The sequence below is a fragment of the Harpia harpyja genome, chromosome 3 (assembly GCF_026419915.1).
Source record: "Harpia harpyja isolate bHarHar1 chromosome 3, bHarHar1 primary haplotype, whole genome shotgun sequence".
Classification (NCBI taxonomy): domain Eukaryota; kingdom Metazoa; phylum Chordata; class Aves; order Accipitriformes; family Accipitridae; genus Harpia; species Harpia harpyja.
Genome location: NC_068942.1, coordinates 40,269,251 through 40,548,516, shown reverse-complemented (window position 1 = coordinate 40,548,516; position 279,266 = coordinate 40,269,251). Strand labels below are relative to the sequence as shown.

The 279,266-nt window shown below is 40.2% G+C and overlaps 8 protein-coding genes and 1 long non-coding RNA gene across 23 annotated transcripts; 4 read left to right on the top strand and 5 right to left on the bottom strand.

Annotated features, from left to right (window-relative positions):
• Nucleotides 1-13,562: 13,562 nt before the first annotated feature.
• On the bottom strand, nt 13,563-28,468 carry LOC128139568 (carbohydrate sulfotransferase 9-like). Its single transcript, XM_052782138.1, has 4 exons — nt 28,160-28,468; nt 21,173-21,283; nt 18,660-18,807; nt 13,563-18,203 (listed from the first exon to the last, which is right to left on the bottom strand). Exons 3-4 carry the CDS (start codon nt 18,751-18,753, stop codon nt 17,353-17,355), a joined length of 945 nt encoding a protein of 314 aa, XP_052638098.1. The 5' UTR covers nt 18,754-18,807; nt 21,173-21,283; nt 28,160-28,468; the 3' UTR covers nt 13,563-17,352.
• A 43,890-nt stretch (nt 28,469-72,358) lies between these two features.
• RTF1 (RTF1 homolog, Paf1/RNA polymerase II complex component) lies at nt 72,359-103,978 on the bottom strand. Its single transcript, XM_052782137.1, is given in 20 exon segments — nt 72,359-75,169; nt 77,023-77,134; nt 77,426-77,521; nt 78,708-78,785; nt 79,379-79,436; nt 79,804-79,925; nt 81,133-81,210; nt 81,798-81,905; nt 81,994-82,081; nt 83,321-83,403; nt 84,318-84,495; nt 85,110-85,245; nt 86,070-86,181; nt 87,801-87,915; nt 90,046-90,250; nt 91,744-91,891; nt 100,884-100,994; nt 103,769-103,915; nt 103,917-103,960; nt 103,963-103,978. Coding segments are annotated over 20 exon segments (2,142 nt in total). The 3' UTR covers nt 72,359-75,062.
• A 133-nt stretch (nt 103,979-104,111) lies between these two features.
• On the top strand, nt 104,112-113,187 carry NDUFAF1 (NADH:ubiquinone oxidoreductase complex assembly factor 1). 7 transcript variants are annotated; one of them, XM_052782135.1, is made up of 5 exons: nt 104,112-104,340; nt 106,120-106,742; nt 108,644-108,829; nt 110,094-110,168; nt 112,733-113,187. In XM_052782135.1, the coding sequence occupies exons 2-5, from the start codon at nt 106,233-106,235 to the stop codon at nt 112,862-112,864; spliced, it is 903 nt and encodes a 300-aa protein (XP_052638095.1). In that variant the 5' UTR covers nt 104,112-104,340; nt 106,120-106,232; the 3' UTR covers nt 112,865-113,187. The 7 variants fall into 7 exon arrangements, with proteins under 7 accessions (XP_052638095.1, XP_052638094.1, XP_052638090.1 ...); XM_052782134.1 differs by having other exon boundaries at nt 104,112-104,375; XM_052782130.1 differs by having other exon boundaries at nt 104,112-104,418.
• On the bottom strand, nt 112,099-127,793 carry NUSAP1 (nucleolar and spindle associated protein 1). Of its 3 annotated transcripts, none has more exons than XM_052782127.1 (12): nt 127,636-127,793; nt 126,248-126,313; nt 124,991-125,179; nt 123,741-123,915; nt 121,895-121,984; nt 121,052-121,164; nt 120,263-120,328; nt 119,884-120,068; nt 117,544-117,728; nt 116,473-116,583; nt 115,775-115,886; nt 112,099-115,292 (listed from the first exon to the last, which is right to left on the bottom strand). In XM_052782127.1, exons 1-12 carry the CDS (start codon nt 127,726-127,728, stop codon nt 115,205-115,207), a joined length of 1,473 nt encoding a protein of 490 aa, XP_052638087.1. In that variant the 5' UTR covers nt 127,729-127,793; the 3' UTR covers nt 112,099-115,204. The 3 variants fall into 3 exon arrangements, with proteins under 3 accessions (XP_052638087.1, XP_052638088.1, XP_052638089.1); XM_052782128.1 differs by having other exon boundaries at nt 117,556-117,728; nt 127,636-127,780; XM_052782129.1 differs by lacking the exon at nt 124,991-125,179.
• A 233-nt stretch (nt 127,794-128,026) lies between these two features.
• OIP5 (Opa interacting protein 5) lies at nt 128,027-133,564 on the top strand. Its single transcript, XM_052782126.1, has 5 exons — nt 128,027-128,392; nt 128,572-128,638; nt 129,616-129,738; nt 130,172-130,253; nt 131,654-133,564. Exons 1-5 carry the CDS (start codon nt 128,137-128,139, stop codon nt 131,807-131,809), a joined length of 684 nt encoding a protein of 227 aa, XP_052638086.1. The 5' UTR covers nt 128,027-128,136; the 3' UTR covers nt 131,810-133,564.
• Nucleotides 133,565-135,408: 1,844 nt separating this feature from the next.
• LOC128139561 (uncharacterized) lies at nt 135,409-151,542 on the bottom strand. 2 transcript variants are annotated; one of them, XR_008234428.1, is made up of 5 exons: nt 151,401-151,542; nt 146,176-146,212; nt 145,374-145,604; nt 145,011-145,205; nt 135,409-144,523 (listed from the first exon to the last, which is right to left on the bottom strand). It is a non-coding gene; the product is annotated as an uncharacterized LOC128139561 (long non-coding RNA). The 2 variants fall into 2 exon arrangements; XR_008234427.1 differs by lacking the exon at nt 145,011-145,205 and having other exon boundaries at nt 151,401-151,533.
• A 2,302-nt stretch (nt 151,543-153,844) lies between these two features.
• On the bottom strand, nt 153,845-174,119 carry CHP1 (calcineurin like EF-hand protein 1). Its single transcript, XM_052782125.1, has 7 exons — nt 173,866-174,119; nt 168,861-168,933; nt 161,232-161,312; nt 159,829-159,956; nt 158,894-158,955; nt 157,726-157,848; nt 153,845-155,817 (listed from the first exon to the last, which is right to left on the bottom strand). The coding sequence occupies exons 1-7, from the start codon at nt 173,930-173,932 to the stop codon at nt 155,764-155,766; spliced, it is 588 nt and encodes a 195-aa protein (XP_052638085.1). The 5' UTR covers nt 173,933-174,119; the 3' UTR covers nt 153,845-155,763.
• A 289-nt stretch (nt 174,120-174,408) lies between these two features.
• On the top strand, nt 174,409-199,063 carry EXD1 (exonuclease 3'-5' domain containing 1). 6 transcript variants are annotated; one of them, XR_008234426.1, is made up of 12 exons: nt 174,422-174,600; nt 175,132-175,200; nt 176,220-176,271; nt 177,803-177,930; nt 179,772-179,839; nt 181,106-181,192; nt 182,300-182,404; nt 182,530-182,610; nt 186,733-186,888; nt 189,704-189,895; nt 192,082-192,576; nt 197,107-197,339. XR_008234426.1 is itself a non-coding variant. In XM_052782119.1 (11 exons), exons 1-11 carry the CDS (start codon nt 174,474-174,476, stop codon nt 197,437-197,439), a joined length of 1,398 nt encoding a protein of 465 aa, XP_052638079.1. In that variant the 5' UTR covers nt 174,409-174,473; the 3' UTR covers nt 197,440-199,063. The 6 variants fall into 6 exon arrangements, 5 of the variants coding, with proteins under 5 accessions (XP_052638079.1, XP_052638082.1, XP_052638083.1 ...); XM_052782119.1 differs by lacking the exon at nt 192,082-192,576 and having other exon boundaries at nt 174,409-174,600; nt 197,107-199,063; XM_052782122.1 differs by lacking the exon at nt 192,082-192,576 and having other exon boundaries at nt 174,426-174,600; nt 182,354-182,404; nt 197,107-199,063.
• A 1,964-nt stretch (nt 199,064-201,027) lies between these two features.
• Nucleotides 201,028-270,933, top strand: INO80 (INO80 complex ATPase subunit). The gene is made up of 36 exons (XM_052782118.1): nt 201,028-201,134; nt 210,009-210,194; nt 211,067-211,233; nt 211,322-211,389; nt 212,866-213,027; nt 215,388-215,508; nt 216,803-217,017; nt 218,070-218,123; nt 219,694-219,897; nt 221,177-221,372; nt 221,569-221,636; nt 221,963-222,172; nt 222,745-222,825; nt 224,040-224,135; nt 226,433-226,492; nt 227,111-227,253; nt 228,334-228,418; nt 228,920-229,037; nt 230,059-230,144; nt 231,144-231,311; nt 231,762-231,895; nt 232,708-232,775; nt 234,264-234,357; nt 235,491-235,668; nt 241,136-241,276; nt 246,274-246,499; nt 252,264-252,391; nt 257,127-257,221; nt 261,018-261,090; nt 262,750-262,908; nt 264,257-264,359; nt 264,910-264,998; nt 265,859-266,014; nt 267,097-267,256; nt 268,077-268,295; nt 268,904-270,933. The coding sequence occupies exons 2-36, from the start codon at nt 210,052-210,054 to the stop codon at nt 269,119-269,121; spliced, it is 4,686 nt and encodes a 1,561-aa protein (XP_052638078.1). The 5' UTR covers nt 201,028-201,134; nt 210,009-210,051; the 3' UTR covers nt 269,122-270,933.
• The last annotated feature ends 8,333 nt before the right edge of the window (nt 270,934-279,266 follow it).

The window sequence follows — 279,266 nt, the reverse complement described above, 5'->3', positions numbered from 1 at the left end:
ACCCATTTAACTAATTTGTGCAGCTGTGGCAGCTTCTGTCTGTAGACAAGCAAGATAGAAAAAGAGTTTATTCACAGGAGAGAGGTTAAGTGCGAGCTTTCACAGGCCAGACAGGAACTCCTTTAGGGAGCCCTGCTGCACGTGGAAGGACATTTCGGTTTCCAGCCTCTTTTAGCTGTTGCTCTGTCTGCTGATTCTGCAGTTACAGTATTATGTGTGGTCTATGATTAGGAAACCTTATTTAAAATGCTTCCCTATTTAGGAAACCTTAACCTTAGCAATGGTTCTGAGACCACCAACTCACTCCACATAGGACTAAGATTAGTTAATAGTTCAGTTATAAGTTTAAAGGTTTTACTTTCAACTAATGAAGATAGAAACAAAATACGTGCAATATGTTTAACTTCAATAAAGTAATATGTGTATAAAAATAGAAAAATGTCCTTTTAATAATGTTGATTAGTGGTGATCAGTTGGATAAGATTAGATAGGTTTGATTGACTGCTTTTATAGCATATCAGCTTTAGAGAGCTACTGATCTCTGAAGTTTATGTAAGATTTAACTGGAAGTGTTTCAACACTACCAGGAGAATAAAGAGATTCTTCAGTCAGTTGCGTATCACCACTTTGGCTTGTAAGTGTACAACTGTTTTAACAAAAGGAGTGGTGCTCACGTCCTGGTGAAGTGGTAATGACTTGTACTTTCCACTTGTGAAATCCTGCATTCCTGACAGCAAAGGGCTGTCAGCATCCATTAATGATGCTTGGCAAGAGCTAGATCTGATAAGGTAGAGATATGTGTGTCTCTATTTTACAGATGGGTAAACTGGTGTACAGACAGTACATGAGTTGACTACAGACATACGGTGAGTCAGGGGCAGAAACAGGCGCTTCAGATTTGCTCTCTGCTACTGTAACCACCAGATCACGTTCCCACCTCCAGGGGTAAAGAGTTTTGTTTATCGCAGTCATTCTGATTCATATCGGTATTGCTTCTCACTGCCGGGGTTTCACATTTCACACACTTCTGCTACATAAAGAACTTTCTGCCTTTATTTATATTGGCAAAAAAAGAGAGACTATTTCATTCCCATGAAATCCCTTTCTAAACATTGTTATCACTAACATATTGCTTATTTTTACTTCCTTTTGGTTTGCATTCCCATATGGTGTCTAAGCCTTGACAATACAGAGGCAAAGATGCTATGGAGACTTCTAACAGATTTGGAAGTTCTCATGTAGACAACAGTTTAAATATGATCTAGAGGGGAGCTTTGGGGTTAACTTGGCCTTCTTAGCACATACAAAATACTTCATCGCCCACATGAGACTTCTCAGAGGGCTTAGAGCGTGACAGCTGAGAAACACCATGTCCTTCACTTCCAACCTGAGCATGACCTAAGAAGAAAAGTAATTGAGAGTTGTGATTCACGTGTCTCTCTTGGATACAAGCAAGATAATGTTTATAAGTGGTTATAATAGCTCTTTCAGGATGTAATGGGGGACGAAATGGGTACGTATTCATATAGGAAGGCCCTTCTTCAGAACTCGAAGGGAGGTACGTGGGCCTGAGAGCTGGTCGGGCCCAAGGGAAGATCCCCCGTCACCCACAGCCCTTCGTGACTAAGGCTAAGGTTCCCCCCAGCAGCTGAAATGAAGATCACAGCTCCACCTGGAAAGGCAAAAAGAAAAGCGACCGGCTGGGCTGGCTCCCCGTCAGGAGCGGTGTCAGTCAGGAGCAACTCTGCAGACAGGGGACGCTTCTCTGCACAGAGAAGGTGGGAGCAGAGCAGGTCCTGGGCTGACCAGCTGGCAAGCCTGGTGTAGCTGGCAGAGTAGCAGTGGCAGTGAGGGTAGACAGCTTCATCGGCTAGCCACCGACTACAAACGGGCTGGGGACCCCACCTGAGTCTTTTAGGTGCTCTCTGCTGCTCACTGGATTAAGTGAGCAAGTTAGTGCATGTTACATCCTTTTTGTCATACAGACATAACCAGATCAAATTATCCAAGTACATAGCTACTGCATGCAAGAGGAGAATGAGACTCCAAACCCAGGTTATATAATGTGAAAGCAATTGCTGCAACAAATGGGAGCACTTGTTTTTCAGATTAAGTTTTGTAGGCTATTTGCCAAATTTGTCCATGCAAGAATTGGAGTCTTTTTTGATATAAACTCTGGAAAACTCTCAATGAATGCCATATGAAAAAAAGATTTAGGAATCTGCTTCTACCTAAGAAGCAGCATCGCTGTAACTCAGGCAGCAACTTTTAAAATCATACTGTGGCTGGATTATTAAGACGTGCAGTGACACAAACAATGCTTCAGCTGTCCTCTGCCCTGGATCTCTGGCCCAGACTCTGTGGATCAGCACATGCAGAAATCACTTTTTCCATTCCCCAGCCTTGCTCTCAGCTCAGCTGCTAGTACCCCACCCATAGTATTACTTCTGAGCAACCCAGAGGCTGTGGAAAGTTGGTGACATGAAAGGGGAATCCAAAGCTGCTGGGGAAATAGGAAAGACACTGTTAGGTTTAAGCAATGGAATAAAGTTGGATGGAGATTCCAAAGATATGACAGTTGACTCAGCAGGAGATACTGGGTTTTGAGCAGATCCTCAGCTAGGAGGGAGATGTAGTATGTTGGTGGAAGTGAGCATGGTTGTGTAGATCTCAGTGTATGGATCAGATGAACCTGCGGGAAAGAGACAATAAACTATGACGGTCCCCTCGTAGCTGGAATTAAAATTATATTTTGAAGTCATATACCTGAACAACAGTACCCTGAAATATTCAGCTACCTCACATACTCAGATGCAAGAGGGGGAGCTAGTGGAGGAGACAACATACTTCAAGCACAGCCAGATGCCACTTCCCTCTGGGAAAAGGGGTTACAAGTGCTTGAGATCATGAGGTGACAGCCATGACAGTGAGAAAAGACACAAGGATAAGGCCAGGGGGAAGGGAGGAGGGTACCCAGCACCCCTGCTACCAAAATGACTCACAGTGGTCTGCTGGTATGTAAAGCATAGGGTTACTCCACAGGGAAGGGTAGGAAAGTACTGTGGGAAGTAAGAGCTACAAAGGAGGTGAAGAGATGGAAGGTTGCAACAGAGGGGAAAACACCTGGGAGATAAAACACTTTTCTCCCACGTCTGCTCCATCTCATGCTGCAGACACTTGCTGTTCTTTCTTATGAAAGGGGAAGAGTAAGGCCTTTTCTTCCCACTTCCCTCTCAGCCTGTCACCACAACTTTTCTCCCCCACACTTTTACTGCTGGCCTGGGGGCCAACATATCCAGGGAACAGAATAAAATAGGGGAGGAGAAGGGGCCCTGGGTGTGCTGTTCCATGATGGGAAGCATGTGCTGGAAGGAGCAGCCAGGTAGCAGCATCACTGGCTGCAGGTTGTTAGTTTGACATGTGAATTGTGTGCTCCCTCCTCAAAGTGCCTGCAGCTTTGTAGAAAAGCATCTGAGATACTCTGAATTTCTGTTTGTGTTTTGCCTGTTCTTGGCTCACATAAAAGATTCATCTTCCACGACTGTCATTTTAGCAGAAAATCCACACAGAAATGTTGTAACAAAACAAGAGGAAGTTTTGCTGTCATGTGTTTGAGATGATTACAGGTAACACTTCTCCCTAACAACCACGTTCCTCATAGTTCCCTGTGAGCTGGCTGTGAGAACTTCAGTATGAAGAATTGATTTAAAGATAATTACTCCAGTGAAACTGCTTATTAGCTTTATGCTTTAAGTAAGCACAGCTGTTATTTTTGGCTAGCCATTTATAGCTCCTCAGAACATCAGGACATATTTGCCTGTGCCTACAGTGATGCTTACATTAAATTCTGTGGGTTTACTCCTGGTTTATAATAGTGTAAAAAAGAGCAGGATATGTCTCACTGTGTATACAGACAGTTTCTAGAAGTTTAATTTCACCTGTTCACCCTGCAATCCAGGGGTGTACTTGAAGAACAAATGATGCTTCTTCCCTATCAGAAGAGATTAAAAGACATCTCAGCAAGAGGCTATTCCACTTTTAAAACACTTAAAAATATAAATTATAAAACCACCTCCACATTATGGAGAAAATTGAAAGTCTGAAGTAACTAGTTCAGATTTTAACAAAGATTAAAGCAGAATCTAATGTTTTCCACAGAAACCGTCACTAGTAGTATTTATTACAACAATGAAACTGGCATTGTAGCTGAATTGAAATAGTCTTTTTAATGAAGGATGTTACTACACAAACATGGTCAAAAGTTTATATCCCAACAGTCACAGGCTTTTATTTCCCTTTTCAAGAGGGATATTTCTGGAAAACTCTTAAAACTTCCTACTGAACAATTGAATAGCTGGGGGCCGTTGCGGGGGGGGAGAGAGGTTTAGTGTGTTAAAGATTTATTCGTCCACACAGTTTGCTTTGCCAGTTCATTTGACAGTGCTGCACTAAAAATCAAATACATCCTGAAAAGTCATAGACACACTCTAGTGATATTAGTGATGCCATGTGAGTGCATTTTGAGGAAAAGGTAAGCCGTAGTAATTACTAAGCAATGAGCAAGCAGCTTTGTTTTAATGTAAGGGTCTAGTTTGCACTTGTGCAAAAAATTACTCAGAATGTTTTTTAGAGTCTTTTAGGATATACAGGTGCTCTTTGGCATGATCTAATTGCAAATTAGTGCCAATCTGTCTGTAACAATGCTCACTTTTTCCTGCCCGTTGCCAGCATGCCTGTTGATCCACACACTTGCCCAGCCTTGTAGACTAGATCACAGTACGATGAAGAACTTGACAGGGATTTTTATTCACAGGACTTGATTATTCGTCCTCTGGAATCAGCTGAAATACAGAATAGAAATAGGAATACAAGACAGAACTAAAATGAAAACGATTTGCAAAAATATTCAGGAAACGTTTTCCCTGGGAGTTTTTTGTTGTTTCATAAAATTAAACGTCTGGATGCTTTTTATTTATTTGCCTGTGAGAAGTACTTACTTACACATGCTTTCTCTGCCCGAAGTGACAGGAACGAATTTAGCCCCCGATGTCACCAGCGGGCGCTTCCCGCCCCTGCGGCCGCGGCGGGGCCGCCGATCAGGACCGCGGACAGCTGCCGAGCGGCGGGTGACCCCCGCCGGGTCCTGCCACCCCCCCGCGCCTCGGCAGAACCCGAGGCAGAGCCCCGTCCTCCTGGCCAGCGTGTTGCCCTCGGGTGTCCATACGAGCTATGAATAGCTTGCTTTGGCAGTGCCAGGCATTGCGAGGCTATTGGTACCGCAGCAGCGCTTAAAACCGAAACAAAGCTTAATGTTCCTACTGAGTTACGCTAGCGGTTCTGTCTTCAGAACAGAGAACATATATGCTGTTGTCTAGAAGTGCCCATAACTGCTTCTACTAGTAATGCCTCTAAAAAGTGCCTGACAGGGTTCTTAAACAGGCAAGCAAGGATAACGCTGTAACTGTCATGATGCTGCTGATGCAAGCACGACATAATCATTGGGGCTGTGTAACTGATCACAGTGGACAGCCTCTTGCACTAGATATTGCAAGAGTAAATCAGTATAAGAAGTAGATAAAAAAAACATGTAAAAGGTATGCTTGAAGTTTGGTTCTTCCAAGCTTTTTCTGTGGTAATGTGTATGAAGTTTTAATTACCTTTTTTTCCATATTATTTTGAAAGTAAAGCAGGTAGTAGGCTGAGTGGAAAATAATCTCTGATTTTTGCATTAAAGAAATATCAACTCTCAATTTCAGCTGAAGTAAATCAATAATGGGGACCGTGAGAAGGTCTACTTTCCCTAGGGCCATGGATATGTCTTTTTCATTTGTAACTTTTTTTCATATCAGAATATAAGCTGCTCTGCCTTCTCCTTCAGCCTAGTGGATAAATTCTGAGATTTCCTACACCGTTGTTCTGATGGGATTCTTTGATTCTGTACATGAACAAACTACCCAGGACCCTGCTGCAAAAGTTAGTGCTGCCATATCCATGTGCTGAGCTAACGTTTGGCACTTGTCTTCTTTGGTGTTTCTGCCATTGCTAAGAGCACAAAGAGTTCTCTTCAGTAACTAAACTGGGATTGCAGATCATTAGATTGGGTTTCCATCTCTGTTTCTCTTTCCAAGACAGCAGATTGCTGGGAAAAGACACTGAAAGCAAGACAGGATTAAACCATCCGTTCTTCCTCGTGAGGAACTACATTACTGTATTATAAGCCAGGGGTGGTCAATCTTTCAACAAATTCTTCTGATTCCACTAACAGAATAGGTGGCTCAGCTATCAAGCATTCCTCCAACCTCCTGAACTCATGGTGCTTTCCACTGTTTCATCTTTTTGATGGGACTAGTTGCACAATTTGTCCCAATAAACAAAACAGCACTGCAAAAGTACAAGTGGAAAAATACTCCATGCTTTTACCGGCATAAAAAAACTATTAACATGATCTTTAACATCATGGGGGAAATAAGCAAAATGAAGAAAAAATGTCAAGGGTATTTTACTCATGCATCCAATACATTGTTGCCTTGGGTAAGTACAATTTCACAAGGCTGCATGAGGGCCAGAAGAGAAGCAAAGAAAACCACATCCTCTTTGAATTTGCAAGAAGACCTTTGCTTCCTTGGTGGAGTTGTTATCAACCTGAAGAAACACTCTTTGGTTTTAGCTTGGGGTTTTTTGGTTTTTTGGGTTTTTTGTTTTGTTTTGTTTTGTTTTTAATGTTGGCAAGGGTGACTATCAATTAGTTATGATAATTACTAACTAAAACTTAATGGTTTTGTGTTTTTTTCTGTAAATCAATTGGAGGAGTAATGAATCCTATTTCTCTTATAATGTTATCAAAGTACTTGCCAAAGAGTTTGAGAAATTGCTTTATGAGGACATAAGCACCTTCAGATATGGAAACACGGGGCTAAGATGATATAGGGACACTGATATCAAGTGTCTAGAGGTTTGTTTGCTAGATTTCATTTTCATTCTAAGAACTGCATTTCCCTCACAGGCTGTTTTTGGTCATTTTCATGAAACCCTTTTCCCTTTGATACACACACAATGTGGATTCCTGGAAAACAATGTTATCTGCAGATTTCATTGTGTAAATACATCAGCAGAATTTTGGCTGAGATTAATAATAGAGGTATTGAGCTGGACTTTACACAGATAATGCCTAATGGCAGGTCAGATGTTCATACATAAACATATACCACACCCTGTTTTTCAGATTGTCACATGAAGATCAAACTCATAAAGAGATATTCAAAGAGGGTGAATGGATAAAAGTCTCCCTGAAAAAATGACAGAGATGAATCAAAGCACACAAAAGAAAATGCCTTTTCAAATGTAGGCAACCGAAAATTAACTGTCTTCATAATTCATTTTTATATAACATCAAACCATAAAGTTCAGTTAGAGCTTAATGAGGGTGCTGATAAATCAAATCGATAATGCCATATATTCCCGCCCAGGTGCAGGTCAAAAAAAAAAAAAAAAAAGAGCTAGTAGGCTTTCACCATGGAAGAAGCTAAGTGCAACACAGAAACAAGAAGTTCTTGCTGGAGCAGCACAAGGTAATTTCCAGTGTCAGAAGCTGGACAGCCCTCACATCTTAGCAAGTTAGGGAGGAATGCTTGTGGCAAACTGATGAACAAACTACGGGGACAAGAAAGCCACTAGTGGCCAAGCTGAAACTGAATTCTTGTTCCAGGGAAAGAGGGAGATAATCAGAGGGAGAGGGGGAGAGAAGCAGAGGGAGAGAAAGTACAGGCATGAGAGTCTGGAGATACAAGACTTCAGGTCAAAAAAAGGATTCAAACACATCAGCCATCAAGTACCTCTTCGGGTAATCCTCTCTTGCCTAGCCCACATGTAACCACCAGATGGCCCCGTATGAACTTGAATGAATAATTGATTACTCTTTCAAAGACATACGGCGTTTAAATCTGTCTAATTTCCAAGCTGCCAAAAGAAAAAACACAAACAAAACAAAAAAAACCCCAAAAAACCAAATGTCCAGAAGTCTGGCCATATGAGGCTGGAGAGTTTCAACAGCTCGAGGGTCAAAAGCTTGCATTAGAATCCACTTCTCAAGTCCTGGGATGCTTGGATGCAATATCATGGTCCAGTCTTAAACACACAAGAGGTGAGGCAAGGGTGACACTGAATTCACAGTACAAATGGGAATGTATTATGTGACATACCTGAGTTCATGCTTCCAATCCATGCAGCACTTGTAAAGTCACAGGATTGCACCCAGCTTTGGGCATCATGCTTCAGAAGAGATGGAGGCCACCTGGCACTGGAGAGGATTCAAAGGAGAGCAGCAAAATTGAAAAAAAGTCCTGCGAAACATAACCAGTGCTGAAAAAAATGGCTTGCTAAGCCGTTTGATGAAGAGCTTTGTCGGCCAGTTGCAGGCAGCAGCTGGCATTGCGAGCAGGGCCCTGAGATAAATCAGGAAGTTTAGCGGGGAGCTAGAGCTCTGGTGCCATGAGCCAGCAAATGGGAGGTAACAAATCCTGGAACAGACAGTCTCTTGAGGACCCCTTCAAGTTCATTTTCTAAGATGGTCTAGGAGATTTCTGTGCAGGGGAATTAACAATTACACAAATCCACATTCAGTGGAAAAGTACTGAATGCTAATTTCAACACCTGCAGGAATTCCACCAAAAACTTTTCTAGAAAAGGTGAAGTACAGTGTATCTGGCACCCCGGGCCTTTAGGCAGGGGTAGGTCAGATGAATGTAAGCTTAATTACAGAGCGGAATTTAAGAGGCAAGTAGTCCTTGATGAATCAGTGTTGACTGTGATCAGCCCCACTTCAAGTTGCAGCAGTGTTGCACTGCAGTCCCCTGGATTCTTGTTCCAAACACTCAATTTCTGGCCCTCACTGGTGTCCCAAAGGTTCTTGCACACTTCAGTAAGAGGATTCAACTCAGCCTTCCCAGTCCTTCTCTTCCAGGTGCAAGGTGTTGTGGAGACCTCTGCTAGCTCTTCATTTCTTGAGAACAAAACACCATCGTTATACTTGGTAGGTAAGCACTAGAGGTCAAAAGTACAGTTCTTCTAATCTCTCATCTATATTGTCGGAGCCAAGCATTTCATGAATATATTCTCATAGATGCTTGAATTCCTGCTGTGGTACTTTCCAAGATCTGTATTGTCTCCTGCCTATGACCACTTGAAATCTCCAGGCTGGACAAACCTGAGCTCACAGCCCTTGAGGCTTTCTTGCTGGTCAGTGTGCACAGGATACACCTGTCCCACAGATAAAGGACTGTGATTTTCCTAAAACTCAACAGCCACAGCAACCAAATCCTACTTATCTTTTCAGACTGGAGCATTAACCCTGGAAGTGAAAAACTTTGATCTACTGTCCTTTTTAGCCTTGATTCAAATGTGGAAAGGACTCCACAAACATAGCTGTAGCATAAGCCATGTTCAGTCCTCTGACAGGTTGATATAATGCCGTGTAAGCATCCGAACCAATTTGCTAATGCATACCTGTATCAGAAAGTGTTGCCATGCTTTTCAGAGTTCATGTGTCACCCACCCTGGAGCAATGTCCTGTGGAAGTCTCCATAGTCAGATAGGAACATGAAGCACTGCAGTACAGCCCTGTGAAATATTGCCAATAACTGAACAGTACATCCCTTCCTTGCATTCAGATAGAGATGCACACATTGGCTATGCCTTATCCTGAGGGAGACAGCAGGAAATATTCATTGATGTACTGGTTTGTTTTTATATTTTATCCTTCAACCACCACAAGATCACTATAATCAATATAGACACCTTCCCCTTCAATGATAAATTTCAATTGTTAATTGTTACTGCAGGGTGTTGTGTGTGCCAAGTTATGGGCCCTGTTAGGTAGACCTGATTACACCTTTGCCTTACAGTGTGCTGCCCTGAAAGGCGGAAAAATATTCTAAACTCACAAAATCCAAGGTGTATTAGAATACATATTAGGAAAAAGATAAAGCAAAGCAAACAGGAATTGTAATACATGATCTTTGCTAAGGCTGCAAGACTTAAATGCATATAAAGAATTTATAGAGCAGTTTACAATTGAAATAAGTGGTTAAAACAGCTATTTCAGGGCTATTTTTATGTATATTGATACAATTTTAGAGAGACTAAATACTCTCATCAACTCCTAAACCTGCAGTTTGCAGAATGTGGAGGCCAAATCTGTTTCAGATACAAACAAACCCCCCAAACCTGAGTAGAATGAAAAGCCTTGGCAGAGGCTGTAACAAATGCCTGACACGTAGCGCACAGTCAGCTTCCAGCAGTGAGACAGGGTACTCCTGAGAGTCCCACGGCATGTAAACCACAGCAACAGGAACTTAGGGAACAAATCCAAATTCTGACATGGTATACAGCTAAGTGGGTCTGCTCTGCACAGCAAAAAAGAATATTACTACAAATGAAAGCATCGCTGTGACCCTTTGTTTAAAATTACAAAACCTAAAGGGCTCTACCTGTAGCAATAGTTGCTGTGCAGCAAGACCCCAAAAAAGCCAGACCCATAATCTCAGCCTTCCAGATAGGAACCTGATAAACAAAGACCAAACAAATGTACGATTCAGTTACTGAATACCAAAAATCTTCAGGATAATAATTGGTTTATATTCATTTAATTGATTTCCCCCCTGTTTTTGTTTCTTACCTGTGCTGTCTTTCTGGAACAGGATGGACCCAGAATCAATTGTTTAATGTTCAGGTGTCAGGTAGATTCTCTTCCAACTTCACCACTCTACTTTTCCATGCTTATCAAAAGCCAGAAATCTCGAGGGGCTCCTTTACCATGTAGGCACCCCTGGGGACAAGTCTTAACAAATTGCTGGGTGTAAACAAAATTTAACCCTGCAGAGAATGATAGCCCCTCATGAGAGAGGGTTTCCTGTCTCTTTTGGTTTATAATTAACAGGGGCCTCTGAGACTTGATGTCGATGATCCCAAAATTAGCTTTCCCCCTTACCCACTAAACCTATCTGAATGGAAGACGAGTTTATTCTTAGGGAGGAAAATGCCTTCAAAATGTCCTTCATTTTATATTCACATCTCACTCTGTAGTAATATCTCACTCATGGAGCAGGTGCTTGAACGACTTTCTCACACAAAAAGCCTTCTTACAATAGTTGCAATACATCCAGCACCATGCACCTGGCAACAACCTGTGCCTGAATAAGTAGGTGTCTGCAGCACCTGTTTGGTGGCCCCTAACTGTGGGAACTCAGCAGGAGTCCATACATGCAGTTCAGGTGAATACTGAAGAAGGGATCTGGGGAAAAAAGGGGGGACAATGCAATTAGTTGAGGTGGGAGTCTGGATATTAGTCATAGATTTGTAGGTAAAAAGCTTTCCCTGTACTTCTGCTAAATCATAGAAATATAAACTGGAGTATGCCTACCTGGCTATGGGAAGTTCTTCTCTGAGCTCCAGTAATGGCTGAACAGTTGTACCTTTGGTGGGACACCATGAACAAACAATGTATAATCTCGTTAACAATGTCTCTGCAGGGTGGGATGATGGGACTTTTTGAGAAAGTCCTTTCATCTTGCTAAGCTTTGGTACATCTCCAGAAGAAGCTACAAGAAGGATCCTGGTGGTATAAAGAAAGTATCCTAGTAGTTGTGAGCAAAAGTGAGGCATACATGGGTAGTGCTTAAACAGTGTTAAACTGGTTCCTTTTCACAGACCTGATCCTGTGATGTATCACTCATTTTTGATCTGATGATTCATTGGAATTTTAGACTCAGTATACTGACTGAGATTTATGATCATGTGAGCTTTTTCTTTAAAAATAGTTCTTACTAGAAGCGGCATTGTAACTGCACACCTGTGTATATCTGATACCCAGTCAAAACTTCCAAGAGGACTTCCTGAAATTGCAGACACTTCTATCAGGTAAATTCTCTGCCTGTTTTGATTTTATTTGTTTTACATTAATTTATGTGCATTATGTAATTTAATAACTTTTTGTTTTATACTAAAGCATGGCCTAGCATATAATTCTGGAAAGAAGGGAGATAAGAAGTGCTGTGACAGGGAGAAATCATGCCAGGCCTACGCCACAATCACAGAGCATTAGTGTCTTTTTCTTTTCTTGTTTCCTTTTTCCTATTCCTTTTCTTGTTCTACCCCTATGACAGACAAGCAAAGAAAACTGGAGATCATAGAGCTAAAAGCTTTTGATGCATTAACAGTCTGAATCACCTTCTAGCTGTGATCCATGAGGGCTGCAGTTTGCTCGATGTGCAATGACTTGCACAGGTCGTGTTTCCTCTTCTTCCCCTTGGTCAGAGGACACTTCTGTGGAGCAGTGAACACTCGAGGTTTCATTGCTCACACCTTTTATTCTGTTCACAGCTGTCCTACTTTGGGAAGTTCTCTGAACAGGAATCCAGTGTGCTGGTTTTGGCTGGGGTAGAGTTAATTTTCTTCACAGTAGCTGGTATGGGGCTATATTTTGGATTTGTGCTGGAAACAGTGTTGATAACCCAGGGGTGTTTTAGCTACTGCTGGGCAGTGCTTACACAGAGCCAAGGCCTTTTCTGCTTCTCACACTACCTCACCGGCAAGGAGGGTGGGGGTGCACAAGAAGTTGGGAAGGGACGCAGCTGGGACAGCTGACCCCAACTGACCAAAGGAATATTCCAGACCATATGATGTCATGCTCAGCATATAAAGCTGGAGGAGGAAGAAGGAAGGGGGAGGATGTTTGGAGTTACGGTGTTTGTCTTCCCAAGTAACCACTACATGTGATGGAGCCCTGCTTTCCTGGAGATGGTTGAACACCTGCCTGCTGATGGGAAGTGGTGAATGAATTCCTGGCTTTGCTTTGCTTGTGTGCGCAGCTTTTGCTTTACCTATTAAACTGTCTTTATCTCAATCCATGAGTTTTCTCACTTTTACCCTTCTGATTCTCTCCCCCATCCCACCAGGGGGGGAGTGAGCGAGCAGCTCTGTGGGGCTTAGTTGCTGGCTGGGGTTAAACCATGATACCCACTAATCACAATTTACCTGTTAAGACTCACATTCAAAACTGTGTGAAAAATTAAAACTGCTTACAGGCAGAATCATCACCTTTAAGTGGAGGAAACGTCTGCTTCAAGGAACAACTGGTGACATGGTCTCCATTGCTGACATACACTGATCAACTATCAGATCTGTTACACATTCACAAAGAAAGTATGATGTCAGGTTTGCGGATACCTGTCCTGAAAGGATGTGTGTGTGGATATCCATGAGAATGGAAAAATTCTCTCCTAGTTCCTCACTGCTGATTGATAGATTTGTAGGAAAGCTGCAAGCTTGACTTTGCAAGATTTTTTTGTTTCTCTTCCTTTCCCTGCTTAGCTCCATCTTTTCTCCAAACAGGAACACTCATAAGTATTTGCTAATTCTTTCAATTCTTTAACAGTCCTGTAAGACAGCTTTATATTAACGTACCAAAGCAGAGCCAAATGGCTTTGTATTTATTGTTGTCTAATAGAGGGTGGTCTATGTTACAATTTGACGGAACAGCTCCGAGTCTTGAAGGATGAACAAATAGATTAATGTGTTAACTCACTACAGTTTATTACGGTAATTAGAAATGAAACACAGCAACAGTCATATCACAGGCATATAACAATAAATCAGAAGATGAATTATGGCACCCCCTACGCCTTCTAATTCACCCTGGGGCCCGAGCCCCAAGTCAAGCCACGCTGCTTCCACCCCTGCTCCCAACTGCAAGCACCCACTTTCCTCCAAGGAAAACATCACCCAGAGTTAGCACTCAAAGGAAAGAAGCTCCACTGGGGGTTCTTCTCTAGGCAAAGGCAGGAAGGGAGGCCGGCTCAGCTTAGAGCCTTTGTTCTGGACAGTACACTTGTAGGGAAGACAGTACAGGAAATCTCTCTCCCAGGCCATGAAGAGACAGTTATCTTATCATTTTCATCATAAAGTTTACAGGTGTTTTGCAGTTCTTGTGGGCTGACTAGGACAAAGTCCAGAGCCTTCATCAACTTCTATTACATTACAATATCAAGAATGAAATAACAGTAAGTCCTTTCATCGGCAAACTTATAAGGCTGTCCAGTGGAATGAGCCTTGGGTTCACCTGGGGAATAAACAAGGTGGTACAGTCCCTATTCTGCCTGGGGCAATGGGCTGTCGCTCACACATTAGGAAGTGTTATAGACCAGAGTTTTCTGCAAGCATTGCTGCTTGACAACTATCGCTAAAAAATACAGCCAACTCAATGCAAATACTAAAGACCTTGCAATTTTCTCCTGCAGACTCTTTTTTTGAGCTCAGTCCAAACTTCCATGCCCATCTTCACAAGCTGTGAAAGCTTTTTACAACCTATAGCAAGTCGCCATTGTTTTCATTAACTCTGAAACATATTGCAGAGCTCTTATGTTTTCCTGCTCCACTGCACAGCACCTCTTGGGTGAGGGGGGTGTTAGGAAGTATTCTCAAGCTCACAGAAATGGAAATGCAGTAAATTGGGTTAAACATTAAAAGATGCCTGCAGGGGAATTTTACAACACCCTTTATAAGCTAATGTCTGTTTTTTCTCTTTTCTAACAGATATCAACCCGTTATTCTCATTTTGCTAGCGTTGGTAATGCACAACTTATACTGTTCTTGCATGACACTCCTTCCTAAAACTGATGTTATATGTGCACACATGCACATACATGTCCTCTGCAGGTTTTTTTGTTGAGACCCACACCAGCTAAACAGCATTATAGCAGCCAGTGGTTCCAGGCAATGTGCTACTTACAGTTTCTTATAGGCAAATGTCAAATCTGAAAGTCCATTGTGAATAGTTACAGAGATTTTTCTGCATCAACAGATAGCCTTCTGCTACTGACTAGTGCTTGTGATGAATGAATTAGCCATTCATTTTCTGCCACCACTGTAGGAAGAATATGTAATCCTGTGTGAAAGAGGAAATAAGAATAGAAAGCCACTCACATCTAACAGCAAGAAACTGGAGGGGAGAGTTAACACTAGAGTTCTGACAGCAAAGACACCTATCAAACTCTGTCAGCATCATTTCTTCAGAGTTTTTCTAGGCTGGCTGATGGTGCCAGAAAGTTGAAGTATTTCTGCTGAAGCTTATAGCTCTAGTGGGAGCTATCATGTAGAAGCAAGTTATGAAGCAAGGCTTATTCACCCTCTTCCTCTGTATGACCTGGCAAAGAAAGTAGGAGAAGCACATAGCTGGAGAGGGCTCTGAAAGAAGGAGAGACTGCATCCCTCTGCATTGCCTTAACTTTGATGGGAGTAATTTCCAGCTTCCTCTGCCTCAGCACAATTAAAAAGTAAAATAAATCCACGTGAACTCCAGGGTTGCCAGGGTGACATGAGCAATCCAGTATCAGGGGATAGTAGGACTGTGGGGACACCAAATATGGTGGCAGTGAGGAAAAGATCCAGAACCATGAATCACTCCACATAAAATCACAAGCTATTTAAAAACAAAAAACTGTTTTGCTGTTCTTGCTTGGTCTTCTCATTTTGGATCTCTCCCTGTGCCAAAGCTGCCCCATTTATGGAATAGTCAGCCATGCAAGAGCTGTCAGATGTACTGAATGGTAGTCCTGGCTTTGTGTACCATCTGCCTTCAAGGAAGGACACAGAGAGTGTCTTCCTCTGCCTCCTTCTGTCACTATGGTCTCATCAGTGTCTCCAGCTGATGTCCAATATATCACTGCATCTTGCCTCTGGTGTAGACCACCCCTGCATCCCACTCCCTGCACTGGGAGCTCTCTTCACAACCCTCATGACTAAAATCTCATTGCATCCATTTTTCCCAGTCTCCTTTTCCCTCTCCCTTGGCCATGCTGCTGGCGGCAATGGCTATACAGATTGGTAGCTGCAGTGTGATTAAGTTATTTTGTCCCTGTCCTTTTCTATGTAATGAGAAGCTGTCAGCCAACTTTGGGTCCAAGACTAGCCTGCCAGCCTTTGTACATTTGCAGATATAGCTGACAGGAACTAAGTGCATTTGAGAGATTTTCAAGTTAGCTCCTGAGAGACTGACATCTCCTAAAGGTGGTGCTAATACTCATGATTACTTTCTAAAACTTGCTACAATTAATATGGTCACAAATTAATTTTCCATGTGACTAGGCAATAGATTTAAAAAAAAATGGGGCAAGTCTTGTACTTAATATAGTAGCAGTTATAGACCCCTCAGTGATCTAAAACCAAAGCCACCTAGGTGTATAAGAAGTGGATAATGGTTTGAGTTGCTTCTCCCACATGCTTCATTGCTCCCCTCACCATAATGCTGCAACTGATTTGCACTCAACCTCCTGTGAGGTGAGAAAGCAACAGGCAGAACAAAGGTATTACCTGAGGTTAACCCAGCTCCACCTAAGTTCCATGCTCAGGTAAGTCCCAAGGGCTCATGTGCTCCAGCAGGCAAAAATGGGGAAAGCCCAAACGTCCCTTCTGTGCTAACTGGCCAGTCAGTTGACTGGGTGGTAAGTGCTTTTGGAGAATGGGTAAGAGTCACCTTTCCACTGAGATTTTAGATCCTGCACCACCCCAGTTGTATAGTATAGAAGGTATCTCTAACAACTTCTCTAAAAAAAGATACATTTTTCAGACCTTCCCTCTTAAATCAGACCATAATGGTCTCAAAGGTGGTGAAAGAGTTTGCAAAGTCACCATGAACACCAGACCTGCTCATCAGAAGATTTTGAAGAGATACAAGGGAAACCTTGGCTGGTGAACAGATACAAGGGAAACCCTGGCTGGATTGCTGCCAGTTATACTGCTTGAGGGATGAGGCCCATGGACTGTGGTGAGAGCATTGCTAGAGGGGAATATAATCTGGCATTAAGTTCTGTGTAATGCAGCTTCAAGCATCTCAAGTTACTTACTCCTTTCCTACAAGATTCATGATTGAGGCTCTTGCAGACAAAGAGTGGTTTGACTCTAAAGCAGATTATTTATTGCTTCATATGTCTAACAAAAAATTAAAATCATTTATATAAAAAAAGGGTGTTCTAAAAATATTCATTGTGAAAAACAACATTCTTCATCCTTCCCCTAACTCTTACCAACAGACCGAAATCTACAATTTATAAACAGTCTTCCTAAAACAAAGATAGGCCATTAAGGATCAACAGGAAGACAATAATTTCATACAGGTAAAATACTGCACAGTGTGATCTGTACACCAGGGATTTGCTATAAGAGTGCTTACGATGATAAACAATGTCTCCAAACACCAGTAAAATCTCAGCAGCAGTCAGTCACCAACCCATCTATCAAGCACCCGTGAGGATAGGTTCAGCCCATTTTGTACAAAGGAAACTGTTCTTTGTTTAACCTACATTAGTCATTCAGAGAAAAATAATCCTCATATTTCATAGTATAGTTGAACAAGAAAAAATCCATTTGATACAATTTTTTTATTTTCTTGATTTGTTCTGAGTTCAACTGTCTGAGATATTCCAAGGTGATATCACCGTTAGTTCGTTTCTCTGAGCCATACCTCTTCAAGCTGGGGTAGTGCAGGCTCTCTGGTGCTCCAATGACCTCCAGAACATGCTCAGAATCTAACCCAAGGCTTTCATACTTACCCAAAATATCATAGTGAATGTTGCAAGGATCACAGAGCAAAAACATTGGTTTCCAGTGAATGTCAAGAGTATTAGGCGGTTTTGCTATAATGAAGTTGACAAACTCCTGGAAACTCACTTTTTCAGAAGAATTTTTGTTTTTCCTGAACATTGCCTTAATCTCATTAGCAACAGTGATACTGTAGAACGGCTCAGAGTGCAGAAGTTTGTCTCTGTAAGCTGAAACCAGCCGTTCCAAAGGATGTCTGGTGAACATCACTTTGGTGTAATTATTCAGAAATTCCTTTTGTATGGCAGGAGGGTAAGTCCCCAGCTTTTTGATCAGCGAGGTTTGGTGGATGTGATCATGCTCAATTTCAGAAGCTTCTGCATTCAGGTCTGCTTGGAGAAGAAAAATAGTTCTCTTCCAATTGGAGCAGCCTACCTTGGGCACCTCACAGTAGATAAATTTATGTTTGTGCTCCACAAAGAGCTGGTTTGCAACATGAGAATCTAATTTGCTTCTCAATTTAAGAAAGTTATTCTTCAGGCAGACAGAAGCCAGCGTGCTTTTGCGATCATTTTGAATTGCCAGCCAATCTACAGTGGGATCAGGAAAAGCACCTATAACAAAGGAAGAAATTTAAACCATTAGTGTGAAACAGACTTATATAAGTCTCTTTCTTTGTGACAATTGTAGCACCCAATCTATCTCCCTGCATACAAAAGCTAATGAAGATGCTAAAATCAATTTTTTGTTTACTGTCATCGGACTCCACTACGGCAAACATGCAATAAACTATCCTGCTTAGTGAAAAGTTTGTTAAATTAAAACTTTCAACATGTTAGCAATATTACTCTAAGTAAGATGGATGTTCTAACACTTCTAACGTCAACTGGCTTTTGTAGCGCTCTTCCTCTCATAGATTGCTAAGATAGCTATCACAGTGACAGGGCCTTGGATATTTTGATAGTATTGTTTATCACTTAGGCTCCATAGTCACTTTCTAATACATTTGGGAAAGGTGTCCCTGGTTCTAGAAAACATTAAGTCTTTCTGTTGGTAAATTCTTTACTCACCTGTTAGGTTTTTTTGTCTCCTACAGAAAAACCCAAAAAGAAATATCCCAAAAATAAAATTTGGGAGAAGGAAAACTAACACCTTCTGGTTCATATTATTTTTACAGGAAGGAGGATGACGTGATCTCTAAAGTGGAAATCTGCCTTTCTGTCAACAAGGAAAGATAGTACAAGTTAGATTTTGTATGACTGATATAACAAAGATAACATGGTATTCTCTTACAGAATTTATGATAGCAGAAAGACCTTTCAAGCCCTATAAAAAAAGGCTTTGCTAATAAGTAAAAATTCTCCTATGAAAAAGACTCACTACAATTATACTGTTAAACCAAACAGACAAATAATATGACCATTTCAAAGTATTGCAAAATTCCCCCCTTTCTCATAACAATGAACTGTGTATGAGCAAATACTTCTCCTTTCTCCTCATTTAAAGCTGGTCTTCCTGCCAAGCAAACATTCTCTCCCTTCACACTGTGTAATGATAACCTTATTTAGGATTACACAGATGTATTTTTTTTACTTAACCTTACTTGGAGTCTGGGAATACAAAGTTTTCTGTAACCTCCAACAGGCCTATCCATAAGCCTATGATGCATTCAGGATGAGATTCTTCCCATCTCTTGCCCTGAAGCTTTCCACTTTGTACAAATAAATCAATATTCACTGCAGGAGAAACTCTTCCACATTCCAGCAGAGAATCCTAACTACTAACAATAGATGGATTCTTCCATTCTCTCTCTCCCCAAGACACTGCAGTGTATATACGTTTGCTGCCATTGCTGCTGCAGCATAAGAGCCCCCAAATGGTTCACTATGGCAGGAAGCATATAGAAGCAGCAAAGGAAACAACAGAAAAGGAGATGTTCCTTGTTCACAGATAAAAGGAGAGAAGGCCAATGCAGTCCAACACTCAACATATTTCCTCTCCTGTGCTCACTCATTCTGTCCTCTTGCACTTCCAGGAGAGAGAGCTCTCTAAGTCCTCTGTGCAATCTTACTGTGTTGCCCCCATTAGAAAGCTCTTCATCAGCATGTTTTTAATCACTTTTTATTTGAAGTAGCAAAATTAAGTGCAAAGCCATAACTACTGGCAAACATGACATTCTATTTCTGTCCCATAAAGTCTGCACCATCAAAAAAGTCAAGCAACACTGTCTTCCTTTTCCACTTTTCAATTTTTCACCCTGAATCTGCTGGCAATAAAAACATCATTGCCTGGATTTCTTGTTTTGTTTTTACAAAGATACAACAGGACCACTCTGGAAGTTACTTGTGGTGCTCGCCACTCCCCAGCAGTGTGGATGTACATAAACCCCAGCTGCCATATGGAAACTGGTTCCCTGTGTGTTCTGAGACAGCAGTAGAGACAGCCCTAGTTAAATTGCTGAAAATGTACTTGCACACAAGGTTTCTTCTTTTCAGAGCTGACGGGTGATTATTATATCACACATCTTTACCAGAATATCTTCAAACTCATACAGTTAACAGCATTACTAATTATTAAATCTCTCTTAGTGTAGGCATGACCTGAGAAATGGAGAGGGATGCCTGTTCACTATCTCTGACCTGTAAACATCGTTATGAACAAATCTGCGGTCACATATATTAACAATCTACTTGTGTTTACATTATACTGTTACGATACTCATTCAAATGAATGCAGTATTTTTACACACGATGGCATGTCGCCAGTATTTTTGCATTTTCTTGGCTGCATAAGACCATTATAAAGGCTACAAGAAAAAATATGGGTTGATTTTTGGCCTTTAACCTTTTCTTCACTGCACGTCAATTCTCCCTTCACTGTGCGATCTATTGACTTCTAACACATCAAAGGCTGTTTTCAAGGCCACCTAAAGTCAGTCAGATTGTTCATTGATCTCATGAGGTCCAAGATTGAGTGATCCCTCTTCATTCTTTTTCAGAAGTGGTTTGAAGACACGATTTCACACCGTGTAGCAATTAAAATAAATATGACACTAAATAATTCTGTACAGGGACTCCTTGTTAGAGTATGCTTAGGAGAAAGAGGTTGGGCTTAATTTACCTTAAATGCTATCACTTCAGGGTACTTACTGTTATCATACCTGTCTCAGGAATCAGAAAATGAACTAAATTAATTTACCCTATTTAGATACTTGTATCATATATATTTGTTAATTAAATTACTGGTACAGAATATAAGGTCTGCCATAATACACATTTCATGTTGAAACATGTCAGTGAGTCACCAGAGGGAAATGGAAGAGACTTGCTTCCTTGTTTATGAAGCTGTTTATGAGCTAGTCAAACACAGGAGACAACTCCTCTTCTAAAACATTTGCATATTTGTGGAAGCAAAAGAATCCTCGTTTTAATTCAGGAGAATGGTCAGACCATAAGGAGGGATAGACAAGGTCCAAGGTGAAATCTGTCTGGACCCCTTAGAAAACTTCAAAGTGCAGACTGGCTGTAAGAGCTAAAACTGTCCATCAAAAAGTGAGGTCAGCATGATGATTCAGAGAAGCTACCTAAAGGTGAAGTCCAAAGGCCTCTTCTGAAGATGTTTTCTGATGGGATACCCCAATACGGAGTTCTGTGTAATATAAGTTCTCCAAAGATGAAAATCACCTAAGAGCAACCTGAGGAATAAGAGGAAAGAAAATTCTGAGAGCCATTTTGTCAGAAGAGGGACAAGTCACCTGGAAATTAAAAAGGGGGAAAAAAAGCCAAAACAAACCCACTTTTGTGATACATTCATTGTCAGTAGATCAGATGAACTTTTTCTTCTATTTCTTCACTTATGTCTTCTCCAGGTATTTGTAATTGTGTTGTCTATTTTAGATGTAATTAATTAATACTTCTATTTGCATTTTACCTCATCCTACCTTGAATAAGTGTGATTTAAGGTGACCTGGTAACTACAAGGCATTCTTCAGTGAAGGTGTGGTGAGTCTATTAACACAAAAACTCCATAACAAATAGTCTAGTTCTGCTGTAACCAAAGGGCAGCAGAATGGGGTCCCACAGGCAAGGTGGAAATGCAGTACCATAGGACTCAAAAGAAAGGCAGAAATATCTTCTAGTGAAAAGTAATACAGCAAGGAGTCAGAGACCTAAATGTCTCTTTGGAACTGACATATGCCCAAAGAAAGTAGAAAATACTAAAAACGCGGCATTAATCTGCTTTGTTCTTGTTACACATAGTCGTGGGGGGGTTGTGGATTTTGTTTTTTGCTTTTTTAATCTTTAATGAAGCGTAAAATCTAGATAACAGCCTTATACTGCACTGTTGATTTTTGCTTGTTCTTCAGATCACATCATGATATATCAACCATCATAGCTATGGCTTAATATTTTCAACTCTGCTTGTCTTACTGGATTCTGCAGATTTCATCAGAAATAATTTTATGACTTTTTCTTGGACATTACTAAACAGTAAACCAGGCAGTAAGAGGAAAGATCCTCATAGAACTCTTTCTTGCAGAACCCTTTCAGAAGGATTTCTATCAGGTGATGAGACCTTTTGAGGCCTGTCCATTAACTAGTGTTTAATTCCTTCAATGTTTGTCCAGCTGATTTGATGGTTTTCTAGCCTCTTAGCTAAAACATTCTGCAGTATCAAGTTGAATGCTTTATACAATTCTAAATCCACTATATCAATGTTATTTCCTTAATCAACCAAACCCAAACAAAAATAGTAAGTTGGTTTGGTGACATCCATTTCCTGTAACATAATCCAAAGTTTCTATGTGAGAGCAACCAGAGCAATTGCTTAAGCCAAGAGTGGTAGCAAACAGGGAACAGATTATTGGAGAAAGCGATGCCAATCATCTCATGTGCATGAGAGATGGGAAAAAGGCCTGAAGCCCTCGTTTTATGAGAAATACTTATTGAATTCCAACCTTCTTTGCACTAGTGATAATTCTACCATCTCCCTCTACCAATCCATTGTTAAGAATCTTTTCTTCCCAATATACACACTCCTTATAACAAAACAAAAAAAAGTTGCATCATGTTGTTCATCTTTGTTCTCAAGTTTGCTGAAGATAAAATGTTCTTTCCATCCTTCTGTTTCCTTCAAGAAATTTATAACAATTTTCTGGTTTTAATTACTTTTAACATCCCCATTTTCTATATGCTACACTGGGTATGGAGGAGTGGCTGACAACTTACTTGCACATCCCCTTATGTCAGGCTAGATCATTTGACCCAGAAGAGCTCTCTATCTCAATGATGAGATTGCACTTTTCCAGGGCTCTCACAAAATTGTCACACGCCTCAGTTATCGGATAATTTTTTTCTGTGAAATTGCTTTCTCTTGGTTCATTTGTCTCGTACTTGCTTTCCATTTTGTGATACTAAACCTTCTGCAACCATCCCATACATCTGTTAGCAGACTGGACTTTAACTGTTCGTACCATATGTTGCTACACCACGACCACTCACACTTATCCAACCACCAGCTTTGGTTTTGTAATGAGTTCCTTTTCCCCTGACCAAAATGAGGTCTGATACAGAATGTCTAGCACTCTTTCAATTAGGAAATATTTAGAGTGTCCAAAGATGTTTTAATGATAAAGTCATATGAGTACATGACCTAGCACATCACACTCAGATTGAAGTTCTCCCTCCTGCCATGCAGGTTTATTCCTAGCACAGGCACCAAAGGACTAGATTGCATTGCCTTGAACAGGTATCACTGGTACATCATTCTGTCCTTGAACTGCTGAAACAATGATTTGTAATACAGCATTCCCTAATCCTTCTCCTGGAACTGCTGAACCATTGCAATTGAAAAATCTGCAGTTTTTTAAAGAAGTATTAAAAAAATCAGTCTGAAAAAACCAATATTTTGATACTTTTATAAACAATTAGAAGTCCTATAACTGGAAATGTTAAACAATGATAAGTCTTTATGTATGGCACCTATTACCCAAGTACAGAAATAGATGTACACACACTTGTGTGTGTGTGTGTATATACGTATATGTATTTCTGAACTATATGCATGTGTACATATATATACACACATATATGTGTAGTTCAGAAACACATTAATATCAGTTACACCAGCATATTATTTGTTCCAAGTAAACTAAGTAGGTTGATAAGGATTTAATGTCTCCTGGTGTTAAACTTACGAAGGTGTGTCTCAAGCTAATTTTTTGCAAAGACAGACCTTGGTTACAGCTGAGCATATGGACTGATCATCTGCACCCTAGTTGACGATAAGTGAGACTTTCAGGAGTAAAAGAATGAAATTACAACAATACTTATTTGTGTTCCTGATACATTTGAAGCCAGAAGTAAAAAAAGGTACCAATAGGGCAGCTCAGTGGAAGGTAGGGAAAATCTCTGGAAACAGATAACATTCTCAGTTGCTGAGCCCCATTCTGTACTTAAGCCCTGTTAATCCCTTCAAAAAGACACTGCAAATACATACATACTGATATGTACATAGGTACATAAAAGGTGAGGAAGAGATGACGTGTAGAAACACCCCAGGAACAGCCAGAATAAAAAACGAACAGGAAAAACAAGCTTTGCTGGATGCAGTTCTGAGTGTGCTGTTCTAACAGGGTGAATTGCACCTTTAGAAGCAAGACCCTTGCTCACCCAAATCTGCAGCACCCTTGCTCCGGTACAGCTTGCTATGGATGGACAGGAGGGAGGGAGACCCCAGAAACTGGAGTCTCAGGAGGCAGGCTGGCCTGCTCCATGAAGTGGAAAATCATTAGTGGTTTAGGAACCTCCAGCAGGCTGCAGACAGCCAGGGGCTAGAAGGACCATCTGATTTGGGTCATTTTGCCAACAAGAGCCAGGGTCTGACATCACCTCACTTGCAGCAGCAAGGGCTGAAAGGTGTTATGCAAGAACGGGTACAAGCTCAGAAGGGAGACAGCATATGAGCTAAACTGGGGGCTACCGAGAAAGAGGCTGACAGATGTCCTACAGAATAGCATACTTCACAGCAGTGAGGTGGGTACAAAGTCACAATTTCCAACATAGGCACAAGTTAAAACTCTTGTTCCGTGCAGTGGTCATTTCAGCCCTCTATTACTGCATCAGATTTCTTTCTGGTCTCAGCAACTGTAGTGCTACCTTCCTCATTGCTGTCATTAAACCGCTTGTTATTCTCATTACACCTTGCCTGTCTTTTAGCTTCTCCTTCCCTATTTCATCCCATGTCATCTCCCTATCTTGCTTTTCAAGGTTTTTCTTTACCTGTCATTTCCCATGCAGCTCAACTTTACTTTCTGATCACTGATATTGCTAGCCCCTGCTACCATTAGCCCCTGCTAAAAAACAAATAGCTTCTGCTTTCTCCTCTGCTGCCCCCCTTTTTGGAAGAAGTTTCTGAAGCACCTACAGAGCTATTACATTTTTCACCTAAAATCACTCCTTAAAATCCTACTTTTTGGGAATGCCAACACCAGTTAGCCTGCCAGTGTGCTAAAACTGTTACCAACCAACCCACAAAAGAGCGAGTGAAAGGAAGAGCCAATTTGGGGATGAAAAGAACCGAAGTGAGGAGACAAAAAAAGAGTACATGGGAAAAGGCAGCACAGAGTCTGACAGAAAAAATGCCAGAGAGGCAGGGAGCAGCAACCTGAGGACAAGTGGTGGAGATGGGGCCATGGGAAATAGAAAGGCTGTGTAGCCTGCTCAAATGATACTGTGGGAAAGGGAGGTTGAGAATGGGAATGGAAAAGACACAAAGTATAATTCAGTGAAGTAAAGGTGGAGAAGAACAAATTCAAGGAAATGAGTATAGAAAGGAATAATGCAAAACTATCAAAAAAATTACCACAGACGTTTAAAGAGGAATGAGATTAAATACACTGCAGTCACTCACACTCTGGAACCCAACCCTTACTATGTGATCAAACTAGTCTCTGTTCTCCTTCCTGTAGTTCTAGCCAGAAAGGCCACAGGCTTCTGATTTTAAGTATGGCCACTTTGCATTGATATTGTCAGGGAGCAGTGAGGGACAGCTCTTCCCTTCAGGATGGGGAGCTGGGAGCCAAGTGCAATGACTACATGGCCAGTGTGGCAGGGGCCTACCAGCCTGGATTCATGACCACCCTTGAAAGGTGAAGACCTGGAGATGGTGGCCAGGTTCAGCCAAGAGACCAGATCATCAGGCAGAGCCACGGTGACATCAGCTCATAGGTGGGCCCAGCCTGGCTGAGCCATGGGGAGTTGGAGACCAGTCCTGCTGCGGCATCACTGGGTCAGGAAATGGTGTCCTGGGCTGTGGGCAGGGTGGGAGAAGCCCCAGGGGGCTGGGCAGGGACTGTCGGTGCCCTGTTAGTGCTTTTGGGGCCTGATAGATAATATGAGAACAAAGTACACCCCCTCTGCTTGGTTACCTGGTAATGGGCTGTGGGGCTTTCTTATCTAAATGCTTAATTCAAAATCCGATGCACGTATCAACTGCCATTTAAACCACTGCAAAACCAATCATAGGAGAGCAGCCTTCACCACTTGCTTTTAGGGAATCTAGATTAGCCCAAGAAACTTGGAAAGGAGGAAGAAACAGAGAAAAGGGAGTATGGAAGAAAAGCTCAGAACATGATGCACGCCTACCACGGTGGCAACGAATGACCTCCTCCCAGGCTTGTTTCATGGGAGATGGGGCCTCACAAAATCCCTCTGCTTTTCTTATTATATTGATAACTAGGTCTCTGGGTTTTCATGTGTTTTACAGTTCCCTCCCATATTTCTCTTCTCAGTTACTGTCGGTAATAGCAATGTTATCCTTGCCATTCAGGTCTACCCACCCTGTCTCAACCCTTGACCCTCTCTGTCCCCTCCTGCTTTTCACATGCCTGTGTAAACTTGTTTCTTTCATTCCTGCCATTGCACACCAAATAGCATAGCCAGAACTGTCTGTAAAAGTCCTGGTTGCTTAGCACACAGCCCCCAGGCAACCTCCTGGCTGCTGTTCACCTGGTTACATCCTTTGTGTATTCGCTCCACTAGTACCCCTCTGCCATAACTGATGACAGCCGTGATCTCTCTTTCTCTTTTTACACTCCAGTGCATACAAATTGTCTCTATTTAAATTCATTTCCTTTTTGCTCCCATCCTCTCCAGCTTCTTCTATCGTTCTAGACCAGCTTTTGACCCTCATTTTCAGGATCTGACACCGTTTTGTCCAAAACCATACCTCTACTTTCATTCTCCCCAGTTCTTTCTTTTTTATACTCCTCCAAAGGCTCCTGTACAGGAATCATGAACAAGTCCTTACACCGGTGTTTTGGTGCTGCTCTTTTACAGAAATAACCTCTTCACCTGAAACATCCTGACACTTACTGACAAACTGTGCATATGCATTCTTCTCTCTTCCTACATGAATCTGGACCTGTTTTTCCTTTCCTTTCCTTTCTGGTCTCCTCTGTATTGCAGGACAAGCTGTTGGCAGAAATACTATGTTTAAAGTCTGTTTTTATGAAACATGTTTTTACATCATACTATGGCACATGCAGTATCAAATATTAAGAAGTTAGAAAATAGTAGGATTAAAGTGGTGTGTGAGCTAAATCAGAGAGCATAAGATGAAGTATCTGCTGGCTTTTGAAACTAAAGAGCTGACATTTCAGAGTATTTAACGTTACAGTACACTCTAAGTTTCAAATAATCTTGCTGATTCAGTTACAGATATGAATGCTCAAAAGATCTGCAAATCTGGTTTCCAGAGCCTGCTCAAGTACCAGAAAATGGAGAATGGACAGTCAATGAGAGTCTCTGAAAAGGTGGGCGCCCCACACCATGTGGTATTATTGTGGCAGACAAAGAACCCAAACTCTCATCCTAAAACCTCTTGCCTGATTCACTGCACACCTTCCCTCATCTGCTGTAGATAGTGGACATCCTACTGCACAGCCCTAGAGCATCTCAAGAGCATGTCCATCCTGTGAGCTGAGTGTGTCAAGTTGTGTGGAATACCTTGTTTCTTTAAAAACCAAGTGTTGAAAAACTACCAAAAAATGTATTCATGTGGTATCATAACAACATGCACAAAAATCAGTCAGTGGTGAATCATTTAGCTCCCTTGACTGATCTTATGATACTCACTCTAATGGAATAACCAATAGTGGCAGCGGGCTGCTATCTTCTGAACAAACCCAGCACCAACAACAAGGAGACCCAAGCTTGTCAGACTTACCTGCTGACAGCAACAAAGTGGCAAGACTCAGGCATGTGGGATGCCATTCCTAGCACTGGAGGAGAATGGTGCCTAGCACAGCTTGTCCCTGCTTCCCCTGCTCCTACCATCAGCATGGCCTGCCCAGAATCTTCCACTCCTGCTACCCCCAATACCATCTCCTTGCACCCTACTCCCCAGCAGCTCTCCAACACTGAGTTCCCCTCCTGCTGGACATATATTTGCATGGGCGCCAGTACTTTTCCCTCAGCCCCCGCCCCAGGTGTGACCCCTTTTTCCCCAGTCCCTGCTTCCACTTCTCAGGCAAAATTTTAACCCAGTCTCCAGCAAATCCTCACCTCACCTCCAAAAGCCGTCGTCGTATCATTCACAGTCAGCTTGCCCAGCAAATCCTGTTTTCCAGCTTCCCAAATGCTTATCAGATCTCACCCTGATTCTGCTGTTCAGCCTTCCCCGTGCACAAGCCAGCTCTTTGCTGGCTCCCACTGCCAGACTCCTCCCTCAGTCTCCTCAGCCAGCCTCAGAGCCCCCCACACCAACCACGCTTTCAAGCCCAGCTCATCAGATCTGTCTCTCCTTCTTCCAAACCTCCCACGCAGACCCACTGCTTCTCGCTCTCAGCAATGTACTCAGCTAGTCCCAGGCTCTGCACTTCAGCTCCTCTAGCTATTTTGGTATCTCCCAAACTATACTGACACATTTTCCTTTCCTTTCCCTCCCACATTAAATTTCACAGTACTCATCATGGCACAGTGTCTTCCTGCTGATTTCATTCTTTGAATCTATTTTGCCAGTGATCCCCAACACTTCCCCCCAAAAAATCTTGCTCATGCTTGACTTGTTATATAAAAGGGGTGGTTTACTCCCCTGTGCCACCTCAGTCCAGCAGAGGTTTCAACTGAGAATATACAGGGGGAATCCCCTTAGCCTCATTTTTCAAATGCTTTTTCCAAAGCCTGAAAAGTACCTGAACTTCTTAGAGGAAAGGTCACCAGAACCATTTAAGATGAGAGAAAACAGCACAGTTTCCAAAACACCCTGTATAAAAAGCTATAAACTATTTTTGCTCAAAGACTTTTAAAAATCATCCTGAGGCAGATATCTAGCATGGAAAACTTCTGCTTAAACACTTGAAATCTGACAAAATCCTGTGCAGCTGCAAACTGTATTGAAATGAGAAGAGTCAAGATACTTATTACCCTTAGCAAAGCCAGAAAGTGAATGAAAGCCTCTGTCTCTTCATTTCAGGCACCAGAATCCTTGTAGCATCAACTTTTAGCTGTATGCTAAACTCCCTTGTTCTTAACTGAGGAGAGCTATAGCAGTGAAAAATAGACTGCAAAAAAATCCTCTGTAGAGTGTGATTTCAAAAGCTAAATATTATCTCAGTTTATTTCTTGAGAGATTTGATGGCAAGTTCTAAATAGACAAAAAAAAAAAAACCAAAAACCCCAAACCAAAAAACCCCCCAAAACCCCACAACCCTTTGTGACAAAGAAATCTCTCTCTGTGGAGATTTGACTGCACTATGAAAATCATGGTAACATGAAAAGCTACCAACAATCCAATTTTACTCACCAATCATACAACCTCAGTGGAGATTTCCCATTCCTCTGAGTGATGGTAAATAGAAAATAAAGGTTCAGACAAAGAAAGATCAGTCTAAAGAGACATATTATTTTAATTTTATGTCTAGGTCTGCAAAGGAAATAGGGGAGGGGTTTTTGTCTTCTCCTTACCTGGACTTCAAGGCTGGGCAAAGTGTTTCTGCATCCACACAGATGCTTTCCCAGGAGAGCATCTGAAACACTCTGTATACATAGTATTTGTCTTTGTTTTGATTAAATGCCTAGCTAAAAGATGCTAAAAGATGCAAGTGTTTCCCTGTGAATGTTTAGGTGAGCATCTCCAGTTGCACATTACAAAGCAGTGTGCTGTGTCTGTCTCTGGGTATAACTAACCACTCCCTGCCTATGGTGTACAGCAGCTGTCAGAGCCTGCCAAGTACTTCAACAGCAGCCTGCCAAGAGGCTGCCTGCTAAGCAGCCAAGGAGGAGGATGGCTGGGAATATGAGGGTAAAGGTAATTTGGTTGAGAGCAACTGTGATGTGATAATGTACATTATTTTTAGATGAGGAACAAGAGGAAAGATCAATTCAAACCCAATGGACTCTATACAAGACGACTCCAATAAACCCTGGGAACTGGAAGGTAAGTTCTCATGGGAAACATGGCTAAAGCAGAAGGAATTCAGTAGAGTTGGCAGTTTCTTAAAGAAATGATGTTTAGGGTACAAACACAAACAATCCCACACAGTAGGAGGATAGGAAGTATGGTCAGAGATCAACTTGGCTAAGCAACACGGTCTTCAGTGACCTGAAACACAAGAAGGAAATGTACAGAAAATAGAAAGCAGGTCAAACTCCTAAGGACAAGTATGAAAGAATAGCACAAGATGCTGAAACAGAGTCAGAAAGGATAAAGCACAAATTTAACCGCAAAAAGCAATGGACATAAGGGATAGCAAGAAAACAAACCTGTAAGGAAAAGAAAAACCTAGTGATAGCTCACTTGCAGAAGGCTGAAGTACATTTTCCATCACTCTTCATAAAAGGGTGATCTGTAATTGCATGACTAATAACTAAACTCATAAGAAAGAATCGATCGAAAGTAGGGAAAGAACAGGTCTGAGAATAATTTGCAAATACTGCAGTTCACCTCATCCTCAAGTATGCCTCCACAGCATGTCTCCGGAAGAGCACTCTATTGGTCATTGACTGTACTAAGTCTCCCTTGACTGTGATAGGAACCTACACCCCTGCACAAATATAGATGGCTATTTTATAGGCAGCTAAAGTTATGTGAAATGAGTCCTATCCATAGTGACAGTTGGGCCTGAGGAAGTGCACATGAAGATACCTTGAGAACAGAGAAGCAAGTTCAGAGCTCTTGGCTTCCTCTGAAAACTCTCAGAAGTTGTGTGAGAAGTGTGTGAAGAGGTGAACACAGTGGTCATCTTTAAAAAGCCAAGGAATGAGGAAGAGACCAATTCTGGAAAAATAAGTGAAAAAAAGAAATTATTCATAAAAGGTTAGAGACAGTTAAAAAAGCTATATTGCTTCATATTTTTAGCACATTGGCTATTAATTTCTGTAACAGGGCAACAAGTCTCATTAATAGAGAAGCAGCAGGTCATGTAATATGTTTTAAGTTTAATAATGTTATCGACATTAACTCATAAAATTTTCAAAAGTAAATTAAAGTGAAACTACTTCAGGGAGAGTGCAAAACTACTGGGGGGGGATGTGGGGGGTGGGGGTGGGACGGGACACCAAAACCAACCAAACACATGCCACAGACTTTAAGATTAGTTTTTAATCATTCACTATCAAACTCAAAAAATATAATCAGTGAGATTCTAGCTGGGTCTGTTCTGTGCCAGGTAATGGCCCAAGTCACTAATGACTTGTATAAAGGAGCAATCCTTCAACCTTGTAGATAACAATAAGCCCAGATGAACAGCAAACACATTGCGTTATACATTAAATTCAGAATGCTCTTGACAAATAAGAGAAATTATCTGTAGGAGAAAACACATTGCAATGCACTGGTGTTTACAAGTGTGAGGTTCTGAGGGGGAATAATAGTTGTAAAGATGTAGGATTGGCAATGACAAATTAGGCAGCCATTCTGCCAAAAAGGGATAAGAGGGGTAGCAGTCTGTCACAAGCTATACATGAATAAGTAGCGTTTTACCATATGTGTACAAGAATGCAAACTGCATATTAGGAAGATAAACTGTTTTGCTTGTACAATACATTAAGGAATACCTCCTATTATATTTCTGGCTAGCACAGCAACTAGTGGCACTGTGTCCTGTTCAAGCAAAACTGTTCAGAGAGAAGGTAGACCAGCTGGAGAGAGTCCAGAGAAGGGCAGAGAAAATGGTCAGTTGTCTGGGAAAAAAAACCAAGAAAGAAAGATTGAACTAATTGGGGTTGCTCAGTCTAAAGAAAAGAAGGCCAACTGAACACATGAAAATTATCATCTACATAAGTTACCTGAAAAGAGGTAAGGAGAGATTAAATTTTTTTTATCTGTAGTGGATATAAAGTGATGGGTTTAAACTACGACACTGAAGATTATGTTAATATATTAAGAAAATCTTATTAACAATAAGGATAATTAAATACTTTTTCATTTCTGAGGTACAGTTGATTCTCTCTTGGAGCTTCAAAACACACAAGATGAGGTCTTGAGATCTTTTCCAGACGCCTTTTCTGTAAGTCTGTGGTTCATCCTGTTGTATAATTTGGAAACTCCATCTTACCTCTCTAGCGAAGCTACGTTTATCAAAGTTTTCATGCTAAATTATACAAAGCCAAATTGTTGTTTCAGTATAGTGACTTGGAACCAGCAAAGACACTACAGGGCTTACCACAGCCCAGACTGGAAAGATGCCACTTTTTTTTTCTACTGTACATCCTTTTAGCTGTCATAAGAAATGTGAAGAGTTGTGGGAAAAGGACTGCTATTTTCCAGAGACTGGTATATCTGATATTTGATGGTTGTGCGCTGCTTTTCCAAATGTCAGAAATGTGCCTGCCTCTTTCCTGGGGATTCCTATTGGAGTCTGTTAAAGAAGTACTCTTATCTGCTGAAGCCTGCCCTTCTGGTGAGCTACTCCACAAACCACTAATAAGACATGGAGCTCATTTGCCTCAGGGGGCACTTATTAAGATGACATGGAAGAGCACTAAACTGAGTGAAGTGAGACGTGGGCAGAAAATATGGAGACATACTTTGTTAGAGGGCTGCAGAATCAGGTTGCTTCATCTCAGAATTTTTTCATGTGCTTGTTTTTTGTATTAATCAAACTTCAAGATCATATGAATTTAATAAAGTATCCTCACTGGGCAGAAAAGATTCAATTCCTTTTGCCTGCCTGGCAAAAGAACTGTATCATATGGATGACCAGATGAAAGAAAATCTCACAGAGGGGTCTTTGTTGTACTAAGGCATTACATGAGTTCCTAGGACACATGACTCTATTGCCAGCAAATACCAGTGTTGGTCATTACCTATATTGCCTCTGCAATTCACTTATGTAGACATGTTCAGGTGATTTTGTACAGGAAAAAAACTCCTTAAAACAGTTTTAACCTTGCAGAAAAATTACATTTTTCACATTTTACAAACTATTTGAGCCAGGAAAAATCCACTTGATACTGCTTGCTGGCCTTCTGAATTTCTGTTGAGCACTGCATTTGTCTAAAATACACAAGATAATCTGTTTCTGTGAGACAAACTTTTTAAACTCAGAGTAATATACAACATAGCATGAAATTCATGTTTACCTAATATGGAATACTACAGGAGTCATACAACAAATATTGTTTTCACAAGTTCACTATCCTACGATTTTTCTCTGGGTAAGCTTTTCACACTTTGCTGAAGAAAGGTTTTGGTGAGGGCTAGGTATTTCACCTTGAATGAGGCTGAGAAGAAAGTTGTTCAAAGGAACAAATAAACTAAAGCATTCTTTTATTCTATCAGAGTTTTAAAAAATTATAAAAACAGGGAATAGCCTTACATCTAAAGGCAATGTCTGTCTTCCTGCCTGAGCATAGACCTTTCAACTATAACCACATCCATCTAAACCCACCATGCAATATCAGTGACTGAGCCCCAAAGGTAAAGCCAATAGCTGTGCTGCTGAGCCCATTTTCCAGTGAAATTAAGTGGAAGATATAATACAATGTTTGATAAACTTAAAAAGTCCCAAGGTCCAAGTTCCAGTACATGAACTATCCTGAGGGAAAAGTCCTGGTCCTTTGAGGATAAAAGATGCCAATGATATTTTCAGATGCAAGATAGATTTTTGTGACACTGTGGGATTGTTTTATAACATCAGTATCCTTATAAGGCTGCAAAGATGAGAGATGTTAATTTAAACCATTTTAATTAGTAGCAACAGTATCTAAAACTAAGTAATAATTAAGATAAACCACAGCTTTCCCACAACTTCCACTCCTCTAAAAAGAAAAGAAGTAATAGTAGCATCTGGATTTAGGATAACTAGTGTAGCCTTGGAAAAGTATATCTGCATGAAGCCCTGCAATAATACCCTCTAGAAAGATCATCACTTTTTAAACTATTGACTCTTCACTGATATTTTTTTTTCCCCACCAGATCCTAGTTCAGGCTGAATATAGTAATACAAAGAAAATATGGCTTTTAATGGCCCTTTTTGCAGTTATTTAAGAAACAGGACATGGTATCATGTTGTATAACCATAATACGGGTTGTACAAATGTGACTGACCATACATCTGCCCAGCTATGACCTGGGGCTCACTCACCATAGCAGAATGAAGAATGTCTATATAAATGAAAGAGGAAGACGGCAGAAGTACTTTGTACAGTCACAACTAAATGGCACTTTTAGAGATATCTCTTGCTTCACCCACAGAACACATGGATCATTAAATGTATAAAACATACGTCTGTTTTACATTTACATGCTTACTTAGAAAATCTGCCAACACAGTTGACAACAATTTCTAATCAGTGGAGCATTCCTAGTAAATGTGAAGGCTGAGGGGAAAAAACCCAAGGTGATCCTTCATTTCAATTTTCTTTGTTTCAAATTTAGAACTATTAGTATCCTTCAAAAGGCCAAAATTAAAAAAAAAAAAAAAGCAGAGTGTGAAATAGAAATAGAAGCTAGTAATTAATTTGTATTCTCAATAAGCCTTGGCAACCCCCATTCAAATGCTGCAAGAGCTGAAAAACAAAGGCAGCTTACTATTTCCAAAACAGTGTAGTAGAACTCATCCTACAGGTAAAAGTGCTCAAAAGTTTAGAAGTTTTATTGTGGAAACATTACCAAAGCAGCTTCAGGTTTTGACACATAAGAATGCAAAAGGAAAGAGTATTCTGGAAATAATCTCAATAATGAAATGACAGTAAAAGAAGAAACTTGTGTACACTCTTGTATTCTCTGTGTGTTTTCATGAATAAGAGTCCTTGCACTAGTATACAAATAGGTTTATGACACCACATTGGTAACTAAAAAAATTTCAGAAGTTTGAAAGGGCAAAATTTCTTGTGCCTTAAGAGGATTTTCTAGGGGTTTGCAGCTGAAAGTTTTAGATATCAAAGAAGAAACTAAAGATGCTAAATAAGATTGTGTCCTGGTATTAATCAGACAGAAAAAAAATACAGAAAATGTAGAATGTAATATCCCATGAAGTTTAAAATAGTCTATAAATAACATCAACATTTCTTCTTACTAGTACTTTAAATCTATTGTCTACAAAATATTTAGCATTTTATCTGATTCGTGCATCTCCTTTACACTGATGATTACACACAATATTTCTCAGCTAATAGGAATTAGTCACTGGATATCTAGCTAAAATTTTGTGTATTTATTATTTTCTTTTCACTGCAATTAAGGCAATGTAAAAAAAACCCAAAAAATCTCATCAAGGCATTAACAACTGCAAAATTATTTCTGCATCTGAAGAGATCAGTTGAAAAGCCAATTGCCTTTGACATCACTAATCCTAAAGCCAGAACTCAGTATCTTTTAAAACACTAACAGAGAATACAACTGCTTTGATTTACTAGCAAAACACCTAGAAGAAAAAAAAAATCATACTAATATTCTAAGAGAAATAGAAAAAGACAAAAGAAAGTACCTCTACAACATTTTCTGCCTCTGGAGCTTCCTGTCTGGGTACAGCCTTGCACAACTCTGACTCCAGTTTGCTTTCTGTTTACTTAATGCCTTAGCTCAAATAAAAAGAAGGTGTACCCTTGAACACCATACGTACAGCACAATCCATTGTGGTCTTCAGCAACAGAGTTTGAATTTTTTTCTTAGCAACATTAGACCCTAGGAAAACATGGAAAAAATATTTGGGCTGAGTGAATTTTACCTTAATTTTTAACATTTTCTTTGATTTTAAAACTTCCTTCATCCATGCACTATCCCTGCATTATGCAACCTGTCAATTTCTACTTCAAAAAGGGTCTGATTCAAAGCTCACAGAAGTCTGAGATGTTTCAGACACTGCTGTCAAATACATTGATTTCTACCTCTTCTGGAGTGGGTACATATTTGAAGTATTCAAAGAGATGTGTATGAAAGTGTGTGTGTTGGATTCATCCAGAGATTCACATTTATAGAAGGAGAGAGGGATCTATGAAGGCAGAAAAAGGAATTCAGTACCTTAATACTATGCATCTGGAAATCTTTTTCCAATATCTGTCCTTACCTCTCTTACCTGACTCATTGCCTCCTGACATTAACAACAAGTTGAGCTCACAAAAGCTTTAGGTCTTATTTGGGACACGGTAGCTCCTTATAGTTCTGCATCAGCAGCTCTGCCTAGGCTTGTCTTTTAGTTCATTTCACACCCTCATTTGTACCTCAAAACTGAGACTCTGCAGTCTGCAGTAGGGTTAGGTGTTTAGTTTGGGAGATGAAAATCAGACCACATCGCTAGACCACACTGACAGCCTAAAGATATGTATCACTGGTATTCACCTATCCAAAGTGAAGGGCAACACTCTAAGAACCAAGTCCACAGCACGAGCCTGATGTGTTCAATTCCTGTAAAGCCTAAAAGTGGTATGGTTTCTACTAAAAAATGCAAAAGTGCAAGTGGTTTTCTTGATAAAGTTTCTGATTTTATGCTTTCTGCAGGAATAGCACTATGTTAACTACTGTCCATTTAAACAAAAAGGAAGAAAAGCCACAGAAGTTCACTGGAAGTTGCTCCCCAACACATTTGTTTGTCATCTGTGACTTATTCTGCAATCTATTCATCCTCTGATGGATGATGGACAGTTATTGACTATTTTGGCCAATCACAATTTAATAAGCTTTTAAGATTGAATAATTTCCAGGTAATCTTTGTACTGTACCCTGTTAGGCAGAGCAACACCTTATCAGCTAAATTACAATGGAGCACTGCTGAATAAAACAAACAGATCCTGATAGAGTGTGCTAATTATTAGGGAGCCTAAGCAGAAGCCTCCAACATATCAGGATAATTGGCTTTGGTATTAGACAAATAAGGGTTTTTTTCTTCCTTTATCTTACTCTCATGCTTTTATTAAAAGCATGGAGAAATATATTTATGGTGCAGAAAAGGCATAAGCGGATCACAAAAAGGTGTTTTAACATGCTTCCATTTGCAGATGTGAGAGAGATCAACAAATGCTGATATTATTACAGAATAACACGGTGCAAATTGAAGAGAATTTTTTAATCTCAGTCTTTAAAAAAACTTAGCTGCTCTCTCTGGTAGAGCTTTTTTTTCACTTCCATTTCCACCTGTGGTGGAAAAAGGAGAAGGTATAGCAAAGGTAAAAGTGTCCATGTTTTCAATTGTGGTACCCTGTATTTTTCAGGGGTTTTCAAAAAAGCACCCAACCTTGATTAAAATGTTTTTAATGATAAGAAATCTATCCTCAGTTCTTCTATCTTAACTCACCACTGCTAGTGACTTTCCTAATAAAAATGTTCACCTTTTTCTGAGCCTGAATTTGCCTAAACTCAGTCACCAGCCCCAGAATCTTGCTAAACGTTTCTCCAGCCAGACTGAAGAGGCTTCTGTAATCAAGCATTGGTCTGCAAAGTGGGAAAAGACAGGAATAAAAACAAGCCAAGAGCAGCTGGTGACTTTGAAATGTACTCATTATAAACACATTTCAGGTATTTGGTTATTCTTATGACCCTCCCCAATCTTCAATACCATCTGTAAAGTAAACAGAAGTACTGGACCTGGTGCCAGGAAAGAGCACATATCAGTAACACAGAGAAAACATTCAGCTTCATTAAGTCGGTGTTTGAAATGCAGTATTTTCCCAAAATGTAACACACAGGAGCCTAAAGGGCTGGCTTCATGCTCTTTTGTCATATGACGGCTTGTAGCAGGCATTAGTTATTACTCTCTTTTATCCTTTATCTTCTAAAATAGTGACCTGCAACATAATAGACTGATCTTGCTTTGGAAATATGAAATAAATTCTAGTTTTAAATGCAAAAAGTAACAACTAAAAATCAAACTTGTACATTTTCAATCTGAACACCTAAATTTGGGAAAGATTATAAGTAACAAACTCTTACAATGGAAAAAAGTTGTACAACTTTAAATGTAGGAGTATCTGTACATGGCACCCTTTACCTCCATACGTGGAAAAACATTAACGCATATACTCACGTGGTAGTTCAGAAGCATAATAATATCAGTTACAGGCAAACCAGTGTATTATTTGTCCCAAGTAAACTAATGAAAATGGGTAATAGATATTTAAATCTCCTGGAGATAAATTTGTAAGTGCAGGTGTGTCTCAAACATTTGGCAGGGAGAAATCTTGGCCACAGTCAAACAGGGTGATGTTCAGCGCTTGATGTGGGGATAAGATTTTCCATGTAAAAAATAAAATTACAATAATACCCATATATGTTACTGATATGTTTGAGTGCCAAGGCAAATAGTTGAAGTGACAGGGTTACCTAATAAAAGGCCAGCAAGACCTCTGGAAGCAGATAGCAGGATTAGCGATTGGACTGCATTCTCTGCATAAACTCTCTTAATCTCTGGATGGTTGATATGCCACCCAGTTTTTCCATAATTCAAAACTATTTAAATTTGATTATTTAAATAACCAATGCAAAATAAAGTTTGGTTTGGGTATTTTATAATCAAATTCCTTCAATAGTCTTAAAAGAAACCCCAAACAAACAAAACTGTTGATGCCCTGATCTGGGTTTGGAAGAGATATATTTTCTCTCCTGACAGGGGAAAGGAGGGAAAGTAACATACACTTGCTACACATGAAAAAACAATATTCACTAAAGAACATAAAAAGGAAAAGAGAATACGCAGAGAAACCTTCACAGTCCCTCAGTTAATATGACTCAAAAAAATAAAACTTGTAATTAGATTGTTGCCCTTCACACATCAGTTATTAGCACTGCCTCTTCTCAGGCCTTAATAAATGCAGTCTTACCCTGCTGTAACCACCAATTCAATAGTCTGTCATGCCCCATCCACTCTCTACATCTCCTTTCCATCCTACATTTCAACACCACATCACACCATACATCAGTTGCTTGTTTTTGCTTTGAAGACCCTGTATGTCTTTACTGTGTTCATCAGAAGTGCAGCTCTCAGCTGCAAGATTTTCAAACTGAAACTATATTAAAGGTTCTCCTGAAGTACAGGCAAATTAAATCAACAGCATTTCTCTTAACTAGATCATTTCTTTTATCAAAGTTATCAGATCAGTACAGCGTGATCTACCTTTGGAAAAATGCATGTTCCATTTTATTGTCCTGCCTTAATTACTGCTTTCCTTTAAAATCTGTTCTAAAGCTTTGCACACTATTGAGTCAGACTAATGGCCCTATTGTTGTGTGGATCAGTTTTACTGCCACTCCTGGTCCGTCTTTAATATGGGTACAATATCTGCTAGAAGAGTAACTGATAGTCCTGTAAAATGCATGATCTGAAGCAGTCCAGTGCTGCAGCGGATTGAGCATGGCCCATTCTCCACAAGCACTGAAAAAATTCGTATACTAGGATCTGGGTATCTAACAACCATCCTAATAACCAAGCTGCAGTTTTTCAAAGGCTTATTTGATCAAAGTGACCAGTTTCCATTCATCAAAAAAAAAAGTCAAATCATTCTCCAAAGCCTTGACAGTACTACAGCTGTTCAAAGAAAATTCACTATAACTTTATTTTCAATGTGGGCAAAATGCCTGCGTTCCCCAGACTTGCACTCAAACACTTGAAGCGTTTCACTGACTTGAAAAGAAAAAATAATGCATTCTTTCTTCCCATTTGAACTATTTAGTAGAATCAAAGAGGCTTCCATTTCTGATTTTCTGATTTATTGATCTTCAAAACAATTTGGTGTGTTGGTTAACTCAGTGATGAATTCACTTAGGGGTAATATACCTATACCCAAAGTTCTGCCATTCCCTGTGTACACATAGTAAAGGAATTGGCATATGCACTTGACCAATTAGGGATATTTCTCCTTACATGGAATTTGAATTTAGCCTTCTTTAATAGAGGCTAAAGTATAAGAATATGTTAACAAAAAAGGAACAAAAGGCATTTTTCTTTACAGCCCCAAGAGAGGGGCACAAGAGAGAAGGTCTGAGGATCTTAGTGCATTTCATATCTTCAGGTACTAACAGATGAACGGCACCAAAGACTCCAGCCTTGGCAGGTATAGGTAAAACTCTCCTAACTAGTGTTTCCTTTCTCTGGAAGAATTAACACTCTGGATATGGGGCAATTGCAATCTCTGTGGCCTATTTTCTCCTTTGTTGTGTGCTGACAGAGACCAAAACAGCATCAGCAATCAATGGATAAAGCTGAACATCACAGATTTTCAAAAGAACATTTGTGAAATAGTTTGCTTGCTTGCCTATACATAAACTGTATTTATTAATTGGCATGTAGATTTATAAGCATCTTGTTCAAGCCTGGATATAGAAAACTTACTAAAATTACATCCTGAACAAAAACTTCCCCCAAACTTCAGAAATTCACATCTAAATTTTGTTTCTGTCATTCTGGATATTTATATCATGATCATATGCAGCTATGACTCTGCTTTATTTGTGCTTCTTAATACATACTTTCCAACATCCATTTGATAAACTCTTTCTAGTTAAATAACGATCTATTATATTTAAGGTTCCTCTAGAACATTTGTAATGCTGTTGCATTAGAGGAATATTTCTGGGTTTAAGTATGTATCCAAAACCTCAGTCCTGAAAGAAGTCATACATTTTAGGGTAGCCAACAAACAGGTAGAGCAAGAAAGAGTGCCAAACATATAGCAGGAAGTATCAGATAAGCTTACTCTTATGCTAGGGTTTGGTTCAGAAAAAAGACCAAGAATTTTAAGTTTCAAGAAGTTCTTGATTAAATCCTTACAGGCTAAGCAAACTTGCTCAAATCCGTGCTTTACTCATTTTTCTATAAAGACAAGAACTGTAAGACTCCACATGGGGTCATTCAATAAACCCCTTGTTTTGTATTCTAACATTGTTTTAAGTATTATGATTTTTTCATGTTTACTTGCAATTAGGGAGAAATACATTTGTTCCTGTACCTTTTCTGTTAGTTTTTAAATATATATACATATTTATGTGTACTCCAACTCTTTTTTGTACAGTTCAGTTATACTTTGACATTTATAAATGAAAAATTGTACCTGTTCTTTATTTGTTTACTCTTTCTCATGGGGACATGGCACGAGGAACATCCTACTGATTAAAGAAATACTTTCTACAGAGAAATTTCAAGACATTTTTACTGCCTTTATTCTACTGTCTAAATTCTGAGATTTAGTCATTAGTAATTTTAAGTTGAAAAAATAAGCTAAATAAAACATAAGAAATCCAAGATACAATTATCTCAGGGAACTAGCAACACAATACAAAAGTGTTTCTCTACAGCCTCTCAGTTCAAATAGCACTCTGGTAATTAATGAGCACCTGTATTATTTTCATAGGCAACAGTCTTCTGACTGCTGACTCCTGATTTAGGTTGGAGCACACAGATTACTCATTAAATTCCACCAGCATCTACCAATGTTTGCAGAAACCCTTTAAAGTTTGTCTGAGTGGACTTGCAATAATTTAATACTTTGCTTTTGTTCAAAATGTAATATTTTCAGTGGCTTAGTTGAAAAGTGAGACATGTTTTACATTAATGTATTTCACTCTGTGGATTCCTTTATCATGTTTCTCAGGATTATTCACTGAAGTGGTGAAAGAACACACAATGATCTATTATTCCCATATGGGGTTGGTCATCTCTGGCACAAATAGTTTCCTGTTCCTTCCACAGATCTTTCCAGTGTACCTGAAAGACATTCACATCCACATGGAGGTCTACTCAGTTTCCCTTGATTACAAGTGCCAGACTGCATGCTTAGGAGAAGTCACTGTTCTGCTGCACTGTCTGTATTATTCAGTAACAGCTGGACATTTCTACTAAAAAGCTGATAAAGCAATAAAGTTTGATTAAATTTCAGAGTTGGTCAGTCTAAGCAGCAGGTTTTTCCTCAGTGATTTTTTTCTGGATGAGTTCACTTTGTGGGCAAAAAACATTTTGTACACTGAGTCTAGTAACGAGAAATTTTATGATACTTTCTTTGGAATTGTAAGGCCACTTCTTGCTCTGCAATGGCGCCTTTGACATTGGGGAACCCTGGGACACTTTCTCAAATGTAAATCTGAGATTGCAAAAAGGCAATTTCTTAGCTGTCACAAAAAAGCCATTATAGTATGGTTCAACTGACGTGCATACAATGCATAAATTTTACAACAAAGGATATTCAAAGACACGGCATGCTAACTGAAATCTTCATTAGCATACATAATACATGACTTCTAGTCATGTAAAATCTTAGCTGTAACACTATAATAGGAACAACCTTCACACAAGGAAAGAAAATGTAATTAAAAACAGCAAATACACTCAAGCTTGTGCGTATCAGGGCAGGTGAACAAGCAGCAGTTAAGTGTATCAATATTAGCACAAACATTCTCTCCTGTTGTTCAGATAAACTAATAATACAGATGTTCATCTGTATCATCATGTGTCATTATCCATAGGAAAAGGAAGCAGACAGGAAAGGGCTATTGAAATAATGGTCAGTTCTCCAAAACTTCATACTCCAAGTAGTTCTCACTAATTACAAAATCAACCTTATTTAGTAGTCGCTGCATCTTAGTGTATTTGCTGGATGTTATAGCTATGTTTATTTCTAGACCAAATTTCCTCAGTCTAGATGGGCCAAGGGAGCCATGTTCAGTTGCAGAATAGTTTAATGCTTGGCAGCTGCGTCACAAACAAACCGGTACTGAGACAAGATTCTGGTGTTACATTATTAGGCTATACACTGAAGGGTTCACATTATAATAAAAAGAACCTGATATCACACTCCTAGACTGCGACGTTTGAGGCAACAAGCTGTTTATCCTTGTTGCAGCTGAAAATTGAGAAAAGTTCTGAGAAAAAGAATCTTAAACAGTTTTCCAAACAAAAATAAAGACAGGGTTTGCTGAGATTCTCATATGTTTTGCTCAATTTTGGACACAGCATTTCAGGAAAGACACCATCAAACCAAAGAGGACTGAGGAGAGAGGTGGAAACAATCAGACATCCAAAGACTATGACCTTTGATAAAGGAATGTAAAAGCTGAGGTTATCAGGCTTAAAAATGAGAAGACTGAGATGAAACATAACAGTCTTCAAATATGTAAAGAGTACTTCTGCAAAGAAAAGGAAATAATCTCTTGTCTTTGGAAAGAATGAGAAATAATGTGTCTGTACTACAGCAAAGAACTTCAGTTAGATATTAGAAATAAACTTACAGTGATAATGTTGGTAAACCGCAACAAGAGACTGTCGAAGCAAGCTGTGGATTCTCTACCTCCTGGAGCTTGGGGTTTGGTAGCTGATCTGCAGGTCTTCCTGCCCTATTTTTCTGTGACTCTCATGATACAGTTTTCTTGGTTCTCAATGCTTCCCCTCCACTAGGACCAGAGTTAATTAGACCCAAACATCTGCATCAGAGGGTCAGCTCTGGCTTTCACTTTCCTAAGGGAGAAAGGGGGCTCTTTTTGCAGAGCATGCTGTTCTCAGCCCCAGCCTATGCCACCATGTAGCTGCAGTATAGCAGCAGCAGAGCTGCCTCTGGAGAACCATCATTACTTCCCCACACAAAGGAGATTCGTTCTGCCCTCTTAACCTACAACAGGGACCAAAAAATCTGTTCTGTTGTGGAAAGTCTATGCACACCCACACACACCAAGGTTGCTGCTTTTTCATGCTTGACAGTGAATACCACACAACATGCACATCAGTGGCCAGGGGTAGACAAGAGCAATGACTTTCATCCTTGATGCAAACAACTGCTACAACAATGCTTCCAAAAGCCTGAAGTGCACACGTTAAGCTCTCAGAAAAAGAAAGCTTTACTTTTTTCCAGCTTTATGACCATTTGTCAATCAAGTCAGGGTCATGATTATATCAAAGATCACCTGTCAGCACACTACAACGATTATCTTGTCACATATCTCTATGGATGTGAATATACCAGCACATGTGTAGTATGCAACAGGTGAAGAAAATGCATTTATCAACTGGGCAGAAGATTTGGGACATGCAAGATATGAATGCCACAGAAAAAGGGATAAATATTCTGTAACTGCCTTGCATCTACCCCTTCAGACTCCACAGAAAGCTTAGTCTGAATCCACTGTAGCAAAGTTACAGTAAGGAATAATTTGGTTTCTCTTGTTGCTAAGAAATCAGACCACTCTGAAATTTCCTGGCCTCCAGTGCAAAGGGAGGAGAATTGTTACAGAAAGGTATGGATGCAGTTCATTCTTAAAGTTCAATCAGCTATGGCTCAACTGCAATAATTAAAATAGTGCTGGCACAAGTCAGTATAATTTTAGAAAGCTTCTGACAGTGCTTTACTAACTGTGACAGAAATGTAGTAATCGATCAAGAATGTGGTTGTCAGAAGTTAGTGTAATCTTTTATTCCCTCATTTTACTTATTTAGTATGAATATAGCGTAGATGAACAGTGCTTGGATCCCAGCCTTCAGACCATAATTCTTTATCTACCCACAAAATTGGTTCATTTATTTTTAAAAACAAGCTTCCTCATTGCCTCAACTGTATTCACATTTTTTTTGTCTAAACAGAGACCAAAGTTTCCTTATAGTCTGTATGCTTTACTTGGAATATTGCATTCTCTGCTCAAATGCTGCCGTTGTGCTGACAGGTAATAAGTCAAAGACTATACAATTACAAAAAGAAAAAAAAAAGGAGAGTTGGTCAGAAGGGTCCTCTGGAATTCACCTGGTCCAGCCCCCCACTCAAAGTGGGACAATCACCAATACCAGATCAGATCACCCACAGCTTTGTCAAGTGTCAAAAAACTGAAGCATAGCGAGTTAGAAGGTACCATAGGAGGGTACTACTACAGCTTGTACAGTGTTTGTGTTCATTCGCTGGGAACATTTCACTGAGATATATTAACGGTAAGAAGGCAAAAGCCGTTGGACACTGTTCTGAACACATGTATTTCTACTCTCTAGTCTTTGTAATACAACATAAAGGTGTTTGAAGATAGCTGAGGAAAAGAATCTCTGTTCATCTTTTGCAATACACAATGACCATTTGTATTAGCTGTATGTTTATCATTTCTTTGACAAAATCCCAGAACAAAGCAGATCATTCAACACAAATATGACATGCACAACAAGGTGTATTAAGATGAGCAATATTAAACAATAGCTATCTTTTTCTCTGTTTCATAATAAAGTTTTCACCTAAATGATTGTTCCAAGTTAAGAGTTAAAGCCTCATGAAGGGTCACAGCTGATGTTTCACTGCTAGTACAAGTGTTAGAGAAAACAGGATAGTGCAGTTGGAAGTGAAATCTGAGATAGGGCTGTCATCTAGAGGGTTTGGAAACTGCTAATTGGAAGTTTTCCCTGGCACTTAGAATAAGTTATCCCATTGAGAAGGGATCAGTGCACACTCACTACATTCAGGCAAGTTCAGGAAGGGATTGTGCCTAACAAACCATACAATAGTTTGGGTTGGAAGGGACCTTTAAAGGTCATCTAGTCTAACCCCCCTGCAATGAGCAGGGACATCTTCAACTAGATCAAGTTGCTCAGAACCTGATCTAATGAAGTCTTCTTTCCAATAACCCTAATACACAAGTAGTGCACCAATACCAACCCTGGTAACAGTCATCCAGGCATTTACACCTGACCATCTCCACCTGTCCCCATATGAGAGGACAGGGTTTTTTTCTGAAGTCACCTCTTCAGAAAGTCCCTGTACTTTCCTTAATGCCAGCATGGTCATTACATCCATGTCCTGGTTTTGGCTGGGATAGAGTTAATTGTCTTCCTAGTAGCTGGTATAGTGAAGGTGGGTATCTGCATATCTGACTCCCCTGGGACCTTTTCCACAGCCTCTTGCTGTACAGCTGAAAACAAACTGATGGGTTAAATTAGATTGTATTTACATTGTGCAGTGCCAGCACTTACGGTCAGCTATGTTGACTGGTTTTCATACAGTGTGTCTTGATTCCTTTCCTCTGCTTTGTAGTAAGAGTAAGTTTACCGCCAGCTTTCTGATGGTATTTCAGTACAATCACGTACGATACAGCCATTGTGCAACCTAGTCTCAGATTTCACTATACACTTGCAACTAAAATTTTTGATAACTTGGAAAGAGATTTGTACAAAGTTATTAATCTTAGCTACATCCTGCCAAGAGTGATATGGTTTTATAACCTTTTTCAGTGCTTTAACAGCACTGAAAATGTACACTTACAGCTCAGGCCTGTCAGCGCTTACCATACAAGCAAGCCCTTGCTGCTGGCTTGTGCTAAGCAGGCAATATCATCCTGCCTGACAGTCTGCTACAACAGTGAGCCTACCACTGCAGCGTCTAGGGAGGAGCAAGCCACTGTGCCACAACATGCCTAAGTAAGATACAGCCTAATGGAGAGACTGCTTTGGACCATATGCTGCACCTCTAAGGACTGGATTGCCAGGAAGCTAATTAAGATGACCTACAGGGAGTTCAGTTTTGCTACACGCACTGCCACATCCCCATTGGAGATGGAGAGGGGGAATGGCAAAATCTAGAGCCAGGTACTCCTGGGTGGGAAGGCAGCAGGGATTTCTTGAAGCACTAGGCTGGGTGTCCACAGCCAGCACTCCCAATGAAAGCTGGCAATGGCATGAGGAGGGAGCTTTCTGAGGAGAAAGGGAGAGGGCTCTAGGCAGGCCAATTTTGAGGAAAAGGCAGGTTAATATATTTTGGGCTATCACCTCAGAGCTGCCCTGGAAGCCAGCATGTTATAGAGAGAAGGCACTGCAAGAATCCCTTCAAAGAGATGCAGAGGACATTTCCTCTTCTTATCACCAAAAGTTTCAGAAAAGTAGTCTTTTTTTTCTGCCACACAGAAGACTCCAGCCTTTGCAGAAGAGTGGGGAAGATGTGCAAGCACTGTGCAGTCTAATACCTAAGCAACTGTCTGAGAAGTTGGAGAAGAAGAAAGTTTATGATTTTTGTTTAAAGGTATCCTCCTACACTAATAATTGAGTATCTCATAATAAAACAGAATAGGCTGGGCTTTTGCCCACAACCTGGCAAGAATGTATTTGGTGTCTTGAAGATTTGTCAAAGTGATCATTTGTCACGGTTTAAGCCCAGCCAGCAACTAGGCATCACGCAGCCACTTGCTCACTCCCCACCCTCCCAGTGCGATGGGGAGGAGAATCAAAGGAAAAGTAAAAGTCTTAGGTTGGGATAAGAATGATTTAATAACTAAAGTAAAATAAAATTTAAAACTAACAACAACAATAATAAAATATAATAATAATAATAGTAATGAAAAGGAATATAATAAAATTAAAAAAAACCCCAAAGAATAAAAGACAAGTGATATACAATGCAGTCGCCTACCACCCGCTGACCGATGCCCGAGCAGCAATTCGTGCCTGCCAGCCAACTCCCCTTAGTTTATATACTGAGCATGACATTCTATGGTATAGAATATCCCTTTGGCTAGTTCAGGTCAGCTGTCCTGGCCATGCTTCCTCCCAGCTTCTTGTGCACCTATATGCTGGCAGAGCATGGGAAACTGAAAAATCCTTGACTTAGGATAAGCACTACTTAGCAATAACTAAAACATCAGCATGTTATCAACATTATTCTCACACTAAATCCAAAACACACTGTACTAGCTACCAAGGAGAAAATTAACTCTATCCCAGCTGAAACCAGGACATCATTAAGCCACAGAATTTGCCTGTATATGACTGTTAGGGACAATCCTTACTACTGCTTGTCAATTAATTTTCATGTGTTTGAAAAGCATTGAGTAACTTTTAAAACCACATTAAATAAACTGGGAAACTGGGGCCTACAGAAAGATCAAATTACTTACTCTAACATGTTTTTCTGTAACATACAGAAAAGGGTTGGGACATTGCTCAAATGACCAGAAGTGTCCTGCACTACATGAGTTGTATTAATCTACTAGTCAAACACATTACTAAATGCTGTGCATGAAAGTATTAACTGCTGTAATCTTTAACGTCACTTTTGTTACTCGTCACTGTTTGAGGAACATCCTAAGGAAGAGCCATCTGGGGAAAGCTTCACAGAATAAAAACTGAATTAAGATGACCAGGGCAGGGGGTATTTTTCTTTTTGCAGACAGAGTCTCAGGCTGCTGCTTGCATAACATTCTTGCAGATGTCCAAGTAAGCTTTGCAAAAAACCTAAAGTCTCTAGTGATTTGGGTTTTTTCAGCTTTTTAAAGATAAAGCTTTCCTTCCAATAGTGAAGCTGATTAAGCATGGCTTTCATCTGCTGTTGCTCTGATGCAAAAAATAAAGTCCTTTTCTAAAGTAGTAAGTGGCACCATCTTCAGCTTAAGAAGTTCCTAACCACTGATCTTTTTTGAAACCTAGGTGGCTATACTGTAGAAGCAACTTTTGAAGCAGCTCTATTTCTTTTGCCTTTTTTTAAAGATCAGCTATTGGTCCTCCTAGGACATGACACAGAGCTACACGAGCTTTCGTCTGAGCCAGCATGATCATTCTAAGGCTTATGGAAGCAGCACCATTAGCGTTAGAGTTTTGCATGCTTTCATTTTGTGCCTCAGATACTTGACTTGTTTGCTCCAAATTCCTTTTTTCGCTGGCAGGCAGAGCACCATAGCTGTGTACTGCTTTTGTCATTTTGACTCAATATCGCCTCCCTTTTCTTTCACAAAAGCAGAGACTTGTCTTCAAAAACTGCTAGTTCTTTCTTCCAGCACCCTATGTTTGCTTACATTTTTGTAAAAGTAACAACATACTACAAGAAAGTAATGACACATCTCCCAGTTACACTGAGAGATCCAAGGATGGCCTTCCAAAACTCTAATATTCCCCCACCTAAAGCAACACTTGGACATTCATTGAAGTCCATCATTTCTACTCTGATGCTCACAACAAAGTCTGTAAGACTGGAAAACAAGGCTGCATCTATACTGCTGAGAAGCATTCTGAACTCAGGGTGCCTGCTGTGGTCTGGTGTATACAGCCCAGTAGGAGTTTCACCAGTCCTTGTAGCTGCCAACATCAAGTTCTGCGATAAAGGACTTAATGGCCTCTGCAAGAAGAGATCCCGTTTTGCCTCATTTTTCTCCTTGACATCACTACTGCAAGCATGCATGGATATCCAGATATTCCTACTACCATGTGTACTCTTGATAAAGGTGCCTTAGCATGTCTTTGTCACAGGAATTACTCTTAGTTTCCCTGCCAGAAATCTCAGCAAAATTGAAGAACTAGTGCCAGAGGTACTCCTAAAGGAGGAAAAACAGATGTGAAGTCCTCAACGGTGAAGGCTGGGACGCCAAAGAGCAAGATAACATGCTAATCACTGTATCTGATATTAAGCACTGTCTCTATACCATCTTAATTTGAAGCAATGTAGCTAATAGAAACAAACTAATGTGGAGGATTTGAGCAATCATCAGATATTTAAGTGCCTAAATGCTTGGGAAGCTCTGGCACAATAATTGTAAGTCAGGCTAAACGTTGCTGGTTTTAATCCCTGCCCTCTCCTTAAGATAGATACCAGGCACCTAAGAAGTTTTCAACCAGAAAAAAATGATAGGAAGTCTGATTGAGATTTCAGACTCTGTTGGAGGGATTTGGCTGAATATTGATTTGGGAAGGCAAATGAAAAATACAGAAACAATGAGCTGAGAAAATCTGCCCCAGACATGGGCCCCCACACCCTAGGGAAAATCCTGAAGTAGTAAAACACTGGAAGTGCCTACTGAAAAGATGTTAGCTGTGAAAAGGAAAGTTACCTGAGAGTCTTCCTGTACTCAGGAATGCAAGACTGATGTCTTTACTCACAGAACTAGGCAATCTTCATATCTGGATCTTCTGCCAATTTTTATTCCTCCTACATGACTCTTAACTCTGGCATCTGCCTGGAGCAAAAAAAGGGAGAATTTCAGACATCTTGCTCTTCTGAATTTTATACATGTTCAGAAGCTGTAGTTTCTGGGTTTCTCCTGGTCCAGCTATTCCGTAAAATTTGAAATTATGTGTAACCAAGAAAACTGATACATAATTTTAAAAAGTTTTGCACTGTAAATCCTTTGAACCAGTGGACAAAGATGGGTCAGAACTGACTAATGGGACAGTGACTACTGCATGTTTTTCCAATCATGCAGAGCTCTGCACTATATTTTTAGGAGAGTGAATTAGAGAAGCAGTTGTTACAGTCCACTGAGGCCTCCTTTCTGCTGATCACTAATATCAGACAGTCATTTCACCAAGGTTTTCTATAAATAACCTGAGCTGGGTCTTCTGGTATAAGACTGACCAAGGATGGAGGGTTTTTTTGCAGAATCTAGAGTGTTAGATTTAAAGCATCCCTTATTAATCTAGGGGATATTGGATACTCTTTGGGGAAGAAAGCAAGAAGTTTCTTGTTAAAAGGAACAGAGGAATTTCAGGTAAAGCAGTCTGTCTGTAGTGTCTTGTGAACCACCACTCACCATCACTTAAAAAAGAAGCAGGAAAAAAATCTACATCTTTAAAATACAGTATACGCACATATTTTACAAATCAAGGCTTTTAACCTAATCTAGGCCAAGAGAGAGCTAAGGGGAGGGAGGGTGTTAAGAGACAGACAGGCAATGACCACAGGCATTTTATCTTCCACAGGCAGAACTGACAGCAGGAAAGAGCTGCGGAGTTCAGGTAGTACAAAATACAACCACGAGGCAAAGGTTTGACCTCACTTGTTTAGAAACAGGGAGTCAAATTAAATACACCACTCACCTGCTTACTTGTTTGTCATAGCATGGCTTTGCGCTAATAATTAGACACTGAAACCACTGCCCTTCCTCAGGGTAGCGTTCCTCAAACGAAGACTGAGTGCACGGAGAAGCTCCTGCCTCCAGGCCAGGGAGCAGCAAAATGGCGGCTGCTCCCGCAGGGCCAGGTGCAAGGGGATCCCCAGGGCGGCAGGGCCTGTCCCGCCGCCCGCAGTCAGAGACCGCAGCTGGGTCTGACCGAGAGGGCCCAGGCTCATGGTGCTGGGGCAGGGCAGGCCAAAAAATCCAACCCACAGGGTTGGGGTCAGCTCCAGGCACGGCCCAGTGGGACCACAGGGACGGGCCATGCCAGGACATCAGCCCACAGGTCGAGGTCCAGAGCAAGGTACTCCACAGGCACTGCTGGGCTGCAGACCAGCACCCCACCATGCCAGACAGGGGCTGAGGGCCCTGGGCTGAGCTTAAATAGAGCCCCTGGGCCCATGGGTGTGGGGAGGCCCCAGCCGAGGCTGGTCAGGGCCATCAGGGCCCTGTGGTGCCCCCGAGGCCTGGCGCTCCCAGTCTGAGGCGAACCCTCAGCCTGACATGGGTGCTTGCAGCAAGCTGTGGGCCTGAGCCATCAGCCACCTGACAGTCTTGCAACTTCAAAAAATGTCGGCGTCAAGGTTCTTCTCTTTCTGCTTGTTATACTCCTGTATTTCTTCTACGCAGTGCTTGTTTTGCATTAGTTTAGTTTGTTCGCTGCACTTTGTGGAAAACATTTTCAGTGGAGTTCCTTAAACTTGATCCTTTTGCTCGGGCTGGTGGGTCCTCCGAGTCAGCGAGATGCCGCGTACCTCTGGGAGCCACAGCTTCCTTAAATCTGCGGCTGAAAATAACCTATGGACTATTTCTTCCATAGGTCCCCATACATGTGTTGGAGATGAACCACTCCTCCCATCTAAACCCTGGTTAACGCGAACTCTCTGGGGCTGCAGCAGTCTTCACAATGTGCTTGGCACAAGCTCCCCGGCTTCCTTGCAGTGCTGCACTGACTGTTGCGCTGATGACGTTTACAGGGCTTTGGTTTCCCATGAAATGCCCATGAGTCCTTGTTCTCTTGTGCACATGGAGTTAATAATTTTTGGAAAGCAATCTTCCCAACGAAATTTCATATCTGCTGTTGTAGCTTTAATCTCATTCGCGGGAGAGAGTAAGATAAAGAGTGAATGGAAATAATCATACTGCTGTGCCATAACTGCATATTTTCTTTTCACTCAGCTTCTAATAGACTTTCAGTTAATCCTCTGAAATGTTCAGTTTGCGATTCAAGTTTAAAATCTTTTTTTTTTTGTTCCTTGTCTTGTTTGTTCAGCGCCTCACTCCCACTATTCTACTGGAAAAGAAGAGAGCGTGAGTAACTAAGCCAGAAATAACGCGTGCACCAAGCTGCTACAATCAATCCACCAGTTCGCAGATAATCTAATTAGACTAACATAGTCTAATTTTAAACTCTGTTTTTCTTATTTTATTTTCTGTATAAATCATTGCACTCCGTCACACCCTCTGAACTCTGAATCAAAAACATATAAGAAAGGTGTATTTTTAACATAGAATTAAAAGGCTATAGGAGGGAAAAAGGGAGCTTGAGACAGAATAAAGTATTGACAGAAACTCAGTATATCTTGCACTGCCTCACATCAACAGCTGATTTGGGTCAATCATGCCAGTTTCAGAAAGGGACAATTATCTTTTCAACTCTGTCTTCCATAAGAAAAAAGATTACACAGGGCATTTTCAAACATCAGTTCATGAGTCTCCAAAGCAGCTCCTAGGATTTGCTCTTCACAGTGTTTGGGTCACTCCTGTCCCTCAAAGATATCAAATTTTAACAACCTGTCCTGTATTTTAACTTAGAAACTACTACTTCTCTTTTTTTTCCCGTTCCCCTTTTTGTGTAAGAATTCAAATGTTCACTATTCCTGAATATATACCTGATCATATTCAATAATCATCTTGCAGGAATCTGATGAAAATTTAGAAAAGCCTGCAGTCTTTTCCACCTTGTTTGTCACTGTCTCAAGTCTGCTTTTTTCTAGAACATTTTCAGTTTTATTTTTCCCTTGTGCAAGTAACAGATCACAGTATTCACATTTTTAATACTGCCCATTATATTGTAAGGAAGTCCAGTTCTCAGCTTATTATTGAAAACTTCCTAGTTTCAAATATTTTTAGCTATGCCAATTAAGAGTTTGGGCTTAACTCTCTAGTCTTTTAAAATATCTGTATTATTTTCCATAGGAATATTGGATTGTGGATACTCTATACTCAATAGCAAATGGGTACAGTCATATCCTTTTGCAAACATTTGAACTTACAGTAATCAAATTGGGTACTATTTATAAGCAGTTATCATATTTAGCATGACATCCCAAACATACTAGCTATTACTTATAGTTTTTTTAAACAAGATTACATATTTAGTACTTGAACAGTACTATTTCTATGAATTGAGAAAATAATCCAAATTGGTACAGAACCCCTTTCAAGGACATGCAAGCAAATCTAGGCCATTTTGAACTGCAGAGCTTAAGTTTCTGCAGTTATCATTACAAACTTTTCTGGGCATTTCTGATTTCTTTTTACATTTCACATTCTTTGATATACTTCTACATCTACATTCATTTGAGGCTAACAGTATGCAATTTTAGCTATTTTTATATTGCATTAGTCCCTGGAGCTAAAGCTAAGCAAACTTTTACACCTTCATTTTCCATAATAACTACAGAATTAAGCCATTTAATTGGCTTTTTTTTTTTTTTCTGTTCTATTTATCAGATTCCTCTCTACAGTTTTGCTGGAACACTAAAGAAACATTTGTAGATTTGGTTTTTTTGGCAGTACAACTACATCTTTTATTAAAGCAATTTCCTTCTCACACCTTTAAAATATTACTAAATTGATCATCCTGTCTATGAGTACATGTCTACCTAATGTACACATCCTCCTAACAAGCCCTGGCATGTTTACAAGCATGGAATAAATATTTTCTTTTCTAAAACAATCATAAGCTATTTACTTCCAAGACTTTATTTTATGTTTATATCTAAATTACTTACACCTGGGAAATTATTTCCATGTGGTACATCCTGAATCATGTTTAACAAGAATATATTTTTCTCATTTTTTTCTTACTGCACATGAACTTAACACATCACTGTCTGATAAATGTGTATTAAGATTTTAGCCCGTAAGTAGACGTCCCAGTCTCTTGACACAGCTCTCCCTTTAATGTCTTCAGAATAACTCTTTTGTGTTGTGCAAAATACATTTACTTTGTTTCTTGGTAAGCATTTTCAGTCCCTGTCTTTGGGCTTTTGTGAAATAGTTTTGCTCCTGACAGCTGTACTGCCTCTTTACAAATGCTGGGAGCTGCTTCAGCCTCTGTTATTTCCTTGTGCAGCTCTACAGACTGCACCCTGTTAGTGCATGCTGCCTTTTGCAGAATCCTCCTTGGACCTTTTAACTTCCATTTTCCTCTGCCCATTTTCATTGTTCTTTTTTCTGGTGTTTATTTAATATCATCCAGGATAATAAAGGCTTTTTCACTGCAAACACTTGGAGCCTTGTTGGTTTTATTTTGCATCCTGGTGCAGTTTGTTGTTTTCTAAGTTTAAATTGGGAAATTCCACCTATATTTTCCTCAGTTTTGGATGTCAGCATCCTATTGCAAGATGCCCTTGGATAAGATAGCCTCTCCCCAACATCTTTTTACTCAATTTTATTGTAAGGACTTTAACTGTATTTCTTTCTTTCTCGAAATTCAGTGTTCTTTGGTACTTGATTGACTTTCAACTTGCTGTGTATTTTTGACAGATATCTAGCCTCTGTTCCAGCAACTTTTTTACCAGCTGCTTTACTCCCTTTCGTGTGGCTCTCGGGGCACTCAGGGTGACACACAACTCGCACCTGAGCATCTCCAATTTGCCTGCCACACTCCTTCAGAGTTTCAGGCACCTGAGGTTTTCCGTTCCCTCTCCTCACACACAAGCTCTTGTGCAGCTTCTTGACACACTCTTTTTCCTACCCTGCTCCTGGCACAATTGCCTGTGCTTGGCTGCTAATGAAGATGATGCTCTTGGTGCCAAGATGATGATCCTGGTACCAGGGAGCGCTCTTCCATGGTAGCTAGAATGAAGTCAGAGTTGGTGGCTTAGAATTAAGAGGACCCCTTAACAAAAAAACCCATCTCCCCCAGAAGGACATCCCCGTGTCCCTCTGCCTCTGTGCCCGAGGTTTCCTCTTGGCAGGGCAGGCAGGAGGGCCTGGCAGCAGGGCGATGGTAGCAGGGCAATGAAGCAACCATGGGAGCACAGTATGTGCTCCCTGAATAGAAAAAAGACTTTCTCCTGCAGGACTGCAAGATGGGCACTGTTCACCCAGCACCGTGTTTGCCCAGAATAAACAGAGGCTAAGCTGTTGCAGATTATAACATAAAGAAATCAGGTTGTTGTAGGATTTTAACACCAGGATTTCAGCTTCTCCTGAGTGAAACTTAAATCCTCCTGCAACATCATTTTCCTTCTTTCTGGATCAGATTATTCACGGGTTTAAATCTATTATCGTAAGCCTGGACAACAGACTTTTGAATCCAAAAGGACAGATTTCTGTAGAGGACAGTCATAGTTTTATTTATTCCTCAGTTTTCTGTGAAATTCACATTGTCTGTGTCAGAAATATTCAGTCCTAACACATTTAATGTCTTCATTTAAACCATGGGGTGAAACTGAAAGCATGTTCAGGCTTGGAAAGAGAGAGACAGCGGGAGAGATGATGAAACAGCCATTGTGGTGTACCATTGTTTTACCACTTGAGAACTGTATGACCTTTGAGTTTATTGAGAAATATTAATAAACATGTGAACATAGCGAACCATTTCTCCTCCCTGAAAGCTTATTGTGTGGTTCAGGTTTTTGGAATAGACTTTTGTATCATTTGTTTGTGTCAAAGATAAAAGACAATTTCTCCTAGCTAACTTTACATAGCACCAATGCACACATTGTGTAGTCTTTCCTGTAGAGCATGAAAAGAAACAGCAATTCCAGTGAGCATAAATATTCGAGGACAGAATAGAATTTTCTGTCCCTATCATACATTCTTAAAATAAACCTGGTTTGGTTTTGGTTTTCCAGGAGGCAAAAGCAATTCTGCAGAACCAGTATTCTAGAGGATGGAACAGAAACTTATGTGCATTATGATGGGGAAAGGAGAGAGTTACCAGCAGCCCTGTGAGGGAGTGATGAACAGGGGTGACAAGCAAGGGGCCCAGGATGATGTGAATGAAAGGGAATGCAAACTCAACAAAATGGGGTTAAGCAAGGTCACCTCAATTGCTTAGCAGCAACTGCATGTAAGCAAGGAAGTGCCTACAAGGCACCATTTGGGGAAAACCCACCATCATGCCAGTGTGCCCCTCCAAAGTGCCTGTACACTCATGCATGCAGCATGGGGAATAAACATGAAGAATTAGAGATCTGTGTGTAGTTGCAGGGCTATGATCTTTTGGGGATCATGGAGACACGGTGGAATGGCCCGCATGGCTGGAGTGTTCCAATGGAGGGATGCAGGCTCTTAGGAAGGACAGGCTGGGAAGACAAGGAGGAGGAGGAGTTGCCCTTTATGTGACAGAACAACCTGAGCACATGGAGCTTTGCCTGGGGATGGATGATGAGCCAACTGAGAGCCTATGGGTAAGGACTATAGAGCTGACCAGTATGGATGACATCGTAGTGAGTATCTGCTGTAGGCCACCTGACCAGGAAGAACAAGTAGATGAGGCCTTCTACACATGGCTAGAAGTAGCTTGACATTCCCAGCCCCTTGTCCTCTTGGGGGACTTCAACCACCCTGATAAATGGTTGAGGAACAACACAGCAGGGCATAAGCAATCCAGGAGGTTCTTGGAGAACATTGACGACAAATTCCTGAACAAAGTGACAGCGGAGCCAACAAAGACAAGTGCTCTGCTAGACCTCATACTAACAAACAAGGAATTGCTCATTGGGGACGTAAACATCAAAGGCAGACTTGGCTGCAGTGACTGTGAGATGGTGGAACTCAGGATCCTGAGAGGAAGGAGTGGAGCAAAAAGCAGAATCACAACCCTGAACTTCAGAACAGACTTTGGCCTCTTCAGGGATCTGCTTGAATGAGTCCCATGGAATAAGGCCCTGGAGGGAGGAGGACTCCAAGAAAGCTGGTTGGTATTCAAGGATCACCTCCTCTAAGCTCAAGAGCAGTCCATCCCAATGAGCAGGAAGTCAGGAAAAAATGCCAGGAGGCCAGCATGGATAAAGAAGGAACTCCTGGCAAAAAGTGGCAAAAGGAAGAATAGGGAAAATGTGGGCCTGCTGCTGAATGGGGCAGGGGCCCTGGTGACACAGGACACAGAAAAGGCTGAGGTACTGAATGCTTTTTTCACCTCAGTCTTTACTAGCAAGACCAGCTTCAGAAACCCCAGGCCCCAAAGAACAGGGGGAAAGTCTGGAGCAAGGAAGACATACACTTGGTGGAAGAGGATGAGGTTAGAGAATACTTAAGCAAACTGGACATATATTAGTCCATGGGCCCTGATGGGAAGCACCTACAAGTGCTAGGGAGCTGACTGATGTCATTGTGAGGCCACTTCCTTATCTTTGAATAATCATTGTGACTGGGAGAGGTGTCTGAGGAGTGGAGGAAAGCAAACGTCACTCCTATCTTCAACAAGGGGGAGAAGACGACCTAGGGAACTGCAGGCTGGGCAGCATCACCTCGATCCCTGGGAAAGGGATGGAACAACTAATCCTGGAAACCATTTCCAGGCACATGAAGGACAAAGAGGTTATTTGGAGTAGTCATCATGGCTTGACCAAGGGGCAGTCATGCTTGACCAGCCTGATAACCTTCTACAATGCAAGGATAGACTTGGTAGATGAGGGCAGAACAGTGGATATTGTTTACCTTGACCTCAGTAAGGCTTTTCACACTGTGTCCCATAAGATCCTCATAGAGAAGCTGATGAACTGTGGGCTGGATGAGCAGATGGGAAGGTGGACTGAAAACTGACTGAATGGCAAGGCCCAAAGGGTGGTGACCAGTGGCACAACATCTAGTTGGAGGGCCTGTAATTTGCAGTTTATCCAAGGTGTCAATACTGGGTCCAGTACTGATCAACATCTTCATTAATGATCTGGATGATGGAGCAGTGTACCCTTGACACAAAACTGGGAGGAGTGACTGATACACCAGGTGGTTGTCTCGCTATCCAAGGAACCTCTACAGGCTGGAGAAACAGGTTGATGGGAACCTCATGCACCTCAACAAAGGGAAGTGCAAAGTCCTGCACCTGGGGAGGAGCAACCTCAGTTACCAGTACATGCTGGGAGTAAACTGGATGGAAAGCAGCTTCACAGAAAAGGACCTGGGAGTCCTGGTGGACACCAAGTCAAACACACGCCAGAAGCATGCCCCTGTGGCAAAAAATAATTTAAGTGTCATGCGCTGCCTTAGGAGGAATGTTGCCAGCACGTTGAGGGAGGTGATCCTTCCTCTCTATTCAGCACTGGTGAGGCCACACCTGGAGTACTGTGTCAAGTTCTGGGCTCCTCAGTGCAAGAGAGAGATGGACATACTGGATAGCGTCCAACAAAGGGCCACTAAGATGATTAAGGGGCTGGAGCATCTCCCATATGAGGAAAGGCTGAGAGCTGGGGCTGTTTAGTCTGGAGAAGAGAAGGATCAGGGAGGATCTCATCAATGCACATGAATACACATTGACCTCTGGAAGGAGGGTATAAAGAAGGTGGAGCCAGGCTCTTTTCAGTAGTGTCCCATGACAGGACAAGAGGCAATGGGCAAAAACTGAAACACAGGAGGTTCCCTGTGAACATCAGGAAATACTTTTTTACTGTGAGGGTGACTGAGGACTGAACCAGGTTGTCAAAGCGAGGTTGTGGAGTCTCCATTAGTGGAGATATTCAAAAGCCATCTGAACATGGTCTTGTGCAACCTGCTGTAGGTGACTCTGCTTGAGCAGGGGGGTTGGACAAGATGACCTCCAGAGGTCACTTCCAGCCTCAACCATTCTATGGTTTTGTGATTATACAACAAGGACTCTAGCAGCTGACTGAAGATGAGTGTTGACTGGCTAATCCAAGGGGAGTCTTGGCTTTGGTGCAATAAAACAGTCAAAAAATAAGTAAATTACAAATTCCATTGGTATGAGTCCTTCCAAACTGCCATTCTATAAAGTCTGGAGATACAATGGGGAATGAACTGCTTTTCTTCATTATGGGAGCAATCTCTGAGCTCTAATCATAACTTAATGATGACTTTTTAACTGTTTCATAGTTTTAATGGAAATGTTACAAGCACTACTGAAAAATAGTGCCTGGAGTTTGAATGGACAGCACTGTCTTCCAAGGCCACAGAATGCCACAGTTAGGTTTAGTTACTGCATTGGACAATGTCCACTGTCCACACAAAGATGCCTATTCAGGATGCTGGAAGCAGGCACAAACATCAAAGAAGCAATGTTTTAAAGACAAAAGTTTTCATTCAAGCTCTATGATTAATGCAAGTAAGTACTGGAAAGAATACTTGTAAGTAAGAGCAATCAAACAACTCATAGATTGGATTCACATAAAATACATTCACCTAAGACATTTGCTTTGTCCATTAAGATACACCAGTAAAGATAAATACACCAGTAAAAATTCTTGAGTGTTGAACAGAGTAAAGGGATCCAGTCATTGCACCTTTTCTATGATACTGATCTGACACTTTTTACATGAGTTTCTCTATGGGCTAGTTTGTGCTGGTAAGATGTGAGGTAGAAATATTTGTTTGCTCCAAACTGGATTGACACTAGCAGACAAGAGATCAGTATCTTTGAAATTAACCCATGTGTTCATTACCTATTTGAGTGGTATTTGAAAAATGAACTCACCTGATTTACACTACCAGTTCCTAAGCCAATCAGATCCTGAAATTACACATTTTAATTTTTTTCTTGTATCCCCTTTAAAAAACATCCTGAGATTTTGGAAAAAAAGAACATTTTTATCAGTTCATCTCTGTACTTAGTTACTCAGAAGAGGAAAAGACAATGAAAGGAGAATGTGTGCTGCATATAATTTTAAAGTGGAAAAAGTATGTGATATGGAAAGAGGACAAGATTATTGAAAAGCTGTAAAAGAACCACAAAAATTTGTGATTTATTTCTCCCATTTTTCATCGTAAAATTAAATTTTCAAACACCCTTACAAAAATCTCAGACAGGTCTGAAGAAAGGTTTTATGGAAGGAGAGAATATGTGGAAGGCAATACAATTATTATCTTTATGGAAGGTGAGAAACTAAATACTCTGAATACCAAGTACATGGATATAAACTTTTCACATGGAACACTTAAACAGCCTTTAGACGCATGGTTTGTTTCCTTTTCAAACACATTAAAAGAATAGTTAAATTAAAAAAAAAATACCACTCATGAACATTTTCTTACCCTGCTGCATTTGCACAGAACTGAGCTGCTTAAGGTGCTCTGTGATGGGGAATAGCAATCCCTTATTCTCTCCTCTGAGATGTACCCCTTAAACTCTGCACAGCCTGCCTGAGGCATGCTTGGCTTCTTGTCCCAAGGCTCCATATTTGCCTCCTAGTGAGTATTACGCTGACCACAGAATGGGGACACGAGTTTCTAATGAACAGCCAAACAGTTGAGCTGGCGAATCTGCTTTTTTTAGCCTTCAGCCCTTTATGTATAGGCTGTGCCAGTGACTCCACAGGTACTAAGGGATCAGGAAATATTGCTGGATTTGAAAAATCTTTCCCCTCTACTTTACTTACCAAGGCTTGTCATAGAGGATTAAGTTTTCTGCTTTTTCCCCCACATCTGCTCCTCAAGACAGGTCTGTGCTTTATTTGCTCTATATTACATTCTCTTCTGCATTTGAGCAATGCTCACCTAGCAAATTCATGACTAATCTCTTCTTCTGACCTTATCTTAAAACAGAAAACTAAAGCAAAGGAAAGGAAAAGCTGCACCAGGTATTAACAAACCAAAGTGGCAGCTGAGCAGCAATGCTCGCCACCTGGCAGGATGAAAAACCAAATGGCAGCAAGTCTGTACGCCGTTCCAGCCTGGAACATGGTTTCCCTTTTAACAGCCTGTTGGAAAATTCTGTCAGTGTCTTGCAGCCCAAAATAAGACTGCTGGAGCCAGTGCTGGCTCAAGAACAGCATGGAAAAATCTCTGCTGCTCGCTCCCTCTGGACGGCTGCAGTCCCTGCCGCCAAGGTGCACTGCCCAGGGCAGAGCTGGGGGAGAAGGCTGAGCCTGGCAGGCTGGGAGGTGAACAGGAGAGGAGGGACCCATGGCTGGAGATGGCAGGGTGAGGGACTGGGGCTCCGCAGAGGAAACAGAAGGACGATTTGAGACCCTTGAGAGTGTTTGCACAAAGCGCCTCCAAAACCTGAGAAGCAGCATGGTAGAAAGCATGAAGGAGCTTGTCTGAAAGATGTTTAAGTCAGCCATAGAGACTAGAGGCAGGAGTCAGAGTCTCATTAATGATGAAAGATAATTAGTAGGGTGGGGATAAATAGCAGAGCGCCTTAAAAATGAAGGCATACAGCCAGTGTTTGATATAATTAGAAAAGTATATGCCAGAAAAGGGATCAAAAGAGAGAGAGAGAGAGTGGATCATATGTTGTCAACCCAACTGCAAGAAATAAGATTTTAGGACAAGTCCCCAGCAGACTTATCTTGTAATTAAATTAAGAAAGATAGCAATATCACGGGGACAGCATCTGACAGGCTCTATAACAATTTCCCCACAATCTTTTCTCAGGACAGCACAGCTTAGCCAGCTGAGCTGCAGCAGCAGAGGAGATTGTGAGCACAATCACATTCCTCTAGCTACCTGCTAGAGGAATGATGGTCATTCCCCCACACCAGCAAAAACCCTGTACTGGTTCTGCTTACAACTCAGCAAGGAGCAAACGCCAGGAGCCAGCCAGCCTAGAGGGGTGATGGTTGGGCACTTGCTCTGCTCCTACACTGCTCATGTTGCAGTTTGCTCTTTTGTTCCAAATAAGAAGCTGTGGCTTTGAAAAGTATCACTGACATCTGCTCACCACGAGCGTACCTGTACTACCCAAACTAAAAAGTACTCGAACATCTGTCTCCCCCAGTACTACTTTTTCTCTTAGTACCCCTTCACCTATTCGTTGCTTGGGAAAAGAAAAAAAGAAAAAAAAATCAAGATCTTTAGCAACAAGTCAGCTACTTTAAAGTCTACAATCACACCCGCACTACACAATTCCTTTGCGAATTTTGGATGCGATGAAGACCATCACGGTTTCTCCTTGACCCTTGCTCCTCCTCCAATAGACTCTTACTAGTGAATCTCAGAGACTGTTCCTCTCCATGTCTCTCAGCTTCTACTGCTTGTGAAAAATGTAGTGGTTTCTGCCACTTTGCTCTTCTCTTGGTTCCAAAACAGAGCATGAACAAACCCAAAGAGGCTAGGTCTGCTGGTGGTTACTAAGTATAATAGTTTTGAAACAACCTCTGGCTCAGGATGCTCCTGAACTGCGGATGTTGAGAAGCTGGGAGAAGATATCAAGAGGAAAGAGCACTTTCTTTGTGCCCTATTTCTTATACTGTTGTCCTATTCACCCCATACTGGCTGTTGTCCGAGACAGAATAATGGCCCAAAGGGATATTTGATTCGACTCAGCAGTGCAGCTCTGATGGCAGCCCTTCCCCACCTAGAAGAGGAATGCTGCTTCTCCCTCTAAAGAAGCAATGGAGTGTTCCCTGGCAAAACTTCTGACAGTCTAACTGCCTTCTTGTGGGAGCCCTTCCCCACCCAGCATCTTTGTTTCTCCATTTGACAGATTTGCAGGATTTTTAAGACCCTCCTGTTGGAAAGCTGTTAGAAAACCTACTATATTTCTCCCTCACCACACAATTTTACTGTGGGACTTTCAGTCCCTTGATAGAAAAGAGATAAATGAATCTCTTATAGCCTGGTCAGAAAAGTAAGAAAGTAAAGCTTATTATAGCTGTATGTCTGTCCAACACAGGAAATCTTTACTTTTTCAGAGACCCTCACAAGCTTTCTGCTGTTTTAAATTAATCCCAAATCAATTTAGAGACCAAAAAGAGACTTCTGCAAAACTCCTGTCCCTCCAGCCTGATTACCAGATTCAGGAGTTTCCATGTTTAATTTGTGGAAACTGAATACAATGTTCACATCTAATGCAAGTTAGCTCTGTAGCCTCATGGTTTGCTATTGCCTAGAACAAGAAATTTCACCTTAAGTGTTCTACCATTACAAATAAGCGCTCCTCCTCTTTTTTGGCTTGATAATGCAAGAAGTACCTATTTCATTAAATTACATTTTGCCTTAGTTTTGTTCATGTCTGAAGGGATCAAGGCATATGAGACAAAAAGAACATGTCAACATGTTATGTGTAAGCTGGAGCACCATCTCAACCCATTCAGCAAGTGAGCCACTAGCTCCTTCCACAACCAAGCAAGCAAACCAAACAGTTTCACTCACATCCAAAGACTGCAGTCTTAGTCCCCCCTCACTAAGAGAACCCCCCCAAGAAACTCACCTTTTGCTATCCTTTCTCAATGTTAGAGATAAAAAAGCACCTGGAATTGTAACAATAGCCGGAGTGCTAATCCATGAAAAGGAGATTGGTCAAATCATGTGGCTCAGTCCACTTTCAGAAAACTACTCCTCCCTGGATTTTTGTTTTGTGTGTGTCTGTTTCTCCTCACTAATAGCTACTCTAATAGACTCAGTAGCTTTGTCTCAAATTTTTTGAACAGTCTAACTTCAGCCATGGGACTTCTGGAACAGAGTCACCAGATTTTCTAAATACTGAGCCTTCAAGTTGTCTTCCATTTATAGAGGTGAGTACCAGGTAAGATATTTTCATCAATTTTACATGAATGGCTTTTTTGAAGAACCTAAAGTTTTGTGATGTGGTTGATTTCCTGGATGATGTGCACTCTGTAGCCATTTATTACTTTTTTTTTTTAAGGAGAGATTAAAAAAAACCCCTGTGTGCTCCTCAAGGTGATGTTTTTGAATGTGCTTGCCCAAGTGGATGGTTACCATAGCTCCCTGCCATGGCTGAATGGTGCTTTGCCTCCCTGAACTTGACAAATTGATTCTTTTTAATACTGAATGACTTTCTACAATACCATGTTGATCTTTTCCCAGGATTAATTTTCAGACACAGTAATAAGTTAAGAGTAGAAATATACATACATATGTATATTGTTTTATAAAGAAACCAAAGGCAATAGTAAACTCCAGGCACATTTTTTCCAGAACCTAATCAAGTACAGCTGTGTTATTACAAACTTGTGCCAAAAGCCGGTGAAGGCATTTGGAGAAGGGTGCTTATGAGACACCGCTGAGCTGTGGGAGTTGTTCAGCATGCTCAGTAGCAACATTGCCTCCTCACTTTCCTGAGCTCAGGAGACTGGGAAAACAACTCAAGGGCCCACCAGTGGAGCAGGTGAAGCCAGGCCCTGCTTCAGAAGAACAGTTCCCATGTTCATATGGGTCAGCCTTCGAGGTGCTGTCTTTCACTCTCCTTGCTCCCCAGGCACCGCAGCCCCAGCATCACTAGATCCCCTCACCCTGTCCCAGCACCCCAGACCTTGCTTTCTCTTAGCCCCACGCTCCCCCATCACAGAGGGGGAAGGATGCAGGATGAAGGGACAGTTGGAAAGGCTGTTCGAGGAACAACACGGCTGTGCCTCCTCCTTCCTGGTTTCTGTTGTTGCCACCTCAGCAAAGTACAGAGCTCAAGTGAATAAGTGCAGCAAAGCGGTAGGGCTTAGACCCCACACTTCATCTGTGGTGTTTGAGAAAGCCCATATTTAGCCAAAGAGTTAGAAATGCTTTCATGCAGCATGGACCACTCGCTCTGTCCTCTGACAGCCCCTCAGCTACCCTCTCCTTTCAAAGTTGAGGTTCAGATCACATTTGATATCTAGTTACATTCCTGACAAACTCCCACTTCAGTCCGGCCCTATTTTAACATCTGAAAAAACATCTATTGTTCTGCTGTGGCCATCTGCTACCATCCCCAAGAGGTCAGGTCAAAAATACCCAGGTACTTTGAAGAACGGTGTTAGCTGAGACCTAATATGTGTAAAGACAGCCTAACAAATGGGTTATCTTCAAATCTTTCGTGAATGAATGAGACTTGGTTTCTACCTCCAATGGTAAGTTACCACCATTGTTCCCTTTGAAAAGGGACTGCAGCAAAGGGAACTAATATATCATATAAATATGCAAGGTGTGATAAAATGAATTTATTTCAACGTGGAAGTTAATGAGCAGGAACACATAAAAACAAAGGGGCAATAAGCAGCCTTCAGAATTTAAATGCTCTCTAATTTTATAGTCATAATTTATGGTTAGTAACCAGGCAACAACAAACTTGTCATGAGTGATTACTCACTTTACAGTAAATTACAGTGGATCCCATTACTCATCACTTCTTGAAGAGAGCAGGACCAGAGGAATTACCCAGGCCGTCTCTGCCCAGCATTCAAAACTTTAGTGTGGCAGTCTACAAAAGCCTCAGTCTTAGCTTTCAGTAAATAACACAAAATAATCACCACAGGAACAGTCCTGGCCTGTAACTTTGCAGTTCAGGTCACTTGTGAGTGCAAATGTTCTTCATGAGGACTCTACTCCATTACCATTGCTTCCCACAGTCTTCCCGTCCACTACAACAGAGGGTAAATAGATAATTTTATAATATTTGGGACCGTACGTTTTCAGGCTTCCAGGCATTCATCCCTAAAGTGTTTCAAGATACAATTTATAAACTTAATTTTTCCCCCCTCAGTAGTCTTATCTGCCTCTGGAAGAGTACTAGCTGCTGTGAACAGATCATGCTAGTTGAAACAGGCAACACAGTGACAGGAAACCCAGGAGTGCATTCTGTAATATGAATGCTGCAATATTAAAAACTCTTCAGTGCTAAGCAGTAATGGGATTTTAGCTTGAGGTGAAAGGTTTTGTTAAAGACCATATATCCCACGTTGTTACAATAGTTAATTCCCACTCAGACTTTGCTTGCTAAGCTAAATTGCAAAACTCTTCACAGCAGATCCTTTATTAGGAACAGAGCTAAAAACAATTTTACAAAACACTAAAATTGTTCTCAGCTTACTTTTCATTTCAGTTTTTGCCATCATACTTTTCTATCTTCAACTTCCTGTCTTGGATCATTTGGGAAAATATTGTGGAAGTTTGCAATGGAAAAAAAAAATCAATTAATAATCAACTAATCCTGATTAAAAATTGAAAATGACTGCTTTGTATTTGAAATTCATCTAGTCCTTTTCAGATGAAGACAGCATTTATTCAAATGTTCAAGTTTACCTTAACAGTGGAAAGTTTGCCTCCATAGTCCATTATAATACTACCAAAGGGAGAGCTTCATTACATGAAGAATACCTACTCTCAGGTTTTCATGACTAGTAAGTCTTCAAGAGCAAAGTATGAAACAAAAATTTGTCTTTTTCCTTTTTAGAGTTTATGCTGTATATGATCTGCTTTTCTAGTCACATAGATCAGTTTTTTTCCCAAATCAAGGAAGCCTACAATACTAAACCAACTGTAGAGCTTGTGTTTGTACTAACTGCAGCCAGAAAACCCACTGCATTAGGGCCACTCTTGGGAGAAGATGTAATTTTTCATAGTAATCTCCTAAAGCATATTTGGGATATGAGCAACAATTTTGTTCTAATTGCCATACCATCAGCCATTTAAAAAAATCAGTTGTTGCTTGAATAGGATGAGAAATACCTGCTATAGGTAAGCAGCAGGGACTGCACTAGAACTGCCACCTCAGAAAATGTCCACACGTCGGCTGCCATGTCACTGGCGTTCAGATGGCTTCCTCACATCAGCTTGTACTCCTCCACTACCACTTCCAGTAAAAGGCCTAAAAACTGACAGCCACACATCTGGTTTTAGGAGCTGATCTTTTACACAGCAATTTCACCTTGAAAAATATCAGAAGCGAGTTACCTGTTGGCAGGCGTGCCACCAGGAAGAATTAAGAGAAGGGATGAAGTAGCTGCCATTTACGCTGTTGCACTCAATGCAAATACGCCTGTGCCCCAGGTGGGGTATCTGGCAATTGCATGTTTGTCCATAGTCATGAAGGAGAGCAAACAAATGATTTGGGAATGGTCCTTTCATAAAGCACAAAGTCACAATCATCATGGATTTCAGATAAAATTTTATCTGTTTGAGTTAGTGGCACATTTTACAGCTCTTGAGATTTCCTCCTCACCGCCTTTAAGTGAAGATCTTTTGAATTTCTTTCCTGAAGCAGGCACAGTGAAACAAGGCATAGTGATCTTGGTCATGCTGTTTGTAAAGGCAGATCACTCCCACCTTCTAATCAGTACTGCCCCTTCCTCCAACCCGCTGAATCCCAAATCCAAACTCCCCGAAGTCTTGAGGTATTTTGGTCATTGTACATATATAAACTGCCAGAAAATAACCTGTATTCTTTGCTTCCATGTACATTATTTAGCATTAAGCTGTGCTTACAAATCTTGTCTAAAATGGGCTTTAACAACTTGACAAAGTTACTCATCTGCAGTGTAATTTACTACCCTATCCACCCTTGTATTTTCTTCAGAACAAGCTGACAGAAGTTTATGAACAAACCAAAAACCTTCCCCAGGAAGACTGAGGAAATGTAATATTGTTACTTGAGAATTAACATGAGATTTAGGACATTAGCCTGAGACTTCCAGCAAATTTTTTTCCAATGGCTTTCTTCCCTTTCCCCTTTGTTGAGATCATGGGTTTCTGCACTGACCTAGTGTAGTTTCTCCAGAACAGTACTCAAAAAACATAGCTCTCATATAGCAAAATTTTATACATTTACTAAACCCAAACAAATTTGTGCAGGATCCATGATAATTTATACACATGCAATTAAGTCAGGGATGTTGCTTGCAAGTGTTTTTATGAGTAACCACCAATTTCCCAATTAATTTATTTCAAAACTTTAACATTCCTTAAAAATCATTTCAGAAAGTTACTTACTTCATGGTGGTTTTCTACAGTATAGGTGAAAATAACGTGATTCACTCAAACCAGGTGCCATATTTGGCACAGGTGGAAGGGTAGCTATCAGAAAGCAGCATATAGTATGTCTTGAAGTTTGCATAGTATTTGTCCTCATGGACCAGAGGTTCTCAGTATTTTCCAGACAATAACCACTCTTTCCCACCCTCGTTAGGGCTCAGTGTTTCTTTTGTTGTCAGGGGATTACAAATGTGCAGAAAGACAGAAGCTCAGAATGGCATATAAATAGTTTCACTAGAGCAGAGTCTGCAGCTAGCTTTCAGGAATTAGACATGAGCTATTGTCAGGATCAAAAAACATGAGGAAGTCAATGAACTTTTTTTTTTTTTTAAGCTTGATATGGAGAAAAGAAAAAAACACAAAGAAAACCCCTCTGTAACTATTACTCTTTAAGAAAGGAAATTACACTGCCTTACTTCATACTGCATAAGGGTATTAAGTCTCTTAAAGCACTCAGCTCACTCTTTGACACTAAGTGCCAGAACTTCTAAAGAGAAAACGGAACTTCTCTGTTTCAAATAATTCCTCTCATTTCAATACTGAAGATTAAGTGCAAAGTTAATGATAAAGAATACATTCTACCTCAAATATGTCTACCTAACCTAACCACACTGAGAGTAATTATTTGCACTACAGAAAATGCACTTTATCACCCACAGACCACTGGAATGCAGGATGCTGAGAATTTAGGAAGAACCAGTGGTTAAATTCCAGGTTCTTCCCAAGAAGGAGAGTTGCTGTCTCCCCAGTAGTGGGCTATGGTAGCAGAACTGCTCTTTACGTTTTTCATTCAATTAAAAGATATAAATTAAGAAACTTCTACATAGACTTTATATTTAGAGAAGCCAGACTGTAACTAAATCAATAGCCTATAATCTTGATTTGCAAATAGCTAAGTGCTGTGTTTGGCAATCTGGGTAACTCCTATCAGTTGTCATAAAACAGCTCGACTATGGAGCAGATGAGTTACAGCAAAGTACACTCAGGTTTCACTTAGAATTTACTGTAAATAGGGTCATAGTATAATTTAGATTGAAAGGGACATCAGGACATGCCTCCTCAGATTAACCTCCTGCACCCAGCAGGGTCAGCTCCAAGGCCACGTTGCTCAGGGCTTTATCCAGTTGAAAACCTCACAGGGATAAGCTGCACAACCTCTTTGGGCTGCCTGTTCCACTGATTCACTGTCCTCACAGAGGGGTTTCATTACCTTTAATCAGAACCTCTAGTTTCAAGTTATGCCATTGTCTCTCATCCTCCCACCACACACAACCATAAAAAGCAGACTATTTTCCTGACAACTTCTCCACACTTACCGGAAGGCTGCTGTTAACTCCTCCTGAAGTTACCTCTTCTGTTAAACTGGAGACCTTGTTTACGGGCAAAGAGGAAGCATAACATATATATAAGTAAAGCTAAAAATTTATTGTTAGCATATGGAAATCTTAACCTAATTCAAGGATCGCTGTTAGCCTAGATTTAATTATTACAGGAAAAGAAAGAATAATAATGCAGTTAGAGTACTTTTATACAGAAGTAGTTGCAGTAATAGTTAAAATTGTAACACGTTTCTCGGTTTCTATCCCTTTTCTAGAGGTTATTTTCACCCTTCTGTTGCTCCTCTGGGTCTCAAAGTCAATAGCTCCAGACTGCTGGAAAGGATAATGTGAACCTGTCAGCATCTGGAGTCCTTTGTTGAGAAGAATATGCTGCTGCTTTCTTCCTCCTCCCTCTAGGATCCACTTGGGGTTCTTCTTATGTTTGCTAACATGCTTTTACATCTTTCTCTTCCCTCATTGGTCTACAGCTCCATGCTACATCCAAATTTATGATATATGGTGCCCTTCACACATTAGATACAATTTCTTTGTTCTGTTACTCCCTCAACACAGTTTTGTCCAGTTCTGGTTCTGCCTTTTTTAAACCAACAAACAAAAACAAAACCAACCAAAACCAACCAAAAAAAAAAAGCAACAGCAAAAAATCCCCAAACAATGAACACATACTTGAACGCTGGTGAGTAACCACTCACCAATACATGACTATAGGGTCTCCAGTCCCATACATGTGCCCCATTGTCCATTTGTACTTCTGTATGCTACATCCTTTGTTTCCACTTCTAAAGGCCTCTACTATCATACCACACCTGCGTTTCTCTTCACAACATCACTGCTTTGGTCATAAATATCTTATTCTGCATAAAATAACTGCTTATTACTCTTACATATATAAAACTATGGTTGCACCACACAAAGGTAAACAGAAGTAAAACAAATTAGCCACAGACACCCGGCCAGTTAGAGAAATCATTGTTATAGCAAAGCTAAGTAAAACAAAGCTACAGGCAGGTCAAGAAAAGTCTAGAAAGGGAAGCCTGATAAGCCTCAGTACTAAGCTGATGGCCTGTTACTAACAACAGTATTACGGTATTACAGTGCTACATCATCACCTTCTTCCAGTAGAACAAGCCCCAGCCTCTGACCATCCTGGTGGCCCTCCACTAAACTTGCTCCAGGTGGTTGAAATTGTCCTTGAACTGGGGAAGCCAAAAACTTAATACAGTATTCTACATGTAGTCCAATACAAGATGCCAGATACAGCATCATAAGTACTATCAATACTCACCCTGCTTTCTGTTACTCATAGGTAATTGCAATATACTAGCTATTCCAGGGAAGCTCCTACTTTAATTTTTCTTTAACTGCTCAGACTCCTAGCTGGATACTGCTGCTTCTCAGTAGAAAGGAGAACGCTAAAGAAAAATACTCAAGTGTCCAAAGGCTGGCACATGAGGAAGGCTTGTGATGGCCTGACACAGCTGGGCCACAGGAGCATTCAACATCTAGATAGATGTCAAGGCATAAAGAACCCCAAGGGAACATCTAATGGCTGGCTTTCCAAACAGCTGGAAAAGTTTAAAATGTTATCACCACAACTCTTCATGTTTAATAATCCCACAGTCTAATTGACAAAGCAGAAAAAGTTTGTTTGTTTGTTTTTTTTACCCAGATAACTCCACACAGTATGAGACTAAAGAAACTGCTCATACAATACTCCTTCAGCCACTGAGCGTGAAGGGGGGGGGGAGCTAAAATCTCAAGTGGTTGATGATGGTGGTAAGGTAGAACCATTGAGTGCTTAACCATTCCAGCTAAAAATAGAAAAAGAAAATTCACCTGTTTATTTGGTTAATTAAGCATCTCCCTCTAAAAGACTAAATTACTGTGCTGAAGGTAGTAAGACTGCATATGTATCAGTAGTTTAGGTATCAAATTTACAGCACTTATTTCCCACAATTAAGAACCCCAAAATTCAAAGCTTCAAGTGGCCTGGACGAGCTTAACTATCTTCTAGTTAAGATGGGGGGAAAAAACAAAGATGCCAAAGCCCAAATTTGAGATGACATTCACATGCCTTTTTATTCCCCAGTATGTATACCAGTGAAGCATTTGTGCAGACTCCTCATTTTCAGTTCTCACCTTCTTCTGCTTCCACCTTCTGCTAGGAATGAACTAACTGTGAAGCACTTTCTTCACAGCTAGTTCATTCCTTTTCCTCCAAGGCACATTTTTTCCTTTGGTTGACTATCCTTCCCAAAGCCAGTTAAAAACTGTCAACCCACCCTCAAGACCCTTTGTCCTAAAGACTCCTTGAAAATCTGTGACCTTGCATAGCAGTTTAAAAGCATATGCATTTAAAAAAGCTCCTAAGGAGGTGGAAAACTCAAAATGTATTTTGTTGTTCAAAGTGCATCAAAGGAACATTTTGCTCATCAAATCTGTTACAGCTCTTCACTCTACAGTGTAACAGGCTGAGTCTTCCAGCCTGTTCAGTGATAAATCTATAGAGACAGTTTTGTTTCACAGACATCCCTAGCATGAACTCTACAGATATACACAGCAACAGTCTCAGGATGTGTGTGTTGGGAAATGCCGCACTGCTCATGGTAAGCCACCACGTCTGTGAGACAAATTCTGTGTGCTACATGTAGGAGGGGATGGGGAGGGATGGGGAGCAGTACATGCAGGGCAGACAGACAAAACTGGAGAAAGCAATATGAAATTACTTATAGAATCATAGGATAATTCAGGTCAGAGGGGAGCTCAGGGAGGTCTCCAGTCCATCCTCCTGCTCCAAGCTGGGTAAGCTACAAGGTTGGATCATGTTATTCGTGGCTTAATCCAGCCTTCTTTCAAAAACCTCCAAAATAGGGAGAGAACAATCTCTCTGGGCAACCTAGTCCACTCTCTGACTGTCCTATGGGTGAAGATTTTTTTCCCTCCATCTTGGCAGAACTTGTCCTATTTCAAGTTATGCCTGTTGTGTTCAGACTGATAAATGAAGTGTCAGTTTCTAAAAAAACAAATTCCAGACAGGAAGCCCTTAGCACCTCAGATCAAGGGATAAACAATCAACCTTATTAAACCAACAAACCAAGTTTATTTATAGAAGTCTGTACAGTTGTGATGAACTATGCTAGGACACCAATGAAACAAAGCAAACAAATCTCTCCCTCTCTAATGAGTGGGAGGTATAGTCACTCACCTTTACATGCACTTAAAGGAAAAAAGATTACAGCTTTCATACACAGTTCTGTAACTATTCAAAAGTACTTTCTTGATGTATTATTCTCAATATAAGAGGTTTGCATGATAATTTACTGACTGTTGCCTCTCAAAGTATTTCAGCAGAATCCAGAGACTTTGAGAGGGTAAGTGGCAGTTTCATAGTTGCAGATAACTAGGACATAGTCCATCATTCAGATCTGCGTTCTAAACTCACTGCATCTCCTCTGTTTCAGCTATCTCCACTAAAAGTTACTTGCAACACTGTATGGGTCTTGTTGACATTTTGGCTGTAGTACAGACTATTGTGTTACCAAATGTAGAAGTTATCTAAAACCAATACATCAAGGGCAAGCATATTAAAAATAATGAGTTTGAGTTAACTTTACCTTTAGAGACCTCTTGTCACTGTGCCTCAGAGCTCTGAGGCATTTCTGTGGAAAAACCAGTTCCTGAATCACTTTATTTGGCAATTATTTCTGCAAAGCATTGGAGAGTGATTATTTTGAAAACTGGCTATTGCAAAATAAGTTTAGATTTTTTTATTACAAATCTGTAACATAATTGAAGCTGTTGAAAAAAACAAAATCATATCATATGCATTATCTACACAGTGAATCATGATGTCTCCTATGAAGTTATCATGGTAGATTCCATAAATCCACTCTTAAAAAGTTAAAAGTACACATATGTGAGAGCCTACTACAACTCCAGAGAAGCTGCTAAAATAGGCCATCAAATAAAGCACACTATGATTACATATTTACAGAATAACCCACATGTGTCCTAGAACTATGGACTATTCAGTAAATAAGTATTGAAGGATTTCTAATTATTTGTTTACACGGTAGATAAGAGCTGCTTCATAGGTTGATTTTCTTTTTATACACAGTATCAATCTGCACACAATTACATGATGTTTCTTTAAAGCTACTGTTAAAAAAGGAAGAGAAAGTTAAATAAGAACTAGATTAAAGTTGCATTAAGAATCCAACAAGAAAGTATCAAACACAGGTTTAAATGTAACCAGTGTATGATTTCAGAAAAACAGTAATGCTCTGACACAAGAAGAGCATCAGCATTTTCCCTCTTCAGGGTCCCCCAGAAACATTCCTATCCAGTTCAGTGCTTAAGTTATATACGTACTGGACTGAGTAGGAACAAACACGTGCTTGCACGCTTACCTGAACGAGGGCCTCTAACCTTTTAGACTTCTAATTCTCTTTTAATTTAGTTCTTAGCTCCATATATTCAGTTGTATCTTGTTTGGAAAAGTTCTTTGTTAAATGTCACTTATATTTACACTTTGATTTTTATTTTTTTTTTTTTTTACACCTGAGTGATAATTTAGCTGTCACCTTGTGTCCAGTCAAATATTCCATAAAGCCATACAATTCTTGTGCTAGTGTTGCCCTCCACTTGTACCAGTTTATATATGAAAAATGTGCATTCAGCTACCTCTCATACATTACCCACTGACCTTTCTATGTCCTTAACGTGTCCTTCCCCTTCCACACAAAGTTTTTTTTTTTAATTATTAATATTTTTTGTTTGTTTATAGAAGCCCCGTTTAAATGGTTCACAAAGCAAGAACAAAGTGAGCTGGAGCCCAGTGAAGACACAATGACTTAAAAAGTATGTAATATTGGAGGCTTGGAGGAGAAATTAAAGCCCAACCAATGAGCACCCCAGGGCTGTCCCAGAAAAAGCTACTCCACTCAGTTACAGCTGGAGACTCCGGATGTACTATGGATGATAAGTCCCACGTCAAGAGCTGTGTACCTCTCTCTCATCAGTTAAGTGTAAGTAAAAAAGGGAACATCAAGTTAAACAGCTATACCAGCCAAGCCGTTTTAGTAAGAAGAATCACATTTAATGAGTTTCTTTCTTGCAATTTCAGATGCTCAAGTACAGCTGGTAGAAATTCAAAACAGCCGTAAAGAACTGTGACAGACGGATACAAATAGTACTGCAGCTTAAAAATGATAAAAAACACCTGAAAAAAAGTCACACAACCCTCCCAAAAAAATTTACACTTTGAACCTAAGCCAGTTTTTGAAGATTCCCTTCTCCAAAGCTAGGATGAAGGAGGAAGAAAAAGAGGAAGAAAGTGCAGATGACCTTCCAGCCACAAAGGTCTTGCGCCAATGTTTATTCACCATGCCTGTGGTGGTATGTAAGGGGAGATCACCAAGTGCCGATTCTGCGATCACCATGAGATTCCTACGGAAATCCAGACCTCAGGCTAATACTGAACACAGAGTGGACCAACGAGCTGCATCAACAAAATAAAAACAAAACTCAAGCTAAAAGAAATGGGAAAACCCCAAATAGCACAGATCCACATTTGTGAGGGGGGCAGGAGGAAAGGGCAAGAAGGGAGGTCTATACAGTAAATAGTTGAATGGTTTATGTTACAGATGACTGGCAGTTTTAAAGAGTCTCTTCCCAGCTCCATTGCTGCTCCAACCCAGAAGGGAGAACTGAAAAGGGAGGAAGAAAAGGTAGGACATCGTCATGGAGCATGCAGGATCAGAAGCAGCAGAGTGGGCATGCTCAAATAAGCCCCCGCCTCTTTTTGTAGTCCTCCAAGTTCAATGATCGCCGAGGGGCACCATCTTTTGCTGGTGGAGCCTTGGAGGTGATGGCCAGTGCCTTAGATTCTGTTGGGGATAAGAAAAGAGTGAGGACTGAAATACCTGAAAACTACAGATTTTTACTTGTTGCTTTTACTGACAGCTTCACCACAGAATCACATTTGGCTTCTCTAGTATATATCAGGTTAGAACTGCAGTTAATAATACAGGCAGTATCTGGTAGCTTATCTTCATGGATAAAGCATGTGCTATTTTGACTGTTTGTTAATTCAGCTTTCTGCCAGCAAGTATACTTTCATTTCTTAAGAAAACTACTCTATAGCACGCTGAAATCACAATGTAAACAGAGCCTGCAGGCTCAGTTCTAGGATCTTTGATAAATCATTACCCCATGAGAATAGCAAGCACAAAGAGACAGATAATAAGTGGATAGAAGTCAAACTTCCTATCCATATCTACAACACACATTTTAACCAATCCCTAGGTTCTTCTTTTAAGAAAGGAGACTGCACAAAGCAAGATGCCAAAATGGTGTTCTGTCTGAGGAAAAAAACCAGAACAGCCATACTTAAACCTCTACCTATGTTGTGTCTCTCTCACCCTTCTCTTTTTAGTCCCCTTCCTGGTTTTCAGTGTCCTTTAGTGCCTAACCTTCATCTGCTTGCTAACTTTCTGAAGTTTGTAACTCTCACTAACTGCTTCAGGAAGTCTCCTGTTCTTGGCATCCTACCTCATTCTGTAGTCTTAGGTACACCATTCCAATCTTGACCTAGTTTGGAAAGACAACCTCTCCTACTTTCCCTTCTTGACAAGGTTTTAAGTCTTTGTGCATTCTTATAGTACTCCTTAAATTGTTGTCCTCCAAGAAACTTCCGTGCTAATCCTTCCAGTAATGCAAGAAAAAATGAGCCTTGTGAGTCAAATTGCACTGGTATACTCCCATGCTTTCCCTCCACTGGAAAACAGCTCGATAGGACCAGAGGAAATGGCCTCAAATTGCCCCAGGGGAGGTTTACATTGGATATTAGGAAAAATTTCTTCACCGAAAGGTTTGCCAAGCATTGGAACAGGCTGCCTAGGGAAGCGGTTGAGTCACCAGCCCTGGAGACATTTAAAAGATGTGTAGACGTGGTGCTTAGGGACATGGCTTAGCAGTGGACTTGGCAGTGTTAGGTTAACAGTGGGACTCGAGGATCTTAAGGGTCTTTTCCAACCTAAATGATTCTATGACACTAAACTGTTCTTGCCACACATCTCAGGCTCTCAAAGACAAGATCACAAAGACGAAGCTTCAGCAAGTTTGTGTCTATAAGCATACCTTCACTCCCTGCACAGTTTTGGTTCCCCTAAAATTTTGGTTCAATACCATCTGCAATACCAAAGTTAGGGAGCAGCAACTCGGTAAAGCAGCAGGTTCAAAATCAAATAGAAATACTTTATCCACATAGTATGTACACAGATTATGGAACAGGACATCACAGACGCCCAAAGCTTATCTGTCCTCAAAAGTGATTAGACAAATTAACCAAGTTAAGTACCAAGGTAGATATCAAGGCTTATTAAATACAATACTCTTGTCTGTTCTCCAAAGATTATGCAAGTCATAGATACTGTAGACTGGAAGAGTACTTCAGAAAACACTCATTACATCCTTTCCTCCATAGGCATTTGGAGCAAGGATATGGGGATACACAGGCTTTCAGTTTAACACAACACAGTTGTTCTTGTTTTCTCAATGTATGTCACTAGCACACGTCCCTTCCTCCTCAGTTCAAGATACTTGCCAAGACAACAAACACGGAGTCCTTGCTCCCATTTTCAAAAGCCCACCAATGATTTTGAAAGAACTATTCTGAAGAAGTGAGATCTACCATAATGAGCTGGACAATCACATCCCCAAACTCAGCTGGAACACCTACCTGAACTGGGAACCTGAAGATCAATCTTTACATCAAAGTCATGCACTTTGAAAAGATCTTCTGAGAGGTCACTGGCTGATTTAGAGTTCACATCTTTATCCTTCCCTTGACCCTGAAATAAAAACTATGGGTAAGTCTCCAAACCTTATTTGTCCAGATAAAGAGAGATAAAAATGCTTTTCCCCCACTTCTGTCACAAACATACTTAGTTTAGCTTTCATACTGCTAGAGAAACTTAATTTTCTTTCCCCAAGAAAGAAAAAGCTGTTTCTTTTCTATGATAATCCTCTACAGGATACCTATTTCTAGAACTGAAGCATGCACATCTACTATTAGTCATAAGCTTCTAGAACAAAACGGTGACAGTGGGAGGAACATAACAGAGACAGAAATGGAAACTTGCCTTACTCATGTCCTTTGGAGCATCTGGTAATACACCAGACCCGTATTTTGCATTTAGTTGGGCAAGGATGGCAGCTTGGACAGCAGGATCTCTGGACTACAGAGGAGAATAAGAAAAATAAAAAAAAAAAAAAAGAAAGAAGGAAAAAAAAAAATCACTATTTAAATGGGTGAAAACTATACTGCCATTTTGTTAAAACAGCGCTCATATCCATGAATCTAAAACCATAAGAGGCTGTAGATAAGTTAGCCCAATCTTCAGAATCTCAGAGACAACTGAAATCATCCTGATACCTGTGTAATAATGCATCTGAAAATAACAAACTAAAAGTTATCCTTCAGAAAGTCTTTCTTTGAGAAAATGAGAAATACATTTCCTGTTGATATGGTTTGCTCCCATGACTAGTCTTAACACTATTACTAGATGTATTTGATTTCAGTTTACAGTTCTGGCTGAAACACTCTACTAGAGAGAAGAAATCTTTAGAGGACTATTTTCTTTACACAATAGTTGTCTACCATAATAAAACTATTCAGTTACGATTCTTTGCTAATAAAGAATTATTTCAGAATTAATTATTTAATTCAAGCCTTGCAATAAAATTCCTTTTCTATTCCCTTCCCAGTTTGTGGAGACTCATGAGAGCCAACCTGACCAGTTTTTTTTAAGTACTGATACTAGAACCGTATACTATTCCAGAACAGGCCTCAACAAAGCCAGATTACTTAGAAGTAGGAGCTGATCACCTTGCTATCTATCATTTATATAGCTAGGGACTGCAGGAGCAGGTTTTGCCACAGTATCATGGGGGAAGTTTGTGTTAAACTACTTTATCCATCACAGGCCCAAAGTGTCTGGTCTCCTCTCGCCTTTCACAGATCTTTCAGGAAAATTTCAACTAATTTGAAGTGAAACTCACACCTACAGCAAACTGTCTTCCCAGAGCTAACTAAATCCGAGTAATTCTGCATAAAAGAACTCACTACAGAAGTTTAAACCACAGTTGCTTCTCCAGGTACATATACCCACATCACTTATGTCCTTCACATTTTGCATAAAAAAAATTAAAAAAGAAAACAAACAAAAAACTGCTTTTTCCTTCTTTTGGGATAGTGAGTCCAGGATCTCACTCAATTGTATCTCACCCTGGCACCTGGAGCATTAATAGCATATGGCACAACTGGGAATTAATACAAACAACATTTTCTTTCCTATTGTCTGCATTACGTTGGTTTCTGTTTCTCTGCAAATTGCCACAATTGAACTTAAGTATTACACTCACATTAGACACTATTGTGGGCTTGCACTGCCGCCTAGTAAAGGGGTCCATTTGTTGGTTTTTCATGCTGTGACTTTCAGCCTGAAGAAGAAAAAGCACGTGGTTTTGCAGAGTTAGCTACTTGCACCCTTATAAATCCTCCCACAGCACCCTGTCCATGCAAGTACTCATCAGCTATATATAATAACAAGATCAGAGGAAAACCAGGAACAGCATTACAGATTAGAAAGATTTTGACACACCCACAGTCCTATGCTTCACAGGTCAAAACTCCTTACTGAATATAACACAGAAAATACATGCACAAGTCTCAGGCTAGTTAAGGCTTAACCATTTGTTAACAAGCTTAACTTTCTCTTAATAGAAGTGTCACTGCAGAGAATTGAATATTTCCTTTACTATTTTATTCTCTGAAGTCTCCTTTCTGATTTCTTTCCCATACAAAATGCACTAAGCCACTATTACAGTCAGTAATCTGCTGATAATTGAGTTGATCAAAAGGATAAAGCAATCTGCTTTAAAATCACGTAATCTGCCTATATGAAAGATTTTATAGAACATTAAAAAAATTGAGTAGATCATTAAAAAAAATTGAGTAACTTCACCATGCAATTATCCCCCTTTGCATCATTTCATGTCTACTTGTACAGAAGTATTAATTCAACACTATTTACCACAAGAGCCTTCTCAGACTCAACGATATTCCACTCTCTATTTCTCTGGTTGATGTAACTGCAGAAAGGAAAAAAAAGGAGGGTGGGGGAAAGAAAAAGAAAGTGATCATCATTTATCAATTCCTACACAACAAAATGCCTGACAGCATTCTTGAGCTTCATCCTGATCATAAATTACTCTTACTGCAACACAACTGCTACCTGGGGTAAGTGGAAGAGAATTTACATTTTTGACAGTTTTAACTGAATGACAGATACAAGGAAGTGAAGATAGGCAAACGCTAACAGAGCCATCATGATACACATTTCATTAATATATTGTACAGGAAAGACAAAATCTTGCAGTTAATTCACTACTGCTTTAGTTTCTCTCCTCCATATATTTTGATTGATGCTATTTAAGAAAGAAAATATCTGCTTCTTACCTGATTGCAGAAATGTTTTTTGTTCGTTGACGATCCAGGGCCTCTGCTCTCTCTTCAAGTTCATTAAGCTGATCTTGAATCTGTTTGGCCTTATCTTGGTCCCCCAAGTCCTCAGCCATAGCCTTCAACCAAACAGTAACTCATTAGGCACTACTCTCTACCACAGAGCTAGTCAGAGAAACAAGGGATACACCCATGAATCAGCCAGCTAACCCTATTCCAGTTGCAAATGTTCTACCCCGCATGGTAAGAATACAACAAAGAGCTAAACTCTCCTTACAGCTCAAGGCAAAACAGGACTTCTTACTCTGAAGAACCCTGAAAACCTTTGAAAGCCCTTAAACTAAGGAAGACGTAGGAACACTACTCCCAGCACGAGAAGGGCAAGTCAGTTAGATGATTTAAGTTACAGGTTTGATTAAAATCTAATATCACTATTTACCAGCTCAGGAAAAGAATGATTATTTCTGCAACTGTCAGTTGCCACTTATTTCAGGGAGTTGGAGAGTCCCAGACCAACAACAGTAGCTTATCATGCCACCTGGTGACAGTAAAAAGCAATTGCACTGTTCTGCAAAGGAAAACTAACAATTTACATATTCGTGCATAGTAAAATGATGACCAAACAATACAGTTAAGCCAAAGAATGTATAACTAAAGATTAATACAAACTCTTTGTTTTTACTATAAGTGAAGCATGAATGTCTTAAAAAAGGACTGCACAAATAAAACCAAACAAAATGTGTTATATCTATCTTTATCTTCAGAGATACTTAAGACTGTTTTCTTGACTTCTCAGCTTTGGCTTCTCAGCACTGTTAGGTCTATTCCAGGAGATCTACATGTACAACAGTTCAGTGGCAAGTAAATCTTTCAGCAATGTATTCTATTCAATATAAATTACTGGCCATAAAGTGACAATTCAGTCACCCCTGAGTAAAAGACAATTTAATACAACTTTTATTTTTCCTATTTTAAAAGTATAGGAAATTAACTTTCAAATGTTATTATGGGGTACTCAAAAAAAAAAAAAAAGAAAAGAAAAGAAAAAGAGTTAAGAGTTTCTAAAGCAGAACAGCTTAAGACCTTCTTGTTTAAAGGACACAAAAAGAGACAGCTACAATTGTTGGCAATTGCCCTTAGAAAAAGAATGCCATCGCTTTAACTGGGTTCCAAGTGTTCTGAACCCAGCAATGAACCTTGAGATCCACCTTTTAGCTGCATAGTTAAAGTCAACCTTACTGCTGACTACTGCCAAAATCCAGATGAGCTCCAGTTCTTCAAAATCAAAGACTGCATTAAGCTTGCAGGCATCATCTCATCTCTCACCTTCTCCTTTAACAGCTGAGTTTTCTTCATAGCATAATTTGGAGGTGCTTTTCTGAACCTTTCCTTCTCTTTCACAATCTGTAAGATGCAGAGGAAACAGCAAGAATATGCAAATATGAAATGTCTATTTCAATACTTGGACACCAGAAGCAACAGATCAATATCACCTAAGAAATGTACTTACTGCCACAGAATTTTACTCATGCTCTTTCTCTGCTGCATTTTTTAATTTGTGACTTGGTAATGAGTTACAGCTCCATTTCCCTCACTTATGACCTACAAAAATCTGATGCTCATCACATTTGGTCAGTATTGAGCAAGTATTAAACTGCAGAAACTGTGATAAATGCATCTATCATGATACTGTTAGCTTTTCAGAACTTGAGAACTGAGTTACCATACTCAGGTTAGGCGTTCAGAGCTCTGCAACACAAGTTCAAGAGGAGGTAACAGGGCACAAAGGTTGAAGTAAACCAGGAGTGAACACTCAACAGCTGGATCACCAAGCTACTCTATCCAGTTATTCAACTTGATTTTGAGCCTTTTATTTTCTTCTTAGGAAGCAAATACCATGATCATTTTGCTTTGTAACAGCTAGTGCTCTACTCCATGAGTTCATGCCACCTTTAAGCACTGCCACAGCCTCACTACAACACACTGTTTACCTCCTCAATGTCCTGGTCATTAAACTTGTAGTTGAGGGCTTCTTTGATGGACACTTCCTTCTTGTTTATCTCATCTAGCGTGGGTAGCTGCATCCCAGCAGAGAACATCTAAACACAAGGACAAAGAGGTTACTTTCCACTTAAAGGATCCTTGGCAGAAGGCTGCTAAGAAGAAACTAAAGTCTGGCAAACTTACCGCTTCCTTCCACTTCATAAACTCACTTTCAGTAAATTCCTGATTTGAGACAAACTCCAAGCGAAATACACGTGAATCACTGCCGTGCCTGCAACAAGAAAGTGTAACAACATCCCTCTCTGATGGTACAGAGCTATGATCTTGGATCTATAGGTGTAAACTGATTCAAGAAGCCCAAAACCAGACACTTAAGGCTACTCTAGTGGCTCGCATGCTATCTATTCCTAACTTCAGTCCAGTCAGCCACAGTTCAGGAGCCTACATCAGCTATTAGTAGTAATGCAAAGGAATACTAGACAATGAGTCTGCAGAAAACAGTCGCTCGGTTGTGGCAGTAAAACCCTCAGGAGGAAACGGAAACAGACCTCTCTCACGCCTAAGCCTTACATACCCTATTCGGTGACCCATGGCATGATCTTCGGAAACACAGAGCTCCTTCATGTTTGGACCAATAGAAGTAACCTTTCAGCAGTACTGAATTATACAATGCTGGAGCCAACCACTACCTAATTTTTCATTCATTGGCCAGTCAAAAGCCAGAAATCCCTAAACATTTTCTGTGGAGCACTACCTTTGGCACTACCAGCTAAACTACTATGCTGCTACTAGCCAATACTAAAATTAGTTTCCATGGTGTAAATTTCACTCAAAGCATGGAGCTCTCTCCTGAGGCGGCCTAAGAAGTTATTGAATGTCACAATGGATTTAGATAACTTTTTTTTTTTTACTCCAGACTTGCATCCATGTGCATTCTCCACATGCCTTCCTGTTTCTCCCAAATGGTTAAAGTCTTCTTGTCCTATCTCACTAGGATGTTTTGTATTGTAACTGTTAACCCTCACCTCATGATCCTTATAAGGGCCATAAGAAAAACTGAGAAATCCAATGCTACATTCAGCTGCTTCCCTCCAAAGTACCATTTTATGTTGTAATACATATGCCAGACCCAACCATGTATGCCTTTAAATGATACATATTTCTAACATCTGATTACAACAACTGTGGAGAAAAGATTTTTATATCTTAGTATCTATATCTGAGTATTGCAAAGCTCAGGAGGCATATACAAACAACCATGGGTTACTAAGGCAAGTGAATTGCTCAGATGTCAACAAAATCACAAGTCCCTGCATGAGATTTTTTACAATTTCCATTATGCCAAGGGGAAAAAACCCCAAACAAACCCAACCCCAACATACTAGCAGTAAGCGGCATGGCAAGTCCCAGTCTGCTTTTTAGCTCTCATCTCCAAACCACACACAGAACATTATTTGCTACGAAAAGGACACCAGCTCATGAGCTGATGAGGATTACTTTGGTATCTTACCGCAACTGTAGTCCTTTGTTTGTCCGGGTACCACCAAGCTGGTAAACCTTTGCAGTCTCTACCACACCGGTTATTTCAGCAACCTATATCACACAGTAAAATACACAAGAAGAAGGATGCAAGAGGGGACTTCTGTGTTCCTGGAATATATCTGGATATTCAAGCCTTTTCGTGAGAGATCTAAAACCTTAATATAACTAAAAATTCTAACTAGATCAAGGAAAGTAAGACTCTTCAGTGTATGTTATCAGGTACTGAATTAGTTGCTTCATGCATCACCTTTGAGTTGACAAATTATACCATCTGAATGCTTGATGCAGCTTTTGTATCTTCTCAGTTCTGCCTTCCTGACCAAATGGTGTACACTTTCCTACTTTTCCTATTGACTTTTCAATTAACGCTGGTTTGGGTTAACATATGTCCCAAATGAAATACACCAGTGCTGCTCACATACTAAACACAGCCCCTCTGGGAACCTTTTTAATGCAATTTTAGAGAATATTATTGCATCCCATGATTGTACAGTTACAGCAATGAAACAGAAAAACAAAACTGTGTTCTCAATCACATTCTCTTCTGAGGCACACTGATGTATTAGAAGAAACATTTTGTAAAAAAAGAACCGAGACCACGCAATAACTTGGGAACATTCCCAGAAATAAGGAGTGAATGCTACTCATCCTTACTTGGTCAAAGCAGAGTCCTGAACTCTAGTTTGCAATACAAATGATGAGACAAGACAGTATGAACCAAAGCTGGAAGAACAGGCTTTGTTAGTGCTCCCTCTCTCTCACTAAATATATCTCTTCACCTAGCTGGTCCCATAGATTTATTTATTTTTAAACCAGTCTCCTCCACCTCTTTGGCAGAAATTATGTTTTCTGGTTATAAGCAATCTTTTTGTATTAACACTCAAACAATCACAGGTACCTGAGAAGCTGCAAATATTACATTACAGCACTATAAAAAGAACTAAACCCCTTAGAGCTAAACTCACCCGATAAACAGGTTTGCTGTTGTGATTTCCAATGCCAATACGGACAAAGCAGCCAGTGACTGTCTTAGCAAAGAAGGGCATATGACACCAGCGTTCCAGCTTGTGTCGCGATAACCGTACTCGGTTCAGTTCTTCAGGCAAGGACACTGGCTGGGACTTAGGAGGAATTTCTTCTTTCCTGATTTGGGAAAGGTGAGAAGGAATAAAGAAAAAAAAGTAGAGACATAATCACCAAAAAAGGGGTCCCAAGCAAGGTGCAGCATGAGTGCTAACTATTTAAATTACTAGTAAAAGGAATGATTCATCATGCGCTAGTTGACTGTAGATAATGCGAATTTAGCATTCATGAGAAAGTCTAAATGTGAAGTCCCAGACTTGTAACCCACTGCCCCTGCCACCACAAAGCAGAACAACTCACACACCAGGGCAGTTTATAGGCCAATGCTTTAAGATAAGCCAGCACACCTCTCTGCCCTGCTAATATGCTAAGGTTCTGCAGCTGCTAAACTGTAGGACTAAACAAATCTGTAAACAACACTGTAAATGGGGCTAAAGGTAACAGCAGGGAACTGAAGTTGCAAACCCATCCAAGGTAAATCAGTCACATGCACCATGATATAGAAGCCAAGGACTCAAGTCTGAGAAATGCAAGTATGCCCAGGGGCAAAACCACTTTAGAGACACTGAACTGCCCCCAAACAATCCTCTAAACCAGCACGCGTCTACATAAAGTGGATCTCTGTTTTTGAACACACACTTACAAGTAATCATAGTCCAGTGTTCACTACTTACTCTTCCTCTTCATCAGAGGATGAGGATCTGGATGAACGATCACTTTTCTCACTAGACTTATCATCCTCCTCCTCCTCTTCATCATCAGAGTATACTTCACTAGTTTTTAATGGCTGTTTTTTTGCAAGCAATTCAGCTGGAGGAACAAGGACAGAAAACAAGGAAAAACAAGCTGTAAATTTTTCATTAAAAGTTTCAGCTCTAACAGGAAGCTTATTGTTTAAAAAAAACCCCAAAACAGATAGCTATTAATTTTACGCTGGATATAAGTGTCACATGTTCAAACCCACTAGTAAGCTAAGCACTCCATTGTCTACATTCAAAGAGAAATCAAAGTATTTAAAGGCATCTTAAATCTCAGTTGTACTTATCAGTCTCCCAACTTGTCTGCACATAGCAATACAAGATGGGCATAACAACTGGATATACAAGATAAAACTATTATGATCAGACAACTCACTGGTATTTTGCAAGAAAAAAACCCTCATTTTTGGAGAGGACCACAATAAAACCCAGTAGAGTAACAAAAAGGGTTGCATCAGAAGTCTGCAGCAAGAGAGACAAGATGATGTGCCAGTAAAGAAACAAGCAAATGTAGACAGGTAGCACAAGAACAATAAATATTGTTTGGATGATTCAGAAATTAAATAACAGAATCTAAAGTGACCAATTCAAATACCTGAACTAAACATTACTAAGTGCCATTCAATGGACTGCGATGAAAGTTTGCTTTCTTTTCAGACCATTCCAGGGAGGGGTGGGAGGGAGGAATACAGCATCAGTGATGCCAAATAATACCCTAGGTGGTCATGTCAGGCAAAAGACCAAGGAAAACACAGACATGGAATTCATTCACTCCAAGGTGTAAGATTGTTGCATTAATTAGAAACAGGAAGTAGCACTTTCAGAAAGCTGTAATACTGCCTCAGAAATTGCAGCAATAGCAACACGCTTTCATACCTGTTCTGTTCTTCCTTTTCTCTCTTTCTGCTTTCAGCTCCTCCATTGCCTGAGACTTCTTGTCTAGCTTCTCATCCCGCTTTGATCGCCGCTCTTTGTTATGTGACATGACCTAAAAACATGCGCAGAAAGTCCCTCAACACCAAGTGCAATCCATAAATTGAAACGCATTAAAACAAAGATTGTTTGCACACTTTGAAAACTTTTCAAATAGAAACTACTAACAAACTCCATTTTGAAACCAGTTTTTTTCAAGTTCATTTTTACAGAGGCTAGGGAGAGGGAAATCAATCTGAAGCGTATTTCTTTTTTCTACTTTGTTTCAAAAATAATGAACATATTTACACTTCAACATTTCTGCCACCAAGTTTTAGTCTCTAAACTCCTCCTTAAAGTTAAAAAAGGACTAGAGAAATAAAACTGAAGTAATTCTGCAACTAACAAGTAATGAGGAAAAACTGGATGAATATTCTTCTCACTTGCTTCTCCTGCACGGCCAAATCAAGGCACTTGTTCTCATTCAGTAGCAAAGAGAAAAATTATGTTAAACAATACTTAAAGCAGAAATAATGTTGTGTGTAAAGTCTGCAATATGGATCCAAATCTTAAATGTTGTAAGTCTTCTAATATATTCCATTTCTAACAGGTCTATCTGGAATACCAGGTAGCACAGAAAGTAGCTTCTATAAGAAGCGTGAGAGACAGTCATTTGAAGTAAGTCGAAGTAATTTCTGGAAGACACTGTAAAAGAACTCAACATAAGATCCTTTTATATATGCATATATGTATATGCATCCACATATTATGTGTTATGTATATGGACTATACAAGTATATACACACACATACATATATGGAGTTGAGAGGGGTAGGGAGATGAGATTCACTCCACTTGACATGTGCCTAAGGGAAAACTCATCTCACCTAAATTAGGTGTTAAACATCTATTTCACTAGAAAATAACATGGAGTGAATTGGCAGATGGAGATGTCCTCCCCCATTGCACAAAGACAGAGGTGACAACAAGTGCAAACAATCAACTAGTTCTTAGGTGGCTAAAGTTAGGCAAGATAAATCCCATCCCGTTCTGGGAGCCAGCCTATCTGCCCAGACTCTATAAATAGTTAAGGGTGGGATCTTAACCATTTGAAACTACAGTTCAGTTACAGAGGCCTCACCCCAAAAACCGGTATTATCCTCTTTCTACTGGAGGTGGAAAAACTATAGAACTACTTCTGCTCCTCCTAGCATTCAAGCTTTTCCTTGATACCCCTACCAGTAGAAACTAAACATTCTTTCCATTTTATGTGGATGCAAAATAATTAAGACAACAGCTGAGCAGTTTCTGGCCTAATCTCTCAAACTTGCAAGAAGGACTGCATATGTAACGTTTCAGACTGAATGACAGAAGTTTGGCTAAAGGAACTGCAAAAGGTTGCTTTCCTGTTCTCATATGGGAGGACTATCACAGCAACTCCAGATATAGCTGCAACTTTGCATTCCTCATTAAAAGGAGTTGTCAGTGCACCCCCCCAGCAGGCCAAAGATGTTAATTTCTTTAAATGAACTGGAAAGGCTAAAGATAGCATAAGCATATAAATGAACTAAATTCTGACCTGTTTAACACACTGTTTGACATTAAGGGAAAACATTAGGTGCAGAGAGAGGTAGCATCCTATCTCCTGTTGCCAAGGGAAAAGGGTTTGTTACTAAGGACAGTTTAATTTCCTACCTGGGATTCCTGGATCTGTGTGAGTTTTTTCTTCTCCTGCTCTTCCTCTTGCTTTTTCTTTTTCTCTTTCTTTTCTTTCTTTTTTGCTGTTTTTAGTTTCTTCTTGATTTCAAATCTAGTAGCAGATATTGAAACAAAAAGAATGTGTGAAAGAATGCTCTTTCCCTAAGCGAGTGAAGTACTGCTCAGATGCTATCACAGCTTAAGTTGTTAAAAGACTGTAAGGAACAGTTCCACTGCCTGCCTCAGATGGATAACCCTTTAACGCTATCCTGTCCCTCATTCCCATCCCCTCCCTTCCCCAAGACAAATAAGGTGAAGAAAAGTTGAGCATAGAAAAGTGCAGGCTTACAGACAGCTAACCTAAATGGCTGAGGAGACAACATGGCTACTCCCTAGAAATCTGTCCTTACTCTATCTTCATCTTTGCCAGTGTAGTGATGTCCTGGTTTCAGCTGTGACCATCACATGCTGCCTCCAACTCTAAAAACAATTGGCTATTTCACACCATTTGAATCTCAACAGCTAAAAACTTGGTTGTTTAAAGCCAGTATCATGCTAACTTTTTCATGCTTAAACTCCACCTTTCTACTGGCACTAGTCTGTATAAGAATGACTGCAAAGAAGTCACAGTGAGTCCTCCTTCAGCAGCTACGTTCCAATCAGACTGAGGCATTTTCTGCAGTCCAGTTTAGGCATGTCCATTTCTACCTTCACGAAATATGTCGACCTGAAATCTTATTTTCAGCCACTGTATTCAGAATAGTAGTGATTTTGCTGTAACTGTCCTGTGACTGAGATTCCACCGCACCATGCATGTGGTCATTGCTTTAGTGAAGTGTGCATATGGACAAACACAAGAAAAAAAATTACTTAACTTCCAATAACTGAAATTCAAAATGTGTTATCCACATGCATATTACACAGTCCATTCTTCTTCAGTCCTTTACACTTGGATTTTGTAGACAAGATACTGAAGTGCCAGCTGAGCTCGTTGCCCTTTTGTGCCTTTAACATGAAGCATAACACACAGGGCACAGGCATTGTATCACATGCAATGCCTGCTGTAATCCTAGTGAACTCACAGCACAATGTACATACAAAGAGCTAGACAGCATTTTGAAAGATTTGACTTACCAAAAAGTTAAATAACTACCCACCACCACCGCCCCCTTAGGTCTGCCTGCCAACCCCTTTACATAGAACAGGACAAACTCGTTTAAGATTAAATCAGTAACTCAAACTTAGATTGTTTAGCTTGTTTGTATCAAGTATTCTCCAGCTTGAGAAAGAAGAAACCACAGAACAGTGAATGAAATTAAAAAATATGGTGTCCTTCTACCTGATCTAAACCCAATCTTTCACTCATTCTGATCCCTTTGAGGAGAGCAGCAGACTAGAGAAGACACTGAAAGTAGTATTAAAACCACAGACAGGCAGGCAGTGCTCTAACTATGTCTTGGATAAATGGACAGTCTGACAGTAGCTTCTATTGACGTGATTTACTCAAGAGATGTCAGTCCTCTAGAGAAATTTCTCAGCAAGTAAGGAAAGAGAGAAGTCACTGAAGAGGGAAGAAACTGGAGAAAACTTGCCTCACACATGCCAAATCTTTTCTGTTAGACACATGGGAAGAAAAATACCTTTACTAAAGGAAGTTGCCTGACAGGACAGCATTACAGTAATAAACAAAACCACAACACCTAAAGTAGAAATCCACAAATGATCCCTTGAAAACAACATATCCAACACCACTCCTCATTATTTCAATATCTCTCTCTTCTATTAGGGCCCCAACCAGCTTCAAGCCCATATAGAGGTAACCCTAACACTGCTCTGTGCTTCACCATTGTTTTCTGAACATACACATTACACTTTGTTTGCCTTTTTCCAAAGTATCAGCGTGTGAGAGCTAATACGAAAAAGATGGAAGACAAAGCAGTCCTTCTGACTGTCTGGCATCTGGTGTGTGAAGCAGTAATATGGCTGCAACGGTAGCTGACAGAACCAAGCGTATTCAACAGCTTAGAAACTTTCAGAAAATTACTTTTACAAAAACACGCACCATTCCTGCTGTGTGCTTCTCAACTAGCTACAAGGACAGTTTATGCAAAAAATCTACAATGAAGCTTAATTCACTTTGTAGTGCTGAATGCTTGGACCCCAAACATGAGAGCACAGTCAGCATACTCTCCATACAGCCTGTATGAATTCGCTACCAAATATCAACAGATATAAAATTCACCTTCTCTTTAGCACTTCTCTCTTCTCTATCCGGTTAAACAGCTCCTGTTCTCTCTCCTTTTCTGTCATTTGTTCCAGTCGAGCTCGGTCTTCTTCATCTCCCATCAGATCTTCTCCATAGCCATCATGGAATTCCTCATCTTCAGATGAAGAATCTGAATCTGAGCTAGATGAGGAGCTGTTGCTTTCTGAGTCAGAGACTTCTCCTAAAACAAAAATACAAGGCAGCAAGATTCAGCTGAGGCAAAGTCCAACCACTTCATTGTAGCATGTTAGCAAAGGATACCAAGAATGAATTTTACACTCCTCTTCTGCTATACTAAAAGCATACATATCATGAAAACTAAACACAGGAGGAAATACTTTACTACCATAAGATATGCATGCTAAAAAATGATAAAATGAGTGGTACTACATGTGAACACAAAGAGGGTTATAAATAAAAATTCTTAGTAGAACAAGCAAATTTTAGGAGGCCTTTTGGTTAGAGTGTTAGGGTCTTAAGGTTAGATTTCTATGCCTATATGCTTATGTCCCTGAGAAGTTGCTTATATATCCATAACTTTGTAAGATGTGTGCGCACCTCAAATGCCACTATTAACCACCACCAATACTCATTATAGCAATCTGAAGAACCAAAATTCGTCATTTGAAGACTTCAGCACTATGAATTGCTGCATCAAAAGATAAAGTTGAAACACGCTACCCTCAGGATTGGCAAGGATGTGATGCTAGCTCTATTACTGTAACAAGCCCTCCCAGTTACACGTGGACTTAGGGAACAGCTGACTCCCCAATAATATTGGGTAACACCACCTTTACAATTGATCCAAGTCCAAGTGCTTTGATTGTCTCACCTAACTGACTACATTACACCAAATTGCAAAAGCAGACATTAGGATTCTTTCTTTCACTTTCATTCTGGTCTCAGTATTTCTGGAAACTTCCAGTGTCACAAGCTTACACTCTGAAAAACCTTGATTTGTAAGCCCTGATATATACAGGTTCAGTCACTTCATGCTTCAGTCTGTCTCCACTGTGCTTAATACACTTAAAACTGGAGGCTCCTTCATATTCTTTCTTAAACTTTCAACTAACCACCTGCAAACCTTCATGGGCATGATAAAACCAGGAAAGAACACAGGATGTTTGCCCAGCATTGGAACAGATTCAATATTCATGTAAAAGTTTCTAACAAAGCTATAGTAATGATTTTTATTCTTCCATGTCAGTATAAATTTGCAAGAATTCCAATTCAGAGCAAATGCATGCAAGATAAGCTCCTATTTGCATCATGCAACACTATACACCTCTCCCTTTGTCATCACAAGTAGTTTGGGAAGGGAAAATACGTCAATGAGAATAAAAGAAAATGCTAGCCTTACTACAGATGGGGCATGCTAGAAGGAAAAAAATAATTTTCCAGAAGAAAGTCAAGTAATGAAGTATGTCATACATTCTTCAGCTGAAACAGTATTTAGTGTTGCGGTTGTAATGGGAGTGCTTACAGGAATGCTATACTGAATTATAGGCATTTCAACCATGGCAAGTTTAAGAGTCATCCAGACTACCAGTAACACAAAGAAAACTCTTTGAAGGTAGTCTTTAACACCACCATTGAACATTACTCTTCAGTGTGCACAAAAGGGTAACTTCACTTGGAATTACACTGTAAGTAGATGCACATGTATTATCTTACCCTCTTCAGGTGCTGAGCTCTCAGCCGAGCTGTCTTTATCTGAGCTGCCTGAAGAGGCAGCTTTGTTCGTCTGTTTCTTCATGGCTCCTTTTTTCTCTGCCTTACCCGCTTTTCCCTTTTTTTTGTTTTTAGAACCTCCAACAGTCCACTGCAAGGAAAGAACCAAGGAAGGGATCATGAGACATGAACATCACTCTCTTCTCCCTCCCCCAAAACACTGGAGTAAAAACGACAACTGAGAAACAGTCCAATACCTGACAGCAACAAATCAATCATACAAGGGGGGGGGGGGGGGGGGGAAGGAAGCCAATAGGAAATTTATCAAATGAAAGCATTTTACAAGGTTTATGGGCTTTGGGGGGGTGGTGTGTTGTGTAGTTGTTTTGGTTTATTTCTTAAAAAAAAAAAAAAAAAAAAATCAGTTATCAGTGCAAGCCAACAGTTGGTAGGACACTCCTTTTAAAAACAATGAAGACTTCAGAGTCTGCAATATCTGCCAGGAGAAAAGAGGTACTAAAAATATTTTCCTAGGAAAATAACCTTAAACAACAAGTGTCCAACTGCATTTGTAAAGATTAGCTTCAGTTTACTACTATTAAACAGAAGCAACAGATGTGTTTCCAAAACTAGTTTATTCAAGAGCATATTTAAATTTCATGAAGGCACACCAATTATACATAACAGTCTTTCCAAAATCTCAGTTTTACCAAAAGTACACAGCATCTGTCTTTTTATGCAACAAATCAATAGCGTCCTTGCTCATGGACAGTAGTGCCACCACCTGCATCTATGTACACAAGTCGGAATCAAATTAGAATTGCAGAAGTCAGGAAAAAAAGAAAAAAAAAAATCAAATGTCAAGTGTTAATTTTCATTTTCTCTTAGTATCGTATCTTCAGTTAACTTAGACCGCAGTTTCCAAGTACAGGACTTATACCACCACACACACACTGGTAGCAACTTTAAATCCCTAAGTCCTAGGAGAAGAACTAGTATTTACCTTACAGTGCAACTTCTTATTAGAATTTTTGCATTGTCCCAACTACCTGGGTAAAGCCAGAAGGGAACAGAACTGGTAAGGATTGCCTGTGTATTATTTTAAGGCTTTACGATATTTTGTACTTTACTCCTCTCCTAGAAATTCTCCAGGCACAAAAGCTTCAAGGATAAGACAGTTTCTTTCTAAGTATGTATATTTAGACTGTTATCCTCTTCATACCTGTATATTACGCTCATCTTTCATGCACATCACCATCTGTTCAAGCATGCAGTCGACTAAAAAAATATTCCTAATTCAAATGAGCAAATACTCTTTTGCATACATGAGATCTTGCACTCAAAACTACTCTAACTGGGGCAGGGTGGGGGTGGAAATCAACTGAGATTTGACCTCAGGTGCACCCAAACTTCAGGCTTCTCACCCATTCATTCCTTCCTGGGGATGAATCAAGTCCATCTCTGCAGGCAGTAATCATTCCATCAAATCTGATGACTTCTGCCCGATTAGGCACCATCTTCAGAGAACCCTGGTGTTCAAATACTCTAAATGAAACTCAACCAAGTAGTTTGAAGCTACTACCTGATCTACTGGTACTTTTAGAATTTCCTAGGTTTTGATTACTCTCACACCAAGCCTTGTACCTTCCATATTACCAACTGCTTCATCATCATCTTTAGGCATCAGCTGTGTATTCAAAAGTATATCTGTCAAAGGCCAGGCAGAAGTTTTCTTTTCCGAGGTAAAAGTACAGCAACCTAGCAGTGAGCCTCTGACTGCAATCCATACCCTATGCAGTTACCCCAGTCTGTTATGGTCCATAGGATAGGTTAGAAACTGCACAGAAAGCATCTGACTTTATCAGCCTGAGCTTGCACTCAAGTCTTTATTGGCTTCCGCATTAAAAAGTTTTACTTGTTCAGTGTTACGGTACTGCTGCCTAATAGTATTCCTGGTTAATTATGCCCATGTAATCAGTTAAGAACAAGCTTGTACTCTGCCCAAATCTGCTCAAACCAAAATGTTAAGGAATCATCCCCTAGGCATTACAGAAAAGTGCATTTTTGCTATTTGTTCAAGAGCTCACCTACTGCCAGCATACCAGTGAAAACACAACAGTGAAAAAGTGAAACTGCGCATTTAGCAGGGAGGAGCAGAGCCCTCTGAACCAGGGATGCAGAGGTGCTTCCTTCCCAGAACTCTGCCACTTCTTTTCAGTGTGCTAACACAGAATTATACCCTGTATCAGCATGCTGTATAGCAAAGAAGAAGCACAGAGAAAGCCATACAGTACACCACAATTATATCAAGACCTTGAGAGGTCATGCTGAGATGAAAGAAATTAAGACCAGATAAAAACAGCAGGACTCAGTTGTTAATAAAATGTTTAATAGCTGTAGATATATGCGTTACAGATCACTGTTCTCAGCCTTTGACTCACAAGTGGAATTGTAGAGAGAACCTGGGTCCAGGAAGATGGGACTGAAAAGAAAACTGTGTGACAACCTCTTGAACAAAAAAAACTAATAAAAAAAAAATCTGCCCTAATCTAGGAAATTTTGCTTTGGTTTCTATTTCACCCTGGACATTACACTTCATCTCACTTTTGTTTATGCAAGTGACCTCTATGTCTTTTAAGTCACTATAACTGGTTGTCACCTCCCAGTTTCAAGTGCTGTCACAAAGCCAAATTCTTCCTCATCCAACTCAGGTGCTTCAGGGGTTAATTCAGCCACCCCAATCTCTCATGAATGCCTGGCCATTCCTGGTACCACTACAGCACAAGACAAAGGTTCAAGCAAGCCTGAAGGACAAATAAATCATCAAAACCAGGACACAGTCAGTGCAAGGCTCTTTCAGCCTCATAGATTGCTCTGCAGGCTCAGGAACAACCAGTTGCCATTTGGACACTGAATGACCACTCTGCATTGTTCAGAGAGTCCAGCCAACATCAAGTTTCTTCTTACAGCAGAAGACATAACAGAGATTAGCAGGTCAGAGGGTGGGGGAAGACAATACTGGAAAGCCATGAACTGCATGGCAACCTGCAGTCTAAACCAAAGTTTTGAGCCCCTCCCTCACACTCTAGCACACCAGCAGAGATCAGAAAGACAACAACATGTTTGCATGTAACATCAAGTAAAAACGCACAAACAGTTATAGTCAGAAGCATTTGTTTGCTCTGTTTCTCTTAACCCAAACAGCAAACAATAACCATATTTTCCAAAATCTGTCCACTATTGCAGTTTCTCCAGGTTCCCTCTTCCATGTTGCAGCCAGGCAGACAGTCAACACTTCTCACATGCTTTCCATGACTATAATGTCTCCTCTAAACAGCCCCTCTATTCACTGCTGCCTCCTCAGCCACCATCTGGAACCCTCCACAGTTCCAGACACGGCAAGTTAATAAACCCATGCAGAAGTGTGCTGCAACACAGCTTTCTGCTTATTGTTTAGTACTACCAAACAACAGAGCTTTATGGTTCATTCACAGGAATTAGCCAGAAGAGCATTTCAATTTTTCCTCTTGCTTCCAAGGTTCACAGTGCTAATAGCTTGCATATTTCCCCCAAGAAACAGTTGGACTCAATGATCTTAAAGGTCCTTTCCAACTTAAATGATTCTATGATTCTAAGAAGTCCAAGTCCACAGTACCCAGAATAGATAGCCAATTAAAAAAAAGAAAACCACATTAGAAATTAGCCAGATTTAGAAGTCAGCTTCTACAAAAGCAACTACACAAAATGATTGAAGAAAATAATTTACAGCTCAGCAAACCTGGAACATATTTGCACGAGGGAGATGAAATGAGATCGAGGAGAAAAAGAGAGAAAAAAAGTGAGCTCTTAGAGTGCAGAATGCAGTAGAACTGTTTTACATGTGCTGCTCAGATAGTCGTTATTTTCTTCCATTCACACAGTACTTAAATGCTTTATCCACCGAGATTTTATTTTGCAAATAGGAATTCTCACTGCTTTTTTTTTTTGTTTTACATCAAACCGGACAGAGATGCACAACCAACATTACCAGCCTGCCCTTGCCATATCCTTCCCTCCTGGATATGGCTTTTATAAGCAAAAGGCAAATTACAAGCCACGCCATCAAAGAAAAACAGGTCCAGTTCTTTTCCTAGGCCAGATAAACTTAAATGCCATGACAACATGACAGCTTAAGAGCGCCAAGGTACATAACATCAGCCCAGCCTACAAACTTTCATCCCTTCTCCCCCATTCATACAGGGAAAACAAAAGGCAGTCGTTCAGGCAAGTCATCAAACTGCAGTTTCAGGCTCTCTGAAGACAACAGCAGGCAGCACAGATATGAAGATAAGGCAGCATTTACTGTCTTCAGGGTTTCTCAAAGCTGGGAGAACTCTGGAGACAGCACTCCAAGAGCTACAAGGATGAAAATGCTCTCTACCACTGCTGTTAAAACTAAATAGTAAATAAAAAGCCCTTGTTTCCTGCCTTTTGTCTGTACCTCTCATTTGGATGCCTCAAACGCCTTCAAAATAACAGCCCAGCAACTAGAAAACTGAAAGGACCATTTTGGACACAAAGAGGAGGCTCAAGGTGTCAAAACCAAAGATGGAAAGGAGATAAGCAAATAAAGGAAACACTTTCTGAAGCCACAGAAGAGGCTTTGCCAGGAACTGCCTGAAAGATGGCTTCATGGACCAAAATATCACCAGGCACTTGATCTACCCTTATCGTCTGAGTACTGCTCAAAGGAGCTCACAGAAAGGTAACTATGAAAAAAAGCCTACCTATAGTAGGTTCAAATTCAGTTTAACCTGCAAGTTAACATTTGCTCCAGAAGTATTTTGAGGGGTCCATGTATTGAAAAATGGCAAGAACTGCTGAGTGAAAACATCAGGATGGTAGCTACCAAATGCCAATGAAGAAGCACTTGCCATAATCAAAACAAACTCTGGGATGCTATTGGCTGTGAAACCCTGCAATGTTTTCTTTAGGAAGCCTGGGCCAAGCAGCTGGAGATGACAACAACCGTAAAACACTTGGTCAACAAGTGCCTTGCATGGCTCTAGCATTACCAGCCAGCAAGCATCATCTGGACTAACAAACGCTTAATGACTTCTCTACATATTAGACAGTGCCTTATGACTGGATTGTTCTCAGCAAAAACTGCTCCCTGGGTACAAAGAAAAAGTTCATTCAGTGAAAAAAATTAAATAAAGTCACATATTAAATTCCAATACTTCTATGAGTCTATTTCTGGAGCAACCTGCTCCACTTCAGAGCTCCTGCAGACTCTTATACCACATAAATCAAGTCCCCAGAAGTTATCCCCATGCTAGTTTGCAATTTAAAGAAGCTACATGCAGACCAAATTTTATACCTGTTTTGTCCACAGCTGGTTCACATTACTTCTTTGGACATGCTAGCCTCCATACAATTAGCCTGTGCTATTCAGATTTGCACTTGCACTTTGGTTGGGGTGGGGGAAGTAACAGCGCCTCTCTTCCTTAAGGAAAGCTTTACTATTGCACCCATTAACAGCTGAAGGAAACTGTCTCCAAGTCAAAGTTGCAAAGCACACAGCCTATAAGGCTGTGTATAAGAAGATTAAAGCACAGCCTGTTTCAAATTTCCTAAGCTTGAAAAAATGTATGGCAAAGGCCTCACAGGACTGGAGAACCCACTCGTTCTTGAAGGTCTAATTAAGCAGTGTTATGAAATAAAAGCACACAGGAAAAGGAGACATTTAGCATCGTAATCTCTACAAACCCACAAAAGACACCCCCAAAATGGAAGGAACGCATGCAGTTTTCTGCTAACCTGTGGTTTACTAGAGTGCTCTAACTTGAAGTGCAGTAAGTAGACCCAAACTTTCAAGTTCTTTCCTCATAATACGGGCATAAAGCCTCGTAGGCCGACTATTATTCAAGACTGATTTCCTCACTAGCTGCATGACCACTGCTCACCTCCTCCTCTGTCCCATAGCTCTTGAAAAGATCTTCAGCTATGCCATTTCCTACTGAATCTGCACATTTGCAAATAAATGCATAAACAGATATTCCTCACTAAACTCCAGACTAGTACCAAGCATTCACCACATAACTTTTCTTGTCCTGGAAGTATGTTCTGCTATCACCCTAGAGCTGTTAAAAGGCACAATCAAACTCCTCACAACATTAGAATGAGGGTAGAAGGATGCACAGACTTACACCAGCATTGCTAACAACAAACCTTTCAAGAGAAACGAACAGGAGCTCCTACAGCATTGTGGCTTTCTGTCTAATCTACGCTGATGTTAGTGAAGTTGTTGCAGACATCATCCAGGCTTCACCATGCAAGAGAAAGAATTCTCTTACGGTAAGCAATAATGCCAGGATAAAAGGAAGAGCAAGAACCCAGAATTAACCTATTGCAACTGAGGAACACCATCCATACAATGTCTTCAATAAGCAATGAGGGTACCTTGTGAACACATATACCTCTAGCACAGTAGCCCCAGTAGTAACTTGGCTAACATCAAACTGGTTATGTGCAGCAGGCTAACAGTTTGGGATAGTGGTCATGGCCACATGTTGCTCCACAGATAAAGGAACTGTCTGCCTCCACACCTGCGTCCGGCTTAGTGTACCTCTTTGCAAAGGTAGTACTTCTTATTCCAAAGCCCTGCAGTCATTGCTATTTATCAGTTCTCTGAACAACAGTTCATAGTCAATTCAGTCATGCACGTTCCACAGACCCACCAGAAGATGGTTCAGACCATCCCTCCTATTTCATTGCCTGCAACTCACCTTCAGTCCCTTGGCTCGGTAATTTGATTCTGACCACAGAGGTCCTTAAAGTGTTACAGAACCCAGCATCTCCACCGTGAACACCTGATGTGGCTCAGAGCTTTCACAGAAGCACATTCTCCCCAGGACACACAAAATACAACACAAAAGATCTGCTGAAATCCCTTGGGCACCACTGTGTAGATGTGGCATGATTTGTACAAGCTGTTATTCTATAATTCTAAAATGCACTTTCTCTCCCCTATGCCCCACAAACTTTTCTCCCTTTAAAAAATGCAGAATGCAGCATTAGCCTCTGAAGCAGAGATTTAGGCTCCTTTCCTGTACATGTAACATAGTGACAATCCTGGAACATTTAGTTCTTGTCAGGAACCACATAGGACCTGCACACTACAAAACCTGCATGGAAGCACATGGGTATGATTAAGCACATTTGCACAGGGCAACAATTTCCATGCTTTTGCCTCAAGATCCTCATCTTGCAGGAAGTCCAGTAAGACAATTTCGACTTTTAGACCCCCTCTCCCAACCCCCAAGGTTGAGCAAACTTCAAACCAACCACAACAACACTGATTAAACCCAAAGTTGTTCAGCAGGAGTAGTGTAGTCAAGCCTAGGGATGCACGCAACTGAATGACTGGCAGAAGCAGAACTGTTATAACCCAGCCTGTCTCACCCTGCTGTGACAAGCAGCAGTTCAGAATGCATATTTCAGGCACAGGAATAGAAGCAAGTGTCCTAATTACCTCTTCTCTAAATCTTTTCCTCTTGCTGCATGGAGGTCAGAAAAAACTGAGTATCAATTAGAAATGAAACACAGACTAGAAAGAGTATCAAATGCACATGATGCAACAGAGATACTACCGCATCTGCAAGGTCTGTGCAAATTTGTGAAGAGATACACTGTCATATTCTACATATAATGGAAAGGTAGGCCCTACTTGCAGTTACATAAACTAAAAAAATAATTTGAATAATATTATTTATTCTGACAGTTTTCAGAGATAAACACAGAAGCCTTTATCATCAACGAGCTCTCCACACCTAAGTCTACTTTTCCAGACAAGTTGGTCTCCACGCAGCTTAGAATAAATGAGCTGTGTGCCAGCAGATCTGAACACACAAAAGCGACAGACCAAGGGGTCACCCAATAACAAACCTAATATATCTAGCCCATTGACAATTTTCTCTTTCCTTATGTCTTAAGCATAGATTAGATACAAGAATCACCATTTTCTTTTCTTTTTTTTTTTTTTTTTTTTTTTTTTAAGAAAAGGACTGATGGAAACAGAGTTCCAAGCATATTTATTTCAAAAATGCCTCAGAAAGAAAATTAAACCACACATTCTTTACACTTATTGGAAGAATTCTGTTACACTACCAAATGCTTAACAGTTATATAGTTTATCACTGGCCTACCCTATCAGTCTTCAAGTTGTCACAATAAATAATCCTTCCTGTAGTTTCAGAAAAAAAATCCACCCCAAACAGCTCCCTGTTAAATTTTTAAGAATAGATGGAATAAATGACCTCACTACATTGTGCAGAAAGCTTACAAAAGACATTTGTAAGCCTTCAAGAAAGTGTTTTTATTCAAATACCTATACGACCTGTTTGTCAGTTCCTCTGTTCTGATAGGTCTATTTCATTTCTCATTTACAGATGAAAGCAGAGACTTTTAACCAGCTCTAGAATGTAGCACCAAGAACAAATAATAAAAACAGATCTAGCAGATAAGCACCACTATACAAGGAATTGACAAAAGCCCAGAACAAAGTTATGCTAAACTCTTCCTTGCCTCGCTTTCTTCAAAAATGCCAATAAAAACACACTCTGTTGCATGTTCAAATGACCAGACAAGCTAGCTCACCGCAGAGTTCTTTGAGAATCAAAGTAGCTAAATAGAACAGTTTTACCACCTGTAAAACAGTACTACCTGCCTTGACCCTTTTCTCCTCTGAGGAAGGAAGCTCTCTCCTAAAGCCGAAAACCTCTCTTCCTTAGTTCAGAGTCCAGCTTTAGCAGCTTTACTGCTACTTCAACTGCCAGCATTACACAGGAAAACACCAGTTTTAAGTAGGCAGACCATTCAGACCATATGAACATGGGATGAAACAGGTAGTCATCTTTTCTATAGGCATTCAGACTATTTTGTATACAGTTACAATTCAAAGCATATTAGTTAAAAGACAGAAAGAAGTATTTCTGAGTATACATCCTCTGGTCTTAATGGGTCTCCACCAGTTCCACTGATGGCCAGTCCCACTTTATGAAGTCAGCAGGCTAAATATACTGTATGACAAATACACTTTCACTGCTTAGGTACAATCAGACATATAACCCACAGTAATTTCACTGACAACATGACAAACTCACCTCATCGTCACTGTCTGACGTCTCAGAGTCTGAAGATGCTGTAGGTTTGCTCACAGGTGGCTCCTTTTCTTCAGAGTCACTGCGTTTCCGTTTGGCCAATGACAAGAGCTCCTGGTGTGAAAAACCACACATTTATTTTAAAATGTCATAATTAGTTTTACCAATCCAGTTCAGTGGATATGCACCTTCTCTGTGATATTTGAGCACATCCCAGTAACATGATTATCCCCACTGACTAAGGAACAAAGTCTACTTATGTTTCATAAATATATATATACACACACAATTTTAATACAACTGGATGCTACAAAAGGATTTTGAGGATAACAAGCTATAAGAAGTAAAGACTACTACCATTACTTTCTTGGTATAAACCACATGAGACAAATTACTTCCAGAGTCATGTCCAGGTCTGTTTTATTTGGATTGGGTAATAATTAAAAAACACCCTAACTACATTGTATAGCATTAACCCAAAAAGCCAAATACCACTAGACAGCAGCTCCTCCTTCTAAACAAAAGAGATGTTTCCAATTACACACTTCAAAAACTAAATACTTTAGGCATCACCACAATGTCATGGCTGATAATATTTAGTCAGCCTGTTCAAGTCCTTTTCACTGTCCCTACACATGACAGAATGCACTTAAAGCTTTGGATAGACGCAGAACAGGCATCAAGCTCGAAGTTTGTGAAACTAAGTAGAGCTGTTCTCCTCCAGAGGAAGCATTTTCAAAGACAACACACACCAGCACAAAGAACTAAATGGCTCTCAAATAATCTCATCATCTGCTGTTCATAGGTCGTTCAGATGACAGAAGCAGTACTATAAAACAAACATTTCTGAAGCTGCATTACTGTCTTTGTAGTCCATGACACATAATTTATTCTTAAAAACATTGCTCTGGGGTTGACGAACCGTAGCTGTGAGTAGAAATACAGTCACACCAACTTCTGCAGTCTTGGGAAGTCAATACTAGATTGGTTTGCATTAGTTTCACAACTGGAAGATTATCTCCACAGCAAACGGATTACAATTTAGTACCTCAAATGAGAACACAAACACTGCAGAAACTGATGGCCTAGGCTACTTACCAACAAAGAAACTTTCCATTAATAAAGGCATTTTACAAACCTTTCTCTGAAGAAGGCATGCAACATCAACAGAACACATTTGTACAATTAACAGTTCTCTTCAGGAAGCTCCTGATGTTTTCTACAATCTTTTCTAGAATTTCTCTCTTACAACTGTCTCTAAGTAGTCCTTCAACCCAGACTACCTCCCTGGATGTTATCTTGGCGTGTTTACCACTACTTTTATTCCAAGCAATTTTCCTTCTTTCTTCCTACCCTTGTCCTGTTTTCCAAGATAATATATTAGAAAGGCTCCTACTCCTTTGATTCAACAAGCCTAGATTGCCAAGGGAAGCTGTCAAACATTTAACCTACAGGGGCCTCACTCAGTATACTCTCATAGTATACTCTCGTCCTTAAATCACACCACAAAAACATTGCTTCCCTGCTCCCTCATCTTCACCCTTGCACATACACATCCCTGCTGTTACAGTTGCTACAGGCAGCTCAGCGGAGGACGAAGCACCTACTACTCGGGTACAGCTGCAGATGCATGCTTCCAGTGAACGATGGAACAGATGCAGAACCATACGGTTATTCCTACCACCATCACTCTGATTGCCTGATCTATTCTAGCGCTAGTCCACCTCCATCTATTTTCAAGCTCTGAAGAAACTACCAAACAAATATACTAGTGGTGAGATGTTGGCAGCTCTAAAGACTCTAGAGGCATGCAAGATCAACAACATCAGGGCATGCAACATCTGCTCCAGTATACTTGTCTAAGAGAGCCTCCGATTTGATTTTTGTGAAGCTCCAAGTTGCAAAACTATTTTTGAGTGTTTGGGAAGGCTTTTTATTGCAACATAGCAACAACTTCTGTATTAAAAACCCTGAAGGTCCAGCACATAAATTACATCGGACATGTAGGCTTCAGCATATTTAACCAGCCAAACTTCTCCCCGGAACAAGCACTGCCATACAAGCTGTAACACACTTCACCTATAATGTCTTTATTTACCATTTGAATCACATCATCACCACCTGCTACATCGAAAGTTGAGTCTTTGAAAGCAGCCCCCTCCAAAGAGGAAGGCACCTCCTTTGCACCCCTGACACGGTTAAAACGACATCAGACATCGCACTTCCAATCCCAGGAGATGCCCTGATGATAAACAAATACTTCCCCTTGTTGCATCTACAGGCTCCTAACTCCATGCGGTTTCCCCTCAACGGACCTCTCCCCCAGCTCCGTCGCTCCGACCGAGGAGGGGGCATTAAACACGCATTAACAACCCCCCAAGCCCACCCCCAACCCCCACCCCGGGGATCCCCCCTGCCCCGAGAGGCTCACCGGGCCGGCGGGAGGCAGGGACCTGACACGCTGCTCTCCCGGCGGGAGAAAGCGGCACAGAAAAGTTGCCCCAGCCCTTTGGGCCTCTTTCCCCCACTACCCGAGGGGGTGACGACCGCCTTCAGCCGGGCCTCGCTTCTCCCCTCCTCAGGGCCAAGCCGCCCCGGAGCATCGCCCCTTCGTCCCGCCGCCCTCCTGCAAGCACCGGGCCCGCTGCAACGAGCCCCCCGAAACCCGCCAAGGCGGGCCGCCTGCCAGGGGCAGGCCGGGGATCCGCCGGAGGAGAGCTCGCTCTCCTCGCGGAGGGCCCTCATCGCGCTGAGGGAGAGCGACGGCAGCGCGCAACCCCCCGGGCCGGGGAGCGAGGGAACGAGGGAGGGATTGGCGGCGCCGAGCCCCGATCGCGGGCCGGAGATCCCAGGCCCGGCGGTTCGGACCGGGCCTCTCCCGCGCGCACCTGATCTAGGTTCTCCTCGCTACCGCTATCCTCCGTATCGGAGTCGATAAGGACGCGACCTTTCCGCTTCTTCACCATGGCGGAGCCGGCTTTTCCCACCCCCCTCCCCACCCCGACCCCGGCGCCGACGGCGGCGGCGGCGCGGCGCTTCACAGCGGCCCGGCCTGCCCCGCGCCGCCCGCCCGACCGGACACAAAGGGCACCGCGCATGCGCACCGCGCCGGGGCGGGAAGGAGGGCGGGGCCGCCGCCCCTGAGGGGAGAGGGGAGAGGGGCGAGGAGGAGGCGGCCGCCGCCGCCGCCGCCGCCTCCTCGCCCCTCTCCCCTCTCCTCTCCTCCTCGCCCCTCTCCCCTCAGGGGCGGCGGCCCCCATCGCCCTTTATTCGCGCTATCCCGCCGACGTGTTCCTCACAAACAGGCATCTCCCCCCCCCCCCCCTTCAGCCTCTTTTTAAACGCTAAAGCTATTTGCGAATAAACCGCTCGGCACTGTGTAGCGACCTCTCCGCGCCCGCAGCGGCGGAGGGAAGATTTCGCCTTCTCCTCCTCCTCCGCCGGTGAAGGCGGGAGCTCGGTAGTTACCGCCGACGGCGGAACCTGAGCGGAGCGGTGCGTGTTTTCCCGCCGGGCCCGGAAGCGGTGGGAGCCGGCGGTAAGGGCGGGAAGGTGAGGCGGTGCCTCAGCGCCTCAGCGCTGGGGAGTCCCTCGGTTACGGAGCGGGGAAGGGAAGGTGTCGAGGCGGCCGCTTTTGTGGAGAGGCCGTTACCGCCTGCCGCCGTCGTCCCGGCCTCGCCTCTGCCCTCCGGGCTCGGGGAAGGCGGGCGGGATCCGGGACCGGTGCCCAGGCCGCGGCGCGGTTGCCTGAGGGCTGGCGGTGAGGCGCAAGCGAGAGCGTCGCTGGAAGCCGAGGTTTTGTAACTGCTGGGCGGTGAATCGGTGCTGGTGTTAGATCGGCGTGCCGGTAAAACCTTGCGTAGGGACAAAAATCGGGCGAAAGTAAAAATGTATTAAAATTTTCCGTTTTCTTCTGCTTGGTACTCGGAGGGAGCAAGGACGAGTCAGTGCTGAGCGGGGTTCGGCTTAACTGCGGGCTGCAGCTTTTCTGTGCCTTTCCTTTCTGCTGGTTATGCTTTGGTTTAGGACGGGTTTGCCGGTGGCGCCCAGAAATGGACGGGGTCACTGTTCAGGCCCTTGCTACTTTCCTGGTGTGTGCTTCACCTCAGTCCCAGGGGGGCATGGAAGCCCTGCGTGTGGGGTTTCTTTTTTAGGAACTTGCCTCCTACCTTACTGAGTGTGTGACAGAGAAAATGTGAATTCCTTCAATGCAGTTTTAGTCCACGGTGCATAACTTAATCGGAGTATGAAAGTAATAGTAGTGAATTTTACCATGAGTGAAGGAAGATATGTGGCATATAGAGAATATGTGTGGGGTGACTGGCTCCAATCTTAACAGAGAAGATAAACTGATTTGACATCGGTTTAGGATTTATCCTGTGGCAAAAAACAAACACACCTCCTACCAGCCGCACCCCCCCCCCCCCCAAAACCCAGGCAACTTGTCTGTCTAATTTTATGAGTCAGTGAGAATAGCCTCTGTACAGAGCATTGAACATTAAGGCTCTCCCTTATGAATTAAAGAATAGCAGTGTGGCATCGCTGTTCCTACCAACAGTGATGTAGACAGAAGCAAACAGAAGGTTTTCAGAATTTTTCCAAAGCTTTGTAAAAAAACCTATTGAATTGCAGTCTCTCATGTTAAGTTCTTTGGTCTTTGCAAACCTCTCTGTAATTCTAAACAAGATACGTTGAGGGGGGCAAAGTGCTGGATGATTTATGGAGAAGTATGTAGTATGGCTGCTGTAGGACTTAATATCTGAAAAGTCTTGTCATCTGTGGCTGCCAGATGAGACTGCCATTCTGGTCCATATGGCAGCAGGGTCCACCTGTTGTGAATTAGTGATTTTCTTGCAGGGATAATACTTTACAATTATATAGATGCCATCTTTTAGAAACCTTCTTGAGTTTGTTTTTGCTGGTGTTACTCATAGTACCTAAACTTACTTACAGTGAAAGGGATGAAGAGGAATTGCTTTTTTCTATTTTCAGTTTTATTTGAAGTATTTTACTTAGTTTTTCTTATTTGCATGGGTATTTCACATCACAGGGAGGGGGGAATACATAGGGTGGAAATCATTAAGTAAACTAGAACTCTGAGGAAGTGTAATACTTGATGTTATTTTTTATTTCTTTTTCCGATGGCTTAGATTTCTAGCTATTATCTGTTTTAAAAATCAAACAGTTTTACAAACATCCTATATGTAATTTTTTTAATCTCTTCTCTTTTTCATTAAAGGTGGAGATAAACTACAGTAACTAAAGTAAGATAGCTCTGGATACTAGTTTTGCTGTTAAATTAATTTCAAACCCATTAATTGCCTTGCTGGAAGTGAATTCAAGTTTACCAATATGGCTCTGACTGTTACTTTGCTGAACAGTGCTTACTTATGTGGTAGATGCTGCAGTCACAAAGTTTTGCACCCCTTACTTGGACCTCTCCTCAGCGATTCCATGTCAAAATTATATAGCAGCTACAGGAGGCCAGGGTCACAGCCTGAGAAAAAACCGTCTTGGCAAAATACTGATTTCAGTTTTAAGAAGGTCATTAATGTCTTAAAGACTCAGCTAAGCATGCTGAAGGAGGAGACCAAAGATTACTTGATAGGACCTGGAGGCTATCCACTCAGTCAGTACCTGCTGGAACAGACAAAGGTGTTGTGGGAGTTTCGGAGCCAAGAAGATTTAAATAAATGGGTTATTTCCTCTGATGTAGAGATTGGAGGGAAAAGCGAAGTTTACCTCAAACTGGGTAGGAATAACCAGGCTGCTCTGCTATATGGAACCCTCAATACGGAAGTGCCTCGTGATGGGGAGACAAAATACAGTGGATATTGTAGTATGAGAGCTAAACCGCCAGTGGTAAGTACAGCTTCATGTTTGCATAGCTTCTGTTACTTAATCGGAGAGCATTTTTATGTAAACCCAGTGACAACAAGTGGATTGTTGTTTACTGAAGTTGAAACCGATCACTTTCAGGAGTACTAGCTATTCCTTCAGGGATGTAATAGCTGCTGTGTCCTTTGACCTGGAAGGAACTTTTTCTTGGATTTTGTTTTCCTTTCTTAGAAGAGGAATAATATATGTTTGATCATTTACTTATGTACAATAGGGCATCCACTCATTAAGACAGCCCTAGTTTCAGCCTCCTTGCAAATGAAGGTCTGTAATGAACCTTTATACCCCAAATTGATATGATTAAAATAGATTATGTCTCTAAATTTGAAGTTAATTGAATGTGTCATAAGGACAAATTTTCTGGGCTTTAACTTGGCCTATTCGCCAAACTTGGTTTAGGTGAATGAGCTCATCTTTTTTCTCACAGGAACAGAAAATAATGCTTTGAAAAGTACTTTTTAAAAGTCTGACTCCTACTGTACATCAGAAAAAGCAAGATACAAATCTTCGATAGCTCGGAATTGACCAAAATGGAACAAGAAATGGATGTTCTTATTATTGATACTGCTTGTTTCATCCCTTATTTTTAAGCACCTTTAAAAGCAAAGGAACATTTTGACTCAGTGTATCAAATGCTTAGCTTTTTAGTCAGTTCTATTGTTTGTGACTTGGCACAAGTACACAGGTAAAATCTTTTCTGGGCCAGAAACTTGGAGAGCAGAGAATATGAGTGAGTAAAATCAACGGGCAGATGAGAGGCAGATGAATACCGATTAATATGGTGGCACTGGGTCAGAGGAACAGAACAGCAAGTTGAATCTCAATGTGAGTTAAATTCCCTGGACTGCTACTGACTTGTGCAAATGTGACTCAAACTTTCACCTCCTAATTCTGAAGTATTGGAGTGCATAAGTCCATCTTTATAATGCAGTTTGAAATCAGAGGGTGAAAACATAAATATAAAGGCTTTTCTTTATTTAAGTAAAAAGGCTCAAAACTGGCAAAGCCAAATGACAAATAAAGTAGTCATAGGCCTTGTGTTAATGTATTGATGATCTACTCATCTTATTACCCATGAGTTGGTAGAAGGACAGTTGATAGGTAACCGTAGTAGTGCTGTAAAATAAAGGGGAAACCTCTGAATTTTTGGTGCTAATTTTGACTTGGTTTAAGCAATCCTGGGCAAGAATGGCCCTGACTCCTGCTGCCTCATCGCTCTAAGTGACCTCAGTGTAACTCTATGTAGACTCTTGGATCTGCCTGTGTGCAAATCACAACACCGAGACTTTTAAGATCTTGGGAAAAAACGCAGTCGAGAGTTAGACATGCTTGCAATCCATATAATTATGCACAGTTAATGACAAAAAGTGTTGGGAAACATTAAATGCTTCCAGTGCTTACGTCAGTCTTCAATAAGGAAAGTTACCACAGGGGATAAATTATCCCACTTCTTCAATTTCTTGTAATTGCCTCTGCATAATCTAGTACTGACCACAGAATATTAAACTTAATGAACTACATAACTAGTGATCCATCACTACAGTGTTTGTGTACTTGCCTGGTAGGGAATTTGGTCCTAGGAAGCAGGTACGATTTCTGATAGTTATAAGATTGCGGTTTATAATTAAAATATGAGTACTCAGAGTGGTAATACTGCAATTTGTGGGCTCTGATACAGTGCTGAAGGAAATTCAGTGCGATCAGCAACTAGTATGATGAATGAGTAACCCAGTTTTCAGTACGTCACAGTAGATATTATTTGACATAATAATGAGGACAGTGATGAAAGCAATAGTGCTCTGTTCTTCATAATGGAAGTTTCCCTCTATTAAGGACGAATAATTCTATTTTTTAATAATTTGTAGGGACCTTTTGCTAGGAAGAAGTATTACGACTGGTCAAACTTCAACAGTCTGTATTTACGTGTCCGTGGCGATGGCAGACCTTGGATGGTAACCATTTATACAGACCCTTACTTCTCTCATCAAAAGGATGACCTCTACTGCTACTTCATGTTCACCCGAGGAGGCCCGTATTGGGAGGAGATAAAGGTGAACTAATGAGTCTTTCAAACTAACAAGACTGTCTTGGGGGTCTGGGCCATAGCTCTGTGGAAGGGGAATTCTTTCAACAGTCAGAGTTTGTTGCTATTGCTGTCCATTCAACAGTGTTTCCGTTATGTTTCCTTATACAACAGACATGTGCCTTTGGCTTGGGAATTCCAAAACTGTAAATCACTGGATTGTGGGAGGGCACGCTGTGTCAATTGTATTAAAGATTTGATCCACTATACGTTCACCTAAACACCTGATGTTAGCTATTACTGGAGTAATAGAATAGAAACAGCGATTGAAGCTTAGCAGGTGTTGCCAGGAATATTCTCTGTGATAACCATTTTTTCTGGAATACAAATGGACGTAGGCTGGTGTAGGATTTGTACCCTGTGACAGGATTTGCTTAACCTGCTGACTTGCTGGAGCCAGTTGGAGATTCAGAGGTGTGGTTTGTCATTTATGGCCTTTGAACCTGTGACACAATAATATTTGTAAGGAGCGGGAGTTTTGGCTCTTTCCTGATGAAACTTGGGGAACTTTTGTAATTTGCTGATGCCAATGTTAAGGAGGTTTGCAAATCCTTATGAATTGGCATCGAGAGCTTCACAATACCATTGTCCAATCATGCAAGAACAGCTCACTGTTTCACAGGTGAGGAGTCAGGAGGATGAATATCGGTGTGTCGTTGCTGGCTTGCATGTTTTCCTTTCACCCTCACCAGCCAACCCTCCTGTTTTCTACCTCTTATCACAGCCCCTCCTCTTTGTTGCTCCCACTGCATTCAACGTCATTTTTACATTATTCTGAATGGCTTTTACAGAGTACTGCTGTTTTGGTATGAAGTTTGCACTATGAAATACACAGCTTGGGTACAGCTGAGCTGTTGATATACATGCATGCTAGACCTTTCATTAATTTCTATTTTATGTTGACATGTTATTGGAAGGAGATGTTCTCAATGTAAACAGCCACCTTCTGTGCTGCAGCCTCTCGTTGTGTCCTAACAGGGTAACAGTCCTGCATGATGGCTACAAACGGCCACCACAGAACAGTGTGGGCCTGGAGCTGGCTGCGAGTGGTCAATGAAAGGGTTAATGTGGCCTATTTCTCTATGCCAGTTCTATGTACCCAGCTAATGCTGGTACCAGGTGTAGCAGAGTGTCATTTCATTTATTAAGGCAGGCTTTTTTTTTTCCTTAAGTTTTTATGTTGGGTACTGGTGACACTAAAGTCTGGTTTGGTTTTGTTTTGTTTCTTTCAGATTCCATTCTCCAAATTCTTTCTCTCCAGTCGGGGAAGAGTCCAGGATCAGCAACATCCTGTCTGGTTAGACAAGGCAAGTTTTCTATAGGCTTTATCTGTCTGAAATTTCCTTTAAGATTGTATTGTCATGATATAGATAATTTACAAATCCGTTAATGTTTGTGAATTTGAAATTGAAGGGCCTCTTCTTGTTATAAGGTACTTATTCTTGTGTGCTTGTCTTTGCATTTAAATTATCCTACTTTGTGATAGCAATGTCAGTTTATTTCAAAGGAGCTCCAAAAATATTTTTAAGAGGTCTATATAACCAAGAAACAACTCACAACTCACTTAGCTTTTCAAAAAAACAAAAAAGGTTTTTTGGGGGGTTTTTTTGAGGAATGATCAAAGTGACTAAGAAATCTAAAATGCCAGTTGGCACAGTACTGCCAAAAATAATAAAAATAAGTATCATAAACTTTCTTCCTGACAGAAGACTGTCAGGGATATCATATTGTGAGATTTTATTTGAGGATGTAGTGTATCAGTGACCTTGATGGTGAGCAGTAAACTGATGTATTTATAGGCTCTTTTTTAGTTTTTTTTCAGGCTTTCTAGTCTAAGTATTAAGTAAATGTGTTGAGTATTTTTTATTTTATTTCTGCAAGTAGGTAGACTAATTCACTGATTCACAGGAGACGACAAGTTGGAAAAAATTGTTTCTGTATCTTTTTTTTCTTTTAAATTTCAGTGACCCTCCTGTATGTAATTAAGGGCAGCTTAATACCCAGTGAGTACCAAAAGGAAAACAGTGTTAGAAATATATGTGGGGAGAAAATAAAAGGCCCATTATTTTAATCAGTGTTAGTCACCTGGAATGTTGCACTCAGTTCCTAACTGCCATAATGAAAAAAAAAAAATTTAGGAAATATTTGAGGGCAATTCAGTGATTGGCAGCATGAAAACAATCTGTTTTAAAGCAGAAGTTGAGGCTGTAGAAAGCAAGTATGAATGATATGAAGAAGGCGGATCAACTACAAGAAAAGATATGCTTTATGGAAGAAAGTTGTTATAAAAGGCCTATGTTTAAATACAGACGCTGAAGAATTTATCAGGATTTAGAATACAGTCATTCAAAATAGTAAATGAAAACATGAAGTTGTATATGGGGTGTTTAAAAATATTTACCAGGAGTTAAAGGGACAAACCAGTACTTGATCTAAGCATCCTCCACTAAATTTTCATTCCTTGTTGTCTTATGCTTAGTATTTCACAGTGAAAACAATGCATTTGCATATAATATGAAGTGTAATTTTACACATGTATTTTAAAGAAACCTAAAAATAGGGGAAGTGGCATGAAGGCAATTGAAGAAATCTTGACAAAATGTCTTGATCCCTCATGATACTACTATGTGTTTTCCCACGAACCAGGAAAGGCCTTGTTAAACAGGAATAAAAAAGTTAGGAAACAGCCAATGTATCCAGGTCTTGCCAAGAAATAGATTCTTCAGAGCAGAGTTTGGGTGACTCCCGTAGTCACCTGTAACAGTATGAACTAGGAAGATGGAGCTTTAAAAACTCTCCAGGCTCCACAAGCCAAGGGGCTGATTGTAGAGCTGGCTTCTGGGGAAGAGATGGCATTTAAAACATTAGAATGATCTGAGAGGAGTGTTGGTGCATTTAATTTAATTAGCTTTGTCCTATTATTTATTTAGTGTACATTTGCAATATATTTTTAGCCTCAGCCTACAATTATTCAACTTTATTTGACGCATCCTAGGCATTATTTTCCTGCATGTACAGCAGTCCTTAAAATCATGGGTGCAGCTCAGACCTGTGCTTGCAGCAGCTGGAGTTTAATAGGTGGCCTGCCACTGGTGACCCAGCTTGTTCTGAGAACTGCTGACACTGGAGTCTCCGAGAGGTAATTAGTGACATGTAAGAGCTGAGAGTGCTTTCACGCAAGCCACAGGCTAATAGGAAACATGCCTGAGCCCCCAAAATTTTCATGGAATTTATTACAGTTAGAATAAATTTATTTATTTTTAAATTGGAATAGTGGTGGGGTGAACATTAGGGGAAAGGAATAAGGAATGTTCTTGTATTTAAGAACACTATTCTAATTGGGAAACAGTGGCTAGGACCCTTGCCTTAATGTAAAACTCAGTAACAAAGTTTCATGCATTTTAAAATGTCTGGTTTGGTGCACTTCCACGCTATACCAGGTATATGACTTGATCTAGAATGAAAGTTCTCCTCCGTCCTTAATTACATTCTGTTTGTGTTTCCTGCTCACAAAAGAATCATAAGAGACTATGAAAACGTGTTTGTACACTCAGTCGTGATGAAACTGGCCATACACAAACCTCGAAGGATACAAATTGCAGTGTTGCTTTAGGCTCAGGGCATTTTTAATAAGGGGTTCAACACAGTGGTAGAAAGGCAAATGTGAAGGAGTTTCCCACCGGACTCACTCTGTATTGAAAATGTGGTATTGAAATGTTTGAGCCTTAAGAAATGCTGCTGTATTTTAAACAAATACCAGTTTAAAGTAGATAGCCATGAATTGTTTGTAAAATATGGAACCAGTAGATACAATTGTGGTTGATTATAACTTTATATAAATACTGTTCTAATGTATGTATCTTTTAATTAGATTAGTACCCTTGGATTCACAATTGGAGATAAAGTAGATGGTCCATTCCAGCTGGAGATTGATTTTATTGGCCTGCTGAACGATAGAGCTCATACAGAAGAATTTGCCTATGAAACATATGAAAAAGTCTAAGTTGGGGTGGTGTCTTTTGGGACAGTCTTCAGATGCTTGGTTCACTTTTACAACACTTCTTAATGTGTAGCTTAAAGCAACTTGAAGATTCCACGTAAACATTAAAGAGATAAGTGCATGAAGCGTTGGCTGTAGTAATCTGACTAGAGTGACACCTCTGGCATCTTCGAGCTGCCAAATACAGAATCCTGGAGAGACTGTACATACATGGACTGGAACACAGCCTGAGGAGTGTTGGGATGCGCTCTTACAAAGTAGTAACTGGTGACTGGCTTAGTTTTGGCTTCTGTCCTGACCTTTACAGAAATAAAAGTATTTCATGAGCTTGTTGTAGTTCTTTTTTGTACAACAATTTCATTTTCTACATTATATGATTTGTAGGCAGTTGTAAAACATTCACATATGCTAGTTTTAAACTGGAAAAAGCATGATGAGAATTAATACCCTGAGGAATGGTGCTTAAGTGTGACTCAGCTGCTGAAATTTACACAGAGCAGCACCAGAAGTGGAAAAGGCAGAAGTATTTCAACCTTTAGCTTTGGCTTCTCTGAATAACTAAAAAAAGAAAAAGCTGCCACTGCCAAGATTGAAACAGTAGCTATGCAGTGGGCTTGGCTTTTAGTTTAGAGCTGTTGATGATAGTCCTACAGCTTTATAGAGCGAAGGGTGTTGAACAGAAGTAGTAATGCTCCAAGGGTGGGTTGGGGGGGAACCCCCATTGCTGTCTGCTCCCTGAGAAGGCACAGCTCAGCTTAATCAGCACCATTGCAGGGCAGATCAGATCACGCTTCTGCTGCATGCAATTAGCTTAACTCAGCTGTACTGGAAGAATTCACAGCCTCAGCTGGTGGCACAGAAGCTCAATACCTCCCTTTTTCCCAGAAGTCTGGTTTTTGGTAATTTAAGAAACACTTTAAAGAACAAGTGCTGAATGGTTTCATTTCAGCTGTCACAAACTTAGTCTAATCAAAGCACTGACCTCCACTGCAGTGACTTTTTGTTTAAGTGTGCTTTACAAATAATAAATGTTCCTGTATTTTATATGGAAGAGGCCACAATAAAGCAAGCTGAAGCAGTGCCTTGTACTATCATTTTCCTCTTGCACAGAATTAAATAGCTTAAGAGAGAAGAGGGGTGATGGTTATCGTTTCTAAAGATACCAGAACAAACGTGCTTTCATAAAGTGGTAGGCAGGCTAATCAGCAGGGAAAACTAGTCACAAAAAAAAGACACAGAGTAGTAAATAAATACAAGTGTGAGCAAAACTAGTGCTACACTAAGGATGTAGTTATACATAGTACACTAGATGAGATAACCAGTGAGAAACAGGGTATATACAAAATATTTATTTCCCCCATTAAGTTTATAAAAAAGAATTGCTTGTTCTTGACACTTGATATAAGTGCATATATTTGATAGGACACTAAATTCACTGAAACAATTATCTGCTCAAAATTCTAGCTGAGATTACAACTGCTGAATTACCTTTCCAGCTCCATCCATAATAAATCCAGAAAGATTTTCTGCGTATTTTTTAAAAGTAACAATAACAACAGCTTTTAAATCTAAGGTATTGAATGTGCCTCAACACTACTGTAACCTCTTTTAAGCATCATAGAGATGAAAAGCATAAGAATTTTGTTAACATCTGCTATTTACCATAGAAAGGAACAAAACAACCCTAACTGTTCAAAGCATCCAGCTGGCAATTTGTAAAGCCACTTTTCAGTTGTGACTTTTTAAAAATACAGTATTTTACAATTATATTTTGCTGTACGCTTTTAGTTTTCCAGAAAGCTCGGTATTTTTTCTTCTCTTGGAACTTCCCTGCTACTTCATAGGCATGCAATTAGAAATGCTGAATAAGTGCTGCAACTGTTGTTACAGAATTTAAGGACTGATCTGGAGAACAGGGCAAGCAGACATCTCCAACTCCTGTAATTTACCAGTGGAACATTTTGAAGCTTACTATCTGGAGTGTCCGTCCTAGTGGGTCACAAATGCATTCTGGTGGAGAAGTCTGTCCTAAGTTGCAAGGAGGCTTCTTGACCATCGTTTTTCCACTTACATTTTCTCCTTTAACATCGTTTAGTTAAATGAGTTAGTTAAATGAAAACACTAATAAGCAATTAGAGATAGTTCTAAGCTCCTAGAAGTTCAGAACTCATCTTGTCAGGGAAGTTGATCACTAAAACAATTCGCTCAGATGCATTGTAAGGTCTCATTCAATGCTCTCTGGATTCCACTAGCTAATAGCAACTGAACCATACACAGACAGCACAAATATTTACAAGACAGGAACAATATTTACAGTGATTTCTTAGATATTTCTTATTCCTCCTAATCCACAGATAGTCCTCTACGGTTTCCGAGAGCCTGAGCCTTTTTCTTTTTTCTCTCTTGCTCATGTTTCTCACGCCTTTCTTCCCTGAAGGGGAAAAAGAAGAGACACGGACCATATCAAGTTATATTAAAGGTAGATACACAAGCAACCAAAGGAATCCGAAGCTGACCAAGGCTTAACATCTGTTTAACCGGTGTGCTGCATTTGCCATGGGCAGAGAAAACAGTACCATTTTGGACTGAATCCAAACATTCAGGCAAATACTTCTGCTTAGACATACAGGTCTAACAATAAAGGTAGTAACATGTCAATATTCACAGCTTCTTCCAAGGTGAAGGTAAGTCTCCAAACGCTAGAACTGACAGCTTTCACAGAATAAAAGTTTATCGGATTCAGAGCTGCCCTCTTTGTTGGCCTTCCTGATACTAGACAGACTACTGGAGGCAAAAATTGCTTTTATATTCAAGTATTCTTTCCTGAACTGCATATTTAAATCCTAAAAAGACAAATGAGTCATCATATTATTTTAAATAACACTATTCATAAAAAGCTAGTGGTGTACTAACCTTGTCTGGAGATGCGGCTGTTTGTAACCTTTCTTACATGAAGAGATGTTGCTACCAGCAGACTTATTTAGGACAGTATTTTCTTTAAATTCTCCCCAAGGCTTTAGTCGTCCTACAATTTAGGGGCAAAAAGAGAGACTATTGAATTACTAGTTTAGTAATTGTGTGCTTAAATTCTTTTCATGAATTTTATACTAGGTAGCCGATGTTTTGCTGGTTGACTTTAAGGTAAAATGCCTCTTCAGCTGTATTACCAGTTTCACCAGCTCATTCCCAAAAAGTAGTTTTTCTATAAGTAGTAACAGGTGACTGTACTCATAAGTAACACCCACCACACAAAGTTCAGCTTCTCACACAACAGTGCACTTTTTAAAGAAAATAAAAACAACCCTCACTGTGTAAGGAATATTTCATATTTCCTGTACATACATCTATTCAGTGGAATACAGGGATGTTTATTATTATATTATGGGCTTTTGGTCATAAAGATTTATTCTTCAGTAGGGAGGCTCTTAAAGCATATATCGTACAGAAACTTAACAGTCAGTCCACAGACTGTGGGAATCCAGAGAGAAAGGGAAAAGGACAGGAAAAGAGGCTGAAAACTTTGCTATCATGGTTTGTATCAATGCCTTACTTCATGAGCAGTTGAGTGCAAAGGGTCATGACCAACACCGACTGCACAGGATCAACAGTACCTTTGTGTGGCTGATACCGAAGGGGCCTTGAGAGACTTGCTTTGAGGTCAAACGTCTTCTTTGTGCTTGTGGGTTCTGCAGTGTGAGCTGCAAACTTGAAGGGGGTGATAACTACAAAAGGCATCAAGATATGATACTTAATTATAGTAGCAAAAACATCACTGCACATCACAAGTTGGAAAGTGCCTGCGAAGACCACCTTACAACTATCGAGACCAAAGAGCCATTAAACGCTACCGTCTGCTACCTCTACAGACAGAATTACACAAACACAGCTCACTTGAAATAGGGAGCTTTCAGGTCTGGAGAGAGCAAGAGTTGTAGAGTATCAGCCCTTTTGCTCTGATTATGCTATGCAATAGCATATATAACTCCATGTATTTTTCTAGTCCTTCAGAGCAAATAGTGTTTCCTAGTCTCTATGCTTAGTTGGAACCAAGTGAATTTTCACATCAAAAAAAGAAACATTCTTCCAGAACACACCAGCTTCAGATCAGTAGTGGAACTCTTATTTCCCCCTAAAAAACATCAATATTGTCATACAACAAGACAGGCAACTCTGGGTTCTTGACCTGTGCTAATGTAGAGCTGTGCTGGTGTAGAGATCATTAGTAATCAGAAGACTTCTGCTGCTTCTCACAGAGTTTTAGTTCCCGAATTAATCAGGATTGCTGAGGCTGATAATAACAGGTTGTCCTAGAAGCCTGGTGCATGCCAATCCGGCAAGGAGAATGAGACCTCTGAGAGGGCATCAGGAACCCCTCTCACTGCAGACAGGATCTCCCTGTACCTGTTATATGAATCTTTTGCTACATACTCCCTAAAGGTCTAGAAGATTTTCTATCCTCTTTTCTGTAGGAAGCTAGATACCATATATTTAAGTCTTAGCACCTAACCATTTTAGTCAAAACACTGGAAGCCAAAGGAAACAGAAACTACTGCAGTTTCTAAAGAATCAGTCATTAAATAGAGAATGAAATTAAAACCTGGGTCTATATGACATTAGGTTATAAAAAAATTATATAATGATTCAATAAAATGAGTCTTGATGTGAAAAAGCCACATATTTACCATCCACTTTACCCTTTGATGCAGTCAGATCATTATTTCTTGCATTTCCCTTGCTGTTATTATGACTCATTAGGTTGCAGCTCTTTTGGTTCTCAGGTGTGCAGATCTCCAAGTATGGAGACATTCTAGATGGAGTCTTGGTAAGAGAGCGTTTATGCTCATTATCTTTTGTGGCTTCCGAGAACCTGAAAATTATTAGAAATATGAAGGCAGAGTTGGTCATTTACAAGGAATGTAATACAGCAGAATACAGAAGGTTCTGTGTTCTACTTTTCTTACAGGTACAAAGTTTTACTGTGTATCAGATGTTCACAGCTTATGTATAAACTGCAGTAAAAATACCTTTGCTGGCAATTTTCAAGTTATGAGGCATCATCAATAGCAGCAAGTAATACTAGGAATTACAAAGGACTGACTTTCTTATTATTCTGGAGAAAAAAATATATATGGATGCAACAAGCCAGTGGATTTCTTCACCAACAGATATGATTTACTTTAGATTTGGATTCTGTAGTAAAACATTGTATATAAATAGTGTTAATTTTAAAATTGAAATTAAGAAAACCTGAAAGAAAATTAACTAACAGAACTCTAGAACACAAAGATCTACAAGAGGAAGAAGCTGGAAATTTTAGTCAAAACACACAAGTTACCTGCATATTCAAGACACACGTGTGCTGTATGTATATGTATATATACACACATTTTTAACATGTATGTGTGTGTATACATATATATGTATAATGAAAGAAAATTCAAAATCTTGCACAAAGTAATACCCTTATCAAAAAGGGTAGAGAATAAGCCGAAAGCCTGCAAGATACGGAAAGACAGTGAGTAAGTGTTGAAGAAAGCAGTATTTTGAGGGCTAGCAAGTTTATGGATGAAGTGCAGCTTACAAGATCCACCTCAGCACATCTTTGGACAAATGGAATGGAAGCAAATTCTAGAAGTGTTGTTCTGTTTTATGTATTGCTAAGAATGAAGTAGGGCTGCAGTGAAGACATTAAAGATTATCCAACAGGACACCAGAGGCAGAATGAATATTGTTTTCATTTGTTGTTATCTATTGAGATCAAAGATAGCATATTTAATGTAGAAACAAAGCCAGTAAGATTATGAGCTTGATTTTACAAGGAACCTGTATTCCTTACCTTTGAATAGCAGGAGAACTGCATTGAAAAGTCCCATAATTATTTATTAGGACATGTCAATATTAGAAGTCACACTATCTGACTTAGCAATAACAATCCCACACACACTTTATTCAGGGACAAAAAAGTCTCAGCAGCTATAATCTTGGCATGCAAAAGTTGAGAAGTGAAGGTTATCAGAGAAATGGGAAGTAACACAACCAAGACCTGAGATTAACTGGGTATTGTTAGCAGGGGGAGAAGGGTAAGGGTAAATTATACAATGTCTAAATCTGAACTTCAGTCACTGTGGAAAGTTTAGTAAACTGAATAAAGTTGGAATTAGCACAATAGTTAGAAAACTAACAAGGAAACAGTAGAGACAAGGACTTTTACTGAAAAGAAAACCGGGCGAAAGGGCATTTATCAGTGGAGTACCATAGAGACTGTCCTTCCGATTCCTTCTTTTAAAGTGGTTTTTGTTCAAGACTTTAGAAAAATTAGTAATAAGCTGGTAAAATTTACCAATAACAAAAGTTCATGAAATACTAACATAATAGAGAATTAGATTACTGTGTAGGAATAATGAAGTGCGCGTGATGTTTTAAAAGGAAATGAGATGAGATTTAATAGCATTGAGTATGAGCTCATTCATATAGCAACTCCTCATGACTTTCTAGTGGTCAACTTGGTTCCCATCTGCAAGAAACAATCTGCTTATAGTAATCAATCACAAGATGAGCCCCTGCTGTGTCATCAGCAGGGGTGTGGGGGTGGGAAAAGAGTACCCAAAAAACCCACAAATGATGAGTCCATTGTGAGACTCGCCTGGAATACTGCAGAGTTCTGGTTAAGTAATCTCAAGATAAATTATTTCAGGTATAACAGAGACTATTAGGTTGCCTGACAAAATGGAAAACCTAACAGTAAGGGAAGAAAAATAATGTGGCTTGGTTGGTTTAGCGAAATGAAAGCTGAAAGAGATGCAAGACTCCTCCACCATCAGACATCAAAAAGAAGAATCAGGATAGTTACAGCTCAGTAAGGCTTAAATCAACCATAAAGCTAGGCTGAAAGTTAGTAATCAGAATTAGTCTCATGTAGTTCATGCTTGGAATATAAATAATGTAGTCAACTCAGTCAGTGTTGATTATTTCACACGTATCACACCCAATTGCTCAGTGGTAGTTTCAGTTTGTCTTTTTACCTGACATTCATTTTGGTTGTTGAAAGGACAGGATTAAATGAAGATTTCTTAGATAAAATACTCCGATTGGCAGCGTTCAGACAACTGCGTGGTGAGCGCCGGAGGTTATTAGGAGTGCAGGTGGCGGAGAATCTGCCTCTTTCTGAATTTGGGCTGAATAAAAATGTTTTGCCACTGGTTTGTTTCTAGGGGAAAGCAAATCATGAGTTAGCACACTCTGCTAAAAAAAAAAAATTATCAGAAAAGCAGCTAAGAGGAATGGAAAATACACAGTGAATCAGAAGCATACAGTCTCTTCAGCTTTTCCCCTTTTTTCTTTAAAAGCATATTTTAAATATAAGTCATTCTATTATTATTAAACTGATCTGAAAACACATACCTTAGAATTGTTATGTGGAGTGCCTTTTTCCGGTGCTCTTAAAGGATTCGATTTTTTGGCTAGCACCTGCCAAAAGCAGTTTGTCTTAAGTATACATTGATACAATGTATGCCATAGAAAAGAAAAGTGTAGTGGTCAGGAGTTTCAGTGTTACTGTTTTGGTATGGCCATTGACATATTCATTCATATATTCATTGATACATTACTGTCACTTTTCTAGGGTCTGCCACTCTGAAAGAGGCCCTATTAGCAGCTTTTACCCAAGCAAGTGTGAAATGCAAGAACTGAGAATGGGGGCCACTGAGAACAATATATGTTGCATATATTTTAAAGGAGAGTCATATCCATTCATTGGACAATGGTTCTTTAAGGCACAAAAAAGGAACTTGATATTTAAATCCCAGTCTTTGAAAAATAACCCATCCCCTTGGTTAAGTTCTGCAGCAATTCAAACAGTTTTAAACAAAAGCTCCAGGAGATCCTTCACAGAAGTAATTGTGAGGTAATTATTTTTACCCAAAACTGACAAGTTACTTGTTGGTTCCTGTAACTATAACCATGTACTGTTAATATATAAAAACTTATATAACTACACAAGTTGTATACAAGTAACTATATATAACTAGTTATACAGGACTGCAGTTAAATTTCAGTGATCATAACATTCCACTGCATGTACACATCACCTGCTACTTACTGCTCTAAAGAGACCCTACAGGACTTTTACAGAGAGGATCTGGAAATAAATGAATTCGGGAACAATGGATATGTTCCTGTGTTACCCTTTACCTTGACTTCGTTGAGAGAACTGCTGCAGTTTTCAATAATTTTTTTTTTCCTCTCAAGGTAGTCAGCAATAGATTCCATTTTCTTGAAGTGAGCCTCGTGCAACTTTTTAAAGTCTAAGAAGTTCCAAAAAAATAAGAAGAGTCACATCTCTGATAAGCTCCTAAAGAAGTTTACTACTTAATAGGAGAATCTTGCAACACCTATCATTATGGCCTCAAAGAAAATATAACGTGTCCCTCTAATTAAAGACTGTATACACAGGTAACCAAACAGTATGAAATAGAATCTACTTCACCAGCTACACAGCCAGTTACCTGGTGCATGCTCTGGAGAATTATATAACCATCAAATGGTTTGGGTTGGAAGGAACCTTTAAAGATCACCTAGTCCAACCCCTAAATTCTGCATTTCAAGAAAAAAAGAAATACTTCCAAATTTTAAACGAATGAACGTATTTTTCGAAGTGATGAAAATGAGTTAATACATAGTTATACGGCACAACAGCAGTATTTATAAAGTGAAAACTAAACAAGCAGGAGTAATAGCATGTCTTCCTACCCTTTGTTATTTTGAAAATCATGAATGCAAGTATTATAACCAAAAGACGAATTGTTCAATGAACCAGTTTTATAACACACATGCGAGTCATTTACTACTGTGAACTTACAAGTTGGAAGATACACCTTAAAATGTAACTTTTGGGAACTTTTTTGGTTGCTTGCATTTCAAAGAGAGGATGTTTTCTTCAAGTAGAAACAGAAATTTGAGTTGTAAAAAACTCTAAGTCAAGTCTCCCTTCACACAGACAACACGTCTATTTCTAAAGATGGTAAGTTATCTTACTTGGTGTAGTAGCCTTCATTCCTGTTTTCCCAGACCTAGATGCACAGCCTACATATAAAGGGATCTTCCCTTCTGCATGATGAGCACCACCTGGTACAGTAAGATTAGGCAAAATCATTAGAACTTCTGGAAAATATTTTAATGCCATCACAATCTTTTTAAAAGTATTTGTTCCAAAACACACCTTATCTCCTCAAAGTAGGTTTAGGTTTTGAGAAATAAAAACATCAGCTGGAATAGATATGTCCTAAGTCTCTCAAAAGCCTTTTAAGTGGTATGTCAGTAACAGCATGTCTTGACAAACTACAAGCCCAGCATGAATCTTACAGTCACACTAGGTTATTATCTTTTGATAGTAAAGTATTTCACAGGCGAAGTTAGCAAAAAACTATGCTTGCAGTAAGCAAAACAACTTTAAATTCATAGGTCTTGATCTGTTTAATAAGCTAGTGTTTTTTAAATGTTGATAACAAAGAAGAAATACCTTTTGGCCAGCTTTTCTGCCACTGCCTTATATACATATACAGAGTCTAAGGTCTTTTTATCATCTCTGCTCTTGGGTATAGTATTAAGCTCATGTTCACATTTTAATGATTAATTTTATTACGAAAAAAAATCAGGTAAAGACTTCACATCAAGTTCAATATTTGCATATTGAAAGCAAACATTTGCTTTTCTATTAATTCACATCTGCTTTAAAGTAAACTTGGATGACCTCAATATATTGAAAGAAATCCTCAATGGAAGCAAATAATGGGGGGTTGTTGAAAATAATTGTTGAAAAATCAACTTTTCACCAATAAATGCAGAGATAGTATTTTTTTGTCACACAGTTCTCGCTGTCTGCAATTACTGAAAAAAAGAAAAACAAACCAAAAACCAGAAAGCAGTACAGATACTTATAATTAGTTATAGGAAGAGACGAGTACTGTGCCAACTGTCAGGATGAATACCGCCTCAACTAAAGCATTCACTACATAATCTATTGCTTCTGTTTTTAAAAGAAACTTCATTGAAGATCCTCATTTTCTAGATTAGTTTCAAAATCATAGATGGCCTCCAATAAGAATGTCCTTGTAAATTCTATTGAACAGCAAGAACATGCATAATACAGCCCAAGGACTACATACACTTAGTCTAATGGGAGCAAATAATGGTATGTATCTTATCTGACAGACCCACAATATCAATAAATTATCAGATTGGGCAAACTCATTTGTTCATGTCAGCTGCATGCACAAAGGAGCAGGGGAGAAATTCATATTTTCAGCGGCATCGTGTTTGAAGGACTAAAAAAGCCACTAGATAGAAAAATGATCCATTGTAATACATTCAGATATTGCTAGGCAGTTTAAACAAATTATAAAGGATTCTGTGTGTATGTCCTTTTCTACTAATTTTACTCCTGGGAAGAAAATGGCACCACCTATTCATCTGCAGGAAAAGAAAAATGAAGCATGAGGAAGCGAGCTCTCCCTTTCTTGCCACTTTTTAAAGGAGCCAAGTAGCATCAGGGGTATTCCAAAAGGCACTAATCCTAAATGAGGTGCAAGACTCAAATACACTGAGACCTTTGAGAACTCCTTCACTAAAAACATCAGGTCCAGAGTTATGAAGTCAAAGCCAGCAGAATTCCTACATTGCAGAATTCATGGATTTGCGTTACAATATATTAAACAAACAAGTACACAAACTCAAATGAGACGGATTGTTTCTGGTATCTCCAAATAAGGTACTGATCACCAGACATGCCACAAAAATCTTTGCAGACACAATAAAATAATCAGAAGGCACATTTTAAGTAGTACAAATTATTAAACTTACTTTTTTGGAATTTTCTACTTACATTCACCTCCACTACTTTTAGTAGAAGTCTTCTCTAGTTGTTCTTTCTGACCAGTACCCGTCCCCGGATTCTCAATAGCTGTCTTTTTAGTTACTTTTTCCTTATTTTGGAATACCTTCTGTCCCTTTTCATGCTCACCCCGAGGCACTTCGTTTTCTTTCATGTCAGAATGCTCCTGCAGTTTAAATATAGTTCATTTAAACAGTTTGTTCCGACTGGATATAAAGAAAGGCTGTTGTTCTGAGAACAGTCAGTCAGTGGAACAGGTTGCCCAGAGAGGTTGTGTAGCCTCCATCCTTGGAGGTTTTCAATACCAGATTAGATAAAACCTTAAGCATTGTGGTCTAACCTCATAGTTGACTGTGCTTTGATTCGGAGATTGAGCAAGAGACTTTCTGAAGCCCAACCTGAATTAACCTGTGAAATACTTATCCTGTTATTTCACAAACAGGTCTAGATTAGAAAGCTTTTACTTGCACAGCTCTAGTATAAAATTGCCTTTATTGACAAAAGTTAATTATTTGCAAGTAAAAATAAATTCACTGGCTATGTTACTTTTTACTATTGTACTTTGGTTACTCTACAATTCTCTATCTAACACTAAGACTAACACTCCTCATTTTCTCATTTTCCTCTAACTCTAAATTAGTAAAAGTCTTTCACACAGTTCACCCACTACTTGTATGCAATTCTAGAGAAAAATAATTCTACCCCTATCTCACCTTGAAACTTCTCCTCCTTCAGTCATAAAACTCATCAATAAAGAACCCACTGAGAGGAGTGGGAATGAAAAAAATGTGAGGTTTAGGCAATCATCCAATTTCTGGGGTTTTTTTCTATATAAAGAAAGTGAAAACAGCCTTATTTTAGATAAATTCTGAAACTGGTCTAATATTCAGAATACTATGATGAACTAGTGAAAGCAGTCTTACATTCAGATAAAGTGTTTGGAATTGTGTATTTCTTAGAGGAATTTAATTTATTTCCTTGAAGTAATGACTAACAAGTAATCTTTGTTCATTATGAAGTAGCACATAGTCAAGATAGAGAAAATCAGTGCTATGAAGTACAGAAGACCAGTACCACAATGTTTGCATATGAAATTCTTACACACACATGGATATATATATAAAAAAATATAAATGTATACCACCTGCTAAATGGTGGTAGAAAAAAAAAATCAAGTGTGTTTAAGTTATGCTTGGGGAAGGAGGGGTGGCCAGCACACAAAACCAAGCAATGTAAATCACCTCTTTCTCATCAGAAAGCCCTGTATTTTCTCTGCTGGTATTAATTTCATCATTGGAGTTCCTCTTTTTTCTTGTTATTTTCTTTTTACCACGTCTTTTTGTAATAAAACACACTGAATCAGGCATTATTTTCTCCTGATTGCTCAGTTCATCCGATTCGATGGAAGCAGATGCACTTTTTTCAGAGTCCTGTAGCAGAAAAATACTATAATGTGTAACATATCTGACACAAACATAAATTAGATACTACAAAGAGACAGTTTCAATTTTATTATTGAAAAAAGTATTTCACACAGAGGAAAAACAGGAACATGCCATTTAGTAGCATAGTAATCCAGAAACTGGCAATATCTAGATTTCCCTAAACATCATTGTTTGAAGACTTTAAAAAGAAGTCCTGCAGTTGTTTTACTATATAGCATTTTAATAAGATTATAAAAAACTAATACTTTATATTTGAAATCTGACTTGCATGATGCTGTGACCCTCCCAGATTTGTACATTTCTGTGGAATACTCTTCATTAAAAAAATCAGAGCCTCTTTCACACTTTTAAAATTAAAAATAAGCTGAAAAGGATTAGACCAGTTCCTCAAACCTTTAAAGATTATTTTAAAGGAAGCACTTAAAAGGAGACATATTTTAGAAAAAGCAGATACCAATTCACTTTCTATCAAAAATGTAAAAAGCATCACCATACCCAACAATTCAGCTTACAGAAAACTTTTTTTAAAAGTTAAGAAAACAACACATTAAGAGATGAATAAAGGAAATATCACAATTGTGCCACTTCCATTATAGTGTCAGTGTAACTAAATTTTAGAAGATGTAAAACATTTTCTGATGAGCGTCTAGTCCCTTTCATCTAGGCATGCAAAATGAATAAAATATTTTTATATTTGGTACCGACTAGCGTCTGGAGCTAAACAGGCAAGAATTAAGATTTGTTTAATGGAAATTAATTGTTAGTGTTCACAGAGAATAATTTTGTACTGATGCTGAAAAATACATTGTTAATTTTGGCAGCCGAAAGGAAATCAGCTTTGGGTCATATAGGAGGCCATTTCAAAGCTAATATTAGCACTTCTGTTTCTATCAGTACATGAGTGCATTAAACTAAAGGCTCTATTAAGGAAAAGTATTTTTATTACAGTTCACATCATGGTAAAAAAACAACCTTCAGTACATGCCCTGCTCTACTAGTTATAAAGTTAGGTCTATCTCTCTTAAAAAGAATAGCTGATTTATCATCTATTACCATATTTTCATTTTCTTGTTTTGTTCCATGAAAGTGTTGCTTCAGTGCTTTCAACAATTTGTCTGCCTGGAGAGAAATCAAAACAACATATGAACCAAATATTGCATTAAGTCATCAAACAAAAAACTGCATAAACACAGCTAGTGTCCTATAAACTGATCCAACAAACAAGCAGAACGTTTCCTGAATCCGACAGAACAAGGCACACCTAGAGCTTCATGCAAGTCAGTTAAATTAGAGAAAGTGCTTAAGCCTGCAGATAAATACATAGCATAGTCCCCACAGAGGCACAAAATTTCCCCGACTAGGTTTCTTCCGGTCTGTCTATTTTCAAGGATGAATGAGACTGACTGTTTCTAACAGCACTGCGTAGCTGAACATGAATTAAAATTGTACCAAATTTCTGCAATAACTTCTGTCTCGGCCATACTACATGCAAAGCATTCTTCTCATCCCTGGCATATATTCAACAGTAACAGCAATAAAATAACAGCAACAAAATTACATCATTGATACTTTAGGCTATGAAAGACTCTTAAATACCTAACTGGAAAGGTCAGCATAAAATCAAACCTGAACTAGAAGTTTAAGAACAGAATAATCGAGGACTAAAACCCCAAGCAGAAGTCTTATTGGCCCTGTCAGGACAGCGAGTTCCTTTGTCCACATAAGTCGTGGATCTTCTTTCTTTTAAGGCTTTAAGGTTCCTCCCACCGGTAGTGCAGCAGCCTGACTGCTGCCGAGTGATTCACTGACAGTGCCTACCAGGAGAGATCAGGCCACTGTCACATATCTGTAGCTCAAGGCAGAAGAGATGGGTGCACGCTTAAATTTCTCGTTCTTAACCACGGCTGATAAACAAACACAGGCACTCCCTTCCCTTAAGGCACCCTATTGTTACTATTCTTCCGACTCAGACTCGTAAAAAACCCCACCCAACCAACCAACAAAACACAAAAAAACTCCAAACCAACCCAAAAACCAAACCACAGCTACCCACAACAACAGCGCGGTAACCCGTCACCGACACGACGGGCAGGGTCAGGCTGCCCTGACACGGCGGTGCTGAGCACCCCGGCGGTGTGGGGTGTGCAGCGTGGGGCAGCCCCGCGCCCTCCCCTTCTCGGTGCCTCCGGTAAAACGGAGCCCCGCGTCATCAACTCGTTTCTTTGAGCGTATTCCCGTCAAGAAGGTGTTACGGGGGGACGGGGGGGGATGTGCTCCCCACGCGACACCCGTTCCCCCTCAGCTCCCGGCCGGGCAGAGGGGGGAACGCCAGAGCCGGGGCCGCTCTTCGGAGAGTGGGCGGGTGGGGAAACCCGGAGCTTCCCTCATCCGAGGTCCCCGGCGCCGCTCCCTCCCAGCCGCGGCAACTACCCCCGCCTCACCCGGAGGTTGGCCTTCAGGCCGGCGGCCTTTGCGATCCGCTGGAGCTCGACGTATTTCAGCGATTCCAGCTGCTGGAGCGAAGAGCACGCCATGGCGGCGCCGCCTCACCACCACCAACCGCCGCACTTCGAATCTCGCGCTCAACCGACGCGGCGCGCCCCGCCCCCGCCGTTCGAACGCGCTCGCCGCGCCAGGCCATTGGCTGGACGAGGCAAAGGGGTGGGGCCTAGAGCGGGCACGGAAACCACCAGTGGCGGCGCGGCCACCGAGGCGTGCTTTTTTTCAAACGCCATAGGCGCCCCCGGCGGGGGAAAGCCCTGCCCCTCTCCTCATTGATTGGGCGGCGGAAAGACTCGGTGCGGCCCACTTCCCAATAGCCTCGGGGGATGAGGATCGACGCGTCCACCCGTTGCCCAATGGCAAGGCAGGTCTGCTGAAGCGCGCTCCAACCGTGAGGCGGGGGAAGGCGGGCGCCGCGCTCGAACTCGGGGCGGGAGAAGATGGCGCTGCGCTCACGGCTGCGGGAGCTCTTCCAGGACGCGCAGCCCGGCGGGGTCATCACTGTGGAGGAGCCGCCGTCCCCCGCCGGTGCCTCATGGGTCTTGCGGTCGCCGCCGGCGTCGCCACCGCGGGGGCAGGGACCGCTGCCGAAGGACTGCGCCGTGTTCCAGTGCCGCAGTTGCTGGGCGGTGCTGGGGGACTCGCTGCACCTGTGCGCGCAGGAGGAGCAGCGGCTCGGCCTCCTCGTCTGCTTCAGTCAGTGCCCGCCCGGAGGCCTGGGGGCCGGGGAGGGTGTGTCTGGCCCTGTCCGCCGGGGCAGGGCTGGGCCGGGGACCGGGCCTGAGGGGGCGGCCGGGGTGAGGTCGGTGCGGGCTGGGGGGGGGGGGGGGGCTGTGTGTGTGTCTCGGGTCCAGCGGGTCTCTCTTTCTCCTCAGAAGTCACAAACGATGTGGCCTGGGAGGATTCGCTGATGATCGGCCTGGAGGGAGCCCTCCTGGGGTGGTGCGTAGCTCGCCTAGTTCTTTGCTTTTTCGCATCGGGCCCGCCGGGAACAGTCGCGGCGGTAAATTGCGGGGGCAAAGAGGGGCTTCTGCAAAGCCGGGAGGGAGCCAGGAGATCCTCCGGCTTGCGCGCCGGGGTTTCTTACGGGCTCGGTAAACTCCGAAGTGCTTCTTGTACCCGTGCTTCGTCATTTCGGGTGGAGAAACCTTTTGTAGGTATTTAGCTTTCGGCTTTGTCAAAATCCAAAGTTTTGCCGCTCTCGCCTTTGTTGGTGGAGAGGAACGTTTGAGCAGTGCGGTGAAAGACAGCCTAGCCTTTAGGTCTCTTCCTTCTGCTTCTTCCCTAAAAGGTCTGTTACCTAAATAAAAGCATCTCTTTGTTTTATGGGGTTTTGTTTAATACTGAAAATGAATAACTCCTGCTGCTCTATTCACAAGCCTACAATTAGCAACAGGTTTTGGTGACTCTGGCATTAGTCTGATGGGAAGGATGTAAATATCACCTGAGGACTTACAGAACCAGTAGTTTGTTTAAGTTATGTTTAAAGGCTATTTTACAAATGGTAAGGGCTGGGAGCTTTATATGACTTGTCTTCCCCCCCCCCCCCCTCCTCTTAGCATGAGGCAATAATCTGTTTTATCAGGAAGAAATTTCACGTCTGTGACCTGGCACAGGCATTGTTTTACCAGTTAAATCGTGTTTAAGTAGTATAGCCTAAACCACTCTGTGATAATAAGAGATGTATTTTCTTCCTTAATTGCAACTTCACATACTACAGAGATTACTTCTTGCACAACATGCCCAACTTCTTATGTTCATGCTCTCTTTGTATGAATTACTTCTTTAAGCAGAAAGCATTATTATATCTTGTCTTGCTGTCCTGACAGAACCGAAGATTTGATGTCCTCTGACAAGCATGCAGTATCTGTGGTTTCAGAAGCTTCTGTTTAATAGTATTTTTGTCTTTCTCCTTTTAGTGCTTACAATGCGTTATCCTGTCGGTTATGTGGCTTGACTGTGGGCTTCATTCTTTATTCTGCCTCCAAGGACCTGGCGTATCTCCGAGGCTTATTCTGTTTCTTCAAGGACAGGATCCTCTGGTGAGTATACTGTAGTCTTATGGTCAACGATTTCACGGGAATTTGTAAGTTATTAAAACAGGGTGTACAACTAATCTACAGTAACAAAAGCGGCTTTACTTTTGACTGAGCATGTTGGTGTGGGATTTTAATATCCTCTATGCTTAAATTGTTTGTGTTGGTGTGACTCCATTTGATTTGCCTTGCGCTTCTTGAGTGTCCTCATGTAATGTCAAGGTTTAAATTTAGTTGTTTGCAATACTGAAATCTCCTTCAGTTCCAGATTCACTCAGCTAATGTAAGGTATCAAAGTAGTTCCATGATAGATTGAAAACTTGACTACAGAAACTGTAAATTAGTTATAGCTGGTGATGAGAGGATCTTATGATTTCAAAGTAAAATCATTGTTAACTGTTTTCCTTGGGTTTTTTTCCTTTCCCCTTTTGTTTTCCAGTTATGTCTTAAAAAACCAAATGATAATAGAAGCTTCTAAGTTGAATTTTCCTACTGTGACCTTAAAGAAACAACTGCAGGAAGTAAGGTTTCTACATTAATTTGTATGGAAAATATTTTAGAAATGCTGATATTTTTGGATATTAGTCCAAAAATATTAATACAATCACTTTTTATTTTTTTAAGTGCATAGGGTGGAGAAAATACTGACTTATAATACAGTGACTGACTTAAATGCATGGGATGTGGAAATCATTTTCTAGAACCACTTATCTGCAAAACATATCCAGTTCTAGCTAATTTTCTGGCAAAGGTGTGTTATCCTTTTATCTCTACACTTTGAAAAGAAAAAAACCAAGAATCGTTTAGACAGACTTCACCTCAGTATTACTACTTGTGTTGTCCCTAGAATTGATAAGCCACTGTTGAAGAATTTAAAAAATAGCAATTTGTTAATTTGAAAGGGATTCTAGCACAGTTGTATTTATGCCTATGTAAGCTCAACACAGCATGGTGGTATTTACTTGTAGTTTCAGAGACAACAGTAGAACCTCCTGGTTTTGGTGTTTAAATTGGATGTTCTTTTCTGTAACTTGGTTAGTTGTTAACTTAGTAAATTGTCTGTCCCATAGCTCAAATAAAGTAACTGTGTGTAGGAGACAGCCAGTGTATCCAGTATTTATGTGCTTGCTTGTTCCTTACTTTTTCTTCTTTTTTAGTTTCTGTTCTAAGCATGGAAATGGGCCTGTGACTTTTTTTTAAGTTTTGTCCTCTTTGAAGTCATCTTCCAGTGTCTTACCATAAGATCAGAGTGCTTTTATAGGTCAGGTGAGGTTAAAATGCAAAAATCTTATCCAGGCAAGAGTTCTAAAGTTGAGACACATTTATCTGAAGTAAAAAAATGGTAGTACTTCATTGCAAACACAAATTATGTGACTGTGGAGAGTTTGCTTGTTGACTAGAACAAGTGCAAGAATCTGGTCTTTGCTTTTTGAGATGTAATGTCAGCAGGATTTTATTCTTGTGCTTTATATGTGTTAACTTAAACCCCAGACTCTGGAAATGGCATTTTTGAGGGACTGTCTACATGTATTCCTAAGCTAATGGTGAAACAGTCTGTCCAGATGTTGTCAAAGAAGGTCTCCGGCTGTGTAAAAACTTGTAATGAGTTAACTAGGAAAGATTGGATTGATCATAGTAAGGCTCCAGCAACTGTCTCCTTAAGTAGAGTATTTCCAGACATCTCTGAAAGGGGTTGTGCTGGCACACATTCATCTATCTCCTCTTTGTAGCTCAGGCCTCTGATTTGGGTGCCAGTTTTGGCTGCACTAGACATGCAGTCTAGAGATTAAAGACAGGTAAATTTTCCATCTTGAAAGTCAGCTGCTCTTTAGCCACTGAAAGTGGGGTGCAGATCATTCAAAGATCCAGTGTCAGGACATTTTTCTCTAGTTTTAATACTCTTATTTCTCTTTTTTTCTAGGTGAAAGAAAAGCTTGTGAAGGCCCACATTCGCATAGAATTGCTGATGAAAAAGCTGGAGGAACTGGAACAAAAGAATAATGTGGCAGAAAGGCAGAGCTCTGCATCAGGTGCAGATGGCCTACTGCCAAGATATGCAATATTAAGAGTCAACTAATAATATGCCGTTTTCAAAAACTAATGGAGTTGTTTCTGCATCTCTGCTGAATTTGTTCATTGTGATGAAACAATGCACCAGAACAGGTTTGAGTGTTGATCTGTCACTTCTATCTGTGCATGGAAAGAACCAATGCTTAAGTGCATCCCTTCAATCTAAGGGGAACACCTGAAAATCTGACATACTGAAGTTATGCTTGGAAAAATGAATAGCTCACCCATGCAGCACATCGCTCTCTGAGATGGTATAACTATGACTTTGATTCTCTTTAGTGACTTCAGGGGGAAAAACAGTCTTTGAAATACTAAAATCAGGTTTCTGGAACCATACAAAACGTACTAACAAGATGATATTCAAGAGGAGCTATTATAAATTGAACATTCTTACAGAGATCTAAAGTTCTTGTCCTACCTTTTCATATGGATACAGTGTTAATGGTAGCTAGCTGTTGGTCAAGTGGCTCATTAGCTGCATCTGGTATGTGAGGCACTGCTAAATGATTACTTCTTTTAGATTTGCTTGTGTGTGTGGCCTGCAAAAGGAGCAAGCTAGCATGTCATAGAAGCTGCACAGTGTGCTTAGTGCGTGCATGTGGATGGCACAATGCTGGCTGGAGCACAAAGTTTTGGATTTCAAATTTGGGTGCAATCCATGTGCTAGCCAAGTCCTCTGGAAGTGCAGCCCCATGACTGCACAGGACTGGGTCAAGTTCTGGCAGCTCTGTGAAGCTTAGGCTGTGAGCAACTGCCTTTAACAGATTTGAGCCTTTCTTTCAGGGGCTGAAGCTGTGAAACCAAGGAGCGGTCTTCTGCTCAGTTGTGGGAACACTGCTCTGCTTAAGTTGTGATGATCTGCTTGCTGCCTTCACTTGGCCAATCAAGATGTTTCATAAAAAATACCTAATGGGTACTTGTTGGCATTTCTGTTTTGAATGGGTTCTGCTTCTTTCCAAACATCTAGAAAGTAATTTGATGGAAAAGAAAGAATACTACTTACCCCTTGTTATTGGGATAGAATATCCCTAATTCTTGTTAGTTTGAAGATTAAGGGTCCTTTACCTCTCCTTTTTGTTCCCTAAAGGGCTGATGTGTTAAACCTTCTATAAAGTTTAGTAGTTGCCTGTAGTAGTCTGGAGAGGATTGTATTTACTTGATCAACTTAATTCCAGTGAGGCAATTTGCCATTCCCTTACTTCCATATATGATTGGCAGATTGCACTTCCCGTTGCTGCTGATGCCAGTCTCAATGTATTTCATGGTTTTAATTGTTTTATTTGTAAAATAACTCTTGTAATGGGCTTGGAGCAGAACGGACAAAATTCACTGCAAGCCACTTCAGAGGCTTTAGGTGGGTAGCTGGTACTTGTACTACTACTAATGTTCACTGTGCTGCTTTTTGATTGAGAGTTCTGGGTTGTCTCAGTTAATTCTGATTAAGCAGTAACATAGAGTAGCAACAGCCATTCTGCAGGGAGAGGAGGGACTCTCTCTGCTAAATTCTAATACTGTATGCTATCTAAATTATTTTTATTGTTTTACAAATTTGACAGGTGGGAGTGCAGTAACTACCTGAAGTAAGTGTTACACTCTTGTAAGATCTGCTTCATTGCCTGTAATGGTAAATGTTATCTTCTCTAAAATGAGCTCTATCCTGAACCTGTAACTGTAAGGTTGTTCTTAACAGTTGTCACTATATGCATGTAAAGTTTGGATTTGCTGTATTTGATTAAAAACTTCTTTGTTCTTAATAATGAAATACAGTTGTGTTGTGCAGTGACTTCTGCATTACATTTAAGGGCCTGTTGGTCTTTAACTGGGGTCTTGTGACTCAGCTCATTTTGCGCAAGCATCTTCCATCTCTGGTAAATGTTTTCCATTGTATAACTTCACTTTTGTGTTACTTTCTAAGTGACAGCCTTGTTGTCGCATCAGTCTAAGAAACATGACTGATGGGGTCAGGAGTATGGGACTACTCACTTTTGCCCTTTCATTCTGGTTTCTGCACAGGGACTGTTTCTTGCTATATAGTTTACATCTATACTGTGTATAATAGTGCTAAATTGTCTTGCTTCTTTTCCTTTTAGGGATAGACACTGAGCTAAATGAAAGCTGTCAGTTACATTTTTTTAATATTATCTTTACAGTTGTAAAAAAGAAACTTCTAAAATAAAAACAAAACTGAAATTCAGAAATATATGTTGTACAGATAACTGGTAATATCATATGAGTCACAAGCCCTCTTTTTTTCCTTAGATTATGTTTGCAGAAAAAACCCATCAGTTTATCTTGCTTGGGTCCCGGTTCACGATGAAGCATTAAATTAATGGTTCTTCATATTACATTATTTAGCATGAATTTAAACAAATACTGAGTATGTGCTAAACAATAGCTGGTAAATTTTTAAACTACATTTCTCTGATCTTGGAACTGAGAGGACCTCCGCTCTGTTGAGTCAAGCTGTGGTCCTTTGTGTCTGTTTGTCAAATGACGTGTTTTCTTGGCACTGACTATTGCCTGATGTACCTGCTGACACTCACAGCAGTACAGTGTTCTAAGTAAATTCTGTTTTAAGCAAGCCACATAAAATAAATTAGTTATCTTCAGTAATTTGAGGTGAACATTTACTGAGATATCAACTTAAACCTATGGGTGCATTTTGATTAAATGATGCTTATAAACTTTTAGTCCTGAAAGCTTCAGTATTTGATCCCACAGGCTGTCCCAAATTCAAATTCCTCTTAATCTACAACTGATCAGTGAATATTTGTTTTTTTCTTATTCTAGTGTAGAACCTCATCTCCTCTAACTAGGCATCTTGAGAGATATGTTCTAGCTTTAAGTGCAGCCAGGGCCAGTCTGGTGTGGGAGGCATGGATTCTCTATTTAAATGAAGACCAACCACTTGGAAAGCAAGTGTCAAGGTCAGGCCTTCTTATGTTAGCTAACCGGCAGCTGTCTTCTCTGGAATCTAAAGACAAAAACAACTAGAAAATGAAACAATTAAGGTGTCTGAACAGGCTACTGAAGTAACAATCATACTGTGAATCTTCTATAAGCTACCATAAGGGTTAAGAATCCATAACCGGTTTTGCACAGTCCTCGTCAGGTGGCATCATGCTGCTGTGTTACAGCACTCCCCAAAACTGCTTTCAGCAGCAACTGCAAGGAAAGTTGTGCCTCCCTGCAGGTTGTGACATGCCAACCACAGAAGGAATTTTTCAGAAATGTAGTTGCCAAAACAGTACACAATCCACATATATGAAACAGTTTTCACAGGGGCTTACTACTTTTAGACAATCTATACAAGCAACAGAGCTTTCTGCTACCATCTAAAACAACCCTTGAAGCTTTTATCTGTTAAATTGCCCGTCTTGGTATGAGTGGAGTAACAATTTTTCTTTAGTTGCCTTCCAAGAAGTCAGAGGCTCTTGTGCCTGAAGTCTGCCAGAACAGCTGGACACAAAGCAGATGATAGCCAGCATATGTTAGTTTAGCTCAAATTGTGAAGTTTTGACAAAGGTACGCCAAGTACAAACACCTCAGAAGTGGAGTGTATAGTTAGGTTGGTTAATTCGTCTTCTGAACAAATGACACATCCAGTTTTAGTGCATTCTCAGCCTGTGCTGCTTTATTGCTAAAAAAATTTGTATACAGGTGCAGAGTTTCCAAGTTCATTTTTAAACAGTTCCTCTTTACAGTGTCAAAAGAATAAAATCTTATCTTGAAATCCTCAAAGATGCATAGATATAAAAGCAAGCTGCCTTTTGGAAAAACATCAGAATTTGCAGGGAGACATTCTTCCACTGTTACCATGTAAAACATATGTGCAATGGGAGTACATAGTTCCTAGTGACACCAATAATTTCCTCCGCTAATCCATGTGAGCATGCCATCAGAAGTTCAGCATAAGAAGTATTTTCTAGCCTGTTTTTTAAGTACTAAGGTAATTTTTAATAATCTATAACTAATACTTCTCCTTTGCTGTTATATCATACTTTTCAAAAGGAGGATGTCTTCACTGACATCCTAAAGTAGCTTATTCCCCAGGTTTTATATTGAAGGCAATAAGCATTAACAAAGGATACAACTGCTTACTCATCACACAAAAGAAAATATATTTAACAGGGTTTAAACCCATGTGAAGTGTACTAAAGAATACCCACTAAGAATTAGATGACCATGGTTAACCACTGGGCTAAACTTATTTTACAAGTTCCCTTTTTTCTTGAAGAAGTTGGCTCAAAGGATTTCATGTAGTCTAACTTCTGATACCATAAAATAGTTATCTTCTATAATATCTCTATCTTCATTTGGCAATTCTTGTATATCTAGAAAGAGCATTCATGAGAAAAATGCAACCCCCATTCTAAACGCAAATCACGGTGCTTTATGGATGGTTGGCTATGAACTATGAACAGGAGTTAACTTGACACACAATTTCTTCTGCCAAGATGCTTCCTCTTTCTATTTAAGAAAGAGAACTGAGCCTCTGTACATGGAGAAGTGTTCTGCACAAGTTAAGCCCACCTACAAAATTAAGCTAAGCTAGAAGTATGGAATTCTGCAGTAACAAGCTAGTATTCTACATGTTTGAATATAAGTTTAAACTTGGAAAAGTATTAGTGACGTAGGCTATGCCACATGTTCTATGTTATTTTCAAACTGCCAGCAGAAATTCACTGCATTATCCACTAAAAGACTTGGGAAAGATTACAGAGAACACACTAAAAGTTTACAGAAAGATGGCACCCAAATTCCCTTTTATTAAATAAGTGAAATAAAGAAAAAAGACCATTGCAACCTGTGTTGCAGAAGATAAAGACCTTCAGTGATCAAATCTCATTTTCTGTTTTTAAAAAATCTCTTTAAAGAACCTAAGAAATATACAAGATTACCAGTATTTTCAGGTTCATTCCTGCAGGTGCCATTATTGCTGGCTGGTACCAATATGCTTCAGTACAGCTGCCTATGTGGCTAGAGAGTTACCTGAAAATACTGTCTATTAAAAAGCTATTCAACACCTGAAATATATGTACTGTGCTTATTAATTTCAGTCTTCTCCAAATAATTTCACCACACCCAAGCTTATTAGCTACTGTCTGGCAAATACTACACTCAATTTGAGTCTGTGGTTTCTGTTACTTGTTTTTTTTGTGTTGTGTTGTGTTTGTTGGTTTTTTTTTTTTTCCATCAGTTGCTCCCCCCTGCACCTTGTAAGAAACTCTGCACCCTTTTCCTTGCTACAGCTGCAGCAGGTGAGAAACCTCATCTCGCCCCTAAACATGCTTAGTTCATGCCCTGCTTTTTACATGCTCAGGGCACTAATATGAACCAGACAAGAGGTTATAAAGGCGAGTTCTGCTGATTCTGGTTCCTGATTTACAGTTTTGGTGCCATGCTTCTGTCCCTATCTATACATTCTGCCCCTTTCTCTACAGAGGCAGCACATTCTCTAAAAAAACCAAAATTTGAGAATCAAAGCAGGAAGTTCAAGCTATTGGTATATTAATTCCTATTGCTTCATTATGTATAAATGCATATCTCAATTTACTGGTAATAACTACGTTACACTAGACATTTTGAATCATGCATAATTAGAATACTAGCTCTAAGATTTGGTTTGTGGGCCTGTGCCGCTTTTCTTCAGTTTCTCCATGCAGTTCTTCATGCCTAAGGCATTACAAACTAGCCACCTCTTATTTGACCTGCAAACACACTCATTTGGAGGGGAAGTGGAGAGAAGCAGACAGGATTTACAAAGGACACACTAAACAGCAAGTTATAACAGTTAAGTTACCTTTTATCTTTAACGCTAGATGCTGTAAAGCCTTAGGGAATCTGTCTATATTATAACCTGGTACATAGGTTCAGAGATAGAAACACGCTCTGCTTACATCATGAACACCAACACTTTTGCTAAAACTCTGGAGAAAGTGTAGAGGAGACTGAAAGGGAATAGACATCAGAATCCATGGTTAGTGTTCTGCACTGTTAAACGAGACACCCTGGTTCAACTGTTGGCTTTTGTGTGCCAATCAAAGCGCTACGGGGGCAAAATGCTGGATCATTCAGTAAAAGAAATCCAATGAAATCTAACCTGAACTGCCACTATGCAGCTCTGTACCTGAACAGCAAGTAGGATTATTATTTTTGGAGGAAGACCAGACAGTTTCTTAGGGATGCAGTAAGCAGTTATTTCTAAGATTGGTTATCCATCAAAAACTGTTCTTCTCTTCCATATTTTTCCCTTCTCTGCCCAAAAAAACACAGTGCCAGCTCCTAACAATGTAATCCTTGTATAAAGTGTCAGTGTCCTGAAGCTCAGTACAATTTCTTCTCACGTACTATCAAGGTGTCTTTGCAAGACTTTGTTTTTTCTCCTAAATTTGACAATTATCCTCAGTTGCAGAAGATGCAATTCCTGAAGGTGCAATCCCAACACAAGTACTGGCTAGACCTTCTGCAGCAGCGCTACTGGGTATGGAAACAGCATATACTTGTATCATCTGGGTTTAGTACTGCTAAAGGAGGCATGTCAGTACTGGTCACTACACCTTTGATAGCCCACACTGAATGTGGTAGCATCTAACACTTCCACTTAGTTTTAGAAGCAGTGAAATCAAGGGGGTTGGAGCAAAAGTCATGCCATACTACAAGAGCTGAAAGGCAAAGGGATTCCTTTTGTTGCTGTGAATAGTAATTTCTAGTTTAGTAGCCCGTAGAACACAGATCATTATAAAAAGTCTGAACTGGGAAGAATATGCAGATAGCTACATCAGTCTTGATTTCCTCCCCCGCTTCTCTGAATGAATAAACCCTTGAAGCCACAAATTTCACACTTCTGAAGTATGAACATGACTGTGTTTTCATTATTATTTCATTATTATGTAAATGTACTTGCTGACCACAGACCAGAATAAATTTACAATTTCTCTAATGTAATCAGATAACAATCAAATTAAAGTCCCCTATGGCCAGCTTCCAATTTTATCAATAATTCAATAGCTGGAATTTAAGCTGATTACAACCTTCCAGATCAATTAGCTTTTCATACACATATTACATATTAGCCAACTATTAATTTAGGCATTCTCATGCTTATCGTGGTTACTTCATACTGTAAAAATGCTCACAGCCCTCACAGTCCCATTATCAACTTATAAAGAGCCAAAGGGCTTCACCTCTGTAATTTTGAAATATTAGAAGCCACTGTTCAGCTGTAAGTTACAGTCCAAATTACTTCAGCTTTCTAGAAGAAATCCAGCCAGATAGATCTAAACCTCTGATGTAATAATTCTGTTCAGAATACATTATTATCTGTTGGGCCATATTGTCTCTATACACTACATATCTGCATTGAAAACAGTGTAAACTATGGACTTTTTAGAACTCCTGTGGCTCTTTTATGTAACCCTTTGACAGCAAATATTTTGCTGGGTGCAGAGGCTACAGCCGTAGATCAGTAACCCTTTGCGTTACCAGAGGCTTCACAGTACTCACCTCTGCAAAACTTCAGGTATCGAGAGAAATCAATTATGGTCTGAAACAGTGTGTTTAGCAAGGCTAAAATTATTTTTTGCTGTAAAGTAACATTTTTAGAATTCTACAATTGTGCTTGGGATGTACAAATGTTTTGAGTGTCAAGTGTTCTCTAATTTTTTTTTTTTTTTATTTAAAGACCATCTCAGATTGGTCTTTTTAAACAAAGAAAACAAAAAGTACTTCCCACAATAGAAGCTTCTAACTTCAGAATCAGGTTCTCTTCACAGTCCAGTATTTGGAAGGGTTTAGTTCCTTCTCTGAGAAATAGAGCAAGTGCTAGACTACAAAAAAGAACAAAATATAGGGAAACTTCAGCTATCCTTTAAAAAAGAACTGTCTGACCTTCCCCAGCACTCGTTGACAGTGCTTCAGACATGTGACAAAGCTAGTTTGTTTTTTTTTTAATCAGCTTCATTAACTAAGTATTCAAGTGCCAAATTCCCTCCAATGAGAGGAACATAAGAGGAATTCACCTGTCTTCTCAGGAAGAGACTCTTCACGCAACTCCCTGCAGCACAGAGCTCCACAAACTTATTTGGTTATTACCCACTTACTCTACTGTACAGTCTTGCTAATGCAAGTTATTTACTATCACATGCAAAACAGTTATTGCTACTAAAGTTCTATTTTCTTATTAAATCATCTTATGGCTTTGTTTGCATCAGGGATTCTTCCCCCTACATACTGTGCTATTTTGCATTCCAGTTTCAGAGGTATTTTTCAATTGATTCTCCCAAGCACTAAACTACTTTATTCAATGGTACAGCTACTTCCATTTAGAATTTAACCTAACTCTCAGCGCAGGTCCCCCAGAGCTCTGCTGTAAATGGCGCACCTGTCCAATTCTCTTGGAAATGTATTAGATGCAGAGGGTTGTTGGTTTGGGTTTGGCTTTTTTTTCCCGTGTTACATACAATAATTCTGCACGGATTACTGGTTTTGCACCAAAGTACATGCTTCTTGACTAATTACTCTAGAGATATATCGTATCAAAACTACAAAACCAAGCTACCCATTCCCTCCCTCCCTCTAACGGCCATTTACAGGCAGGTCTCAGGAAAAAACAATGCAGTATCCTCTCTAAGTTGAAAGAGAATTTTGTTCTTGTAAAAGAGATAAATGGGTAAGAGCAACACTGGCACCAAATAAAAGACTTTTTCCTAGGAAATCAGAAGATGCCATCCACAGAGCATTGCACATCTCAGGAATCATACCAGTCTCTTATTTGACCCGTCCAAGCTGCCCATTGAACGCTAAATCATTTGGACTTCCCCTGTTCTGAACTTTCCTTCTGAAAGAAGCAGAGGGAGAGACAGAAATTATTAAAATTGAGCTTAGAGCTGTAAAGCAATACTGGAAGTTACCTAAAATACAGGATATTGAATTCTCAATAATACAGGGGTGGGGAATCTCTGATCCATAGGCTAGAGATAGCCTGCTGCACAGATACAGTCTGCAATGTTGTTTTTCAACAGCCCTCGACCTTATTATATTCTCTCTTACTATTATTAACATTAAGATGTATGTAAATGCAGGATCCACCAAAGGTGTTAAAAGATTCAATAGGACTTCAGCCAAAAAAGTTCCCCATTCCTGCAATAATGGATAAGTCTTCTATGCACAATTGGCAGATAGCATTTTGCAACCATTAACTTGTTATATAAGGAGGATAATGTTTAACTAGTTATAAAAATTATATAGTCAGATCTGAAGAAAAAAATTACTTAATTAACAGATTTTGTAAATGATCTTAAGGTAACAGAGATGTGTACAAAACGCACACAAACTCCTTAGCACATTCATACTTTTCTGAGTATATCACAGGATGGGTAATAATAAAATTGAAAATGCTGCACATGGAACAAAACACCTTCAAGACAGACTAAATAGAAAAGAATCCCAGTGATGGAGATGAGAATTCTGAACGCTTATGTACTCTAGCTTAGTATTGCAGTTGGACAGATAGACTAAAAACAAAAAGTCAGCTATGATTCTATGAAGCCCATTAAGTGAATGCATTCTATTTCTAAAGATAGCGTTGCCATTGTCAAAGGGAGGATACTGCATGTTTAGACCATGTTTGTGACATTTCTATTGTATCCTTTCTATTATTAATTACATTATCATCACTGTTTATTAATAAATTTGTCACTCTGAAATTGTAAAAATACTACTAGGCTCATGCACTGATCCTAACATGGCACTACAGTTTGCTACAAAGCACTAATGCTTATGGAACTATACACATCTCAAAATGGAAGACATTGGTGATTTTGTTGTTTTCAAACAACTTGTAACATCATTTTGTCCACAAGTATTAAAATATATATATGTATATATATATGATCTATTGCACATGCCCCTTGTTTTTGTAATCTTTCACATGGGAAGATTTCCAACCAACATAGAGAAAAAGTGGAGCAAGAAAAAGTAAGTAGGCTGAGGCAGCATTTCCTAACACAGCAGTTTTATAAAGGTGCTGGCCGGAAAGGTACAGCAATGGGGGTCTTCTGGGCATGCACTATTGGAGTATTACTTCTGTGAAAGCCATAGATCCTTAGCCCTGCTAAAAATGTTATGTTCTAAAATTAAACTTGAAACCTAATATTGTTACATTGTCATGGATAGGAGTCAGGAAAAATCAGCAATTCTATTTTTTTGTTACAATGCAGGGTTACAAAATGTTGAGGGTTTTTCCTATGGAAAAAGAAATCGAAGAGCTTAAAGTGTCTACTCTCCAGTCAAACAAATTCTTAGTTTTTGTACACGTCCACACAAAAAACCCCCACCTTCCTCTCTCCCAAGTATTTTGTCATCAAGCTATGCAAGAAACAACTGCTAGCTCTAACATCAGAAGGCTAAGTATGGGCAGAGGGAAGAAAAGGAAATTCCCAGATCTAAAATCAGATGCTTCTTATACCAGACACCTCCCAACCACTTATAATCCTATGATATTGACAGTATTTTCCATCACTTAGGGATGGATCCTGCTTCTACAGACATCTACATTAAATCCTATTGGTTTCAACATAAGGAGGCCCTAAAAGGAAGTGTGCTTTTCTAGCTGCCTCCAATGCCAGAAAATTCAGACCATATTCAGCAAAGAAATCCTATGTTCTTAAAACTGGTGGTTGCCTCATCAAGATCAATGTAACTCTTATCACACAGCTCATCACAATGTTACACACAACTTTAGTGCACCTCTCTGCTCATTACAGTTGGCATTATTTTGATACGCAGTGTCTTGCCCACCACTCCTCAGTTTACGTGTCTGATCTTTTCTTCATGGAAACAAAAAATGGGTAAAGCTGTCATTAAATCTTATGGTTACAATGCAAGTCTAAACACAGACTTAACTCAACTCTACTCTGAAGATTAGGATCAACATTAACACTTGTCCTTACTCTGCTATGGAACTTGGTCCCATAAAATGTCACCACATTTTAAATACCAGAATGCTGCGCTTGCAATCTATCATTAAGATTTCAGGATTTCAATTGTTGGCTTTTTCAGCCATTTTCAGGCTGTCTGGCTCTCTCCAGCAGTTTTCTAAAAGGAAAAAAAGAAAAAACCAAGAAATCTAAACCACCCCCCTCCCAACCATGCTATTATCTACCAAAACCTATTAAGAGAACCTATATACCTTTATTTGATCCAGATTTGAAAATATTATTTTAAGCTAGTAAGTCACATTTTCTAAATCACAAGCTTGGAATAAGGTGCACTAAGAAGAGCTCCAGATTTGAAGTGGAATAGAATATATATCCCAGTTCTGGGGGTTTTTTGCAAGAAATCTTACTTGCCATATACAATACCATAGCAGGGAGCATGTGAACAATATACGCTCCCATCTCAGAATGACAGAAAACATCCTATATAATCCATATAATCACAAATGATGGAGACGAATCTTATGTAAACATAAGAACAACAGATTGCGCCTTAGTTTGGGAAGGAATAAGAGGAACCAGAAAAAGGCCCATCCTAAGTATTTCTGCTCCCTCTCAACTCATCCCTCTTACGTGGCTAACAGTCCATTCTCTTGGGCCTATTTCTACCTAGATGATGGAAACATACAGATCATCTCAGTTCTCAGTTACAGAAGAATCAAAAAGCTGATTCCATCAGCACTATGAAAAGCTGAAGCTGTGCCAAGGAAGCTAAGGGGATAAACTGCAACTTTATACCTCTGGTCTCTTCCACCCCACCAGAAGTTAATTTCTGTAACAAAGAAAGAAATTCTGCCCCAACTCTTCTACCATAGAATGTTTTTGTTCCTTTTGCTGCTAAAGATTCATACAAAGCCAGAGGGAGGGAATGATTTAACATAAACCTAATCATTATCCTGTTACCCCAGAGGCCTTTAAAGCTTCATTTTTCTTTGCTAAAAATTAAATGGTGCAGAGTAATTTCTCCTTCCAGTGAAAGCTCTTCATATCCAGCACTTACATAGGTTTACACATGCAAATATACATTTTGATCACAGACTGGGACGATGCATTTACACACTATAGACAAGGTGATTCTGCATTTGTTCCTGTGCATTAGCTGCTTTTGTGAGTTGACATCAAGACATCTATCTACAAAGTCAAGCCTGGGTCCTGAACTAGAAAATACCTGTATGGGATGTCCCCAATCGTTTGGTAAGTTTCTTCCTCATGTCAGAGCAGAAAACATGTTCTGGTTTTCCTGCCGCAACTTCTCATACATGTCAAGACAGTCTGACATACCAATGCATGCAGACACTTTAGCTGCTAGGAATTCGAATATGACACAGTGAAGTACTTAACCTTCCTAAAATGAAGAAGGAGGTATCAGTGAAGAACACCAGCTTCCACTTGCATCTGATTACAAAGTATTTCTCATTTTAAAACAGAATGCAGAAAGCTGGATGAAGAGCTGGCACAGAAGACATTTCTTCGGGGAAACAAATGCTGATTTCTGTTACTCTGCTTTCGAGTTTTGATAAAACAGTGGGGTACTTCTGTGGGAGAAGTCGTCTGGTGAATCAAATGTTGGGTGAAATGGTTGAAAGAGGAACTGGAGAGATCTTTGTTCATTCAGCTCCATGAAGTGAAGGACAGGTTTTTGCTTGCTAGAAGAGGAACATACACATCTCACAGCCTATGAGCAAGCAACAGGACCACCACCTTCTTGAATGTCAGGAGAGGATCTGGAATCCCAAAATAAAAAACCAGGAGAGGTAGTTTAGGAATCAGAATAAAATACATTCAACATTAAAATGCCCACTGGTTCATTACTTTAAAAGTCTGACTCCAATGGACAAAACTAGCTGGCTTCACGAACTGCAATAATCCCTTGCTCTGTATATTTTATATCTAACTGTTGATGTCCATAAGCTGGCTAAGGAAATACAACAGAAATGCTGAACTATATGCTTACTCAGAAGCAATGTATCAAAAAATATACCAGTGTTAATTAGCTATGGGGCTTCTTAACTGTGGCTCCAACATATAGCATGACAATGTTGAGGTAGCACCAGAAGGCACACTGCACACAGAGAGAGTGTATTCTGCTATAGCCAGTCACAATTCAAAGAGAGACCATAAACTATCACCTAATTAACTATAAAACTGTCAGTGCTGTAGAGGAAAAAAGCACTTACGACAGCTGTAAGATCACACAGATTAAGTACTTACTTTTACTCATTTCTCCCCACTTATCCACAGCGTAGACATACTTCAATAACTTATCTTGTCAGTGATCTCCTGGCCTTTCATCAGTGACAGTCACCTGGCATCACCTAGTCACAGTAGCTGTTAAGACATGATTCTTCTGCTTTAAGTTTGATGCCAGCCTGCATTGGAAGGTAACATGGGTGCGCTCCTGCATAGCTAGTGCCAGAAACATTTATTATCATTCTCCTGTACTACAACAGAGATGTGAAAGAGAATTTTTTTTCTTTGGTTTCTCTTTCTCACATACAAGAACATGAGGATACACTGTATTTTCTAACCCCTTGCTCTCTTTTCTGTCTGTATTGCTCATCTTATTCTAATTACCTTAACCCTTTAGTTGATCAAGTTCAGAAATAATCTTCCAGTGACAATTTTCAACTCCTATGTTAGAAGTAGCAAGTAGATCATGAAAATGGAAATACAGCACTCGTTACCATCACTTCCTCTCTGAGGCACTCAAGTATTTCAGCTGATCATGAGCTTGACCATCCATGCTCACACTGTTGGGAAAGTCTTACTCTTGTTATGAAGACGAGGAAAAACAGACCTGGAGAGCTGCAACAAAACATGCCAAAGGTTTGTGGCAGAACTGAGAACAGAATACAACGCTCTGTTAACTACCAGAATATCTTTATTTCATTCACTGGGGTGGGGGTCGTGGTGGAAATCAAAACTCCAGAAGTTGATTGTCATCCTTAGGAATTTTGAATGTACTTTTTTGTACTTGATAACTGACATTTGGTTATGTTATAGTTCTTCCAGTCCTACTGTTTAACAAAAACAACTTTTAAGATAACTACTCCAAGTAAATACAATTACACAATTAGTGCCTCTTAGCACAGCAAAATGACATCATGGGACAGGAATTTTATAACTTTAAAAGCATTCATTCCTGTTAGAATATATTGTTAAATCAAAGTTTCTTTCAAGCAAAGCCCAAGCTGAAAGCTGACACTGTGGCAACATTCCAGTTCTCTGAAAGTATCCTACAAAAAATTAGAATCTCAATGACTGATTCCTTTGGACAGAAAAAAAAAAGAGAGAAGAAAAAGCCTAATCAACCAACAAACTTGACAAGTTTAGTACCTGATATTTAGTACCTAAATAACCCTATGGCTTTACTCACCGTTATTTTTGATCAATCCACATTCCCCTCAGTGAGCCTAGAGAGAAAGAGATGAACAAAAGAAATTAAATTTGCATCTAGGAGGCTATTCAGATCATATGTGATTATCTGCACAAGACACAAAAGATTAGCTGTACCTTACAGGGACTAGTTAACACTTTTAGACATTCTACATAAAACATGCTAAAGTTACTTTTTCAAATGATCACACCTACCCCCTTTCCTTTCCTTTACGGGAAAGGATGATCAAGTGAATTGGGCCCAAGTTTCCATACCCAGGACAGGCAAACTTTAAGAACAGGCTGGGGAAGAGAAGCATACACCCAAAACGTGCCTGAAAGGCTTTTGTTCAGAAACCATTCTGCTTCCTGGAGTAAAATCATGTGTTATTCACTCCACAGAATGTAGTTTACACAGTACTGAATTCCCTTTTCCCCTGGAATTTGTTGGTTTCTACTTTACTGAGAACAGCCTATAGCCCATGCTCAACTGACTACACCTGGAGCATTAAGTATACACCACTACCCAAATGACTTTTTAATTGTGCATATTTTGAAGACAAACAACCTTGTTATGGTAAGCTATCATCAACAGACACACATTTCAGTTTCATAGGAACTGAGATGGACACAATTTCAGTCTCCAGTAAGGCAAGAAACTCTTTCATGTTAATAACAAACCACTGTAGCAAGGAAGCATAATGCCTGTTCTCAAGGATGCTGAGCTGACAACCTGACTGGAAGAACAATGGATTGCTATAAGCAGAACTATCTCATCACACAGAACTTAAATTATTAAAAACTCCCAGTATCCTCACCAAAGTATTACTAGCTTCCACCCTCCTGCACAACACGGCATTTCTTCAAGCACCAGGGACCTTCACCTTCAGAAAATCCAGTTATCAGATAATCCCTAACCCTATATTTCAAGGTAATTATTCCATTCTCATGTCGTCAGTTCTGACCCTTCCTACCTCAAGAACCTGCCAAGCACTATGTAACTTTGAGAGATCAATGAACCAACAGCAAATGATTCACAAAACAATTCATTTGATAAGGAACAGTTATCAGGAACTCTCTCAAACTTACTTGTCATAATAGAAACAATTCCCAATGCCAATCTTTGAAAAGTTGGATTTTCTTTCACTTATTCTAAACTACGCATTAAAGTAAGTCTTATTATAAAAAAGAAGCAGGTGACACTTAAAGCAACTCATACAAAGGGATGGTTCATCCAATACTGAAATTCAGGGGTCATTAACCAATTTTTAAAAATTTTATTTTAACAAGTTCGCTGACTTTGGATGCCCCAGTTTTTAACCACTCTGCTTGATACACTTTCTATCTGACTTTCATAGATTATGTGAGAGCAGAGTTCACACTAGTACCAACAGAACTTGCAAATGCAACTGGATATGAATCAAGGCTATTGAAAATTAGCAGGCACTGAAACTAGTGGTGACAATATCAACTCTACAGTTAAAATCTAGTGGAAATTATGAAGAAAAGAAAAAAAAAGACTATTTTTCTTGTTTCATACCTTGCTTACTGAACATACAATCAATTGATCTGGAACAAGAAATATCTGTGAAAACTCAACATTATATGTATTAATATTTTTCTGTTAAAAATTCAGAAAATATTATTTTTATTAAGTTTTGACCTATTGCCCATTCATATTTTTTTTGCTCTACTGTAACTAAAGGTTAGTTTCCATGAACTTTAAATCTCACATTCAGAGAGACAACTTCTTGGATACAGACAACTTCAAGAATTTCAAAGCCAAAAAGAGATGAAGAACTATATCATAAATAAATTTACCAGCAAAATTGCATATTTGTCTTTTCACATAGATCAACAAGCCCTATTACCAATGTACCAATGTGGGGGGAAAAAAAAAAAAAAAGTAGTCAGTGTTCTGACACAATCAGCACACTGGAATTGGAAACTATACTAAAATGAATAGCATACAGCTATGCAACCAAGTTTCACCCCACCCCTCACACTCTGTTTTGACCCTTAGTTTTAATTATGTTGGTCAGCAAAAGCTCAGATCCGTCAGATCTAGTTTTCTGAAATATTACCTTTCTCTCTCTCACATGCACACAGAAATGCTCCAGGAGATAAGCAGAATTAACAGGGACATAGAAGATGATTCCTCTTCTCTTCTCCACAGCCTGACAAGTATGTGACAAAGGAAAGGTCTACAAACAGGTTTATGTAGAAAGACCTAGACAGGAAAACTTGAAAGTTAAATGTGGCGGTGATGTGCGAAGATACAGAAAGCAAAATTAGCCCTGCACATCACAAGTCCACTAAGGTCTTTCTGATGTCTTAAAAAGTGTCAAATTTAACCTGGAAACCTGATAATGACAAAAGCTTAAATTGTAAATGCAAAATACAATAGAAGTAGCTTACAGTCTTGCAAAAAAATCAGCTGCCTTCGTGCTTCTTTCACTTTCTAGGTAACATTTAAAAAGGCATCTAAACCCAATCTATGAGGCAATGTAGAGAACTGTAATAGAAAGGCTAAGACTGGTGTGAATGGAGAAAGAAAGGGAGTGCCCAAGTGTGGAGGCACCAAAAAGAATGTAGAGCCGGAACAGGGTTCTCAAAAGGGCTTGTGTTAACGGCACCCAGGTTAGCAGGTCATCAAGACCCCAGCACATCCCCCTGCAATTTCAGAAGACACCCAGACCTGGAGACAAAGAACACTGATAATCCACAGAGTGGGACAGGGCAGAGACGCAGACCACTGTCACCTCCAAAAGGGTACACAAAGGCATATCTGAAATCTAGAACGGTTGCCAACCTAGGAGGAGGCCAGAAGACATAAGGACCTGCCAAGCTGATGTCCTTGTCCTCTACAAGGGCTCCTGAACTTAATATCTGACACGAGCAACATAGCACTAGACTGCTGGACGCACAGCTTAAACACCCCTGCTATGGTGCTTGGCTGCTGGATAGACATCTCAGGCACTACACACTTTCTGCCACTTAGATTGCAAGCCTGAGTGAGCATTTTGTTTCACTTCATATTTTAAATAAAATCACCTTCCTCTCCTATGAGGCTTCCAATGGATATTTGCTACATTGATGGTACAATGTTATAACAGTACTTCCTACAGCAGCAGAGAAAATAGGGAATACTGTTTTACAGCTGAGCTTTCTATTCCTTGAATACTGTTCAGGCAAGGAAACAGCCCTTCCTCCACATCCCATTTTAGAGAAATCCTCTTTTTTTTTTTTTTTTAATCCTCCAAAGACTGTGCAGGCCTTCGCATCTTGCATTCATATAACCTCTGGCATGTCAGGACTGGTTTCAAACATTCTTCCTTTTCCAGTTTTTAAGAATGAATGTGGGAGGTGTTCAAGAGATACTTCAGACTCTTCACAGACTCGGTCAGAATTTTTAGCCTTAGTTGGCCCACAATTTTTGACACCCCTGAATGACAGGTCAGCATCGTAAGATGCTTAGCCTTTTTGTGCAAATCTTCACACTGCAGACTCACAGCACTGTGGGTAAGATTGTAAAGCAGTGCATATAGTTAATTTGACATATACCAGGGTAACAGAAAATTCTGATTTTGGGTTTTTTTTTTTATAAGACACTACTTCTCACAGCTCTTGTGCTTTCAAAGCAAGAATATTAATCCAAATGAATTTACTTACTGCTAAAATAGTGTACAACTTCACATGAAAGAAAGTTGATTACTTATTATTCTTGTAATGATAATATAAAGCAGAATTATCTTTATATGTAATATGCCAAAGGCAAATCCACTGGCATATTTTAACAATTCATACATAGACATGTATAAGCAGCATACTGTGCCTTAATATTATGTTGCTCATAAGCTGCTATTACTGTTACTACATGAATAATATAGCACATGAAACTGCTAAAATGTTCCTCGGGAAATTTTTCTCATAAGCAGCTACTGCTTTCAGAACGTGTAAGATAACATGCCACACCTCCACAAGATCTAAAGCTTTTGTGTGCCACTTTGTGTGCTTTACTTTTACCTGACAAGCACGTTGAAAATGCAGTCATTTAGAATTCTATAACAAACTCAAGATTTAATTATCAAATACAGAACACAAGGAATCTCATGCTAGCGACAGTAATCCTTTTGCTTTCAACTAAGAAGTCCCCCCGCTTTTTTTTTTTTTTTTAAATTTAAACAAAGCACCATTCTGTAGTACAAAATACCTCCAATAATTTTGAAAAATTCAGGGTGTACCTGACCTGCACGTTACTAAGACAGAAAGAAGAGGTAGTGTTTTTAGTAACAGCTTCACATGTTTCATCATGTGTACAGTCCTTTTCACCTTATTATCAACAATCACACGAAGTCATAAGGCTACAATCAGTTCCACTATAATCTCTCCACTCTCCATAAACTTATTTTGCGCTGTAGATTACTCACACGTTCTGGTTTTGTCAAACGACTTGGAAGCCATCCCCTTTGTGCACTCCTGTGTCAGTATGACATAAAGACACCAGAAGAGGATGCAACTACTCTAGCAGATTAGCAAAATCCATCTAGCACACAGATTCCAGGAATAACAATGATAACAGAAGAGTAACTATAATCAGCGCTATGTCTGTAGCCGGAGACGAAAACGCTAATTTCGGATGATACATTTCGGTTTCTCTTCTCCACGTACGCCGTCAGCTGCAGCTGTTCACCGAAAGCGCGTTCTCGGCCCTCCCCGACTCGGCTGTAGGGTATCGCTGTGCAGGAAACGGGCTCTCCCTCCCGGCCATCTGCTGCAGCCCGGTACCGCCGCCCGCCCGCTCCCAGCTCCGAAGTTACTCGGACTTTTCAGGGCGGCGGGCGGGTCGAACCGACCCGGTTCCCACCCCCGTCACCCGCGCCCCGGCAGATGTCCCCGGCGGGCGCCGGCCATCACCACACGGACACCCCCCCCACCCCACACCCACTCGAGGCCACCCCAGAGCGGAGGCCGCGCTGCCGGGCGAGGCGGGCAGCCGGGCAGCCGCGCTCACCGATCCGGCCCGGGGCCGCGGCGCTGGGCGGCGGGCGGAGCGCGCCTCAGGAAGCGGCGGGCGCGAACATGCCCGGGCCCAGCCCAATCACGGAGCAGGACGGGGAGGCGGGTGCGCGGGCGCCCGGGCCCAGCCCAATCAGGGAGCTGGACACCAGGCACCGGGCTGGGTGCGGTCCCGCGCCGGAGGCCGTTGTTCCCCGCCGCACTCACCTGAGCGCGGCCGAGGCCGCGGGGCCGCGGCCGGCCCCGGCCTCTCCGCCTCTTCCTCTCACTCCGCCATCTTCCCCTCCTTACCTCGGCCACCCGGCGGGGGGCTCGCAGCGCCCGGCGACGCCGGGCCCGCCCACTCGGCCGCAAGCCTATTGGGTGCCGCTCCGACGCATCAGCCGTCCGGTTTTGGCGGTGATTGGCCAGCAAGCGCCGTCCATCACCGAGGCTGGCCTCCCGCCTCCGAGCCTTTCCTTTCTGATTGGCCCCGGGGAAGGCACACGCCTGGAAAAGGATTGGCTCAAGCTGCGCGAGCAGGGCTGGCCTGGGGCGAATCCTCCGGTGACCTCCACAAGAATTTAAAGGAGCCGCTCGCGTACGGGGGGGGGGGGGGGGGCTAGCGGCGGGAACGCGTGCCCCGCACCACCGGGGAGCGGGCGCCCGCGGGGCGAGGTACCCCGGCTCGGCCCTGGCAGTCCGCCTCGTCCGTCCGTCCCAGGAGGGAAGGGGTCGGAGTGGGCCGCGGGGGACCCGCTCCGGCAGCCCCGCCAGCACCCGCCTCCAGCTACGGGGCTGGCGGCAGCGCGCCCCGACCCCGCCGTGCAGGCCGGCACTCGCGGCGCGGGGAGCGGGTCCAGGTCCGTGTGGCCCTCACGGGGGCTCCGGGTCGTCCCCCCCGTCGCTCGTACCCGGCTGGTGCCTCACAGGCACGGCCCGCTCAGCCGGGGATTCCTCTGAGGAGCCCCAGGGCGTGACCGCCGCTCCCCCGTCCTCCATTTCACCGCACAGCGACGGGTCCCCCCCCGCCGGCGGCGGCTGCCTGCGTGAGATCCCGGCTGAACCTGCACGGGCCGCGGTTAGCGAGTGCTCGGGATTGCTCTGACTGCCTGCCTTTATTCATTCTGCCAGTTTTTGTGTCATCTGCAAAAAAATTTATTTATTTTTTTTTTTTTTAGCAGCGGTAATGTTACACTTCAAGCTGACGGGTGAATGTATGGAACAGAGTGAAGAGGAGTACTTACCCATTCAGAAAACTCTTGAGAAACACCCCCATTTAACCATGATTCATCACAGACAACTACTACGAGCCATTTCAGTTGAAACCTTAATCCATTTCATGCACCCTTTTCTACTACGTACTGTTTTAACGCTTAAATGAAACACTTCTGCCAACTTAAACCTTATATCCACACACTATTTACAAAGTTGTAGTTTCAAAGAGCTGAAAGCAGACTTTGAAAGTAATTTTCCATTGTAAAGTTATTTTTACTCCTGCTCTTCATAAGTCAAATACTGTATATCCAGATTGTTTTGCTTTGCCCAGACTTGATGCCAAACTAATGGGCCTACAGCTATTGAAGTCAACTCATTTGCCACCTTTCAGTATTGATTAGCTATCAAACCTATTTCTGCAGTCTTCATAGCACTCTCAGTTAATGAAAACTAATTGTAACCATAGATTTCTGCAGCCAACCATCCAGAGATTGTCAGCATAACAAACCTGAGTCTGCAGATCTCAAAACAGACTTTACTTCCTGTTTGCCAGTAGACTGGAAAATGGTTCATCTGTATTTAAATACCTATCCTTTACACTGCCTGCTTTTTCAAAAGACAAAGATGAAATATTCAGTAGCTCTGCCTTTGAGCTGATAATCTTTCCCTCTTCCAGACTTTAACCTTCACAGATGACCTTTGTTCTCAAGAACACTTAAGATAATTTCTACAGGTAATCAGGTATGCTAAAGATATTACTTTTGCAGAAATCTGCTTATATCTGTACAGCTTAGTTTTGAACAATTTTAAATTTAACAGAAACTTAAGATCTCAGCTCTATAAAACTCCTTCTCTAACTGCCTAAACCTTTATAAGTTACTTGTTAAATACGTAGATTTCAGAACACTGAATAAGATACACAGTGGCTTCCATGTGATTTATACAGCTAAGAGCAAAGTTAGATTGTGATAGTTGTGGGGTTTTTTTGTTTATTGCAGGAAGGTTAGTTGGTCTTTGTTGGGGGGGGGGGTGCTATGTACCTACTAGAGTATTAGTGTTCACCTTAAAGCACATTAGCAAAAACACCTGATGTCTAAGGTGGGGGCTTATAAGGACAGACATCACAAACTAGCATTGGTACTATATACCCTTTGATTAGAACAATGCTACACCACTATGGGGGAAAAAAACCCAAAAAAGCCTAGTTTGGAACCACAGAGAGGTATAAAGCTCATGTTGTTATATGATCCATAGTGCAGTATTATGAGTGCATGTCCTCTTCTAGAGCTCATGTTTTGCACTAGTGTCCTCCACTCTACCAGCAGAATAAAGGATTGTTAATACTCTGAAAACAAGCTCAGTTATAAGAAATTGATCTGTAAAGCCTGCTAGCACCATTCTACTGGTATTTAACTTCTCCAGCCATTAGAGGATAGTCAATTAACATACAGGAATAGTTTTGGGGTTTTGGTTTTCTTTATACAGTGGAAGGTTTATTTATGGATTGATAAATACAATATCCAGTCTCACTGGGACAGTAAGGCACAACTGTAGGTTACAACTATAGAGCCAGAAGAGAGCAACACCTACTTTTAAGCAAATCACAAAGCCTACAAACACTTTTTTTACTTTCCCATCTGTTAACATTGTTACATTCCTATTTTACATGACATGGTCATAAAACTATAATGTTTCTTTCTCATACAGAGTAGGGGTTTTTAATTTACATTTCTTTCTGGAATTGTGCTGCACTCTGCAAAACAATGAAGTGCAGCATTTCACTTTGCAATTCCTTAATTTAAGACAAATCAAAAATCCTTCAGAGATTTGCATGTTATTCTTTAACACAAGCAATGATTAAAGGAACTGAGAAAAAAGGAAATACAAATTTGAGAGTAGTTTGAGACTGGTAAGTATTTATAGAAATGTTAACACGTGACATAGAGAAGCAGTTATAACACTGATTCTTCAATAAAGAAGCTCCCAGGGTTTTTTGGTTTTATTGGAAAGACCTCCTAGACTGTAGGATGCTCCAGCTGAACTAGATGAGATCATTTGCCAATCTAGCCACAGAAAATAATGTTACTATTGAACCTTCAATAATTTTGATCTCTTGAATTTATCAGCATTATATTAATGGTATTAATTGTCTTACACTTGCAAAGAGATTTGTGTAGAAATATACTCTGAAATATTTGGGATAATATGTACTTCCCCAAATTATATTCTTATGCCAGAGCTTTGATAAATACAGCTACCACCTCAACACAAGTCTAACAGACCAGGACTTCCATACTGGAAAATACAAATAATTACTGGTTATCCAGGCCACTATGATTGGGGGGGGTAGGATGGGGGGGTTGGAAATCAGTACTATGTTTCATGACACTATTACCAGGGGACAGTGACAGAACTACAAATCCAGATTTTGGCATGACTGGTTTTCTTGCATTATGTACACTGGTAAACAAGTTTACGCTTTCAGAGGCAAACCCACCCTGATGAGAGGAGGAATCCTAGAGCAAAGCAACCTGGGGAGGGCACTTCATGGTCCACTGCCTGTTAAGCCTGCAAGCTACTCAAAGGAAAGAAACTTAAGTTTCTGCATCTGCTACTGGAACAATTTAAGTGACTTAGTGCAGAATTCCTATTCCTTTTGAGGACACCACAGCCTGTCTCCACCACAGAGTCTCCTATTGTCCCTGTGAATTCATCCCACAGAGAATAAAAATCTATTCACAGTACTTTAAAGTACTCTAGGCTATCATCATGCATACAGTGCTAGTTGTACAATGAAGCCATAGAAATTGAGAAGTCCTCAAGTAAAACGCAGATTTGGAAGCAGCGAAGAAACAAATCTGCATATAAAGAGCCAAATGGGAAAAAAAAAAAAGGCAGCTGTAATGTGGTGTTGCTGCTGGAAGCAAAAGTGAATCATTATCACTGCACCTAGTATTTGAGTAGATGCTTGTCTCCAAAGTGTTTCAGAGGGTGCTTCTGTGGCGTGTTCCCATTTTTCCATTCTCAGATTCAGAGCTCAGAAGAATCAGTTTGTAGATTAAACAGCAGTACATAAGGAGAGACATTTCTGCTGAAACAGTAGTGCAGAAGGAGACAAGGGATAAAGGGTAAAAAAACAATAGAAGGAAAATGTTTTAAAAAAAAAAACCACGCTCATTTCCAAGTTGCATGGCAGCCATTTCCCTTTGTTCCTGATGCACAGGGAATGTTCACATTGGCAGAACAAATCAGGGAGGGGTTGGAGATGTATTGTATATGCACCAGTAGCAATGCTCTGGGGCAAGGTGCTAAGGAGAAAATGAAGTTCTATTCATTATATAGCAGGGGTAGAAAGGAATAGGTTCTCCATCCATCAGTGAAGAAATCGAATGCTCATTTTCTGCTCTACATCCACCTTCTCCAAAACCTGCAATAAAATTCAGAAACAGCTACTTAAGTTACTGTACATACTTCTCTCCTACAAGGTTTCTTACTCTAGTATAGAGGAAATGGGCAGGAACATGGGATGTCTTCAATTTGGCATGCCAGTCTTTCATCTAGAGACTGCTATTTTTCATTCTGGACTAAGGTCCTTCCAAGGAAAGGAACTTCAGCCATTAAAGCTGGAAGAAGGCTGTCTACCAAAATGTAACTAATGCAGTTTTTGTCTGCCAACAGCCCAGAAAGGCTTGGATTCCTTAAATTAGATTGGTGGGAATGCACAGCCAGGAAACAAAAGGGAGAACAGAGTAGAGGAAGGGGCATGAGCAGTCATCGAAGAGCTAAAATCAAGACTACAGCATCACTAACACAGATCATTGTAAAACTGGGGTGACAACTTCATTCACTGAATTGCTATTAACACGGTGGTACAAAGACATTAGTCTGCTCCAGGCTGTTTCAGGCAGTAGATTTCAGTGTTCCAAGATGTCATGGTTTAACCCCAGCCAGCAACTAAACACCACGCAGCCGCTGACTCACTCCCCCCCCCACCCAGTGGGATGGGGGAGAAAATCAGGAAAAGAAGCAAAACCCTTGGGTTGAGATAAGAACGGTTTAATAGAACAGAAAAGAAGAAACTAATAATAATGATAACACTAATAAAATGACAACAGTAATAATGAAAGGATTGGAATGTACAAATGATGCGCAGTGCAATTGCTCACCACCCGCCGACCGACACCCAGCTAGTCCCGGAGCAGCGATTCCCCGCCCCCACTTCCCAGTTCCTATACTGGATGGGACGTCACATGGTATGGAATACACCGTTGGCCAGTTTGGGTCAGCTGTCCTGGCTGTGTCCTGTGCCAACTTCTTGTGCCCCTCCAGCTTTCTCGCTGGCTGGGCACGAGAAGCTGAAAAATCCTTGACTTTAGTCTAAACACTACTGAGCAACAACAGAAAACATCAGTGTTATCAACATTCTTCACATACTGAACTCAAAACATAGCACTGTACCAGCTACTAGGAAGACAGTTAACTCTATCCCAGCTGAAACCAGGACACAAGATTAAGAGTAATTTAAGTTTGAAGAGACCTCTGGAGGTCTTTTAGTCCAACTCCCTCAACTCCTACTTAAAGCAGGGCCAGCTAGATCAGGTTGCTCAGGGCCTTGTCCAGTTAAGTTTTAAGTATCTCCAAGGAAGGAGGTTCTACATCTTCAGCAGCTACGATCATCCTCTTGGTAAGAGGTTTTCCCTATAGCTAACCAGAATTTCCCATGTTGCAACTTGTTTCTGTTACCTCATGTCCTGTCTTTGTCCACGTCTAAGATGAGTCTCGTTCCTCTCATCAATACCATCCCATTAGGTAGTTGAAATTGTTCTGCTATAGGACAATTTCCTCCACTGACTATATAATGGCTCCTTACTGTTACCTATTTCTGACTAACAAAAGATGTAATTCAAAGGACTAGAGCCAGGAACTTGAGTAGTGATATTAGTTGTGTCACTAACAGATAAAATCCTACAGGTGAAAACTGATCAGCACAGTTATAGCAGAAGAATTACTCTGTTGTAAATGTGCTAGTCAGGCTACTTGTGTAGAAAGAAGTGGTTGCAAAAGAAAAAAGTGAAAATTCTGCAGTATATTCAATGCTGTAGCTTATGTAAGAGTATGAAGAAACATATGGACTAATTATTAGCACTCTGACAGTATAAAAAAAAAAGTCCTGATAAACAAGGGAAAAAAAAGAGCTAGCAGAAGACTTGCTTTGCCCAAATGCAGGCAGGACTATTTGAACGACTTCCTCTCTGTTTCCTTTTGCATCTAAGTCTGAATGACTTGCCCTTTACTGAACAGTTTCATTTAGTCATTAAAAATGTAGTTTACCAACCTTTACAAACTCTGCAAAGGAGATGGCACTATCTCCATCTTGATCAGCTTCCTGGATTGTCCTGTCAGCAATGCTGCCCAACTGCTCATCTGAAATGTTTACACCAACCATCATCCGTAACACCTGTAACATACAGAAGCCCCCAGATTATTTTTTTTTAAATAACAAAATAACCATTATTGACATGGGAACAGAAGTACTCTTAGTGCTGTTTTTCTCGTGTATACTGTCAAAATAACACCATACAAGAACAACCCTGGAGGACTTCCATGGAAGTAATTTCTAGACTTTTCTTTGTCCTTTGTACATCAAGGCTTTCAAGAAAGACAGCTTTCTTTTGTAGCCACCTTTGACAAAGAATCCTGCTTTTTCACTAGGCAGCAGGAAGAAGTATGAGAAAGCTTTTGGAACTAGGAATGAGTATGTTTTGTTCCAATGCTTTTGTCTATTTTTTTCCTACAAAACATACCAAGATTTGATTGAATATCTCCTGTTTGAGATAGTTGCCTACAGGGATCTTGTAAGTATATGGTCAAATAACTACCATTACTCTCTACAGTTAGTAAAGCCTTTTCTGTGCAGATAGGACAGTTTCAGTCAAAAGCAAATCCTTGTCCTGCATCAGGAACCACAAATTGCCATGTCTACTTCCCAGGATTAGTAGTATGTAATTACTCCTAGCTCAAGCCTAGTTTCATATATATGCAGCACTGATGAACTTTGATTACCTTTGCTGCAATTTCAAGAAGTTTTATTCTATTGAAAGAATGCACAGAGGACCAGGCAAACAACCTAATCTACCTCAAGGATTGTCCCTGTGAAGTCCTCTTAGAAGCACCTTTGAAAGTTATAGAAGCTAGTTCTTAAGGGGCTTAGTGTATTTGTTGCATATTTAGGTATAATTTCCAATAGGATCTGCTTAGCCTAACGCTCTGCTTTAAATTTGAATCTAGCATTCCCAGTCTGATAGAACAGCCTAGGCTACCAAATGAGATTAAAGTCTCATACCACATCTAAAGCTTTAAACCAGAGATAAGCAATTAGCCACCAGATTCCTTCAGGAGTTCTTTTGAGAAGACTGTTGTAACTCCTGTCTTCATTCTAAATGGGTGTGAAGTCACAGAGAGGGTCACGATGGAGTCATTCAAAGCAGCCCTGTGCTATTTACCTGAAGCAGCTCATCCCTGGAAATCTTGTCATCTTTATCTAGATCATATAACCGAAAAGCAACTACAGGGAAGAAAAGAATAAGCAGTTTAATTCAAGTTCCATTATTTTTCTTCATAACAATACATTTATCTAAAAAAAATAATAGCAAGTATTAATAAATTATTTTAAGAGAGTTAGCTTACAATTTTAGTTCACCATAAAATTCGTCTTCCATTCTATAAAGTGTTATTACCACATGCAGGAATAACATTATTCCCAAGAATTGAAAAATCTTACTTAAGTACTCACTATGAGTACTTTCAGAAGCACTCTGCTTGTAGAGGTATTTCTCCCAAGCCCCCAGTCATGGAAGTATAATTACCACTAAGATACATTCAATCCTTTAACTTCAGAGCCAGCCATTTTTACATTACCATTCATTCTCTTTGCCTATATTCTGGATGAGATATGACAGAAATTAAGTGCTCTGAGGACTGTTGCCAACTTTGATTAGCAAGCAAGAGCATTCTGCTCATATACTGTAGGCAGATGTCCAAATACTCAAGTACTCAGCTGAAGGTGAGGAAAAAGCACTATATTATATGGAAGACTAGAGAAAGAAGCAGAAAAGCTCATTCAGGTATGGGATGTGGCTTCTAAATCTGAAATAACTTGGGATGCAAACCATTTAGAAACATTTTTGTTATGAGACGTTTGGAAAGCATATACTTTACTCAAGATTCAACTAATTCCACCAAATTCCAATACAAGAATGGGTCAATTGTTGACATTCTGAACAGGTAAGCTTGCAAGTTAATTTAAAAAAACGCAGGTATTAGAGGTATCATTCCACACAGAACAACTGTATGGAAGACCCCAAGTCCCTTCACTCCATTCCCAGAAAAAGAAGGAAAGAAAAATAATTGCTTCTATAGGAAGGTTCATATTTCTTACAGTGGAGCTTGTTACTTCGGCTGTTCAGTGGTTCTGGCCCATTCTGGTCTTTGCTCTTTTCGTTATCTTCTATGGGTCGGAAGTGGGCTAGTGTCCTCATGAATCCACGGAAATTCACCTGGTCCTCTCTGCATAAGCATTTCAGCAGGTCAGTTTTAGCATAGCTTATACAGGTTCTTTATTTCAGTAAAGAAGAGTACGAATGTCTAAAGCATCAAGACCACACAGACTCCTCCACTCCCACCTCCACAGGGTTTGGCTGCCTATGCTAAAACCCAGCTCTGATACAGTGCAGTTACTTCATAACAGCGTGATCCCAGGCTGCATGATGTGTAAAAAAAGCTGTGAGAAGTCTTGAGGGCTCCCCTGCCCTTGCCTGCAAGCTCTATTTAAGCTCCAGCCACCACCCTTGGCCCTTGCTTGAGCTATCCTGCAGCTGTGCCTGAGTCTGGCAATGCATCTTGCTGATTTAGACCCCGACTCCCTGGATTGACCTGAGACTAGCTTCATCACTGCCAACTTGTCTGGCAGCCACTGAACTGTTGGCTGACCTAACAGTCACTGGACCTGCTCTGCTTTTCTTGTTCAGGTGCTGTGCCCTTTGTCAGCGAGTACATCGCCCCTGCCAGCTCTGCTGTCACCCTTGGCTCCTACTTGTGGGGCAGCCATTGCTCACTGCTCTGACAAATAGCTCTCTTCTCTAGTTCCTGTGGGAACCAGCTGTGTAAGTACTTTCCAGGACTCCTGCTTTCTATTCAGGAAACCCTGCCTGGTATTAGCTGATACTATGACTTGATTAGACAATTCGATCTTCAATCAATCAGTAATGACAAATGTGTTCAAGAACAGCAGCAGATTCCACAGAACAATCTAGAGAGGTATAATGAAGAGAGACAGTACTGCAAATTTTATGATCTCTTTGGATTTACATTAGAAGTGCCATAAGCTATGTCTTAAATGTGATCAAAAACTAAAACCACAAACAAACAAAAAAGCATCTAAAAACAAAGGTAAACTTAGAGGCTAAAAGGTGGAAAACAAGACTAAATTAGTTAATTGCAATACTACTTAGCATAAAATAGCATTGCTACAAGTTTGCTTTAAGAACTAAAGTCCATACATGCCCTTGACTTTCTTTAGAAGTGTTCAGCAGCATCGCAAGAAGAGTGGAAAACCATGACATGAAGCCTGAGTTTGTCAGGCTTGTGAAGTATTTCTCGTTACAGAATGAAAACATGCTGAGGAAACAATGTACCCACACACATTTCATTACAAGACTGAGATGTTCAATTATTAGTAAATTCAAGTTCTGTGCTTTACTTATCAGCATTTCACTCCTATCAAAACTTCTGATGAACTACAAATTTTGTGCCTGCTCAGAAGTTCAGTCTGTTGGAACTCACCCTTCCGGAAAGAAGGCATTGATAATTCTGTCTCCCAGTGGATTGATGGCAAGCTCTGGAATCCGCTGGAAGTCTTCACGGCTAAGTAAAGCAAGAACACAAAAAGTCTGCATAAAGTTGATGTCAGAGGAGAAAGTGTTGCTTAAAAAGAATTCACAGTAAAACATCCATTGGGTTCTATTTCTGCAGCAAGACACTTGGTGGTTTTTAAAATCTAACTCTCTAAATCATGTTTTCTCTATGACTAATGGCATAAAACAAAGCAAAGGACAATGCCAAGCCTGTATCACATTACAGACTAGCAGTGTTCATTTATCATGTTAACAGCATTTCTCAGATCCTAACACTATTTGTGCCAGAAACCTTCCTGTAATCATGCTGACTCGTCTGCAATTTAAAGAAAGGAAAGCTTCTGAAATGGCTTTGAAGGAAAATATGGTTTCGAAATGTAAACAATAATTTTTTTATTAATTATTTTGGTACGGAATCATTTGAGTTGGCATGATTCTTCCAGACTAACCCATTCTAGATTCTGGGACAATACCATACTCCTCCAAACATACCACAGGTGGTCTGCATATTGTAATAGAATTTTTTTTTTGTTTATGCAACAACTTTATATCTTATTATAAATGCCAAGTTTCACATTATTTTGGCTTCAAACAAGCAGCACTCCTATTTTGAAGTAGTAAATTTAGACTTTGACAGGGGTCCGTACACCAGATGTAACTTCACCAGTACATTGCAAATACTCACTGCTCTTGCCAGCCATTCCTTTTTCTGCTCATGATTATATGTACACAGTATAGCATAAGCATAGCTACGCTTACATTGTTATGGCATTTTCTGATCTGGAAGACATCACGAGCTGTACCGATATAAACACATTTTAGATCAGTATGACATGAACATAAGGTACATTCTATTGTTAGAGTTGCACTACTAATTTTTCTTTTCTTTCAACCTAATAGAATGCCACTGACAAGAAAGTGGGATAATCTTGGTGTGACCAAGGCAGACACACCAAGTGTGTCTTAGTGATTACTTTAGTCAACAGATTTGTTTCAGGGGTTTTTCATTTGTGTGTTTTTTCCACTATCACAGAGCACAGCAATTTATCAGTTAGTACCATATGTACTCCATAATCATTTAGGTTTTAAATTGCAAAGATAACAGCAATGGGGTAAGGCTGTAAAAAAATCTATTCTATCTGGATGCATAACTTGACATTTCCTGCCCAATCTCCAGAAATATTGGCAGTTTCCTTCAAGTCAAATGCAGTCCTGCTGTTTTTGAAGTTTGGGTCAAAATCTCAAACTTAGTTACTAAATATTTGCTACTTTTGAAACCTATGCTCACTAAATGAATCAGCAACAAGGTTCAATTCATGACATCATTACACCAAAGAAGTGGGAAAGTAAATACAAACAGATTTTGAGATTATTTAAGTATATTGGCCTTTTATAATACTATTATCTTAAAGACGGGGCAGGGGAAAGGAATTGGCTAACCTTACTACTACTGTAGCCTGGGAAAGGCAGAGAAGCAAGACGTTCTAATTTTAAATGCATTCTAAAGCACTCCTTGTACCCAGTTACACCACAGCACTGTTAAGAGTCCCAATTACAGTACATCTGTTACAACATGGTTAAACTGTTTGACCTTCTAATTGAGAAACCTGACCATATTTTTAAGCTATCCCAGCAAACTTCTGCTCTGACCAGGTCTGAATTATTTTTAATAGGCAAAGTTAATATCTGTATAACATGATCAACCTGCCACAAGACCCTTCAGGACTGCTGCATTTTAAGCTATAGCTGAAGGGCAAAGTATGCATTAGCAATTTAGGCAGGAGATGCAGTGATGCAGAAAACCTCTGTCCTAGTAACAAAATTTTAACAACAGGACTTCAGTGTCAATACTAACATTTACAAGCTAAAAACAGCAACTGCCCTCTCTTCCATTTAGAGCAAAATCCTAATGCTTCAGAATTTTTTACTTGCGTGTCACTATTTCTTAGTATTGAGCCTCAATTTACACTCCGCATTTCAGCCTCCAGTTGTTCCGCTTTCTAACAGATTAACAATTAACCACAAATAAGTCCCCAGGTTTCAAATCTATTTGTCCTGTCATTATCAGGATTGCAGTAGACCATTTTTGCTTATTAACAGCACATTACTGAGTGAGCGTTATAACTGGAACAGCTGTAACAGCCATAAAAGTAAATGAGTGCGTGATGTAAGTTATTCTCCACTTTATAAACTAAGGCTTCCGGCAGTCATTAGGGACCAACTTCACCTGGCTGAGGCTGGAGCTTACAGGAAATTTGACGCCCTCTACTTCTTCTGTATTCATGTGCCATAGCAACAAGGCTCTTCTAACATTATTTTTCCAGGAACCCAACTTCTATTAAATCCTTGCTTAAACGTAACATGCAAAGCAACCTTTAACTGCACATTATTATTATGCAAGCCAACCATTTAATATATATGCCAGTGCATACACACTTAGACATACTTTGCAGTAAAGAATTTGTAGATTCTCAGACAGACAAGTATTTCTAAACATGAGTATACCCTCCAAGGCACACAGCAGATCCCTACTGTAAAGGTGGCTCTGCCTTACCCTAAAGGCTGCAAGAAACCTACTAGAGCCTTTTTTCCTTCCATTATTTCTGGTTGTTCATCCTTCTTTTACTTCTAGATAGTAGCAGAGAGTACCGTTCCCTCAACAGGGATGACAAAGGTAGGGCTATCTAGAGCTGAGGGAAAGTAAAACAATGGACAGAAAGCAAACCATATGTGAAACAGAAGTTGTAGAGAAAAGGAAAAATGTCCAGAGGATATAGGTAATAAGAAATTACTTGAAAAAGGGAAATAATTAAAAGATGTATCATGCAAGATGGTCAAACAGATTTAACAGGCTACTACTGAAGGTTTCATTGCTCCCTTCCCTTGCTAACATTAGCTTTGTCATTCATCAAACCTTTTGGTGGTATAACGTATCTCACTAATCCCCCAAAAAGCTCCCCACCCTCCTCCTCTCCATCCTCCCAATTATCTTTCTGTTGAATTAGCAACTTGAAGCAGTTTAAAAAAACCTTCAAAAATCTAACGGCACGATGGCTGACAAAGAGGTGCTGGCAGCCTGGAAAAGTGATAGGGAAAGAGGATGGATAGCCTTCTCTTTCACAGCTGTGTCAGCCACCTCATATAGCTTAATCCTTACACATGCTCTGCACAAATTTTAAAAGTCGCTTAACTATTGGGGGAGTAATTGGTTTATAAACATTAGGCCAAGACATGTGCTAAAAGTAAAGGTGATAATTAGACAAGCAAGGCAGGGGAGGGGGGGAAAGCAGTGTGAATAAAGCATGGTTGAGGATGGAAGTATAAGCTGTTCTAGTACCCTATTATTCTCCAATCCAAACGCATATCCTGCCTGTCTTTTCTGTTCTAGATAAAGCTAAAAATCCTTTGCATTTCCTTAAGCAAATGTAAAGAATTCCACATTCAGAGAGCTACCTTTTACATTTTACTCTGAAATCTTGCAATATCAGTTTGAACTAATGAGAACAAGCCTGGCATCTTTCCAGACTGAGATGATTCAATTCACTGACAAACAGATGGCCTGGCTAGCTCTTGTTACCCTTCTCTCAGGACAGAGGCTTTCTGAAGTTCTCCAGGAGACACCATTTTGTGAATAGCTTTCATAAGCACGAAATATGCACGAATAGCTCAGTGTGTCTATTGTCCTCATGCATCAGCTTTCAGAATACTTACCCTCCCTTCCTTCCACACTCCTGGTATAGCCAGGCTACACCAATTGCTTTACAGTAAAAAAATACTTCTGAAGTGCTTAACCTGTCATTTCCCCAGCGCAGAAGAAACTATTGTAAGTGGGAGGCTCCATGCAAAAGTTACATGCAAAAGTAGCAGTTTAGACAAGGATCTCCTTTTTATAGCTCTATATGTGTCTATCTAGAGCTACTTACTAGTAGATAAATTTTGGAGCAGATGTATTCTTGTGTGGTGTACATTTCAGTACCAGCCCAACAAGGAGACTTACTGAAGCAAGCACATACTTGTCCTGGTCCTACACTTCAATTTCCTCATCTTGGAAATCAGAATGTAAAGAACAAAACATGCACACTGGTTTCCTCCTAACCTATAGTTAGGATTTAGGCAGAAAAACATGTTTCAGATTTCAGAATTTAGATGTAGCTATGGAGATCCAAGGGTACTAACCTTTTGTTTTGGCAACTCAGCATGTCACACTATTGACATCAAAGGTGACAAAAGAATTTTCAAAAGAACAGTTTTGTCCTGGCTTTTACAACCTAGTTTCATTCAGACAGTACATGTCTGAGGGAGCTTACTCATTTTGTTTAGGAAAAGTGAAGCTAAGGAAAAATATAACATTTTTCTACACTTTTAAAGAATTGATAAGAATTAATCAGTAACCATGACTGTAATCATTTAGAGGATAAGGAGAAGAGGAAGAAAAAAAAGAGCCAAAACAAGGCATATCAAGTTTTGTCTCCATCAATACCCTTTTCTTACATCTCATTTATGTAAGTCTGTAAAAAAAAAAAAAGTACCTTGAAACTGCACATAGGTACACTGGATAGAAACATCTGGCTCAGAAAGATTTCAGCTTTGGATTATAATTTCAGGATGAACTACCTGTCTTCTCTAACCACCAAGATTAGTCATCACCGACCAGAACTGCTGTACAAAGTGCTCTTTACCTTGCCCATTTTTAATACGTAGATAAGAAGGACAACACAGCTTTTCCTCTTTTTCAGAAGGGTGGTACACATTTAAAGATTTATTACATGCCATAAAGAACTGCCTAACACTTCTTTTCCTGATCATAGTCACATGAGTGATTTCTGTCATGTCCGATTTGTAAGTCAAAGGTATAAGTCATCCTTATGGAAACAATCATTCTTGCTCACAGGAAACAAACAGAAGATATGCTTTCTAGACTGTTTGGCAGTAGTAAGCAAGTGGTATCTCGCTCATCTCAGAGTAGCAAGTTCTCTTTGGTCAGTATTTCAGAAACCAACATTTATGACCTTCGGAACTGTAGTTCTTACTCTCCCCTCATTATTTTTTTTTTGAGGAAGTAGTTTTCCATTACTTAAACTCAATGGTCTCCATATATCGTCAGTGCCAGGACAGGTTTCAAAATTTTAATGCCACTAAGTCAGCCACATTTGGAAGCAGGCTATGCTTAGAGACCAAGACTGCAAGTTAATGGATCACAGTTTGCACAGTTGCTGGGATTTTCCAAACAAACTTCACTTCCTTTCCCAAGTACCACGTGATTATCAACAATGAAAGTCAAACTCCTCCTGATATGTAACACTATGAAACTAAGCCTTGTGCAACAGACATTAATAGCATATTTAATTGATTACTCCTCTTACATAAACTGTGTACAGTGACTTTGAAGTTTACATAAACTTTATGGACTCAATAGGTGAATTTAAAGTTGGAGGGAAGAGTTAAGGAAGAGTGTGTGCTAGGTTCAAACTGTGCTAGTCTGGCAGCCATCACCTTTATTCATCAGCGAAGACTGAACCCACATGCAAAGTTTGAAGAGGGAGGCTGTTCTTCAAATTACTTTATTTTGAGACATAAGTAATATTAACTTTACCTACAATATTACCAGCTGATCTGTATGTCACAATTGCCAATTAGCCAATGCTACAATTTATATGATACATTGGCTTCGGTGACAGAGTGGGCTTAAAAGTTCCTGCCCATCCCATCCCAAGCCAATTGCTTCCACACCCACAATCCATTTTGTCATCCCTTCAGCTATGCAAGTGCAGATATTTACATACTGCCACAGCCCAAATCACTGGAGTCAGCTTAAAAATATCTATACAAACCAAAAGGGTAGAGTATTTTTAACCAAAAATAATCACTCAGTAGTCCTGTTTACAGTACAACTCCACAACCAGTTACTTAAATGTTAACTGAGAAGTCAGCAATTTGTGGCACCAGAAGGAACTGCATATTTCCTTCAGGAAAGGAAACTGCAGTAAGTCAACAGTACTGCCAAAGACAGCGTATCTTACAACTTGTCACCTTCATCTTCTAAGCAGCGATTCTAGCTTTATAGTTAGGTAGGTTTTTATAGGTTTATAGTGTATCCTACAATCACATTTTGCAAGATCATACACAAAACCCCAGGTGATCCCTGAATCTGTGTTTAATGGGTTTGACTGGGATAGAGTTGCTAGGAAAAATATTAACTCCATCCCAGCCAGACCCCATATACTATGCTACAACAAGGTCCCTTTTCCCTTCCTACTCTCTCTGGCATTCTCTCCAGCTTCCCTGTGCACTAGTTCTGGCATATGTGGCTATGTGGTAAATGGGAAACAAAATCCACCTGAAAAGTAATCAGATTCCTTTTTTGTTGTTTTGCTTGGCAAGTTTTCAAAGCTATAGGTTAGTTTCCTAAGATAAGCCTTGGGTACCAGCATCAACACAGAAAAGCAACAGACTTCAGTGGCAGTATGGTCTTAGACCAACTACATCAGTCACAAAATTGCCCCCCCAGTGCAATCATGGACAGGTCTTATTGTCATATGTTTCCATAATATTATTGTAATCTGTAGGCAACATCAAAAAAGAATAATAAGCAATTTAATACAACCAGAATTCATAATTAGTTCAGTAAATAAAGAGCAAACCAATACCAACACGCAATACAATAACCAGAGTGGGGAAGGCTAGAGAACAAAGACAGCAGGCAGAGACGTATTTTAACAGGCAATCATCCCACTAGAGCTAACTTTCAGTTGAGAATACTCCTTCCTGCAAACTTCAGTCCATCAAAGTGAAAAATGTTTTGCAGATAAAGTTAAAGCCTCATCTTTATTTAATTTATTAAGTTGTAAGAAACTAGTTCACTTCTGTAGTTTTCTAATTGTAGACAGAGGACAAACACTTCAAAGGTCTTGGAATATCCTGCACTACTACTATGAAGAATAAAATGTGTATTTGTTTAGTCATGGAGACTCGGTTCCAGCTCTTTCTTTTTATTTCTGAGCATACTGATAGACATGGGTGTTCAACAAAAGGTGCAAAGATAAGATTAGTAAAGGGCTTGCAGATCAAAGTAGTGTTAAAAGACACTGGGTATCAGAAACAATTAAGAGCCCATGCTCCCAAAAATATAAGTGGTCTTTATGTTATGAAAGCCAGAATGAAGAAGACATAGTGGAACCATTCTTGTCATAATTATTAGAAGCAACACATAAAGAAAGGTAAGAAATAATCTAAAAATGTGGTTTAACATTTCTGAACATGTGTTATAAGACCTTGAATATCAAATCTGACCTTTCTTGTATTAACTGCTACAAACCTTCAGCACTACAGTAAAGCCAATTGGTATTTAGAGCACCTCAGTTCAACAATCAGATTTGTCCTGACCTTTCATAAAAAACAACAAACTTGCATGTTCATGTAGACAGTAGGTATGAAAGAACCTGTTATAATAGCCTCACTGATTTACCATATGAGGAAAACATGCAAGGCATCCTGCAACAGCAAGCCACCATTAGATATGTGTCAATGCAAGGACAGCCGAATTAGTGACAATACCCACCTAAGAGTGCCATTTTCTCCTTTGTCTAGGCTGGTGAAGCGACTGTACAAGCGGGTGATTTGACTGTGGGAGACTAAAAAAAAAAAAGGAAAGAAGAAATTATTGCACTGAACTACTCTATTGCCAGAAGCTGTGTTCAAAAAAAGATTACACAAAACAAGTTACATTGAAAGCACATAGCAATCACCAGTTTAGGGACTTCATGAGCTATAAATTGCATCTTGATATTCACAAATCCACAAATAAGCCCATTCTTCAAACATCTGTTTAACCCTGCCTTCTACCCATTTGTATTTTTGGTCTCTAACATTCTTTAGTTATCCGATTCAGTAAATGGCAATTAAAAGGAAAAAAACCATTTGATTCACAGTTCCACTGTATTTCCCTTCATCCCTTTATGGCTAGAAATAATCTGGGTGCAGCCTCCACTGATGACCTCTACATCATTCATGACACCACAGACCTCCGCTGTAGTATCTTTCCTTCTCTTTTGCTTATCTCTACTCCTGTTGTCTTTTTCCAATCTAAAGATGGAAAGTATACTCAGCTTCTCTGCATCTAGAAAGTGGTCAGAGAGACTTTACACCCGATCACTTTTCTTCCTTTACAGGACTGCCCGAATCTCAACAGTTTGTTCATTTTGGGGTTCACTAAAGTATTTTCCAGGCTTCTAGAACATTGAGTTAAAAATTTAAAAGCCTATTTTTCTAAAGAAGTTCAGGAGGCAGTTGGGACACAAAGCAAGCAGAAAGTTAGTGCAGACTTTTAAAATGTGCAATTTGAAACAGAAATTCCAAAGCCAGTATTAAAGTTTAGCATCATGGTGTCAACATTACCAAGATATTAGATAACCCAAGATACCAGACATGTAGGTCTTCAGAATAGCCAATGATGGGAACAGGTTAAACCTATCTAGAACAGCAATTCCTTTAACATTGAAAGAATGCCCCACAGAAGATATTGGCTTTTCAGAGCCTCTTCTGATGAAATTAATAAATACATGAAATAAGACTGAATTGAATTTTAATGTTTACTCAGTAAAGGTGTGATTTCCTACAATGTTAAACTAGGACATAGTGTCATTTTCAGCTTCAACTGTTTTAAAAGCCTTCACTAGCACACGTACAATGCCTTTGTTGCTTTCTAGAACTTATTTCGGAACAGATTGCACAGCAGTTGTCTGATCTGTGACAACCAAGGCAAAAAAATTTTTTCAGGTTTGTTCTTTCTCCAGGCTATTTGTTTAGGTTCAACTGTTCCCTCCTTTAGGATGACCTGCCAGCAACTTTTTTTTTTTTTTTCCCTCCCTGTCTCCTTGGCAACTTTCATTCTTTGCATAGGGTTGGGCAATTTGCTCAGTTCCACCTAAGGCAACTTCTCTACAATCAGACTGAGCAGCTTACTCAATTTCAAGTTAAGCAACACACACATAGAAAGCAGGCACCAATATTTTAAACACTTTGAATTTCTGCATTCCTGATTTAGTGGTTTAGATATGATATGCAGTAACAACAACTGATGATGAAAAAAACAGCCTGGAGTTACATCTCCGATAAGAAGCCCTGTATTCCCACTCCTCCCTGGAAAGAAAGAGGGTAATGAGAATTCTACTCAGCTACCATTTCCAAACTAGTATCAGCAACTCCCTTTTTGGAACACTCCCATAACAGCTAGTATGTAATAAATAATATGCAGCTATTGACAGAAGAAGAGGTGGTTTTGTTAACATCATACTAGACAAAAAGAATATCACAGCTACATGAGAAAGGAAGATGATTCAGGTCCACCACTGTATTCTTTCATAATTTCCTTTTTTGTCTCTCATCTCTCACAAAAGCTGCATCACTAGACACTTTTCAGAGCCCTCTCATGGAAAATAAAGATTTTGACATTCCCACAGGAGAACCAGAAACAAGATCTGTTCTTAAAATCAAAGATTAAGGCTTAAAGCTATCTGAAACACAATTTTACCTATACTGCTATCCCACTAAGGTCCTTCTAAAAATTTAAGTCAAGACCTCTAGAATAGGAGCTGTACCCTCCATTTTACTTCTGTTAAATCATGAGGAAGTTTTTTACGATTAGACATTCTGAAACTCTTGTTTAAAACATTAGCATCAACTCATATAAATATATGATATTTATATACTTAGAAAATATATAAATATCCATCAGAAAATCCATCACCTGTTACCACTAAAATATTTTTCTCTGAAGCTCTGATATGAGCATTAGTTTATTATTAATCCTTAGGTAGACTGCTTCAAAGCAGGGGAACAAAGGGTGTGAACCAAATAGTTTGAATACTGTTACATTCCAATGGTTTTCCAAAAGATTGCAACAGAATGCAGACAAGCAACATCTTGGACCTCTCATCTGTTTCTTGTAGTTGTTACTGAAATACAAAAGCAATCAGGACTACTTGAAGGTTTTTTCAAACTCAAATTTCAAAAATGTTCATATGCAAAGCAAACAATTTCCATACAACATCATATAAAATTTAAGACTCTCAACTTCAGGCTTAGCACCTGTTACTGAGAACCTGATGGAGATTTTCTGTCACTACGTAGAAGTTTTAGTGGACACGTTATTCCCCAGTTCTTGGAAACATTACCTTTGCAGATGTTTCTAAACTTACTATGCTAAGAAGTGTTTTTCACCACAACATAAAAAATTAATATAGAACTTTAATCCAAACTTAGATTTCATTCAAGAGATTAAGTGTCATTGTATGGCTTTTGAAAGGTTATGCTTCAAGTCCCCTAAAAGGTATCTTTTTAATCTGTTCAGCTAAAGAACATTAACATGTGGTTTATCACTCATGTTAGTATCATTAGCTATTCAGTTTTGTGCTACATAAAACTGAACAAGAGAAAACTTGTGTAATTCCATAGCTGAACTCAATCGAATTGGTTGAGTGTTCTGTTCAGTGCTTCATACTTATCCCAGATGAACTGAAGAAATTGTGTTTCATAGCAGAGAGGCCAAAAAAAACAATCCTTAGGAGCACTTACCAGAACATCAGTTCAACACGGACATGTAGCACTGACAAATTGTTCCACATCTATGAAGTCCCTTTCTCGAACTCTTTAGTAGGTGAAGTATCATCAGCATCAAGTTTCTAACAAACCACAGGATACTCTACTCAGTAACACTAACTTAGCATTCTCCCTGTGAACTTTGTTCCAGATAAACCAGCGTCCTAGGGTTTTTTTCCCCACCTTGTGCCTTGCATAAATATTTGCACCTATATGAAGTGTATAACAGTGCTAAGAGCTTGGTGGAATTTTCCACCTACCTAGAGAAGTATAAAAGGCAGAAGAAAATCACATTCCTAGACTGTGGTTACAGGCTGGGGGGAGGGGAAAAAAAAAATTGATAAAGTCAACGAGACACACTGTGATGACTTACAAGCAAGCATGAGTCAGAGATCAGCAATGCTTGATTAACAAAGTGGTACTACTTATAAAATTGAATAGTAAAAACACAGGAAAATGAACTAAACTCAGGCCACAAAGCTTAAGCCCACTGATCACAACCTTAAGCTCCCCACTTTGAAGATACAAAAAAAGCATTTAGAGGCTAACTAAAGCCAAGTGGTTTTATTGTTTAGAATGCCTATACAGCCATCCTAATGGTATTTAACTATCATGTCAATAAAATTCTAGGAATAAAACACCACTGACAATAAATCAAATATCGGCATGACAAAAAAAGTAAAACCTTTTGGAAGAACATTCCAGGTTTGGGGTTTGGTTTTTGAATCAGCTTTATAAATAAGGTGAGGCTACCTTTACTCTATGATCTTTGTGATTAAAAAAAAAAGCTGGATAAGCAGACTTCGACATTCCTACTTGTTTATCATAGCCTTCCTGTAGAAGGTTCTCTTTGACAGATGGAAAAAGGATCATGGAAACTATGTTAACTCACTCAGCTGTCCATTACGCTAGCCAGTACTGTCTTAATTTTCTTCCACTCCTTTTCTGTAGCCACTCATTTTCCTGATACAAATAAACTATCACCCAAAATGAATATACGATACCATTTCTATTGGAAAGAAAACCGAGGAAAGTATTTTCACGTAGCAAGAACAGATGAGCAAGCGTAAGCAGGAGAAAAATGTGATCTGGGAAGACCTTGTTTACCTGAAGGAGGGGGGCAGCAAACAGCAAAGTGATACCTATGATGTTACAACCTCCCCTCTCCAACTAGTTTGGAGGGCACCCTCCATTTACTATCATTCCGTATTTGCTAGAATTCTCAGATAGTCAACCGTTCTATCAGCCAAATCAACAACACAGAGTTTTACCTTTTCTAAGGTACTTTATGCTTATGGAGAACAACTCGATCAAATACTATAGGGTAAAGTAGCTATATACTACAGTCCAGGTTGAATAATGCTCTCCCAACACCACCGAAACCATGACTAAAACTCCTTAACGCTGGGTTTAGCATTAACGAGCAGGCATTACTTTATCCGGCCGGAGACAAGGCCAGACCAAGCAGCACCTCAGCTACCAGCAGCTGTATTTACAGCCGGCGGCTGCTGCCAGCCCCAAGCGAGCGTGGGGGGAGACCGGCAGACTCCCGAAGGAGACGCGTTGCCCGTGGGTTTCTGCCAGCCCCGGGCCGCGGGCGCCGTCCCCCCAGGGCCGCTCCTGCGCGGCGATCGGCGGCGGAGGGCGAACCGAGAGGCCTTTCCCAGGTTTCCGCAGGCCTACGAGACACGTCCACCCCGGCTCGCCGGGGACAGCGGGGTCCCGGCCGGGCGCCAGGCACTGCCCAGCCGGGAACGCAGCGGTCGCGTTCGCCTGTCCCCACCGGCCAGGGCCGGCTGCCCCGGGCACGGCTCGGCGCGCAGCCGTGAGGGGACAGACGGCGGCGCGGCCGGCCGAGGCGCCTCCTCCTCGGCTTGAGGGACGAGGCGCTGCCCCGCTCCGGGCGCCCAGCCTTTCCCCCCCCCCAGCACTTCCCAGCCCGCCTCGCCTCACGCTGCCGCACTCACAGCCCGTCTCCTTCTTGATCTCCTCGATCTCCTCATCCCGCAGCAGTGTGGATGCCCGGGAACCCATCGCCGCCGCTGGGCCTGAGGGGAAGGGAAGGGCCGCGGGTCGGCGCCGACAAGAGTTATGCAGCCGAAGAGCGACGGCGGTGCCGCAGCCACCACCCCCCCCAGCACGGGCCCGACCACGGCCGCCCAGCTCTACTGAGGCAGAGACCGAGCCCGCACCGACTCTTATCGCTCCGCCCGCCGACTCCCGTCCGGCCCGGCCCTCGCCGCCAGCCTCACCCCGCCTCACCCCGCCCCTCAGCCGCCCGGCGCCCGCCGAGGGAGACCCGCGCGCATGCGCCCAACACGCCCTGCCAAAGGCGCAGGCGTCGTCCCTCGGCGGCCATTACAGCCGAGGCAGAGGCGGCCTACTGCTCCCAGCGGGCGGGGCGGCTCTTGCTGCCCTCAGTAAGTTTCCCTTCCATGATTGGGTGTGGGCTCCGATGGTCCCGCCCCCGGGGCGTGGGCGGGGCCTCGGCGTCCCGCCACAGCCCGTCCGTTGCTGTGTGCCGCAGGTGTCTCGCTGGGGGAGCTCCGTTCCCGCCGCCGTCCCGGGCTGCCGTATGGCCCTCAGCAGCGAGCACTTCGGTGCCATTCTGGGGAGAACGGTTAAAATCACCTTAAAATGTGGCGTCTTCCAGGGGGTGCTGCAGCATGTGAACCCCGACCGGAGCCTCCTCCTGCGGACAGGTCGGGGGGGGGCGGCTGCGGGCAGGGCCGCGCCGCCTCAGCTTGTGAGGGGGAGCGGGAGGGGCGCAGGCCGGCCCAGCGCCGTGAGCCCGGTCGCTGAGGGAAGGGAGCTGGCGAACAGGAGCCTGGCTCGGCGGTGGACGCTTCGTCACCGCTGGCGTGGGAAGGCTGACACGCCGAGCGTGCCCGCGGGTGCTTTCCGGGAGGCAAAACGGGCCCTGGGACGAATAAAACGTAAAGTAGGAGTTAGCAGCACCTGCCTGTGCTCTCAGCTGTGAGACTGTGTAGGTGTAGCAGCCCTGAGTTGTGTCCTACTCGGTGCACGGTCATCTTATGGAAACCCTCTTCTGTAGAGCGAAAGAGCTGTCACTTAAAATAACCCACTGGCTGTTTTGGTTTTTTGGTTTTTTTTTCCTAGTTACTAGTACTGCCCGGTCCTATGGTCTTGCTCTGTTCTGCAGATGATAAGCTTTTACCCCAAACAGTAGAGCTTGATGTATGTCTGTATTTTCTTCCCCTCCCTCATTTCAGTGAAGAACTTAGAAACTGGCAGAAGCGCTCCAGGAGTAAAGATGTTTTTTGGCCATGAAATAGTCAATGGTGAGGCTTTTCTTGCTGCAGTTTGGGGCACAGGGATCATGCCCACTTTTAGTTCAGCATTTTAAATCCCATTTTTTGCTCACTCTGCTGAATTCTTCAGTTGCACATCTTCTAAAATCAGTAGGATTTAGAATTTTGTATAAATCACACAACTTTTGTTCCCCAATTATCTATCAGTGAAATAACAATAATTCCCCACTTTGTGAGGGTCTTGTGACTGTGCTGCATGAAAGCTTATTAGTTAAATAATGAATAAAGTCCAAGAAGACCACTAATGAAAGTAACCACTCCAAAGGTAATCAGTTGAGATAAGCGTGCCCCCTGAAGGCAAGTTACATTCATTTGTGTATGTTCATATACGTGCAAGACTTTCACTAATGCAGTCTGCTGGGAAGTTAAATTGCTTAAAGTTCTAGTTAACTTGGTTTTGCTTTTACTCACACAGGCAAAAGCATCTCTATTAAATGGTCTGTTTATCTGAGCCACTTTCTGTGATTCAGTAGTGATAAGAATATGGGATTATTTAAGAAAAACATTTCTAGTGTATAAAGGTCCTGTGCATTTCTCTTGGCACCTGCTTTGCTTGGGGACAAGGAGCAAAGTGCTGAGGGGGAAATAGCTAGAAGGCAGCTATTTAGACTTATCAAGTGATTAACTGACTCCATTCTACCTTTTTTCCTTATACCTACTTTACTGTATATGTAATAGTCTGTAATTAGTTGTAGTTCAATACTGACTTTTGTTTTGGTGGGATGCTAAGTCGTTAGTCTTGTTTAAATGCTGGAGTTCTGAAATACACCTTATCTAGGCTACCGATGTAAGTTATTTTATATAGATTTGTACATCAGAGTGAATTTAAAATTATTTAAACTATACTTTGAGTTAAATTTCTTTTTTTATATGTATGGCTGTGTCCTATGGTGGTTAGGATTGGTTAGTATCTCCTTTTTTTGGGAGATAACAAGTGTCAAAAAGTTGCTTGTCAGCACTAGAGTATGAATTGTTTGTTTCTATTGCAGTGGAATTGCTGGATGAACCAGATTCAGGGAAGGGAACAGCAATGCTCTCTGAGTACGTTGAAATATTTCCTTCCTTTCACGGTAGAAGGGGTGGGATGCGCTTGCTAAGGGAGCCACCACTTATATTTAGTATAATACTGATGTTCAGACTCAGCTGTGCCAGGTTTGTATTTCTCTGCTCTAAGGGGGTGAACAAGGCAGTGAGTGGAAGACTTTCACTGTGTAAAAGGTTCTTCCAAGCTATTGCTTACAATTTCTCTCTCTTGCTTTTTGCTTTTTCCTTTTTTTTTTTTCTTTTTTTTTCTTCCCACTAGCGTTCCTAGGTAGAAGAATTTGCTTGGTTTGTTTTCTTGTCAGCTTGTGGTTTCAGGGAGGATTTCTATGAGCATTTCTTCTGTGGTGGAACAGTTCCAGGACAATTGCACAGGGAAGGTTAGGTTTATACAGATGCTCTCAAAACATATGTAAATGTGACTTTGGGAAGCTGGTAAAAATATGTTTCAAACTCGTGCAGACCCATGCTCCTAGATGGCTTTGCTTTGAGTCTCATCAGAAGACCACATTTGAATAGTTTATTCTTCCTCTTAAGAGAAGTAGAATGAAGTGCCATCTACCAAATAGTCTGTAAAATATAGTTAAAAAACACATAAAATTGTGATTAGCAGCAGTCGTCTTGCTTGCTGCTGTCTTGTCTTCTTTCTCCCTGTTGAGTAAGCCTATGTTAACACATACTTGAGTATGCTCACCTCGTTAGCAGATTCCTGTGTTAATCCTTTAAATACAATTTTAGATACAAGATTCTTCAGCTACATCTCAAGGCTGATCAGAAAGGGCTTTTTATGTTTTATTCTACTGAGATAGAGATGTACATGATTGGAGCTCTATAATCATAATGGGATGTTTTTATGTCAATATAAGGAAATTTATACTAGTAAGTCATATTTTCCAGTGAAGTATTCTTGACAGACTGTCCTGTCATAGAAATTAAGCATCTTATATGTGACATCTTTCAGTCAGGTGAATGTTTACTAACTCTATTTTTTTTTCTGGTCCTTTTATATGATTTAATAACTTCTGTTTGATTACAGTAAAGTTTCAGTAGGTATAACTGTTTTATGTATTGGCGAACTTGTAAAATCACCCTCCAGTTACAGACTAATGGATCAAATATTATTGATTCAGTGTAAAGACTTACCATGCAATTTAAATATCTGTTCTTGGGCTCAGGTCAGGTACTTCATTCTTTGTACTTTGAGCTCTTTCTTCCCTTGAAACTGTTGCTGACCTTTGCAGTAAACATGTGTTCAGGTTCTGCTTTCACCTTTCACTTTCAGAATAAATGTGAAATTTTATCTGAAATAAAGGTCCTTTTGTGCAAAATAAGCTTACTGTTGGGTAGCTTCAAGATCTTCTTTAAGAACCATGCACATTGGATTAGGAAGTTGCTTCACATGCAGCAGTTCATTGTCTGGACACAGGTAGATGGCATTGGATGAAATAATTTTCTTTATTAAAATGTCTGTGCTGGTGGAATGTGTAATGTTTTGACTTCTGTGCTATGTACGGTTGCCTTGCTTGTGCAGGTGCACTTCAGCTGTTGAAGGGAACAAACAAGCGGACACAGGACCAGCGGATTGTGGCCCGTGGACTTCTTGCATTTCCCAAGAGAGCCAGCTCAGAGCCTCAAATAGCTTAAAATACTCCCTCTCAGGTAATGTGGATATTAGTCAAGCAATGTAGTTAGTTTGTCTTTGTCAGACAACATCTTTCCCAGAGGCTGTGATCTCTTGATTTGCCTGTATCAAAACAGGATGTGTTCTGAAGGAACAATGGTCACAGAAAGATAGGTACAGAGCACATTATCTGCAGATATGCTCTTTGCCTGCAGATATGTTAACAGTATCAGAAAGAAACTCATCTGCTTTCCAGAATGTTTATCCTGTAGCTCTCATCAACTGTAAAAGTGGCTGAGCAGCACAACTGATCTTTTGGAGAAACTGAAGTGCTTCAGCCAGTGAGCATTCCTCTCTGGTCATTGTTTTAATCTTATAGTTGTTCCTGAAATGTATGTGGCTTGATAGATAACTCAAAGGTCAATAAGACTGTTGCTCTTTGGTTCTGTGCTGCCTATCACATGCTTGCATTGATTTGGTTGTGCAGTTCCTGCTCTATACACATATACAGGTACAGATCCAAAATGTGATCAGCTCGTTCTGTTCTCGTAGAGCCGTGACAAGAGTGCAAGACCTGTATAGGCTAAAGGAAGGTTAGCTGCGTTTACCTACTTAGTGGGGAAGAAAATGAGCAAGGCTTGATATGATCTGGGAGACCCTTTAAAAATTTGTTCTTATGGTCTTTCAATTGACTGTTATTTTAGAGTTTACAGGATTGTCCTTGTGTTGTCATGGATGCGTATTATTAACATTTGCATCTTACCTAAAGAGAAGGGAGAATCTTTAAGAGAACCCTTCTGTACCTGTTCATTGGATGTTGTTAAGCAGGTGTTAAAAAATATTAAAATCTGGCTTAAATTCTCTTTGCTCCTTTGATCACTCAGTTGTCCGTGTTCTGTGGTGTCACTGTCTGTTAGTTTTGTCACAATCTTTTTCCTTCCCTGGACAAGCCTGGGCATTAGGGTGCTTTTTTTGTTTGTTTGTTTCCTTTATGCATCATAGTGACAAAAAGTAATGCTGCAACTCACTTTTAAACAGCCAGTTTTTCTGTCAAAAAACAGAATTTTGGGTCATGCTCTAAACTGTACACATCTGAATCAGTCAGTTCAGTAATCTGCTTGGGTATGTTCAGGAAGTAGAGGGGGAAGAACCGAACAGCTAAACCAGAAAAGTAGAGTGATTACAACAACGTTATACAAAATGTATACCTTGTGCAAAGTTGTGCTGGTTTTGGCTGGGATAGAGTTAATTTTCTTCACAGTAGCTGCTCTGGGGCAATGTTTTGGATTTATGCTGAAAACAGGGTAGGTGACACAGGGATGCTTTCATTACTGCTGAGCAGTGCTTACACAGAGCCAAGGCCTTTTCTGCTTCTCACCCCACCCCACCAGCGAGCAGGCTGGGGGGGCACAAGAAGTTGGGAGGGGACACAGCTGGGACAGCTGACCCCAACTGACCAAAGGGATATTCCAGACCATATGACGTCATGCTCAGCATATAAAGCTGGGGAAAGAAGAAGGAAGGCAGGGGGATGTTTGGAGTGATGGTGTTTTGTCTTCCCAAATAACCGTTAGGTGTGATGGAGCCCTGATTTCCTGGAGATGGCTGAACACCTGCCTGCCGACAGGAAGTACTGAATGAATTCCTTGTTTTGCTTTGCTTGTGTGTGCATAAAGCTTTTGCTTTACCTATTAAACTGCTTTTATCTCAGCCCACGAGTTTTCTCACTTTTACCCTTCTGATTCTCTCCCCATCCCACTGTGAGGGAAGTGAGTGAGCGGCTGTGTGGTGCTTAGTTGCCAGCTGGAGTTAAACCATGACAAAAGTTCATTCAAGTAGAGGAAGCATCTAATGATTTTTTTTTCTGTCTTTCTTTTAGAGGAGAAGGAAGAAGAGAATGTGGAGTACACAGTTGTTGATTCTTTTCAGCAGAAATTTGGCCCAGCAGTAAGTACTAATGAAAGCTCTTATGCAGTGTATGTGACTTCTAAGCCTGTTCATTCTAATTGTCGGTAGATCCATTAAGTGGCAGGATTTTGAGCACTGCTTCGTGACGTCTTATACTGGAAATCACTTTTGCAGACTGCAGTGAAATTTGAGTGATAGGTAGTAACTGGCTTCTTTAAGTCAAGTAGAAATGGTATCTCTGGTGGCATCAAAGTATATTTAAAGTGTGCATATATGCAGGGAGAGAGTGCAATGTATGTGAGTTTGTAGTGGGTGGATGTGAATCTGCATCAGTGTGTGTTGGTTGCTGTTTTCAGACTCTGTATCACCAGTATCTGAGGTGAAAGGCTAGTATCACTATTTAGTGAATAATTGTTTTGTTTAGGAAGGGAACAACATGAGGATTTGTTGGCATTTGGAGAGGGAATTGATTGTGTTGTTTTGTAGGTGTTTGGAACTCCAGACATGCCTGGACCTTATTCTCTTAAATCATGTGTAATAACATAAGCAGACTTGATAGAAAGGCTTTGTTTCAGAACTTGCAGCCAATGGTAGATTTATTATTAAATTTAATAGCATTTTTTACATCCTGAATTAGACCAGCAATACTGTAGGTTCTCCGTGCCATTTTGTCTTGCAGTAACACCTGTTGGGATTTGGGCTCTTATTATGGTAAATCTATTGCACATACAGAGGAAAAAACTCTTCCCCCACAGGAAGAGATTTCCCCTGCTTACAGAGGAATCCTAACTGTTGCTTGAAAAAGAAGCTGTCTTTTTTATTTCTGTTTATGCCTTCTACTCTTGTGTTACATGTGCACTACAGGTTGCTTTATCTTAATTGTCTGAAAACTTTTTGTGTCTTTGAGAGTAACAGGTTTTTCTTTTATACCTTAGAAAATGAGTTCTCCTTTTCATCTGAAAGGAACACCTTGTTTATGTGATCTTAAAGAAGTTCCTACAACCTACTTAGGAGAATTTCTTGGGAGGAGATCAGGGGAGTCTATATTCTTTAGTTATCCATAATCTCTGCTAAACCTATCATTGGGGTTTCTAGTTGTGGAATTTCCAGCTGTCTATCTGTGACTGGACTGATACTGTGTCGGTTTCTCTTGGATCACTATATATCTGAGATTCATTGTGGTTTTGATCTGTATTTATCTTTTTAAATATGGATCATGACCAGAAAAATCACGGTTTTACTATTTGTCCTTCTGCCTATCATTCTCTGGCACTATTTATTTTAACCCTATTTTTTTTTCATTAGGTGCTGCACCTAAAACAGCAGTGTGTTGTCAGTGTAGCAGGAGACGGTGTTAATTTGTGTCGTCACAGAAAACTCTCATGGCTTGAGGTAAGAGGCAGCTATTTCCCAAAATGTGCCACTAAACAGAGGCATAACTGAGAAACATTTGGGGATTAGCCTGTGTTTAAGACTTACTCACATAACTGTTTTGGTAAGGGCTATGATATTCTTCAAGACAGATCAGGTATTTCATAAAAGACCTGTTACAGAAGGAATTATGTCATTATAAGGCAACATAATAATTACTAAACTTGTATGTAATTTATACATTTGTATCTAACAATGTAACATATTTGGCTTGCCATCTTTATATACTTGTATACAAATAGAGGTACTGCACTAGTACAGCTGTTACTTATTGAAAAACTGCAAGACCTAATCACAATGACAATATAATTGAAGGAGTAAAATCCATCTAAAGATGATACAGTGTCTTAATTAGCTGTCATAGTATCAGCATCTGAAAAGGAAGGGACAGAAAGGAGAATAGCTTAATATGTTAGCATAAAATCGTCTTAGTTTATTTTTAAATAGATTTAAAAGTGAGTGTGTTTATCCAAAGCAAAAACTTGTGTGGGAGTTCATGCTTCAAACTTAACTCGTTTATGCAGAAGTAAGTGTCCACAAAATGTTTGCTTTGGTATGGCTAAATTGCTTTCAAATAACAGCTTTTGTTAAACCATTATGAATTTGAACACAAGCAAAACCTAAATTTCATATCCTGTTTGAAATGCTAGGATGGAAAATGATGTCCTTTATTTCTTTGGTAGTGGTCTTTGACAATGAAAGGAATGTCATGGGCACAAGAATTTTGTTGGAAGTGGTTCTTTAAAAATGTCACTATAATAGGTGTAGGAATTTATTTTAAGTACTGTGCATAGGGTTTGCTCTTGCTATGTCTCAAAATGCTGTATTTAACTGTGTGTAGTAGACTACTGGGTCGTTCTTTCTAATTATTGTGAGAGTCTCTGAGCATCTCTGGAAAAAACAAGACTTGTTTATGAATTTGCGTTAAGAAAACTAAATCTGCTGTGCCCAACATAAGCCTGTACATAGGAGTTTATGGCTTGTGGGTAACAGTGCATTCTCTCCTACTTTCAAATCCTTTGTTCTTCTGTCCCTCACTCATTTTCACTGCAACTGAATTTGTTGTAGATAGCAACAAAGAGCCATATTTTTCTATTTGATATCTTCCTTCTGGGACCTCAGGCTTTCAAAAATGGATTACAAATGGTGCTGGAAGATAAAAACATCTTGAAGGTAAGGGTACAGGGTGTGTGAGGACATTTGTGGTCGCAGAGGTCATATACATATATAATGATCTATCTGCACCAAAAAAGTTGCAGTTGGACACATATTTGTCTGACAGCTCTTTCTTGCTTCAGGTCATGCATGACTGCCGCTGGATCTCAGACTGCCTGCTTCACCAGTACGGTGTCCTTCTCTTCAATGTCTTTGATACACAGGTACCCTTCAGATGTTCTGGTTGGGAACAAATGTTTCAACAAGAGAAACTTCAGCCTTGTTCAGGGCATTCTCTAAGAGAAGGTTTAACATTACTAGAATGTGACAGCTGTTGAACCATGTAAATGTAGTGGGTTTGTTCTAGCTAAAAAGAACCAGCAGACAAGGCTGATAGTGTTATTTAGAGTCTTGTGTAGACCTATTTTAGAAGGTAGTTAATTTCTAATATTAGCAGCAAGTTTAATGTGTTTTTTTAAAGATGTATTAACTGATCTCGATTAAACTTGGTGCAACCTGAGGCCACTGTGACTTAAACAGGAGCTAGGCTGGCTTGTGCTTTGTGTTCTTTGTTATACTTTCTGCCCCTTTCACAAGTGTAGAAACAGATTCACGCTACAGGTATCTTGCACTGGGAAGCACCTGCTAATAAAAGCCGTGGTGGAAGTGAGAGAACAGGCCAGGTTACCACAAAAATCTGTTTTAGCTGGTGCTGGCCCTGGTAGTTGTGGTAGTTAATCTTGTGTGACTAACAGGAGAATTAGAGCCTTTTGAGAGAGAAGAAAATAACATAATGGCTATGATCTTTCATAATGGGCATGGATATGTTACGCATAGTTATGTGTGACTTGTCCTTGCCTATATACTGACTTTTCATGTTATAGATATGACTGCCTATAGTAACTCTTCAAAGCCCTAATCTGGTCTATGTAGTAAGCTGTATACAGCAGAGGTTTCTCTCGGTCCCTTTCTGATCTTAGTTTGGCCTTTTGTCCCTAAAGATTATGTCATTCCATTACAGGTCAAATATCAGTCAGTGTTAAGTCTTGACTGCATGAAAAAGGTCGGGATGAAAATTCCCACCAGTGCTCCCAACTGTACTGTCTAGAACATGTAACCAATACAGTGGAAATAACTAATGAGAACTATCCACCGTAAGGTCTGAGGTACATGGAGTTGCACTCATTGTTCTGTTGTCTTGGTATGAGGTGACATGCATGCTTTTCTTGCACTGATAGATCTCTAGGCTTAGATTCAATTACTCTGATTCGTTGGCCTGAATCCTACTTCTAATGTAAGCAAGCTAGTGAAGTAGTCTGGTTTTGGCTACCCTGTAGGGTACCTGATATTGTGGAATTAAGCTGTCTTGTCTTCTACTGTGTACTGCTGGAGCAAATAACTGGGAGGTACCTCTGAGCAAACTCTCATAGATGCTTTTTGTGAAGCACTTCTTAGAGACGGCTTCCCAGCATTGCTACAATTGGAACAGGCTGTGTGCACAAGTGAGACTCTGCTTAAAAAATACAGCAATGGAATGAAGAACTCTTGTTTAGATAGGATCCCACCTGCATAATTTGAAAAGTGTTATTTATCCCCGGTTTTGGCCAGTTGCTGCAACTGTTTATTCCTTGCAATAACTAACTTAATACGATTAACACAACATGTAGAGGATTGCAGTGAAAGGTTTCTGATTTTCAATGTCTTCCCCATTGATGTTCTTATAGTACTTAAGCATCACCTGTTGAAGTATTTCAGTGATAATGTTTGTGGAAGTCTGATACTGCTATTTCACATTTGACTGCCTTGGTGAGGTCAGGAGGGTGTCCCTGTTGGGCTATAGCAGCCTAAAAAGCTGCATAGTGAGCAGGCAACTGACTGTTGTCAGTGCTTACATCCCTAGCATGGCCTTCTGGGACACTTATATGCTGCATCATGAGGCCAGAGCATTCTCACACTCTGAAATCCCTGCCTATTGTAAAATGTTATTGGTTGTGTATCTGTGTACTACCAAAAGAAATAATACAATTCTTCCTAGAGGTGTGTGCTGAAAGAATAAAGAAAATTTGACAGCTTGAGACTTTCCATAAGACAGAGGTCCACGGAAGTTTTAATTGTAAAATGTACAAGTGAAGAAGTCACGGTTGCTGTCTGGTTCCACAGATCAATGCACATAAGCTACTCTTTAGGATGCTGTAGTTTTTCTGCCCTTGAATCCAAGCCATTAGCATGCAATGACTTTGGACAAAGATTTTTCACAGTGAAAGTTAAAACATTGTTTTCATTGTGGGCAAGTTTATTCTATAACCTTGTTCATTCAGATTAGACTTTTTATGAATGTTGATCACAAAGATGCTTTCATTTTTGTTTAAATATTTAAGTCTTTTCTCTCCTTGTTTGGAAAGCATTGAATTTTTTTTACTAGAAACTCTCTCTCTAACCATCTAGAAGAATGGAATATATTTCCATAGATTTGAACATCATCTTTGTTTTGACTTTGAGTAAAAGTAACTGATTGCTTGAGAAGGTCTTTCCTGAGGTTCCTCTTCATCTGCATTTGGCCACTGAGAGTGAAAAGCCAGAGAAAGCTTTAGTGGTCAGAAGTACAATACAAAAGACTGTTGAGTAATAAGTGATGGAAACCTCCTTGTCACCTGGTGATTTGTGCTTATAATCCAGTGAAGGTCAGCTTTACCTGGATCTTCTCCATTTTCTTCTCTTCAGTGAACTCATCAGTTTGAATTGTTGCAGTTCCTTTCTCTAGGTATGTTTCCTGCCAGTTTTCAGCTGGTCGTTGTAGACTTCTTCGGACTGTAGCAATGTAGTCATCTTAGCAGAAATATAGGCAGTCCTAGATTCTTTGTCCTACCACAGAGCGTAGGAGGTTGGACATTCCTCTCCTTAGTCCAAGATGGCTTGTTCTACTTGTGGTGCTCTAATGTTTTGCATTTTCTTCATAATACCTTCATACAATCTTTTATTCCTTGGAAATTCAGTAAATGGATTGGCTTAGCACTTTCTTCTGGTAGGCTTAGCCAATACATGGCTTCTCTCCCAGAGAAGGTAGCAGTTAGCTATTTAGCTGATGCCTTAGAGGCAGCTTTAGTTATTAATAAATGATACCAGCTTGTTTGCCTTTGCTATTGGACAGGAAGAGATTTTTTTTTTTTTCCCCCAAAGACTTTATAGGTAAGTTAGGAATGGGGGTTTGGTCTTGGAATTTAGCCTTACTATAAGAGGCCAGAAGAGGTCAGTTAAAATTCTGCAGTCACTATTGCAGGGGCTGAGCTGGTGCTGCCAAGTACTACGTGGTCTGATCTAGGTAGCACATGGGCAGTATATGGTAGAACAGTTCAAACAGTGGCTTTAGCTGTAACCCTTGCAGTAAAACTGGGCTGGCCTGTAAGCTCATGTTTTTGTTGGTTGGATTGTGGATGCTTGTATTGACTGTTGGCTCAAGGTTTCTTAGGAGAGAGTAGTAACGAGAAAAGGGCTATGAGAGGTCAGTGGGGATTTCAGGGGACCAGAGTGGGAATCTGGGCTTTTGAGTAGCAGAGGAAGTCTGAAGGATAGGTTGTTGTAATGACAGATAGCTCAGTCTCAGATTTTGAGTGTGGATGCAGGCTTTTTATTTTTTCTTCTCCGTTACCCTGGTGAGTGGACTGTCTTCCAGGCTTCCCTTTTCTGTTGTCTTCTCTCTGCACCTGTTGCAATAGTCCCACTCATCTTTGTGTTCTCTGGTTAGGGACAAGACTCAGGGCTGTTCCTGCTCTTACTGCAAAAGGGTGAAAGGGATGAAACCAGGATGAGAAACAAGCAAACACCATGCCATGCAGTTGCTGCTGGAGGCTGTTGTTTGCTTCCCTTCTGGCTCTGTATGCTGTCAAAGACAAGTCTTACTGGTAAAATAAGGTTTTAGGCAAAAGGTTTTTGACAACTTACATATTCTTGCATCATGTTTTCCTTACATTGCATCACTATTTCAGGTTTTAGATAAAAGGTAAAACCGTAAGTATCCTGGGGAAGTAACACTGTATGTTTACTCTCTTCTGATATTGCTCCTAACCACCTGCTGTCTGGAGGCAAGAGTACTGGGCTAGAAGGAGCCTTAGACTAATGCAACATATAACTTATATAAGTCATTATTAAAACTTAATTTAACCTTTTATGTGAGCTAACAGCTTTAAGGAGTCAGATTACTAGCTCTGCAACTGTATGCAGTCAAACCGAGGATTAATTTGTTTGCAGCGTACTTTACTTCTAATATGCATCCCCACTGTCAAACCTCCACATTCTTTATCTTGGGTTAACAAACGCTGGTCACGGCATATTGATCCCTTCCATCACAGGTTGCTGATGCTCTGCAGTTCTCAATGGCAACAGGTGGCTTCTTTCCGCATCGTGTCTGCACGTTACAGGAGTGTTTGATGCAGCACTTGAAGATACCTTCCAAATGGGATGCCATCATGAAGTGCAGGCAGCAGATGGCTTCAGTGAGTGATTCAGTGAGGCACCTTCCAAAGATTCAATTGTGAGCTGTGCTTTGCCCGTCTTGAGATGTTGCTGTCAGTTTTTTTTAAGAGCATGGCACTATACAGTGGTCAAATTGCTGTCGTTAAGGACATTTTGTAACACTGACTTGGGAGACAGATGCAAGCTCTAGTTGGCAGCAGTGCTTATGCTGGTATTTCCTAATAGCTTATTTGAAATTGAGGTTTTGAAGAACCACAAAGCTTGTACAATAGAGGATATATATATAACTCGGGTAAAAAATGTTCCAGATATCTTAATATATTTTACTAATTCTGAAACCTAGTTCCAACCAAACAAGTTCATTAAAATGAATCCTGAGTCAAATAGGGAAAGAGGAAACTTTTATTGCCAGCACTATTAGAATGAAAAAATTACAGTAGTGATTTTTTTCTCACTTGTGCAGTTCAGCGGCATTTGCCAAATCATTATTCTCTATTGTCCTTACTTTTGTTAATCTTTCAGATGGGGACAAGTAAGGGAAAAATTAATGGGCCAGGAGCTCCTAAGATCTGGGGAATGTAAGCTTGATAAATAGAATAGTCTATTTCAGTTGGAAGGGACCTACAATGATCATCTAGTCCAACTGCCTGACCAATTCAGGGCTGACCAAGTTAAAGCATGTTATTAAGGGCATTGTCCAAATTCCCCTTAAAAACTGACAGGCTTGGGGCATTGACCACCTCTCTAGGAAGCCTGTTTCAGTGTTTGACTGCCCTCTCTGTAAAGAAATGCTTCCTAATGTCCAGTCTAAACCTCCCCTGGCGCAGCTCTGAACTGTTCCCACACGTCATATCACTGGATACCAGGGAGAAGAGATCAGCACCTCCCTCTCCACTTCCCCTCCTCAGGAAGCTGTAAAGAGCAATAAGGTTGCCCCTCAGCCTCCTTTTCTCCAAACTAGACAAACCTAAAGTGCTCAGCCGCTCCTCATAGGACATGCCTTCCAGCCCTTTCACCAGCTTTGTTGCCCTCCTCTGGACGCATTCAAGGACCTTCACATCCTTCTTAAGTTGTGGGGCCCAGAACTGCACACAGTACTCAAGGTGAGGCTGCACCAACACTGAATACAGCAGGATAATCCCCTCTTTTGACTGGCTGGTTATGCCGTGTTTGAAGCACCCCAGGATGGGGTCTGCCCTCTGGGCTGCCAGGGCACACTGCTCACTCCTATTGAGCCTGCTGTCAACCAGCACACCCAGATCCCTTTCTGCAGGGCTGCTGTCTAGCCACTCCTCTCCTAATTTATACTTGTGCTCGGTGTTACTCCATCCTAGGTGCAGAATCCAGTGTTTCAACTTGTTAAATTTCATCCCATTAATCATAGCTCAATGGTCCAATCTATCTAGATCCCTCTGTAAGGCTTCTTGTCCCTCAAGAGAGTCAATAGCACCTCCTAGTTTGGCATCATCAGCAAACTTGCTAATGGTGCATTCAACTCTTGCATCCAGAGCGTTGATAAATATATTGAACAGAACTGGCCCTAGAATTGAACCCGAGGAACACCACTGGTGACCGGTCACCAGCCAGGTGTAGTCCCATTCACTACAACACTTTGAGCTCTGCCCTTCAACCAGTTGTTCACCCAGCACACCGTGAACCCGTTCATCCCACACTTGGACCACTTGTCCAGAAAGATGCTGTGAGGGACAGTATCAAAAGCCTTACTAAAATCCAGAAAAACTACACCCACTGCCTTCCCTTCATCCACTAGGCGAGTGATTTTATCATAGAAGGGTATCAAAATAGTTAAACAAATAGTATATAAATATGCTAGTGCCAGTTGTGGCATCATTTTGCTGGGTTTTTAATCACCTGACCTTGCTATTTTTTTTTAGGGGGGGAGACTTCCAAAGAAGCTATTAAATATGGGAACTAGATACCTAATGAGACCTGACTGTATAGGCAGGATTTCTTGACTGGATAGGAACAATCTCTTTCCTGCCAGAGCATTTTTTTCTTCCTTCATACTGGTCTTGTAACTTCCTGAGTAAATCTGAGTGTTTTTTTACTGCCTGTTCATAGACTTAAAGTCTTTCTTGAAAACCTGGATTAAATGTTATTTGATATTGCTATAATAGCTACTCAGTGAAACCTCTAATTTGAATACAGCTTTATTTTTATACAAGTTTTGGAATCCTAATAGTGTCTCTCAAAATTTCAATTTAGAGAATTCTGTATGGTAAATCTAAGCCAAATGACAACATGCCTGCCTTGTTTACCAGACCAAATCCTCCTATTGGTCTGAAGACTAAAAGTGGTAAATGACTGTATAATATGTAGATAGTAAGTATACCAGTGTAAGCCACTCTATAGTGACAGTTTTGCTCAGGATATTGTGGTCATACAGCTTAACTGGGGCTTATTTTCATCTTCTTCTGGTTCCAGTTGTGATGGCTGAAGATGTTACTATCCCCAGCTGCTTCCCCGCCTCCCTTGATGGGAGGGGTTTTTTTCCCTTTAGATCTTTCAGCTCAGCTCTCAGGAATCCAACCTAGTTTCAGAGATGGGTGAGAGAGAACCTAGCGTTAAATGCTGGAATAGGTGTGTGTTGGTTTTTGGTTTGTTTGGGGTTTTTTTGAAGAAGCAATCCCTCCTCCCAAACTCATTCTTCTCTGACATCCACAGGCTTGTACACAGATGGCCTTAGAAGCTGCAAGCATTCAGTAGCACTGAAAATAGAGATCAGCATTGGGAGATAGGTTGTAAACTGCAGAAGAATGTGATGAAAAGCTTTGTTATCATTTTTGCTACTTAAATAACTGTTTTTATTTGCATTGGGATACACAGGAGAATCCTGACATGTGGTTCTTGAGACCTTTTCCAGCTCCTCTGCTTAAAGCACTTGCTCTGAAGGCTATGTACCTTCTGCTGCTCCACTCATCTCTAATGGATAACTTGATGTCTGACCTAACAACTGTAGTATGTGGTTATTTAAATGCTTATCGGACTGGGTCTGGAGATCACCTTGGGAGCACAAAGGTAGGAATATCTTTGCTTGTTTCTGTGGTCAGTGATTTGATCTAGGGCTCTAATGGATAAACTCCGGAGGACTTAGCTATAGCAGCTTCCTTTTCTGCAACTGTACACCCTACTTTATGCCACATACTTTGTTTCCTGTGTGCAGCAGCAGAAGTGATGGTGTCTGCATCTACCTAGCTGCATTTCATGTCAGTCTATTAGCACAAATCCACCTCAAGTTAGTATTGTGGATGATGAGCTGCAGCTGTTAAGGCACGGGCACAGGCACATGTGCCATCTCTTCACTCTCATCTGAGACTGAGAACCTCTGGGCTCGCTAGAGGCTGTGTATGTGCAAGGGCATTAAGAGGGACAGGCAGTTGTGGAGTGTTGGTACCTGGAGCTGCCAGAGCTGCTTTGTTTTGGTAAGAGCATTTAGTCCCTAAATCTTGTTCTATTTTTCCCCTATTCTGTCATCTTTACTGCTATTTTGCATATACTGGCTGTTTCTGAGTAATGTTGTTGCTTGCTGGCCAAAGATTTTTATTTCTGTAAAAGCATCTCTGAGTTCTCTTGTCATCCTAATTTATTCTCACCTGTGTTATCTTAAAAAAAAAAAAAAGTCAAGTAACACTGTTCCTCTTTGGTTACATTTGGTTACATAGAACCAGTAGTATTGCATGCCCAGATACCTTGGAGTGGCTCTTGTATGGTGGACACTTCTGTAATTGCTTGTTAATTTTTAAAGCAGGGGATAGGGGGTGGGGAATGAGATTTTTTGGTTGAGGAGCTTGCCTTCCTGCACTAATGGAAACAAGAGGTCCATGCAAACAAAATAAGCAGTGGTATTGGTGTGGTCTTTTCCTGTCTTCTCAATGTAAGATGTTGCAGGTATTAAATTCAGGTGAAAAATGAATAGTTAGACATCTCCATTCATCACAAAGAGACTGAACTAACATGATTAAATCCTGTTACCCGCCTCATTTTTGCAGTTGTAAATGTCTTGAAATATTTATTAGGAAAAGAGAATGCAGGTCTATCTTAATGGGAGAAGTTGTCTTTTTCTTTGCCCTGGTTTAACAAAGCAATCAAGCACAGACTTGAATCCTTTGGGAATTACTTAAGAGCTCAGAGCAGTAAATCCCATTATTGAGGATTTAGGAGGAGATTAGTTTAGATAACCACAAGAGGTCATAGTTGCTTCACAGATGGAAGAGGTCATATCTGAAAACCTTTTCTTTTTAGAGGAGAGCTGCCAAAAAAAGAAGGTTGTTCATAGTTCATGGAAAAAAATGAGCTTGACATCTGAATTTCCAATGTGAAATGCATGCAAAAGTAGGCATGACACAACGGAAAAGAACAGTCTGTTAAAGTGAAAAGAGTACAAATGCTGTTTTGCGTTGGGCTATTTGTTTGTAGAATTTTTTTTAAAGTGGTACTCAGGTTGCTGAAGCCAATTCTTTTGTAAATCCATTTATTCCATAAGATTAGCAAAGGAATTAATCTGATCCTGAGCATTTCAAATGGCATTTTGAAGATTTATTTAATATCACATCTGATAATCATACTTCCTGCAGTTGCTTTAGAAATCTTGTCCTATGGCTAATAAAAGTAGCCATTTTCACCATCATTTCACTGTTAATCATTTTCTGTTGTTTCTACATCTTGCAAGAAGAAACACAAATGAAAGTTGCTTCTACTTTATTTAAAATCTGCTTGCAATACATATTTAAACTTCAAATACGGAGTTAACGGTTTAGTTAAATCTGGTCTGTTAATTCAGTTTCTTCACTGAGTAAGTAAACAAAGTTAACATTAAGGGAATCGTTTGCAAGTTGATGAGTTCAGCTAAATCTGTTTTAAGGGAAAAAAAAAAAAAAGAAGAAAAAAAAGTTGTCTTAATGCAACTTCTAGGTTTTCTGGCTGAGTCTGTATTAATTCCTGGAATCAAAAAGCCTTTATTCAAATCTGATTCTCAGAATGATGTCAAGATACCTACCCCCCCTCCCCCATTTATTCTAGTGCCTTTTCATAGATACTTAGAAGTAAAGCTTATCCATCATTAAGGTCTGTGTTATGCCATCTGTGCACTTTGTGGAGCTACAGTTGAAACTTACCTGGAAAATGCTTTTATTGGACTATTTTACTTTTTACACTGACCAGTTACAATTTACACTCATGCTCCACCTTGGACTCTTGGTGAACAGCAGTCTGGTACAATGAACTTGGACTTCACCTTGGAGCTGGTCTCCGACAACAGCAACACTGGAGTCCCTATGCTTGATGACTGTGTTCTCCACACATGATCTGGTGCAGTTCCAACACTACTTCAGCAGAAGTAATGATCTCCTTGGATTCTGAAGTAAATACCCATGCCAGGGAAACATTTTGGAAATCTGAAATATGTTACCTACTATGCTCTCTCCATGCTGGAGAACTGGAAGAGAGGCCTCTGTTGCTGAAGCAGGACTGCAGCAAAGCCAAAGACATAAAGATATCTTGCACTAGTTGAGCTTCTAAATTGGAAGGTGGACGTAATTCCTGAGTGAGCAGGAACCATCTGTGGTACATCAAGACTTTACCTGAAAGCTGTGGGAGTGAAAGCCACTAGGCAAGAGAGTTTCCAAGTTACCATGGCCTCTTTGATTTACAGGCACTTGGAGAAGATGATCTGACCTGGAAACTAACTTCCATCACTCCAGGTAAGGAAGCCTCTTCTAGGCCCTTCTCTGTTCTGTTTTAGTTCTTGGATTTTGCTCTCTGAACAGAACCACCAGGTCTTCAGCCTTTTGACAAAGGGAAAGTTAGTTATGTAGAAATGCCTTCTGTTGTGTCTCTGGGCTACAAAGGTGTTTGAGTGTGTCGTACCTGACTAGACCAATGAACAGAGCCATGCTTCCCTGGCCTGCTCTTGTTCCTTCTGATCTTATTGAGTGACATCATGTCACACAGAAGAATGTTGGGGTTTTTTTCCTTCTCCCATTCCCCCAAACTTATGACACTCCCATGTAAACTATACTTGCAAAACAAGTATACAGATACAGACACAGTTTCAATCATGAGACTTCGTTAAAAATTAAATACTGAAGATGAATGGAATACGTAGCCACATTCTTTCCAATCTCCAGCTGTCACACGTTGAATCTCAGCTCCTGGATCAGGGTTTACAACATTGAACTTGAGCTTGGACTAGCATGGGTAGCATCCTCCTAATCTTTCCTGGGTCACTGCCATATCCAGAAGTTCATAATGCCAACAGCTTTTGTGTGTAATAACAGTATCAGGATATACTTAGTGAAAAAAATGCTTTGGCTTTCCAGTCTGAGGTTGCCTGTGAATTGAATAATGCTGAGTAATGACCAATAATGTTGAATAATGACTATTGGGGCAGTTACCTACTCTCTCCTTCTCTTGTCGAATCAGGGGGTTCAGCCTCTGGGAGCAGATCTGGACCAGACCCTGTTTTTTCTCCTCTTGGAAATAGCAGCAAGGAAAAGTGAATATGCATAATCATGGATTAAAAGTCAAGCCTGTTCACTTGCCCTTATGAATCACTGCCTCCACTGAGAGTTGAGGAAAGACAAGTGTGAATAAGACTGATGAATGTAATTGTCACCATCCTTCCTTGGGCTCTGTATGCCCAGTCTCTGCAGTCAGTTTTCCACATGCATCCCTTGTTCCTCAGTGAGAAGTTTCTGCATGCTCTAACAGGCCCCCATTAGTGGCAGAATACAAGAATCACTTTCTGGCTAAATGCACAGCTCCTACGAGGGTCAGATCATCCTTGCAGCCTTCAACGTATTCAGGAGTGCTTGATTTCAGACATGTATAATTGCATGTACCTGTGTCTAATTTTGCCTTGTTTCTTGAACATGCATAACCGATGGGGGTTTTGTTTTGTTCCAGCTTATTTTGACAGAAGCTTGTACTTTCCCTTTACTTAAGACAAGTTTTCGTATATAACGTGATGGGAACAGAGGCCATGGATAAGCAGGTAGAAATGGAGATTAGTGACAGTTTATTGCTGTGAAAGCAATAAACTAGTAAGAGCAGAGCAAGCAGCATATATGTATTTCATGCAAATAGTGCGTTTGAGTCTTTGACTTGGATGTCATAATTCTCATGAACAATTGCAGCAGTCACTGGCGGTAGTCCTGGTTTCACCTGAGGTTTCAGCCATCTTTTCTTCCCCTTGATCTTTCAGATGTTTTGCTGGAAATGGCAAAGAAACAGAGTCCTTATGGTCAGCCAGTGGGCAGCCCTTCCAGCAAGACTTCAGCCTTGCTTCTGGACAGCCAAACACATTCTTTTGTCATTTGATAGTTGTTTCGCCGGTTAACAGAAGATGTACTGAGGAGCTGGCCCATGAGCTGGTATGCCAGGTGGGAGACATGCTGTCAAGGTGGCAGGATGCAACTTCATGGATTAGAGCTTCCTTCAGGAAAGAGTTGCAGAAAAGATGGGTGTCATGCATCCTAGCAGTTGCTAGGAACAGTAAAGTATTGCCAGTGGTCCACAGCAGCCAAAAATGATAATGCAATACCCTTGTTGATGTAGTACTGGGAGAAGAGAATGAAGAAGAAAATGGAGAAAAAAGAAAAAAAAAAAAAAAGGAAATAAAAGGAAAGGCATCTCATTGATCCTGACAGTTCGGGAAATGTATGTTGACACTCTCTGTGGTTTCTTGTGTCATCACCTGCAAGTAGTAGTTGAGTCTTCTCAAGTACTCCCTTAGGAGGGAGTGGACACTCCCTCTTAAGCAACTGACTTTTTACACACAAACCAGACGCAAAACAGTAACCTCTGATCCCCAGTGCTTCATTATCAAAACCCTCAACTTCCCTTTTCAGCATCTTCTCAAACTGATAAACTTCCTTACCGCTGAGGGGGAGAACTCAATGCAAACTTCCCACCCTGAAGGTCTCTGCAGTTTCCTGCTTTTTCAGCAATAACTGTCTACCAGGAGTAATTGTTCTTCTTGTGGATGCAGACATCAAGTAAAATGGGTTTCTATGCCTGCTCTGTCACTAGAAAAGAGCTAGTAAAGGAGCTCTATGTGCTAAATTTCTAACTCTCCTTGGAGATTCATATAGTGTGTTGTTAGGTACTTGGAAATGCAGCTGCATTCTGATGTTTAGGACTTAAAATTCAAAGAAGCAAATGCAGCCTGGGAATCCATCACTGTAAAGAAGCAAATGTCCTCCTAGAAGTGCAGTGTTTTCTTGTTTAAGTGGTGACAGTTCACAAGGAGAGCTCTGGTACCATAGGGGAGTTGCACATCCCTGTGCAGCAGACTTGATTTCCCGATTCACTTAAGGTAAAGCTCCAGTAGGTAGGGTGCAGTGCAGTATATAATACCAGATAACACATTCGTGACACGTGATGGCAGAAACTCTGTTCTCTGTCTAAATGTAATTGCATGCCTGAACCAGAAGTTTTCCTAATTGGCAGGTGAGTTGGGACTGCACACAATGCATATTAATCTTTATGAACATACAGCCTGAATTTTCATGCAACTTAGCTTTAAATGGTTTAAGGGGTGGATTACCTGTCACTGTAGGATACTGTAGCTGTTAGGAAGCTGGATGTACATTCTTCTGGTTAAACAGAACTGAAGGTGGGGTGTTTCAAGTAAGTGCTTGCTCTGCTTTTTTTCTTTAATCCTGTCTGAATTATTTAGCCTTCCTCTGGATCTGTGCAAACTTCTAGACGTAGGTTTGTGATGCATGGCTTCCCTTTACAAATGCTCTGGTAACTCTTTTCCAGTGCATCACATCTGTATATCCACTCATTCTGTTCTTAGTGTTTCTACCAGTATGCTCACACAGACATCTGACTTGCCAGCATGTTGCCTCCTGTATCTTTCCTGGAACCTGTAAACATTTACCATCTTCCAATCCCTGGGTATCAAGGCAGGTTTTAAGCAAGATACTATAGTTGCTAGTTCAGCTTTTTCATTTTCCGCTGTTCAGGAATTTGGGGTGAAATCCACCTTGCTGTTTGTATTTCAAGTATTGGTATTAAGTATTTATGGGACAACCAGAAACAGATTCTGGGTACATAATGAATGTTTTTGATATGGGAATCTCCACTTTTTTTCATTCTAAATGTAGAAGAGAAAAAAAAGTGGGTTTTACCATGCTGCTTCTATATTCTGATCATCACTTAGCCCTGCAGCATGGTTGACATTTTGTGCTCCTCTGATGTTTACAGAAATTTTTTTAATAGTTCTGTTATATTTTTGTTAAATATTAATAAAATTATTCTGGCCTGCCCTTCGTTTTTTGTGTAACTTCATCCTTACTATTTTCTTCACTTAGATGTGGCTTTGCTTTCCTGAAGGATGCTTACTTCATTGTCTCCATTCCCCTAACCTGTAGTCCTGCCAATTTCCTTTCACTCTTTCTGTGATCTTTTGCTGTTAGGTAATGTTTACTCTATACTGCTTGTATGTTGTCTTGAAGTTGTCTCCACGCTACCTGCTAGGACTGAATTTGCTTGTCTGCCTCTTACTACTTTTTATCAAGCTTCCTTATTTGTGCAATTCCCCTTTCTACAGCTGAACGCAACCATGGATTTTTTTGTTGTTCCTAGAAAGATGGTGAGCATTGCAGTCCTTGTTAAGAAGCAGATCCTTAAATGTAGTATTTTCAACAACGTCCCATGCAGTTCTCAGGACCAAATCAAGGAGTGTATCTCCTTTCCCATACTTCCTAAGCAGCTGTTTCATTGATTTGTTAACTATGTTGGCTTTTTCTACATAAGGTTTTTCTTTACCCATAGGATAGAATACCATGGTTTTAAATGAAAAGCTGGGAAAGCTACCTTTGCAGCAGCTCCTACAAGCAAACATGAACTGGTTATGCCTCTCTGGGGGGTTTACAACAACTTCATAGTGCAAAAGGTTTCTCAGGAGACATCTAAAACCTGTATGTGAAGTATTACATCTTGAAGATCTTCATAATAAAGGAGTAAACGATAAATGCAAGTCTAATATTTTTCCCTTTGGGTTCCCTTTAAAAGAAAGAGCATGGGGGGACTTTTTTCTGCTGAAGTATTGTTTGTGTAAGCAGGTAGTCGATACATTCCACAGAACTAATGAGACACGATTGTTCTGTTCCATTGGCTAATTACAGAGGGAGCTCTTACCTGGTACTAACAAAAGTAGAGCATGCATATGCATATGTATTGATCTGATTTCTTTTCTGTTTCTTTTCTTTTTTCCTTATCAGCCCATTTGCATGGAGCTGCCAGAGGAGCTACGTGAGCTGGCAGACATCCAGAAGCTACGAAGGGAGAAAGCAATAAAAGACTACAGAATGAATGAGGATGGTCTTTTGATCAGACCAGCCTTGGAATTAAAAGAGAGAAACGATCCACAGAAGGATGGAAACTACAGAGATGATGGGGATCGCTTTCCCACAAATAAAGCTGTGTCTCAAATTACATCCTTCTACAATCAGGATGTACTTTGTCAAGAAAAGCCTGAAAATCAAAATGAAGTGGTAAATCTGTGGAAGAACCTTAAACTGACCTCAAGCTGGCTGCACGAATCTAATTTCTGATACAGGTGACTTGATGAGCTTAGACTGGGTATTTGAAGACATCCAAATGAAAAAAGGGGCTATTCCCCATGCAGAAGTGTCAAACAAAAGCTCCTTTCTTTACAATGACAGGTAAACCCATTGCTGAATGGAAAGAATGATGGGCTTTCTTTTGAAGGAAATTCCTTCTTTGTCTGACTGTTCTTCTCAAGGTCTATTTTTGAGATCCATTTTTTTTCAAGAGCTATTTTTGATTTCAAAACAGTGACATTTGTTTTTCTTGTGTTGTTACCAGACCAGTGTCTTAAACTGTATTGGTTCTTTTGTTACCTGTTGCAGGTATGTAAAACTCTCATTCAATCCAGATATGTAAACAGGGGAGCTTATAAGATGCCTTTTCATTGAGATTACAAAGGGTTTGCTTGGAAAAATTTAAAAACCTTTTGGCCAACCCATGTGGGCTTGGTTTATATACAGATAAGTCTCTTGGCATAGCTACACAACAGTCTTTCATAGGAGAGTGAAAAAGATCACACCCTAATGAATCGCTATGCTGGCAAAAACAGCAGAGGTGTACAGATAAAAAGAACTTTTCTGCCAAGTCAGAGTTATTTTAGGCTGAGAAAAGAAGCTTCCTGCTGGAAGTTGCACGCCACCGTTGTTTGTCAGCACTGCTGTTTCAAACTCATGTAGATAAGGCTGTAACACTAATGTGGTGTGCATATAGACAAGTGTGTATAAAGGGGAGGAAAAAACAGTTAAATTAGTTTAAAAGATATATAGCATTCTTCCCCCCCCCAAGCAAAATAAGATATAAAGGCAAAACCAGTTTATTTCCAATATACTTGCTTTGGCTGGTGTTCACTAAAAGTAAAGCCCCTCCAACTGATAGTACTACTCTACCACATGACAAAATTAATGTAGGACATGCCTGAGTCCTGGAACATTTTTTTGGCCTATGGCTATATTTGTCTTGCAAGCACAGGACTGTTGAAAATTCTTTGCTTTTGAAATACATAAAAAATATTGCATGTTTTGCCATTCAGATGCTTCAGACAGGGTGGGGAGCACCTTAAGCATAAGGAAGGTTTTGTTCTCAGGGTTGTGGCTATGAGTATCAGTGAACGCTGATGGAACAACATGAAATAGGGAAGAATGGAAGAGGTAACAGTCACTGTCCCAACCAGACTGCAGCCTAAGAACAATCTGGGCATTGGGCTGCGAATGTGTTAAGAGTAATGATGTCAGGTTGCAAGGGACATGATGTCTGCATGTGAGTACATACCTGTTTGAGCCATTTTTCTTTGGATGTAAATTGGTGTGACTAGATGCTTACGATGCATCCGTGTGCATTTCTTTTAAATATCGTTAGGGGAAATGTGTTTTGGTGTGTGTTTGTTTTTTTTCTCTCCACGAAGAGTACTAGACCAGCAGTATTTAAATAGGTCTCTTCTTTGAAACTATAGATAGGACTTGCTCACTTCTGGGAATGGCAGAAAAATCAGCAGAAAAACTTCCAAGGCTTGCTCTTTGTCAGTACATTTTGTACTTTTTTTTTTTTAAACCCTTAACAGTATTCTGTAATGAAACTGAATAGTTCCTTTGTCTCAGTTCACTTTAGAAAAATAAAGCGGGCTTGAAACAAGTTTGTCTTACAGCTTTTTATTTGGAAATTGAGTCCGTGTTTCATTTGGTCTGCTAGGAGATGCTGGCAGTGGACTGGGCCCCTCTCCAGCACTGGAGCTCACATCATTCATCCGGAGCAAGATTCTTCCAAGCAGTGATGCGTTATCACACATCAGTGAGGTACGGTGTGGAACATGCAGGCTCTTCTGAGCCAGAGATGGCTCAAGAGCACTTACATTATATTTCCACAACTGAAATCATCTGGGTCCATCCAGTCCTATTAGGAGAGGGAGAGAAAATGATGTTATGTCAGGTAACGGAAGGAGGCGGGGAAGAGGAGGTAGGATGTGAAGCCTTCAAGTCTGGGACGTAGAAGAGTGGTCGAGTGTCTCTGTGCAGGATACAAACTAATTGCTAAAGGCACCCTTCTCATTAAGAGGCTGAGCTGCATTCTCAGCCTCTTGTGAGAAGTAAATCTCTGGCTGGAACTGTACTGTAATGGAGTGAGGATTTTCAGACGGGGACTTGACAGCGTAACTGCATCCATGCCACTACGTTGCTTTAAGTCGCAAAACCTTCCTGGGTAAGCATGGCTGCAGCTTTCCTCTGTTCTCTTTTGGGAACAGCATAAAGAAAAGAAACAGATTGGAATGGAGTCATCAGTCATTGATGCGCAAGATTGAAAATGACAATTTTCTTAAAGGAGAAAAAAGATAATTTTTTTTTTCTTTAAATGATCCGCATCATGCTGCTGGGTGCTAGCACTCTGGTTTTCTAAGCTTGGTAGTGACAAAATCATGTAAATTTCTTAAAACGACGTTAAGTGCTGGTTGTAGTTAGGGATGTAAGTACTGTAACTAGTCGGGGCAACTCTGTAGTGAAGTTCTACCGGGGCGGTAGCAACAGTCTTATTTTTATTTCCTAGTCATTGTGGTACCTACTGCGTGCTAGGATGACACAGAGCTTAGTCATGAAGTACAAATCTCCAGGCAGTAAGTGATCTGGATTAATCACTCATTTAAGGATTTACTGTAAATGCACAACTTAACGGGTTTTGGGAGACGGCTGTGCTCAACAGCCGTGTCGACACTGCGACGTGTCCTCGCAGTTAACTTCCAGGCCCGTTTTGCCCTCGGCTCCTGCGATGCGATTCTTCACGCGCGACGAAAGGAACGCGGTAAAAAAAAAAAAAGCCCGTCGCTCCACCACTTCCCCCCTTTTCGCCCGCCTTGCTGTTAAGCGTGACGGTGCCCCGCTTCCAGCTCCCCGCGGGGGCGGCCGGCCCGCGCACAGGCCGCCTTCTGCCTGCTTTGGAGGGAGGGGAAGGCTCGCTGCCCGCCCCCCCCCGGGAGGCACAGAGGGGCCCGGCCGGCCCGCGGCCCCGCGGTGGCGGAGGACTCGGGGGGGGTCTGTGAGAGCAGCCCCGGGCCGAGCGCCCCGCCGCCCTTCCGGCGGTTCAAGGGCGAGAGGGCGTCACTTCCGCCACGCCTCCGCCTCCCCGCGCCGGCATCGCGAGAGCCCACCCCGCCTCACGCGAGACTCGCCGGCTTAGCCGGCCGCCTCGGCCGAGTCCCTTCGGCAATTTCCGTCACCGCCAGACTCTACCAATCGGCCGTGGGAACGCATCGATGGGAGCGGGCGCCCCGCGGGCCGCGCGTGGGGACGGCGCCCGCGGCGCGGGTGCGGGGGGCAGCGCGGCGGCTGCGGCGACGCGACCGGGGCGGCGGGGCCGAGGCGCCGGGCCGGGGCGGCGGGGAGGTATGCGGGGCTCGATTGTTCAGGCCTGGCCATGGCGCCTCTCCTCCCCCCCGCCATGGCTCCCCGTGTCCCTGCTCCTCTCCTCTCAGTGAGCGAAAGTGGCCGCCGCCGCCGTCCCAGCGCCCGCAGCCGCCGCCTACCTCCTCAGCAGCAGCGCGGGCGCCATCTTGGCGAGGCGGGAGTCGAGAGCGCCCCGCGGCAGGACACGGGCAGCGCCAGCCCCGGCAACGCGGGGCGAGAGGCCGGGTGGAGCGAGCGGGGCAGCGAGCCCAGGAGACACCCCCAGCCCCCCCCGCCGCCGCCGCCGCGCCGGAGCCGGGCCCGCTCCCCAGGTGAGCCACCGCGGCGACCGAGCAAGGACACGCCGGGCCGGGGGCTACGAGAGGCGGTAGCGGGGCTCCGCCTGGGCAGGCCGCGGCTTCACCCCCAACCCCCCCCACCCCCCACCCCACCCCGCTTGAAGCGGCGGCCGCAGCAGCCGGGCCTCTTCTTAAAGGGACAGGCCCCTTCCCCGCCCTGCCCGCCGGATGCGCCCCGATAGACCGGCGCAGGAACCGCCGGGTCCCCCGCTCACACGCCGGAGGGGGGGGGGGCGGGAGGGGGAAGGACGGGACGGTGGGGAAGCGGTCTGCGGCGGCGGACCGAAACGGGCCGGGGGGGGTGGGGGGGAACGGGACGGACGCTGCTGCCGTGCACCTGCGGGCGCACGTGCGCGCGGGGGGCGGGAGCGCGTGCGCGGGGGGGGGGGGGAAGGCTTGGGGGGGGGGCGCCGCGCAGCGAGGGCGGCGGCGCGGGAGGGGCCGGGCGGGAGCCGCCGCCAGCGCCGCCTCACGGGGAGCGCAGGCGCTTGCTGCGGGTCGGGCCTGGGAGCGGGATCGTCCCCCTCCGTCCTGCCGTGGGCGGCGCCGCGGGGGTTTCTAGTCCCTCGGGGGGCGGGAGATGTGTCAGAGCGGGGCTTTGGGCCTGTGACTGCCCCCGGCTGCCGAGGGAAGGGCGGTCTCCGGGCGTACCGTACCGTACCGTCCGCGTGATGCAAGGCGGCTGTGAAAACGGGGAGACTTCTCCTCAGTGCCAGCTTCCTGCTGGCCGTGCCCGCCTTTGCGAAGGCCTGGCGTTGCCTGAAGCGCTGTCTGAGCAGCCGCCAGCACCTGCGGGAAGGTGCTGCGTGCCGAACCGGTGTCGTTGATGAAAAGCGCTGTACGTAGAAACATAGTTCGGGCTTAGGTTTGCGCTCAGGAATGCGCGCACTAGGGAACACCGGTGTAAAGCTGTGGTATAAAGTCTAATCCCGGTTCACTGCAAACATTTAGCCTAACACAATTTCTGTTGTGACATTTCTGTTGTGACTGATATCATTTAGAGTTATACATTCTTTTTGTTGCCCTGTTGCTCATCCTGTGTGGTAAGTTTCCCTCCCCTCAGTGTTGTAGATGACAACAATAAATTCTTTTAGATTATTTTCTTCTTGGCATGAAGAAAATGGTGCAAGTCGAGTTCCTTTTTTTGTAGTGAAATATCTTTATGTGCATTATTAGAATTTTAGTTTTCTCTCATTTGAACAAATCTATCGTATGGATTTCTACAGCACATCTGTTATGGCTGTATGTGGCCGGCATTCATCTTTTTTTAATTTACATGAATCAGAAATGATGTATTTGTGTTGTCGCTAATGCGGACATATAAGAGTATGTCTCGACATCCAGAGGCTGGCAAGATAGTGAGGGGAAAAGTACAAGAAATAGGACTGTAGCTTGAACCTTTTCCCAGTGTTTGAGGATATTCCCTGTAATTCGCTTCTAGTCCATCTCTCACACACATATTGTTTAAGTTGCTTAAAATACTGCCTTGCATTTCTTGACTGTTCAAATAAGCAAGTTTTTTTCCATTTGGGTATAACGTAATAAACTCTAAATTCTGTAATAAGCATGCTATTTGACAAGCTAAATTACACGCTAGGGATTGTTTTAGATGGCAAGAAGAAAATGGTCTTCTTAGAGCTTTCTTGGACATAGTTCCCTTCTCGTGGTCTGGGGTGGAGGGAGTAAAAACCAAACAAAACCGAAAACATCCATGCAGTTTGTATTTTGTGTACACAGAGGAGTGAAGCAATGGCAGTGTGTGAGGGTAACAGTGCTGTTATGTAGAGCAGAAAGTGTGGATGCATTGTCAGAGGTCTCCATAAATACTGTTAACTGCCCCTTTGGAACAAAACTTACTCTAATTGAATAATTAAATAGTTAGGTTTCTTTTTCGGCTAGTCATTTTTCTGCTAGTTTAAACATGGAAGCAGAGCTGTGACATGCCAACTTTTGTGTTTGGTATGTTTTAATGTATTCTGTTGTTTACTTATGTATATGCTTCTGCTAAATTTTGTGTAGAGTTGTATAGCGCTTTTTTTTTTTTTTTTTAATAATCAGTTAGGCCCCTATCTGTGACTGTTATTTTGGCAATGAGAAAATTCAGAGCCTGTGCCCCACTGGCTCTTCTTCCCTGTATTTAAAAGCAATTAAAAGGTGGAACAGAGATCAATGAAATGCTGTCTCATTCCTTGGAAAACAATATAAAACCTTACCACAAAAGCACAACGGTGAAGTAAAGTGCTGTATATAGGACAGTATCTAGTTTTAACTAGATTTCATTACTCAGAAAAGCAATTAAAAATGGCTTGTTTTTAATTTCAAACTGAAATGGTGTGAACTCACACTTCAGTTGTATGTACATGTCTCATTCATTCAACTTGAGTTTAGTGGAGACTGAGGGCTTTAGGTTCATATGAAATATCCTCCTATCTGCTTTTTTTAAAGCAATAATCTCTTATGTATCAAAGTTATATTTAAGACACTGCTATAAAAAAGACTATATGGGCATTATGTTTTGGTTTAAGACCTGGCATATAGTGTACTATGGAAAATGATTGTCATTGTAACTATACTTTTATCAAAGCAAGCTAAAATGTGAGAGGGGAAAGAAGAGTGTGTAATTCTCCTCCAAGCAAAATACCTCTTCAGGTTTTTTAGGCCACCAGAATTGTTTGTATTGAAGATTATATGCTTATAGAGAAATCTGACAAAAATATACCTAACTGATACTACTGTATTAAGTAAGTTTTCCATATAGATCTTGACTTACTCTTCTGTGTGGATATGTATGTTTGTGTCAGGGATTATTCTGGAGATGTTACTACAGGAAATTCGTACAGTGTCGTGCTATTCTGGTGAGAGTTGTATGTCTCAATTGTAAATTACTTCAAGAAAGAAAAGTATCTTAGGTGTTCGTATGAGTTTGGAAAATCTCTCACAATAAGTTGGTGTCAAAATGCAAAGCACAAAAAGACCCATGTGTGGAAAAAAAACAGAATATTGTTAAATTGTGAGAAAACTAAGCATAGAAGGTTGTATTCTTGCTCCCAATTTTTAAACCTGCTTTGTGGATGAAACTTTTTAATGCTGTAAATATAGATATGAGGAATACATACTTTCTGTGTGTCAACAGGGATTTCGGGTTTTTGTGCACTTGAATGTTTTGTCGGTGCGCTTATACCAGTCGGACCAAGGAGAGCTAAGAAACTCTGCTTTTGTAAGGGCTGAAATATTTGAACAAATAAGTGTGCTCACCTGCCAGCTGGTAACGCTTAATATACATGCACTTAGTGTGTGGCAGGCAAGACTGACTGAATCAGTTTTACCTCCCTGATTTTCCTTGCATCTGTCATGGGATAAGAAGAGGTACTGTGGATTAGCTGCTATGTTGTGCCTTTTACCTCTGTGGCAGCTTGTGTTTGGGTATGTGCCCTCAGCTAGAAGTGTAGTTGTTGTCATTATTTACTGTGATGTTTGATGTTAGTGTTAGGCATAAAAAGAAGAAAATGTGATCCTTTGGGTCTTACCTGAGGTGTAGAGATGCCAGCAACTGAAGGGGGGGGGGAGCAAGAGACTCCTGGAGGAAAATGTACTATTTCAAACAGCTGTACAAAGCAAATCCTTTCTAGCTTGCAGCTAGGCACAAGTGCCAAACCGCGCGCTTGCTGCTTATGGGGCTTCTGCTTTAAATTGGTATCAGTAGCAAAAACTACTTGGACTTCATTCAGAAATAGCCAGTGGATATTTGTTTAAACTGGGAGAATCTACTTTTTAAAGCTAAGCTGCTTCATGCAAGCAGTGCGTTTGCTGTTTGGTTGGTGTGGGTTGGTGGGTATAAAACTTAGAAACCTTGTTATAGAACATAACTGCTCTCTGAGGACGTCCTTGGAGGATTCTTCTCCAAACTGGCTGTTTACTTACTGACTAGACGTTATAGTGGGCAGACTTGAAAAAACAGAGTGAGTGAAGAAACCCCACACCTACATTAACACTGAACTAAGCAGTGTGATTTAAAACAGGATAAGGAAGGCTTCTTCAGAACTGAACTTAGATCACTTCAAAATATATATATGATTATGAAGGTTATTTGTATGAAGTTGGTGTGTGTATATATATATATATAAAAAACTAAACTCAGATCCTGCTGATGATATTTTACCTGTGCTTTTAATAATTCAAAGAGCCACATGATACAATTAGATGGTTTCAGTGTGAGCTTCTTATTAAGTAAGAATGTTGGAGGATTCAAAGTGCCAGCCAGGCAGTGCAGCAGCTATTTATTTCCAAATTCTGATTTTCTAAACTGTTACAACTGTAGGGGAGATGAAGGGAGAAAGAAAATTTAACTACTGAATTCGGTACTGAAACTTAACATAAAATTGGTGTGTATCAGTAAGGAAGTCGTGATGGCAGAAGGATTACTGTGCAGGATCCAGTCCTTTTACTGCCTGTAACATACGAGTATTTACCTAAATGTTACCATCAGTAATGAAAACATTTCAAAAATCTGTATTTCTGCAATATTCCTTAAACTGAGCAGGCAAAAGGATATATTTGTTTCAAAAATGGCAAAGAGAAGTAGAATGAGTGTCATCACCATGTAAATCCACTGAAGCAATGTCTTGGTGATGTCTGAACACTGGTGCCTAATGTAGTGGATAAGGCTGTTGTGCGCCTCTCACTTGTTTGTTCCCATCTTCTCTCGCTTCAGTATTCAAGCAGGTTTTGCCATTGGAAATCTCTGTTTCTTAAGACCTAGAGTGGGAACAAAAGAACAGAGAATAAAGAAGTATCTGTCAATTAGCTTCCCGTATTATTACTTTGATCAGCAGAGAAGCACTGTGTGACTGTTAGCATATATATAAATGAAAGGCTGAATTCAATGGCTGAGCTATTTGCTATTCAGTATGCCTGTGTAACACTTATTACATATGTCATGGGCGTTGTTAATACATATAAGAATATTGTTAAGCTCTCCTGTGCTTATCTGTTTAGTCGGTAGGCGGGGTACAGACGAGTAACTCGTTTGAGGACAAGAGTGACTAACTGTATGTACAGGAGCCTCGTGGGACAGTTAAAATAGGAAGACAAGCAAAAGCATGTCTTGATACAGGTGAAATGCAGAGTACTTATGTCAGCAAAAGGAGGACTTTATTAAATGCAGAAATGTAAGGTTTCCTGATCTGGGAAGTAATATTTAAGAACGCGGGTATCTGAAAAAAGAACACGGATGAGACAGGTACTTAGCGTGTAAGTGTACATGCTTAGAATAGTGTACACAACAAGGGGATTTAATGTGTTAAAGTATGGAATGAAACCTACTCTGCAGTTACTGCGGTCATTACAGACAGAGGGCATTCTCACTTGCTTTCATATTTGCCTGGGAACACTGTGCAGTAGCAATGAGCCACTCCTGAGAAAATATCTTTGTTTTCTAATCACTAAAAACATCTGATAGCATCTTCTTTTCATAGGGGTATTTATATCTTACAAGTAAAGAAATACTCTCCTGCTGGGTTATCTCCTAAGCTGTATGAGCGTGGAGCCAGATGAGCACCAACCACAGCCTGTGTGGAGCAGAGGGGCTGATCCAGTCTGGTGGATCCACGTAGACCAGCACTTTGGCAAATGCGTCTGGGCAGCTTGAAAAGCATCTAGTTACTCATTTTAGATCAGGAATATGATTGTGTTTGTTTTGTCTCTGGCCTGTTTGCTGTCCTGCAATTAAAAACTTCACCTCAAATCTATCTTAATTCTTTCCCTTTGTTTTGCTGTTAAGCTTGTATAGTTTTGTGAGGACGAGGCTCATTGGGGTGCAGAAGAGTACATTTGGTTTGTTAGTTTTCTCGGAGGTGGTGAATTCAAATAAAGTCCTGTGGGCTTTGTGCCCCTTGGGGCATTTTTCTTTCCTGCAGTGCCTCAAGGACAGGCAATGCCACTAAATGTTGAGTTTTGGGAAGGAGGTTTTCTGCAAAGAGAGCCAGATGAAAGATGCCTTGTGGTTCTGAGTAAAATAATTAATGGTTGCATGTGACATTTTGGCTGGGAAAGTAAAATAATAGGATGTTAATATAACACATGCTCTTGTTGACGAATTGTCATGGTTTAACCCCAGCCAGCAGCTAAGCACCACACAGCCGCTCACTCACTTCCCACCCCACCTAGTGGGATGGGGGAGAGAATCAGGGAAAAAAGGTAAAACTTGTGGGTTGAGATAAAGACAGTTTAATAGGACAGAAAGGAAGAAAATAATAGTGATAATAGTAACAGTAATAAAATGACAATAATGATAATAAAAGAATTGGAATATACAAAACAAGTGATGCACAATGCAATTGCTCACCACTCGCTGACCGATGCCCAGTTAGTTCCCGAGCAGCGATCCCTCCCCGGCCAACTCCCCCCAGTTTATATACTGGACATGACATCACATGGTATGGAATACCCCTTTGGCCAGTTTGGGTCAGCTGTCCTGGCTGTGTCCCCTCCCAATTTCTTGTGCCCTTCCAGTCTTCTTGCTGGCTGACCATGAGAAGCTGAAAAATCCTTGCCTTAGTATAAACACTACTTAGCAACAACTGAAAACATCATTGTGTTATCAACATTATTCTCATACTGAACCCAAACATAACACTATGCCACCTACTAGAAAGAAAATTAACTTTATCCCAGCCGAAACCAGGACACAGATACATTTTGAAATGGAGTGATAAAAGGGATCACCATACTTTTTCTGGTATGATACCAGGGATTGAATCTTGCTCCTATAATATATATAATTTTTATTGGTGATCTGAAGGAAAACCACTTTCACCTTCTTGGTGTCCTTTTCTGTACCCTCCTAAATGATTTCTTCCATCAGAGACACAAGGTTCATGTTTCCTCTTCTTTTCTAAACTCTTTACTTTCTTCATGGCCCTGTCTCTTGGAAGACAGTTTTTGATTTTAGGATGTGTTTTTTCAGATGGCTATTAAGCAATATGACATATGTAGATGAAAGTTTCTTGGAAAACATGAATCTTAATACCCTTACAGGGAAAGCTTTCAGGTGCTTTGTTCTGTCTCTTAACTTCTTCTGGAAAGGGGTATTTGGTAACAGACGTCAATCATTGCGTTGCTGTCAGGTGTATGAAAATCTAGCATATAGAAGGCTGAACCTAGATCGCTTCAGTCTAAAAAGAATTTTTAAATGAGGGCCGTTAGCCTGTCTAACAATTTCTGGCGTGCTGTTTTTTATTCTGTATCCGTAAAGATGTTAACTCAAGGCTAGGTGTTCATTAAGAAATAATAAAATTTGCTCTTGTTCAACCGCAGCCATTAGTCTCAAGGTGGTAATTGCTTATCATAGTTTTTTGTAACTTCAGAAGTTCTGGATCTGTTCTGTAATTTTTGAGGATAAAAGACTTGGAAAAATTTAGGTGCTGGTTTTCGGACTGTATACATGAAGAGAGAATGATTTGAAGATCAGAAACTCAATCTGTGTTTTCACTTACATAAGCTTAAAACAATTTAGTCATTTACAATTTGATAATTGAACAAATGTTTTGCAGTAAATTAATGTGAAGTTTGCTTCAGGTTTTGTAGTATCTTTAAGAAGTGATAGAAACCAGAAGAATCTTCAGAAGAACAATTATTCAAAGTCTTAGAAAAGCTGACTGGTTTTATTTTTGTTGTCCACCAGAAGCAAAAGCTTAAGGCATTTATTTATTAGTAAATATTACCATACTTAGGGTATTGACAGCAATTTCGTTTATATAGCGCCAACTGTGACTTTGGAAATAATTTTAAATTATCTTTCTCACTATTATTATAACATTGATGGCATCTTTTGTCATCGAAGAAAATTCCAGTTGACAGAGCTATTACTGTTACAGTTGCTATGACATCTTTTGTAGTTGAAGGAAAATAAAACTGCAGTTGACAAAACAATAAAATGTTTTGATAGCTTTGTTTTTAAAGTATGTATTATGCAAATATTGCAGGGGGGATGTGTTTGTTTTTTAAAGAATCTAAAATCCTGAAAACAAAAAATGAAAATCTGGCAGGATATTTTTACTAGTTGAAAAAACATAAAGCTAGAGTATGTTCTAAATTTGTAAATATAAAAAGTATGTAATAAATTGCTAGTTATGTGTTACTTTTTCTTTAATAAAGATAACAGTTGAATTTTAGAAAGGAATTTTTTTTGGTCAAGTATTTGTAGCTTGTTTGTCAACAGGTAACAGCTATGTTCTGAGTACTGTAAGAGTAGCTTTGTTTTAAAGTAAAGGAAGTGTCTTACAAGTATTCTTTAGACTGCAGCTGTGAACTGAATGGTAAAAAACAACAGAAGAACAGTATTTTCAGTAGGTCTTCCTTTTTGGAGTAAGTTGATATATATGATTCAACTTAAGAATAATAATTTAATTGCTTTCATTCAGCTTTCATGATGCACGTCTGCCCTCTGTCCAGAGTTAAGCATGTTATCTTTAATAGTGATGAAAGTTTACTTTAAATGTTCAAGGACTGGCTTCATTGTACTTTGCATTTTTATGTCACCACTTGGATTATCATACTAGGTCAGTGCAGTGCTCATTCCTATCAAATGGCATCCACGAAGTCATAAAACAAAATTAAGAATCTAGGTTTTGGCTGTGGTAATGTCGTGGTGGAAAGTTTAATGTGAATTTCTCTTTGTTTGTTTAATATATCTATTAACTGCGACCTAAGCTTTTTGCCAAGAACTACCTCGGTTATGTGTTCTGTGAAATATTAGCATTTGGTGTAGCGTGCTGTAGATTTGCCTGCTCACCATGTTCGTTCCTTTCAGAGGTGGTGGTTGTGATGACTGTTGTTTCTTCTTGACAGCTTTGTGTTCAGAGGCACCTGTGCATGAGGAGAAGTTTGTTCTATGGCCTCAGAGCTGGGTGCCAGGGAGGATGGCAGCTGCTCAGAGCTGGCAAAACCCCTTTACCTGCAATATCTGGAGAAAGCTCTGCGACTGGATCAGTTTTTACGACAGACATCTGCCATCTTTAACAGGAGTATATCGAGGTACCAAAACCTTTTCTGTTTTCCCTTAGGAATACCAAGGAAAGATAAGCATTTTCATTATTTTGTTCCCAGGCAACACCATATTAAGGATTTAGTAGTGACTTGTTCATTATAAACTCTCCTTTAAAGATTTTGGACTGTGCTTCTCTTAGCTCACACTGATAACTCAGTGTGTTGCCAGCCCACGTACAAATTAGCACGAAGTTTTAAAGCTCTTTTTCATAGCTGAGTGACCAAAACTTTCTTTGTCTGCAAAAAGTAGGATGAAGAAGCACTAAGTTGATTTTTCAGGGACAGGGCCCGTTAGCCATAAATGAAATGCAAAGATTGCCATCCGACACAGAATTTATAAGTTAGTTGTAGCAATGAGAAGTGAGTCATCAAGGTACATTTCTGTCCCAAAACAATTTACATTTAATTTCATCAGTGTTTTGGAATTGTAGAGTTACAGAACTGATAACTGTATGGGTAATAGATAAAGGTATATTAACAAGCATGTAATAAGATCCACACAAGGAGTAGAAAAAGTATAGCTTTTTATTTCTCACGTGTACAGTAGTGCTGAGGATGACAATATTGTGCTTTGGCTTGACTTGATATTAGTTTCTTGCTTAGTTCATGTGTCTCAAATTAGATACCTGGTTAAAGACTGAAAGTGTAGGTTGATAGCATAGCCAGGCTGGTCTGATGATTACTGCTGAGGGGTTAATAGGAAATTATTAACAGCAATATTTCAAATATGTAAAATTACATCTGAAGCTGTCTCAATTCTCAAACCTTTAGACAAATGGCCACATGTAAGAAAGTTGCATGGGCATCTCCTCATTTGAATATTTCCTTTCATTGTCACCATATTACCTATCTTCTTGCAGCGATGAAAGTGAAGATGGATTGGATGACAATCCTTTGCTGCCTCAGTCTGGGGATCCCCTGATGCAAATTAAGGAAGAGCCTCCAAACTCTTTGCTTGGGGAGACTTCTGGAGCAGGGAATTCCGGGATGCTGAACACACATTCCCTGAATGGAGTACTGCAGCCAGGTAGGCATGCACTAGGTCGAATCTCTGCTTTCTTTGGGAAAAGCATTATTTCTTAAGATCTGGGTTTGTTTTTTTTTCCTCTAAACAGAACCAAAGTCTGAAAAAGGGAGCTTGTATAACTTTTCCAAGCTGAAGAAAAGCAGAAAGTGGTTGAAGGTAAGAATATTGGAAAGAAGTACAGCTATTATGAAGTCTGAGTAGAGTTCCAGTCAACACCCTGTAGACAGTGGTGAGTCATTCCATCTTGTCACCTGATGTAGATTATGGTACAGAAACATGTAAGAAAGCAGGCGGCAACAAGAAAGTAAGTTGAGCACTGTTCAGAGCATTATCACTAATTACAAATACAATTTCCAAATAGAGTAAGTTTACATTAAGTTTGTTCTCATCTCAGTAATCCATTTAATTTTACTTTACATGTACTACTGAGAGCTCAGAAAGCTAGATTAATGTGTTTTAAGAGCTGCCCTAAATCATGTGATGCAAATTAATTGATGCAAAAGTCTCACTGAAATAGAGGCATAAGGTGATATAGAGATGTAGTATCTTGTGTTGCTGAAAAGAGGGCTCCAAATGAATTCCTTAGTCTTGTTCTATATTGGCTTGTTGTTTGCTGCACTATTTTTTTTCTTTTTTGAAGTAACTGGAGCTAGCGTCCCTTGCTAAGAAGAAAGGAATGGATTTTTTTACAGTTTTTTTGGTTTTTTTTTACATTAAGAAAAAACACTTACCAAAGCAAAAAATACATTCTACAGAGGCTTCTCATCTTGGAAATGCAAAGAAAGAAGAGTATGTGATAGTTGATAATGAATGTTGTATTAGACTTTGGGTAGAACAAAATAGAATTATAGTCTCTGTAGATTTGAGGCTCTCATTTTCATGGTGTAGCAAAATGGACAGTAGGCATTTCAGTTTTGGTGAGCAGCAGCATTTTAGTTAAATTTCACAGTGAGTATACATTCAGAAACTTGAAGTAATTTTAGTACATTGTCCAAATTAACATTATGTGTTACGCAATGTATTAAATGGACGTTTGGGACTCGGCTGAAAATTTGTTTCTAAGATGAACTCAGTACAAGGTCCAAATAAGGATGAAAGGAGAGAGTTGGAATGGTGGCTTTATGCCATCTTTGCATTTTCATTGTGCTGTAGCCTTAGTTAGCGAAAACAGGTTGCCAAGAGGTCAGATAAGACCCAAAGCTGCTGCAACTGATGCAGGTGGAAGTGGTAGAATAGCAGGACAAACTACAAATGGGGTAGGAAAGCACCTGCAACCATACATCACAAAATGCCCCTACTGGTATCCTGGATTTTCTCACTGCTGCTTTTCTGAGACCACAAACGGAAGAAGTGGGTTCTAAAATTACTTAACATCGCCAAACTAACAGAAAACTGTCTCCCCCCACATCAGAAAATGTGTATCGTATTCACTGCTACACAGTACTGTACCTCAGAAAACTATTTTCTATGTGAGGCATTTCAGATGGAAGACAGTTTGTAAATGCTAAGTATTGTTGTTGGGCCAGACCCGCAGCCCTTTATTAGGTAAAGGCTCAAGAGTGCTTTGCATAAATAAACAACTCAGTACAGGGACTTGTGATTGTTAAATTAGTTTTCATTTATTCTTGTTAGAGTATCCTTCTGAGTGATGACTCCAGTGACACAGATTCACCAAGTGATGAGGATGGAGAGGAGGAAGAAGAATTTTCTCTTTCAAGGGAGGAACTTCACAATATGCTGCGATTACACAAATATAAGAAACTGCATCAAAGTAAATATAGCAAAGACAAAGAGGTAAAAGTCCAGAATTTTTATATTTCCTTGATTTTTATTCTTTCCTTTAACTGCGTTATCTTAACTGCTCTTACATTTTTATCAAAACCCATAATATTTTGTGGACTGGAAAATATGCTGTTGTTTCGTAGACTAGAACAATCTAACATCAGTTTCACACAAGGTTTATTTAATTAATTACATACAGACTGAAAAGCTGTTGATGCTTTATGCTGAGAATCTGTCAATAATTTATGTAGCTAGTACTGGCACGTGTTATATATAGCTTCCACAGCACTCTGCGGTCCCAGTCACTAGACCAAATATAGGGTACTAGAATGCAAGATTTGCATAAGATATATGAAAACTGAGGTGCTGTGGGTTAAATTCTAATAGAGGTAGTAGCTACTGTTCAAGACTAAAATTGTATATTTAAACCTAAAGCAGTATACTTGTATCATCGAGGTGATGAGTAGTAAGGCGATGTTTACCTTCTTGAAAGGGAGTTCCTAGTTTTCTTCCTTACTGTTTTCTGTCATTCTTTGGGGTTTTACTTGATTTTCTTTTTTTCTTTCTTGCCTTTCTTTTTTATTCTGGGTTTTTTTCTCATACTGTCTTTTTTCCCTTCTTATAAGAAAATAGTCTGCCACATTTTTGCATTTTTCTTAATATTAGGCCAAATTCTATGACTGTTTTGATTCTAATATTTCTTTAAATTATAAGGGCTTTTGCAGAAATTATTTTCATCACTGTTTTGAATTGCACCAGAAAGTAGTATCAGATGAAGTCATCCTATTCTGCTATCAGAGGATGTGTCTCTGACAAATCTCTGACAAATTAAAATTTGTCTTCTTGTTTCGTATTCTTTTGAAATTTCTCCAGAAGATTGAAGAAATATTTTCCCACCCAGGTTTTTGTTTCTGTCCACTTCTTTCCTTTGTTTACTTGTTAAGTTCTAAACCAAGATTGTGTTAGCTTCTTGAAATGTTACATAACTACACAAATATTAATACACCCAATTTTTACACGTCATAACTTCTGTTAGATTTTACAAAAATATTTATTTCCAGACTAGTAAGAAATAATATCCAGTGGAAGTAACCAGGGTATTGTTGGATCAGCAGTACACAGTTATTGGGGGACGACGACACGGGACGGGACACACATAGAATCATAGAATCATTTCGGTTGGAAAAGACCTTCAAGATCATCAAGTCCAACCATTAACCATGCCCCCTAAACCATGCCCTGGAGTACCCTATCCACTTGCTTTTTGAATACCTCCAGGGATGGTGACTCAACCACTTCCCTGGGCAGCCCATTCCAATGTTTGACAACCCTCTCAGTAAAAAAATTTTTCCTAATATCTAACCTAAATCTCCCTTGCTTCAACTTGAGGCCATTTCCTCTTGTCCTATCTCCAGACACCTGACAGAAGAGACCAACACCCTCCTCACTACAACCCCCTTTCAGGTAGTTGTAGAGAGCGATAAGGTCTCCCCTCAGCCTCCTCTTTTCTAGACTGAACAACCCCAGATCCCTCAGCCACTCCTCATAAGACTTGTGCTCAAGGCACCTCACCAACTTGGTTGCCCTTCTCTGGACACGCTCAAGCAGCTCAATATCTTTCCTGTAGTGAGGGGCCCAAGACTGAACACAATACTCAAGGTTCTGTACACAACAGTTTGTTTATGCTGATGTTCTCACCTTTCAAAAATCCTTTTGACTTAATAGTATGCTTGGGTTTTAAATAGTCAATTTCTGACCTGTACTGTCTTTAATTTGCCTGTTTATACGTAACCTGTGTATAGTTCTTTAATATTTTAGTTGAATAATGCTGGAAATATACTGACTTTTTTGATAATTTGGGGAAAAAATGCTGAGGCAGCTGTGTGTTTACTTGACAATCTGAATGTTCAAGTTGTTTGTCCCTGTGGAAATCTTTTAAATGCATTTTATCTAAACCCGTCCTTTTACATCCTTTGGAATGATAAAGTAGAACATGTATGTAATTTGGGAATGCGAGCAAAACATACAGGAGGTCCATGATTGGACCACTTCATGTAATGTGCTGTCTTGCTGGGCAGCACCCATATGGAAAAGATAGAGCAGTATGTTTTGAAAGAGTAAGCTTCACTGCCTGCTTTTCCAATCTTACTTAACTGGGTAGGCTTGGATCCCAGTGTAGAACTTGGAGGCCACCTCTGGGAGCAGTGGTTTCACTTTGGACACTGTATGATCCTTGATAACAATGCTAAAAATGGAGAATTGCATGTTTTCTCATCTCTTATTTGTGATCAGGATCTGAACTTGTTTACCTGCTATCTCTGTTATCTGCTATATCTGTTTTCCATTACTGTGCTCATTTACATCCACTTCAGTTGCAGCAATATCAGTACTACAGTGCAGGACTGCTGTCTACACATGACCCTTACTACGAGCAGCAGCGCCACCTGCTAGGGCCCAAGAAGAAGAAGTTTAAAGAAGAGAAAAAATTGAAAGGTGAAGTCGCTAACCTTTTGTTTTTAAATGGCTGCTGTGATTAAACTTACTTCCTGCATTATTTCCTTTGAAGAAACAGAAATGTTCAAAACTTTTGGGTTTTGCATGGAAATACCCAATTCAGTCGAAGAAAAAATCTTCAGAAAATACTGTGCTTTATCTTCTGGCTTCTAGAAAGCTAGGGTGAAAAAAAGGAGTGTGAATTGAGAGTTCATGGCTTTAGATTTTCTTTGTGGGCCTCTGAATCTAGAATGAAAGAGTTATGCAGTAAGTATCTTAGAGCTTTATTCATTGCTTTGGAATCCATAAATACCGTTGTATATCATGGTCCATTTAGTCAGAGTTTTTTGAAAACAGTATCGTTCCCTGAAAAATGTAAGAATTTACACAGTACCTGCTGCATTTATTCCTGAATATGTAATTCTAGTGAACAAGAAATGATAGGGAGTGAGAGTGTTTTCTGGAAATTAGAGGGAACTCAGAATTGATGTCCAGTGTGAGTTAAAATAGAATTACTGCTGTAACCTCTCAGCTGGAGTTTCTCAGATGCATGTTTGCCAGGAAGTACAGTTTCCTTTCTTGATTGAGCTGGCAGCAGCTGTAGATCTGTAAGGAAGCAGGAAGAGAAGGCTATGAACTGTCAGTGTAAGGTGAATTCTGTCTAGTGCAAGTACTTAGGTTTGAGCTGCGTTTTAAGGGGACTATTTTGGGCTTCCTTCCTTCCTACCTTTCTGCAAGTTCCTTTAACTGTGTATTTTTTTTTGTCTTAACTAATCTTGCAGCATCCATGATTTTGCATACTCACAAAGAATATTTTTAATATCTGATACCAGTATAAATTTCCTCTGAAAACTAGTATCTGTAATACATGATAACATGCCAATGTCTTTCAACTGCTGAGAAGTTTGATTTGAGACTTATCCTACCAAATGCTAATGTTGTTACCTTTAAATATCTTAGCTTTACATGTGTTTAAGTAGAATTTTCCCACAAATCATGAAACATTGCATCAGGTCCCAGACATTTTAACTCCTAAGGCATCTTTCCCTGGGTGGAAAAATTGCATTTCTCCACTCTATTTATTAAACAGGAAAATCTTTCCATTATAAAGTAATGAGGAAATACCTAATATGATAAATGGATGGTACCAGAATTGGCAAACATGGATAAGTTTGGCTTTTTTGTTGGTTCTACACATAAATTGACTGGGATAGTTTACTCAGGAAATATACCTGACTAAATGTATCCCAAACAATAGGGAAAAAAAAAAAGTATGATCCTTGTTGTCATGCAGGCAAGTTGAAAAAAGTAAAGAAAAAGAGGAGACGGGATGAAGAACTCTCTTCAGAAGAGTCACCACGACGCCACCATCACCAGACCAAAGTTTTTGCCAAGTTTTCTCATGACACACCACCACCTGGGTCCAAGAAAAAGCATTTGACTATTGAGCAACTGAATGCACGTCGGCGGAAAGTGTGGCTTAGCATTGTTAAAAAGGAGTTGCCAAAGGTGAGCTTGGCTAAGGGCACTAGATCAGTGATGAAAGCAAGAAAGTGAAATAGAAAATTAACTTAGTGGGGAGTTGACACTTGGAAAAACAGGGTGAAGTAAGACCTGATTTTTCTGGTGGTCATTAATGATCAAACAGATAGATATTCTGTAATCCGTAACCAAAGTGTAGTTCAAATTTCTTATCACCAGTGATAGCTAAATGGATCATGCAGTGCTTTGCCACTGCTTTCATTTGGCTATCCAACCCTTTTCTATGAATAATACAGTAAACTCTAGCAGGTACTCCTAGTAATCTACAGGGTAGCAATGTAGAGTAAACCAATATCTAGGTTTTACATAAAGTTCAGAAAAGGAGTGTTTCAGTCGTTGTAGCACATGTGTTTTTTGAAACTTATTTCAGAAACAGTCTAGGGAAAGGTGTTTGTATCATTTACAGGACAAGCTACAGGCACATTTGAAATAGAAAGCTGGGTTCACTGTTGCTAGTTTTCTGAGATGTGATCAGAGTGGACCTTACAACCTTCTTTTTGGAGTTCATAGTCAACAGACTTTGAATTCTAGGAAGTTGAATAAGAGTGATGGCTGTATCATCCTTTATGAACTTGTAAGCCAGGCAAAGGATATGTGCAATGTGATAGACCTTATTTTTTCAAAAGACTGATTTTGATCACATGAAGAATGTAGGATCTACATTAATTCTTAACATCCTTGGGAAACAGTGGAAATTTTTCTTGTTTAAGTCAGTGATAACAGTGGAATAGAAGAACCCTGCTTTCCAATAGTAGTAATTAAAGAAACGATCCTGAGAAGGGAGGTGTTTTACACTCTTCCTTCAGGAGTTGGAATACGTTTATGTACGCCTTCAATAATTAAGGATGAAAAGCTGTTTCAGTCAAAATAAAAAATACTTACAGTACCTGTACCCAATTATACAATAGTGTGCATGGCTGAAGTTGGCACATGTATCTGCTGAAGACTGGATAGTGACCTTTTCAAATACTGTGAAGCAATTACCCTTTAACTAATTTTAAGATGGTATTCTTTTATAGGCATACAAACAAAAAGCCTCCGCCCGCAACCTTTTCCTAACCAACAGCAAAAAGGTAGGTGGTGTTTAGCTTTATACTGTTACTTGTACTGGATGTAATAAGCCAACTGTAATGTCTTTATGTTTCTTCTGTTTCTTACAATACTGACTATACTAGCAGAGCAGTATAGTAGAAAGCACTGTATAGAAGTAATTTGTCATTTAGTGTAAGGCTTTTCATTTTTTAGATGTGTCATTTTGCATGTTTCATAAGCAACAGATGAAGCGAGCAACATGAATTTCTTTCATGAGATCCTTTTGGCTTTCATAAGATTCAGTTTGTACATTTTTAATTTCCTGATCTTTGATACAATAAATTAATGACTTTGTTGGCTTTTGAACTGCCCATCTATCCACTAGCTAGAATTTGCTGGTTTAAGCATTCTTGTTCAAATCAAAAGGGCTCTTGGAATATTAAATGTGTTAATTTACATAAATATATATAGGAGCCAAGATAAAAAATAGAACAATTTTCTGCTTAAGTGATTGCAAAAGGAATTTATCTCCTAATCAGAGTCTTCTCTGAGAAGTGTCATTGTTTCTAGAAGGCTTTACTTTAGGAACACTTGGTAATGGCTTTCTCTGCATTTTTCAAGTGTTACGCTCAAGTGTCTGATTCATTTACATGGCTAATGAAAAGGTAATCAAGTATATGGCTGAGAATCGTCAGAGACAAGATGATGTAGGAAATTTTCCATTCTGTATATACATTATCAAGAAAGGGAGCATTTTCCATGTAAGGGATGCAGAAAACAGAACCTACATGTATGTATTTAAGAAACTTTACTGTAGGTAGATTCTCTACTATGGTCCTCCTTAGCTAGCAGAGACTGGATTTCTTTGTGATGTCTGGGCAAATAGCCTGTAATTATTGTATTTGTAAGTATCACAAATTGCATTTTAGCAAGTGAGTGATGCAGCAGACTTAGAGGTTTTGAAATTCCACTTTTTTTTCTTTCTTTTGTTTGATCATTTGAACTCTGTGTGTTAGAATTGTTGATGTGCAAATTTTAGTGGAGGGAAAAAAACGTCACAAACATCAAACCCAGCAATTTTGACCATTGTGACAATGGCATGAATTTATTTGTACTGGAACAAAAAATTACATTGTATTAATGCTTCTTCATGAGATGGTAGGAAAATTGTAGGATACTCCCCTACTTTTCAGTGTATTAACGTGAATGGGATTGTGTTCCACCAATACTGCTATTGCAGCAGCCTTATTAAAACAGTGAGAAAAGAACCACAGAAAAGTGTCTAGAATGGGTGAGTCAGAGTTGCAGGCAGGCCTTGAACTCTGATCTCCTGAGTCCCTTTCAAGGACCTACCCACCAGATCAATCCTTTAAGTACCATGCCATGCTGAAACTGTCTTCAGGTTTTGGTTTCTCCACCATCTCAGGAGGTTTTTGGAAGTTCATGTTCTCTCATGCCATTTCAGAAGCGTTACTGCTGAGTAAAGTATCATGGTTTTTTCTCTTCTGAAGGATCAGATTTGGTTATAATTAACTTTGATGTTGTTTATTGCTGGCTTTCTTTAAAATCTGCCCATTTTACCACCGTTTCCGAAACCTTATTTCTCCCTAGCTTGCCCATCAGTGCATGAGGGAGGTACGTCGAGCTGCTATGCAGGCCCAGAAAAACTGTAAGGAAACTCTACCACGGGCACGTCGTCTTACCAAGGAGATGCTTCTGTATTGGAAAAAGTATGAAAAAGTGGAAAAAGAACATCGTAAACGAGCTGAGAAAGAGGCTCTGGAGCAACGCAAGCTGGATGAGGAGATGAGAGAGGTACAGCAAAAGCGCAGATTGCTGATAATTAACCTGTTGAGGAGACACAGAAGTGACCATATAATTTGAGTTTCTGAATCCAGGCCATGAAATTCAGTTATTTGTTCTGTTCCAGTGGTATTCTATGCATTTCCTCTGCTATCTTAAAATTCTCTACATAATTCTTCTAATGTTAACTAGAGGTGATTAAAAAAAGCCTTCAAACTGCATAAATTCTTTACAAGTGAGTGAAATGGAGGAAGGGATTAGAGAAGCAATGCGTGTCTTACAGACATACGTAACTCAGTGCTGGTAAGGGCCACCTCTTGTGATGGTTTGTACATCGTTCTGGGTCCAGAAGGCAAGCCACCTTTTCATTCACGTTGAATTTTCTTTTTTTTTTTTTTTTCCCCCTCCTTTTTTCCTCTGCTGTAAACTGATATTGTAATTTATATATAGGGCGCAGAATTTTTCTGTGATTGCTTTTTTATTGGCCAAGTGACAGCTTCATGGACTCCCTTACAGAGTAATAGGGGTTGAATTTAAGAAAAAGATTCCTTGCCAAAGCTCTCTAGTGGATTTATGGTTGTTACTTTGCATGTGCAGTGATGAGCTAAGGTTGACCTTACGTTCAGTTTTATGCTTAAATTATGCTTTTATTTATTGTGTTCCTCTCATTCTTGCAAATTCATAAGCATTTTATGAAGGTTTCAGCTGACTTAGATTAATAGGCAGCTTCTAACTATAGCATTTTTTTAACCAGAACCTAAGAACGAACAGAGTTTCTGCAATGTCTTGCTGAACACCAAACAATGTTAATATCTCAACTGTATTACCTAGTGATGTATTTCACTTATTCTACCATAATTCTCTTTACTAGTAAATAACAGAATGTTGGAGTTAGGTTGTCATGAGAGTGTTTTTTAAACTGTTCAGTTCTTTCACTGTAGACTACTAGAATCCTGTTTATTTTTGTCGATCTTCTAATTTTTCAGTGTAAACAAAACTTCTAAACTTTCTTTTCTTAGATTATGATATTCTTTGCGATGACTACTGAATTTAAAAGAACTTTTAATTTACAACAATTTTATATTTTAATATAGATGTTTATGGCGGTGGTCAGTGTTCGTATGTGCAGCTAGCATTGTAGCATTTTGATATCACACTGATGTGCATAACATAGATTAGTTGTTGATGTATTATTAGATTAAAATTTTTTTTCTTTAATGATATTTTAAACATTAAAGTTTTGTCCTGTTTTTTCCCCTTCATCTGTTTTTTGTAAATGCTCTTCTCTTAGGCTAAGAGACAGCAGCGAAAACTTAACTTCCTGATCACACAAACTGAATTATATGCCCATTTTATGAGTCGTAAACGAGATATTGGACATGATGGAATACAGGAAGAAATCCTACGCAAACTGGAAGACAGCTCTACCCAAAGGCAGATTGATATTGGCGGAGGAGTAGTGGTCAACATCACCCAAGAAGATTATGGTAAGAGATTCACCTACAGTCCTTCCCATGCACTCTTTTGAAAGTTACTGTACTCCGCACATTATCGTGCAAACTTACAATTTCAAGCACAAAATCTTTCTGTGTAAGAAGCACTACTATAATTACTGGAATTTATCTGTGTGTTAATTTGGGTGGTTACTGCTGCAGAGCTCTAACGTGGAGATGTTGTTTTCAGATAGTAACTATTACAAGGCCCAAGCTCTGAAGAATGCTGAGGATGCTTACCAGATTCATCAGGCCCGGGTATGTATTTTTTGGATCCGTGAAGTAGAGGATAAAGCAAAGTAATCGGTAGAGGCCACAGAACCAGGATCTTTCATAGCAGCCAAGTCAAGTAGGTTTGTTTAATCCTGGGTGCAAGATTTGAATTTGATTCCATTGCCACTTTCTGTGCTAAACAGGTAGAAAACCTGAATATAAAGATTTGGGCTATAGGAAAAGGCTTGTTTTCTTTTAGTTTCTGGCAGACATCCTATGTCTTAATATGAAATGTAAAGCCTTTTACTATAGAGTTTCTTGATAAGTTAATATGTTTGTCATCTTATGCATATATTTCTCTTCCTGTTTAGACCAGATCATTTGATGAAGATGCAAAGGAGAGTCGGGCAGCTGCTTTACGAGCTGCTAACAAGTCTGGTACTGGCTTTGGAGAGAGCTACAGTTTAGCAAACCCATCTATCCGAGCCGGAGAAGATATTCCACAGCCTACCATTTTCAATGGAAAACTGAAAGGTTACCAACTGAAAGGCATGAATTGGCTGGCCAACCTTTATGAGCAGGTATCTTAGTACACCTTGCAAATTTTTAAAATTTCTAGAATTATTTAAGTCATTAGAGTAAACTTGGTCAAAAAACTCGGGCTTAAAAATAGACTGCGTATACACCATCTGTAATGCCTTTAGGAGAAAGGAAAATACTATGTAAGCCACCTATCAGTATTCTTGATTATTTAGGAAATAACAACTTTGAATGGGGCATTAAGTTCAAGATACGTTTGTACCACTGTTTAGCACTTAGATTATACACTGAGGAGACTTGCTGCTCAGAGCTGCATACTGTTTCAGGCTTGGGTCAGCTGGTAAACTGCAGGCAACCTTGTCCCTCGTGTGTGCACCCAGTTCACAATGTGATCTCAAAGTGCAGACAGGCTGAGGGAAAATATCAGACTGAGAAATGAACGGAAGTGCAGTTCAGATAAATTATCTCTTAGTCGAAGATGTAAGAGACAATAAGGTGTTTCAGGTTGTTACAGTGGGGCTGCTTCCTCTCAATTCAGTGGCAGTCATTCTGCTAGTTGTGTATGGATTAAAAAGTAGTAAGGTAAAGGTGTTCATTTATGGATCTTTTGCAGGGCATCAATGGAATCCTAGCAGATGAAATGGGTCTGGGTAAAACAGTACAAAGTATTGCTCTCCTTGCACATCTGGCTGAGGTAGGTGGATTATAGCTTATTCCTGGTCAGTATGCTTGATAGAAGATGCATACTTTTCACACGTTGGAAATGAAGTCTGGATTTTAAAGCTTAAATGTCTTAAAAGGCATTTTACCATTTGTTTTAAAGCAGAGCCTTTGAAATGGGTGTGGGGGTGTGTGTATGTATATACAAATATATATAAATACAAATAGATTTTTCATTTATTCACAGAGTAATATCTTTTCACTTGCACTGAATGTGAAAGCTTAATGAGAGAACAAGTTGTACACTTCCTGGTTCACTGAGTTCTACAAATCAGAGAGACTTGTAGAAATGAAGCCAAAATTCTGAGCTTCATGGCAATCAGTGTGGATTTCCATATTTCAGTGGGGTTTTTTTAGGAAGCATAGTGATTCTTCTCTGCCAGGGCTGACAAAACAAAACAGAAAAAGCAATAGGAGCTTACTTCTTCACGCAGAAATAAATATCTTAAAAAAAAAAAAAAAAAAAAAAAGTCTTGATTGGCATCCAGTCACTTGCCTTAAATAGAAGATATCAACCAAGTGATGCTGAGAGCAGAATTAGCTGCAGTAGTGACCAAATGACAATTATGTGCATTTGTTTATGTTCCTTCTGATACCAGTTCACTGGCACTATCAGCCACGATACTGGAAGGGTGTGCAGAGCCAAAGGCTTTTGAGCTCATCTGTGTGGGAAGGGATAACAGATAGTCTTGTCTCCCTGTTGCACTGCAACTTGAGATTTTTGGAAGCCTACACAGGGCTTTTACTTTTTCTGGCTCTCCCTTACGCAGGCCAGCTTGTAACTACAAATACACTAATGGATCAACTTTGTTGTTCACCAGAGGGCATTCTAATGTGATTTGATGGAGCAAAGCTTTCCAATGCCACCTGAAGTTCTTTTCCTCCCCAGAATGAAAGGGGCTGTTAGTAATGTGAAGGTGGCAACTTTCAGAAACAAAGGAGGTTGTTCTGGGAACAGTTTTGCTGTTATGAAATAAGTCTTAGTTAAACATTAGATTTGCTCTGTTTGATTCTGTATCACCCTGCTGTGCTTTGAGGAAGTTTTGCTATGTTGCATATAGTTCCCTCTCTTATGTAGCCACTGTCATTTAGTAGTTGTAAAGCTATGTCAAACTGTCTCTGTATCCCTTCCCCTCAATTAATTTATAGGTGTCTTTTTTTTTATTATTTTTAATGTGTGTATTCCAGAGAGAGAACATCTGGGGACCTTTTTTAATAATTTCACCTGCCTCTACTCTTAACAACTGGCACCAGGAGTTTGCCAGATTTGTACCTAAATTTAAGGTAATAAGCACGTGCAAGAAAGTTCTTTCTGTTTTCTCAAAAGCAAACTGTTCTGTTCTCCCGAGTTCTTTGCCACATCTGGGTGCCTAATTACCTTGGAATTTGAAACTCTGTAATGGGCCTGATTCTGATTTTTTTTTTCCATCATCCTGTTTTTTCTGGAGCATTCAATTATCTAGGACTTAAAAATTGTTCTTAATTGAATCATGAGACTTTCATTTTGCATCAGCTTAAGGACACCTTCTCAGTGAGGAATTGAAACGGGGCAGGGAGTGGATGTTCAGCTCTAATATGTGGGCCTGGCAGCAGATACAAGAATAATATTTCAGTCTTGTATGCTGTCTTTAGGGTTAGAGCAGCGTTTTCAGTCCCATATCAATTTGCGTAAGATAAATATTGTATATGAACAAAACTGAACTCTAAACAAATTAGAGGGAGAGAGAATGCAGTTGTTACTACAGAAAAATAGAAGGATCATAGTCATACAACCAGTAATCAAGAAAAAGGAGAGAAGTGAGGCACAAATAGATAAGAACAAAAAGATTAGAAGAAAATAAATTGAGTTCTTCAGGTATATTGTGAGGTAGTAAACATAGTAAGGTAGAAAGCGAGGAACAATCAGTTACTGAAAACCAAGCTGCTTACCTATTCCCCAGTGGAAAACATTGGAGTATTGCAAAGGAAGATTTGAAAAGAACATGTACTGCTGAAACAGTGCTGAAATTTTAGAATTAAAGAGACAAAAGTGTCAGAAGGACTTACCTTTTACCAAATAGCTTGCTCTGCAGATCCCTGATGAGACCGTATGTTGGCTATGGTGGTGTATAGTTTGAGGTATCTGTATGAGGCAAAGTTGTGCTAGAACATAGTTCTGTACTGAATGATTCGGGTGACATATTTTGGGATAAACTGTGATTACTGAGACTTCAAAGAAACTGATGAATAACTAGAAATGCTTAAGTTAGTGAGGAGTCACTTTAAAAAAACTAAAAATAATCCATTTATGTATTTGCATAGCCCAAAATAATAGGGGCCCTGATGAAAAACCCTGGAGTAGAAAACATCAGAGCAGTTGGCCATTCTACCTACTTACTTTCTCCCATTTCCTTTAATCAGTTCATTGTATAGAATAGGCAAGCAACTGTTTGTGTTTCTCCTCGTGAATGAAATACAGAAAACGTTTCAAAACTGCAGTCAGGATGCTTGTGAAAAGATAATTTTCCCTTTTTTGACTTAAAAAAAAAATCTGTTTCTGTCATTATATAGCTGTTCTTTGGATTTATTGCATAATAATGTTTACCTCATGTATGGAACGGAACATGTTTTAAAAAGAAGTTTTCTAAACTTATGATTGTCACATGTTTACAACTTCAATCAATCTTTTTCAACCAGTATTGTTCCTGCTTCTAATCATACAGAAGCATGTAGTCAATTATGCTTGTAGTAAATCACAGTGAATTAATTTCTTCAGGTCCATGACAGAATATGTAAACTAAAAGGCAAATAACTTTTTGATTAGTCTGCTTTTTTACTACCATCCTTATTTCAGAACAGTTGTAAGAATACTCAGCTAAAGGCACTTTGATGTTTAAGACCTTTCACAACCTCAGAAACCAGCATTCCTCACTTTGCAGTCTTAGTTGAGTGTAGTCCTTTCATCAGACAGAAGATGGCAGTACAGTATTATTACTCAGTAACTCTGGTTTCAGTGCATTGCAAAGATCTGTTCAGAGTAATAGGACTCCTGAAATTCTGAGCTATAAATGGATTAACGGATTTCTCTGGCAGTAGTGCTTACTTTTTAAAATTCTTATATTAAATATGTCCAGACCAGATGTTTTAACTTTATCTCAAATTTTGGGGGACAGTTCTGAAATACAAAACCAACGGGACAATGGGGAGTGTTAAACAAGAAGACGAGCCCACTGGTCTTGTAGGGTTAACTGTAGCAGTTGAGGGCAGACCTCTTTCTGCCATAAGCAAAGTATCATTTTTAATTTTTAGAAAAACCTGGCTAGAAGATGTAATGTGCTACTGGGCATTTTGAGATTCTCAGTGTAGCTTGATCTAGCCTTTGTACTAGGCATAAGTTGCTTGATACCTTTGCCTGGAATGCTCTGTTTCTAAGTATTTTTAAGTCCTTTCTGATTTTTGTGTTAAGAAAGACAATATCCCTTTTCATTGTTTTGGAGAAAGAAGTCTGTCTTTCTCATTTTTGTAGAATACATAGTATAAAATTCTAGAGCAGGTATGTCTTTATTTGAAAATAATATCTTTCTACTTCTGTACTGTTCCAGGTGCTACCTTATTGGGGAAATCCCCATGATAGAAAGGTGATCAGGAAGTTCTGGAGTCAGGTAATACCAGCATGCCCATGTGCTTTGACCATCTTTGTTATTTCTGCAGAGTTAACCAGAAACCGTTGCTACATGCCACCAAGCTAAATGATGTGTGGATACAGAGTTCTGTTTCTTCATCCATGTAGTAGCATTTTCATTAAGATAATGAGGTAGAAGGCTTCTCCTGTGGTGGAGAGCAATACAGAACAGGGCAATTCAGGGCAGTATGGAGTTCAGTTGAAGAAACTAGAGCTCTGTAAATAAAGCAGGAAGTTTCAGTGTCAAGGACTGTTTATTCTATTTGAGTAACCTAAGTCAGGATGCCCAAGTCTAGCATCCCTGCAGGCCTGTCAGATTGTTCCTGATTTAACAGCAGCATTTTGTAGGGTTCAATGCCTGGGTCTTGTCTGGCATATTAAGAAGCAGCTGAAATTGTTCAGCGACTAATGGGCTGAAGTCCAGATCCACCAGTTGAATAACTGTGCTGTAATTAATTTAAAAAGTCAGCTGGGGAAAAATGCAGTAATAATGAGGAAAGATTATGAAACAGAAGTCTGAAATTACAGTGTACATAAGTGAACTCTTCACAATGTATTTACATTATGTGGACATTTGTTTCTTATTTTGTGGTTATAGAAGACATTGTATACTCAGGATGCTCCTTTCCACGTGGTGATTACCAGTTACCAGCTAGTGGTACAGGATGTGAAGTACTTCCAGCGAGTGAAGTGGCAATATATGGTGCTGGATGAAGCGCAAGCACTCAAGAGTAGCTCCAGGTAATAAATTAACTGGAAACAAAATGTACCCTCTGTATCAACCTCTTGAAGGAGTATCAAGAAAACATCAAGATTACATAAATTGTTCAAGTTAAAATTGACACACGTAAGACCCTTTAAGTGTCTAACTTAGTTAAGTATCTGTGTAACTCTCTGACACTGGATTGATCCACTAGTTTTTTGCATTTAGATTTTCCTTCTCCAAATATGTAAAATGTAATTAAAAAGTAATTGTGGAGCAGAAACTTGCATGGAGTACAGGACAGTTAAACAAAACAGTGTGAAATGCTGTGCACCTTCTTTCCTGACTACTCACAGAATTCTGCCTAGTGAACAGCCTGTAGTCTTTAACATATATTGCTTATAAGGGCTCCATTAAATGCATCATTTTGATTCCTTCTTCAGTGGTACTTCCAGACACAAATGAAGCTCAGAACCCTGCAAATACTGTTGGCTGCAGTAAAGCCCGATCTTTGTCATAACGCTCTGTGCCAGAAAGTTTTCTGTTTGTTTTCGAATAATGGATTTGTCCGTCATTACTTCTGTAATTGCTTTCCCATAACATTTGTCCAAGTTGTCACTGCACACAGTAAGTTGAAGACTGCTTTAGATGCAGGCTCATTCTGACCAAAGTCTGTCTCTTCAGCATTCTTTGGAAACTGCCCCTCTAAGAGGGATTGTAATGTATAGCTCAGCACTCCTGCCACAGTAGCTCATATGCTTAGTGTTGGAAAGTCTGAAAAATACATGACATTCTGATTCATAATAACTGTTTCTTTGGGGAAGTTCATTATTCTGATCATGAGATTTTATTAGTATCCAAGCATTTGTATTAAAAATGAGTAAAAAAACACTTAGAAAAATAAAATAAATTATGCACGTTTCTTTGTAATTTGTAAAAGGCTACTTCTTCCTGTAATTGTCTTTGAAAGACTGGGGAGTAGCTGTGATAGTTTTACCCAGTGACCTCTAAAAATCATTTGGGAAGGTCACTGGAAGCAATTGGTCTTAAAATACCTTATGTTTCATATCCTTCTACAAAAAACAGTTTTAATGATTTTTCTTAATTTTATTCATCAGTGTTCGTTGGAAGATCCTACTACAGTTCCAGTGTCGAAACAGATTGTTGTTGACTGGGACCCCAATCCAGAACACAATGGCCGAGGTATTCAGGAGCTCACAAGAGTGGACTTTTCTTTATAACAAGAATATATATTAAATATATGTGAATAGTTGAGAAACGTGTTGTATTTGTGTGGTTGTAGGATCATGCTTGTAGCAAACCACTGGCAAATAAATATAGGAGGGGAAAATTTGGAAATGTGCCACACATTCAAATAAAAATAAAACTGAAGATACCTGATGGTTAGTAATACCTAGATTTCAGGATGAAATCTAATTCTTGTGGCTTTTCCTTATGTTGGCTGAAATCATTGCACTGTGTTTCTCACTGCTTTCTAATGTTTTGTTAAGTTGATATATCTAGCATTTGTCTTGGGGGGTGGAGGGAAAAGGATGTGGCTGGGTTTTTGTTTAATTTTGCCACGTCTCATGATCTAGTAAGGTGATTCTGTTCATAAAGAGCTGCAAGGGTTTGGGATTTCCAATTACTTTGTCCACAGTATGGTGACTTTTGCCGATCTACTGTTTTCTCCTCTCCTTTTAGCTGTGGGCCCTGCTGCATTTTATCATGCCAACGCTGTTTGATTCCCATGAAGAGTTCAATGAGTGGTTTTCTAAGGACATAGAGAGCCATGCAGAGAACAAATCTGCCATTGATGAGAGTGAGTGCAGTGTGTAACTGCAGTAGTTTTTATGTGAAAAATCTGTTGCCTTTTCCAAATACTAATGGATAAACTTTCTCTCTCATTTTCTGTATGGGAAATGTCATCTAGCAGAGGGTGCATAATGGGGTTGGAATGTTATGGGTTGTTGTCCATAGCTTATGTCAAGGTTTGTGTTTCTGACTGTAAAGTAGCATGTGTAATGAATAGAAAAACATGTAGTGAAAACGTCGATTTGCTACTTGTGTCCAGTCCTCCTCCTTCCCGGAGGATAACAAATATTTTAAATATTTGTAAGTTTCTACAGAGCACATAATCTTGGAGATCTCCTGAGTGTGTTACAAGCTCTAGACACAAAAATTATGACACAAAGCACTAAACACCTTCTGAGCTCCAGAAGAGAAGCATAAAAATTCTTCAAAAAATAAAAATCTTCACTGTAAATTTTAGGGGATAATTATGTAGAAAAATCTAGCTAGGTAAAATAGCTGATTTGTAATTGGAGTAGAACACAGCACAGCTGGAACTTGTCACAAAAGTAAAGGGTTTAACAGTTCTGAAGTACCCAGAACTCTGTTTTTACAGGTTATTGTAAAGACTGCAGTTCTCTTTCAATGCAGTATGCCCTGTTCTTGTGATGTTATAATTTGGGGGGGTGAGACTTAAAATTTTAATAATCTCTTTTCACTAATTAGCAACGTTTCATCTGAAACTTTCTTCTTCACTAATAGTGAGTGATAAATTTAAGCCCATATTGTTCAGCCCAGAGAAATACGGAACACATAAAATGCTTTAGAAGTTCATTCTTTGAAGCAGATCTTCAGATTTGTAAGTTAAACAGTGTAGCTTGGCACTCACTGAAAAAAAGAAAAATCAACAGAGACATGCCAAATCTGTGCTGTAAGAACTCATATGGGGGGAAATGGCTGAGCAGTAAGGGACTTAATTTGTAGTAGAATGCCATATAGCTTTCTTCTTTGGTGAAGTAATTGTTCCTTCTTCCCTATTCCCTGTATTTCAGACCAGCTATCCCGCTTGCACATGATCCTTAAGCCTTTCATGTTAAGAAGAATCAAGAAGGATGTGGAAAATGAGCTGTCAGATAAGGTGAGAAGAAGTATTTATCTGGAATGAGTATTTCAACTTTATTGTCATAGCTGTGTTCTCTAATCTGGTTTCTGCAAACTCGTTTGTCAGTCTGTGTACCTGAAATTTGATTGTAGACCTTTCACAGACCTTCAGTTTCTGGCACTGCGTCCCAGCAATCTCATTAGAAGTGGATGTAACTGAAGAACCCCTAATGAATAAACTTTTCTTCTAGAGAAAACATTTTGTTAAGTTACAAATAAAAAATCTTTGAGCCTGATTACGTTGACAGAAATGTTGCTAATTGAAGTGAAAAAGATTGATACAACAATGATTGGGTGATAAACATCTCCAGTTGCCTTTGTGAAGGATTTGGCCTGGATTTAGGATTCTTTTTGCTTGCTTGTAAAGAGCAAGAAGTGCATAGTGGCAGCATCATACTCTTCTCTCTTGTTAGTCTCTTAATTCATGTGAATGTTAGCAATACTGGATGATCTTGTGGTCAATATGTCCTCAGGTGTTGGGACCACTGGCTAAGAGACATCTACTTTGTTCTGATTTGTTCTGTGCTTATTAATTTCAAAACTAAAAATTCCCATAGACACTGTTGGTAAGTGATGCACCTGTTGTTATCATGGGCTCCTGACACCTGTTTAAGATGGCTCTAAATGGGTAGCATTTTAACAGTAGAATAGTAGAATTGAGGTCAAATTTTAAGCTGATCAGCTGCAGATGTGATGTTTTCAGAGTTTCTTAAGAATCTGTTTACTTAGTTGTGCTTACATACCTTTAAAGGTCTGTCTGCTACATCATTACCTAAGCCTTCCAAAACACACCTATGGGTTAAGTCCTTCCCAGGTTGGATCCTGAAATACAGATATGAACGTGACTGCCTGTATATGTATTTTTTGAGAAAGTTATGTTTCCTTAAGATATGTTTCTCTCTGCTTTGTGTGTACTACTGTGGTCATCCTCCATTTCAGAGACAGAAAAGACTAAATCTTCATTACTATTTTGCAGATTGAAATTCTTATGTACTGCCAGCAGACAAGTCGGCAGAAGCTGTTGTACCAAGCTCTGAAAAACAAAATCTCTATTGATGATCTCCTGCAGTCCTCAATGGGCACTACTCAGCAAGCACAGACCACCACTAGTAGTCTCATGAATCTAGTCATGCAATTCAGGAAGGTAAGGCTATTTTAAATAATAATTTTTTAAAAGTATAATAATTCATTAGCACAGAACTAAAATATGGCTTCTAGAAAACACCATATAAAAAAAATTTCTGGCATAGGCAAGTAAATTTGCATGCAGTTCAGTTGTGTTTCTGATGCGGTGTAGCACGATGTTGGGGTAGAAGAGCTTTAGCCGAATTGGGCATGCATCTGCTAACTGGTTTGGTTCCAAATTGGTTGTTGAAGGAAATCATTCACTTGGTAAGAAGAGGCAATAGCTGTTATGTGAATAGGAGAAGATACAATGCAGTATTCAAATTTGAGTAGAGATAGTAAAATAGCTCTGACATACTAAGCAATATTAAAGTTTTAGTGATCAATAGTCATAGTTGATTTGGGATGTAAATGCTGCATCAGACTAAATTAATTCCTCCCAGTGTTTGACATGCTCTCTTTCTTACAGGTGTGCAATCACCCAGAGCTGTTTGAGCGACAAGAAACTTGGTCTCCATTTCACATCTCCCTAAAGCCATACCAGATTTCAAAGTTCATCTATCGTCATGGACAGATCAGGGTCTTTAACCACTCACGGGACAGGCAAGCCTACTCCACTTCCTCTCCACCTTAGCATATTTAGTATTATTACTTAGACTTATTTTAGCTTTGTAAGTGCTAATTAAATCCCTTACCTGAGGTACTTAAATGACATTGTCCAAGTGATGCATTCCTAGTTTTCTTTTGTTCATTCAGCTGTTAAGCATCTGATATCTGATGCTCACTCTTGGTGGAATCCTGATCATCAGATTTCCGTTTCATTGAATAAGACAGTCAGGAAAAGGAATTTAGAGTTGTTGCTGATGCTGTGTAATAGAATTAAGCTTTAAAAGAATTCTTAAAAAAAAAAACAACAAAAACTTGGTTTCCCTTCAGTGAGTTTTCATGTTTAAGGAAGCTACCAGTATCTGTATGTTGTGACATGGTATATTGTGAGCATCTGCTAGTGCCTTGACAGCTTTTAATGCTTACCTTGGATGAATAGAAACTGCCCGAGTACAGTTTGCTGTTTTCTCCAACTGTGGCAATCCTTGATTGATTTTGTTTGCATTCAGTTATGAGAATTGCTCAGGGCAGAGATGAGAAAGCCATGTTTGAAGATGAGAATAACTGTTCTACAGTGTAAAATGCAATTCCAGAACAATGGTGTGTCTCTGTCAAATTGACAGTAGTGCATGTGGACTAATGATACTTTTTTCCTACTGCCATGCAATTCCAGATATCAAGAGTGCTGAAATACCTACAATGAAGAACTGATTGGTTACTCTGCATTTTCTGCTGATTGTGTGATTGAACATTGTGTGTGTTAACACCTTCTTAGTGATTTTGTTTGGTTTTGTTGCTTTCTTTTTCAGGTGGTTACGGGTTTTACTTTCGCCATTTGCACCAGACCACATCCAGCAGTCTCTCTTCCATAGGAAGGGTAGGTTTACAGTCCTGGGAAGCAAGTTGGACTGCACACTTGCATGTGATGTTGTAATATGTCTTATTAAGGGGGAAGGGCTGAGAGGCCAGATCAGTTAGTCCTCTGAGATAATCTGATTAGTACTTATTAGAATTCTGTTAGCATTTGTACTTGTGCATATAAGTCATTTGCTCAATGAGGAAAGGATGGAAGCAGCTAGGAGAATAATCTGTGGACAACTTGTTATTTAGTCACTGCTTAATTCTACTACAGTCTCTTCTTCCATTCCTCCTGTCTTGTTTTAACTTACTTCAAGGTATTAATGCTGCCTTTTTAGTCAAATGTGAATTTTTCACAGATTCAATTCAGAGAAATCTTGGATTCATTTCAGTACATTCTGTATTGTATGTTAAACTGCCAACTTCTCTTTCAAGTAAAAAGTAGATAAGGGGCAAGTGACACAGGTTCTAATCAATGAGCAAAAAACCCACATAAGCTGCTTATATTGACAAATACAATTTATTATTATAGATGATTGAATGTTTTTCACTAAAGAGAGCTAACTAGATTTCTCTGCTGTTGGGGTGGGAACATTTTGGGAGAAAAAAGCAAGAGAGATACTGGCTGCATTACTATGCTGAAGTCTGTTAGCATGGACCTGTTCAGCTATGCAAAACCCTTTTCAATTAAGAAGAACCAGATGCAGCCACAGGAGTCTGCACTTGTCTGTAACTCTCTAACTTCGTGTGTCTTGCTGATTATTCTGGTCTCTGTTTTGGTATTCATAATAGGCTTTTTCTTGGGGACCCTTTTTGGCATACCATAAAAGGAAAATAAGTTGGGGAATATAATTTTTGTGTAAAAGTTAAAAAATAAAAAGATATGAATGGTATTGGTGGTATGCAGTGCACATGGGTGGGCCTGAAAGGCTTTCTTCATTAACAGTGGAACACACCTCTTCTGCTCCCCACCCTTCACTGCAGTGTACTCATCATCCTCACCGTATCTGTTGCATCCTTATCCCCATACCCACATTCCCCTACCAATTCCTGTGTCTCCTTCCAACCCATTTGACTGATGGGCTGGGTGAGAGGGAGCATGTTTGGCAGGCATCCTGAGGTATGCATGTTCTGGTCAGCTGTCTGGCAGATACGTGTTTGGATTCGCAAACATGCACGCTGCCTATTGATTCTTAGTAGGCGAAATCCATGTCCGTACTGGCTGCATGGTTTTCTGGCCTAGAACGTGTTTGTCTTTCTTGGTAAATGCCTTTCTCTTGCCCAGCCTGGAAAATGAACTGGAACTTGGAGTCAGGCAACAGCAATTCAGATTAAATTTTCAGTATTTCTAAAAGATGTTGGTTAAATTAGGATCTCCTGTTTTTTCACCTAGGTTTGTCATATATCAGAGAATGTGTTATCTTGAATTGATGAAGTAAATTTATTGTTTTCAGCTATGAGTGTCTGTGAAATGTGTTGGCCTAACTTCAGTATTTCTGTGACATAGGCATCAATGAAGAAAGCTGTTTTTCTTTCCTCCGGTTTATTGATGTCTCTCCAGTGGAAATGGCAAACCTCATGAATCAGGGACATTTAGCCAGGTGAGGACAACTTTTTTTTCCTCTCTCTTTTAGTAATTATAGGAGAAGTACAAGTGATGTTAGAGGCATCTCTCTGTAAACCTGCATTTTCTATGCCTCCTAATATTATCATCTGTGTATTGTTATCTAATATTATGCCAACTTCTAGGGTGTTCCTCCAGGTATAGGGCACCATTATGCAAGGCAGTTTTTATGCCTCTGTCCGAAGAAAACCTCTGTTACAAAGATTTTTACATTGTAAATACACAAGATGGTCAAAGGGCAACAGCACAGTTTGCTTAGGATCACACTGTAGGCTGCTGGCATTATCAAGCTCAAAATCCAGACTTTTGAAGGCCAGTTTATTGCAGTGCTTACCAATTGCACTTGAGCGTATGTTTTAACACGTACAGAATAAGCTTGTGCTGTGATAGTTGTTCTTCAGCTCCAAGCCATATTGTCTACTTTCCATATGTCCTGTTTTTAATATGAAACAGAATTCCAAGGCATAGGCTTAGGATAATGGATTTTTTGCATTGTGAACTGTATTATCTTTGAAGGGGATGTGATCTGTTTAAGTTATAGTGTACTCTGCAACAGACAGTACTCTGACACTCTGAAGTGACTGTTAAAAAATTTGAGTTTAAAAGCAAGTCTTAATAAATACAGTTGTTTTGCTTAGGGCTTTGTAAGTGTAATATTCTTTTATTGTTGTGGTTATTTTGGACTACTGTTTCTTGTCTTTGTTTCAGTAATGTAATGGAAATTTCTCTTGATCTGAATGATCTTTATGATAAATTCTGTATTCATTATGCAGGTTGTTATGAATAATTTATATATGGAGCAATTTACAGAGAAGTCAGAGTGCAATTTTAAGTAGTAGTGGCTAACTTGGGCTCGACCCTTTTAAACAAAGTGCTTCAAAGTGTATGCTGATTTAATCACTTAGATTCAGTTAAGCCACCTTAGAAGAAATTAAAATAAGAGTAATATAATTGGAAGATGTCTACCAAAAATTATTTCCTTTAAGTCAGGACACTGCAAGCCTGAAATTCTGAAAAAACATTTGTGTTAAACAGAGTTATGTTGTAAATATACTCAAGCCTTTCTTTGTCAAAGCAGTGAATAAATACATCTACTGTGTTTTGTTTCAGATGGTTAGCTCTTTTCCTGTCTCTGAAAGCATCCTACAGGCTTCATCACATGCGCTCCTGGATGGAGGCAGAAGGGGAGAAACAGCAGGGGTCACGTTTTCTGAGGAACAGGGATTTCTTGCTTGATGTAAATTTCCCGCTCTCTTTCCCTAACTTGCACAGCTGCACTTTGCTGCAGGTAAGCAAAATTTCTGTGATGTGGAGACAGTAGCAAATCCTCATGAGTGAGAAATGATGAAAACCTTTCTATCCTTATAAAACAATAAAAAAACGTGGAAACAGGATGACTTTATTATCTGCTTTATTAGATATAGTTAATAAAGTTCAGAGTGCTGAACAGAAAAATAGTTTAACTGCTATCTTCCTCCCATGTGGTGATACATTTCAAAACCTGCTATAAAAGATAAATCAATTTAATTAGAAGTCTTAAAAATATTACTGGAGCAACAGAACTAGATTCATAATTTGTCGGGGTGGATTCTACATGTAAGCTTAAGAGGTTTCTAATGTTTTTCTACATGTAAGATACTTGTTTTCTGACTGAAATTAATTCTTTTCTTCTCAAATTCAATACATTGTTGCAGCAGCTGGGGAAAGCAGAGACTTCAGCCTAGCAGTGTTTCGGAGTTGGTGGACAAGCATTGTCTGTCAATGGTGTCTTTCTACTCTGAAATTTGCTTCTGCTGCTGTCTGGTAGACTCTAAATGTGTTCATCTTACTGTGTAATGCAAGGTCATTTTCTGTGATCTTTTGCCTGGGATGTGTGTGAAGGTTTTGTCTTTTTATGACTAAATTGCTCTTGATTTCCCGAGTTAGGTTATAGCTCCATTGATTCATCTCACTGGGAAATAAGTTCACAGAAGTGCTAGCATAGAGTCAGGAAAGCATCTAGGGCAGTTAGCAGATATGCAGTGAAAAAATGTTTTCTGAAACAGTGAGGTCGTGCCAAATTTCTCTAGGGAATATTGCTTCTGTTCATGAGTCTGGAAGGGGAAAGGAGATAGCCAGAATTCAATTGAATAGCATGTAGAGGAAGTTGAAATTGAAGGCGCATAAGCAGTAGGAAACCAACTTTGGACTTGGTGTCATATTTTGCAGTGTTAACAGCAAAGCCAACAAAATGAGTCGTCCTAGTTATCAAACAAAGAGCAAGCCAACTGACTCTATATGCCAGTTAACTCTGGCTGTGCTGGTGTTTAAATATGCTGTGTTTCCATGTCTAGCTTGATAAAATGTCTCTGCTATATGGATTTTTGGGGGATTATAATCAGCTGTTTGTATACTGACTGTATAATGCTTATCTCTGAAACTATACTGGAGCTCTGTCCTCTCATTGGTATGGTTAAGGAAAACTTGTGTGCTGTCATAAATGTTGCAGCCTAACAGTAAAGGAGTAGAAGATGGTATCAGAAGTTGTATGCACTTACAGAAGGTAGCATTCATTTTTACATGTGTAGAAAGACAATCTAGATCTTTACATAGCCTTTGGGCTAGTGTGTATAAATATTAAAATTAAAGTTGTTGTATTTTCTTAAAGAACAGAAGGTAAGTTAACATTATAGATATTAAATGTGCGATGTGGAACAGGCACATGTAAGTTTTAATATTAACAATGAAATGTAAAGCATTGGCTAGGCTACAGACCCACCTGTACCATAACCTGGCAAGACTTAAACACATAATTTGGTTTCTCCAATTAATTTCTGTTCTTTGAGGAAGTAATTACTTGTGTCTCAGGGGGTCCCAGTGCTGTGATGGTGTGTAACTAGTGACTGGTGTAACTAGTACCTTTTGCATAGAAAACAGCCAGCTGAGGAGCAAAGCTCATCAGTGTGTGCAATACAGTGCATTTGTGATAATCCCAGTAAATCTAAAGGAAGTATAGCCCTATCGTTATGACAGATTCTTTAGAACTGTTTTCCAACCTGCATGTTAGACAAATTACCACCTGAACTCACTTTAAAATAATCTGTTTGCAGAATTTTGTTTGCACAGCTTACATATAGTACATCTTAAAAAAAAAAAAAAAAAAAAAGGGTGCAAAACCACAGGGAGGGTTGAAAAACAAACTGAACTTTACATGCCTGTCTTTTAGCAGCATGCATCATTGTGAGTGAAAATGAACTCACTTTTTTTATCTTAGCCTAAATTTGAGAAACTTTCAATGTAAAATTCCCTGAGGCTTCCTGTAGGGCTTCATGAGATAGTAACATGTAGGGAGTGAGGAGGGGGAGAAACAGAGGAAAAAGGAAATGGTATAAATCTGGAAAGGCTTTTCTTAACTGCTCAGATCAGCATTTCCGATTTAAGAGACAAAATATGAAAAGTCAGTAGGAAAAAAAAGATAATTTTTTTTAATGGATCTTTCTGAAATTGAGGTAACATCTCTCTAAAGATAGTATAAGTTTACATAAACAGAGAAATCCCTTGCAGTGTGAGGTCTCTTCACTCCCTTACTCAGCACCTCAACAACACGTATATTAATTTGTATACATTGATTTAAATTAATATAAAATCTGATCTGTTGAGATGAACCTTCCTCTCCTTTGCTTTCCTAATTTTCTTTCTATAAAAAGATCAAGAGTGTTAATGAGCTTATGATGCTGGTAGCAATCACCCATATTAAGTGCAGCTCTCTTTGCAGCATAGGAATACCTCTTTCAACACTTCCTCTGGATTGCATGGTTGCAGTAGATCCATACATTCTTATTTTTTAACAATCCTCCTCTTCAGTTCTTTGCTTTGTTGTACTAAGGTATATGATCTATTTCAGAGCTGTGGCTGTGTTCAGTTCTGTAACCTTACCCAGTCTTTTCCATGTATGTGACTGATGGGAAGTTGGTTTCCGCTGTCCCTGTTATATCTGGTGTCTACTCTGTTCATGAATACTTAATGGCTGTGTATGTCAGGGAATTCAGAGGGGGATGTTTCTTACATGACCTGCTCATAATTTGTACACAGGAAGCACGGCGCTGAAAACCAGATTAATGCCTGTGTACAAGACCTACTTCTAATACTGTGTGTGTACAAAAAGAATATTTTTCTCTTCTTTTGGATACCTTCTTGGAAGTTTTCCTTTATGTTTCTTCCTGGGTACTTCTAATTGGGCTAAAGCCATCTTTGATGGCTCTTTGATATTGTCTTCCAAAAGAGAATTAAATAACAAACTTGCATAGGTTTGGAATTACAGCTTGTTAGCTTCTTCTCTCTCCATTTTTGTATTCTCACTTTCCAGGAAATAAAGTTACCAAACGCCTCTAATGACCAGGGCCACAATCAGTATGCCAGTGCTTGCTGTTGTAAGACTTACTGGAAAGCTCTTCTGACTGCATGCAATGCTGATTCCTCTTTGTAAAATCAGCGGTACTCCCAGTGTGTGGGCCAGGGTGGGGAAGAGAGGGGCTTCGAGCTAAAGCAATTGTTCTGAATCCATCTAGTAGCCTACTGTTGCTGGCAGAGAAGTGACTCTTGCTGTCCTTTCTTTACTCCCAGCCGCTGAATCCTGCCTCTGCTGATGTGGGCTTGCACTGTCACATCCCTGTATGAGCCAACTACAGAAAACTTCCTATTTTCATGGCTGCTGAATTCGTTCTTTGATTAGATGTGTAGCTAAATAGGCCTCTGGAGGGGTGTGACGGGTGACAAAACTAGCACAAGAAGTGGCACAAATATGTCATGGGAAAGGGACTCCCCCTTTTCAGCAGCAGTGCTGGTGCTTTGTTGCCACCGTTTCTGGTCTTTAGATGAATAAGCCAGCATTCACATCTGTTGTCCACAGCCATGGACTCCCAGCATTGCATTTCCCACTTTGCTGTTTCAGCACACGGCCTGTTTTACCAGGTGGTGAAACAGATCACAAAACTAGCTTGGAGTGAAGGGACAAGGGTTTGTTTTCATCTTGATCAGCATCTTAATGAGTACAGACAGCTAGGCCAACAAGAAGGGGCTCTGCGGGGACAGGAGTGAACGTGTGAAGCAGTTGTTGCTTAAGCCAGCGTTACTGATAAAGAGTTGCCAGCTGAGTAAGAGCCTGATTCTGGGATCACTTCACATTATCCAGTGTGGCCCAAGCTTTGACCTGTGCTTTTTAGCCCTGCTCAGTTTCACTGAAAGGCTATTGTCAGCTCTTTCTGCTCTCACCTTTTATATAGAGGAGCAGATGTTCACTCAGAGAGTGTGAACTTTAGTTTTGCCAGCTCCAGACCACGAGTCACACTGGTAGCAGCTGAAAGACCCACTTACATGCTAGGATTGACCGATTGTATTTCTTAGGTGGTGCTAGCATGTACATACAGTAAGACTATTTTTCTCCCTTGTCAGCAGGTTCCAAATTATATATGCTAGCCATCTGCATCTTGCCCAGTGCATCTACATCTGGAAATAGAAAGGGCTCAGAATGCATGATCTGTAATAGACTACTGCTGTGGATGTTTTCTAGCATTTTTTGACATGCATAGGAATGCATATATCCAGTGTATGACAATGATATACAAGGTGTCTGCTTCTATCATGTATCCTGATGTTTAGGACTTCAAACAATAGGATTTTAGAAAATTGGGAGGCTCTATAAAGCAAAAGTAGCACGCAATTCATTTTGGTGCGTTAGGAACTGGGGCAGAACAATGCCAAAGCTTTTACTTAAGTGAACTGCTAAAATTGTCAGGAGGGCACATCCTGTGATCCTATGGCAGTGAGAGGTATACGTCTTAATGTTTCTAAAATTGATGCTTGTTTCCTGTAGTATGCAGAATAATTCTCTGCATACTATGTGAAACAATTATACATAACAATAACAGTTGGTTGGTACGAATATAGAAGAGTCAGAATAAAAACCAAGTAGCAAAAAAGGCTTAGTCTCTAAGCAGTTTATTTCATTGTTTGATGCAGATATTTACAATAAAAAAGAAGATATAGTAACTAATGCAAGCAAAGAAAATTTAGTTTTCTGTTATTTTTCTGAGTCGAGCATCTTCAAAGAGCTCTCCTTACTTAAAACTGCAGTGTCATCTCAGTGGCCCCACTTTTGAGTCAATATATTTTTCTGTATCAAAAGACATTGATACACTTGTGGCAAATTCCAGGTTTTACACTTGGGTGTGTTCATGTGTATGAGTAACCATGCTAGCACCTTGAAAGTCTTCAGGATAAAATTCAGAGACGTTTTGCACAGGAAGGGAAGAAAAGGTTGGAAAAGATGAAAGTCTGAAGATACCAGTCCAGTCTCATTTAGAGTCTTAATTTTTTTCTCTGCCAAATTTCATTTTACCCATGCTTCAGAATAGATAAAGGAGTAGCTAGAAAACAGCTTGAGGGTCAGACCTACTAGAATATTCCCATACTTCCTTCATTATAAAAGCTAAGGTCAAAAGGTTCAGAGAAGGAAAAACTTGTTTCTGGTTCCAACTGAGCGTAAAGGCAAGTATTGATATGAGCTATTCTGATTTCAACTATTTCAGGATTTGAATGTTCTGATATTACACAGAGATCCTATACACTGTCATTGCAGAAGATGTGTAGAGTTTCCTTTTTCAAAGAGAAATATTTGGTGAATGTCCTTTGTCTGTCTTTCTCATGGGTAGTTACAAGATTTAAGAGGAGGTTTTCTTTATAGACATAGTAACTTCTTAATTTTCATTTGTTTCCAGAACCTTGTGTTCAGTAGCCACTGTAAAGCAGTTACTGGCTATTCAGATCATGTCATACATCGAAGGAGATCAGCTACCTCATGTGTACGGTGCTGCCAGGTGACTGAGCTGCCGTCCTTCCTGTGTATAGCCAGTCCACGGGTAAGTCCAAGTTGAGTTGTAAATTATGTATTTTCTATTGTGTTTTAAATCTTATTAGAATTGTGTCTTAGGAACAGGATGATCTATTAGCTTCTTTTGGTTGGGTGAAACTGTTGTGAGGATATCCTTTTGCTACTGTATTCAATAGTGGTTTTTTTCATAGGGGAAGTGACTGTAATGTGTACTGAAGGGAAAAGGAAAGTTGTAAGATGCACCCAACAGGAGTTACTCTGAGATACGTAGATTTCACTTTCTCTCTAATACCAAAAACAGTAAAATTACAGAAGAGATTGTCAAGTAGATTATTCCCCCATAATCTAAGGGGGAGATGTATGTATGATAAGAACAGAATGGGTTGATTGTTTGGTCAACTCTGTGACAAAAGGGGGCTGAGGAGCAATGCTTTTTTGAAAAGGATGTTCTTTTTCTCTCATTGCATCAGCTTATGCTCCAAAAAGGAAACAGCAAATTGCAGTATATAAGGATTACTGCAGCTGGCATTTTCTAAATCTTTTGGATATTAAGTGGTACTGCTTGTGATTGTCCATCAACAATTAACTGCATTTTGAAATTACTTTAGCTGAAGTTTCCTGGGCTGATGCAAGAGACCTTCAGCTGTGTTCGTTCCATGTTGTTGGATCTTGACAAAGCTGGACAAAATGTACTTAAATTAGCAGGCTATCCAGATGCTACATTCTTTGGTTACTGTTGAGGTCATTGCTGTAGGCTTGATCAAATGGGGCTGCATGTGCAATTATACATGGGCATCTGGAGAAGGGAGGATGGCAAATAAGACTCTGCTTATCACCTACATGCTGCTCCTTGAGCTGAATTCATCTGTGCCTGCAGCTCTAGGGGCCAGGAATCCAACTGAATTCTCAAAGTCACATATCACCTTCCAGTAGCAATATATTACCTGGTTCAAGAAGAAGCAGTTATTCTGAGAGTAAATTGTGAAAAACACTTCTTCAGATTCCTTTGATTTGTTGCCCTTTGTACTTAAATTTGCATTGCAGGTGAATATGTTGAATACTTCCTTTACATTAGGAAGGGAGGAGAGGGGCTCAGAAGGCTACATAGGAAGGGGGATGGAAAGACGAGGAGAGATCATATGTGACATACATTCTAGTGAATACAAGTTGCTTGTTTTGGCTTGGCTGGTATATAAAGATGATTCAAGTGGAGTCATGGCTTTTTGTTTCTAGGAATACAAAGACTTAATTTTATGCTTGTTAGAAACTTTTGGCAGGAGTGTAGAAGACCTGAGACAGCAGAAAGAGCACATATGTTCTCAGAAATGATAGCCTTCTGTTGTTTGACCTGTGTTGAATTTTTGGGAAGTTAATGGAGCGAATGATAGAAATAGGAGCGTATGTTTATGGGGTAGTGGTGAGGGGGGGCTTTAGTGCTGTAGTATTCTTTCTATGCAGGCGATATTCCTGAGTACACACAGGCCTCAATCACAAAAAAAAAAGTAACTTGGAGGATGGATCTTGTATTCTTGTATTCGTTAGGTTGATTAATTCGGTTTAGAGTAATATTGTTTGCTTTAGTTTAGCAGTTTGGTAGATCCCAGTGTGTCAGAGGTATTGTGGTGAGAAGTTGTTTTGGGCATCTCACAACATCTGAAAGGTTAACTTTGCATGGAGATAAATGCAGGAAGCACTTTACAATTACCCTAACTAAACTAAGTTTTTTAATTTAAGGTGGCAATGCATTCATATATCCCTATCACTATATTTTTTTGATGTATTTCTGAACCATGACTGTTACATTCAGTCAGTTTGACAAGAATGTGTTCACATAGGAGGGTTTAGTACTAAGGACTACCCTACCTTTTGTTAGAACCACAAAAACAAACCTGGAAAAAAAAAAACTTTAAAAACTGCGCCATGACAAAAAGAAGAGAGGAGGAGCATGAACAAGCTTGAATGGAAGATTTTTTTCATCTGTTTCAGAAATGTATAAGGCCATGTAAAAGATGCAGAGCTCTACCCTAGGAGTGTGTGTATGCATTTTAAAAAGTGTGGAGCTGACAGTACAGATAGCCTTACATCCTCAGTTGTCAGTCAGTGTTATACAGGCTTAACTTCCTACATGGGAAGATTTGTTCTTGTTAATGTAAAAATTGCACTGAGGCACACATACAGTTTGTCTCAAGATTGTCTCCTGCTAGCTCTTCCGTTAGGGGAGGTATTACTGAAATGTAGCTTGTAGAATTTTACGATGTGACTATTTTTCTTTTTAAAATCCTAGTGTACGAATCTCCGTATTGATCTCAGTAGATAAGCCACATTTCTGTGTCAGAAATTAGTCTGCCCTGTTTTGTGTGTAATGGCTGCCTGTCCTAGAGGTGTCCTGGAAAGAAATACAAGTTGTCTGTGCTTGAAAGAGTATTTGTCCCAGTCTATCCAGTGTAGAAATATGAACTGAAATGTGATGGTTAATGGTGTCCCTTAAACAACCTAAGTCTGTACCAACATTTGCAGTGTACATCAGTGTTCAGGCAACAAGACTTGCTTGCATTTTGAATTGAGGTTTTGCCCTTTCGCGCTAAAGTCAGTCCTATGCTTTGACTGCAGGTGGCAGTACAAGATAGCATCAACTCTAACAGTATCTTTTAAGTAGTGGAGATACATACAAAGTCTTAACACAGTCCCTTTCACTTTGCAGTGTTTCATGTGGCTGTGTGCATAGATCCATAAGCCAGTCTGGTTTAAAAATAGCTCTTGGCATCTTGCAAAACAATGGCTTTACCATTATTGCTAAGATTTTGTATGCTTTTTTGTTTTTATTTCAATATGTACTATAATTGTGCTCATGAACCTGTTTAAAGAATTGTTTGGCCCTTGCAAAGAGAAGTCTCTCTTTGTGAAATGAATTTATTCCTATGACAAGAGCTCCTGTAAAACAGGAGTGGACCACAGGCTTCCACCCAGAAGATCTTGCTTAATACCTTTTACTTTGAGTTGGCTGGCAAATATTCAGAAAGGTGCAGTCAGCATCTAAGATATCAGGCAGTCTGTCCTGAAATATGGTATCCTTCACCTTACAATTCTAAAGTGCAATATTTAAAACTGGTGATATTTAAACTATTTTATTGCTTATCATTTAGTTAAGCCATTAAAATATTTTAACTTGCATGATATAATGTTATATATATATTATTCTCAGTATGTTGCAGTTAATTATGTCATGCTAGAGTAAGCTGGCACAAAAAGTTAAAATGCCTTCAAATACATAAAAGCTTTTAATCTGCAATACAATGGTAGTTCTTTTACTGTGTTTAATGTTCAGTTGTCCCATTATCACACTAATTCCCATCCCTACTCAATTTTGCAGAAACTCCACTGCCTACTGTTCACCATCAAAACCTATAGACTCCCGTACTGTTTCATTCTGTGCATCTCTGCTTCCATTTTTAAAATGTGAAAACTTTTACAAGTTTGATTTCCCCTGTTCATTTTCATTTGTTACATTGCCTTTCATAGTCCTGTAGGTAATGTCATTTTGAACACTGTTAAGATTCATGACAATGTTTTTAACTTACATGGATGATTTTTTTTTTTAACTGTACTCCTGAAATAAAAGCAACAGTGACTTCTGAAGTAATGATGTATTTGCTTCCTATATTAGTGAAGAAACCTACAAAGCACTGCCAATTTATAACTTTTCTCTGTTACAAGCCCATACTGTAAGGTTAATTGTCTAATATTAAATTTTAGTTTCATTTTTATGTGAGTTTACAACACATTATTAAGTCTCTAGATAGTATGTGAAAGTTTCTACTAGCTTTCTTTTGTAAACTTGGCTATAAATAGCTTTTGTAAACACCCCAGAATGTTGGCCCAAAACAGACATATATTCAGAAAAGATAGAAAGAAGTTGGAGATCTGCATTGTATTGGAAAGATTCTTGTGCTAGATAGTGGATTGTTGTGTATTTATATTTGTGTGAAAGTGTTGTAATTGTATGTGCTTTGGATCATATGATTTAACTCTTGGTGGAGCATCAGAACTAAAACGCAGCAGAGTAGGCTGTACTGCTATGTACCATGGCTCAGTTCTGCTTTTGGTTTTTATTACTGCAGTATCTTGAAGTTGTCCCTTACTCTGGTAAGGGAGAGATAAGAGAAAGCTATAGATTGTACAAAGGACAGCCTTGTCTGCTGGAACAGACTCTTTACCCGAGGACCTTACAGCCATCGGTATACAGCTGTTTGGCTAACGTAGACCTTGCACTCTCTGTACAGATTTGGGTGGATGGGGCAGAGCAGGGGGAGTTAAAGTGACGGAGCTATTCCAGAATAGCTCACATGGCATGAAATCAGAGTTCCTGTGTTTGCAACACTGTTCTGTCCAGCTGGGTTGTATGTACTGAAGCAGGTAATAGGGCAAGGGATTCATAGAACGGCCAGAAGAAAAAGATCACCCTGTGCTCACTTGCACTGTTTCTGTAGCCCACTTCTGTTCAAATCAGCTGTCAAGCCCAAGAAATGTGTAGTTCCAGAACAGGGCTGTTTTCCTGTTCATTTTTTTTCCCTTTCTAATTTATGTATCTTCCTAATTTTAAATTATCACATGAATTTCTGTTAAGGACAATATTTAAATCTCATCTCTGCTAGGTAAATACTTGATTGTGAAGGGCAAAAATAAAAATAAAAAAAAATAAAAAAGAAATCTAGGGAAAATGAGAAGTGCAGCAAGGATATTATTCTTTTACTCAGCTTTGCTATCAGTTGTGTAGCAATTGGCACAACACATTGTTTATCAGGAGGCAAGTAGTCTGTGCCTGGTTGTTCATAGGACTTTTTTTTGTGGTGTGGGGAGATGTTGCATCTTTGCTTATTTTAAGCCCAGCCTAAGAATGTTTTCCATTTGTACATGTCAGTTACAATTGGACTTTTAAAATCTGATCCTGTGGCAGGGTACCTGAACTGGGGATTTGGGGGTGAGGGGAAATCTGAACAAGAATATTGATGAATATTTTACTTGTAGGTAACAGCTGTGCCACTGGAGTTCTACTGCAATGACCGAAGTGCAGAATACGAGCGCAGGGCACTAAAGGAAGGAGGAAGTCTTGAAGCAAAGCAATGTGTACTCAATGGAGCCCCTGAGCTAGCAGCTGACTGGCTGAAGCAATGCTCCCAGTTCTTCCCAGAGTATCCAGGAGGGCTGTTAGGGATCAGGCCTCAGAACGGCTGGTCTTTTATCAGGATACCAGGTAAGTTTGGAGGTTGTCATGGAACAGAGATGAGATAAATTAAGGACATCTGCTCTTTGGTGGTAATTATGCTTGGTTATGGGCTTTTTGAGGGGGTGGTTATGTGTTTGGTTTTCCTCCTGAGTGAAAGTTAACCCTGGTATCTTAAAATACACTCTGATTTCATATCCTCTGTCTGGAGTAAAGCTGTCAGTGGGTACTGAACAAGTCTAATACAAACTTTTCTAATGCTTACAAACCTCTCTTAGCATGTCAGCCCTCCAAATGACTGTAAAGAGGTGGATTTGCTTACTAAAGCACAATCTACTCTCACAACCAAATACTATTTTGAGGTTGGAGATAGGAAGATTGCAGAAAAAGTGACAGTCATACCTTGCCTCCTAGTGTACTGAAAGACCTTCGTATTGACCTAAGAGATCTTTTGTTGGTCTTCATAGTGAAAGGATAAACATTACTCGTAGCAGTCTACTGTGAGAAGGATGGGTTTGGGGACCAAGTTCAGAGGAAATTGGCCTGGAAAATAAGGCATGAGGGATTTACTGAGTTTCAGTTGGAATAAAGAAGACTTATTCATACTTCCTGGTAAAGTGGGAAAAAGGTACCAGTGTACTAGTAAATTAAATGCACTTCATTTTTTCCTAGAATTAGACTAAAGTAACCAAAGACTTGCTAGAATTTGATTGCCAATACTGGAGTGACTTTCATGGGCCAGACACACTCTAGCTGTCGGAAGATGGTCCTGAGCAGTGAGCAGAATTCTGCAGAAAGTACTAGAGATCTGAGAGATAGCCAAGAGGAAAAACAGCTTACACTGCCAGATGCTAAGCTATTCCCAGACCCTTTTGGGTCAAGGATGTTTGGCAAGGGAAGTTAGTACAGTAAAAGGAAAATGGCCTTTTGCTTGCTACAGTCTGGTTTAAGAAGGTACCTCATAAGTACTTGGAGTCATTTGAAGCGCATGCATGTTTGTATCTATGTAGTGGAGAAACCCATTTTTCATGAGCTTGCACTAGATTAATGTTCAATGACAGTTGATGATTTTATAGTTTCTTCACAAATTCATTGAATTGTTTATCAATTATTTGGAAACAGAAAATTAATCACTGTAGCAGAAAGGAGGGAAACAGTGAAGGGGGATTAATTAAGGTAGAAGGCATGGATAGAGAAATGAAGAAAAACAGTCGATGTAGAATAGAAAGAGGGCTGCATTCTCTTGAAAAGACTTCAATTTTAAGCTGATGACTTTGTCATCAGGAAAAATTTGTAGAGGAATAAAGATGGGCTACAAGAAGCTTACAGGAGTGAGTGAGTAGGTGCAGGGTTAGGCAAATTGTTATCAAAGCACAGCAAAGAATTTGGTTGAGAAGGTGGTTGGGATGAGTGTGTTATGTAACGCTGGCTTAATTTAGGAGGTGTCGGAGCTAAAAGTGGATTAAAAAAAAGTAGTTTTGTACAGCTGTGTCTTAATTAGGTGGAAAGCAGCATTCAAACCTAAACTTATTCTAAGAGGAAAGGGCACATACCACGACAGGACAGCTGTGTTTATACGTGCAGGAGCAGGCACAGTGCATTACAGAAAGTGACCGATGTGCTGAAGGAGCCATTTACAAGGCTGAAGTCTAGCAAGTGTCAAATGGAACAGTAGGTGTGAAGGTCTGTGGTAAATAGGTGACAAGAAGAAAAGCGTGTATGTCTCTCTCCTAACCCTGATCTATCCTCTCCCAGACTCGGCGTTCCCAGTACCCTGGCAGCAGGCTCAGCTGCGATCACTGTGGGAATCTCTTGAGGCTTTTCCTGTTCTTTGAAAGAAAAATGGTCCTGGATTAAATGGCAGGAAGTGTCTGAGTCCTTTTAGCATCGATAAAAAGCACTGGCCTCACTGGCTGTTTACTGTGAGAGCCAGCTAGCTCCTCACTGACCCCATTGTGCCGTGCAGACTGTCGGGAGGGGAACCAGGGGTGTCAACTGGAACCCAGACTTTATCTCTCTTTCCTCTGCTTTTTGCATGTCCAGAGGCACTTTTTCTCATTCTCCAGAGAGCAGTGAGCCCAGCTACAGTCATTGGCCAGAGCTCCTGACAAGGGTTATTTTGAGTCATAATCATTTTTAACTATTCTTCCCAGGCCATAGGATCCCACTGTATCCCCCTGTAGGTCCTTATCCCTGCACGGCTGGAGGCAGGGGCTGGTTTTTTTTCAGACTGAAAGCCATACAATACGATTTGACAGTTACTTTCTTTTCAGTGTCATTCTCTTTTTTATTTTGTACAGTGCTGAAGAACCCAAAAATTGCATCCTAAGGAGATTTCTTTGACGTGCAGTCCAGGACCTCTATCTCCTGACTGGCTTAAAATTTTAAAAGTTCCTCTGATGCTATTAAAAAAAAAATTTTTTTTTTAAATAAAAGATCCAAAGACATTGTCATTGGAAGTTTTCACTGATCATTAAAAATGGAAAATGTAGAATTGCAAATTTTGGAAATCCCATTTAAAAAAGAAGTAAACCGCCTTTTTCTTCCTCCAAGGTAAAAGGAAATGAGAAATAGAAGTGAGAGAAACTAAGAGGTAGAAGACACTTTCTCCCCCCTGCTTTTTAATAATTGTGGTGTTTTCTGAAGATGGCATAAATAAAGAAGGACATTTTCTGTTACCGCTTTCCAGAATTTGTCTTTTGAAGCACTAGGTGGCAGGCTTTAAGCATGGAAAAATGTTTGATCTTGGAAAACACAATGGTATCAAGATAGCACACTTAAAGATGCCAGGATAAAGTCAAACGGTTTTCTCTTCCAGAGATGATAAATCTTTTTTTGTTAGTTCTGTTTTGCTTCCCTAAAAAAAAAACGCAAAACCCAACACTTTCTCACCAGGGCAGTCTGCTCTGATGCTGAGATATTGGACAAATTACGAACTGTTAACAAGTTGCTAACTTTTCAGATTGTAAGACCATCTGCAAATAAGTTCTTTACTTGTAATTTGTATTTTATTGCTATTTAAAAATAGTAACTTACACAATGGAGACCTAAGGAGCCAGCAGCAAAGGACACGCATCATTTCCACTTACCAAAACTTAATTCTACCTATTCATGCCTGTGTGAGAAAAACAGTAGCATTTTGCTTTTGGAAACTTGGTAATGTGTTAATCTGAGTCAGTTGAGGTTGACTTTTGAACAGACCCTGTTTGTTCTCTCAGTTTCCTTCCAGTCAGATGGCTTCTGGTTAATAATCATATTGGTTTGTCATGTATATCTAGACTTTTCGTACTGCTTCACTCAATTTAATTCATTCTGAAACAGCACACTGACCAACTAGAATAAAAGCAGAATGTCATGGCTGTATGGATTTAAAGGAAAGAATAACATTTTTTATAAAGATTAAACATTCCTACTCTGCAGAGGTTTTTTTACTTACATAGATGTATTTTAAAATGAAATAACCGTAAATCATTTCCATTTTTACTTAATTGCCTAAATTAAAAGTTTGATTTTCCTTAGAAGAATGCATGAAACTATTAACTATTTGTATGTAATTGAGACCAAGTTCTGTTCTAGCAATGAGTGTGTCATTATACATAATGTTGCACTTAGAACAAATGCCAGCCTGAGCTGTGGTCTTGAGTTTTCCTTGCAGTATCTCCTTGGCTTGGCTCTCTAGTTGATGGATTCCCTAAGGTAGTTGCTAATGATTCAGGCAGTGCTGTGGTACTTGCTCCTGGCAAACCAACAAGATCACCTTCAAAAGGGAGAGCAAACTGGAGAAAAAGAGTGACTAGATAGGCAGACAAGCAAGAAAGAGCAGAGCTGTCTTGTCTTGGATTCTTAGCTAGTGAATTGCAGGAGCATGGCTCTAAACTTACCAAAGGAGAGAGCCTTCACAGCATTGGCTTATAGTGCAAATACAATAGCTAATAATTTTAAGTGATATTGACAACTCACAATTTTTTGAATTTCAGAAAGCAGGACTGTTGGCTGCATCTTCTGATGTCCTTATGTAGATCCCACTAATTCCAGCATCCGGTCTGCTATTTATACTTAAGCTAAAGGATATTTTTGAAAGAGATCTTGATTGACATACTAAAGCGATGAAGAATCCACCATGTTTCTAGATAAAAGCTGCTGACTAGTTTTTCGTCACTATTGGAAGGATAAGAGGGAAGCGTGCTTTGTTTTTACAGTTTTAACAAGTCACTGGATACCATGCCTTTCTCTGCTATTATAAAGTTCTCTTCTGTTGTTAAAAACCTTTGTCCAAACGAAGAACCTTGAATAGTGCCAATGCTCTTTGAAAAATTGAAGTGCATCAAATTTCTGAACTCCTTCACTGCAGGAAAAGTTTTTTAACACACTGAAATCTTGGAGATTTTTCCTGAATGCTTTCTGGTTTTTACAACCTTTCTGAAAGGCATCCTAAACCTAGGCATGATATTTCAAAATGATCTTTTGAATTACATATAGAAGAACAACCACATTCCTGCTTTTTTCATCAAACCCCTGGTTGTATGTGCAAAAATCAAACTTAGCCCTCTGTGTCACATCACTGCACTTGGGCACTCATGGACTGTGTTGCCTGCCGTGCTCATAAGATCTTTTTAGGAGTGCTGTTGTGTGATCTGTACTCCTCTCTTCCACTAGTATGAACTTGTTTTTAGCTATATTAAAATGCATGGTGTTTAGATGAATGAATTCATTTTTGTATATACCCTTTTTTTTTTTTTTTTTAATCAGAATATTGTGCAAGACAGTTAACTGCCTTACAGAAAGCTGGGTTTTCTTCAGCCCATCAGTTAATTCATTCTGTGCAACAAGAAGCGTGCAGAAGTGTTACCTGCTAGACGTTAGAGAATGGTACCTGCTAGACATGTTGAAAATATTTGGATTCTGTACTAGCCTGCACCATCTGCGGTTGTTGACTTTCCGTTTTGGCTGTAAACCTAAATTCAGACATCCCAAAGAATAAGGAATCATCAGTGGCCTTTCCAACAGATAATTTTTTTGGAAGAAAATTTCTCTTCATCCTCTTTCAACAGTAATGTATTGTTTACTGAAGTTTATGTACAGAATGTACAAACAGGAAGATCGCCTTCCTGAAAAATACTTCATGAACAGTGCTGAAAGAGAGAGGACATGAAGTATTAAATCTGAAGTGACTTAAAAGATTACCATCTGGAAACATTTCTTAAACAACAAAAAAACCCAACCACCAACCCAAAAAGTGAAGGGCAGGGAAGAAAAAGAAAAGTTAAGGGAGTGCTGTGAAGGGGCTGTTATTTTACCGTGACCTAGAGAACTGTTCTTCACTTTCCATGTTGGTGAGGGGTTTGATCTTGAAACTAGATCTGTGGAGGATAAGTCTAAAGCTTAGCAGCAGGTAGCAGCAAATGTCCAAAGGACAGCATTTCAACGAGCAAAGTGGAGAAGAATTTCTTCAACTGTCAAGGCATGTTGTGGTTGTTGATCTGGTCAGGATGAATCCTTAGATGAGGTAAATGGCTGTCCAAAAAAGGATTGAGTCGATACTCGTGAGGAGATCAATCTGTGATGAGATTTTTTGCCAAGTGGATATATTCATATTCCCGTCCCAGCAAACAAAAGTTATTGTTAGCAGTGTGATTTTAAGTGTCATCCAGAAGGGATGTTGCCGTTTCTTCCATCACAACTCATTTTTAGGGATTATAATGCAGTGAAGTGCTAGGAAAACTTAGAAGTTAACTTGTTGCATGTAGCTGTTTTGGCTTTGTTAGTTACCTGCTTTTCTTCCATTTCTTTTTAGACAAAGAGAGTCTGATCACTGACAGTGGAAAACTTCATGCTCTTGATCTTCTGTTGACACGGCTGAAATCTCAAGGACACAGAGTTCTCATCTACTCCCAGATGACGCGGATGATTGACTTACTGGAGGTAGGAGAGCTATAACCTACAGAAGACGTTCTGAAGATGCAGATTTAGCAACAATGTTTTGGAGAAAATACTATAGTTTGGATGCAGCAAACCTGACGTAAAATTATTATACTGAAGGATACCCAGTAAATGCATTAATATGAGAATAAAAGAGCTGCCATACAAGGTTAGACTTAAGGTCCAGCCTAGTGTCATGCTTCCACGAGTGTACAACAGCAGATGGTATGGAGAAGATGTGCAAGAATAGTGATACATCACAATTAGTCTCTCAGCATCCAGCAGCTTGCAGCTCAAGGGCTTTCTGAGTCAGATGTGCCTTCTGTATATTCAGTAATCCTAAATGGATTCTTCTTCCTTGATATTGTTCAGTTGCATCTTGAGTCTTTGTAAGTTTTTGTCATTTGCACTGCCCTGTGGCAAGGGGGTTGCATGGCTTAATTATCCTCTTTTGCTGGTTTTGAACTGCTTCCTTCTATTTTCATTTGATGCCCATGTGTCATTTTATTGGACGGAAGACAGAGAACAGTGATTAATTTTACATTGTTTATGTTGCTTGTAATTTCACAGACTTTTACCATTTCCCTCTATCATCTTACTCCTGTGCAGAAGTTTGGTAGACATTAATAATAAGAGGTTCTCTGGCATGTATGATAGGAAAGAAATTGGGAATTAAGTCATTACTCATTATTTAAATACAGTCAGTCTGCCTCAGAAGGAAAAAAAAATCAGTATTTGATTAGCAACCATGCCACCAAAGAGCTAGTCTGAAGAGACATTAGTAGGAGAGCTATTAATTTGATTTCCTATTGGTAGTACTTATAATGATTACAAAGAGAAATACTTTTATTTCTCTGGGCTTCTGTTGAAAACAGCAAAGTTTGAGTTTTCAGCTGCATCTGAAAAAAGGAATATCTTGTGTCACAATGTCTCTGTCCCTTATCAGTGAAGGATTAGTAGTAATGACTTTTGTGACTATTGAATTCTGAGCAAGAATTAGGAGACTTGATGCACATTGGTTTCAAAGAGGCAATCCTGTTGAAGTTTTCTGACTGTGAATACATAGTAGGTGGGAAAATATTTGCATTTGGCAGTATAATTTCAGTACTGCTAAAATGTCAAGATCCTGTGATCCTTCAGCCATTAGTCCTAGGTGTACATGGGCTCCCTCAGCAGTGTTTGACATGGGATACCATCTTCTCCCCAATAAATTGAAGAGAAAAAGTGAGAAGCCTGAATCAATAGCCTGTATGAGCAGGAGAGCGTTTTAAGGTCAGCAGTTAATAGTTCAATAAAAAATCAGAAGCTGAATTTAGGTTTTGCTGCTGTGAGGAAAAACAGAACTTGAATGGTTGCAATTCTGTATTTTGGCTCTTTGCCCAGCATTGCTTCCTATGCCTGTCTTTTTGGCAAACATTGGACATGGTGCAGGTTTGTTGACACCCTGCATTACACCATGAAATTCATAAAGCTGAGTGTTTAGTGTGTCTGTCTTTTCTCTTAGCATTCCATTTTGAAGGCTTGGGAGCACAGCATTTTGCTATTTCACCTCCTAAATTCTCAACTTTACTTGTTGGGTTTTATTACCCAAACAAGCCACCTACCAAGTCCTCTGTTTTTCTTCTCCCTACCCATGTAACAGAAGCTGGAGTTAAGCAAGCTAAGAATCAAGCAAATACTCAGTTTTTAAAAAAATCCTTGCAAAAGTTGTGTAGTGGTAGATATTTATTTTTTTCCTGGCCAGAGATAGAATACATCCCCTCTGCCTACTTGAATATGAAACAACATAAGATGTCCTATTTCTTTTAACTGTATTTTGACTGTGTCAGTGTAACTGCTACGATATCATACTAACCTAATCTGTGCAGGGCAGAGAGCACAAAAGATTGTTTACAACGTTATAAAACCATGTTTGTTTGATTTAGCTTCAGCTGAAGAACTGCTGCTTAATTCAGCCAGTATAAAATGGCAGATACAAATACAAAGAGGAAAATTATTTTCTTTCAACAGAAGAGGATAAAGTATAAGTTCAGTACTGCTATTTCAGGCAGATGTGTATTTCATACTTTTTAAGATTGTGATGTTCGTTTTTCTCAATGTGATTGCTTTCTCCCGTATGGAAGAGTAATTGTCCATTATTTCAGTGGGAATCACATTGCATTCATGTGATGAGGGGTCAAATTATATTCTGCATGAAGTCAAATGTCTTAGTTACATTCTACCAAAAGTTTATTAGTTGTGTTAAAACATAAGAGTACTCAGTTTGGACTATGAAAACATGTTATGGTTTTTGAGAAAGTATCAGTGTCAAAGCCCAGAGGAGCACTGACTTTAACGGCACTGCATTCTTACCATACTCGAGTCATTGTGTGTTGTTCATTTCCTGTATAGGTACTCTGTTGCCAGGGCCACTTTCATTATTTTTCCTAGATTGATGCTTTTGGTGGCTTGGTGACCCCTTACACTAAGCAAGATTGGCAGGTACATTTTTCAAGCAGGTCTAGTATAAGTGTCTCCGTGACATTAAAGCTTCCCCATGAGGCTTCCTGCACCCCACCACTCCTTGTGGGAACTAGAAAAATGAGCAGTCATCAAGTGCCTTCCACAATTACAGTACAAACCAGGTATATTCCTACTTAAAGAGTTTCTTTGCCCTCTCTCTTTTTCTTTTTTTTTTTTTTCTCTCTAAAACCATGCCATTTTTATGAGTGATTAAAGCACTAAACAGCTGACAAGTGTAGTCTTAAGTTGCAATGCTTTTTTTTCTTTTTTGTGAATTGAAAGAATTTACTGTTAATATTTGGAAAAATAGTGGATAAAAACAGTTCACAAAAAAAGATGTTTCATACAAGCACTGTTACACTACTGTGAAGTATCCTTCTTGATCAAAGGAAGGTGGATGGAGGCAGACCAGAACCTGTTAAGCAGAGTGCTGAATAGATGATTAGCTAAAGGGTAATGTAGTAAGCTAGTTTGTGGGGTGGGGAGGACAACCTATGAATGCCTGTATTACAAGTGTAGAATAGCTTATTCTTTTGTAATTTGTGCCTTAGTGGAAACGTCTAAGGTCTGGGATAAGGATAAATGGAATGAAAGAAGTTGTTTTCTATTTGTGCTGAAGTTTGTTTAGAAGACACTAATGAAGAGATGGTTAATAGATGAGGGAAGACTAAATCAAGATGTTGAAAGATTGAATCATAAAATCATCACAAAAGACAGTAACAAAGAGATGGAAGGAAAAGGCCTTTGTGATAATAGAAAAAGGATTGATTAAATCTGGAGAAAAGGTCACATAATGCCTAATTGACAACTGTATCTCTCTGGTTTTAGTTGGTGACAGAAACCTGTCACAGAGGTGGAATAAATCAATAGTAAATTAGGGCTTGAGTGTGTGTGGTGAAGTAGCTGTTCTCTGCTTTAAACTTCTATTGTTGTGCTCAAGAAATCATACTAGCCATAAGCTCTGTTTTGTATAGGTAGACCAAGGGTGACTTTGGCAATTTCCCCATTGTTAATTTTATTTACCCATTTTTCTCTTTCATCTGCCATACATTGAAGCTTCTTTCCAGTACAGAAGTCTTTTTCCCAGGTTCCTTGCAATATGGCAGCTCTTTCACCTTTTCTGCAGTAGTGAAGCAGAACAAAAAGGAACAGGAGCCCTGAAGGATAGGGTGAAAAGGAGAACTGAGCATGATACTGTCAGAAGGTTCATTAGAGTGCAAGCACTGCCATGTCTTCTCACAGCACATCAGTTCTGTATCTGCTGTGGAGCAAGATGAATCCAATAGTTCTTGCTGCTAAAGCGCCATCTGTTTCCTTTCTGTCTTCGGTAGCAGTCACAGCATCTCAAAAAGACGCATGCACCAGTAGGGTTAAATCTAATGAATGTAACTAGTAGGAGTTGCATCTTGTCAGCATGGATCACAGTTAAAATATCAGAGGGTATCTTTCCAAAGAAACTCTATGGATATCTGTATAGTCTGAAGAGCTTTCCAAGTAATTCAGATTTTATTGATAATTGCACAGGTATCAGAAAATGCTGAGTACCTTAGAGCATGAAAAATGTCTCTCATTGGAAAAAGCCTTTGCCTAAAACATTCCTGATTGATGCCATTTGATTTGTGTCCCAGGCAATGGTTTCAGCTCTGCTGCTTGGCATGAGCTGTGGGCTTACACACCAATGTAATATTCAAAGTGTTCGTGTATGCAGTGAGATTCACAGGCTCTTTACTAGCGAGATAAAGCCTGCACAGGCATTACTGTACAGTACTGGGTTTTTAAAACCACTTGTCAAATAGTTTAAAATCATCAGGGAGCAGAGAGAGTAGGTTTGTTAGGAAAGGTTCGCTTACACAGTCAAAGCTCAGGATTTAGTAAAAATTTAGACTTTGTGAAAACAGACTTCCTAGTTTAGTGATTTTATTTACCTATTTGTTATAGAAAAAGGCATGTACCATAACATTGTCTGCAGTGCAGCAAATGCATACCCGACTCTGAACTGACATCATCATCTGTCTCTTATATGAAATGCAAAAACTGACGTATGATTGAGTAGCTTTAATTTCTGAATTCCTAAAGTATCGCTTACATAAGATTGATTATAGCATATTTGTTGATGACATTTAGGGATAATTTTTTTTTTTAAAGTAGCAGTTCTGTTTTTATTGTTTTTTCTGGGAGAATCAAGACTGAACAGTTTCAAGAGCAACTATATTTTTCTGGTGTGTGTTCTTTGCAGGAATACATGGTTTATAGGAAACATACCTATATGAGATTGGATGGTTCTTCAAAGATTTCTGAACGAAGGGACATGGTAGCAGATTTTCAGAACAGGTAATGTATTTTACAAGGTGTTTCTGTGCTAAATTATGTGTAGATAGAGAGTTGGTATAAGATGTAATGGAAATAAATGAAATTTGCACTTAAATTATCATTCCTGATATCAGATGGATCTCGTTTATCTGAAGCATTTTCTAGGTGGTTTGCTGACCAGGAGTCACTGGTGTTGATATTGAACCCAGTTGTATTTAGGAATTGGTCATCTGTGAAACAGTATTGGAAGCAATTTTAGTGTACCCACCTATTGTGCTTCTTGCCATTCCAAATATGCTGTTGCTTGTAAAGAAGCTCAGTATAAAGGCAGCAAATGTTTGTTGTTTATTATATACTCTGACAATTGACACTGTGAAGATGAGATTGAAAATCTTGCATATGCTAGAGCTTTCAAAGTGACCTAGTTTTCTGCAAAACAAACTATTTAAGCATGTTTTATTAAGAAATCTTAAACTAATGTACAAGTGATAAAATGGGGATTTTATTAGATAGTAAGATATGCTAAACCTTTTCATTTATTAAAACAAAATGGATTCTTGCCATTTTTATGAGCACATCAGGAAAGAACAGTGTGTAATCATCGTATTTGAAGTTAATATATTTTAGTATAACTTTGTCTCTACTAGGGTGCATTATTTTTAATGATTTAATTTATCATTATTAAGTTTCCTTTTAATCATGAGTTATAGCTTGACAGGGTGTCACTTTGGTATGGTAGTTCACAGTAAGGTTACCCTTCCTGAATGTTGATGTGAGCTTGTAAGAAGGTTGCTTTTCTTTTTCAGAGGAGTTAGGTTCATAGATTGTTGTTTATTGCATGGTGAAAGCAGCATTCTAGACTAGAGAATAGTCCTTGCATTAGTGGTCCCAAGGTATCACAGCTGAAGATAGGAGGGGAAGCCATATACAGCCTTTCAGGCCACTGGTTCATGAGGCTTAAAGACCTGAAGGACTGTGTTGCAATGATGAGTCTTATAGTGAATTCCTCAGAGCAATAAAACTTGAAAAGAACGCATGCCAAATACCTGAAGTAAGTGAGAGGACCATGCAGTACCTTTCTTCCTGTTTCCAGGTGTCAGAAACAGGTTTCTTGCAGGTTATGATGTCCTCCTGGAATCCTGACTCTTGTTCTTGTAAGGTTCTTTAACCAAAAGAAGTGAAGAAATTTGTTTTTGTTAATGAACAGAATTTGGTTTTATTAATGAATAGAACAACTGAAGGAAAATAATCATTTTGGCAGGAAATCCCTTTGAGATGTAGGTCAGCCAGTGTAAACAAGAATTCCTATTAAAATGTTAGTTGAGTTCCTCTTATATACGATATACTTATGAGAAATATTTCCAGGAAAAAAGCCTGACTGAGACTAAACTGTCCTGCAGGATATCCTAGCAGGGTGCTGAAAACATATAGCTATAGAATGATAATTTGTTCCTGTAGTCTGTGGCACTGTCCACTTTCTTTCCTTCCCATATGGCATTTCCAGAAGCATTTCACAGCTGGATGTTCAGGTGACTGTCTATATGCACGTTCCACTATTGTCACAAGAGTGAAAAGATTTCCTGGCCAAGGATGGCCTACATGGCAAGCAGGCATCTGCTGACTCTTTTGGCCTTGTACCTGCAAGATAAAGTCTAGAGACTGACAGCTCAGCTTCAGTTCCTCCCAGCTGCCCGTAGCTCAGAATGGATTTTTGTACTCTTAGATTTTGGACTGCCAGAAACCTTTCTAATTTTAGAGTTCTTGGCACTTTTTTTGTGTGTGTTAATTCATAGTTTTCATAATAATTTCTGTTGTCTATTGGTAATTTCCTTAGGGGGGCAGGGGGAAATTGGACAAGAATGGGTTCTTTGAGAGTCCGTTTTTTATGATACAGACTTGCCAGCTACTTGTGAATGTCGTGGAGTTTGAGTCCTGAGAAAATAGTTCTACTTGACCTGCAAGGATATGGATTCCAAACCCCTTAGTTTTTTACATTTGTTGAGTTGTACTAGCATATGTGTAATAGCCTGCCATACAGTCACACTTCCTCCAGGGAGGGCAAGAAAGACCTTAGATTTGATGAGTGGACTTTCAAGGACAGGCTGCCTACACATAGTTAGTCAAGAAGGAAATGACCCATGCTGCTCATTCAGCAGGAGTTTCTGGTGCTTTACGTGCATGCACTAGTGTACAGACAGTGTGGTACCAAAAGAACGTGGCATTGCAGAGTGTCTTCTCTTAAGCAGAGGGCCTTGTTCTGTCACTGTCAAAGTACAGTATGTCAGCCTCTTTGGAGTCCTTACTGGTACTGTCTGCTTTGTTTGCATCAACCTGTTCACAGATCCATATGGTGTTAAACACTTTTAAATACCGCTGACCCCCCAGTGGCACTAGTGAGGTTTACAACCTTAGCAGAAACCCTGATTTTGCTGTTACACTTGTGTTTTCATCAGTACTTGGTCATCCTACGTATAGACCTGTCTCCTTTGTCTTCTGCGTGCACAGGGTTAGAACTGCCATTGAATCTCAACATCCATTGTTCATTTTGTCTGACTCCTCAGACTGTAGCTAGGGCTTAATGCACTGTTACAGGTACTTGACTAGTGTGCCCCACCTTCCTCAGTTATGTAAAGGATTGTTAGGCTTAGAGGATTATTCCAAGTCAGGTATTGGGATGCCTCATCTCTCTCTTAGCAGCCAGCATCCCTAAATCTGGTGCCAGCAAGTCTAACCCTTGGGGCTAGTATGACTGTATTAGGGTTTGTGGATCTCCCAAGGAGGTGTTCAGAGATAGCTTTCCTGAAGTGTGTTGTGGAATGACAATCTATATTCTACTACAGCCTTCTGTCTGGAGGGCCACGTTTGCCAAAGGCAACTGGTTTGTCATCAATTTTTATGCTGTCTGAGGAGCCCCAAGGTACGTAAATGTAAGACAGCTAGTGTAGACTGAAAATGCTCCAAGGTGGGAAGGACAGCATGTGTGCAGTAATAATGGAGTCCACTTACAGACGGTGTGTTTCAAAGAAATTAGAGTGAAATGAATTACTCTTGCTTTTGTGCGGTATCTGATCATTAGTACTGTCTACATCCTTGAAACATTTTATGGTCAATCACAACTGAATTGTTACATAACTATCTTGAAATGAACCAATTTATTCTCATTTTACAGGTAAGAAAAGTGGACAAAAGAGATTAGAATTTTTAATTTGAATCAGCAACACAATTAGGACTAGACTTGAGAAGTTCTTAGACTGAAGGACTTCTGTTTGTGCCAATGGACCCTTGTCCTTTTGTAACGTACCTCTATATTTGCCAGCTTGCCTTTATATTAAGATTATTCTTCCTGCCTGCCCCCCCCAAGTTGTTTGTTCTGTTCAAAGCACCGAATTTAGAACAAAACTTGGATCTACACAGTTTCAACACTTATTTTTCTTTCTTTATCAATTGAGCATTGTTAAGGCAAGATATTTTAACATTGATCAGTTCTATGAAACAATAAATTGTTCTTTGTCCATATGAAATCTTCATTTCCAATGTGGGCAAGGTAAACAAGCCCTGGTTTGTTTTGATAGAGATTAATAAGCTGCTATTGCAAACCAAATGTTTGCATGTTCTGACACTCCTGATTTGTAGATTATCTTGTCTCACTCATTCATATGTGTTTTTTTTTCTTGACCATGAACAGCACAAAATGTTCCGAAGTGTTCAAGTAATAGAAATAGCCCTGATCATTTAATATGGGTCAAAAAATTTACTTCTGTGGTTATTTCTTGTTCATCGTGCACAAAATAAGGGGTTTTTAATCTTTCCTCTACAGGAATGATATTTTTGTGTTCCTGTTAAGCACAAGAGCTGGAGGCTTGGGCATTAATCTTACAGCTGCAGATACGGTAGGTGAAGTTTGGTAAAGTAATACAGAATAAAAAATTGGCTTACTGTTGTTTAGTTTTCAGTATAAGTATTTCTTTGCTTTTCCTGCCTCATATGCCTCCACCCACCATTTTTCCCAAGTTGCTCATCTCCTGCCTCCCAGCCTCATGATTTCTGGAAAGTTGGTCTTTTTGTGTGAAAGTTGACACTCTTTACCATGCTGATCAATATTTTTTAGTACTGCCATTCACATAATGAAATTGAATAACCTTGTTTACTTTGCTCATATTTACAATATAGTATTACCTTCATGATAAAGTTGTGGAATATTGGACACCTGGTACACAGTTTTTGGTTGTAGTTGGACATATCTTTCTTCTCCCCACATACTTTAGTACCAGAGTCTAGAAAGGAGTTGGATGACTGAGGGGGTCTACAGATGCAAATGACACTTTCATACAGTGAATGATGTTTCATGTATGACTGCTCTTAAGGTTCAGCTGCAAAGGAATCAGTAGAACAGGTATCAGTTGCCCTTTTTGCTGTGCACAGAAGAATGAAGCAATGCCTCTAAAAGTACCAAGTCATTTGTAGTTGAATATCAGCTAGTCAGGAAGGATAAATTGCTTCCCACCTACTCACCTAAGGTGTAAATACATACTGATGTAGGTGAATTGCAAGGATTTGCACTCTGGATCAGCTGCCACTAATCACTAGGGAAGGAATACTGACCTACATGAACCATTTTTCTCTTCAATAACAGCTATTCTTGTGTTTCTAACCCAGTACCTCGCGTGGATGCAGATTTGACCCCAAGACAGACGTAATCCTTAGCCACACAAAGCCAAAGATCTCTGAATCAAAAATATTACTTTTTTTTTTTTTAAATATCCCATCATATCTTGCTGTCACTTAAATCAGAAGAAAGCAAGTATCTGTAGGATTTTCAGGGTTGAAAAGTTCTCTCAATTGAAGTTGCTTCAACAGAGGAAATAAACAGATGGAAGCACAGGCATGCTCCTGCAGGCTCCTTGCACAAGCATTTTTAGTTCTGTGGTTTTGTAACTTCCTGAATACTTTGCTGTCTAAAATTTTTTTTTCAATGTTTCTGTTTTGTGTGCTTACTGTGCATAAAGTACCATTGGAATGATAGGGCAATATGAATGTAATGTGGCATTTCAGTTTTGTAGTAAAAGGACTAGAAGTGTTAGACTAGACTAGACTTTATCCAGGTTTGAAAGAAAAAAAACCTGGAGTGTTACTTTTCACGTGAAATTCTAATTTTATGGGCTTTTTCTTCTTAAGGTAAGTAACACTAAAATGGGTTCATGATGTGGTTAGCCTATAATTAATTACAAGACGGTGATTTAATGTGGTGACAAACTTAGGAATTTTGTGCCTCCAAAGCAGATTTGTTGAAGAAGGTACTAAAGACATTCTGTGGAAATTGAAACATTCACAGTGTCAATTAGTTTGAATTCATCTGAAATGCAATGGAAAAGACTTAATACGACTGGGCAAAGCTAGGTTAATACAGCCTGCAGTGGAGTGGTAATTCTGGGGGGTGTACAGTAGAACTTTTATTTTTATCAGTGTATTGGATTTTTGTTTGTTTAATCACCAGGTGCTCTAAATGAATGGTTTCATTTAATCCTTTCTGTTCTGGTGTTCTTTTGCAGGTAATTTTCTATGACAGTGATTGGAACCCAACAGTAGACCAGCAAGCCATGGACCGGGCGCACAGGCTGGGTCAAACAAAACAAGTCACTGTGTACCGGTTGATATGTAAAGGCACCATTGAGGAGCGCATCTTACAAAGGGCTAAGGAAAAGAGTGAGGTAGGAATAAAGAAATCATCTGGAACAAGAAGTTACAGAAACGGTGTCAGAAAACACGTATCAAAATGAGTGAAGAAACAGAAAAAGTATCTGCAGGGAGACAGAAGAGAAGCCAAAAGGGAGTGTCTTTGTTCAAATAAACAAATCTGTGTCCCTAACACAGCAGCATTACAGCTGCATTGTATGAACTAGGAAGAAACTGATTATTTACACTGACTTCATGAAAACTATTTCTTATGATCCAGTGAAACTACTCATGCTTCTTTTAGACTAGAGCTTCTGTCTTTGCTGTGTCAGGGCTACTGATTCCTCTCGTGTTATACCACAGCTGAATCTTTTTTTAAAGACATTTTGAAGGTAATCAAGTGAAAATTATTTGAGGTGTGAGGGTTGCCAGAAGTGCTCAGTGTCCTGCAGCATCAAGCAGTAAGTGTATTAGAAACTTTAAACCTCATGACACTTTATTGGCCAGAAAAAATTAAGCAGATTCACTTTCTTTGGCAGCAGTAGGTATACTATATACAACATTCAGATGTTTTGTGTACTCAGGGTGTCTTTTAGGTTTTGTATTAATTAGATGCTGATCATGGTGCTGCAGCAACTGAAGCATCTCCAGCTGAATGCATTCGTGTTTCCCATGTTGAAACTTACCCATTTTCTCTAGGATACTGCACTAGAGTCACCTGATACCAACCTGAAAATAAAGTGTAGTCTTTTTGCTAGTGATCCAGATCATCAAAATAGACTTATGCTAAAGCTTGTTCTCTTTTGCCAAGTTGTAACTCTTCTTTGTTGCTTTTGAATTTGGGGAGGGAGGGGGGCTATATACTTGCAGTAATAGAGGTTGAGTGAATTGCTTAAACTGAGACACTGACTCAATATGGAGATTCAGTTTTCAGTCAAGGAGGCTAAAAATGTTGTATCCTTTAAGAATGTGATCTGCATGATCCCCTGTGCAGATTACTTGAAAAATTGGATTGGCAATTTATACCTGACAGGAGTACTGCTGTATTTTTTCTTTTTGTTCAGCAGTATATTAATACTATTATCATTTGTTGTTTGTTACATGGTGCTTTAGAAGAAGTGCAGCTTTGCACAAGGAATGGCAATTTACTGCTTTCTAGCTCGGTTGCTTCTCATATTTTATACTCTTAATTATACTCTTAAGAAATCTTCCCTGAAATTTTGCTACTAACTTTGGTATGGTAGAAAAGCTGAGTCAATTCCGTCTTACACAGATGTGCTGGCATCTTTTTTTGGCTGGCTTTCAGTGAAAGGTAGTGAGAATGGTTCAAGGCTGCTTTGAGTAATTTTTCCTTTTTTCCTCTCCTATCTTTTTTCCTTCTAGATCCAACGAATGGTTATTTCAGGTGGCAATTTCAAACCTGACACCTTGAAGCCAAAAGAGGTGGTCAGCCTTCTGCTGGATGATGAGGAACTAGAAAAGAAATGTATGTGAAATTCGTGTTGCAGCATTTTCCCCATCTCCCACTTCATTAGCTTACAAAATCTCTGGTTTTATCTCTACAAACATATGTATTGCTGATAACAACTTCTGTTTCCTGGCTCTTTTTGTATTGCTAACTCTTGTTAGTACAAGCTGGTTTCATATCAGTGAAAGATGAAGTTGTGCAAGAGAGACATGATGATGCGCTAAAGTTTTTATTGGCACTCATTCAGGATCATTGCATTGTTCATGAATGACAAAGCTTCGACAAGAATTATGTAGGTCATAACAAGAAAAGTATTAGTAAAAATGCTGTATTTCATCATACTTTTGAAGCTGTATTAGAGGTATATGCTTTTATGTTGCTTGAAAGAAGAATTTCGAGTAATTTGGATACAAATAGTTTTAATACAGTAGTGTTTTCAATGTGGTTGAGTTTTAATACAGCTGACTTTTCTCCACAGTTCTGTTAGAACTAGAATTTCTTGTAAGTTTCATGAAAGGATATGAAATATTTTTCCAGTGGTGACAACTCTGTATTTCTTTTCTGGCAGTGCGTCAGCGTCAAGAAGAGAAGCGACAGCAGGAAGAAACAAATCGTGTGAAGGAACGTAAACGTAAAAGGGAAAAATATGCTGAAAAGGTACTTTGATGCAAAGGAGGTTGCCTGTGTTAGTGATAGAGCTGGAAGAGCTTCAGGCTCACTATTATGTGGTGTGGAAACATTTTATGCAAAGGCAGACTAATGAGTAAAGCCTTCTTCCCTTCAGCATTGAATATCAATCTGTGGCACTTCCTTACACAGAAGAGGGATATTACAAAATACGTAATGCATAGTTAACTGTATTTTAATATCATGAGCAAGTTGAAAAACAAGGAAGTACTGCGTACCCAAACAACACTGTAGATCACAGTAGTCTACACACAACAATTTGAAGACTCATGCTTGAAAAAACCAAAATGATCAACTGATCATTCTATAGCATATAAAATGGTGACTTAATCAAGATTTTGTTCTGCAAGGACAAAAAGGGAGTGTAAATGAAACATCAAACACAGATAAAACCTATATAGTTATGTGGCTTCTGTGGAACAAGGGGAAGATCAGTTTGTTTAGAAAAGATCGTTAAAACTAGTTTATGAAAAATCTGAATTTTTGAGACAGGGAGGCTTTGCATTAATTAATTGGAATTTTGTGTAATGGTAAGGAATTTCAGGCTCACTCCAAAAGGTAATGGAAATCAAAGTAATTCTGTAAGTAATTCTCCATCATTCCAGCTATTTTAGAAATAGAAGAAAAAAAACCCAAGCCCTACTTAAATCTAAAGAAGGAGCCTTTAAGGGATCTGTTACTGTGTCCTTCAGAAACTTGTTCTGGGAAATTCTGGACATGGCATTCCTGGAGTTATAATACTGCATTAGAAGTTGAGATTTGGGGTTGCTTATTCCCTTTCCTCTGTTTTATCGTCTTTTTCATTCCTGGTACTGTTTTATTTATTTCAGAAGAAGAAGGAAGATGAATTGGATGGGAAGAGAAAGAAAGAGGGCATGAACCTTGTGATCCCATTTGTTCCCTCAGCTGATAACTCCAACCTGTCTGCTGATGGGGATGACTCCTTCATTAGTGTAGACTCTGCCATGCCCAGCCCTTTCAGTGAGGTAGGACTCACTGCTGCTTTAAGCTATATGCTATTTCAGTTGTAGCCTTACATCTTGTAGGATTCTTGCTTTGTTATCTTAGCTAGTGTAGAACTTCAAGTATGTGGGGAACCATGGAAATGAAAATAATTTATTGAAAACGCAACAGCTGCTAATGGTGCCTTACAGCTCCTCATGTTATTTGACGTTTCATTATATCCCTCTTCATTCGCTCTCTGCCTCCCTTTCTTACAGCATGTTCATGCCCTGACTCTCCGCCCTTTCAGCCCCTGGAATTTTTGCATTCCTGCCTGCAGTCCCACTTACTGTCTTCCTACTTTCTTCTCCCTCTTTCTTGCCTTTGTCATGCTCACATTTATAACTGTGTGCCTTTTTCAATACCAGTACCTTCCATAGCAAAAACAGTCTCTTTCTGCTCCTGGACCAAACAGTATCCCTCAAATAGCACCTTGACATTCAGTGTCTTCGTACGTACTCCTCGCTAGTCTCATCTACATCTCCTTCTCTGTTTCCTTCCTTGCTTCTGATTCTGAATTAGTGTGGGGTTTTTCCTCTGGAATTTAAGTTTTAAATTCTCAGTGGCACACATCTTACTTTCCTTCATCTTTTTGTAAAGAATTGCAAACTGGTTTTGGCAGCAAATGATTTCGTTCTGTACCGTGTTGATTAAGGTTCCTATGTTGCATTGTTCCCTTATTGACCAAGATTTTTTATTAGCAGTAGCCGGAGGTTAAGAATCCTATTGTTTTCTTTCTTGCAGTTGAAGGTGCACGGTTGAACAGCAGTTCTCTTGAATCTCTGCTGAGACCATTAGTCTCTTGCTTCTTAACATCTGTTTTCATGAATTGAAATTAAGTAGCTCCTGGAGGTCTTTACTGCTGCTCAGCATGTATATAGAGGGTGTGCTGTGATTAGGCAGATCCTGTATCATGCTGGTAGTCTCACATAGAGAAAAAGAGAGAGAACAGAACAAGTACCAATTAATTACTTGTGATTGTATGTCTGTTAAAGATCTTACTATGTTTGTACCCTTCCCTTTCCTAACTTGAGAAGTGAACGGCTTTATTCTCTGTCATGTTTAGATATCCATTAGCAGTGAATTACATATGGGCTCTATCCCTCCCGATGAGAGCAGTAGTGATATGCTTGTGATTGTGGATGATCCAGCTTCTTCAGCACCTCAGTCAAGGGCAACAAACTCTCCTGCTTCCATTACTGGCTCAGTTTCAGATACCATGAATGGTCAGTACTTTTGCCTTGATTTACTACTAACATTTATTAAACGTTGACTTTGTATGTCTATGTGATAAATTTTCTGCATTTTAACCAGAGTATATGCATGGTTGGCAAAATCTGGGGAAAAAATTGCCTGTTCATTGAGAAATTATTTATGATTTGATAGGAAATCTGTTTATCGTCTGTCATTCACCACACTTTCCTCTTTTCTGTGTTAGTTACTCTTAAAAGTTTTGTCCTTTGTTCCTGTGTTACAGAGGGCTCGCCTTCCATTATGTGCATATTACCAAATTACAGACAACCACAGAACTATTAATCTCTAAGCTTTTCTTTGAATTTGCTGTTGGGCTAATAAGCAGTTGTCTATTTCCAATAGGTGATTGGAGCAGCTGTAATTTTAAATAATGGCAAATGTTTTTAGCTACCATAGTTTTTCTATACTGACATAAGTAGAGCCATAGTTCTTGATGAGCTTCTTTAGAGATAGCAGATGGCAGAAACTTCATATCTATCTTCAAGTAAGAAAATGCTTCATCCTGATGTAGAACCTAAAATCCTCCACCTATTTGTGGATTGGATTCATAATAATAATGACAAGTAGCTGGCTAGAATAAGATGTGGTTAATGAAGAGTAAAGTGTTGTATACATAATTTCTTTTCATGGGATCGCTGCTTGCTAACAGTGTCCATATTAATGTAGATGAAAGTATCAGTTAATAGGAACAGTACTAATGTAAATGGTGGTAGGTAGTTAGGTGCTGTACTCATTTGCGAGTCACCCGAAATACTATAGCAGTTACTGTTTTAACATTCTTTTCTTGTTAAGGTGTTTCAATGCAAGATACACCTCTCACTGGGAGAGGCCAGTCAGGTCGAAGCCGGGGTCGACCTAAAGGGTCGGGCAGTGGATCAAAAGGCGGCACCGGGAAAGGCAGAAGCCGGAAATCAATAGCAGGAAGTGCAGCTGCAATGGCAGGTGCCAAAGCAGGGGCAGCAGCAGCCTCTGCAGCAGCATACGCAGCGTACGGGTACAACGTCTCTAAAGGTATGTGGGGAAGGGGAGGCAGCAGACTACCCAGAGCAGAGCCAACCACATGAGTTTGGGTGATTGTTGTTTACAGCCTGTCAAAAAATACATAAAAAGTGTTGTTGGTATTGCTTGTCCATTATATTCCAAGATCCAAGCAATACACGATGTGACATGGTAATGGTGTGAGAGGATAGCCAGTTTCACCACAGATGACCTTGAGAAGCGAGTCCTGCAGAAGTTTTGTCTGCCCTTTGAATTATCTCACACCAAGTATTTTTCCTCTTGTTTTTTATTTTGGTGTCCAGCCAAATGAGATAGTGTTGTTTATCCCGTGGGTATGGCTGTGGCTTTCCTGCATTGCTGTCATGTTGAAGTTACAGCATCAGGTTCCAAAATCTGCTAAACTGATGGTGACGGAGCTTCAGCATTACACCAGCTGAAGGCGGCCCAGGGTATAACTGCAAGACGTTTTGTATCTTAAGGACATCCCTCTTCATTGAACTCTGATAAACCATGAATACAGGGTGGTCTTAGGACCGACTGTTAGTATATTGTTTGTTGTTGAAGAGCCACAGGTGGAGTAATACGCTTACATGGAATTTGATTCTCTTTTCCATTGCTAGGCATGTCTGCAAGTAGCCCTCTACAAACAGCAATTATTCGGCCTTCTGGACTTGCAGATTTTGGACCTTCAAGCGCCTCTTCTCCCTTGAGCTCCCCTTTGAGCAAAGGAAACAGTGTTTGTGGGACCCCCAAAAGCTTAAACCTGACCAGCAGTCTCATATCAGAAACTCCAATTCGGAAGCAAAGCAAAGGTGCCCATACCTCAGGTGGTCGGTAGTAATTTTGAACCCCCAAAGCTTGTCTGAACTGTGTTGGCTTTCAGAGTAGACCACCCTGCCAGTTGAAGGCATGCAAACGAATGCCTTGTTGCTGTCCAGCACGTGTGTGAAAAGAAAATCAAAGCACAATGGGAGCAGGTGGTTTATGTGAGCACTTTGATTATGTGTATTCCAAAAAACTATCTTTGCAGATGCTGCGAGGAGGGAAGGGAGTCTGGGGTAACTGGGATAAGTGATAGCTTGTGTTTTATTGACACATCTGACAAAGCTTCCCAAGAAGGCATCCAGCTACTCCATGCAATACCCTGCAGCTGTGTGTGCTTGAAGACACACCAGTACACTTTCTCTCTTGTAGCTTGAGGTGGAACCCAGTGTTAGTTTTATCCAATGAAATCAGTATCTGAACCCCAGGATACTGTAGAGTCACAAGACATTTCTGTACTGGCAGCTGGTCAGTGTATGTGCGGGGGTAATTGGGGGCTAAGCTGAAGATGACGTGTAATCAGAAAAAATCTTGATTCTTCTAGTGTGGGCCTCTGGGTTCTTTAAAGGTTTGAAATGCAAAGGAAGGCGTCTCAGGTGGTTTCCAGGGAATGGACTCTTTTCAGCACCGTTTGTCCGGAAGAGGTTCAGAGCCGCAGAATGCAGAGCGCTGGCAGGCCTAGTGAGAGCAGCAGCAGCACTGCCTCTGCTTCACGCAGTGGAAGAAACCACAAGCAGTGGTTTGGTTTGCATTTCAGAGTTCTCATCAGCATGAACACTCTCTGTGTTCAGAATGATTCCTCCCACTTTTGAGGTGTGCAGAACTCTTAAAAGCTTAGAAACAAAATAAAGCTCCATTTGTACAAATCTCAAGAAGAGGGAAAGCTGAAGTGCCGAGGAGGAGTTTGCTGCTGCTCCTCTCACTGTGCCATAGCAGAGCATGGTTCTGCAGCTTGCAGTGCTGCGAGGGTAGCAACAAAAAACAGTCCTGAGAGAGAGAGGCCTGTGCCATTCCCCCTTCCAGCCAAATCCTGGGAAAAAAAATTGTCTTGTATCCCAGCCATCCATTGACTGTTCTTCTAGTGTGTTTTCCCTTCATCTTTGTGATCATCACACATACTAGCTTGGTTGAGTTCACTGCGGTGTGCGGGTACCAGTAGCCATGTCCCGTAAGGCTGATAGAAGGCAGCGCTGCCAGTGCCCATCTGTGTTCTCATTCTCTGGTTGCTCCTTCCCCGTTCTCAATGCACAACCTCCCCCGTAGCCCCTTGCTTTGCTGTAAGCATTGTCTGGATTGCACTGAGATTTAAGTGTGGGGCAGTTCTTCTGTCTGACACATTGAATTAAAAGGCTGTTCTGCCGGGGCACTTTCATCCCTTGAGAGAGAAGCAAGCTGAGTTGCAGGTCTGGGCTGTGACAGTGGAAGATAACTTTTTTTATTATTATAATTTTTTTCCAACCCCAAATCCTTTGCCTGGCGTCCTACAGTGTGGAGCGAGTGCTTCCTGTTGGCTCTGCCTCTAATTTGCACACCTGAAAATAGCAGAACTGAGCTTAGTTAGATTGATTTTTAAACAGATTTGCAGGGGATAATTGAGGGGGAGGTGGTGTTTAATTAACTCATGAAGACTTCCCCCTTCCCCTCCTATTCACATGTATATATGATATTTAGAGGGAATCAGACAAATGCCAAGCCTTTTTTTCTCTTTGAATGTGCTGTCTATTTTTATAACTGAACTTGTACATATGTATAAAGAGAGACACATCTTTCTTTTACTAACTGGAGAAGAAAATCTTAAATAAAATGGAGTGAGATAATTTTATGTAAATCAGTGTCTTTGTGTTTTTTATGCATATAGTAGTATGAATGGGAGGATTAGGGAAGAGAGCATGGAAGATGTGCATCTGGAAATGCATCTGGAGACATATGTTGCTCAATGTAATGCTCTAGAGGGTCTACACTCTTCCAAGTATCACGTTTGTAACCTTTTTCAGTTACAACTGTACCCTTATCGCATGTCTGTATTCACTGATTATAGGTGGTGTGCAGCAGATCACAAGAAAAAAGAAGCAAGTATAATATGTGTAATTACATAGTACCTGAACTATGATGGTTGAATTCAATACAGTTGATTGTTTTGGGACATCATTCTCTACAGTTTTTTCTTTTTCTTCCTTCAGTGGGAGTTGAAAGGACTTTCTTGCGTGCAGTCTTGATTTTCAAACTGCTAGACAGTTGCATCAATTTGTAATCCAAAGTGGAGAGAAAAAAATAATTTGTAACTTGAAAAGATTGCAAAAATGTAATGTGTACAGTTGCCTGCTATACTTTTGGAAGATTAAATTATTGATTATTTTAAAAACTGATTATATAAAAATATACTTTAAGTCATTTAATCTTCAAAAGAAATGACAAATGGCATCCCAAGTTGTGGCAAAAGTAGCGGTAGCCTATCTGCTTGTGAAACAACATTAACATTGCCACCAGAGATGAGGAAAAGGCTGAGGTACTTAATGCCTTCTTTGCCTCAGTCTTTAATAGAGAGACCAGTTATCCTCAGGGTACTCTGCCCCCTGAGCTGGAAGGCAAGGACGAAGAGCGGAATATACCCCCTTTAATCCAGGAGGAAATAGTGACCTACTACGCCGTTTGGACACTCACAAATCTATGGGACCAGATGGGATCCATCCAAGAGTACTGAGGGAGCTGGTGGAGGTGCTTGCCAAGACACTCCCCATCATCTATCAGCAATCCTGGTCAACGGGGGAGCTCCCAGAGGACTGGAGGCTTGCCAATGTGATGCCCATTTACAAGAAGGGTCGGAGGGAGGATCCGGGGAATTACAGGCCTGTCAGCTTGACCTCGGTAGCGGGGAAGATTATGAAACAATTCATCTCGAGTGCGCTCACATGGCATGTGCAGGACAAACAGGGGATCAGGCCCAGTCAGCATGGGTTTATGAAAGGCAGGTCCTGCTTGACCAACCTGATCTCCTTCTATGACCAGGTGACCCGCCTAGTGGGTGAGGGAAAGGCTGTGGATGTTATCTTCCTTGACTTCAGCAAGGCCTTTGACACTGTCTCTCATGGCATACTCCTTGAGAAGCTGGCAGCTCATGGCTTAGACAAGCGTACTCTTCGCTGGGTGAAAAACTGGCTGGATGGACGAGCCCAGAGGGTTGTGGTGAGTGGAGTTAAATCCAGTTGGTGGCAGATCACAAGTGGTGTTCCCCAGGGCTCAGTATTGGGGCTAGTTCTGTTTAATATCTTTATCAATGATCTGGACAACGGGATCGAGTGCACCCTCAGCAAGTTTGCAGAGGACACCAAGTTGGGCGGCAGGGTTGATCTGCTCAAGGGTAGGAAGGCTCTACAGAGGGATCTGGACAGGCTGGATCGATGGGCCGGGGCCAATCATATGAGGTTCAACGAGGCCAAGTGCCGGGTCCTGCACTTGGGTCACAACAACCCCATGCAGCGCTACAGGCTTGGAAAGCTGCCCAGCGGAAAAGGACATGGCGGTGTTGGTTGACAGCCGGCTGAATGTGAGCCAGCAGCGTGCCCAGGTGGCCAAGAAGGCCAACGGCATCCTGGCCTGTATTAGAAATAGTGTGGCCAGCAGGAGCAGGGAGGTGATCTTCCCCCTGTAGTGGGCACTGGTGAGGCCGCACCTCGAGTACTGTGTTCAGTTTTGGGCCCCTCACTACAGGAAAGGCATTGAGGTGCTGGAGTGTGTCCAGAGAAGGGCAACCAAGTTGGTGAGGGGCCTGGAGCACAAGTCTTATGAGGAGTGGCTGAGGGAGCTGGGGCTGTTCAGTCTAGAGAAGAGGAGGCTGAGGGGAGACCTTATCACTCTCTACAACTACTTGAAAGGGGGTTGTAGCGAGGTGGGTGCTGGTCTCTTCTATCAAGTAACTAGTGATAGGACAAGAGGAAATGGCCTCAAGTTGCACCAAGAGAGCTTTAGATTGGATATTAAAAAAAATTTCTTTACTGAAAGGGTTGTCGGGCATTGGAACAGGCTGCCCAGGGAAGTGGTGGAGTTACCATCCCTGGAGGTATTCAAAAAGCGTGTAGACAAGGCACTTCAGGACATGGTTTAGTGGGCGTGGTTGATGGTTGGACTCGATGATCTTGAAGCTCTTTTCCAACCTAAATGATTCTGTGATTCTGTGAAACTTGTGTCAGGCTAACAAATTCAGGAAGATCTAATGTAGCAGTAAAGTAAATGAACTGCTACATCATATCCAGTTCAATTTCTGTAAAAAGTTAAATTTAAGCAGATGCATTGTTTGTAGTATGCATCATAGAAGAACTGAGATTCTGTGATATTAATCAAGGAATTAGGAAGAATTCATGTGACAGCTGTCCTATTCCAATTTCTTCATTTGGGGAAGGAAGTAGTGCTAGAAAGACAAAGGCTGGGAATTTTTTAAGGAGGTGGAGGTAGTTTTGTGATCAACGCTGTGGGGAACGCTTCTGTTGAAGTGAGTAAAACGGACGTGCACGCTGAAGCTTTGTTCTTTGCGGTTTCAGTCTGAGCATCTTTTCATTCCGACTGTGTGTTGTGCACTTGTCTTACGGATGATCCTGAGAGAAAGGATGAATTGCAGTTGGTGAAAGTCACTTTCCTTCAAGGGATCAAGGTATTAGCTACGGGCAGAAACAGAATATTGAATGAACTGAGTTTGTGTTCTAAGCTGAAATGGTGAAATAGATGTCAGTATGTTTTGGGGGGATGTTGGGAATGCTGTATATTCCTCATGCTATTTGATTATAGCATTTTACTCACCAGTTCCTGCAAAACTGTTAAATACAGTTCACTGATTAATACTACTGTTGAAGACATTTAAAGGTGATAATTTTCGTAGGTCATCTGAGAAGTTAGGACTAAGAAGCGCTGTCGTGTCCCACCCTCACACACGTTTTCATAGTTTAGCCTATAAGGGACGTCTAGTTCAGCAGGGTCACCAGAACACCCATTCTTCCCACTTGCCACTCATGGTCAACAAAGTCTTACAAAGCAGTGATAAAATTAAGTCTTTAATAGTTAAAGACCAAAAACTGCAACTGCAGTATTTTCCTGGCAGAAAGCAAGAGTGATTGAAACTATTACCTTCTTTCAAAAAATATTGCAGGGTAGTTGCAGACAGGAGAAGGGGTTTTCCTTCTGACCTCTAATGCTGAATTTAACCTTTAAGCATGTGGACAGGATATACCGGCCAGGCCACTGATAAAATGCAACATTATGAGCCCCAGTGCAGTTTGCTCTACATCTTCTCTCTGGATGTGGTTAATTGTCAGCACCCTGGAGGATGGCAAAGCCAAGCAAAAAAGCTGGGAAAAAAACCCAAGCCAAATGATGCATCAAAGAAGCAGGAGAAAAACTTCTTGCTCACCACAGACAGGTTGTGAAAGCCAACATGTAAGATCATTATGTTGTAAAAATAGAGCACTTCAGTATCCTCTCGACTCCTCTGTAAAATCACGTGTATCAGATAGACAGGGACTTGCATCACGCTGTCCTCAGAAATTCTTGGGTTTAGCTGTATAGTCACTGTGCAGTCCCTTCCACACAAACTCTTACCACTTCTTAAAAATGGTTTGGTTCCTTAGCTTCATGGTGTTTTCAGAATGCTTCAAACTTCTGTTTTTAATTATTTTGTGATCAATTGGAGTCCACTTAATCTAAATCAAGGGGAGATTAATTAGCCTGCAAGCCATTTTCTCTTTCTATCATGGGTCAAGTCTGTTGTCGTCATTTAGTCAGCCACTAGACCTCCTCTTCCTATTCTGCAGTGACATAAACAGGTTACTACAGGAGGGTTTTCACCTAGAAGTGCTTTAATCCTTACCTTCAGGGTATTAATACTGCACTGTCCAAATGTGGTGTTATTTCCTTGCCTTCTCCCCTTTCTGTTGCATGCTTTCCCCGCCACAGTGTATCTGCTGTCTCATGTTCTGTTTGTAGAAAGCTTTCTGTCTGCCTAGGGCTGTATCTTGCTTTATTCCCATATTCCCAAAGTATTTCCTTTAGCAGCATTTCCCAGTGGGGGAGGCACACAAAGATCAGTGGGAAAAGCTCTGCATGGAAGGAAGAGGGATCTGCACTACTTTGATCGTAGCTCAGGAACAGCTGAGTTGCAGCTGGGAGGAGGAAGAGCACAATCGATAAAATCACTTGGGGGCAGGATGTGTATCGAGGTAATTTGGGAAATGCTGCTCTGTGACCACTGCACTGCTAGTCCTGATCTCCTACTCTCCATGCAGCGAGCTGGCCTGCTTCTGCTCCCAGATATACTTACAGGCTCCTCAGCTTCTCACTTCTGCTTCCATCTTTCTTTTTTGGTGACTATTCAGTCTGAAACACACATTATAACTCTGAGGAAGCCTTACAGGCATGTCTTGTGCTCCCCTTCCTGCTCAGGAAGGGACGGTGATGCACTCCCTGCTGTCCTTTGGAAATTTCTGCTCGAGTGGCCAGAAAATCAATTTGTAGCTCACTGTCCAAAGGGATGCTGCTTGCATGTGAAGTATAACTGAGACACATACACTAAAATAAAGGCAATCATGTCTTACGCTCCTAGGTGTAAGCACTCACTGAATTGTGAAGGATTGTTTTTTCATTTGCAGCCTGCACCAGGTGCATAGCAGTGAATGAGAGAGGGGAAGGGGCAATTCATCCTTTCTCTCAGGATCATCATTACTAGGATGCTACAGATGGCCCGGCTCTCAGATTCAACCATCAGGTCTGTATTGTAAACAAGTCTTTCTTGTAGCACTCAGATTAGCATTTGCTCCTCTGAAAAGCCTGCAAGAAACACCTTATGAAATGGAGAAATGCATGATAAGATGAGTTGGGTTTCCTCCAGCTTCACCCTCTTCTTAGCTCTTGCCTCTTCCCTCAGGAAAGTGAAGTTACTCCAAAGCTAATGGGTCTTCCAGGCATTTTGTACTGAACTCTTATTTACATAATGTTCTTCTAGGGGCATATGAGGGAATTCGTTTGCATCCCAGGCATGAGGAAGCGTTTCAGTACTCAGGTATGAAATGATGACTCCTTCCTTCCCTAGTTGATGAACATCACTGATAGAATGAGGTAGGGGAGGAAAACACTGAAACACCACTTTTGCACCTACTTGAGTTTCCCCATGGACTGTCTCTTCCTTCTTTGACAGTATTGCTGGTTGTGTTAAGTCTGCTGTACTTAACAGGAGCCGATGTGAGCTTCTAAGCACCCAGGGACTACAGTATCCCTTGTCATCTCTGTGACATTTGTTTGCAAGCACCTGGTTTTTTCCTCCCTGCTCCTTAGCCTTACCCAACTCTTCTCGAGACCCAAGTGTTGTCTTCAGGGCTTTTGGTTGGCAGGAGAAATGTTTCTGTTCAAAGGTGTTAATTTTTAAATGCATGACCCTCATAGCCTTGCATGTCAGTGTTATGAGACCTGTGAATTAAGATAAAGCTAAGCATATGTGTAGTTTGTGCGCACGGTTACTCTGAATAAACCTTCACCAACTTTTTCAAAACCAAGAAGAACTGTTATTGTTGCTCAGAGATTAGAACCTATTTGGAAATTTACTACCGGTTTGGACTGTCACACAAAACTGATGTGTAGGATTGGACTATTTGTTAAATTTATTCAAATTTTCTTATTCATAACAAGAAACTAATGGCTTTCTTCTCAAGATGTATTTAACAAATGCTATCCTACTAGGAGAAGCAATTCCTGTTTATCTCACCTCTCATCTATTCTTGTAGTTCCTCTGATGTATCCCTACATCTTAACTTCTCATCTCGGCCTTCCTCTAGGAACGAATAAATCACAGATGGGAGCTCGCTTTCCATACCGTGATAAGATGTCGTCTGTCTTTCACGTGTCTGTCTTTCAGGTTTCTTCTAAATTCTGGTGTTACAATTTCCACTGATGTTATGGTAGAGTTCAAACACAGAAATTCTCATTTGTATTCAGGCTAGCGAGTGCATTTCAGAATTTTACAGCTACGGCGTGGACAAGTGGTTTTATGATGCTTGCTCTGCAACAATGTTCCTGAGTAACTCCCCTCCCAGGTAGGTTCTTTGCGGAGAAAGAATGTTTGCGTTAATTGGGAACAACTATTTTCTAACTCACATAATTCTTTAACTGAAGTAACTTTTCTCCATAGATGAGCCTGAACTTGTATCACAGTTGCTCTAAAACCCATCTAACTTCCTCACAGAAGTGTCTTCAAAGCAGTCACCTTTGGTAGCCCTTATCCTCCCCACAGTCAGTCTTAACTGGCAGTGCACAGTGTCTGTATTTCACTCAGCCTATAGAAGGTGGCTGGGTTTTTTTTAAGAATGGAAGAGTCAGCAAATTTCACGCATAGTTGGCTGAATGTTGCTTTTTATTATTTTTTTAAACTACATTAAGCTTTTGGCATGTGACTGCAATTAGGTACGTGCTGATGAGCGGAGTGTGCTGCTGCCCAATAAATGCAATGGCACGCGGCCGGACACAGCCTTGAATAACGCATCATTGCCTGTGACAAAGCTCCGGGGTTTTCCTTTGCAAGCAGAGGAAACAGAAGGGATGTTCAGACTATACAAACTTTTAGAGGATCTTGAAAACCAGCATCCAAAAACCCCTTTTTTTTGGTCACTCCGTGCATCTGGCGGGTGCTGATGTGAGGGCTCTTTTGCATATTGTTTCTTCTTGTTCCTCCTGTTCCTTCCATAGAGTTCACATGAACGCTTTTGTAGATGACTTCTCCATTCCACTAGACGTGTCTTGTCTTGACATTTAATCCAGATTTGTCTTTGATTCAGTCTCACTTGCAGCCATAGTACTATGGTATTTCTTTGAAATGGATCTTCAAATAGCTCTAAAGATGCATAATGGTACATTTCAATCTCTGGATTTCGAGTGCTCCTGAAACAGTAATTCAGCTTTGTGATGTCTGTTTGTCCAGGTGACTGCAGTCTTTCATCATTCTCTGTTATGTTCAGAGTTTGGAAGAAGTTCCTGTACCTAACTTGTAGTCATAATTTTACTGTGATATATATTTAATCTGGCTAGCACAAAAAAATAATTGCTGCCTAGTTTTTTAGTAATTTGTCACTCAGCTCAATTCCTATTGACTAGTTGAAGACTTACCGACATTGTGATGCTGAATCTGTAATGCACAAGTAGGTTTTTAAACACAGTGTTGATCTGGGACTGGAAGTCATGACGATTTCTTTTACGGGCTGCTATAACCCCAAGTGATTTATATGTTTTTGAAACCCACCATCGTGAGCTTTGCAGAAGGCAGCTTGCTTCCCTGACTTTGATAACTTGCTGTTAGCATATGCAATCAGAGGTATAATTTGTATAATTAATGTAATTCAGTTACACTGTGGTTTGCTGTCCTTAGCTATGTATCATTGTGTCTGTCTGGAATCAAAGAACTAAATGCTAAGAGTGACAGCTGGTTTGGTAGAATATTCACAGACAGATTAGAGAAGCCCAGCTCTTCCTTGCAGCAATATAATTGATAGCAAATGAGAAAAGTAATGTTGTTTAAGTTTTTAATTTAAAACAGATCTCATGTCTGAGATGTTGCAGGAATAAACACGTGAGAAGTTTGGAACTGCCAGCAGCTGTGAGCCTCAGCCATTAGCTAAAAAAGCTTGAGGGACTGCAACAAATTTGAGTGATTTGCATAAAACAAAACCACCCCAAACTATATAAAAATGTTTCTCCGCTGAGCTTAATTTTTAGCTGGCAAGTAAGTATTATGCAAGCTTAGGCACGGGAAGGTTTAAGAATACTGAGAGCAAGTTACTAAACTTGGAACCACACAGGTCCCCATTGGGCAATGGCAAACATAAAGGTATCCATGAATATTTCAGATGACTCGCGCATGTTTGCATCAGGATCTAGTGCTGATTACATGAGCACACACTATCTTTTTTCTGACGTGGTATCTTTGAATATCTAACATACAGTTCCAAGTACTCTGAAAAACATCATCCCTCAGTGTTTCACATTGTGCATTCAAAGTTACTGTACGCTTTTGAAATTACGTTCTTGATGTCTTAGTTCCCCATCTGTATAATGGCAACGATACCTCTTCACAAAGGTCTTGTGAAGAGGAATTAAAGTTTACAAAGTTGCTACAGTGATTTGCAAAGGTTGCTG

Coding starts and splice junctions, on each gene's coding strand:
- LOC128139568 (XM_052782138.1), bottom strand. CDS start 18,753: ATGAACCAGAAGGTGTTAGTTTTCCTTCTCCCAAATTTTATTTTTGGG. Junction 18,204..18,659: donor GAGACAAAAAAACCTAACAG/GTGAGTAAAGAA, acceptor CCTTTGTTATAG/GTGCTTTTCCTGATCCCACT.
- NDUFAF1 (XM_052782135.1), top strand. CDS start 106,233: ATGGCTCTGACTGTTACTTTGCTGAACAGTGCTTACTTATGTGGTAGA. Junction 106,743..108,643: donor TGAGAGCTAAACCGCCAGTG/GTAAGTACAGCT, acceptor AATAATTTGTAG/GGACCTTTTGCTAGGAAGAA. Junction 110,169..112,732: donor ATCCTGTCTGGTTAGACAAG/GCAAGTTTTCTA, acceptor TCTTTTAATTAG/ATTAGTACCCTTGGATTCAC.
- NUSAP1 (XM_052782127.1), bottom strand. CDS start 127,728: ATGGCGTGCTCTTCGCTCCAGCAGCTGGAATCGCTGAAATACGTCGAG. Junction 120,329..121,051: donor GTTCTCTCAACGAAGTCAAG/GTAAAGGGTAAC, acceptor TGCTTTTGGCAG/GTGCTAGCCAAAAAATCGAA. Junction 115,293..115,774: donor CAGCCGCATCTCCAGACAAG/GTTAGTACACCA, acceptor TTTCCCCTTCAG/GGAAGAAAGGCGTGAGAAAC.
- OIP5 (XM_052782126.1), top strand. CDS start 128,137: ATGGCGCTGCGCTCACGGCTGCGGGAGCTCTTCCAGGACGCGCAGCCC. Junction 128,393..128,571: donor CGGCCTCCTCGTCTGCTTCA/GTCAGTGCCCGC, acceptor CTTTCTCCTCAG/AAGTCACAAACGATGTGGCC. Junction 128,639..129,615: donor GAGGGAGCCCTCCTGGGGTG/GTGCGTAGCTCG, acceptor TTCTCCTTTTAG/TGCTTACAATGCGTTATCCT.
- CHP1 (XM_052782125.1), bottom strand. CDS start 173,932: ATGGGTTCCCGGGCATCCACACTGCTGCGGGATGAGGAGATCGAGGAG. Junction 161,313..168,860: donor GGAGAAAATGGCACTCTTAG/GTGGGTATTGTC, acceptor TGCTTTACTTAG/CCGTGAAGACTTCCAGCGGA. Junction 159,957..161,231: donor AATGCCTTCTTTCCGGAAGG/GTGAGTTCCAAC, acceptor ATGCTTATGCAG/AGAGGACCAGGTGAATTTCC.
- EXD1 (XM_052782119.1), top strand. CDS start 174,474: ATGGCCCTCAGCAGCGAGCACTTCGGTGCCATTCTGGGGAGAACGGTT. Junction 177,931..179,771: donor CTTAAAATACTCCCTCTCAG/GTAATGTGGATA, acceptor TCTTTCTTTTAG/AGGAGAAGGAAGAAGAGAAT. Junction 189,896..197,106: donor ATCACCTTGGGAGCACAAAG/GTAGGAATATCT, acceptor TTTCCTTATCAG/CCCATTTGCATGGAGCTGCC.
- INO80 (XM_052782118.1), top strand. CDS start 210,052: ATGGCCTCAGAGCTGGGTGCCAGGGAGGATGGCAGCTGCTCAGAGCTG. Junction 228,419..228,919: donor TCCAGAACACAATGGCCGAG/GTATTCAGGAGC, acceptor CTCTCCTTTTAG/CTGTGGGCCCTGCTGCATTT. Junction 257,222..261,017: donor GTAGCAGATTTTCAGAACAG/GTAATGTATTTT, acceptor TTTCCTCTACAG/GAATGATATTTTTGTGTTCC.